Below are 268,528 nucleotides of genomic sequence, written 5' to 3' on the forward strand. Positions count from 1 at the left end.
TCAGAAAGACTAAATATGATGTAGGTGTGGTATGGTGTGCAGAGAGGCACGGCTTGGGGTGCAAATCAAGTCCATTTGAGAAAATACAAGCTCCATCTCCATACTCTCCATTTGAGTCCCTGCACTCTCTATAAGCCTGAATGACTACATGCAAGCTGTCATTGTCAAAGCACTGACACAGTCTAAACCAGCCATGTCCAAACAATTCCACAACGGGCTGCAGGTTTTCGTTCCAACCAAGGAGGAGCGCACCAGGCTGGACTCATTTAATCAGCTGATCTCACTTTTCAGCTGATAACTAAGGGATACCTTGATGTTGATTGGTTGGCCTGGTGTGCTCCTCCTTGGTTGGAACGAAAACCTGCAGCCACACGGCCCTTTATGGAATAGTTTGGACATGCCTGGTCTAAACCATCACACAGACCTGTAACAGTTGGTCACATTGCAGCTGGTAGCATGACAATAGCACCGACTCCGAGAATGCTAGCTAGCTGACGGACAGCTCTCTCTGTGCTGTGTTCTACTTTAGCGATGAACCAGAGCTCAGCAGGCCTCTGCAGCACCACCGTCTCTACTCACTCATGAGAAGCCACAGCGTTAGCACTCGAGGCTGCCATAGTGAGTAGCGCAGTAAAATACTGCAATCCCATCTCATTAAAGATCAAAACACCAAAAAGATCAGGCTCAACTCTTTGTACAGCCAGTGGTCATCTCACACCTGGACTAGTTGGCCTTTTGAGCGGCTGCTCGCAGGGCGCCCACCTACCTGCTTCATTTTAATGATGCTTCTTGTTTGCTTTGATCTGAGCGATCAGTAGTCTACCGTCGCTGTGAGGCTGGAAACCTCAATCCAAACTCTTCTCCTGCGTGGGCCTTCTGTGGAGGAATGAATAATCCAGCTCCGTACGATCAGAAGATTTCACCTCTTCAAAACTTTTGCATTTAATCTGGATGGCTTCTTCTTTCTTTATCTACTGCGGCTTGGATTGTTCCTCTGTTTGGAGAAATGCCTTTGCCAAATTAGTAGTTAGCTCAGTGACTAATGTAACACTACTACTAGTAGTGAAAAGATATGTGTCTAATTCAATGCCCAAAATATAAAATGTAATACCAGAAGGGTTTGAGATGATACAATGACAAAACGAGAAAACGCTCTTTGCATTTTTATTTTTATTGTACCTCCTCCATTCACCTTGACTTCTCAGAAATAATGATGTAAGCAAGCTGTTTCACTTTTCTTTACTCTTACACATATCTATTCTGACAGCCTCTGTAAATATCTGAGCTAGCCCAGGAACTCAATCAAATATTACTTGACACCTGGTCTTGCCCCGAGGCCTTCGACAAGTTCACCCTGAGAAACAGCAGGACGTCCACTTTCATTCCAGCGTCGTGCAGCCTCGTCCTCCTCCTCCTCCTCAGGTAGCAGCACTGCCATTTAGAAGGAAAAGCTTTTTATCTATCCTAAATGTAGGTGCAGCAGGTCATAAAGAAAGTCTTAGTGCAGTGCTGCCGCAGGTGATGAAAGATCTTTTGCTAAAAGTGCTCTTTTGATAAAAGAAAAAAGCAGCTTCATTGAAGGCCAAAAGATGTAGCAGAGCTGTCTAAAACACTCCTGTTTTTATCTTCATTTAACATTAAGCTTGTTTTGCACAGCAAGACTTCAAAGATAAGCCGAAAAGAAAAAGTCAGGTACTCAAAATAAGCATCGCATTTTGGACCATTGTCCAATCTGCGCCGCTCGTCTTTCCTCATGCCATTCATCTGAGCTGATTGTGCTATTAGCTTGCAGTGCAGGGGGCCGCGGCTCTCATCCTTTCCATCAGAGCAAACAGTTGTCAACACAGAGGGTTTCTCAATTGATCCACCCGCAAACTGATTTAATGAAGCCCTTGTTGCAGCCAGGCATGGCCCCACATAATCAGCTCGATGTTGTCTGAGGAACATAGTGAGATGGTGCCCGACATCCAACTGAGATGTTACGCCAAAATGACAGGGATATTTGGGTGGCGCTCCCCTGGCGGCCTTCTTTAGGTCTTGTCATGTGTCATGTCACTGGAGATCCAGATGTATGTCGTTCTTGCCACAAGCTTGTTTCAGAAGGCTTTCAGAGTCATTTTCTCCCTTACAACCTTCTTAGACCAGAGATACTGAATCCACATGAATCACTTTCCCCTGGTAAGTGGGAGGATCTGCATGATTCTTCTTAAAAAGCCAATTTGAAATCTCTGAACTGCTGCTACAATAGTTACATAATCAACTGACAGTGATCAAGGGCGCCAACACACATGGTATGTGCTCAAAAATGCACTCTCTCTCAAGAGCCTGAAATTTGTAGGCATGTTTAGTGTCAAGCTGCTAATTTTCATATCTGGTTCTGATTGGATTTTTTTTTTCTAATGATGATGCCACTAAGCCCTGCCGCTGCAACCAAGCAGTATGCATTCATTATGAGCTGACCCTCAAAATAACCCCCTAGCTCGAGGCATGTGCCGGCTGACGACAGGACCGCACGTCGATGGTTGAAGGGATGATCAATGATGGTTTTTCCTGCACCTTTAGCTTACTATCAGAGTTAAGATGTTGTGAAAGTAGTCTCTAGTCATCTGCACCCTGCTGTGCATTAACAGGTGTTTCAGGCGGAGAGGCATGTCCACCTGCTGAGCCCTCTTAACGAGCATGAGTGGCGAGGGAGTTTGAAATCCTTAATCACAAACCAGGTTTGACACGCTGCATCTCTCTTCTCCATATGCCTGCTCACCGAACTTTGCTCTGCTCTCCGTGTGATTAGCCAACATTATGGATGCGATCTAGATTGTGATATTAACGATAATAATGTTAAACAGAATATGTTGGAGTGATGTTGTTGCACCAAACACAGACACACAGACTTTTAAAAAGGAGCCGATCACGTGCAAATAGATTAGAGGTCTGCACGTCCTTAGCCAACACACATCTTTTCCAGTGGCTTATTTAGTTGTGTGCTGGTACAGTGTCAACAAGATGTGGGCAGCAATGTGGGAACAGTTAAGGAAGAAGAGTCGTAGAAAACTAACATGGATTGGAAATGCATTTAACATGTCATAATACATAATACAAGAAAGGCAACTCAAAAATATAAAAATATTTTCATAATATGGTAGACTAACACGTTCTTCTGGGTGGTCCCTGAACACAACAGACACCTAGCAGTTACACTGGCATCATGACGACTGTCAAGAAAGGAAAAGTAGATGCAGAGTGTCGCACTTGAAATGAATGAAATGATCATTTTTTTGTTGAGGTAAAAGGCGAGCCAGTGTGTCTGAGATAGTTTGTGCGGATGAGCCCACAGTGATAAAAAGGCTAATGTCAAGTGTCCAATATTCAGTCTCCTTTAACTCTAATTTTGACCCTTACCATCTCCTGGCTCTTCAACCTAATAGCTCCTCCATGTTCACCAGCTCGTCTCGCACAGACTGTCGGCTATTTGGTGCCCACAGGTGCCTGCTGTGGGTGAAAACAATGCTATGAGAGTGATGAGAGTGAACCAAAACACTAAAGTTGTGGGCCAGACAGCAAAAGAATGAGCTGGATCGAGCTCTGTGAAGCTGAGGGGAGCTGCAGATTCAGCAGGTAGTCCTCTGTAGGTTCATCTGCGAGCATTTACTGTCATTGTTTTCACATCATCTTTTTGATCTTTTGATACGTTGCTATTCATTAAACTATCGACGGTGGCTGCTTAACTCTAAACAGGGCCACAGTTTTCAGGCTCACGAGAGCCAAGTGAGAGCCAGTCACTTTGTGTATGTGTGAAAGGGCTGTCACGCTCGATTTTGCTATAAATGGACAGGTTGTTTTGATAAAAGCGAGCCGTCAAAGATCTGTCTTTGATATCTGTCTGATTGCCTTGAAGCTGCTCATCAGGTTTGTTTCCGCATGTGTTTCATGATGACAATGATCAGCCCTCTTCAGAGGCTTTAAAGTGAAGTGTCTCTCCATATGCTGCACATTTGGGAAAAAAAAAACAAAAAAACAATGCTTGTTTTGCCTCCTTTTTGGCCAAAATGAGGGAGAAGAAAGACGGGAGTGAGACAGACAGCCTGACAGATGGACAGTCAGTTAGACAAGATTGAAAGCAGCATAGAGGAGAGAACCTTAATATTTCAGATCTAATGAATTATTTATACACTAAGCGAGTCGGCTGAATCTGCCAGAGTGCTCTTGGGTGAATGAAGAGTTTTCGATTCAGCACCACGTGTGAGTACGTGTGTGTGTGCGTGTGTGTGTGTGTGTGTGCGTGATTGGCGAAGCAGCGGATGAAAGACAAACATGAAAGCGGCAGCCTAGAGGCTCTAGCTGCGAGAGCCATCTGTTGGTGGTGTGAAACTCTGAAGTTGCTTCAGCTCTCAGGTAGGCGCCCTATGTGGCCGGCGATCAGAGGTGTGTGTGTGTTCACAAGAAGTCAAGGAGGCGGGGAAGTGATGCAGATGAGAGGCTTTTGGACAAACCACCTGCCAGCAGTCAAGTCATGAAGTCATACCTCTTATGCGAACACATTCTCTCTCTCTCTCTCTCTCTCACACACACACACACACACACACACACAGTTAGGGACTGTACAGAAGTTATTGGTGCAGGGAAACTTATGTTTCACTGTTTAAAAAAAGCGGATCCTCCCCTCTTTAATATTTTATTGGGCCCCTCTCCTTCACGGAGAAGAAAACTAAAACAAACTCAACCCAGCGTCTCAAAATAATACATCGGAGCTGAATGACTACAGTTCAGTTAACCATTAGGAACTAAAAGTGCATTAAGAATTGAAGAATTTAAGTGTGCTCTATTTAAATATTAACATTTTAATGGAACAATAATTGTCCCATAGCCACCAAAATATACCAAAGAAGTGGACTCAGTTGATGTCATTGTGGCAAACATATCAAAACGTGCATCCTGTTACTGAGCGTTCCTGAAGCAGAAGCTGCTAAATAAACCGTTATTTCAGGCTGCTGAGGGAAGGCAGGTTTTTTTTTTTTTTAATCTTTTGGCTTACCTTTGATTCCAAATATCCAAAATAAATTTGAATTCAGATGTGTTGGAGCCTAATAGAAGAGAGAAAAATAGGCCACAAATCTGTGATTAGAAGAGTGGGATAAAATGTTAAATATGGTGATAATGATAATCATGTATAATAAATAGAAAATGAATAAAATAATTAAAAATGAAACAAGTGTATAATGATAAGAACGTTCAGTCTCCTCTGATTTCATGGAAAAATCAAATCTTGCTGCTACATTTTTGGTGTTTTACTTTTTTCCTTATTTTCCCTATTCTAAAGTTTTCATACTTTCTGAGAGTGTCTTGAAATATTCATCTTTATGTTTTTGTTTATTATTATTATTCATTTTAACAGGGACAATGCACATTAGTTAACATCCCTGTTAATGTGCCATTGTTAGACAGACTGTTGATCCTTTTGTTAGATCAGCCTCCTGTGGTGACTCAGACATGAAATATTCTATTCATATGAATTCTTTCAGAACAGAGTGAAGTTTAGCTTTTGAGGAGAATCAGTGAGCATAAAGTGGACAGATTTTCTCTTCCTCTCGGTCTGACTCGTCTTCCTTCTGTGACACATCTGCTGCTGTCCAGCACAGCTGAGTCCACAGTGTCTGTACATGCCGCACACACACCTGGACACGTGGTTTGAACATCCCAAACTCAGACTCGCGCGCGCCCGCGCAAACCAAGACAGCCCACTCTTGGCATAAACGCACCTGTTCCATTTCAATTACCTCGGCGCGCCTATCCGGGCCTGTCTGGGTGAATGCGCTTCAGCTACCCTGTGTTGCCCTCCTCCCCTCCACCCTCTCCTCCCCGTGCACAGTGGCTGCGAGGGGGCCGGCGGAAGCGAGCAGAACCCGCCTCCTCCCCTCCTATTGGGCTGGAGGAGGACTCCAGGCTGGCGGGGGGTGGAAAGGGGGGGTTGCAGCGCTGCGTCTGACAGCTTTGCAGCGGCTGAGCGGAGCTTAATCGCCGGCAGCTCAGCGGGGTCTCTCCTGCTTAGTATTATTATCGGAAATTTTTATTTCGCGGCGGCGTAAAGCTTTTAAAGAGGATTTTGCGATGCCTCAGCCGGGACGCGAGAGCGCAGAGGCGGACTGACTGCGCGGCATCGCCTCGCTGCACTTACATCTGGACACAAGTGCGTCTCCCCCCTCACTCCACCTGCCTGCGCGCGTCGGGAACGGGAAGCCCATGGAGGGATGTCGCGATGCTGTGCACAAGGAGAACTAAAACTTTGGTGTCGACATGCGTGATCCTGAGCGGGATGACCAACATCGTGTGCCTCCTGTACGTCGGCTGGATCACCAACTATGTGGCCAACGGGGGACCCAAAGTTACGGAGAGCGGCGGCGAGGCGGAGAGAAAGTTGGAGGAGGACAGTAAAGGGGAAACCCTGAGGATTATCGAGAGGCTGGACCGGCTGGAGAGCGTCGTCAACGAGCACATCAAAGGTCAGCACAGATCAAGCGTGTTCTGCTCAAAGTTTGAAGGGATCATGAGTATTTTGAGACTGAACATCAGGATCAGTTTGAGTTCAGTGTTAACTCAGCGTAGATCACCTGAACCTCAGCTCCCTGCAGGGTTGTTATACATTAGAAAAAAGGTTCTTGTACTGTGACATTAGACTCATTAATCAATTAGACAACATTCAAAAATAATCTATAGCATCTGATTGATCTTTTCCAAATAACACAGCTTCCAGCTTCTTTAACGTGGGTTTTTGCTGTTTTCCTCTGTTTTATATATCCGTCAGTTGAATATCTGTTGCCTTCAGACTGTCGGTCAGAGGAAACAAGCTTCATGAAGTTGACACTGAGGGCTCTGGGAATTTGTTTCAATGTTTAATCAGGTATGCAGAAAAATAACATGTCATCATCCCTAAGTGATCCCTCCTTTAGTTACAGTACAACGTCAGTTGTCTGATACGAGTCATTTTTTGACGGCTGCAGCTACAGTCCATCCCAACAAAACAATTACTCCTTAAAGTATCTCATAATCTTACCACCGGAGTTAAAGAGCAGTGTTTTAAGAAAACAAAATGCTGGAATGGAGCTGTTTTCCTCTTCTCTGTGTATTCTCAGTGCTGAGGATTCAGCTGCATGCTGGACCACAGCTGCCTTCCAGACCAGCTCAGATGCTCACGTCTCAAACTGAGGAACTTTCCCCCCTTTAACACATGAAGGTGCGACCGGCCTTCCAGTTTCCAGTTCTGCTCATGCATCATGCTGCACAGTGAAGCTTGGACATGAAGCAACAATGAGCACAGTCTGTTTTGGAGTTGAGGGTGGCTTTACACAATTTAGTTAGGTGCAAGCGCCAGATGTTCTTTCATTCGCTTTTAAGTGTAGATGTTTGCAAATCCTTGAAGTATTTTTCTCATCAGTTGATTCATTGCCTCTCGTGATTTCACACAAGTCAGTGTCACTTGTGGCTGAAAAGCTTCTGGTGGAGTGAAGTGAGCTTTCCAGACCTCTGCCGGCTGCTTTGAGGCCACATTAGCCACTACTAGCATAGCACATCTGACTCTCAAACCAAGCCGAGTTGCATTATGGGTAATAGCGGTGGCAATGCTTTGACAAGGAAGAGGAGTGAGTGGAATAAAGACGAGGATCAGGGTCAGTTGTGTCAATTTTGATCCATCACGAGTCCGATAATGTCGGAGAGGAAAGATAAATCGGTGGAGCACTTTGACTTTAACGATGTTTGTCAGAATAGTTTCAGATAAATTTTTTACCTCTGGATTAATCAATTTATTGCTCTTGAGCGCGTGAAGACTAATTATTCACCGGACAGAAGAAGAGCATTTTAATGAGAGCCACACAGCTCATCATGCCAAATCAAGAGTTTGAGTGCAGCATCAAATCCACTGACAGTTAATGTCCCATTTGGATGTCTTCTTTGTTTTTGCATCAACGCTCCATTTATAGCTCTCTGTGGCCAGCTCTTAAAGTCCAACCTAAATTCAGAAACCAGATTAGGTCACTTGTCTGACAAAACTATTCAGGCTAGAGCCGGACAAACTTTTTCACGTCAGTCAGAATTTGCACGCTTCTCCCTCCAGACACCAGATAAGCGCTCGCGTCGGTCTGTTTACTATCAGCGGCAGAGGATGGTTTTGTTCATTGACAAAATGTTGCAGTGATACACACACGGGGCTCATAATTCCCCCCGAGTCCACCATGTTTTAATTATCCTCCTCAGAGCTGTACGTCAGTGAGTCAACACACATTAAGAAGTGGGACAAACTCCTCTTTTATTCTCCACTAAATGGGACAGTACGCCTGCCGCCGACTGAACGCAGGATTTAGAAGAAATATGCACTCCGACGCAGCGGCGAGGTGATTAACGCCGGAGTGTTCTCCAGCGAGAGCTCCTCTCTAATGCCTCGTAGAGAATGCGGTTCCTTGGAAAGATAAGGGCCGTGATTTATCAAACATCTCAGAGAAAGACTGTTGATCCAGGATTAATTTTCTGTTTCAGATGAGCTTGTTGGGAACGCAGTGCTAATCAGAGAGGCTGAATTAATGCTGCTGAGAGGGAAAACATCATTTCAGATGCAGAGATACCTAACCTCTGACACGTGTAGGCGCAGATTTAACCATTACGCTTGCATTGCTCAGAATCTATCCATTTTCTTTAATTTTGCACATAGATAAAAAAGGGACATATTTCACCACAGTCAACCTTGAAACATACCTGCACAATTGCGACTGCGTCAGTACTCACTCTCAAATAGATGCTGTAAACAAGGATCACCAGTAAGCCAGTGCTGATGCCTGTCATACTTGAGCAGTAATGTCATACAAAGTATTTCTAATATGTGCAAATGAATGGACATTTCATTCATCATACAGTCAGCAGCAGGGCTGTGAATGATATTTGCCTTTTATGTACTTATTAACCTCTGGTCCTAATTAATTGAACTTTCTGTATGTGCCCAGCTTTAAGATGGAAAGTAATTTGCACTCTTACAAATGCCACCACTTCTGAATGCTGCTCACATAGAGTAGCCGAGCCGACCAGTTATTATTCAGACACTTAAAGTTCCTGCAGTCTTTATACCATACCTGTTGCTTGGGTAACAAAGGGGAGTAAAGTGTAGAATAAGTGTGAGTGTGAACAAAGGTAGCAGTTAGGTGACAGTGTCTGCCTGTGACAGAGGCGCTCTGTTCCTCTCTGGACGGGGCAAACTTTCACACACACCTGTGTATGTGCTGACTGATGCAACCACCAGTGTTTTCTCATGCAGCTCTCCGTAATCGTTCAGCGTGCAGCTCCTCTTTGTGCACAGAGATGCTGGTATGATATAAAGCACGCTGATTAACATGGAGAATGGCAGCCTGATGGTGTACTGAACTATTCCGAAGCGCTAATAGAATCTGCATAGGCTCCAGGGTTACACAGGGTGAGTAAATTTAGCCGGCGGAGTGCTTGGCACACTCCCCTCCTCCTCTCCGCTCGGTCCTCGGAGCTGTTGCCAGATTACATTATCAGCCAGGGGCTGATGTGTTTATGTGTTTATGCTTTGTCACTGATACAAAGAGACCAGGCCGTGGGACCGACGTGCAGGTTTGAATGTGGATAATACAACGTTAGGCAGGCAGATAAAGTGTACTTGGATAAAAAAACAACAAGTTTTCATTCACTGGCATTGAAGTGGAGGCTGACTCAGTAGGTTTGTAAGGTCAGAATAAGTGTTACATGAGCGCATTACTAATACTCTCCAGCACTACATGTTCCTGTACTCCTAAAAATAAAGTGGTTGTCTAAGTTCAGTGCAGTAGTTCTGCGTTGTGTCACTTGGAACTGACTGGCAAACACACACACACACACACTTACAATATATGTGACATGAAATAGAGTCAAATACATAAAAGATCGAATAAATTGCTGAATTATTGCGTCAATTATCTAAACTAAACTCGTTAAAAAGGAAATTATATCATTATGCAGGTTGGTTTCATTCTAGAAGTTTTTATTTTAAAATTCACTCTCAGAAGTGTGATCTGATGACACTGCGTGATGCAGCAGAGACAGACGCTCTGCGTTTTTGTCCTTCACAGCGTCGTGTGTCTTCCTCTGAGGAACGCCGTTAGAATGGAAACGCTCTGAAATAACCCACAAGCTGCCGCCGTCTCATCTGCTGTAGATGCTGGGGAACGTTAATAATTGATCTCACAAATCTGCCGAGCTCGTTAGCTGTCCGGCGAGGTCACGTGTTTGGTGTTGTCATGTTCAGGAGCTAGTTGGTTGATTCAGAGTTACTGTATTGGCCTAAATATATGACACTTCTGATTATAGCAGCTCTTTATTTTCCAATACTTGCTTTTAGAAAAGTATTTTATTAAAGATATAGAACAGTTTAAAGTTCATTATTTCACAATGTATCGATAAATTTATATATTTGACTCTATTTATTTAAATGATTATGCATTGTCATTTTGTTGACAGTTAAACATTTTTTTGGGTGGCATGTCCACATCCAGTTTTAGGGTGGATTTTCCATTTAGTCAGCTAAGCAGAAATGAGAAGTCCTGGCTTTGATGAAGGTGTCAGGTGGCTGGTGCCTTGTTGCATCGCTGGCTGTGCTGAGGCGGAGGCTCAGCGAGGAGGAGATTCGGGTCATGAAGCAGTGCATATTTTAACACGTTTGTTTACAGCCGCTCATTCCCACACAGCGCTGCTGCTCATGATCGGAGCGTGAGAGTGAAGACGAAGCGGATTCTTGGCCACATTTCTTGCTTTCTGTCAGCCTTGCGCATCTTCGGCAGATCTGCCTCCTCACGTGTGATGCTGGGCTTTGATCCGTGCTCCGCATTGTTTGTTTCGACCCTGCCAAGAACAAGTCTTATTTTAGTAGTCTCTTTATGAGTCAATGCAAGTTGATCCGTGTTGACAGTGTGCTGAAGAGGAGGAGTGTGCAGGGTGGAGGGTCGACTACTGAGACTGTGTGGTTGTGTGTGCGCCACGGTGTAAGTTGCGTGCATGGCGTGTCATCAAAGTTGCGTGGCAGTGGTGTGAGGTGTGATGCGGGTGTCACTGCCTGCCTATAGAGCCTGCGTGTCACCAGCGTCACCGTAAACATCCAGGCTGCCGTAACACTGTAACACCAGGACATTCGTATAAAGAAATCAATCCTTTTTTGGCTCTGTGCTGTGGATTTTCCCTGCCAGATGCACTCAGGTGCCTGAGGATAATACAAAATAATGCAATTTAGAGGAAGAGCAAGGAAAGAGAGAAAACACTGATGAAGGTGGCCATTCAAAACTGCTGGATCATCCCTAAAGATAATGGATGTTATATATTAAATGAAGAGTGACTTCTGTCACCCCCACCTGCATGTGAATCTGCACTCTCATACCACTGCGAGCCAAAGGAAAGGTGCCAGAGAGGGTGTGACAATTTAGAGACAAATTCACATCTATATTCTTGTTTTCGTCTGTCAGATGTAGGAGGTGCGATGCTCACAATTCCAGAAGTGTTACTTTCTTCAGATTAAAGCTCGATGACTTGGCCGCACCTCCTCCGTGGTTGCATTTCTCTGATCCTTGACGGCAGTGCACAGATTATTAAGTTATATTTCAGGGGAGCTGCCTGCTGTCACTGGATGCTGGAGAATTAACCTCTTGCTTCACCTGCTTACATCCACCCTGTCAGAGCTCTGTCCTCCAGGATCACAGCAGGCGTGCAGGTGTAGCCGTGTGCAACTTGTGCACATGGCACAGCAGCGGGGGCTCCATTAGTTACTTAATTATTTAAATAGATAGCAAACAGGTAAGCTGTTTCATAATCGGGAACAAAGTGGCCGCGCTCAGGATGAGCCCATCACTACTGGAGCTGCTGGTAAACGCTTTCAGTTGAAAAAATACGCTGCCACCGCTGCAGGTACATCAGTCTGGCTGTCAGGTGTGAGTGCTACCGTTCCATCTTCTTCTATCTCCTCCAGGTCACAGTTATCTGTAACTGCCAGCCATCCCTATGTGCTCCTTGTGAGGGATGTGCCGCTTCTCATAGAAAATGAAAAAGAGCTGTCTGGTTTGCTGTGTTTTGTCTGTTTCTGATCTCAAGCTGCAAGAAACCACTGCCTCCTGTGTTCTCATTGGTTGTCTTTAACTGCAGCCTTACCCCACCTTAGCCATTTGTAGTCTATTTAGTTGTGTCATTTTCTGTTGTGTGAGGCTCGGTTTTGATTACGTTTTGTGAATCAGTTAAGCGACACCAACATTTCTATGTAAAATTCCTCCACATGGCATGAAAGATGGGAGCGTTAGTCATCACAAACATATCTGACTTGCACTTGTCCATCTTTGGAGCTTCAGCTAGATTCTAAATGCATCATTAAATGCTTCCTGAGGCCTTTTCATTGCTGCGTTACTATAACTGCACCACAAGCGGGCTGTATAGAGCGCAGTGCTGTTTGCAGCGCTGCACGTCGGCGTCATCGCAAATGATTCTTGATGACGTGACCCAAATATCTGACTTTATTCACCATAGTTTGTGCTTAGTCTGTCACGAAGAATGAGGGAAAATTCTCAGACTCTGAGCAGCTGCTTTAAGCCAGTACTGGATGACGACCAAGTCATCAGCGAACATCAGATGGTTAATAAGACTCTCCCTCGCCACACACCCAGTCTTCCATCCTGACAGAGCGATGCACAGGGACAGTGTGCTGAATGAGAGGCTAGGTTCACGCTGAAAAAAGGCTTTGTTTTGCTGTTATTGATTCATTGTGCACTGTGTATGGTGGCCATCAGGGACACTGAGACAAAGCAAAAGGTAACCACCCAGTATGATGCCTGACCTTTACTGGTTTGTCCATCCACAGTGAGACACATTTTAGTGACTGTGATGCTTGATACTTGTAATTTCAGACTAACCTGTCACTATTCTTGGAGTGGATTTCATGCAAAACCACGACAGTGTGATACTGAACTAAATAGACAGGCAGGCACAAAATCATATAATTCTGTACTGTACACACAGTTTGTCCCAAAGCAAGAAATGCACGATAAAAGACTGGAGGCCAAGATGGTGTCAGGCGGGAGTCTGCGTCTGTGCTGCACTGAAACCAGACTAGAAAGCAGCGCTTGTGACTCTGCGCAGGTTGGTTTTGCTCGTAACGGGAACCGTCCCGGCTCAGAACCGCTAGCGCCTGGTGGAAATGAAACGATGTGTTTAGTTGGTTTGAGCTCTCAGCAGCTGAGGGTTGTTTTTTAATGTTACGTCATACTGTCACATAAGACAGCTCATACAAGGGTGTTTCCTCCGCAGCACTGAAACTCAGCTCTTCCATCACGAGACATCATAAACAACAGCATCGGTTATTGTAGATTTAAGTCTGATCAGAGACTGTGCACATTTTGGATAAACTTACGTTTAATATGACTCATTATCTTATATTTGGGCTGATATCAGAAAGCATTCCTTCTTGTTTTGTAAAGTGTGCTTTAGAGATCTTCTTAAAATGTCAGCTGCTTGTGTGGATTCCTTTTTTATCTGTATTTATGCACAAGCACTAACAATAGTACCTCTTGGGGTTGTATGATTTAATCTCGGACATAAAATGATCAGAAACTTATCAGTAGGAGCCACACTCCTCTCAGCCTCTTGGCATTTTGGCTCCGCAGACACATTTTGTACCTCTACACCGGTATTATCTTTGTACAAAATGCATTAAAAGCATCCATAAAGGCTTTGTGGATTCCGCTGGCACAGCACAGATACCACCATACCTCAGTCGCTTTTATGTTATTTGTCGCAGATATTATTCATTATCACAAACGTATTCAAACTCTCATCTGCCCTTGGGTTTCGGTTCAGATTGCGTCAAAAGCCTGTTTCGGGCAACAGAAATCCAGCCAGATTTGCTGAGATTAAATTCCTGAAAGTGCTCCAGTGAGCACCTGCAAGCTAACCAGCACCAGGTTGTGTCAAAAGTGGCCCAAATCCAAATTCACCCTTCTTGCTGAAGTCTGTGGGTGAACACCAGGGAAGGTGTTCTTCTCCCATCGTCAAACTGTCACATGTAATTGCTGACGTGATTAAATCAATGACATTAAAGAGCAGCTTGACGCCTGATTTTAGCGTGAACACCCTGCCTCAGAAAACGCCTTCACATCCAGACCGCTACATTTTTAATCAGAGCAGCTGTCTCCATCTGTGACAGCTCACATTTAACTCGTGCATCGCTGTGACCCAGCTATCGCCGGTCCCACGCTGTCTTGATCTGTGTTCAAAGGGCTCCACACTAGGCTTACTTATGTAACTGGGATTCTACAAACTCGGGGTGATTTCCAGAGATATTTGATACCTGGATTTCAACCTTTGTGTTTACAGATAAAGAGGTGTTGTCCAGATTGTAGTGATTTTTCACAGATTTGCCATGAGGACAAAACTTGACGAGTGCAGAATCAATGTCGTCTGTCAATCATCTCAATGTTCCCCCAGATGTTTGCTAAAGGAATAGTTTTGCACCGACGCTGCTCGTTGATCGTCTCAAGCTAAAACCGCGCAGTGGAACTGTATTTAGTGATCGAGGAGGTGAACCCACCGATGCAGGAGAGAGCGCAGGCAGCTTCAATCATACAAAGCAAGTCAGAATAAGAGAGAGTGGGCGGCTCAGTTCAGACCGGACTGATGAAGGAGAGGGAGTCTATGGTGTTGCTGTAGAGATGAAGCACAGCAGAGGTGGTGAAGGCTGTGGCCTGACAATGCTTGGAAAACCTAAAAAATCATATTGCACGACAAAGGTTTTCTGACGAAACACTAGACAGAAATACTAGTAATTAAAATCAACAATAATAAAATGTGACTCACACTAATATACGTTTTCCTGTAGTGTGTTTAAAACATTAGAATTACACACACAGGACTTGTCAGGGTTTAGTCCCAGAATACACATCCTCCCTGCGCTGCTTTCTTAAATAACGTCTCTTTCTAGTCGTCCATGTTAAACACATAATGAGTCCGTAAGTGTAGGTGCTTTGGTTGGAAATGCAAAGCAGGCTTCTGAGTTCTTTGATGGTCCTGTGAGAGATGCAGTGTGGTTCATTAAAAAAGGGAAATGTGCTTATGGCATTCACCATCCACCCTGTCACTGCTCACACACACACACACACGCACACACTCGAGACTCATAATGGACTTAACCCTCACCACTGAGACCCTGTGAAGTGGTTTGTGGCTTTCACCTGACATACATGTGCAGGCTGAAATATCTCATATCTCAGGGACAGACACAAGAGACATGACAAACATGCACATACACACACACACACACACACACACACACACACACACACACACACACACGTCTCCTCCAAATCCGAAATGCAGTAAAGTGCAAGCTGCTAATTTAGCCACTCATGCATGCACTTGTCTCTTCCCATAAACAGGAAGTGTGTAAGGAGGTATGTGTGTGCTGTGTTCTCATGTGTGACTCTCTGAAGTGTGTGCTCGAAAATCGGTTTGTGTTTGTGCTCACTCACTCACACACACACACACACACACACACACACAGTTCTCCTCCACTCTTTGCCTGACTGCATACATGTCATTGTTTGCAGGAGACGACTTTCTCCTGGCGGCGGGCTGCATGACGGAGCCTGTTCGCATTTTACACACGATGTGTCCAACACGAAATCTAACACTTAGTGAAGTTGCCAGTGTCACTCAGCGTCTTCTAAACCCCACGGTGTATTTCCCTGAGGCTGCATTATGACACCGCAGGGAGGCTGGGTGCTGCCCCACAGCCAAATTCCTCCAGTGAGGCTCAGGGAAGACGATCACAGGCTGCAAGCCTCATAAAGTTGTCATCTGGGGGCTGCAGGACACATTTGTTGCCAGGTCTCTTCTTAAAGTAGTACAGGAAAACAAGCAAAGCAGCCCAAGCTGTAGTGGAGAATGAGGAATCCACATTGTAGATTTCATTTGCAGAAGACGTATTGAATTATTTCGTGTTTTTGGACATACCTGGAGGGAGTCGTCTGCATAATCTCCTCATTTTTCTTCTCTAATTTTTCATGTTTTCCTCCTGTTCTGCTTTTCTCATTATCTATAATCAAAATAATGTCCGAGTCGTGTGGTTGCTACAACTGGCTTGCTTTGGGTGGTTCTGCTCGCATCCGAGCACAGTGCAAATTTTAAGATTTTAACATGAATGCTAATTTCTGCTTTTAAGCAGCGTGTGGCGTGAACGCTCCAATCTGGTGTTGTTGTACCATTAGAGAAGAAGGAGGCACAGTGAGATTAAGTAGATTAAAGAACGGCAGTCAAACCTCAAATGGTGGAAAAAAAATAGATGTAGAAAACATGCTGGAAATGTGGCATTTGTGTTTGTTTCATGTGCTAATTTGATGAAAGTCGCAGTCTCCTCATCGCCCCACACACATCTGATGTTTTCGTCTGCCACGATTTGTTGTTTCTCAGAAGCTTCAGTTCATAGTTTATTCCCATGGTTAATCCAGGTGACTATGCTGTTAAATTATCTCCAGGGAATGAAAATATCACCTGCTACCTGCCAAACACAGGGTAAATGTTGTCTGTGGCAGGTGCAACGTGTTTTTTATTATATTAATGAGCATTAATTTCAAAAGAAGCTCCTAAATTAAGAATAACTGGGGATTAAGATGACATGATGTATTCCATATTTCCACTCTCAGATACCAGTGAGTCAGTGTTTATGATTCTAAATGGAGCGGCGGGTCGAGAGAGTGGCAGGTGAGGAAGAAGCTTCATATCAGAGCCTGACTACCACACTTCATGCAATCCACCATCTTAGATTCTGCTCTGTTTGTCAAGTATGGAGCTCCTAATTCATTGTTTTGATCCACTGCCCTCCTGCTGCCACGGTTACCGTCTCTCCGTTCCCGCTCTCATTGGAAATTCGCTCTCAGCTCCGCAGACTGTTGCTGTGCCTTCACTTCTGCTGCCCTACAGCTAAATAGCAGCTCCCAGCTCTCGGGGAGAACCTTCACTCACAGCCAGATTTCCCCGCACGCTGGGATGAAGTCGTCGCAGAGAGCCGAGGGAAATGCTGGCAACTTTCTGAGCTCTAACTATTGTTGTCCAAGTCGTGCTGATGGAAACTCGGTGAAATGTGCCCTGAGGCTTCTCCTCAAGCTCCCTGTGGGTTAGTTCATTTTTTAAACTATTATTTTTGACATTTCGCCTTTGTTCAAAAAGAAGTTTTTCAGAATTTAAAGTGTTTTCATGCGACCCTGATTGCAAAAAAAAGTTTGGATGCTGTATCAAACATAAATAAAACATAAATCCCAACTTTTTTGGAATCAGGGTTGTGGCATTTCTAAAAATGCACTCACCTCATCTCATGCTTGAATCACATCGTGGTCATCGTCAGTGTTTAGGACAGCTCCTTTTTGCAGTGAGATTTCATATGAAGATCTACTTCAGTTGAGAATCTGTCTTTCCAGACTTTTAGTTATGGGTTTGTGGTCAAACATGGTGGTGTGGACCAATCAGCGTCCTATGAACTACTGCTGCTACATGTGGGCACTGTTTTCATCGGAAAACAACAATGGCAGCTCAGAGAGAGGTTAGCTGCTTTAGTATCAATTATACCAGAACTGGAGAGCATTTCCTCATTGAAAGAAGAGCAAAGAACAGCATTGAACGCTTTTCTTCATGGAAAAGATGCTCTTGCTCCTCTCCTGACTGCGTTCGGCAGAAGTCCCACTGTATTATATGGTTCATTGATCTGATTGGCTGAAGTTTGCCAGTGGGTAGACATTGACTGACAGATGGTTCATCCAATCACCTGACAGTTGTTTGAATGTGCTCTCCCTTTTCGCTTCCCTGATGGTTCTGTGTAACAAACCATCTGGCATGTCAAGTGACAACTTTGGTGAATTCTGGGTTTGATGGTACAAATTCATCTTTTGAATTTATTGTCCAGCTGGCGCCCAAACTAACAAGCTTTCTAAGTGCTTAATTAGCTCTAGCGATAGCATGTCCCAGCCGGCCAGCTGTTGATTATGCTTTGTAGATGCGTTCTCTCTTGACTGAAATTGAAACCTGTTGCTTTACTTGCTGACATAAAAAAAAGAGAGAATGAGATCACAGCCTGAAACTTAAGAGTGAAATCCGAACAGAGCAGCGTTAGTGAGCAGCGCTCCGTTAGGTCACGCAGTGGCAGGCCGCTGCGAGGCAGCAAGGATAAAGTGACGACGTGTCCGGCCACTGAGCCGCCAACATGGCCCGCAGAGCACGTCCTCTGCTATTGTCCTGCAGATTTATTCTAAGAGGGGCTCATCATTCTCTGCTGGACATGAAATGTAGCATTCCTGCCTCCGGGCAGCCGGCGTCTGGATGTGAGCCTCTCCCCCCTCAGGCTGCGCTGTGCAGACAGAGGGCTTCGCCGCTCGCTGTGGAAGAACGCTCACATTCGGACTTCAGCGTCGTGAAGCAGTGATCCGAAGATTCTTGCTTTTATCTTCGTCATCTGTGCTCACGGCTCACTTCTGTCGCGTTTAGGCTCTCCACCTTCCTGTCAGCGCTGTGGCTTCTCCTTGGTGATTATTTTTAGAGAAGTGCAGGTTTCTTCCTATAAGCTGTCACTTCTCATACCAACTCAGCCTTTTGTTCGTCTGTTAATTTGAAGACCAGCATGTGTAGAGCGGGTGTAGTGTGACGTAGTGAAACAAATGTGAGGGATAGAATCTAATAATAAACCATTAGATTTAATTAGGTTGTTAGCTTATTTCACCCATTGCAGTTTACACATAGATCTATAATATTGCAAGAGCATGAAGGAGGCATCATTTTGTCTATGTGGATGTTAGCACAATAAACTAATTAACTGATGATCCGTCTGACTTGTGATGATGATGATGATTGAGGCATCTCTGCTGATTTACAGGCACATGTAATGAATTCATGATAATCCAGTTGCAATCATTTTCAGCTCAACATATACTGTATTTTTGGTTATTGACGTATTGTGACGTTAAAAACACAGAAGTCAGTTATTAAAGAAGCGCATCGAGGGGAAGGTTTTAAAGTTGATGCAGTTATTCGTCGACGTGCAGCGCCGTCTGCGCTGGTTTAAGGTCAAGCATCAAAGCTCATTCTTGACCTTGATAGAAGCAGTTTTGACAAACCCATTCCTGAGCTTTCGACCGTATCATAAGGTTATTTCTGTATGTGCAGATGAAGGTGTGACATTGAGATGAAGATGATTTATTTGTCAATTTCTTCTTCTTCAAAAAAGTTTCCCCAAGACGACAAAAATGCCATCCACTGCTGAAGACTGTTGAATGATTGAAAGAAAAAGTCTAGTAAGTCGACCTTGAGTTTGGAAATCTTTTTCCAAACTATCATTCCTAAGGTCAAGTAGGACTTTTGATGCTTAACTCAACATGTTTGAGTGTAAGTGTAAATGTCTAATGCCTTGCTGATCTGCTGTATGGGCTGGGTTGTATATAAATAACCACTGCTGTGTGTAATAGTCACACAAATGGCTGCAACTATTGATTATAGCCATAATCAGTTAATCTCTGTTCTTTTCTTCGATTAATCAGTTAATTTTTTTGTCAATAAAATGCCAGAAAGTAGTGAAAAATGTTCATTATAATTTCCCAGAGCCGAACAGGAAGTCTTCAGATTGCATGTTTTATGAAGAAAAATATAAAATCCTCACATTTGAATAGTTTGAACCAAGTTTTCTTGAAATATTTGTCAGGAGGGTGGGGGACTTAGGGGGATCTATGAGGGGAAACTAAGGGTTGAACCCAGGTGCAGACAAACAAAGGGGACGTAGACTATGGTAAGACACTATGGGAAAACATTGACAAGGTACATGGCAAGGTAACACAAACAAAGACAAGACTAGATAACACTTACATGAGACGTGGCATGGACATGATCAAAGACAAGACAAGGAAAACCACTCACGACTGGAAGGACATGAACTCAGACAAACTAAGGAATGCACTAGAATTAAATTAATACGTTTGAGTCACAACGAAAATCTACAAGTAAGGAAACTATAATTAACACTCTAGGGACAAGGGCTATACATACGAGGGAACACTGAGGGGGAAAAAAACTGAGCAATAGAAACACGCCAACTCAAAACACAATGGGGCATGGATGAGACAGGGGCAGCACAGGTACTCTAACACAAAACGTGGCGGAATATAACAAAAGACGACTAGAAACTCAATTACATAAACTGGGGCAGGACTAATGACAGACACGACTAGGAACAAACTATCAGGGAATAAAATAAATAACAGAAAAATGCTCCCAACGGAGGAAAACACAAAAGCTATGAAAGACCTTGAGGACTTAACAAAATGACAGAAACAAAATCACTTCTTGAGAACTCAGAGGGAGACAACACTACTATTAAATAAAACAAAACCAAGGGACAATCTAACAAGGAACTGAAATTCGGCTATAGTTAGCGAAAACAAAACAAAGCTTGACTATGCAAATAATAAGAAAAGGAAAACTCACAGAGAACACAGCGTGGACAAGAACGAAGACAAGAAACAAACTTACAGGGACTGAAACAAAGGACAAAGGCAAACCAAGGAGACATACACATGAAGCATGACACGGACGTGAACAAAGTTAACACAGCACAGACACACTTACATGAAACCAGACTCGGACATGACAAAGAAACAACACAACAAACACTCACTATGGGACTATGGCAAGAATTTCAACAATAACGCAGACTATGACTTTGACTATAGTTTCTCAGACAACGACCCGACAAGGACAAAGGGAAGACATGGACTTAAATACACAAGGGGCAAACACTAATGACGCACAGGTGGAAACGATCAGACAATCACACGGGAGGGAAAACACAGGAAGTAAAGTAACAAAAAGACACATAACATGAACCTTCAAAATAAAACAGGAAGTAACCAAAACCAGGCAAAGACAAGACACAATGGGGAACTTCACAAAATACAAACAAGACAGGGCAAGGGTACAGACTAAGACAATACAGAACTCTAACATAAAACATGGCATGACTATGAAGACATTAGGGATAACACAGACTTGAATAGAGAAACGAACAAGAACTAAGAAAACACTACAATGAACACTTACAAACTGAATAAGGCAAAAGAACAACAAGAGAACACTAAACAAAACCGACGTGCAAGGCACGGGTCATGACAATATTGCCGAAATGATTAGTCGATTATCCAAGTACTTGTGAATTAATTTTCTGTGACTCGACTAATCAATTAACCATTTGAGTTACACAAGTGTAAGCACTTTCTTAGCACACTGTGGAATAAAATATGCACAAGTGCTTAATCAAGGGACTATTCAAGGAGTTTATTACACATGAGAAAAAGGTCGCCCTGTTTAGAGGCTATTTTGAGGGCGTTGCACAAGCAATGACGGTTGCTGTGGTGCTGTTAGACATTGCTGACGCACAGTCAGTGAAATTGCTATTTTAATGGTCAGGTCTGAAGACTGGTAGAGCCATAAAGGTGCTGACGTGTACAACGTTTACACAGCTTTATATATGTGAAAAGAAAGAGTGTGAATTCTCTTTGTGTGGTTATGATTGACTGTATATATAAAGATGGATGACACGCCAGCTCCCTAAAGTGAAGCCAAAACATCTCCATCGCCCCCTGGTGGCTGGGTGCAGCGTTGTTCATAAACCCCGCCCCCTCCATGTTAGCAGATGGGTCAGATTCAAGATTCAAGAGTCTTTATTGTCATTGCACATGTCAATGAAATTTTCATTGCAACCCCCATGTTAGATGGTAAGAAAGATAAGACTAGAAAGAGTGAATAAAATTAAGATAACTACAATAAAATAAAATAAACCAACATGCAATAAAAAAAATATTCGTGAAGCAATTAAAAATATAACAGAATGAAAATATACTTAGGCAATAAAATATACTAAACAATAAACAATAAAATATGGAAGTGAAATGTGCAAACAGAATAAAATATACAAGCAGAATAAAATATAAAATATACACAGTGAAATGTACCGACAGAATAAAATATGCCAATGAAACTGAAATGTGCTGATATACTAAAATGTATATAATTATAGTATATGTGTGTACATAAAAGTCAAGTACACAGAAGGTGCAGGTGGAGGTAGAGGTGTAGGTGTAAAGTGCGGTGTGCAGTGTTCACAGTTCACACAGTCTCTCACTCCAGTGAGGGGCTGCTGGGGGTGATAGCTCTAACAGCTCTGGGGAAGAAGCTGTCCCTCAGTCTGTTAGTGGTGGTGCGGATGTTCCTGTACCGCTTTCCTGGTGGAAGCGGTACAAACAGTCTGTGGCCCGGGTGGCTGGGGTCCGTGGCGATGGATCTCGCCCTCTTTCTGACCCGACCTTCATATATAGAGTCTAGGTCAGGGAGGGGGCAGCCCACGATGCCCTGTGCAGTTTTAACCACCCGTGCCAGTTGTTTCCTCTCCTGTGCCGTGCAGCTGCCATACCACACTGTCACACTGAGGCAGAGGATGCTTTCAATTGTGGCCCTGTAGAAGTTAACGAGCAACCGAGAGGAGAGTCCAGCCCGTTTCAGCTTCCTGAGGAAGAAGAGCCTTTGTTGTGCCTTCTTCACCAGGCGGGAGGTGTTCATGGACCAGGAGAGGTCAGATGTGATGTGGAGGCCCAGGAACCTGATGTTGTCCACACGCTCCACCACTTCTCCGTCCATGAGGAGGGGGGCGTGATCCGTCTTCCTGGACCTCCTGAAGTCCACAATGACCTCCTTGGTTTTCCCTGTGTTCAGCACCAGGTTGTTGGCTGAACACCACTGGGTGAGCTGGTGTATCTCCTCTCTGTAGTGGGTCTCGTTGTTATCTGAGATGAGACCCACTACTGTAGTGTCGTCCGCAAACTTCACGACTGTGTTGGTGGGGTGGATGGCAGCACAGTCGTGAGTAAACAGGGTGAAGAGGGCTGGGCTGAGCACACAACCCTGTGGCGTGCCCGTGCTGAGGACCAGAGGGGATGATGTGATGTTCCCTATTCTCACCACCTGAGGCCTGTTGGTGAGAAAGTCTCTGATCCAGTGGCACAGAGACGCAGGCAGACCCACCGTGTGTAGCTTCAGCGCCAGCTTGTCTGGGATGACGGTGTTAAAAGCTGAGCTAAAGTCTACAAATAGCATCCTGACGTAGGTGTTGGGCTGCTGCAGGTGGGTCAGGGCTGTGTGCAGGGTGATGGAGACAGCATCCTCTGTGGACCGATTCCCTCTGTAAGCAAACTGAAGGCTGTCTAGGTCCGAGCGGATTATTCTCAGGTAAGTCTCTGATGTACCTGAGAATAATCCGCTCAAAGCACTTCATGATTACCGGGGTCAGTGCAACAGGCCGGTAGTCATTCAGGCAGGTGATGGATGTCTTCTTCGGTACCGGAATGATGGTGGAGGACTTGAGGCACTCAGGAACCGTGGACAGCTGCAGGGACAGGTTGAAAATGTCCAGGAACACTCCTGCTAGCTGGTCAGCGCATGTCCTCAAAGTCTTGCCTGACACCTTATCCGGTCCTGCAGCTCTGCGGGTGTTGATCCTCCTCAGGGTGGATGACACCTGGTGCTGCTGCAGGACGAGGGGCTGGTGCTGCTCCTCCAGCCGGGGTAGGTGTGTGACTTCTCTGCTGCCTGATGTGTCGAAGCGGGCAAAGAAGCTGTTCAAGGTGTCAGGCAGGGCGGGGTCGCGGCTGGTGAGCTGAGTGTTCGGCTTGTAGTCCGTTATGGTTCTGATGCCTCTCCACATGCTCTGTGGGTTGTTGTTCTTGAAGTGATCTTCAATTTTGTTTTTGTACTGGAGCTTGGCCTGCTTGATTCCTTTCTTCAGCTCTGCTCGAGCCCTGCTATAAGCCAGCCTGTCTCCAGATCTGTAGGCAGTATCCCGGGCTTTCAGCAGGGACCGCACTGTGCTGTCCAGCCATGGTTTCTGGTTGGGAAACACTGTGATGGTCTTAACAGGGAGGACAGCATCGGTGCAGAACTGAACATAAGACAATACAGATGATGTGTACTCCTCAAGGTCTGCCTCTTCTCTGAACACAGTCCAGTGAACAGTACATTTATTTGACAGTACATGTCAAATAAATGTACATGTCATTTCAGTCAGGCTGATGTATGTTCAAGTGCTCATTTTTCCAATAAGTTTGGTTTTAATTCGTTATTTGATGCTATTAAAAGGAGATGGGATGTCATGATTGACAGCTGGGACTGACAGCTGCTTTGAGTGATGCAGTTGCAGAGGCACCTGCGGACTTCTTCTGTAACTTTAATGTTCAATAGCCCTGTTTCAAACCAACAAAATGATGCTCACCCCCCTGTTCACCACTGTGCAGACTCTGGCTCCAAATGCTGTCACCGGTGCAGGACCGCAGCGCCTGTATCTGTGATATATTGGCTTCATTTTTGAGGAGACGCGTTGTCCATCTTCATACACAGTCTACAGCGTCTACACACAATTTCAGACGTGAACTTCACAGCGCTTTATTTGTCACGGCCGTGGTGGTCAGAGCAGCAAACATCAGCGCTTTAATGAACTGACTACACTGTCAGCCAAATTGCTGTGTTTTTTGTATCAATTAGTGGCAGAGAGGAGCCGGACAGATTTTTATTTCTATGACACTGTCACAGACTTTACTGAACACATTTGTCACTGTCACTCAGTGTCTGTCAGGCAGCAGACAGCAGCAGCAGGAGTGCCTGCTCTTCAATCCCTTGGGGCTTAGTGTAAACTCCTCTGTAGGAGTGTGGACACAACTTTCCGATGCTTTTGTTTTGTTACGTGGCTCCGCTGGAGTGAGAGTGGACTGATTGATTTGTTGTGATACACTGCGGGCATGGTGGAACGATGGTGGCCTGTCGGCACGCAGGATTTACCGGCGGATGAGTCTGTCTGTGCCACTCGCCGTTACCTCAGGTCCCCCGAATCTGTCATGTTTGCTCTCGGTGTTGTGGAGCGTGCTGACTGCGCTCCTATACAGCCGTTACCCTCCAGCCAAGCAGCTGCAGGTCAGACGCAGGATCAGTTCCTGCAGGGAAAAAGGTTATCATCAAGGCCATGGGAAAAACATCTAAATCATTTGGATGTTTAGCACTTAGCCCGCCGTTTGCTCACATTCGTACAAGTTGTACAGTACAAGGCATGAGTAATCTCTGCCCTGAGGCTTTTCTCCACTAGCGCACACTGTTGGTACCTGTTGAACGACCTTGACTATGATGTTTCTCAGTGGAAATGCTCTACCTGACATTCCATACAAGCAAGGATACATGCAATCAGTAAGTAATTGTCATACATAATCACTTCAAATTAAACACTGCTACTTTGCATTTGGTGTAAATTTAAAAGCCATATGATAATGATCTCTGCTCTTGCATATTGAGAATGAATGCAGGTGAAACTCTCCTATCTGTGATGATAACACTGTCCTCAATTAACATCTGGAATCAGAGTAACGTTGCTGAAAAGACACATAAGCAGTCAGATGATCAAATCAGGGTTTATACAAAACAACACTCTCCTCCATTTATCCACATGTCTGCCAATGAAGAGATCATGGTGACGCTGGTTATAGTGCTTTTTCTAATAATGGCAGTAAAACAAAGCATTATGAATTCTGTGTAAATTGCTGCCTGTTCTAAAACCTTTATTGCTGTGAGTCATTTTTTGTGCCTTTATTAAAGAGCTGACAATAGAGAAAGTGAAACAATATCTCAGCAACACAAGCTGACTGCTGGAAGACTCTTCTTTATTTTGCCACCTGGTTTTTTGCCGCATGCGATGAATGAAGTAGTGTTGCGTTGAATAAACAAGTGTTGTTTTTTTCACATTTGGTTATTTGCTACTTGAGCCACTCGTCGGCTGGCGAGGCAGTAACAGCACACTCCACTCCACAGCACAGGTAAGAGGAAACGAGCAGAGAGAGAGAGAGAGAGAGAGAGAGAGACAGTAGACAGGAAACAGAGTCTCTGGTTGGACATGAACCCGAGACGTTATGGATCAGGTTTGCCACCTTAACACCGGGCGAAACCTGCATTTGTAGTGGTTTAGAATTGGTGCTATCGCTACTGTATGTAATGCATTATATTTAAAGAAAACTGAAATAAATGTATCGCTATCAGTCAGCCTCAAAAATCCAGTCTTGGTCAGGCTATAGCGAACCTGCCGTCTTTCTGTGCTCTGAGGGGTTATTACTGACATCTCAGGTGAACCGACTTTCAGTTTGACCTTGAAAAAAGTGGCTGTGATCATCTGGCTAAACTGTTCATTTACAACCTGAAGGATCTTCTGACTGCTCGTCCATCCTGATCAGACTGCGTTGGATGAATGTTCGCGTTTTCTCGAATCTCAGCCATCGCTGTGACCAGAACTATCTGTTTGCAGTACTCTGCAGTGCATCTTTATGCCTCGAGACAGCTGTGCCTGGAGGAGTTGGGTTTTCTCGTGAAGACGATATCTCAAGAACGCTTTGAAGTAGTTTCCTCAGATTTGGCCCAAAGATTAACTTGGACTCAAAGGGGAACTGATAAGAATTTGGTGATCAAAGGTCATTTTCAGGTAATCTCCGTGTTGTTTCCTGCTAGCTGGACTCTTGCTTTAGCACACACTGTAGTTCTGTAAACTCAGAAATGTCGCCACCTGCTGGTGTAGCTACTCACTGGACCTCACATTTGTAGCTGTTTGTCTGCAGATCTGCTGCGCTGTGACAAAATAATGCGAACAAATAGGTGGGAAGTCAAAAATGTCACGTGGCTTACAAACTGACAGAAAGTGATCCACAAATACGTAAATATCACTTGTATTTTTGTGGTGAAACTATTTACTGTATACAAAAGTCATTTTTATGTGAAATTAAAGAACGTGTCTACAGAGAAATGCATATTTGCATATCACTCAGTATTTATGTGGAAATGACCATGCACAACTCAAATAAAGAAATGCATGCCTGTGGATCATGGTGCACATTTATTGAAGATTGTCTTCTGTGGGTCACAGCCATCCAAGTCCAATATAACCTTGTGCACAAAGAGAAATCTGAAGATGCACCTGAGCTCATCCCACAGCGCTGTTCCACTGCAGCTCTCCATCACTTTTCTGCGGGATAATCTCCCCCAAACAGAAGAGCCGTGAGAGTCGGAGCTCTGCACTGCATGGCGCAAACGCAGAAGCCGTTCCTCCAGACTGAAGACACTTGCCTTTTGCTTTCGGAAGATTATCTTAGATGTGCGAGCTCGCCACCCACTTTCGCTCTTCGCCATCTGAGGCCTGCAGCAGCTTGCAGTCGCCCAAAAGCTGCCCAGCAACCCCTCCCTCCCTTCAGATCGTCGCAGCCTCTCTGTACCGTCAAGTTTCAAAGAAGTGTTTGATTATTGAATGCCTCTGGCCTGAAGGATATCCTAGCCTCCATCCCAATCTCCCAATGAACTGCTTACTGTATATCTTTCTAGTGGTTTGGGCCTAAGCCTATTGGAGGAGGCTTAAGATTTCTGCAGAGAGCAGGACAGAATGATGCTCCACAGATTCTCAAAATGAATTCTGCACTTCCTCTCTTATCAAAATGGCTTTGTCCCATAAAGTCTAACTACTTATTTCTATTTTAAAAGTAAAGCACTGGGTTTTTTTTTTTTATATCAACATGAAAAGTTGAACACATTCTGTAGCATTAATAATACACTGATCACAGAGAGGATTTATTCATTGCTGTTTGAGTTAAAGGCAGAAAAAAAAGCCCAGCTCGTGGCTCAAAGCTCTTCTGTTTTGTTTCTTATGTATGTGTTTGTTTAAATTACTCTTTGTGTAATTATTAGAGGTGTAAAGCTCTGACTCTAGGATGATAGATGCATAACTTGATCCACAGACCACAATCTAATGCAAAAATAACACAGATATATTTGCTTACAGGTAGAATTATTCATTGTATCATGGTACAATACACTGAGCTCAGTGTTGAGTTCATCTACAGAAAGGATTTCATATTTTGACCTTTGTAAAGCAGTGCTTTGAGCCAAATGCTAACAGCTGGCTAACATGCTCACAATGAAAAACATTTTGATTTAGCAGATATATTTACCATGTTCACAAAATAAAATTACAAATTACAATTTTGCCCTGAATTTTGACCTTGATGCAAAATAAAAAGTTCAGGGTTATTACAATTCATAGTCTATATTGAGGAATTTCATGAAAGAACATCTCTACCTCACGGTAGCGCTAAGTGAGGGACTCAAAAAAACCATTAGACTTCACCATCAATGTCAGCATAAAATGCCATGACAGTCTAACCAAGAGTTGTAGAAATAATTCAGCGTGGGCCAGAGTTGTGGAGCAACAGGCCATCATTGCTGTCCATGCAGCCACGCCACCACCTTGAGTACAACGTGATTCAAATCAAAGTGAATTCCTCAATTTTTATTTCAAATACTGAATCAGAAAGGCTTCAGAAAGCAGTGTCTACCACCACAATAATGAGAAACACAAGCATTGATGCACTTGAGGTTTTTTATTCCTAAGATGCTGCTGACTGCAGAGCCAGTCGTCTTTTCTGTTGAGTATTTTCAGTAACGATGTGTGGATGCATCTGTCTGTCTGTAAAATACCACATTACCTCCGTAACCTGGAGGAGTCGGGGCCAGCTGGAAATCACAGTCGCTGCTTGCGCTGACTGAACGTTATGATGCAGTTGCGTGTTTTGAGGACTGCAGATGTAGTGAGATTTCAGGCAGCATTGCGCACGGTAGTCCAACAGCTCTTTTCAGTGGATCAGATTAGCAGGTTTGTGATTGGGCAACACGGAGCAGGTTGGAAAGATTGTTTTTTCACAGCTGTATTGATTTTTCTCTGAATTACTTACATCTGCAGGGTTGTGCATCGATTAATCTTTACACCTCTTCTAATTGTCTTTGTGCAGATCTCATGTTTCTACACACGACCCACAGATCTCCATCTCCAGTGTTACAGTTTCAATCATATTCACATTAGTTAGTTAGTTGAAGTTTAATTACTGCGCCATGAAGCTTGTGTTTTGACTATGTAGATTCTGTTGTCCATTAATTTTGACGTGTATAATTTGCACCTGGTGATTTTATATTTATAGTTTGTTACTATGGTGAAATCGTATGTGATTTCAGGTAACCTGTGTTTAGTGGATCCCCCGCAGGTGTTGACTGGCTCACTGTGCTCCTGTAAAGTGCTTCGTGCCCTCAGGCTATTCTGCTCCAGTGTGGAGAGTTTTCGGTGCTACAAAGCAGCTGCCTTTCAGCCAGACAAATGGTAAACTGCTGGGACAGCGAGGCCAGGGAGCTCTTTCAGTTCCGCCGTTTACAGTATGTCTCGACTCACTGCACCCAGTCCCTTCTAGGGGGAAGCATTTCCCTGAACGTTTTCCGTTTCGTCCCGATCGCATCTGAGCCCACGTCGGTATGTTTTTTACCCACAAGGATTCTGTGGATTCCAGGACCACGTTCTGCATCTGATCTTAATGAGGAAACTCTCATTTCCACACAGCAACTCCTTAGTTCCGTAGATTGTGGATCTTATCTAAATACCACCTATGAGTTATGTGCAGACATCGAAACATCTGCTAATTAGTGCATTAATTAGCTAAGTGAACGACCTCGTTAGTGGAGCTGGTTATGTATATGATGGTTACAGTATATGATGGTGATTATTATGGCACACTAGGCAGTCTCAGTGCTTCTTGTTTAGAGAGGACATGGAGAGCGAGTCAGGGAGCTTTCCCAGCACCTCGTTTGATCGGCTACATTCAGACCTCGATAGTCAAGTCAATTCCTTTATATTGCCCCAAATCACAAATTTGCCTCAGAGGGTTTTACAATTTGTACAACACCCACAGCTAATTTAATTGATCAGGAAAAACAAAAACAACTTCATTGGGTTAAAAACATGCAGAAACCTCAGGAAGAGTAATAACAGAGGGAGCCCTGTTGTAGGGCGGATATACATACATTTGCTGCTGTATATAGAGTACACAAAAAACAGTTTCAGGTAAATAAAGCACAGGATCTGTGAAGCTGTGAGACGAGACTCAGGGACAACACTCCCACGGAGGGAGAAGTGACGAGAGATGCCAAGAGAGGATGAAGCAGTTCATTGCAGACAACACATGATGTAACAACGGCTCTGAACAGATATGAAGCAAACACTGCTCGAGTCTCCTGGAGGACGATGATCCAGATCAGAGACATCTGGATGACAGTCAATGACACAAAGTCCTGGGTAAAGGAAAGCAAGAGAGGAGGAGAGGAGGAAGGAGGGTGAGAGGAGGAGCAAGGTCCCAGGTGATAGGCTGATGGGCCACCGCAGATGAACCTCAGTCCTCAAAGAAAGAGAGTGAGAGCAGGGAGATAAACAGTTGGTTGCGCTGATTCTCCAGCTGGATGCCATCAAACCATTGTAGGGTTTGATTCCATCCCAGAGCCCCTTGCTGCATGCCGTCCCCTCCTCTCTTGACCTCCTGCCTGTCTCTCTTCAGCTGGACTATCAAATAAAGGCAAAAGGCTAAAAAAAGAATGCACTAGTCAAACCCCCTATTTGAGGAAGTTTTCAGTCTGCTCATCGCTGCACACAGACGGTGACGACGATAAGCAGATGGTTTATCCAATCACCTGCCAAGTTTCTGTTGACAGTGCCTGCCCTTCCCCAAATGGTTTCCAAGGACAACTGCGCTGTTGGTTGTGATTAACAAACCACTGATGCATCAGGTTATATACTTTTACAATAATAGCACATTCACTTTTAAGTCATACTCACATTTTCTGCAAACTGTGAAGGTGAAATGAACATGTGGTTCACAAAGTTTACAACTGTTAATGTTATGCAGCTTTAAAAATCCACCATCTACCAGATTGTGCACCAGTTACTACATTAATCCATTAATTTGTGGTAATTTGATTAAGCACAACATTATTCAGGAAAATGCACCGTGTGAGCACAAAATATACTAAAAAAAATAAAAATAATGATAACAATATCTAATTTAAATGAAATTAAAACTACATTTTGCATACTGCAGGACCTGCCTTAGTTGCAAATTAAGTTACAACTGGGGATGCTGTGGTTCAGCTTGAGCCTTGAGCGAGACATTGAACTCCAAATGGCTTCAAATGTGTGTGCAGCAGACAAAATGCAGCATTGGACAAAAGCATCTTCGAAATAAATGGAATGTAATTACTTTAATTATTAAAGAATAATTAACTTTTAGTGAACCTGAAGCTTCATGAGTCCTTGAATTTGACTTTTTTATGAAGCCCCCATATGAGAACCATACTGGATGGGGCTAGTTTATTACTCACTGTACAAGACCGCATTATCCCATAATCAAAAAGTGTAAGGTTTTGTGTCAGGTCATTGTGGCTTCTGAACAGCACGCAGGCTCTTCCAGGGAACACATAATGAGTGTGCTCGATTCTACAGAGGAAAGTTCCCAATCCTGCTTCCCGGAGCTGAATTATGAATGATCTTAGCACACAGCTTGAGCCAAGAGATTGCTGCCACTTTCACAGAAAATGCACTTCTTGATCAGTGGGAATGATTGAATGTAATGAAACTGAAATGAAGCGAGTCGCGGCTATGTAAAGGCCATTGTTGCTGCAGCAGCGCCGCTCTGCACTGCTTCGCCTATTTCAGCCCGACTAGCTGTCAGTCACTTGAAGGGATACAAAGCAATCTCTCCGCACACACGGATTTGGAATTGCTGCAACTTTCCGAGTTGAAGAGAAATTGAATTCTCCTCAAGGTGAAAAGCAGAGAATAGGTCACAGCATAACGCTGAATAGGTTTGCTTACTCCGGGTTGATCGCCTATTTTACAAAGTACTATTTCACATGTGAAACAAGCATGAGAACACTCATTCCTTTTACCTGTTGAGGGCCATTCTGTCTATTTCCTCTAATGGAAACCTGCAGCAGTCTGAGGGAATGAAATGGCAGCGGAGATTGCAGAAACATTTCCGTCATGGAAAAATCTCAGCTGCAATCATCGTCAAAACCGCCGGGCCTTTCAAATAGAATGATGAAAGAGAAGAGGAAGGAGAGGAGGAAGAGCGAAAACACGAGGGACATCGGGAGGGTAAACCGATTGAGAGAAACAGGGATGCAGGAAGAGAGGAGCCGGTATAGACAGGAGTGGAAGGAGTGTGTGTAGAGGGCAGGGAGAGTGTGTGTGTGTGTGTGTTTGTGTGTGTGCACCCCAGAGTGATTGAGACTGGAGATAACGAGAATAGAAGGAGAATGGAGAATTTGAAAGAAAGAGGGAGAAAGAGTTTCAATCTGTCTCTGGAGAATTACCTTTCTTGTTGATGCTCAGGCTCGGAGATAATCAGGTGTTGCAATTCCACTTCCCCAAGGATCCCAAGAGCAGATTACAGAACAATAGGCCTCTCTCTCTGTCTCTCTGTCACTCTCTCTGTGTCTCTCTCTCTCGCTCACTCACACACACACACACACACACACACACACACTTCACTCCAAAACTGAGTAAACTGTTGTTTTCCCACCTTTTGTCCACATTAATGTCTCAAAATCTGAGTGGAGTTCGCGAAATAGGTTTGTGTGTGTGTGTGTATACATTAGGTTTGCTCCTGAGGAATGGGAGTGGTTACCTGCTGCGCAGATACTGTATGCATGCATGCGTGTGCGTGAGTGTGTGTTTGCTGCAGCAACACGAGACGCGAGTCAATCAGTGTTTTGTGTCTTCAGGGAGAAAAATCCTGCCTGCTCAGCCAAGACGAACACACACACACACACACACACAGACACGCACACTTCCATACTTCCCCCTGGCTGCCTACAAGATGTGAACAGCAGGGTGTCTTTTCCCCTTTTTAATGCATGTGTGTGAAGGTCCATGCGCGGTAATGTGTGTGTGTGTGTGTGTGCGTGTGGTTCGAGCACAAAAGCTGTAATATTCTCTTTTGGTCTCTGCAGCGCGTTGCATTTTATTCCAGGTTAGAAAACTGCATTGCTTAAGCTCAGTAATGAACTGCTGTTGCTTTAATGTTTTCTTCTGCGCCTTGAGGAAACATTTGCGCTCCTCTCCCTCTTCTTTGTTTTCTTACTGCCTTAATAGTCCGGATAAACACTGCACAATTTCCTGAATCCTTTTTGAAGCAATATCCGTGTCTCACGTTGTAGCTTGAGTTAGAGTAAGAAAAGTGTCCCCAAAACCTTCAAACCAGATTTTCTTCTTCAAGAACATGTTTGGGGGGCTTTTTGCCTTTTGTGAGCTCAGGATTCTGATTTTCGGTTCTCACTGATGCACTCACCACGACTACATTATATAATGAATATGCGTTTATTGACTGAGTTTCATTGCAAAGCTGCTGCTTTAATATCAAGGTAAAAGTTTACCACTCAAGCAGGACAAGAAAGGTCAGAGAGAGGGAGAGACATTGATTTGGATGTCACAGATGCTTGGTGCCTGAGCCAACTAAGCCACCATGACGGCCTTTAACTGGATCTATGAGTTTTGTGGCTTCACTTGGATTTCACCTCGTAAAATTTCCAGCTCTGCAGGGCTTCACCACACTATATCATCCGAGCTCCTTAAAGATCCTGAAATACAGAGAATATGATGGAGGAAAAGACGTAAAAACTATTTATTGTCTTAGCTTACCCAACTGTAGGTTAAAGGTGTACCAGTGAATATTTTTATTTTCGCAATGGATCAAGTGACTGTATGTGTAATTTAAAAAGTGCTGCAGAGAACAGAGATCACACCTCTGCAGAACTTTCAAGCCTCTTTTAATACTTCTTCATCATCATCCTCATCATCAGATTCCACTCTCATCAACTGCTCGGCCATGGCAGACAGATGTTTTCAGCAAAGCAGTTCATAGAAACCCATTGTAGACCCTCCTCGTGCCAACCTGCAGACAAAGGCAGTGATGAAGCAGTGAAGAATGTTAAGCTTTTAGCAACTAACTAGTGAGGATGGCCAGATACTTACTGCAGAAGCTGGTGGAGACCATAGCAGAGGTAAAGGAACATGGATATCGGACTTACATCCACCAGATGTCCAGAAGCATGGCTGTAGCATTCATCTGAAGTCAAAATGAATGCTAATGTTGCTCTGTGTCCACTGGATATGCAAATAAGCAGTCGTTAACTAAGTGAACAGCAGGGTGTAATTTAAGCAATTACATTACATTACAGCAGGCTATATACAGCATAACATGTTAGCCATATACAACAATGCACTTAACTGCAATTAACTAGTAATAGTTTTATTTTAATACCCTGATAAAGGCCATGAGGCTTAAATGAGTTGAGAGTAGTTTTATGGACAGATTACAGGCTTTCCAAGTGATTTTGGGACTAAAGTTCTTCCACATTTACTCGAGGTCAGTTTTTAATCAGAACTCATAGTTCCACATTCTCTCATATTAGCACCCAAGAATAATTGGCTCTGTGCAAACTCAAACAGCACGGTGAAATCGCACTTGTCACTGGGCTGAAATATGAAATGCGTTCATAAAAGAGAAAGATGGCTAAGTCATCGGCTCCATCATCCCCACAGCTGGCGCCTCCTTTTTCCCTTAAAGAGATTCTCATCTTTGCGAGACTGAGATCGATGCGAGGAGACCATCCATCTCGTCATCCTTTTGCCTGGTGTGACTGCTGCTAAGGTCAAACCCTCCTGATGCTAATCTGTCAGCCTCCCTGCCCATCAGGCCGCCTGTAGTTGGCCTCTATTTCCTCCACCTGACAGACAGTAGATTGTATGGAGCCGCAGTGGTTTATGTGTATGAAATTGGCCTGTTATGGCTGGGAATATGATTTACAGGGGCATTTTAGGTCACTCGAGTCCTTCACATTTAATAAAGTGCCAGAGGAGGAAACTTAAGCCATATGATTCAGCTGTGCAAGCTGCACTAACACAGATCTCTTACAGGTGAATGACCAATCCAGACCTCTCCTATTCTTTATAGCTTAGCAAATGAAGGAAAGACAAAGGATGATGTCTTTCATTTACGATCAATTCCTCCAAGAGTTTCATCTCTCCAAACCATGTGCCTTAAACAAACAGAACAAAATACTTGTTCCTCTTGGCTGGTTTCTTAATGGTAGAATCGGGTTTTCTCTTTTCTCAGACTAGCAGAAATCTCTGCAACAGCCACGTTCTTCACACTTCAAACCAGAGCCAAAACACCTGAAAACACTATTCCCAAGGACATCTTCTCGTCAGGTTTTTAGCATCTGTGGAGATGCCCTGAAACTTCACATCAACATGCACGCACTGTCATTTCTATAACAGCCAACATCCCCACCTTTTCTGTGCTGGAGTGGAATTTAATCAGGCAGAGAGTCTGAGGGTAAAGGACAGAGACAATGGGACCACAACACAGGCAGGATCAGTGTTCTTATTAAAGAGGCATTATAGGGTAATAGCTTTAAGCTAAGTCATACAGGAATATAAGGGTTTTTCCAGCCTCGGGCGAGTGCCTTTCAGACATGGCTAGGCACATTCTCAACAAGTCGTAGGGAGCGGAAAGTCTGTCGTACTTCTGGAGGACACAGGTTTAAAGGAATAATTCAACATTTTGCAAAATATGCTGATTAGTTTTCTTTACATATCGAACAATGATCCTCCAATGATCCAACAATGGTGAGTGGGGCTCTGACTTGACAGTCGTAGCCATTTTGGTTCGTTTCTAATACGACAGTGGCCATGGTGCATTATAAGCATGTGCTTTAACGTTAGGACTCGGGCAGAAAGGTCTTTTGCACAGCTGTGATAACACTGGCAGCAAAGTGATTGCAACAGCGGGCACACAATTCAAATTAATGGTGTGTTTAAGAGCCACTTAAAACAGCAGAGAAAGGGGTACATTGGCGTGTCATGAGAACCTAACATTACAGCTGTAGCCACTTAGACGTGAGTACGCAGCTGTGCTAGCCATACTTGTCAACACTGGGATTTGACAATAAGGGAAATTTTCCGGCACCCCGCCCTGGGCCATCCCGTCCCCCTTTACCACTGTCCACAAATCCTTTACGTTGAGACAAGGGGGCACACAGTGAATCCTAACATCCCCTCAGACAGACACTTGCTTTGAAATATCAAGGACTGGGCTAACTAGCTCTTAAATGAAGTGACTAGAGTTAGGTGGTCAGAATCAGACACCTGGTTGGAAGTGAAATGTGAGGGTTGACAGGTCATCGACGACAGAATCCTTGAATCCAGATTTGTTGATCGTTTTTGGACTAACTCTTTCCATGATGGCTGCCTTGTGCACTGGCTTCTGCTCGCACGTCCTAGTAGGTTGCAAGGTTTTGCGCGCATTGCACTAGAAGTTACCCAATCATGTTTCAAAAACAAAACATAGCCTCTGAATATCTACAAAAATGCAAGTATTTGATAAAAAAGTGAAGTCCTTCAAGTCATCTGTCTCAGTCTAAGTCAGGTCTCAAGTCATGAACGCCAAGTCAAAGTCTAGTCTTCTACAGGGCTGCAAACTCAAGCCTTTGCAAAATCCAGAATGTGCTGAAATACAGTAATATAACATCATTTTCCATTTTTGGTCAACATTAGGGTTGCCAGCATGCTCTCATGCAGCACGAACAAATCACACGGCAAATAAGAGGAAGCCTCAAAGCCACTTCTTCATGCCTCCTCCTGCTTCCTCTGCACACAGGACAACGTCTGAGCGTCGGGCTTTTTTCCAGAGCCTGAAGCACACAGTTTGTGTGGCTTCAGCTGACGGAGGAGCACCACTCCGACATCAAAAAACACCTTTCATGTGGACGAGGAACACTTTTTCCTCACTTCAGCCTCACATCTATGACAAATTGAAATGTTCACAGAAAAGCACACTTTTAGACAGGCTAGGTTAGATTAATTAGGCTCAATAAAAATGTCTCCTCCGTCCACTGAATGTAATCCAAAACATGGCTGAATATAGTGAAGCGCTGTCATAGTGGACTGTATTACATTGAGAGATGTTTCTTATGTTTTGCCAATCCCGTTTACAATTGTGAATGCTGTCCAGTACAATGACACCACTGAGGTCTCAATAATAAGCATTTAGTTGAATTAACATCTGACAATATCAACAATAATTATAATAAGATTATAATCTTATCTGATCTTCTAATCTAATTCGTAGAATTTGTGGCAGGTGCACTGGATTGTATTACATTACACCTTAGAACCAGGCCTGCTGACATCTAAACAGACAGCAGACTGGCTAAACAGGCCACTGTCAAACACATTAAGCTGCAATCGTGCACCCTGCATTGGTCTTCCTCCTAGCTCTTATATATCAGGCAGTGCCATTACTTTATTAGCTTAGTTTAGCTGCCATGGTGCCAGAAGACAAATTGTAATTGTATTCTCATCAATATATACTTGTGAAAGCACCTTTGACATAATCAATAGGAAAAAAACAAAATAGTTCAGCTGAGAACTTTCCCTCTCTTCTATTTCTGGACCGTCTTTCTAGTTTAATAAAATCTAGTTTGTTTTCTGGACAAATCTGTCCTGCGGGATTCTCGTTGTGTGTGTTTTTTTTCCTTCATTTACTTTTCATACTGTTATATCGTTTGTAGATGAAGCCGCTCGCCTCCAGATTCTCCTGAGAGTCACATTTTTCAGTCCCCCCCTTCCCCTCCGTCCTCCTGACTCCACATTTCAGCGCCACAATGACCCCATTAATTCACCACAATGCTGGAAAACAGGCTCTCAAATTAATAGTTTTCTGGGGGGAAGATGCTGTGGTTAGGTTTGGTCTCCCAGTTTAGATGGTATGAAGAGGTTGGCTGATCAACCATACTTATTCAGCACTGACCATGATAACTGACCCGGCTTTTCATCTGTAAATACTTTAAATCTCCGAACTGAGCTGCTGAACTTAAACAAAATTCCTGGGGGTAGAGGAGTGATGACTCCAAGCCCTGCGGTGGGTCGAGTCACAGAAGGTCCAATCTTACTCTAAACTCAACTGCTTTTAATAATGGTAGTCAAGCAAGTTTTAAGTCCTCAAAATTGTGACCGACTGGAGTGAGGTCATGTGACTGGAGTGAGGTCATGTGACTGGAGTCCCCCAACTCTGATTATGTGTCATTTTGTTGTTGTTGGAAAAAAAAAAGGTTGGAGCAAACTAAAATGAAAATGACTGAATCAGATATTGTTTTGTTGCAGTTTTCTTAGGAACAATTTCGACCGTGCTTAATTGATTTTGAGATACAGCGCAGACAAATGATAAATTCGATCAGCTAAATGGATTTCTATATTTAAGGGTGCGTTATTTTCAACAAACTGTGAGCACATCTTGCACAATCCCAGTCTAGCCTGGCTGGCACTAATCACTCGCTCCCAACCAGAGGAAATGAGAGGCTAAATCCTGCTTAGTGACATATTTCCTTTTGTGGAGGAAATATGATCTCCTGTATGAAATTCTCCTTAGAAAAATGAATCCTCTTAATGCTCTTTTTATATCTCACACATTGATTTTTGAGTCATGCTTCTTTCATTCCTATATAGGTGTCTCATTTCAAACACCATTTGGTGTCATATATGCTATAAAAGGCCCTGAAGAGAGCCTTCTATGTACACATTTTAATGACATCTTGATTTGAGACTGTCCAATATGAAAACCTCAGCCTTTCTAGAGTGTCTCACGGTTAATGTAAAGACTGTCTATATTTTCCCATTTTTTGTGGCCTGTAATCATGCATTCTACACACGTGCAGCTCGTGAGGAGTTGGGACCACAGCTATTGAGTTAAGATTATTTTGTCAAACTCTGTTACTCATTTCTAAACTCCAAATCTGAAGCAGTCGCAGCACAAAGACTGTCCTCTTTTTTTTGGCAAGGTCACCAGAGTACAGCTCAACGGCCCGTCCTAATAAATAACTGGATTGTAAGAGCTGTTATATGTCCTCCTTTTCTCGAGTGCGGAGGATGAAAAGCTCGCTGGCAAGACCTCCGATGACGACGAGCACAAGATTCTGTCCAGCTGGACCAGGCAGAGCAGCTTTCCTCAAGCAATGTTAGCAGCAGACTTCAAGACTTTCAGCTCTCACAACGTAATCACGATGTAAATGTTCAAACCAAAAACTTTATTGTTATCGTGGTGTGAATGCATTCTGACCTCGAAACATCTCGGGTGAAGTGTTGGAACGATCAAAAAATGAAAGGCTTTATATCATAAGAAGTGTCACAAGCTTCGTGGGTGTCAGTGAGCATTAAACTCAGTGTAAAAGTCTGGGGATATCCCACACATGCACCATCAGGGTGCTACAACTGTGGCTGAATGACCTCCCATCTCCGTCGGCGCTGGGCTCAAATCGCTGCTTTGTCGTTGGTAGCTTCTGCCGTCTTGCGTGTCGGAGGGAAAACACTTCTTAGCATCCTTTGAAAGAACAAAAATGAGACCTTAAACACAGCACTCAGCGGTAATTATTATATTGTATTTGCTCGCAGCCGGCAATAATAAACACATAGTGTTCCATTAAAGGTTCGAGTCTCCTCGTCTGCAGCGTGTCTGCGTGGTTTGATCCGACTTCTGATGGATTTTTCCTCCATTAAAACGTAACAAGATTGTTTAAAAGGTAATTACTTTCCCCTGTTGTGCATCCATGATGGAGCCTTGTTCTCGATGTCCGTGTACTTGTATTCCGCGGTTTATTGTGTGTTCTTCTCACACGCCGTCGCGGGTCACTGCTCAGGCTCATCTGCATGTCGTTCGGTCTGCCTCTAAAATGGATTTCACACTGTGAAGACAGCAAGATGATAATGTGACATGCACGACTTGGGGGATGCTAATGTTGTTTGATCTGTTGAAGTGTGTCGTTGCACTGTATCTCGTCTCCATACAAATTATTATCCTGCTGGGTAATGTATATTGCATTGTCAGTGATAGGCTTTGGATTTCATGCTTGGTTGAAATTCACACCGTAATGACAAATGAGATGGGTTTTTTTTTTCTCTCTTTCTTTCTTATCAAAACAAGCGAGATGTAGATTAACTGCACAGGCTGTGTCCGTCCGTGTAGTTTCCTGATTGCTTTCACACTGTAGTGATGAAGTAATTAGTTTTTTTTTTTGTTTTAAATCTTAAAGTTGAAAAGCGACACTCAGTGTTGCATCTCATTTAGAGGGTTTATTTTTTTCATTGTTATACTTTCTGACCCTACAGGAAACCTGCAGCCCTTAAAAAAAAAAGCCTTTTTTGCATATTTTATGCAGATGAAAAAAATCGAAATATTTACAGCCATTTGGAGAGCTTGTAGCAGTACGACAAGAGGACCAGACCAGTTCATCATCCCATTATACTCCTGGTTTTCTCTCATGCACTTTTTGCTTCTCTATCCCAACCTCTGTTGATGAACCAGGGAGCTTTATTTTACACCTGAACCTGATCTGATCTGCTTGGAGCCTGCTCATGTCAAACCTCTCAGATTTTTCTTCCAAACGACTCGCTTCTTAACTGTTTTCAATGCAAAAAAGCGAACATTAGTGGACACCTTCCTTTCTACCGGCTGTGCTCCTGATCATCGCAGAATGGCTGTGTGCGGACACACAAATTCATCTGGTTTGCAGCAATTATAAAATGTATTTTTAAAAAATCCCACGCTGAGTCAATTTTGGCAGCCTTGAGAAGCAAGGAAAGCTTTCAGATCCTTTACACCTCTCAAGTCACAAATGAACTGTGGCTGCTGAAATCACGCCATTCGAGAAGCGTGAAGGTGTTGCCACCTTGCGAGCCACAGATATCAACCACAGTCAATGTTTAACTATGGTGGAAAGCTGTCACATTTAATGATGACTCGGTCTGAGGATCTGGTATGAGGGAGCGACAAGTTAAATGTGAGGACCTTGAGGGTACATAGGGAAGGACTAACGTATGACTGGTGGGCATCAAAGGAGGAGTGGAGGATCCTCGGCCCACTGAAGCCTTTGTTCCACCAACACGAGTGTGGGCTCAGTTCCGGTTTGTGTGCCGCATTTTGTTCGTACGCTTAATTATTATTATCATCACAGTGAGGATCCATAACAATTCTGACCCTCACTAATGTTGATGCTCCAAATGGGGACGATGATAATCTCTTCAAGAGTTTTTTTCATTGTCTAGATCAGCCATCTTTTATCACACCTTTAATCGAATGATGTCTTTTCACCCTGAACTCTGCAAAATCCTCACTGTTTGGGCTGAGTTTGACTCGTTGGTCCCAGTTATCTCTATTGATCAGACTGGGTTCATTAAGAGCAGGCGTTTGGCCTCCAATGTCAGGCAGCTGTTTAACATTTTATACAAACCCGCCTCCCCTAAACCCCCGGATATTGTAATCTTTAGACACTTTGTCCATGGATCAGGCCTGGGTCAGTTGAACGTGGCAGTGCTGTTTGGATTGTGTAGGAGCAGTGTGAACTGGCACTAGGGGGGGTGACTCTGCGACGCCGGAGTTCACCGCCTAGCCTCCTGGAGGTGTAGTGGGACTAAGTAGGGAAACACTGTTGAAGGGAGGTTTCCACCTGATGACCCCCAGAGACGTGTTAGGAATCACTGCTCTTTGGCAGGTATAGAGGCAGATTAGAGCTCCAAGGTTCTTCACTGAGAATGAATCCTCTTTTTGAGCACAAGTATCTTGTGTTTAAATTAACTAAAAAACTTTGGTAAAAGTGAAGTAATTGTTGGGACGAATCAAGAAACTGCAAATACAAAATGTCGTAAAGGATAAAAGGTTAGCCCGACTGGAAGCTTGAGTGGCAGACCTGGAACAATATTCTGGCATGAGCGACCTGATCGCTTTCTTTGACAACAGTCGTATATCTGTGGATAGCTACGATATTGAGGCAAGTGATAATAATTCACGTTGTGAGCAGAAAACAAAAAACGCACTGCGTAGGCGGGGGAGGGAGCTGAGGGGAACCTGTCGACATCGCCAGACAGACGGGCGTCCTAATTGGATCCAGACAAAGTGGTGAAGAAACTGTGTGTGTTAATAAAAGTCAATGGTTCACCAGAGGAGGCAAAATCATCAGGGAAATTACAGAGTCCACCTGATGACGTCCCCTGGACGAATAGCAACCAAAGTAATGAAGCTGTCACTGGACCATGAACTCTTGAGCTCTCGTGAGCGTGACTGACATTCAATCCATTTCATGACAATGATTGATAGTTATTTCCTGGACTAACTCAATCATCACCTGAAAGCACTTCATTCTTTAACATTTCTTCTTGCTGTTTTGTTCAGTTATTGTTGATGCGTCCAGATAACAAAACGAGATGTTAGCTATCAGGTTTGCCAAGGTAGCGTTTGGTTCTGGCTCACTTAAATGTACGTAGGCTCGGGTAGAAGGTCCATGAGATTACAAGAATCTGTCCTGCAGACAATATTCATGTTCCTGCACAGTCACAAAGAGCCAAGGACACATGTGGTGGTGGAGTTGCATTTTATGATCAGGAGCACATTCCAGTTTTATAACAGAAAGATGTTACCAGTGCCGGCATTGAACTGACATTAAACTAATCTCAGCCTCCATACGGTAAGCTTACTCTCGCTGGTTGTTGTTATAGGTCACCCAGTTCTTATGTGAATTATTTAGATAGAATATGTGAAACTCAAGTCACAGAGACAGATCAAAGTTAGGATATCTTCCTTCTCGGTGAACTGAATATTAGCTGGCTTACTTAAAACTGTGTGTTACTTAAAAAGCTGAGTCTGTAGCTAATGTTTGCAATATTACTCAGGTTGAGAGGCAGTTTACAGGCAGTATCAGTGGCAGTGGGAGGAAGTGACCGTAATTTGATTGCTTTAGCAAGAAAGACCAGAATGGTCACGTCTGGAGGTAGAAGTGTTTACCGCACGTCGTATAAAAGATTTAATGCAGACACTTTTAGGAATGATGTGAAAGATTTACAGCAGCCCATTGGATGTCAGGGAAATGGTGTAAATGTTGCTTTGGAAAATTTCTTGGATAAATTAGTGAAACTGGTGGACAGTTTACAGAAAATGTCTGTAAAGGGCAGTAGTGCACCGTGGTTAGACAGTGACAGTGACAGTTCAAAAATGTATTGCAGTGTTCCACAAGAGAGTTGCTTGTGATCACTTTCATAGTATAATGTGTGTCATTTAACTGCTGTATATAGTGTCACAGGACGTCAGAGTGAGTGATGGAGTGAGATAGAAAGTTGCCTGTCACTTAATCAATATTTCAGTAATAGCCACAGTGCTGTGACGCTGAAAAACTGGTTGTGAAAAAAAAATGGTTGTGAGCAGCCTGTTCTGAAGTGCTCTACATTCAGCTCCACACATCCACAACATGTGTCTGCCTGGTCGGATAACATTAGAATATTAAAAAAGGTGTAGATGAAACCTGTTTGTTTCTTCACACTCTATAATATCTAATAACGGATTAAGTGCTAAATTTGCCAGGGATGGCAGTGCAGGTCTGTCAGTTAGTCCACTACTTTGGTCCAGAATTAAATATCTTAATGACTATTGCGTGGATTGCCTTGAAATTCATACATTCATTGTCCCCACTTGATGAATCCTATTGACTCTGGTCCTTACTTTCCACTAGCAACACCGAATCCCATGATGTTTTTGTTTTCTAATTAGAAGTTCTGAACAATGATTGGATGGATTGCCATGAAATTTGGTACAGATATTCATGTCCCCCCTCAGAATGAATTGAAATCAATCTGATGATCCCTGACTTTTCATCTGATGCCACCAATAGGTTAAAATTTTAATTTGCCAATTAACTAATGACATTCCCATCAGGCTCAGCCGTACCTTGTGATTGGCGCTAATTCTCAAATATTAGCATGATAACACAACAGACTAAAATGATCATCAGCATGTTAGCGTTTTCATTGTTAGCATGATAGCTGCAGACGCTATCATTTAGTCAAACCACTGCTGTGCTTCAGCGCAGCCTCACAGAGCTGCTAGCATGGCTGTCAAACATGACAAACAACACTTCTTCCTTTTCAAGCCAGTCTCTTTTTGTATCACTTGTGCTGATTAAACGAGTGTTTCTCATTTACTGTTTTTGGCCGCCAAGTTCTTGTTGAATGAATCATCACTGACAAAATAGTGGTCATCTATCAGTATACATCAACAAAACTTAAACCAATGCTATGATAATTAATTTTGGCCCAGATACCATACTTACAACCCCATTACCTTGAATCTATGGTGATGTCTAAAGGATTCTTCTTCAGTATGTGTGGGTGTGCGCTCTGATTGTGAGTTCAGTGACTGAAGTTTGGGTCCAGAACTGATGAATGCCAAGAACAGATGAGGATGATGTGAGTTTACTTGCCAACTGGACGGCGATCTGACATGTGAGAATGAATGGAAGATTCATTCTGTGAATAGCACATCATGTTCAAACAGCACTATGATCTGTTGTACAGCTCCGGCTGAAGTAAATGGAGAAAATGAACAGCTGTGCGTCTTAATTGATGGAGCAACATCAAACGCACAGTGTATCTCAGGATGTAAGCGTGCTCCAGTGTGCTTTTGAGACTTTTCAGAAGTTTGTTTTCCCCAAAACACCTTGTGAGGAACTTTTTGCAGCAGTATTGACTTGGCATTGTTGGATATGATAACCTTTTTTGGGCAGCAGTCGTTTCTCAGCTGAGAGTGTTCTTTTAATCTCAGTCCTGCTCTGCAGCCGGACTGATATCCTCCTGTTGCATCAAAATGCATGACTTGATCCTCTAGTCTGGCATTTCACTATGCGGTGAATACAAACTTCTTGTACATGAGGCACACTGTGATGGAGCTGAGGAGCTTTTCTAGTGTAAACCTGCAGGTGTAAAGTGTCCAGTGAGGCTGAAATCTCTTTAAATTAATCTTTAAGTTTAAACTTAGGTCCTCTGTATTCATTATAATAGTGTGTTTTCACAATGACACTCATGCATGCTGTTGTATTTTCTCAAACATTTACAACGATTTAAGAGTCACTTAATTCTTGGGATGATTGAAATTCCCTCCACTTCTTATTTTTTCCTGTTCAGACTGGTGTTACAAATAAGATTACTTTGAAATGTACTGCAGTCACATTGTTGGAAGTATTGGCTTTAGGGGCATCATGTGGCGTAGTGGTTGAGATGTATACCACGTAACTGCCAAGTCCCTTATTCAGGTCGTACCCTTCTCTCTGTATCTACACTGTCACCGTATCTAACTCTATCTATCGAGGGGCATCCAGAGTGCTGTCTCTACCTTTTCTCCAGAGGAAGATGGTGATCCCTTGACTTTAAACAAAGCAAAGCAACTTTATTTACATATCACCTTTCACGGACGCCAGTCACAAAGGGCTTCGGAGTCAAAGAAAAAAGTCAACTAAATCAAATAGAAACATGTAAACAAACCCCAGATAAAATATCTAAAGGGAACAGACATAACATCTACCTCAAGCTTATTGGAGGACTATTCCAAAGCTTAGGGGGCTGCCAACTGGAAAGCACCATCTCCACAAGTCTTGAGTGCACTTAGAAAACCCAGGGTGGAAGACGTAAGTCATCCTGGTCCACTATGCTGAAGGCTGTCTCAAAGCTCCTCTGTCTGCTCTGAAGAGCGAGGAGGGATCACTGTGGAGCCACGAGTGAAGCCTTCAGAGAAGTCTTTCACCCGCCGATGCACGCCCGTATTGGATATCAATTATTGATTGGACGCCGCAGCTCATCAGACTGATGTGATACATTCCTGGAGTTTCATAGAGTCAAGACAGAAAACAGATGAACCTCAAGTGTATCACTCCCGAGTTTTAGATGTTCTTTGTTTTCTGATTAATCATGTAGTTCCAAATCTGTGCTCTTCATTAACGAGAAAGAATTTTCTTTTCCTTACCCCCCCCCCCCCCCCCATTAACTTTTATTATGGGTAAAATTAAAGTCAGAGAGAGTAGGAGGGTCTGTCAGTCACCAAGAAACAATTTTTCCGTCATTTAGTGTCATTTCCATTCAGTCAGTCATATGTGAGGCTGATGATTCCTGAACGTCGGGTTTGATATTGTTACATCATTTATTTTTTCCCTTAAACATTTAGCCTAATAAATGATTTACAGTGTTCAAACACCATGAACAAATTCTGCATTATTAGATAATGAATTCCCAATAAGAATAACAATAAAAAGCATTCTGCCAGTAGAAGTGGTTGCTGTGCCTCTGAGCAGGACACAGTTCACAGCATAAACCCAGAATGCAGGTTGTTATTCATGTGCAGGTGTTTGTTGACACTGACACTGACGACCGTGTGCCTTTGCTAGCATTAGCACGGTGCACATGGGTGCAGACGCCAGTTCTTCAAAAGTCTCTACAGCTGTTAGAGGTGACTGGCGGCTGATCAGCTGTGAAATGGATGAAGCTTCAGAGGAAAGAACGTCTCATTTGTCCTCGTTTCTTCTCTCCATGCATCCCGCGGATATTCACGCAGGTGTACACTGTGGCCACTTTACGCCCAGGATTGGTTGGTTTGGGCCAATGTGAACACAACAATCGTACACAGGTGTGGGGTAAAACAAGTGGGTCAAGATCATCTAGAGAGGGGGGGCTCTCCACTCACCTCCAATCGAACTCTCGCAGTTTGCCAGTCTGTTTATTTATATTGTATATTTACTCCATTTAATGAACACTGGTTTTTAACCACATAAACGCAATTAAACAATTGGTAATTCCCGTGCTGGTGCTCCATAATGAAGAAGAAGAAAAGAAAGTGCATTTTGAGGCGAATCTTCCCAGTAATATTTCGGACTTTTTCTGTGTAGAACTCTTGGACCGCTCTTGAATGTTGCTGCCCGCTTGTGTTTTTTTGCTGCAGCAGCTCCCTCCACCACCACGAAATGCTCCTTGTGTAGTTTTCCTCATTGTCAATATAACTAGCATTAAAAATTCATGTATGTTTCTGAAGGGCTGGTTAGATCCCCGCTGCTCGCGTTCTTTGAACCCATAATTAGATACCAGCAGTGAACTGCGTATGGGCAAGGTTCACTTTTAAAAAACTGTGTCATTACAAGGTTTAATAAGCGAAGATATTTTTCAGCTACAGGAAATATGAGCAGACTCTGCTCACCTCTGAATCACTTACATTTACCCGACTGTGGTTGTTGCTCTGTGTTTTCCACCCAGAGCCATTAGTCTGACACCTTTGTCAAACCAAGTCCCACTCAGCGAAACATGGCCTGACATACACTTACATCGATCCACAAGCTTTGATTATAGCACCAGGCAAGCTGTTTTTCTTCATATTAAACCACCTATATTTACTATAAAAGAGCGAGGTGTCTCACCTTAGACAACTGTCTTGACCTTGTTACTGTAGCTGAAAGTTTTTTCTTAGGAAAATAAAAGCATCCAGTACATACCCTGTGCACACTAGAGAGGAGAATAGAGAAACCCTGTTTGCACTCAGAGCCTGGCTGCTTATAAATCTCTGGATGCATATAATTATGTCCTCTGTGCTGGAAGGGATGTTTAATCCCTCCTGCGATATTGAACATTTTCCACCCATCACTTTTGTGATTCATGCAGTTTGCTGGACGACAACTCCTCCTCAACTCCTCTCATCAGTGCTCTTTGCAGCACTGTTGTCTGTTTTCTGCCCCCTGACTGTGTGCGCAGATGAAAATGATGTTGCTAGTAAACTTGAAAAACAACCGTGTTCAACAGCGTTTTAAAGTGCTGGAGCAGGGGAACCCACCGACTGCTGCTTTCACCGAGGACTGTCAACAATACATGTACTCAGCTGCAGTTAATTTAAAAAACCTGAGCCTGCTTAATAAGCCCTCTCTCTGTGTGGCCGCTGCAAATATTGGCCAAAAATGTTTTTTGTGGAAAACGATTCACCACTCTGTATAATTTTATGTTTTGATCTTTCCGCTGTTCCTAAAGACCAGCAAAGTGGCTTGTCTTGTTTTTTTTTTTTGTTGTTTTTTTTTTACATACTCTATATAAATAATCACCTCAAGACGGTTTAGACCGTTGCCTTGCAGGTAGCAGCAGCTGTTGAGTGTAGATGCCAAACAGCAGCTGGACAGAGCTATTTCCCATTCAACCTCAGCACATAATATAACTTTACGCTTATTGCCGGACAAGTTCAGAATCTGCACTTTCAAGCAGCTGGTCTTGTCAGTCTATTAAGCTGTATTAATGTTAGCATAAGCAGCTAAAGTGAAGGGAATGGTCAGAACTGCCCAACTATGCAGCTGGTATCAATAAATAGAGTGTTACAGCATAATGCTGCTTCTAAATTTCCTGATTATATGTGAGCAAAAATAAAATGTCACTCAATTAAGATAAATAGTTGTTTGTTTTTTGTATATAGATATAGTTTTTATTGCTTTTGAGGTCGTCTTTTGCAATGTGTGTTATATAACTATGTTCATTCATTCTCTTTTTTATTTATTATTTTGTGTTCAGTATTTTTGAGACAAAAAATAATTCCACAGGTCACTCTGTGCCCTAACATGTGTCCCATGTTACTCCTACAGCCAAGTGATTTTTTTTCAGTTGGTATCCATGTTGCTTCATTTAGATGTCGATGCATTATATAAGGAATCTGCCGCAAGGAACATTATCTATGCCAGCTGCATCTCCACAGGAAAGAGTTAGTTCCCGTTGGTTGGATCCGCTGAGTATATGGTATGGAGAAGATCATATCTGATGACAGTCGCGCAGCTAAAGCTCAGAGGTATAGATAGGCTCGGCAGGGGAGCCCTCAGGTCGTGTCCAGCACGTCAGCCGTCGGTGCTTCAGCTTTCATAGAACTCAAGTGGAGTTGCTCCTGACAGGAAACCGAGGTCCTGAACCTTCCCGGGCTCAGGAGCTCTGCATCTTTCTTTGCCGGAGATAAACAAGACAGAGAGAGGACGTAGCTGGGGAGGAAGGGTGAGAGATTTAAAGAGAGTGAGATGATGATTTGACAGAAGAAATTACAGAGGCGAGGGTGAGATGACAGGGGAAATACTGGAGAGGGAAAATTGAAGAGGACGTGTGGACAGATCTGCCGGCTGAACAGGATGAAGTCCTCGCACACACACGCACACACACACACACACACTAACACCTCCCAGCATGTGCAACTGGCCAGTGTATCACATGATTGTGGTTGTGTTGCTGTGAAAGACATTTCTTTTTGCCTCCTCCTCCTTCTCCATTTCATGGTCACAGCTAAGATCAGATCAATACTTTCTAATAGTTTTGTTCTATTGCAGATCAGTATTTGCTTTTAATCGAAAGCCATTCACCATCAACCTCTGATCAGATGATCAGAGTTGGTTTAACTGATTAAATAGTCAGGGTGAAACTCTTCAGAATCATGCTGATTATCTGTGTGTGTGCTGATTGCCTCCTCTCCACAAATATACGAGATTAATTTGCTTAATATTTACTGAATTGAAATCGTCTTTTAGAGTCAAAAAGCAGCACTAGAGACGATCATTTTAATTTGTGCATTCTTAAGGTGCATTTTTCTTTTTTGTGTTTGTTTTTAGTCACATAGAGTGGGAGCTAAAAACATTAGCATTTACATTATTTATAGTCCAGCTCTTAAGCTGCTGCTAACTCGTCCTGTTTGGTGCTCCATCAAAGCTTTTCTTCTTAAAGCAGGCGCCTGCTCAGTTGGAAACCAGGGTGACGTCACCAAAACGGTAAAATGGCGGGCCGTAAAACCAAAACAACGACTTAAAAGATGCCATAAAGATTGTAGAGCTGCAGTGCTGGCTGATAATTCTCTGTAGTGTCATTTTTTTTTAGTCATTTGAGCCATTGTTGATATGAAAATATAATTCAGAGCAGCTTCAAAACTCTAAGCATGAATTCTGATTATAGGCAAGAATAACAATACAGGCAGAAACAGTGTGATGTTTGACAGTGGATAGAGGACAGAGATGAGGATTGGAGACAAAAAGAAACTCCAGAAAGACAAAGAGACGACAGCAACAAAGGTTGAGCTCCCTCTGGCTGAGGAATATTCTCGGTGTGGCTGGCTAATGAAAAAGGACTCCGGCTGCTGATATTGGAGGCTCTGATGTTTCATTTCTCCTGGGGATACTTTTTTATATTCTTTTGTCAATATCTGCATAGTGTACAGGAGCAGAGCGATGTGATATCTGACACTAATCCATATTTTAATTTGACTTAACTTATTTGTTATTGCCCTTGCATTGTTGTTGTGCACACAGTACTCTACAGGGAAGCACATGAAAAAAAAAAAAAACAGAGCAAAGACTGCGATTATAGAATAAGACAAGAAGTATAAAAGACTGTGGAAATAAACAGCTGTCTGGTGAAAGCCCCAAATTCAAATCACACAGGAATTAGGAAAAATAGCCTCGGTCTCACACAATAACATTCCTTTGTGGAAGTGATTCAAGTGGATGAATGTGTTGTGTGATGAATTCTTCAGTGCGTTGAGGAAGTAAACTAAAAAAAAGTTGTAGTCACAAGGTTTTCGCATGACTGCAGTGTTTTCCAGTGACTTCACAGCAACATAGTTCACCTACACTATTTAATCATCCGCCCAGGGTAGAGGAATGACAGATTAAATGTAATGAATTTACAATTATCTGCTTTGAAATTGGGAAATGGACTGTAATCCATCACACTTTCATGGTTTACCTCAAAGAACTTGGTAAGCAGATTACAGTATTACTGCAGTGGAAAGGCCATTTCGGCTGGAACATTCCAGACACACAGATATGGATGATAACATCTGTGATTTTCTTCCTCTTGGTTGCAGAGCTGAGGATCGCGATGTTGCTTGTTAAATCTCTCCATCTGACACTTTAACCCTGATGTGTTTGAAAGGCCTATGATCGTTCTCTGGAGCCACAATGAAGCAAGAGTTTCGACTTGTACACATGACTCATCAAAATCTAATGGACAGGTTGCTGTGATATTTATTGAGCGCAATGATCTGGAGAGAATGAACCCCTTTTCTCTCTCGGCCCAACAAACTTACATTACTTACAGAGTATACTTTAGCCACGCTCCTGACTTTGCCCTAAATTGGCGAAATTCTCTCTGTTTTCGTGGTGCAGTGTGAAGGACACTCTGCTCGCCTCACTCTGCTGTTGCTGTGCTTCCTGTCTCCAGGGCTGCAGACCAATTAGGAGCTTTATCAGCAGCATGGGACACACCTGGACCCGGCGTGCCCCATGCATATAAGACAGAGCTGCAGCCAGATCCCCTTCACCCCATGCACCTCTGTGCTGAGGACTTTCTTTCCTTTTCTTTGTTCCTACGGCCCAACAGTAAGAAAACATTACTCAGAGAAGCTTGGGTAACAAACTCACCCTGAAAGAATAAAAGCCAAGAGTTTGAAATCACATGTTGCTTTCAGGTCACAGAGGTATGCAGTTCTGTTTCTCTAACCTTGGATCTGAGCTGATGTGGTGCATATATCTGTTTGTGCCAACTCACAGTGTGAGGTCTGACAACTTCTTTCTGACAAAAATGCAGCGCCTCAGAGTGTAAATCATGAAATATGAAGGTGAAGACCTGGGTAAAGGTTAGGCTAAAATAAGGTTTAAGTTAAGGTAGGGTTTAAGGTTACAAATGACGTGGTTACAGTTAGGTTAAGTCTACAGGAAATGAATGTAAGTCAATGTAATGTCCCCACAAGTGCTGGAAACAAATGTGCATGTGTGTGTGTGTGTGTGTGGGTGGGTGTTGGACCGTTCACCCATCTGTGCATTCCAGATTACTGACCGTAATCTTAATCCCTCTGCAGATAAGCAAATACTGACCCAGTATCTCTATCCCCCCAACCCCTCTCTGTCTGCATTTTTCATTCATGTTTTCCCATCACTCCAGTGCCGTCATTGTGACAGACTGAGAGCACTGCAGTGAAGTGGATGCTGTTTCAGTGGGGAAACGTAGCAATCACAAACACACAGACAGTACAGTACATACACACACACACACACACACACACAGACAGCATAGGGACACATTCATGTACTGAAGAAAAACAACTTTCCTGAGAAATCATCCGTTTTCCCAGCAGTTACCCAAGAATTAGCTGACGTTTTCTGGTCTTGTGTAGCTGAGTGGCAAAGCTTGCTCGTGCCCTAAAACATGACCCGCCTCGAATTCAAGTCAAGAGAAATTTATTTCAGTAAATGGCACTGAGGTCATTTAGAAGTAGGAAGGAGCCTTTAAAAGCCTCAGGACAGATGTAGAGAGGAGAGACTGCTTCCTCCACCAGTTTCTTTTTACCTAAATGCTAAACACCTCACACAACTGGCTTGTAGCGCCCTCACACACTCATCAAATGATGCAGCCTTCACATTTACCGCGTGTCAAATCAGTTCGACTCCTGGCACACACGAGAGATTTCAGAGCATCGCGTTAGACAGAGCTCTCCACCGCCATTATCAAAACACCAGATGAGGGAATATTTGATTAGAGCTGCTTCTGAACAGGGACTGTGTGTGTGTGTGTGTGCGTGACAGAAAGAGAGAAATCAAAAGACTGTATTAGTGAAAGTAGCCAAATCTAGAGCACAGAAAAGGCCAAATCTGCATCTAGCTCAGCAGTCCTGATGAAAGCATCATGTGTGATTAAGGACAAAGCTGCTGTGTGTGGGTAAAGATAGCCTTTCATTATCTCATGTCGAACTGTTCATTCAACCATGCTGTTATTCCACCCTGTTAGTCCACCGAAGTACTAATCAGTGCAAAGATGAATTTCCCCCACGGGGGAATAATAATGGAATGCTCCCTCAATCCCATGTGCTTCTGTCCGGGGTCGTACAGATGACCACATGCACAGCGGTTGTGCTTTTCTATTCTCCAGTGAATCTTTCTGTTTTTAAGGCGGATCTGGAGCGTTCAGCCCTGATTGAAATACAGCTCGCTGCTGTCCAGCAGTGATTTGTTGATTTGTGTGGATGAGAGGGAATTAAATTGCTCCTTTCGTCTCAACTTCTGCCAAATTGACTTCAGATGAAACTTGTACATGCTGTGACTAAATATAGCCAACCTCACGGCTAGAAACTGACATGCTTGTCAATTCTGCAAAACCACAGATTAAATTGAACAATTTGTCCACTGCCACCACTTTACTACCATCACAAAATCTGCACATGGCAACTAAGGTTTCTAACCATATTTATACAGTGCAGCAAATTACTATGTTTAAAGGGCTCGCTTAAAGATACAAAACCTGCAGAATATTTGAGCCCAACTCTAGAGAGTGTTTTAGCTGCTTCCAGTTCATTGTTTTAAGTTTCTGGCCCACAAACTCTGCTCTCATTAGCCTTTTTTCCAGCAGCTGTTTTCAGTAATAAAAAAAGCTCTGATGACCCCACCATAAGCTACCTGCAGACAGACAAAGTTATCAAGCAGCTGGTGAGCATGTTGGAACGTTTAGCTCCCTCATGGGTGAAGTCTTTAGGCAATCACTACGCAGTGAAACTGTCCAGCACATATGTGGTCTGAACACTCAGATACAGATAAAACAAATGTGATGCAACTTGCTAACGTTGGAGTTGGGAGGCAGATTTTTTTCATCGAGCCAGGCTGGTTGATTCCCCCTGCTGTAGCCTTAATGCTAAGATAAGCTAACTGTCTAGTGGCTCCAGCTTCATACAACCCTGATTCCAAAAAATGTGATGTTTTTATACATATCTGTTTATTCTGAATTTGTTTATTTCAAAGAAGTTGGGACAGGAGCAACAAAGGACTGGGTAAGTTGTGGAACGCTCCAAAAACACCTGTTTGGATCATTCCACAGGTAAACAGGTTGATTGGTAACAGGTGATAGTATCATGATTGGGTATGAAAAGAACATCCTGGAAAGACTCAGTTGATCACAAGCAAGGGTGGAGCGAGGTTCATCACTTTATGAACACATAATTGTATAAAGGATGTTTCTACATGGACTCAGGAACACAACCAACTTATTTGGAGTCGGTTTTATATATAATGGACAGACATTAGAGTGTTATCAGTCTTCTCATCTAACAGGGTCAAACAGTTGATTTAATTGGAGAAAATACCTTCTGATTTGCAGCACAGCTTCTACTGCAAACCCTCAGGAGGGCTGTATGTCTATTGTTAAACTAGTGCTAGTTGTTGGCATCAAAACGTCGTCCTGCAGTGCCAGAAAAGGAAAAGCTTATTAAGCTTTGATTGCTGTTGATGTCAACTTTTTGGTCAACTGCCATTTTGTCTGAGGCTCGCCCTCATGACTGCTTTTAGACTAAAGATTCCTCGTTTTACTGTTAGACCAATTTTCAGATTGTTTTTCACCTTCTCAGGTATCAAAAAGTTAAAGTTGTGCTGCCAGCGGATCCCATTCAGCACAGAGTACGAACGTCTCTGCGGCTCAGGCTGTTTACTGCGAGCAGAAGTTGGAGAAAATAATTCAGCCGCAAATGCACCGAGGAATATTCTTCTAATTAATCCTGCTGAATTCTCTGTTTTTTGGTTTGTTTTTAATGATAGAAAGTGAAAATAATGAGCATTAAGTTTATTGTTGTTGGGGGCTTTCAGCACTTACCTTCAGAGCAGTGGCAGGACAGATGGCTCCTGCTAGTTGCAAAAAGATAACATTAGCGCAATTTAAGAGCATTAACACTAATTAGCTGCAAATGACACAGCTAGATTAGATAGATCTTCATTCTAACACAACCCAGCAGGAGAGGCTCTCATTAAGGTAACTTTATTTGTTTACCTTCACAGCAGCTACGAGAGTTCAGTGTCGTCTTTATCTTTCACCTTCGGAAAGAAAGAAGTATTGGCAGGTTTATCAGTCAAAATTTACAGTAGCGTTTTGCAGCAAACCAGATAACAAAACTGCGCCTGCCAAGCAGAAACAGGATTAGAAAAGAAACAAATGCACTGCTTGGATATCCCATCTGCTGCTGCACAGCTCCGACCTATCTGGCTTCTCTGTCTCCAGGCTCCTGAGACGTGGGTGTTTTTAGTTGAAATGTTTTTCATGCAGACAACACCTCTACGTACATGCTTGCAGGCTCCCAGGTTGCTTGTGCTCAGGTAGCACTGATGCTGCTTCGTAGATGAATTTCTCCGGTTTTCTCCAGGCTTTTAGAGGCAGCCCAGAGACAAATTTGGAAGACGGCCGTGTCAAGCACAGCAAACACTTAGAAACCACTCAGCGACCGAGGCGAACCCCAAGGTTGTGTCAGAGGGATGAAATGTCGATTTTCATTTGGAGAAATATATGAATGATGTGTCCGAGCTGTCCTTCCTTCAAATAAAGTCAAGAAGCAAAGATACTCTAATGATTTATCGCTCTGCCCCTGACTGGGACTCTAAACCAACACTGGATTGCTGTTGCTATATGCACAGAGTACACACACACACACACACACACACCTGTACAAATACAATCCCCAGATGTACACGCACACATCACCAGAGAGAAATAAAAATAGTCGCAGACACACACTGCAATTACTCGCTGGAACTCAAACATATGCGGTCTGCATGAATAAGCATTGTCCATATATACCACCTGTCTTTAGTAATCTAACCACAAATTCATCACTGGCTTAGTGCGTGTGTAAGAATGTGTAGACAAACCTAATGTGGTTTACGACTGGGCAACAAGTCAAGCCCCCTAACACACACACACACATTATTGAGGCTACATATTATATGCTGACAAAAGAACTATTTGCTTCAGCTATGTTGTATTTTGTCTGACACAAAAACAGGTTGTCTTTGTGAATAAGGGCAGATGCACAACAATGCAGGTGGAATGCATGTACAAGGCATTGCATTAGGAACACAATCAGGCTGACCAGACCACTTCTGGAGGCTGTCTGGGTCGAATTGTTCTCAGATTTCAGCCAAGTTTCACATTCTGAAGACAGAAAATCTGAAACGATAAAAAAACTGCAACATGTACAGCAAAATTTGACTCTCGAGATACAGCTATAGGATGCAAGAAGAGGGTCGTGTTACAGATAAGGCTAGGCAAGGAAGCACTAGTGCTAGCCAGCTGGAGCGCTGGCAATGCATCACTTGAACCATATGAGATACTGTATGAGTAATATCAGCTTAGTTAACAAGGCTACTGGAAAGCAGCCTACGGATATTATGTGACCCTCACCTTGCATGTTGTAACAGCCCCTTGAGAGTATCCTGCATCGCTTTTCTTGACCCAGCGGCATGTTTGTCGACAGGCGTGAGTAGAATCAAGATAATAACAATGCGTATTAATACCAGGTGTAAATGTAGCTAGATAATGTATGCAGATGCAGGTTGTATGTTAAAGCAAGACATAACTTTTGAAAGAAGAAATTACATAATGATCCACTGACAAATGAACAGTTGTGTTCATAGTAAAACGCATGCTTGATTCAGGTCATTCAGTTGTGTTGCTACAGTCTTACTTGGCTTGGTATGACTAGTAACTTGTGTTGGCCAGGGTTAATAATAATGTTGGCAAATTTTGGACATTGTTGTGAAGCTGGAATTACTCAGTCTCCAGACTGAGCATTACAATATTCTGTTATTACCACTTGTGGCCACAGTGGCCGCTGTTCAGCAAAGAATCAGATGAGGGTAAATCATAATCTGTGTAAACTAGGGCCAAGCAGTATGGAAAAATTTAATCCTGTCAATTCAATACTTGACAAGTCAGAGTAGTTCATCACATTTACACAACGTTACTGCCAAAAGGCAGTCTTACTCATTCATTTGTAACATTGCCTGCAGTGACCTCATACAGCCACAGATAAATGGTATAAAAGGAAGCTATGAACACAATATAAACAGTCCCGAAAAACCTCTAACAGTTGACAAATTTCTGTCATGCCATTGTTTGTATTGCTATACCAGCCAAGAATAGTTCTTCTCTTCACATACATTGATTTTAAAGAACAAAAGTAAATGGAAGCAATCACCCAGTCCAAGCTACCAAACGTTTGCTTCGTCATTATACCAAAATCTAAAAAAATCCTGTGATAGACACCTTTAATCACGGTCAGCCATCTCTTCATTAATTATGCTAGTAGGGCTTTTCTATATTCCTTCAACCCATATCCCTCCATCTCCTCACCTCCTCCATCCCTCCTCAGGGGGTTGCGGGTTGCCATCTGCCCTGGTTAGGTTGTTCTCTGCTGGGCCTGCTCCTCTTCCTTTAGGGCCCCTTCTCTGGAGAAGGGGCAAAAGAGGTTAATTAGCCATAATAGATACCTCCAGCACAGATGAGGTGAAGTTAACAGCGGCCAGGCAGTCTGCTGCTGTGGAGAGATTTGCTGAGGACATGTAGAATGAGTTACACTCATTTTTCTAATTGTGTGAATCCACTTTTAGCCAAACTTATATAGCTTGCATATGTATACTAATCCAGCTTTTGGGTGAGAGTGAGGAATTGAATTGTTTGAAATTTCAAACCCTTGATGTTGAAATAGATCTGTGTCGAACATGCTTAGAGTTTCTGCCTATTTTATACCGCAGACATACTGCATGCACTGAGCTGATTTATCAAGGCCAAAGAGGACTTTGTCGCACAATGAAGCACGCGCCAACAAAAGTTCTTTTATACGTGAAAGTGTTTTCTCCAAAAGGCAGAGGAAACAGAGGAGAGGGGGTGAAAGGAAATGTAGACAGATAGAGCACAAGAAGAAGGCAGAGAGGAAGGAAGAGAAGCTTTATGTTGACACCAAGCTGGCAGTGCGAGGAAGAAAGCAAGAGGCGAGGAAGGAGAAACAAGAGGGATGCTGAAGTCAGGGAGATGCGGAGCAGACAGGGTTTGTCTTGAAGGCATTACAGCTGATTGACAGAATGAGAGCTTGTCTGGCAATCCGAGGCAGGGTGTCATGTCACAGAAGGGTAACGCAAGACTGGGGAGCAAGGACGCAGAGGGCTACTCACAAACAGTAGGTGTGTATGTGTCTGCCTGTCTTAGTCTCTGTCCACTAGGCTGTCATTGTATGTGTGTTTGTGATACGTCTATCATCTTATGCTTCTGACTCTATTTGTCAGGGACAGCTGGAGGTGATTGGATGGGGGATCGCGAGTGACACTCCTAGGTGTACACATGTGAATGCACAAGAGAGTGTTTGCGCCCATAGTTCCCAATGTTTTTGGTTTTTAACCACTTGAAATACAACAGTGTCTACGTGTCATGGGTTTGAGATGTGAGCATTTCCAGTGAATTTTCAGATATCATATTGCGTCCTTTGAATACCTTTTAGAGTTCAAAAAAGATAAAACAATCCCCCAGAATTAGTAGTTGTTCTTTTCACACATCTTGCAGTGCACTTGGGCACACCATCAGTGGTGTAACCAGGTGTTTCAGCATCAGACACCCTTGCCCAGGAGACTCAGCCAGGGCTGATCCAGCTGTGGTCCACAGGTTGCCCCTCCTGATCCATATCCATCTTGGCACCTGCAGCATCAGTGATGTTCCTGTGCAGTCCTATGAGTAGAAGGAGCTAGAAAGCTCTATGTAGGAACTAGCCAACAAAGCCTCTTCAGCCAACCTCAGCTGGTACACGCTATGCATGCTATCCTCACCTCCGGCACTTGCCAACAAGGTCTTGGCTGTCTTTCTCCTGAAGGCCTCCAACATCTGGTTTTCCAAGCGTTGCTTTGCTGTTTTGCATGTCAGGACCATGTCTGGCCTGAGTGTGGTCTCTACGGTGGTGTCTGGGAACTTGGACTGCCTCATAGGTCAACCTTGCCAGTCCCTAGCGGTGGGGAGAAGCTCCTTCGATGATTTCGGATGCTGCTATTCTCCCGTTTAGAGCCCTGACGATGTTATCATTTGGTCAGTGGCTTCCTCCCATCAGGTGCGCTGCATCCCAACATCCTACTGATACGTATTTCCTCTGCCCCTGCTCATATCACCTGTCCTTCCCTTGAGCTCTCTTGTAGTGAGGTTTTAGAAAGCAACCAAGCCCCACCCTTCCTAATGACAGTTTTCCAATGAGTACACTGTGCCAACTTCCTCCCAGTTCTCACTTAGATATTTTTTCTGACCCATTTGAGGGGTCATGACCCACAGGTTTGAAACCTATACAACAGTAAAAAAGCATTTATAGTACTATTTCAAAGCAGCCACAGCAGGGTATAATAGTGCATAAAATAGTTAATAAAAATGCAGTACATGGAGGATATAACCCTAATGTGACACTGGGATGCAATTTGCAATGCGATGCAAGTTTGACATAAACACTCCAGTTTCACAAACAGATTTGCTAAGGTCACCCTACCTCCTCAGATGCCTCCAATGAGATGATTCATCCATGTTGCTTGGAAACGAAACGTAGCTCAGGTCTGACTCAGTTAACACTGCTGCCTTCACTGGATCTGTGGGGACTGGGGAAAGTGATGAAAACTGACCTGAGTGATACTCCTCTGTGGTCATCTCCATTTAATCTATCTAATCAAAAAGGACTTGATTGTTCCTGAGACATGATAAATTTAGCTTTAAACCTGTGTAAGTGATGTAACTGTTCATGTCAACAGCCACCGCACAGCAAACACAGCGAAAAGAAACCTAAGAGAGGCTAATATACATTTTTTTTTTCATAAATAGATAAGTACGTCCAAAATAAAAGTTCTTTCCTGCCACAAATACACAAGCAGATGTTGCTGATTTTATAATGTCTTCACGAGAGCTCTGCAGTTGCCACTGACGACACACATGCTCAAATGGCACATGGCCGCTTTTTTCAAAGTGAATTCTGTTTCTGGGACAAATAAAATCCTGGAAAAATTCAATTTCACTAAAATAAGGCATTTAGTGTTTTTCCAGCATTCAGGGCAGGATAAAAGTCTTAGCTATGCTCCAGCCCAGAACATGTTAACAGTGCGCCCAGATCATCTACATAATAGTATTCTGATGTGGAATTGTTTTGCGAGAGAAAATGCAGTATGGATTAAAACGTCTGAAATGTTATGCTGAACACAGTTTGTACTAACAGGCATTCTGCTGTAATTTCTATAATGATTTGCTGCTTTCTTGCAACCTTTAATAAAGGCCAAGTTCGCTGTGGGGCTTGTTTTAAACCCTGGAGCCTTCATCAGCTTCTGCCCATGTAAATGTGAAAACCTTTCAGAGTCAACAGATTGGTCAGAGCCGGAGGCTTTATGGGTCAGGGGGATTACATCTGCACTCTGTTCTCTCCTCTTCCCTCGCTGCTTCATCCTCCTCACTACCCTCTTTCACTGTCCACTCATCCCTTCATCCTTTATTCAGTTATCCTTCCTCCAGCCTCATCTCTCTCCTTTCCTTTCCTTGGCTCTTTCTCTCTTCCTGTTTCTTCGGCCTTATCTCTTCCTCCCTCCTCCCTTTTTGCACTGTTTGGCGCGCTGCCTCGTTCATGCCACCGGTAGGTCACGGCTGACAGATGGCTGGATGGCGAGGGCCGAGGCTATAAGACATCAGGCAGAATGAAACGGGACGGGCTCCATACATTATCAGGACTCAAGGCTGTGTCTCATTTTTAACCTTTATTTTCTGGAGACAGGCTGACAGAGAACGCTCTCTACGTTTGACCAAAACGCTGCGCTTCTTTGTTTCAGAAGAGCTGTGACATTTTGAATTCCTTCGTGCTCTGCCTCTTCAGCGGGGCACTTGTCTCATTTTGGGAAGGTGAAGTACCATCAGAGGAACTGCAGGTTTTTTTTGTTGTTGTTTTTTGTTCTTCCCTGCAGTCTGACAAGTGTCTGCTGAGGAAACAGACCCTAATTCAAAATGCCACCACGTCCTATGAAACACGATTGTTTCTGTGATGTGGCCTCAGTTGACAGTACTCCCTTATACAGAATGTAATCCTTGTTACTGCGAGAACCACTCCACAGCAGCTCTGTCAACCAAAAAATAACAAGAATTTCACAAAGTCAAACAGATTTCTGAGGAGTTCTCCCTCAGTTTTCTGATTTAATGGAGAGAAACAATGTGATGTGCCCACTTGGTAAAACTTAACATAATAACATTTAGATTAGGTGGCTGGTAAATGTTGCTTCCTGTCTGATTGTCTTTAAGACAGGCAGCACAGGCTCATTTTGCCATTTATGACCCAATACATCATTCTTTGACATCTTTAATAGAGTTACTGTATGAATGTTCAACGTGCTGTGTGTGAGGAAGGAACCCAACACCATATCCACTGTATTGGCAAACACAAATAAGATTACTGGGCTTCAGTATCCTGATTTTCTAAAAGCTTTGAAACTACACAGCCCACATTTGGAGCCTTAATTATTACTTAAAAAACATTACTACATGGCCTGCTCTTGGTTCTGTCTCCCATTACCATTACCCTACCCATCAGCCACAGGCAGGGCAGCACAGCCAGGCAGTCATAATCAAGTCCAAACTCCAGCCTGAATCTTTTCCCCCAGTCCCAATCTGTCCTCTCTTTGCCGAACACCAGCAGCTACGTTCGCATGTACAGTCGCCTCATTCATGTCATCATTCACTTCATATTACCAATGAAAAGTTTAGTTCATGAGTAATAAAATAGATCCTTCCTCATTTGGGTATGCTCAGAGCTGCTGCTACAGCCTTATTGGTCTGGTATGACCAGTAGTTTATGGTGGATATTGTAATATAGTAAGTCAGTGAGTAAGTTTATTTATATGGCACCTATCAAGAACAGATGTTACAAAGTGCTTAACAGTAAGAGACAATGCAAGCACAAAGCTAATGCTAACTACTTTAGCTAGATATTGTTGTTCTTAGTGTTGACATCACTAAGTTAGTCACCGTCTAATTTTAGGACACAAGAGGATCTTGGGAAATGAAGGGCATTCAACATGCTATTATCCCGTAATCATCTCTTGTAGCTACAGTGGCCACAGTCCAAGATTCATTCCCTCTCTTTCACTCTTTTTAGTTCACTTATGGTCACATCTGGTTCCGAAGAAAAAAATACCATAACCTCTGAAATATTGACTTAGGCCTTTATGTTCCTCAGTGGCAGAAAGCACCAGGCCTTCATTTGGAACAGGTTTACATTAGAGACAGGCTTTTATTCCTAATTACATCTGTGCTCCAATTATTGCAAACTCAAACTCCATCTATGCTTACTCATTATCTTGATGAATTTAGCCTAATGTGCATTCCCAAAGCACTAATGCCATCAGTGCAGTCATTCCACTGCAATATTTCACTGTCAATGTTAAGCGCCGTGAATGAAACTCAGAACTTCTTGCAGATTATTTTACATTATATAGTCAGTCTTACACCCTTGCCTTTATTTGTAGGCTTTATCTCTGAAAAATATGCAGGACATATTGAGTTTCATTTAGTGTAGCATGATATCGATCAAGAAGCAGAGTGTGAAATCACATGATTAATGTAACTATAAGCTGGTTCATTTGAGAATTTCATGACAAGCAATAGAGTCTCCCTGTTGCCATGAATAAGAAAACCACCAAAATATTCTTATCACTACCTAGCAATCCCCTGTGTCCATAAATAAGCCAAATTAAATCAGCTGTAATATGTAGGAAATGAGGATTGCTGTGCCATCTCCTCGAAGCTTCCAACAAATTTCCTGATGTTACAGGCCATTATAATTTTCAGTCTAATGAATCCTGGACGTCAGAGCGGCAGGTTGTAGCTGCTGGAGATGCACTCCGCCTGGAAATGTGCTGATGGTGCCAGGACTGGGATCATAAATATACCCCCAGGCCTGTCAGGACTGCTGGGAGAGAGAAGCAGCGTTTGAGTTTACAGATGTAGAAGGTTTGGACGTCCCCCGCCTCATTTGCCATGATGTTTGGCATCACAGAGCCTGTAATGCCATCCCGCTCACACACACCTACTGTACTGTACATCACTTGCTATGAAAGTAACACTTGTCTTAATTAAGTCAGGGAGATGTGGGGGGGCATCATGTCGATGCCAGCCAATTCATAACGCTGTGTGAGTCTGAAGCTCTGCAGATGGTGAAAACAGAAAGAGACAGCAGTGCAGTATGTTTTCTTTCCACAGTTTATTACGGGACCGAGCAGGACTGCCTGAGCAGTTTCCTTTTAATTGGAGTCGGAGCTTAGCAACGTTATTCTAACCCAGTCCTGATCCAGGTTACTCAAGTAAGCAGGTTAAGAAGCAGCGTCTCTGTGGATGCAAACAGGATTCTCCTGGTACCAAATTAAGTTGTCTCAACTCCTAAAAGGATTACTTTTGTGTCAGTTTCAGTGGAGTTTTGTATGTTTAAATTACTGTGTTGATCCATTTCTTATTCTCAAAGTTTAAAAAAGCCCTCCACACCCCCTCTGGTCCTCCTAGCTCTTTAAAAAGGTATGAAGATATCAAGAAGGCATCAAAGAGTTGGTATGCCCAAATTACAAAAAACAACATATTTTCTCAGATCCTGCAGCGATGTAGCAATCCAAGCGATACACCGGCTCATAAACAACCATGGCTCATTCATGGTTTTGTATGAATCAGTTATTGAACAGGGCGAGCTTCCACCCCCTCATTTGCATAAAGCTGAGGTTGAGTCACATTCATGTGATGCAGATGCGATGAGCGGTCCATCAGCTGGCCGTGGCAATCCATCGAGCACTGTGCAGCCGCATCTGCTGCTCTCCATAAAAAATGAACAAAAATCTGTTGACTTGACATATGTCCTAGCATCTGGTCTGTCTCCTCCTTAACTCAGTGCACAGCACTGTCTTTAACAAATCAAAATGCTGTCTCTGTCCAAAGACAATGTCCAGGATATTCCATAGAACACATCCAAATCCCAATCTACAGTCCTGTGACACTTTTTTAAGAGCAGCGGTCAGGGGGCGGCCCAGGCCCAGTCCCATTTCTAAATAAACCAGCCTGTTCCAACTGAGACCTTTCCCCCTCAGAGACCAGCAGGAAATGTGTCCCAGCACCACGAACAAATATATAATATATGAATCCCGCTGGAAGTGTGAGGAGGCTGCCCAATACTCTCGCTCATCAGAGTGTCTATGCATGTTTGTGTGTGTGTGTGTGTGTGTGTGTGTGTGTGTGTGTGTGTGTGTGTGTGTGTGTGAGAGAGAGAGAGAGAGAGAGAGAGAGCGGTGGGTATTGACTGTCCAGTCACATCCTCTCTTCCTGCTATCGGTACTGCTGAGGTCATCCGTGTGTCTGCTCCCCCCAGGTCAACACATTATCTAAATGATTTAATATCACTGCAGCCGCCCCGACCCTCTCCTGTCATTGTGCCGTGGAGCAGGGAGACTAAGCACTCTTGGATGAACACTGAATGCTTAACAGTATTTTCCATTGCTGTAGTAACAAAGGTTTTATGTATTACACAGATAATCAACTCATTCCCTGTGTAGTTATATATTTAATATCCGCACTTTTGTCAGAATACCAGGAACAAAAGTGGAATTCAGCTCTGCAGAGTGAGTTGGGAAGTCTGATGTGACTTTGCTACAAATATGAGGAGTATTAGATCCTGTTCCACCAATGTCACAGTCTGATACGTATATATCTGAATTTGCTGTATATGATAAATGAATATGAATACAACCCTGTCCTCAAACTAGAGAGTGTCTGATTTTTTTTATTTCCAAATTACTTTTTGGAACAAAACTAGAGAGTGTATATCAGACCCTGGGGAATAACTGTGAATGCTTTCAGTCTTCTGCTTCCTCTTTTCTTATTCATTATATTCAGCTTTGTATTGATTTAACGTCGCAGAGCAGCGACTGGGACAAGCGCTTGTGTTTGCTGTTGGGTTTTCAGGACCCTGAACGCTCAGGTATAAAATTGAACATGCTGTGGAACAGAAGCTGCAACTGTTTAAACACTGAGAGATTAATTAAAGGTAAAAGCAACACAACAGTTCGTACGTAAATGTCTGCCTTGCTGCTCGCTGTGACAGAATCTCGTCATGCAGCAGCGATTCAGAGAGAACTGTTTCCAACAGTCTGTGCCTTTTTAGTGCATTTGAATAAATCATGGCTGTCATTTTTGTAACACTGATTGTTAATTGAGAATGGATGTTACTAAATACGATTGTGGTGCAATTAACGAAATTTCTATTTTGGCTGTACCAGCCACCCTCAACTTGGATGCTGCTGAGGCAGAATTTATCAAAGGGAAATGTCACTGAAGGACCACTGCAGCAGTTTAGAATTGCACTTGTTATTTAGTTTTGCAGGTTGTTGGTCACACTCGCTGTAAAGAAGAATGCAGACAATCAGTGCAGCAGAGGCAAAGAAATCCTCATATTTAGTCCCTAATATGGATCAACCTCCAAAAACACTGGATCCTACATTTCCCACAATGCAACATGAAAGCATGTTTCACCACAGACAAATATAACTACTATTTGATATACTATAGACACTATATATACTATTTCAGTGAGGATTTTAGTGTGTGTGTTGAATGGAGGACTTATAGCCTTCAAGAAATACATACATTTAGAAAGGCACATAAATAAGGAAAGAAAAGTGCTGAGGTTAAACAACCTTTTGTTTTGTCATATTAGTTTAAACTATTGTTGGTGAAACTATTTTGACTATTTTTGGCTTTCTGTAAAAATTGAAAATATTGGTGTTGTGCATCTTTTTAAATTGATATTGCAGTCAGTCAAATATGACATTAACTGCAACCACGAGTGTTAGGATATGACAAAAACCAAGGTCAAAGCACTGTTGGTTAATAAGAACTGGGTCGGTTCGGTTTAAGAAGCCCTTTTATCCTAAATTAGAACGTAACTGAGGAGCCATCATAATAAAGTGTAATTGCTGAACTTGCTGTATGACTCTAGATTGCGCTTAGGTTTGATAAAATATTCATTCCTGCATCTGTGTGTGAAAAATGGAAATTACCATGAAAAAATATCAAGGACATGACTTCGTAGTCCTGAGTGTTAGATACAGCTCTGAGTGCGCTAACTGTAAATACGGAAATGCAGAGATTACTCAGAGTTCAAATTAATCATTTGATAGTTGTAGAATAAAGAAGAACAGGGTTGTTGTGCAGGAAAAGTGATTATGAGCACAGATGAACAGAGAAATTCTACGCAACAGATACTCAAGCGTGTGAGTACATTACAAAACCCTGTTACAGGCACAAATAGCAGAGGAACGCTCACAGGAAATCACATGTATTTACTATTTGGACCAAGTTACACTCAGAGGGCTCTGACCGGTTTAAGTGCATCCAGTCTCTCTGTGGAGTCTCTGTCAAGTTCAAGGTGGTTTCTGTGATGTCCTCTGATCCATCAAAGAGCAGACCACAAAATTCAGTAGAATCCTGAGCACAGGAAGACGTAGGATGTGTGTGTCTAACTCGATGAAATGCCAGGAGAAAAACATCACAAAGATCTTACTGTTGCTCTTCATTAAACTTGTTTCGCCATTTAGCAAGTTTGTCAGCAACAGCTTGTGCGACATTCATGTGCTCCATATTCTGTTCATGTCTATCAGACAGTAAATGACTGAAATTCTTTCAGCCTGTATATAAGGCACCTGTTTTGTCTGCTAGATGTAGATACGATCGACATATCTTACACTGCATTTCGGTGTGTGGGTTCGGGATGAAGCTTCTTTGTGGAGGTGGAACACCAAAGCAGCCGCTTAATGTCTGTCGCTGTTTGGTCATCTCTGGCAGTATGGTTACTTCATTGGATCAAATGTGTCGACAAGAAACGTGTGGAGATAAGAAATTACATGTGCTGCTGTCTTCTTCTGTTTTGGCAATCCAGAAATCTGTTAAGTGTAAAAGCTTCACAGTGCAAACTGTTTACAGTGTCCACCAGAAGTGACCCCATTCGTGACACCATCCATTCTATAGCATAGACCCAATTCAGCTGCTGCCTGGTACGCAAAGGCACATTTTGATATAACTGGATGTTACGCATTACTGATCTTTGTCGTGCACATGTGCCTGCATACCAGTTATGCGCAGCGCTGGTTGTGATAAGGTTGCACTGACCACAGTCGTTTACACACGGCTTAAAACCCGTCTTAGTGAGTCACAGTCAACCTTTTTTGTAGTAATGCTGCTGTGTTCCCAGACCTGAGCAGTTGCTTTGTGAGTGCAGTGTTAATATGCAGAGAGAAATGATCCTTTAATAAATGTGACACTTCCAAAAGAAATGAATAAGTTATTCTTCTATTACGTTTCGTCTTATTAATTTGGTTAGTCTTGGGTATTTCGCCTCTCAGAATCCACCAATTCAGGAAATGAACTTCCTCAGTAGCAAAACCTTCAAATTAGAATTCAGGCACTGAAAATACTAATTATTTAACAGCAAACACAGAGACTACTTCCTACATTTCTGACAACTTTGCATGGCTTGTGCAGTGCGACTGTAAGTTAATTTATCTTAGATAAAGCCTATCTGGGAAACGCAGTCAGTGTAATCAGTGGAGACATGATGTCTTACATTCACATGGCCTGAGATTGTGAACGAGGTCTGGCTGCTTGTTTCTGGTGGTTTCAGCCAAGGACACTGTGGTGCCTGAAGCATTTTCCTCTCACCAGCCCACAGCTCCCTCCTCATCCCTCTGTCTCACACACACAGTCACACACACACACACACACAGAGCAGAGTACCGGTCCACTGACCCGCAGTGGCTGTCAGATATTCCATGCTGTCTCTCATGCAGATGAATCAGAGCGAGAGAGAATGAGGAGGGACAGGGACAAGTGACAAGACTATTTCAGGAGACAAGACTTGTTTTTTTGTTTTGAGGTTGTTGGGTTTTTTTTTCTGAATGGTTAGAACAAAACCTGCAGTGGGTACCGAGGGAAATATATAGTCCCGCCGGAAAAACTGTGATAAACAATGCTTAGACAGAAGCATACCTCAGACTGGTGATCAGAGCGGAAGATGAACAGCTAGACAAACCAACAGACTTAAGAATAGCCTGGAGGGTGAGCTGTGACAGGAAGGGAAAAAAAGAAAAGGAAATTGTTGCTCGGAAGTAATGAAATGTGTGCAGTAATGAGGAGATTTTGTTTTCTGAAGGCCAGCAGCAGTCACCTTGTCATTGTGCATTATATTCCTGCCTAACATTACCCTTTTAGCGACCACTTGCAGCGCAGGGGGACACAGCACAAGCAAACACAATGTCCTTCATACACTCTGCATCCCCTTCATGCCTTCAGCTCTAAGAAATAACACCATGATTCAACAGCAGCCAGCACACGAGGCATGGCTGGGTGTCGTTCCATTACATTTGATGAAAGCCTTCGTGGTCCGTGCATCGCTTTCCGTGCTAAAATGTAAAAAAATATTTTCAACAGGCAGGACGGACCTTGGACTTGTGCACAGTCCTGCATTTTGAGCAGCCTCAGCAGGACTTGTTTGGATGCCCTGGCGGCTAATGTCACAGCTTGCGTGCGACTGGAAACTGAAGCAGCCGTCGTCAGCGCCGCATGAGGAAACTCACTCAGAGCACCAAACAGAAGAGTGATATTCAGATCACAGCGGGCGCAGATCATTGTGATGTTACAATGCCCAGAACCCACCGTGGCATTTTCATTGAAAGCTGAAAAAATAAATACGCCGTTGCAAATGTCAAAGGGGCATAGAGTGCTCTATAAACTTTATCCAACTGTCTGCAAACAGTAGGACGTGCAGCAACATTAAAATTCGTCACTTCGTCGCACCTTGACCTGCAGTGGTTTGTTATTGACACAGATAAAAAAAAAGTCATAGTGCGCCTCAGAGTAATCCAGCTAATGAGAGCAGAGCGCCCAAAGGAACGCATCCAAAATACTGCAGCGCTACTCTGTCATCAAGCTGGAGAGCAAAGCTTTCAGCTGTGCAGCTTAAGTGAGATTTGGGGTTCGATAGCATTTTATCACATTTGAATCCAACATTGATTGCGCTCATTGAATCCAAATCCTTTTGAATCCTGTATCAAATCTATTTAGGTTTAATTTAAAGCGAAAAGTGCAGCATGCATATAGACTATATTTTGACTTCTAACCTGACAATCACACCCTCCAGCTACATGTTTTAAAAGGTCCAGTCAGTGCAAAGCTTTTGTTGTAAAATTAATACCACTTTAACACCAAAATTAGTGTGTAAATCTGTTTTTTTGTTTGTTTTTTTAATGTGAGTAAACCCAAAAAATATGTGCAATTGACTCCTTTCCCATTGCCAGTAGACGAGTTTGCCTTTCAGTGTTTTCACAACTGCACTGGAAAAAAGGGAACAATAGAAAGCAGCACAGAGGCCAGTGACAATATTATGGTGATTACTTTTTTTAGGAGATGATAATGATGAAGAGGATACAGAGTGTCTGATATCAGGCAATATTTAGGTACCAGGGTCCGGAACACCTGTCGGCATTGTGCCGGAAAATGTGCATCCACCCAGGTGTCGTGTTTCCATCACTGCCAGTTGGAGCTGGAGCCCAATAGCCATGACTACAGAGTCATTTGACCTTTCCCACTGAAGACAAAAGCCAGATGTTAGTGGGTGTGAAAGAGGCTTTAGTGAGCTCTAAGCCGCCGGCAAGCCAGTGAGCTCTGCGCCAGAAGTAATCAGTTACTCACAGATATTGATCAGCCCCCTATAGATTTAATATAGTCATTTTGTGCCATGGGGAAATGAGCAGCTTAACTTACAGCCGTCAAACCTTTTATTAGCTCCAGGAATTATGTCATATACTTCTTTTGATTTATGTGCTGGTGTTGCGTGCGTGTGGCAGCTGAAATGAGAGTGGGTGTGACTAATGCCAGCACCTTATCAGCGTGATTAGCGTGACTTTGAGATGCTGCGATGGATATTTGCTTGGAGCTGAACACACAAACCTCGTCAGTGCACACGGAGAGCCTTGCTGGATGTATGCGACTGATCTGCAAAGTCAAAGGAGAAGCATTTTCATTTAGCAGCAAATGGCATGGCTGTTTGTAGAGGGGATATTAATTTCATCTCGCAGACTCAAACTCCTGACCGTGCATTGTGCCTCAGCACAATAATAGCCAAGAAGCGCGCATATGAAATTATTTCATCCCAATAAGCCTGTATCAGAGTCAGAAATGCTGCCGTTAGGTTGCTGGTTACACTCAGGGACATATTTCCAACTTTAACACAGTTTAGGTTTTATGTCCTTTTGTTAGACACCCATGTGAGAATTTGGTCTCACCCTGGAGCTGTGACTTATTTAACTAAATTAGTACTCTTATAATGTGGGAACCAACCAGGGATAAGCCCAAAGTGGGCTCAGTAAACCAGGACATGTGGTGTACTTTGAAAAGACAGCTGAATACTTAAAGTAGAAATTCATTTTGGCAGGTTCTGAGGACAAAGGGGCAAGTTGGTGAAATGGAGAAAGTGCTGCGTTGGCTTCAGCCTCAACAATGAGCAAATCAGATCAAGTTTTCTTGTCACATACGCAATCAGACACGGTGCGACGTGGAGTGAAATTCGATCTTTGCATTTAAACCAGCCTCGGCACAAGGAGCAAAGGGCAGGGCATGATGGTGGGGGGAAACCGGAGCATAAAAATGTTGCAGTGAGAAGAGTTTGGACAACTACTGGATGCACTGTCATGACATTTGGTACCCACATTGTTCACATTCTGTTTCAGGATAAATGTTAATAACTGTGATGAGCTCACGGCGATATTCTCTTCAGCTTCAGCTGTTCTTTGTGTTCAGTGCTAATTAGCAAATGTCCGCATGCTGACATGCTTCATTTAGATGCTAAACATGGTAAACATTATACCTCCAAAACTGTCATCCTGGGCATGTTAGCATCTGTCGTTAACATTAAGCTCAACCTCAGTACAACCTCACAGAGCCACTAGCATGACTGGATCTCTTGTTCAGTCGAATCCTGGTGGGATCAGAGAGTAGTTACAGCGCTGTGTGATCTGAGAGATGCATAAACGTAGCTGCTCTTTCATTCTTATTAAATCGCCAGCATCAAAAGTTCCTCCTCTTATCAGTGCTGTGTTTGGGGTCAAAGTTCTGTACAGATGGTGAAAAATCATTGGAAAAAAAAAATCCATTGAAAAAACATGTATTCTTCTTCCTCTTCTGCACAGTGTCAAACTGGGTGTGAGAGCAGGGAATGTCTGAGTTGTGAGCAGTTCAAACAAAAAGAGAAAATAGGAGTCCTAAGTTTCCACTTTCCCGGGGCTGTACTGAAGAGTTTGAAGCTTTATTCTTTTTTCTTTTTTTTGCATGTCTATTCTTTCTGCTCGAATATTATTTCTGCACGGTTGCAGATAAAAATTTAGCTACACTAATATCAGTATTCTACTATTTGTAGAACTACAATCCAGTGGTGGTTGCGAAAGTCTGTTTCCAATGTGAGTGATCTGATTTCCAAAAACTCCAGAGCTTTGTAACAACCGTTGTAAATAAAATAAGAACTCATTTAATCCAATGAATCGTTTTAAAGATTAAGGATCTTGTTTGAGGGATTTTTTTTAGGGCAATGACACCTTAAAATGTGACAACAGACCTTCAGAGCTTCTTTAAAAAATCTCAATAGAGGAAAATGAAAAGACATTGAGAACAGCATTACACCTTCCCTGGCTTATGAAGACCTCATTGACCTTCATGGAACTCGGCAAATGAACCAACAGCACCAAACCAAACCAAAGTGTGATTTGTATGCAGTGATTTGTTCAGTTGTGTCTCTGTTTTGAGCAAATAGCTGTTGTGAGCACTGACGGCTGAACTCTTTACTGTACAGAGGATAGATGATGATGTGGCCTGTACTTACAGAATTAAAATTCTCTCCTTCTTTTCTGCCTCCCTCTGTTCTCACCTCCTCTACCCTTCTCTATTCACAACAAATCTGCTGTTCTCCTGCTGCGTGCTAATTGGCTTCCTCAAGTACCATAACAGGTTTTTCCTCCCAGTGTCTCCGGGGTCTCCTCTTTTAGAGAACATGCATGCCCCTCTGTTCCTCTGATTATGCCCACAGAAGTCAAGCATATTGTGTTGTTAGAGCGAACAGGCCACCACAAATGCAAATGTCTTGTTCACAGGAAAAAACCTGACCAATCTGTTTTGATGCATATTTTAAACGGCTGCACGGCGGCACACGCTGATGTATATTTCAAGGGAAGGACACTGATAGCATTGTTTTGGAGAAAGCAATTCATTTGCATAAAGATGATATTTCCCTAGATCTAATTTATTTATGTGAAAGGTCACAGAGGAGAACATACGTGGTATTTTTTGGTTTTCCCTGCTGTCTTCCTCTGAGCGTAGTCCTGACTTGCAGTCACTCTTCTCAACAGCAACGTTACTGGACAGGATTGTGAATCTTTAACACACAAAAATCTGTTCTAATCAATTTTTAAATCCAATGATTGCTACATGAAAATGCAGATTTTTACAACATTGGTCCAAATGTATTTTTCTAATTGCTGAATAATTGTTTGTGTCTGGAATAAAGTACAGATACACACATAGATTTTAAAAATGTATGTAAATTTAAGTAAATGGAGCCTTTGTTGTTACGACATCCCTAATGGAAACCATCAGCAAATACAGCACTCTTTTTAATCTTCAAACCAAAGCAGCTTTTCATGCATTTTATCAGCACTTGTTCTCAACCTGCAAGAAAAAGCCATGTGGCGCTGTATTCTGGACCAGTTCCAATTTTCTTCTGTTGCCTAATGAAGTATTGGACCAAACAGCTGAGCAATAAACCAGGTGAGACAAAACCAAAGCTTGAATTAACCGTTTGGTCATTTGTTTTATTTGTGACAGATATTTTGCACAAAACGTTTCCTATTGTAGTGGCCGCGCTCTGTATGGATCTGTCCCATGATAAGTTATTTTCAGTGAAATCTCCCAAAAGTTTGGCTTCTTCCATCTGCTTTATTAACATGTGATTTAAACTAAGATCACGATTTGGTTTTCAACATAACACATAGCTTGTTCCCACCACAGTGGCTGTTTAAGATGCATCCAGAATAAGTTTTCATAGTGTTGATCCAACCCACAACCAAATTCAACTCCCAATCCCGAACTCGTGCTTCTACTAAATATATTGTGGAGTCATCAGCATACATTGAGATAGAAACCCTTTTTTAATACTAAAGGATGATCCACTCCATGTTTCACTTGTTCAACGTCTGAATAACTTCCATTGTAGTACACCTTTGATCGCTTTTCGTCCATACTAATGCAGACTGAGAAATAACAGAACTTTTTTTTTTTTAACATTACCTCATTTAACTCATGATCAAAGATTTCAAAAACCACAGAAAAATCAACCAAAATTGCTCCTATAATTTTCTTCTTTGTTCTCTCTTCTTAAACCAGTCGTCAACCTTTTGAGTCAAGGGGTGTGGAATATTTTTCCCAATATGCATGATGAAAATTAGTGACTAAATAATTATTGGGAAAATAAGACTCTTCCTACACAATTTATTCCATTATCTCGCTCAAAATTGGCTTAAAATAAATTGGATTCTTTTTGACTTTTGATTTTTATTTTTTTGGTATTGGCACTGCTTTGGATATTTTCCGTGCTTGTGGACAAACATTTTCGCTGGAACATTATGAATAATATGTTTTGCCGATCGGAGCAATGAGTGAAGCTACGGGAGCATCTTGCTATCGTGTGTGCATGCTTTGCCGTCGTCACTCTTTCATCCCACCGTGAAACAGATGCAGCTTTTTTCTGAGAGTACAATGAGCAAACTGTGCAGAAGAAGACTGAAGGGCTTCATATCGTTTGTGTGTGATAAGAAAATCTCTACTCCTTTTTTTGTGGTTTTCTCTCTTTTCAAGACATGCCTTTCACAGCAGTTACATTGTCCCGCTCATCTGCCTGTATGGGACAATGAAACCTTATCTGTAGTGCTGTAATCTAATTAGTGGAGCAGAGGAGCCGTCTGATGCTGCAGAGAGCCATATGGACTTACAGGAAGACCCACTCAAACTGTATTGATTTCTGGAAGTGGACGACTTGGAGAATCAGGCGGTCAAGCTGCGATCAAGACACAGATTACCCTCCCATCATGTTTGCTCCCCATGGTGTGTGTGCGTGTGTGTGGGGGGGAGGGTTCAGTGCGTGTGTTTCGCTTCTTCCTGTGAGCGTGTGTGCGGGCATGTGTGTGTGTTCATCTCCTGAGAGCATGATGGATAATGTTTTTGGCCAAGATGCAGAGAGAAATGATCCATCGTCTTCACACACACACACACACACGCAGGCAGGAAGAAGGAACAACAGAGGCCACCACACTATGACGACAGCGAGATGGGGAGAAAATGATGGCTGATGGTTTTAAAAGTTTGTTAGTGTGGTAAAGGAGGGAAGTGGCTTGATAATGGAAGCTGCCTCTCTGATCTTTAATCTGCAACCTGTCAAGCTTTGTGTTGGAGAGACAACAGGGAGAGAGAAGCGAGGGGAGAAAACACTGCATTATTCCACTCAGTAAACAATGAGGTGAGGGTTATCAAAGCGAGGGAGTACAAATTTAGATAAGTCAGCTTGCACAAGGAAATTGCAGATAGAAATTTCAGCGCTGCGGTGTATCTTCTCCTCTTTGTTCTTGCAGAGGCAGCTGAATAACCGCTGTCAGAGTTGCACTTCATTACATAAACGTGGTGGCAGTCTTTTACATGTCGGCCTCATGGTTGAATAAGCCGGCGAGTCTCACTTTTTCCATAAAAGTCTCAACTGGGTCAGAATGAGGAACATTTCTTTAACACTTCCACTGCGGCTGGTCTGACCTGGATGTCATTACATATTGGCTGCTGCAGCACAAGCTCAAATAAACTGAGAAAGTTAAGGGACTGTCAGAGTTATTACATCACACTCTGTCAGGCATTGTCATTTCGTATATATTTTAAAAAAATCTGCCTCATAAATCAAATTACAAAGTAAGATGATGCCAGATCAGTCTATAAAAATGTGTTTCCAGTTGATTCATTTATTTCCAATGGTGGTGCAGGGGTGCCTTTTTTTTTTTTTTTTTTTTTGTAACATTTCAAAAGTTTGCTTTCTATTGCTTGACACTTGATGGATGGAAACACGGCTAATGGCAAGTGTTGATATAGAAGTAATTCAGCCTTGTTCTGACATGTTGGAACCAGGAAGTGATTCCAAAGAACAAAGGTAAGAGCGGACTGTACAGGGCTGCCTCCAAGAATGGTAAAGTATTTTATCTGTCGCTATAAAATACATTACTGCCCTGTATCTCTCTCGCTCTGTATCTCCGTCTCTATCGTTGGCGGCTTATTTTGCTTCTGATATGCCTTGTGGCATATAAAAAACATCCCCTGGACATGTTAACAAGGCTAAAAACTTGATTTTTATTGTAGCAGGTCTTTAAATTCTTGACAAATAGCAATATTATATAGCAAAAAGACATCTATCCACAAATTTCTATGCCTGCAGTGCACTGCACAGTCACTGCACTCATGTCTTGTTCACCAAGAAATGCTTCCAGTATGAACTTTCATCTAAAATTTTAACTTGGCATTTTTGAGTATTTCTCTTTTTGTCCGGTTAAAACAAAAAAAGACATTTAATGGCCTAGCGAACCTCAGAGGTGCTGGTAGCCGTGCTTTTTTGTAATTCTTCAGACAGTGCTAGGTTAGCCGTCTCCTCCGCTTCCTGTTTCTCCGCCAAGCTCGACTGAACATGTCCTGACTCCAGATCTGTGCTTAACTCACAGACGTGAGATTAGTAATGATCTTCTCATCTCACCCAAGGAAGACAGCAAACTGGTTCATCCCCCAAAACATTCGATTCATCAAACTATTCCTCTGAAACCAATTTCCATAATGGAGACCCCAGTCTGACTTCTGGCTTCCTGTGTGTCTCCGTCTTGCTCTGTCTCTCTGCTTACACAGTAAATCCAGATTTGACTTGTCCAGGTGTGATCCATTAAACACATTATTCATACCTGAGGGGAGAGGAGGAAGACAGAGATCACCATCTGCTCGCTGCTTGATTAAATTAATCATGTGTGAACTTTTGCAAAACGCTGCAGGCCCCCATGTCCCTGTCTCTCTGTCACACACACACACACACACACACACACACACACACACACTCTTTCTGTCACTCTGTATGTGTCATTGTACCCCAAGAAGAAGCGGCACAAAACTTTCAAAAACTAGTTTCCTCTACTTGGGGGATGTGCAGATGGGCTCTCTTCTTGCCCCAGCTGGGAGCAGCACAACATTTTGCAAATGAGTCTTGTGCGAGCATGCTTGTGGCAACACAATCAAACACACTGCAAACAATTGAAAAGGCACTTTTTGTGAGTCATCGCTCGCTGTGACATGAAAAGAAGCTGCTGTGTGATTTGAAGGGGCTCGGAGTGAGAACAAAAGGCAAATGAATTGCCTGTGTTTTCCCTTTTGCCTCTTTAAATATTGGAACACAAAGAGCTTTCGGAGGGAGATAATGTTGCAGGGTTTGCTGAGCAAATGAGATTCTCTCCACGAAAACAGATTCTTTCAAATCCTTGGGTGCGAGTGGGTGTATGTGTTTGTGTTACAAGTGCAAAGCCTGCTGGGATAGGTTCCTGCGCAGCAGCAGCCGCAGCAAGTGTTTCAATGCGGGGCTGATGTGCAACTTGAAAGTGCACAGAGGAGGCGCCGAGGTCTAATTTAGTGTCTTCACATCCACGCACTGTGTTTTGCAAATCGGGCTCGTGTCCCATTTGAGGTCTTGATGACTTTAAGCAGTTTATGTGCATCTTTCTATCCCACACATAAACCAAGGGGGCTGAATAGGCAGAGGATTCCTGATTTACTGTATGATTTAATGCGGAGGATAAAAACAAACACTAGATGGGTGATGTAAACACTTGGCATCGGCGCTTTCACTCCATCAAAATAAGAGCTGATTGCAAACAGGATATGAACTCCAAATCCTGAATGCTCCTTTCTCAGCGGCAGCATTCAAGTCCCCTGAATCGATGCGCTCGGAGATGAGCGAGCTATATGTAGAGTGTTTTGTGGAGAGTCGTTGGAAACGAGCTGAATTGAGGCCGGCGCCCTCACAAAGAGGTGAAAAGGTTTCTGAAAAGAATAAGTAAACGCTGGAAGCGTCTGTTGCGCTGACTCACAGACAGCAGACCAGGAATTCTTGCTCCCCAAACAAGATCCAGCGCTGAATCATCGTCACAGCCCTCGAGCAGTTCCCCTCCACGCCAACAGGCCTCCACTTGCATGTTAATAATGTTGAATCTGTCCTCAAAAGACATCTCCATCACCTTTTCGATGACTGCTTTTGTGCGGATTGTGTGTCAGTGTCCAGTGCAGGATGCAATAATGTCAGGAAATGCTCGCCGGTAAGCAGTTGGATTAGAGCACATCTGGCTAGAATATGCATCTTGTAACCAGAATGTGTGTTTTTTGATTATCCTGGATTTGGGTTGGTTTAGATTTAATATTATTTTGGTTTCTCTTTTTGCCTCCAGCAGCCTCCTCCTTACTTCCTGCAGAAAAATTGTCATCCAACACTTCATCTTCCCATCGACCAGCCGACTGTCAATCACAACTGACAACCGAGCTGCCGAGCTCTTATCGAGCTGTTACCTAGCGATCGTTTGGCATGCGGGCTTTGCATCAAACCAAGCAAGCATCGAATTTTTACATGACATGGAAATCAAAACAGAAATATCAGGCAGAAAAATATGTGCGTGGTGTTTTTGAAGATGGTGCAGGAAGCAGCTCTGGTGACGACCAGTGTTGTGAGAATGTTCCTGAAGCTGCAGTTACAGGGCTTTCAGCTCAGGCACGAGCTGTTATTCGCACAAGGATTCAAACAGCAGGACTGCAGGATGCCTCAACTTTTTTCAGGGATGTTCAGCACCGTTCAGCTCCGCTTTACCTGGCCATATTACAGAAATTACACATCATTTTACGTCATTATCAAGAGCCAGAGAAAAACTTTTTAGATTCCCGGTCTTGGTTTTCGGTGAAAAAGCTCTAAAAAAACACTGTACACTCCCTAGTCAGCACCAAACTACAGACACAGTTTGAGACTGGTGAACATAGTGGAGCATTTAGCAGCTAAAGTACCTAAGTGGAAGCCATGATAAAAGCCCTGAATTCTCTAAATGCTAAAGAAAGGTGCTTGTGGTAACAAATGATCAACATTACACATGCACAGCCTGTATCAGCCCGTAACAACTACAAAGCCATCAAGTCATCATTTCAAGGTGTTTACTGAGTGGTCGTTCGCAAGCTGTTACTTGGCTGATAATCAGATCGTAATCAGCATATTAACTATAACCACAGAAGTCAGTAGTAGATTTGTAGACCAAACAAATTATGCCTATCTTGTATAAATTGAACAATTATTTTCATACAATCACACTAATTTGAGACTGTTTTACACCTGAACACCAACGTGCTGTATGTCACAACAACTAAACAGTCAACAACAGTGAGCTAATGCAGAACTGCAAGGAGATGAAGCGGGAGAGACAGCGGCTGGACGAGGGCTAGAGGTGTGACCCACGACCGGTTCATCATAGTTTATGATAATGCAGCACAGCGAGGTTGCAGATGGAGACAAGTGAAGCCTAAACACAGATCTGTCTCTCTCTGTCTCCCTCTCTTCTGCGAGTCTGCGTCACACTTTTTTATCAATTGATGGTTTTTATTAATGTCTGGTTTTAGGTGGTGCTGCAGCTCCTGAGCACATCCATACCTATGTTCTCTTTCATTTCCATCCTTGGTAAATTTCCCATGGTTGTCTGTGTATATTATTAAATATAATTATATTATTTTATAACCTGAATTAAAAAACAGGGTTAGGGTGCACAGGGAGAAGATGTATCTAAATCCTTATGAATCTCACATCTTTTCTTCATCTCGTGACATTTTCCATCAAGGTCAAGGAAAAGTGTTCCGCAAAAGTCATCAGGTTTAATTTTTTTGACTATTCAACCGCAACCCATCTCTCATGACTCACCTGCCCCTGATTTTACCACTAGTCGACCCTATAAATATTCTCCCCTGATTTCCCTGTTCCCCCGCCAGATTGTCTTTGTTCATCCTCGTGTGTTTATCGGCGTCCAGCATTTTTCCTACTGTTTGTCTCCATGGTTTTTGACTTAGCTTTGTTATTTGGTTTTTGGATGTGTGCCTGCTCCCTGCCTGGCTTCGTTTGCTTGTGTCAGACTGATCTCCTGTGTATGAGCGCCTGGTTTAGACCTTGCTTCTTTGAACTTTGCCTCTTGTGCTGAGGGTTTGTCTGGACTTGAGTCTCTGTGTCTCAGAATCATTTTCCTCAGCCTTAATCAAAGTGCTTCCAGTGCCTCAACATAAATAAAGCACGAATGGTTAATAATAATAATGATAATAACAATAAGGTCATCAAAGGCACTTTACATGGTGAAAACAACAATGATGAATAACAAATAGTCAGTGTTGCTCATCTGGGAGTCTGTGACCGTACTAATTATTTGAATATCACTTTTTTTTGTCACTGTGCCTGATTTTTCCCATGGGCCCTATCACCTGACCATTTTATCTCATCTCAGTACTTAATGGTTCTGGTTGTGTGTCTTATAATGTAGCGGTTAGCAGCCCGCCTCTTCTGCTCGATTACCAGTGTCAGTTTTAGTGTCTTTAACCCACAGAGAGCGAGAGACCTCAGGACAACAGCCAGCGATATGCAGGTTGGCCGCACACTAGTTCTAACTTTTTCTCACCCCAAACAAACTCTGAAATAATGAACTTCAGTGCAACACGCAGCATGCTGCCAACGGTATTCTTATGCGGGTGTTGTTTGAGTAATACAAAGTCTCCATGCTCAACTCAAAGCTGCATCTTGTCAGTCGACTTCCTGTCTGCCTCTTTTGCCTCCACTGCATGGTCTCTTTACCGAAAGGTGTGCACACACATATACACGTACATGTAAATATACATGTTTGTGTAATTGTTAAGATTCTCAGTCATCCAGGACAGTTTCATCCAAGGAGGGTCCAATCAAGGCAACTGGACCATGACAATGTTTTCACCTTTTCATCCAAGGGGCTGATTGGCTGGTGGGGAGGTTAAATATCTTGGAGGCTGTGGTTTCAGTGATCACAATTGTTCAACCCACTTGGGTGTGGTTTATAAAGGAAACCTACACATAGACAGCAATACTTGCTCTCTTACTCCCACCACCCACTGGAGCACAAGCTAGCTCCTCAGGTCAAGACGCAGCAGTTTACCTCCACCTGAAAGAGACGGGACACTCATTCCAGGACAACAGCGTACATGTTTGGGACAGGGAGGGCAGATTGTTTGAAGGAGCAGTGAAGGAGGCTGTTTACATAAAGATATAACATAAAGAAGAGAAACCATCCCACAACAGAGGTCTACCACACCAATTCACCCCCACCGACAACACCGCTCTTTCGCCCCTTCCCCGGAGATTTAATCATTCACACTTGGCCTCATGTAACGACTCTGGCTGTTGTTTGCACCTTGTCGCAGGTGATTCCAATGACTCTAATGACTTCCGTCACAACAGCCAGGAGCACAAGTGAACCAGGTGGTATCAATTACCTTGACAACGACTCCAGAGAGGTTAAATACCTGAGACTCCCCACCAGTCAGAGCTGGAGAAGCCCCTTGGATAAGAGGGGAAATGTTTTCAAGTTTCCCCTGATTCTACCCTCCTTACATACATATGTGTATGTGTTTTGCAAAATTATTTGTATATAAATGGAATTTGTAGCAGACAGGGTGTGTCAGGAGTGAAATTTGATCTCAGTCATTCTGTTGTCAGAATGGCAATCAATGATAATCTCATCGGCTCACGGAGCTCCCTCTTGATGGTCTGAAGTATGAGTGTGGGGCGCACATTGTCAACACACATTCTATTCTCATAAACACCAGCTTATATGTAGGAAATGGTGTACTGTATGCATGGTTTTGTGTTGTGTTGTTGTGTTATCCTTATTTCCATTGTTGTCCCTGGTGTTTTCACAGTCCGCCAACCTCTGCTAACATGAATGCTGCTCATTCCATCTCTGTCTAAGAAATTCTGGACACTAAGAACAACAAAATCAAGACAAGACAACTTAACAAAACAAACTGTAAAGCATAAAACAATGATAATCATACTGTGTTTAGAATCGCTGTGTAGTGGCTGCAGTTTAATGAACCAAATCAACATTTCTTTGCAAAACATGAGATTGTCCCCAAAATACAGATGGTTATATTGTATACTAATTCAGAGGCATCACATATTTCAGCTTTAAGTCGTTTTTTTCTGACAGTCTTCAGCATTTTTAGTTTGTAAATTTCGTCTTCTGTCACTGAGGCAGATGGAATTGGATTTCGGAGTAAAATGCATCTACAGCCGCAGCTCCACGTTTGTTTCTTTTCTCCACAGTGCAAACAATGAAAAAAAAAGTTGTCTGCATATATATTGTGTCATTGTCTCAAACCTTTCATGTATCAATTAGTGACAGCCCCTATGGTTTAGTACAGAGCTCCTACATTACTGCTAATCCTTCCTAAACCCATTGTTGCCAGTGTGCAATAGCTCTGGTCTTGACTCTGACTGCGTTGGTCTCGACTGCGGCCCTGTGACCGGGTGTGCCGGGGGTTGAGATCTAGTCTGCAGCGTGCAGCGTGCAGCATGCGGAATCCCGCCTGCTGAGCCAACAGCACACCAATTCTGCATAAAGTGACTGGAGGACAAGGTGAGACACATTGTCACCCAGCAGAGCTGCCCGTTCCTAATCCATTAGTTTGCGGGGAGTTCGGGCCTGATGCCTTGTGTGTGTGTGTGTGTGTGTGCGCGTGTGTGTGTGTGTGGACAGGGAGCTGTCTCGGTGTCTGAGCCAATAACAGAATGTGTCTCTGCAAGCTGATGTGACGGAGCTCAGGGTCGCCCAGTTTAAAGATGCCCGGGGATGAATACCTTCTGTCACAAGCCCTTTATTCTCTTGCTCTCCTCATCAGTCACTCTGCCTCTCCTCCTCCTCATCACTCTCTCATAACTCGCTCTACATCTTGTAGGCACTTTCATTTTGTCACTTTCCTAAATCCTCCGGCTTCTTCTCATGCTCTTTCATCCCTCTTGCTTCTGTAATCACTATTTTCCTATTTTTTAGCTCTTTTGTCTTCTCTCTTTTTTTGCATTTTATGGATCTGAGATAGATGAATTTTTTTTGTATGTCTTAATGTTTTTAAAGCATATTTTCAGTTCTGCAAATGTACGTGCCATTGTTTTTGTGAGGAAAAAATGGAGAATTTATTTCCAAAATTGTCCACCTCGCTTTCCCATTCAAAACTATTCTTGTCTGTGCATGTGCATTTTGTGCACTGCATGTGTGTGGTCACATGTGTTTGTGTGTGTGTGTGTGTGTGTGTGTGTGTCCTGTGTGTAATCATAGCTGAGCAGACATTGACAGCCAGCCAAGTTCCTATCCCCAACAAGGGTGTCACAGGACAAATTTCCACTGTTTACCATCACAATGCAGTCCTGGATGCTGCCAGACTGAACAGTGAGCAGCACTTGTAGGGGTTGACCTCTGACCTTCAAGGTCCTGTGTGTGTGTGTGTGTGTAGTTCCAGCTGGTCTGCCAGTGTAGAGTAAGAGGACAGAGGAATTGTGAGTGATTGCAAGTGGTGCTGGAGAAAATAAAATACTGTAAGTCATAAAAATAAAAGATTCATGTGAAGCTGTGGCAAAAAGTCAACCCATTCACACATTCTCGCATTTTGGTCCAGAGCAATATATCTGACATGAAATCTGAAGTTGAACTGTAATGATCCTCCAGTGACCCCCTGACATTCCCTCCAGCACCACCATCAGGCCAAAATGTCCACTTTTAGCAGCAAATATCAAAATGTAGCAGTCAGGCATAAAGTTAACATTCATGCTCCTCAGAGGATCAACTATTTTCCATATTAGGCACCTTCTAAGAGCGTTCCTGTTGTCCCACCCTCAGAATAAAATGTCAGTTTTACCAAAAATCATGGCTCACATATCATTTCAGTAGGTCTCATTCATTTGTAGAACATGATACATAAAATGTAGGATTCAAATTTGGGATTTTGGGAAATAGACTTTAGCCTTTAAGACTTAAAGCAGGGGGAAGCTGGCCTGGCCCTGTCCAAAGTGCCAGAATTATACTACTGCTAATACTTCAAAAAACCACAAAATGAAATGTCTGGTTTGTTTAATCTGTACACGAAGAGAAATATAGAAACTACAATTTGTGGTATTACAGACGGGGGGACGTAAAGCTGGAGCTATTTTACTTTTTCAAGATTTGTTCCAAGAATGTCACAAAGAATGCAAATAGCCATATTTTAGGAAAAAACACACAAACTCACTCACATGCACACACACACACACACACACACACAATGTTGAATCTGTCTGGTATCGTGCTTAGTGTCTTGCTCATCAGTTGCAATTACATTTCCTGACAGTCCACAGTAATGCACACACACATGCAGAGTACAAATTAAGACACTCTCACATGCACATTGCACATCCCTGCAGCACCCACACACACACTCACGTACATACACGACCGCAGGTACTGTACTACACACACACAGTCACAATTCCACTATCGTTCTACTTGATTCCCACTGACTTTTCCTACAAAGGTAAGCTATGGCCTCCAGCCATGCTGGAAAGGGTAGCTGGGTCCTACTAAATTAATAATGAAATATGTCATACACAGTGCTGGGCAAGACACAACACACTCCCTCTGTGCATCTGTTCTCGACTCAAACATCAAGAAACCTACACAGGTGTAGTTGCTCTGATGCAGCTGTCGTTTTCTCTCTCTCGAGAATTTGGCCACACTCAAACCTTTCACAGTCCTCGCTGTCCTTCCTGCTGTCCTCCGCTACTAAAAGGCACAATGCAGAAACTAAAATCAGTGAATAGAAATGGCTTTTTTTTTTAACCAACATTTGTCTTTCTGTCAGATAAAAAAGGTGTCCAAATGAGGCGAATTAAAACTCCTCAAAACTGAAGGTGCATCATAATGCACGGGTGGCAAGTGTAACAAAAAATCTTTTGCAGTGCTTTTAGGGTGCTTATTATTAGGCTCTGAGGCACTTCACCCACGGGAGGACATGTTATTGCCAAAGAGTGAAGTGCTGCTCTTCAAACTAATGAAAAAACCCGATTCAGCTCAGGAGGAAGAGAAGGATGAAGCTCCTTCAGCAGGCCTGTTTAGAGGGTAGAAGATGAAAACAAAAGGGATGTTTGACAGACTTGAACCAGAAACTGAAAGCAAAGCACATTTTAGGATATTTTCAGGATATACTGCACATCCCAGGTGTTTGTTTTGACTTGTGTACTTATTTGGTCCTAACTGTAGGAATGAAAAAGAAGATAAATAGAATTCTACTCATTTTTCTGCAGTGATAGTGCCGCCTACATTTGTGTTGTTTTTGAAGTTGAAGCTTATATTCTATTCGATTATCTTAGTTTTTTCCTGTAAAGTGCTAGAAATGACTCTGTCGCTATGGAAATACTGTATAGTTAAGCTTATGATAAAGCCAGCTAGAGTCAGTGACATTCATCTTGCCTAGACTTATGAAACATGGGCGTAGTTTCTGTGACATCACCTGTAAGTTTCTGAGGAGCCACTGTGAAGCTCAGTGACATCAGGCAGTTCCTGACTTCACCAGCAAGAGGTGGAGCGCTGGTGGAGCTGAGGTGGGCCAAATGATGCTGAAAAATAGCAGCTAGCTGCCACTTAGAGAGTCCATTTCCACAATAATGCATAACTTAAAGCCTTGATTTAAACAAGTGAGTTATTGCACCAGGCTGTGAACATGTTTTTTTCCGCGATAAAGTTGGTCTTTGTATTATGGGGTTCAATGGGGACCGACTGGCCTCTGGAGCCAAGAGCCAGCTTCAAGTGGTCATTGAAGAAACTGCAGTTTTGGCACTTCTGCGGTGCTTCATTTTTCAGCTCCAGAGTACTCTGTCTTTACATTGCAGCATAAATGTGTGTATATGATTTGCTGTAAAACAGCAGAAATTTAATTCATTTCTCTTAATGCCAGCTCTGAGATGTCTGTCATCTGCTGCCATGAGAAACACCCACTTTGACGCTTGAAGCTTAGATCTTGTCCACACATACCTATACGGGTGTCTTGAAAATGGATGTTTTTCCCCTCCTTTGCAAAAAATGGAAACAAATGCTGCCCACGCAACCTCCTTCTTCCACATAAGAATGCAAGAACGAATCCAAATGCTCGAAGAAGCATGCCGGGCCAACAGGTGGGAGTAAAGTCTACATCAACAATACATGAAATACCACAGAACGACATTCTGAGCGAGCACAATGAGATATTTTCCATCGGTGGATGAGAGGCCAAAACACTGGGGAAAATATTTGTTTTCAAAACTATCCATAAATGTGCGGACAAGGCCTTAGACACTGTTTCCACAAATACTGCACGTCCAAAAGCTTCTTGACACTCTTTTGATAAATACAAAAACATGTGCAGCAGCTGCACTGTCATTATAGTTTATAGGACACAGAAAGAGACAATAATTCAAACAAGCATGCAGAGCATTCTTTGTGAGTGAAAACAAGTATTGCTAATTAGGGCTGTTTCATTTTCCAGGCAAAACATTTCTCATGAGGGTAAACATAGAAATTCCCCTCAGTCGATCTGGTATCTCATACTGCGACTGTAAATTTTATTCCTACGGCGTGTGGCACTTTTTGTTTCCACACGTTCCGCCTTTTTAACGCCTGCACACCTGGGTGAGGACTTTTAGCATGCTTCAGCCTCTTGAATATTTCATTCTCTCACTTGATCCCCGTCTTCCAGTGACTTGGACAGACAACAGACCGGTGTATTCAGATTCTGCTGCTGCTTTGCCCCAAATCTGCCACACAGCAAAAGCAGGTGACAGGGAAGCTGTCATTCGATGTCCCTGTTTCAAATCGTGACAAGCTAGAATGAGTGCAGCCCCTTTGTCTGTTCGCATGCTATAACTCACCTAAAAAATAAATATTTCAAACCATGAAGTATGCTTTCTGTTGTTTGCAAATGTTTCTTTTTCCCCTTACGGGCCTCAAGCATATAATCTACACTCTCTGTTTTGCAGCGTGCATGGGAAGCGGCTGGTGCTGCACACATAGCACAAGATACAGTGCTGATTTAAAAAAATGTTTCCTCGGGCATGTCAGTGAATTTGTGTCCACCTCTGCAGAAACAGATTGGCGTGGCTGCCAGAATGAGTTACTCATCATGACAATGAAAATCCTTGTTACTGCGCATCACATTTGTGCCCCCCCCCTCCCCCCTGAAACGATTCTTTCACTCCCCAGCAAACGGGTTATGTTTGATATCTGCACAGCACCCTGAGCGCTCACTCATTTTTTCTGCACAGCTCTGTGAATAGAAGTGAAGGAAGTTCATTTGTCATTCAGCTTTGCCACAGTGAAGCATCAGGTAGCTCGGCTGTCATAGCATCTGGTTGCACCGTGGCTAGCGATGGGTGGAGGAGAAAACTGAAATATGTTTCCTCAAAAAGCAGCTTGTCCAAAGCGCATCAGCGTCTCTCCCTCTCTGTCCACAGAGACCCCACAGAAGGATGGCGAAGACGCTGCGTCCTCCTCAGACTCAGCCTCAGACTCCGCCTCTTCGCTGTTCAACCACTGGGGTCACGACCTGGGCCCCGAGAGTCGCAGAGTTGCCCTCAAAAAGTTTCGTTACTATGGCTACAACGGCTACCTTAGCGACCGCATCTCCCTCACCCGGCCAATCCCAGATTTACGACCGGATGGGTGAGTCAGTTGATTGATGTGTGATTGATTAATTGTATGGATTCCGCCTTTGATGGATGTTCAGATGGTGCTCCAGTAAGAAGGCCTCTGACTACCTCTGTTTACACCCCCCACCCATCCCAGGTGCAGAAACATGTCGTACTCGTCAGACCTTCCCCAGCTGAGCGTCATCTTCATCTTTGTCAACGAGGCCTTGTCGGTGCTGCTGCGCTCCGTCCACACAGCCATCCAGAGGACTCCATCACACCTGCTCAAAGAGATCATACTGGTGGATGACCACAGCAGCAGCCGTAAGAATCCTAAAACTTTCTATAATTTTGCTTTTATGATACGTGGACAGTACGGCCACCTTCCCTTAATTTAAAGCTAAGTCACAAACGCAGAGTTTACACTCATTCATACCGCCATCCGTCCACAGGGAGCAATCAATTTGAGGTGTGATTCAAAGGCGTATCCCATTTTAATATCGCTCTTGGCAGCAGTATTTCTCCTTGAAAGCATTCACCCCTTGGCCATAGGCTGTCTGGGAGAATTTTATAGTATTTCCAATATCGATATTTGCCCACTGATTGATTTTCAGCATCATGTTTCACTCTCAGAGGATGCCATTCGAGAAAAACAAAGTATATTCTACTTGCTGACATAAAATAATCCAAAATTAATCCAGTTAATAGATTTCTTTCAACAACCTCCTAGAGAAGTGACCTCACATTTATAATACAACTACTGTAAAAGAGCCGTGATGTGCCCTGACCAGCTTGACTGTTTTTATGCACAAACCACATGTGGTGAGCTGTGCTGAGACAAGAAAAAATTATTGTAATAATTTCAAATGTTCACATTAGTTGAATTTTCAAAATATAAATTAAAAAAAGAAACTTAATGACTAAAGTGTTGTCACATTATGAATAACCCACATTATAAGGCCGCAGCTCATCAACATATAAGGCACTGGTTTTGCGAATGCCCTGTGCTCATTTCAGAGCTGGACAAGCTGCATGTAAACACTGCCCTGCCTTGACGGGTAAATAACTGAGCGACAGCATCACAGGCATGACAGAGGGAGGAGAACACTGAGAGGACTACTGTCCTCCTGTGGTGACACTTTATTGTATTTAGTTTATCGCTCTGCCTGTCACACTTCAGTAAGCTGAGTTGTTAGCTGAAGTTATTCACGTGTTTCCCGCTTTAGCTAAGGCTACACTAAATAACAGCATTCAATCATTTACTATTATCTGCGTCGCTTCCCACTGTCCTGCTTTCTTTTGTCCTCATCCTCTTTATTTTCTCTCATTTTTCATTTCCAGAATGATAACTCCTCTTCATTTTCCTTCACTGACTTTTAGTTCAGACTTCAAGAATGTTACGCAAAATCATGCAGGCTCGATGGGAGTGATGTGGGGCCCCTTTGGGGAGGTTTCCTACCGAGATGTCATTTCAAATCGTCCGTTGGTTGTTTGAAGTCACTGCTGTTGCCACTTTTGAGACATTGCAGTGGAGCTGACAGCCTGCCTGTCTCTGTCCAAAGTCAACTTCTGGAATACACCTTCCAGCACCTGTAAAGCTGACAAATTAAATGTCATCTGTTTGACATGCACACAAACAGATGCTAAGTTGATCATTTATGCTTTTACTGCTATTTGCTGATGATACAAATGTATTGGTATCACACAAAACTCTAAATGATCTGCACAACAGGTGCTGATCAAGGTGAATACATGTTTAAATGCAATAAATTATCCTTAAATATAAGCATGAAAAACATTGCCATTCAGTAGAAATCAAAATAATGTTGAATACGTCTGTATGAAAAGAAACAGTCGTGATATTGAGAGAAATTTGGGGGGGTGCATATTAATGAATTTCTAAACTTTAAGGGTCATAATGATTAAAAGATAAATTATTGTCAAAAATATTTTTTCATGTGCAGGCTTTTTCTTCTCTTCTATCTAATTTATGTATAACACTGAGCCTCATAAAAATTACTGTGATATTATCTGGTGCAATACTTTTCCTAGTAATCTTAAGAAACTGCAGATTTTACATTCGTGAGTTAGACGTGCCAGGGTCATGCTCCCACTGACCCTCTTTTTCCACAGCCAGAGTCCTCTGCAGCTTACTGAATGTCACATCTGTCACAGTGCTTGTGTAATTTATAATGTTCCATGCATACAAAAAAAAAAAAGAAAAGAAAACAGAAACTTAAATATCCAAACTGTCGTGTGGTTTGCAGAGGTCCACAGGCGTGGAATGAGACTGATAACACTTAAAATGTAATAATCCATTTCACATATCTCCAGTATAGCTCAAATGATTGCACTTGTATTTCAGCTGTTTTTGCAATAAACTGAACCAAACTGAACTGAAAACAAATACATTATGTCTAACAATTCCTTTAAGTCATTAAACTTTACCAATTATGTGTAGGTCCCTGCGGGGATATTGTAGGAATATTATACAGGGCTTGCAGAACTAAAGTTAGTGAACTAGCGCTCCATTTGCTGACAGTGTTCTGCTCACATTTTTCATGTCGACTGTTCTTACTCCTGCTGCTTTCATGACACAGAAATATAATAGGCGCAATCAATAACACCTTTCCACGTTTAGGTTAGTTGTTATTTTGTATGGATGTAAAAAGGAAATTCATTTAATTAGCCGCCTCGTTGTTTTTAATTGTTTCCACCTTTTCAGTGTTGCTTACTGCCAGCGTTGCACATACTGTCAGCACATACCACCACACCACACTGCCATGAAGCTAGAGCCCCTTACCGTGTTTCCGCTGCATGGTATGACTCCACCTGACTCCCTTTTACTACCAGGTACTTTTCTCTACTTCGTCATCCGCTGCAGAGAGTAACCTCTCAGTGTCGGCAGAATAAGCTGATCGTCATAGCGATGTCACTGCTAACAAAAGAAATGGCGTGGCATCATCTTCAGTGTGACACAAACAAGAAGCTGCAGCCTTCATTCACTGTAACCTGCTCAGTGCATTTACTGCAAACCTCACATTCACCATAACTACCTGCTGCTCACTGCACACACACACACCTAACGCACCATACTCTGCTGTAGCTTAGCCTTTGTAGACTGTTGCACACTGGAACCTATTATTAAAAAGCTCAGAATACACCTTGAGTGTATTCTAAAACTTATATAATGTAATCACTGATATCAAATTAAATTAAATAAAGTATTTCTGACAAATCTTGTGAAAAATGTATGTAATTAAAAGCCCCTCAAGGTGTACCCGGTAGACATCACTGTAGAACACGTCAATGCCACCTTTTTTAGAGAGGTACAGGAAAACGGCAGATGGATAGTCCACTGCGTGATATTAAATCTTCTTTTATATATTTTCTATTTCTATTGTCTGATTAAATTTATGGCTGGAAATAGAGGAAAGTAGGGTGTGATCTTATGGGTTCTATATGGGGCCCCTCAGTGAGTGTGGGGCCCTGGGTCATGAGTTAAAAAACATGCCGTGTCAAAACAAGGTTATGTAGCTTACGGAGGTGCTGAGGTAACAGGTACAGTACAAGTGACGAGTTATCAAGTGAGTCAACAGACCCAATGATGTGCATTAAACAGTAATATTGGCTAAAGCTTAGCTAACATTAGCCACTTTAGCTACTGGCCGTGCTACACCAAATAGGGCAAACTGAGTAACAGTGCGTTTTATTTCTAGTGAATGAATATTTTGAATGAACTCTGACAACACTGCAGTCGAATAGTAATAATAATAATAATAATAATAATAATAATAATAATAATAATAATAATAAATAACAGCAAATTAAAGAGTTCAATGAATTCACGCCAGCTTGATTAAGAGTTTTTCCTCACATTATCGGGCAAAGATCGAGAGTTAAATAATTACAGTAAGTACTCGGTCCTGTAGGTGAGCGAAAGCCTGGACTGTCTATATTTTATGTCCCACTTATTTTTTATTATGTTTTGGACGGTGCACAAAGATCAGGACGTGTGCAGGGCATTAGCTGCACCACTGCCGTATGAAAGCAGATTAAAAGTTATTATGGCCGTGGCAGGCGAGGCTCGGGTGCAACTTGTCTGTTCGAGGGCCGGCGTTAACAATTGCATCACGTAGTATGGCACATATTTCACTTCTGCCAAATCTATAATTACCATTATGAGAAATCTGTCTGCTACCGTCGCCTGCAGATTTTATGGGTCTCTCACTGCTCCTCTGTTCTTCAATAATACAGTATATCAGAGTTTAGTTATGGTAGCTGCACAGGGTTGAATGCTGATTAGCGGAGCAACCAGGGGATAAATAGATTCAACATTTACCTCAAATTACTCCCTCCTAATGCATTACAGCTGTTCAAGTTAACAGAAATATGATTTAATGCTTTTGCTTTGCGGTGAATAACAATTGCGCGGCAGTAGTTCATAATGAAGGTAATTGATGGAAGATAACTCTGAAAGTGAAAGTGCACGAACATTACTGTAGTTTATTGATTGCGCATGGTGTAATCATGACAAATGAGGGCCAACTGAGGCCAGATGAAGGCAAAAGTGGAAACGCAGTCACGCTCATTATGCGTTGACACAAGAATAGTAAATTAGCACAGACATCAGGGGTTGTATTCATAAAGCCCCAAAGTGCTGATCAGAGATCACTGAGCCATGCAAACCTCCATTAATGTCACAATGACATTACTTTGAACCGCTTTGTTTCGCTGTTAGCTAAATCTCCAGGTCATAGCTTATACTGATTCAACAATTTCTTCAAAATTAGGACTGCGGGTAACATTTAATCTAACAAATATCTTTTTAATGAAGCAGTTAATTATTTGGTCTGTAAAATGTCAGACAATTGTGAAAGAAAAAGCCTCACGATTCTTATCACAGTGTATTTTCTGCCATACCAGCATTGTGGCTCATCGCGTGGGACATCGATCAGTCCACCATTTAGGCCCAGAGTGAAGTATTTACTGCCATGAAATGTTGTGGAGAATGTATACAATGACCACCACCATTGGGTTGTTTTTGTGTGTGTGTGTGTGTGTGTATGTGTGTGTGTTCATAATGATGGGGTGGATCGATGGATGGAAAGTTGGCACAGACACCAAATTAAGTGCAGACAAACGTTACGGCGTAATACTTTATCTGCAAAAATAATCAGCCCCGGCTGATGCTTTGTGTTTACCGCTAATTGGGCTGAACTAAGATGGCGAAGACGGCAAACATTATACCTGCTAAGCATTAGCATGTTAACACTGTCACTGTGAGCATGCTGTTGAGTGTAACATATGGCTCAAAGCACAGCAGTGAGTTAGTCCAGGCTGACAGCGTGACTCGTGTGTAAGAAAGTCTTGGTGTTAAGACAGAATCTAAATGGTATTTAATAGGCAGCAGTGAAATGTCAGTGGAAAGACAAGATTAGACATGAATTTAGCAGCGCAAATTGATGTCTGAGTGCACTGGAAATCTTCCCACTTGAGCGAAGAAAGTGCGCACATCCCTGAGCTTTATGAATCTGCAACACAAACGTGGCCTTCAGAGACGAGCGGAAAAAGGAGAGGGGCTGGAAGCTATTTAACACTAGTCTTGACTGACAGACAAGCATGTTGTTTGCTCCCTACAGTCCTCCCAGCACTGATGCCATCATCCCCAGCAGCCTGAGACACACCCTGTACTTGTTCGGCGCACGCAGATCTGATCAGGCATAGACCCCCGCCATGTTTCATAACTAGAAAACACCTCAAACAGAAACCTCTTTGGCTCTGCTGTAGCTCCCTTGTTTGGCAGAGTGGTGCTTTCTTCCTGCAGAACACAGGCCTTATCTCCCTGAGCCCACAATATCCCGCTGAAACAAGGCGATGTGGATGCAAACTGGAGTCTATCCTCTGGCGCACCCGGAGGCGGTCCCACCGCGCCACTGGGCTGAACGGGCATAATCAGCCGCGCAACTACAGCGCTCATTCCGCCCGTTACAGCAGCCAAACTGGCCTCCTGACCCACAGGTGGAGACATCGCGCCCCTGTGTGGCTTTATGTGCAGCAGCACAGCCATGTCCGCTCTCTTATTTTCATTATTTTCATTTTTTTGTTCGATTTATTTCAGTAACAAATGTGGCTCCGGGTTCTGGGTGCATGCCTGAAAACATTTGTATTAAAGACGGCGCTGTGGGGAAACACACAGGTGCACGTGCACATATGTGACTCGCCAGGGGCTCCGCAGAGCTCTCTGCAGGTGTGACGCTCCTCCTTTGCGTCTGTCACCGCGCACAGTTCATCCAACTGTTCTGAGGTGGGTGGGATTGAAATGGGCTAATGGAGACAGAGTCATCCCCCGCAACATCGTGGTGCCATCTGAGAGGCTGCTTCTGGGAGCGAGAACAGGTTTTAGTCTGAAGATTTAACTTTACATCAAGCCCTTACAGCTAGAGGAAGTCCTTCCTCCAGGGAGCTCATGTCACATTTGTTAAGACTAGCTTGGTGTAAAATAGCTTCTGGGGGACAGCGCGGGAAGCATCAGAGCCTCACAGGACAGCTGGCATCCATTAGTGTTGCTCATCGATCAACAGAAAATTAATCAATAATTCTGATAGTTGATCGATCATGTCAGTTTGCTGGTTCCAGTTTCTCAAACCTGCCGCTGTGCTGTTTTATGCTGTTGTGTGGCGAATAACTTTGGGGTTTAGACTGTTAGACTGAACATGAAACATAGTGTCACACTGTGAGAAATTTTGATGGGAAGTTTCCACTTTTACTGACATTGCGAACACTTAAAAACTCAAAAAAAAATTGACGATTTAATTGATAATTTGAAAAATAATCATTTGAAACAAGCCAGCAGTACCTGTAGACCTTCGTTATGTTCAATAGCGTGAGAACGTAATGTGGGTGGTGAAATCACAGCTTCCTTTTTCATTACCTGCTGGTTCACAGTTATGCACAAAGCACTGATGTGAGTAGTTATGAACAGGAGGTCGTGCCATGAGACTCCTTCAGACGGTGGAAGATACATGGACGCGTCCTCACTGAGGATCTTCTGACAGGCTTCGTTGGTCACGCTGAGCCCAATAATTCTCTCATGAAGTTTTGTAACGGACCGAAGGCAAACAGCTGTGTTGTTCAGACAGTCAGCAGCATTTGAGTGAAAACGTATTTAACATCGTGGACCAGACATCCGAAATTGAATTGGCTTACCGGCGATGCACTTGATTTAATGACTGGATTTTTTATGTTTGGAAATAATCTCATACGTACACGTAACCCAACAAGGTGCTCTCCAAATGCTCCCGACTCCAGCTTTAAATGAGCCCATCTTTCTTCCAGGTCAGCAGCAAACTGTGGCTCATTAAAGGAAAACAGAGAGACGAGAGAATCCAGGCTGATGGTAATAATGAATAGAGAGGGGAAGGCAGCAGCCGTGGCCTGCGGGCAGGATTATAACACAGAGAATCACAAGGAGGAAATGAAGATGTTCGCTGCTCCGCTGCGGCCAGTCTGTGTGAGCGCGTGGGTCTGAATCCACATCCGTGTGTCTACCTGAGTGTGTGCAAGGCAAATACTGCATGAAATCACTCATGAAGAAAGACAGAGCAGGAAAAAAACCCACAATCCTGACAAAGACTGTGTACGTGTGTACCATTATCTGACCGCATACCAGTTTTTATTTGCTAATTTGAACCCTCCAGGCTTCTCACATCATCTGGGAGCATAAAACTACAAACAGCAAAAAAAAAAAAAAAAAAAAAACCAAACATAATGAATCAGTGTTTAGTTATATTTCTACACATAGCTTCAACAGATTTCACAAAATGGAGACTGAAAATTCTGCACAGTATGTTTTTTTCGCTGCCTTTTTATTCTATACCATACCAGAGACATGGGAAGTACTGTTTTTATACTAACCCACGCTAGCAGCAGAGCTCTATGGATGGCAGCGTTGGTCAGACAGTAGGTTGGTTGGTAAATTGGTTGTTCCATGTCATTGGTCCACATTTAAAACCTATTGGATGGATGGATGACTTGAAAACATGGAGGTGTTTCCTTAACTTTTCCTGCTGCATCATCATCTGGTGAAAATTTTAAATTCAATACTTTGGTAAAAAAAAAAAAACCTACAAAACTAATCACATTGCCATAGCGTTGTATTATAAGTGTGCTCAGAGCACCACTGTGTGGAAGTATTTCCTCACAGAGCTGCTAGCATGGCTGTGGACTCTTGTTTTCATATGTTGTTGTCCATCTTTTTCTCTTTCCTTCCTTTTAATTATTTCTTTTTCAGTTGTTTTTCATTCGTTTTTACGTAAATATGTCATCACCAAGATATCCTGCAACATAAAATCTCCTGCAGAGCCTAAAGAAAGCTCACCTTCTGCAGCGTCACCTGCAGGGAGCAACCACAGGAAACGATCAGACAGGACGTAAAACAGGACCACGCTACGTGGCCGAAAGTTTGTGGACAAATACGAATTACACTCACATGTGAGTGCTGAACACCTCATTTCAAAACTATGGGCATTCATCTGCTGCAATAACAGCCTCCGCTCTTCTGGTTCCACCAGATTTTGAAACCTGGCGTGTTTACAGTATCATTGGATGCTCTGTTCCACCCTCACAAAGTCGGGAGGCTTGCAAGAGACGCGCTTAGAAAGAAAAGGTCAGAACTGGTACAGCATGGGCCGAGAAATTCTGACTTTCAATCTTAAACTGGCAGTAGTAGATTTTTGCTCCAACACTTCATTATGAAGTAAATGTTGATTGCACAACGAAATGGCGATAGAATAATGACACCATCGCTGTTTAGATTGGGTCCCCATAAGCCTCGATTTTGCTGTGCAATCTTCTCTGCCACCGTTTACGATCTCTTGGGAAAATGAAGCAGATAGAAATGGCACCAGACAGACTGGCGATCCGGTCAGGCTGGCACCACCTCTCTCTGCTCTCAGTCTTTATTATAGCTACAATGAATGAAAGAACTCCAAATGTTTTCTTCTACTTCACCCCTCCACCCCAACACCCACCCCAGCTGAAGCAATACTCAAACTCTGTTATTACTCTGTATACTTTGTTTCTTTACCTCTTCAGTGAACATGCCTCTTTCTCCTCTCTTATATCCAGAGGGGTGTTAATTGTTTCTGCACAGATATTTGGAAACTAATGTGGTGTATCCTGTGTGGTTGGTATTTGCTGGGTTCTGGGGAAAACGGAAAGCCATCTGAAGCGTCAACAGTAATACCACATGAAAACGCAAGTGGGGTTAAAAAGTTGTGTGTTTCCACTGAGAGTATGGTTCAAACTCCAAAAAAATCTTCCCATAATGCAACACAATAGAATTTGTGTTGGACCATCGGTGCCTGGTAAATTCCTACGTCTTCCAAATGCCTGGCCAAGCTGATATATAGCACTTCATGTGTAAAATAAAGCAAAGTACCTTAAGATTTAAGAAGTGTGGACCAAGCTCAAACCATGACAAAACAGCCCTCGATCAAAAATATACTAAACAGCATAAAGTGTATGTAAACTACAAATTCAATACAAAATACAATACAAAGTTTCACCCTGACTGTCCTTTACACACATTTGTTAGATCGCTGCTGTGTCCCTCCCTGCTCTTCAGCCTTCCCCTGCACGAACATTTCTAGCATTTGGATTCATGTAAATTCAGAAAATTTGTCCATTTATTATGGACTTATGTTCTTTTAATTGTTGTGTTTCCCAGGCTCTGCCAAGGGGCTTGTGAATTGTGAATGTGTATTATTTTTGCAGCACATTGTATGGATACCTGAATGCAGGCTCCCTAAGTTTGATGTCTGAGTGCCAGTTTAGGGAGCCAGTATATGATTGAGAGCTGCATATGACTGAGCACCCATGAGTTCATCATGAAGTTTATGACTGGTCTCATAATGGTGTTTAACACTAAATTCCACAAGCTCCAAATTCACCAGTTTGCAGACGGGACCGGTCACTGTCTGTCCTGCGAGGTCCGACAAAGTAAGACTTTTTACTGAAACCTCCTTTTATCCTAAACCAAACAAGGTTTTTTCTATAGTGGCTTTTGCAGCTCACGTCATCATTAAAGTGCAGAGTTTCCCCTGAAGTTGCTAACTTTAGCTAACAACATGAACGTCATGACGACAGGACGCGACACTTGAAAAGTACCACTAACTGCCATGCAACCATAGATTTTTACAAGATCAAGTCAAAGACCAAGAAAGTGAAAGTATTCAAATCAGCTGCAGAATACTAACATGTAGTGCATGTATTTCATGTCACATTTGATGGTCAAAGTTGGAAAAAGGGATTCTCCTTTGAAAGCAGGAACTTTGAATGTATGTTTTTGATAGAAATTGGGCTAAAAGCTTAAATACACCCTACTGTGTGTAGGGCATTTTAAAGTTTTTAGCTTCTGGCTATACAATTTGTGCACACACACAGTCAGATTGTATTCCCTCAGTACTGTGGAGCTGAGTGAGTCTCTGCGGAGCTTTGTCGATAAGATCAATGCTGCAACAGGCCTCAACATGTTTGTGTATGTTTGTGTGTCGCTTTCTGTCCAGTGGAGCTGAAGGAGCACCTGCAGAGCTTCGTGGAGGAGACCAACGCTCAGCACGGCCCGGGGTTCATCAAGGTGGTCCGCCACGACAAGCAGGAGGGTCTAATCCGGTCCAGAGTCAGCGGGTGGAGGGCCGCCTCCGCTCCCGTCGTCGCTCTGTTCGACGCACACGTAGAGTTCAACACCGGATGGTGAGCGTCTGGCTTCATATCTGCTGCGTCATTACAGCAACGTCTGCGGTAAAACTACGAGTCACAGCTACATCAAGCCCACAAGTTGAAACGTGGAAAGGTCACCTCATTATTCTGTTCTGGTGACAGTCGAGCTCTCTTGCTCCCTGGTGTTAGGGTAACTCCAGTCATATTCTATATTTTTCTTATTGTCAACAAATCCCATGAAAAGACCAAAACCGTAACATGTAACCCCGACAACACATTGGTTTTGGTCTTTTCATGGGATTAGTTGACAGAAATATAGAATATTGCCAACCCTATGCTTTAAAAGAATACATCTTTTGAGTATGAAAAATACCCACCCCCCTTCCTTTTCTTCCTCTTTTCTTTCTTTTCTTCTCTCTAAACTCTAATATGTGGCTGTCTTCCACTGGTATTATGTGCCTTTAGCTGTGTGTGTGTGTGTGTGTGTGTGTGTATGTGTGTGTGCACCCCTTTGACCTTGAATGTATTGCAGGAAGCTGGTTGAGTGAGAACTCTCAGTTCGTGAACTCAGAGATGAGGTAAACTCTGAGTTTTCTGTTCCATAGAGAAAGGTAACCTAAGCTTTCCAGTAGCTTTTCTGCACTAAAGTTTCTCCCTGCCGAGCCTGAAGCAGCTGTCGGACGTAGGGAGTAGGGATGAAGAGGCCGATTTAATTAATGTGACATCGCGAGAGGATTTTTTTGAGATCCCAACGAGATGTGCTATTTCATTCCCTGATGACTACCCAATCGAACGTTACCTCTTTTCATCACACTGTCATTTATCTGAACAACATTCTCTGGCCTCCCGTCTCTGATACTACAAACGACAGACGGGCTCTCAGATAATTTGAGACCTAATTTGCCGGAATCAGTTTTTGACATTTTCTTGATGAGATGCATTTCATACAAATCCTTTACATCAGAATGACATTAAATTCCACTCTTCTACATGCAGCATTAACCTGGCGAATACCGAACTCTCACAGTGCTAATCTGTGCTGTGGAGTCTGACGGACCCTCCTCCTGGTGATGCCCGGCTCTGTTAAAAAGCAGCCGAAGGTGCAAGTTGTTTTATATGTGTTAAATCCTCATTCTGTTGGGGGTTATAGACACTACAAATAGTCACTGGATGATATTTACTTTGTTAAATATGTCAAATATGATTAAAGCCAAAGTGAGCTATATTCATGAGCCTATAGGTCCAAGTTAAATATGTCTGAACTGTTTGAATTTTAATTCATTGAACTGCTTCTAAGGATGCAACGGACCTGTGGGACTGCACCTAAATGACATTATAATATAACATTCCACCACTTGTTCATCTGTAATGTTAACAGACAGTGTGGGGAAATGTTAAATGTATTGACTTCGTCATTCAAACTTGCACATCAACTTGAGCAGCAATTCTCTCCCACGCCAACTCTCGCCGCTGCAGCTGTGTTGAATATGTGCTCATATTCACCAGACACGTGTTAGAACGTCTATCTCCAGTGGGGTGAAGTCGGACCTTTTTTTTTTTTAAATCAGAGAGAACATACATCGTGTTGATTGAACTGACTCAGATCAGCTGCTCTGGAGTTTCTCACCTCAGGGTTCATCAGCTCAGAGTTCAGGGTTCGTCTCAGACTTTATTAAATTTGCTTCTGGAATAAACTGTTCCTGTAAGAAGAAAAAATAATAATAGAAAAAATACACCTTCCGTAGACTGTACAACTGTTCAGTTTGTTATCTTCTTCGTTGCCTCTTCTCGGCAACAATTAACACAGAAGCGTCAAGTGTTGGAACAAACTGAAACAGTTTCGGTTTCAGTTTGCCCTCTCAGTGGCAGAGAAGAGGAATTTGCTGCTGGAGTTAGTTGAGAAATTTCAGTGACCATATTGTTGTGTTTTGAAACGCGTGTTTGTAAAAGCGACTTTAAATCCATCTCCTCCGATCAGTCCAGACAGGCTTAAACCACACCCCATCACATCTCATCCAGGACGGCACTGGATGCCACGAGTGTGTTTTCCATGAATTCCTCCCAGTGTTGTGCAGCATTAAGCGGCTGCATGACAGGGCCTGGTGTAAATGCTGGGACAAAGGAAAAGAGAAAAGAGCTGAGGAGAGAATGAGATGCTGAATGTTTGGTATTAATTCAGCAGGCGTTTTGTTTGAAAGGTTGCTGATTAAATCAGAAAAGAGATCATCTCACTGTGTGGGCATTTGTTTTTCCTCAAGACGCAGAGCGGCAACGAGGAATTTTAACAGCGAATGGCATGAAGCGATTTATGAGCTGATTCACGAAGGGATCATTCAATTTCCCCTGTCTTTCTGAGCGCAACTGAGAACTGCTGAAGCTGTAACCCCTTTCCCTCGAAGTTCATCATTCAAGCAGGTGCACAGCTTCAGCTCCGCAGATGCAGCTGCGACACATTTATTAATATTTTGGGTCACAGAGTAAGTTGATTATGTGACAGGCTGGGGAACGAGTGACTTCATTCCAGACTCCCCGGTGTATAAAAAGAGGCATAGAGGTGGTTGAGATACTTTGTTAAGTAGTTGAGGTTGTTGTGGTCCAGTAAGGCCTAATTAAAGCTGCAGTCCTGTGCTTCTACTTCACTGTGTTTCCTCGGGGCAGCAGCCTGCCTCACAAAAGCACCTCTAATCCAGGTGTGAAAGGTTGTTTGTTAAAATGAGATGTGGATGTGGTAGAAGACAACATTTAAAGGTGATCTCTGATGTTGCTGTTGATTCTGCTACCTCCAAGGTTTCCTAAAACTTAGAACCCACATATTTTTGATCCCAGCTTAAAATGATGTTAAGCCACACTTGTCATGTGCTCATATAGATTGGCACTGCACCTCAGACAGCAGGATAATACCCCCTTTTAACTTGAACACGCCCCCTTCACATGTTCAGAAAATGCATTCAAACCCTGACATTAACGTCTGTGTTATGAGCCAAAGCTTCTTCTATACCGGCTGATATTAAAAGCAGTGGCAATGACTGCAGTCCTGCTCCACCCTGCTGGAACAGTGATGGACCATTAGGATGCTGCTGTCACTTGAAAGTGTGGATCCCTTAAAAATATAATGAGAGAAACTGAGAAACCAGTCTGTATTAAAACATACCCAGTTCAATATTAATTGATTCAAGTCCCCGCAGTAATGTTATATATCGCAGGAGCTCCTCACGCGTTGGGAAAGATGCAGGATACTGTCGAAAGAAGAACAAATAAGAACAGAGTGGTTTGACACTTCACTGAGCAGGTTTGTACAAAATGTGCAGGTCTCATCTGCTGTTCTTCTGTTCCATGAGTTTCCAGCCACTTTAAGCCCGTGAAGCAGGGCCAGGTGTGTGTGTTCAGTCAGAAAATGGAGCTGAGACTAAGGCGACACATGGACCTTATTAAAGTGACTCACTCGTACTGACTTAGGAGTCACACATTTCATGTTGGGCTTGTTAATCATTAATAATGTCAAGAAGTGTTTCTTGCATCGAAGTTGGTGTTGTGTTGGACAGCAATGGGACGCTCTGCTCTCATTTTTGAAGAACTTACTGTTTCGCTGTAGTCTGAAGAGTAATTACTGTTCTTGTTTGTGTTTGTGTGTGTGTGTGTGTGTGTGTGTGTGTGTGTGTGTGTGTATGTGTGTGTACTGTAAATTAAAGTAGCTGCTGTACATGACTTTGCACCATGCAGTAAGAAAACAATCCCGGCTCTTATAGCGTGGTCTCTCCGTTGATGCCCTAAACCCATCATATAATTACATTTTTGATGAGATGCACGCCAGCTCCATCGCAACCGATGGCACAACCTCAGAACCTAACCTGCCGTAGCTGGTGGTTAAATCTTGCTTCACATTTAACAGAGGCGAACTGCTTTCCTCTGCTTCTAGCGTTTCAGCCGACACAAAAGGATGGACTTTTTATCAACCTCTGACTCAGGCTTAGATGGCAAGTAAGCATGTGTTGCTGTCAGGCTGAAGAATATTGCAGGAAACCTGAAGTCATACATATATTTTTAGCAGAGGTTGCAAGTTTAGATGTTACACGCTTCCACCATATTTCATAGGCCGGCTGCTCCTGCCCGCGTTGCACGATGGAGCGTTCGTATTGAGACGTTTTCCTCTTTGCAGCAGATCATCCTGATAAGAGTTTTGACTTTCTCGTTGCATTCAGTTGCATTTTAATGAGGACATTTCCATTCATTTTACAGCTCACACTCCTGCCTGTTAAAGGGTTCATATTAATACCAACCACGTCAAGACAAGTGTGTTGACATGGGGTTGAAATGTTTCCTAATGATTCCACTAAGTGCTATAAGTAATGGGAGCAGTGGTTAATTACTGAACTCATGAGCATAGCTGGTTATGTTTAATCTATCACGGTGATGAGGCTGAGGGTTATAACACATTATCATAACTTTCACTTTCCTGACAGAAATCAAGTGCTGTTTTCCCCCGAACAGAAGTTTAATGTCAGTCTCTTTGAGCCGCGGACGCTCCACCACTTCAGGGTCCTCTCCTTAAAACGCTCAGATACAACAGCAGCTGCGTACCTGTTCATCATTCTGACAGCTTTAAAAAAAAAAACACACGCTCGTACTTAAGTGAGAGCGCGCACACACACGCACACACACACACACACACACTTCATTATAGTGTTTGAGTTGGATCCAAAATAACATTTGTTGCTGCTGGGTTGCAGATTAGACGAGAGACACTTACAAGGTTCTTAACCCCTAAAAGCCTCCACCCACTCCAGCGCTATCCTCTCTCTCACACACACAAACACACACACACAGAACCCACATAAACCTCCCACATGTTGCCACAGAGGGGGTATTGGTCTATGACTAATGAAATCATTCTTGGCACAGATACAAAAGAGCTCAGCTGGAGATACAACGCTGTTTTGTCTACTTTCTCCCCTCTCTCTCTAAACACACACACACACACACACACACACACATTTGCAACATTTTTCTTGGTCTTGGTCTGGTGCTACATTGCTGTGATGAGCTGATGTTGTGTTTGTGCCAGTGTTATTAGCACTCTCTCCAACACATCTGATTTTCCACGTAGTAGTCAACAAACAGCGTACATGCCTCTCACTTCTTCTTTTCTTCTTTTCTCTTTGCCGTCCTCTCTCCCGTTCCTGTCTTCCTCCACTCACTCCTCCCTCTGCACGCCATCCTCTGCTCTGAAACTCACCCACCCAGTCACATATTTTCTATATATTTTTCATACAAATTGAAAAATGATGGTATAATTACCAATAAAGCGCTGACTCCTCGTTCCAGTACATAATTGCCTCTACCATACATTGCAATTATCTTCAGTGTTGGCTATTTTGAGTAAAAAACAAGCAATTACCGGGTGTTTTATGTTACAGAGATTGATTGACTGTAATCACAATAATCCTCCATCATCTCCACCTGCTGTGTATGCACTGTGCTAGTGATCTCCACGTACATGGAGAACGCCTTAAATAACATAATTCCATGCTGAGATATGCATGTCAGCGTGCAGGGAGCTGCAGAAATAATTCACAGAGAACTCTTGCATAGTTGCGTAAGCAAGCAATTTTCGTCTCATCTCTCATGAAGATCTTCTGGTCAATTTAGCCAACATAACAAGTGCAGTGGAAACAGACGTGAACAGCAGTTCAAATCGCAGTAACCGAGCTCGTTTGCCACCGGCTGACGAACATATGGAGGAGAACAGTGAACACAAGAGCTAAAGAGTCACGTGGTTTTCTCTGGAGTGGGTGGACCAGAGCTAAAACAGTATATTGGGTGCCAGTTAGGCAGAGACACGACTCAAAATAAATGCTAATGTTGCTGCTAGCCCTGTTGCAACTCTGGATGCGTTAGTACCAACTTTTTAAGTCAGTGTTGTGTTTACAGCTTGTTTTTGCCAAAAGTGGCCAAAAAAAAATCAATGAAAGCAGATTTTTCACTGACTGTAAGGCTGAACATGTCAGATACAGTAAGTCAGATCATCGATAGCTTCCTATTCAGGACACCTGCCTGTGGCCTTTATTTGATGGTCACAGTAGAAAGAGGGTACTGCACCAAGGATGGCTGGCTGCAATCAAGCCACTTGTCTTAAACTGTAGTTTCAAATTAGTGATATCGATGCTCTGATGCTCCGGGAGACTAGACTTCCTGTAACGTGACATCTCCCACTTTTTAGTATTCAGCTGTGAGAAGAGTGATGTCTTCTGGGTCGCCGTGAAGTCTCGCTGTGTGAACTCTTCAGATTTTACCTTGACTAGCAGAGGTTTCTTTGATGCTGAGGTCACACTAATTGGCTGACTACCCAGTTATAATTTCATAAAGGTTTTTACTAGATTTCAGTGCTTTCTGGGTAGTCTCGCTGCATGTATTTATGCATTTCAGTGTTTATGTGTGTGTACAGAACTGTGCAAAGTGAGCCGGAGGCGAGGTTCACCTCCTAACGAACAATCAGCGCGCAGGATGAAAGAGCCCTTCCTCCTCTCTGATGTCGGGACTTTGTGATGTTATTATCATATATCTCTGTGGGGCTGAACTGATAAAACATGAATGATTGTGAGGCGCGAAGCCTCGTTTGTGTTTTCTCTCTCGAGGGACAGTCGAGGGTAGTTTGCATTTAAACGACAGCCTTTGGCAGTTTTTCCCAAAAGACTCAGCGTGAAAAGATTTTATTTTTCTTTCTCCAGTCAGCCATCATGTCTCCTCCAGATAAATAGCATCATTTTGAGCCGAATGAACAGTCATTTCCTTAAGAGTGCAATGATGTAAAAGCTCTTACCATTTTCATTAACCAGATGGTGGATTTTTTTTATGTTTTTGTCAATGTACATCAAAGAAATTTCACTTTGCTGGTCACATGACCGTCAGCTTTTTTTATTATTCTGTCACAAAATGTAAAAGACAGCACTGAGATTTGCATCTTGATTGGCTTGCACATTTCTGCCACAGCATTTCTGTCCAATCTCACCTTTCTCTTACTCTAAAGACCCTGAAAGTGTATTTTCTCCGTTCCATGACTGATCCCATGTGTGCCCACGATTTTCAGCCAGAGTTAGAACAGTTAGAGATTTCTATATTTCTGATTTTTTTTTTCTCTGTACTCTTCATACGTGTTTGAAGAGGATGGGCTTCCAGTGGCAAAAGGTGATCTCTCGTACTTCTGTGCACTAACCAGAACTTGGCAACATTCATATTCAAACCACAAAGAGAGAGCCGAGGTCATGGCGTCTCCTCCGGGTTTGATTCTGTTCCACTGGCTTCTGAAATTCAATGCAAGCTCTCGAGCAGCATCTCTTTCATCAGCCTGTCTGAAAAAATAAAATATGTTCCACGGTTTTACTCAACATGTTCATAATCATATACATGAAATTTGCATCTCACGGGTGGCTGCTAAAAGACAAACAACAATATTAGATCTCAGATTCGTTATTGCAAACATTCATATATACCCAGGATGTGGGAGGCAGATCACACTATGTGTCTTCCACAAGCAGCCAAAGCCATTACACCATGAAGCTGTTAGCAGTGTTGAGTCTTGTTGGTGGGCCCAGATTCAGTCCTGTCAGACTGTGCCGAGGGCTGAGCTGCATCAGGACTTTGAGCTCTGTTTACATCGTCGAATCTTTCCGTCGCTGCTCTCACGGTCACGGTATTTTTATGACTGCTGAGCTCCTGAAAAGCCCTGAGCCAGAGAGTGTGTTGAGTTACTCTGACAACCAGCAACTGCGAGGTGTCATGTCATGAGTGGCATAACTGCATATTGAACAGTTTCTAATATAGTGATGTTTATATTTATTGCTTTTTCTCCTCTGTTTTGATATGTTTCAAAAATCATATGAAATAACGATATGATACGTAGTTAAGTGTTGCATACTTTTCTAATGTGGATGAAATGTTATTAAAAATGCACAATAAATGAACAACGAATGAATAAACCACTGCTCAGCAAAGCAGATTAGCAGACTAATTTGAGTAACATTTAAAGGGTTAAATGGTTCAACTGCTATAAGATGAGATTAAAATGTGGTTTTGCTTGTTTTGCATGTAGTTTTTAACCTTTTAGAGAAATGCAACGTTTTCAGGGTGTTGAGTCTGAAGCACACATTTTTGACAGGGTCAAAGGTCAAACAATAGCTGTGTCACACCACCCACTCAATCTCTTTAACATGAAGGGCTCCTCTCCGACAGAAACCCCACCTTCAGCAACACTTCCGTATCAAAAGCACCCTTGTGATTACTGCCCAGGCAACCAGCCTCTGAGATCTTAAGAGCCGTCAGACGTGCAAGGGCATCATCAGAGCTACAGCCCTGCAGCTTTGCCTTCAACATCCACTGAATCCCATATTACCTGATCAAGGGCTGCGTCTACTTTGTAGTCCAGGCTCTAGTCAGTCCCTGTTTGGAGTTCCAGAGGGGCTCTGTTGGCCGTCTCAGCTCCTCGTGCTTCAGCCAAGCTCGCCCTCATCAGCAGTGGATCCTAACACAGCAACCACTTCCTGTTCTTCATCTCGAATTTAATGCGAAACCCTGGGACTGGCTCTCAGGGCTGAGCAGGGTGCGCTCCGAGCTCTCCGCGGCTTTCCATTCCAGCCAATCTCAGTAATGCTGCTCCGCCTTCCCTGAGGAGCCCCGGCCAACGCTCCTTCAGACCTTGATTCAGCTCCCTCCTGACTCCTCACTTGTGGATTGACCTTCCTAATCCAGTCAGGACTGCAGATTCACTCCCTGACTTCCAGTATGGACTGACAATCCTTCACACCTCCTTATTTCATTTCCTCCACTTTTCTACCTTCTTTTTATTCAGGTCATCCTGCTTGTTTTATGTATTTAGCTACATTTTTGCTTGTTTTAATACTTTTCCGGTTATAAAAGATGAGCATTAATCTACTTGGCTAAAACTACAGCCATCAGTAAACAGATACACAGCCATCACCATATCTATGGATTATAAAGCTGCTATAGCAAATGTGCTAGCAAACAGTAGACACAGAGCGACAATAATATTCTTGACATATGTAAAAGATAAAGGGAGAATGTCTTTAATCTTCATCGATATCTGTCTTTTCCATTTGATTCAGTCTGTGCTTTAGAGAGCTTTTATTACTGAATAAAACTGCACGCTGCTGATTGAGCTGATGCCCCGTTCAAATACACGGACTCAATACTGTTGATGACAAAGATTATTAATCTATGTACCGGCAACTTCCAGCTCCATCCTTTGAGTGATAGCCGATGTCCAGCATTAAAGACCCTTAAAGATATTTTCTCAGTCAGCTTCTCCCTCTGAATAATGAGGCCGACATGAACACAGTATTTTCTGCCAAAGTTGAAGTAGGTAGTAAGAAGTAAGAAGGCGGTACTTAGTTGGGGGAAAAGGTGATGTCACATACTTCCATGCACCAATCAGGATTTAGCAACATTTCAGTTAGTTATCTGCTAACAGTTGTCACTGTCAATCAAATCTGATCAAGCCACACCCACACAGCACTGATGAAGAAGATAAGTTTTTAACCATTAAACTCTTTGGCAAATAATTGTAAAGATGTTTTTTAAACTGCCTTTTACTTATTAAATCAGAAATATTAAAGTTATAGAGTATTATTTATGACTTTGGAATGACGTCCCGGTGGTACAAATTGTCGAATATTATTATTATATCATATTCCAAAGTTTTTGAAAAATATTTTGATATTAATTTCAGTTGTGTTAGTTTTCATTTTCTAATTTTTGCTCGAATGTTATAATGATTACATATCATAGTGTATCGTACCGTGCTGAAGCCCACACTGATTCTGACACATACCGCCTGTGCTCTGTCGTCCCACAGGGCAGAACCCATTCTGCAGCGAATAAAGGAGGACCGGACCCGGGTGGTGTCTCCCTCTTTCGACAACATCAAGTACGACACCTTTGAGATTGAGGAGTACCCACTGTCGGCTCAGGGCTTTGACTGGGAGCTGTGGTGTCGCTACCTCAACCCACCAAAGTCCTGGTGGACCCAGCGCAACCACACGGCCCCTATCAGGTAAACAGAGGAAGAGCTGTCAGAAACCTCTTAGGCAGTATTGTTTCATTGAAGGAAATGTGTTGTCCTCACGAAGCAGCACATAATCTATCAGAGCACTATTAATTATTAAAACGTTGACTTGAAGCATATTGGAGTTGGTTTGATAAGGTCATTTACTAAGCTCATTATTTTTACATAATTTCTTGAGCACTAATCCCCATGAATAATTATATATATGTTTAAATTCTAAGTGTATTATCAATATTCTATAAAACATATAAAACCTGGGGGGAGGAGTGCACAGTCAAAAGCACATTATGTGTAACACAGAAAAACTGGAGTCTTGCAGAAGCTGTGGGCAGTTGCACAGATTTAAGAAGGAAAGCAGGTAATTTCATCACCACTAACAACCCATCTGAAGCGACCCACAGTGTGTATAATAAATATATATTGATGTAATGATCCTTTTCTTTCGTGCGGTTGGCCAGGAAAACACTGCCGCCATGACAGATAAAGACCCAGTGCAGAGGCTACAAGGAAAACAGCCCAGCAACAGCAGCAAAATTGCTTACTCACCAATATCTGATAATATGTCTATTGTTGTGGTTCATGGCAAGTCAAATCAATGATGCAGTGTTTATAGATCTGGACAACGACAAGAGGACATATCCTGCTCAATACTGTAATGGAGGAAGATGAATTCCCCCATTATTTTTTGTTTATCTTCTCAAGTACTTTTTCTCTTTTTTTGTCACTGCTTTGTTCACCAGGGCCAGTTACTCTGATTGCTTAATCACCTTCAAGGCAGGTTTTTCAATTCAATTTTAATTATTATTTTAATTTCTGAAGTCAATGTGTACATTTGATGACTTCATAGCCACCCTGTGTGGAATCTATTTTTAATGCATTTATTATTGTAGTATTATATTGTTTTCACATTAAACCTGTTTCTAAAAAAACATTGTAAACAGACAACCTGCTAATATTCTAGCATAGGAGTGCTCTGGTCTCTCTGCAAACACTGAAGCTGCCCAGTGTAGTCCGATGTGGGCTTGGAGGTGATCTGACCATGCTGCTCGTAAGGATTTGGGCTCTCTCAACAGTCCTGAGCTGTTTTTCATGCAGTGTAAGCATTAAAACTTGTTAGAGTTACAGGATAGGGTCTGGAACAGACACAGACATTTCGCAGGACAAAGCCTCACCAGGGGGCTCGCAGTCCGGCAAGGATAGCGCGTGAGGTGAATTTGAGTCGTCCTCCTTCCCAGTATCATAACTCAGTCAAATCTTAACACAGAGGCAAGAAATCCAGAAATCTGCTTCAACATCTTGGGGGGAAAAAAAGTTGGCTGAGAATCATCACAGGTAACAGGTGACATCCAGAACACAAAGATTGGGATTTAAATTACACGAGGATCAGCAAGTTCACTGAAAAACATTAGGGAATTGCAGCTGTAATTATTATTAGGGTGGGAGTGAAAAATGACCCAAAATGGGTACTATTAAAATCAGTGACCAGCAACAGGTAATGTCAGAATCCCCGTCCAACTTAGTCTATCCTAATCCTTCACTGCCCCTTCTGTGACCTCAGCACTCTGAACATCACTTTGTCGGGCACTCCCTACGCAAACCTGAAGGGAAAAATCACAACATTATTAAATATAAAATGTCTGCCTGGGGTGAAACCGACATTTAAATCCAGCATCTCAGCACCCTGCCAGCCACTGCCATGGCCTGAGCAGGGAGGAGAAGGGCTGAGAGTCACAGTCTGTGGAAATGTCTGATTTAAACAGGAGCTTGGACATCCTATTGTATTAGCCAAAATGTGTCACTTTTATTTTACAAAAATAATTGCGGAGATGCAACCTGCCGCTCTGTGGAAAATAACCTCAAGGTAATTAATGATGCGAACATGATCGCTCACTAGCTGCTCAGAACTGAGCTGTACACGGCAGCTTCACCACCACTGTTTCATAGTTAAAATCATGCTGGGAAACCAAATGCTAATGAGTGATGCTCTTTATTTCTACATGATGTGTGTTGTTGTGGAACGACAGTGTGTGCTCATGAACCTGAAGCTGCATGTGATGTATTTCGTTAGGTTCATTGCTCTTTATCTCATCTACTCAATATACTGTGCTATAAATACTGACATTGTTGGGATTGAACAGTGTGAAATACACTGATTCTTTGATGCTCAGGATGTTAATTATGATTTCATTGTGCAGTGGAAGGAGTGTGTTCAGAGCCGGGAGTGGGAGGGCCTCGCTTCTATTAGCATTTTGGCTTTCTGAGTTTCTGGCTGTTTGCCAATCTGTGTATCCACAGGGAGGAGAAATTCACCCAAACAAGCTGTTTTTGCAGCGGTGCTGTATTTCATATTGATAAGAGGAGATGTATGGGACTGACAGCGTGAATACTAATAGGAGGGGTTTTTTTTTTCACTCTTGTTGAATCGGTTTGATGTTGATGAAAGATGTGGTGGCCCCCAACGATTTCCTCAAAATGTCCTAAATTTGTTGTGTGAGGCTGGGACATCGTTTTGACAGCTGGATCATTTGTAAGTATAATGTACAGCATAGGTTTATCATGAAAGGCTGAGGCCTATGTGAAGAGCATCAGTGTGCAGCATACTTGAAGCTGATCTGCAGGGCCTTGATGCCCAGTGTGGGGCTAATTGTGGGTTAGAACTGTGCCTGTGTGTGTGTCGGGAAGAATTTTTTTGCCTTTAAACCCCCTGCTTGCTTGCATTTTTCATTTTCACACATAATTTTTTTCAACCTCTTCTCTTCTCCCTTCACTCTCTCGTTTAGGAGCCCTGCTCTGATTGGCTGCTTCGTGGTTGACAGGAAGTACTTTGGGGAGATCGGCCTGCTAGATGAAGGCATGGAAATTTACGGAGGAGAAAACGTGGAGCTTGGCATCAGGGTGAGTCGGCTCGACAACCTGTAAAATCAACACGTTCTCACTCCAAACTCGTCACATGTGGTTGCTCAGTCAGGACCCCTTGGCGTCGCTTTTTAAGGCCCTGGAACAGAATCTTTTAACATGCAGTGCTACTGGGTCAAGTTAGCAGTAATAAGTATATGACGTCCTGTGATGCTTTCAAAATGAAGCTGGCTGAGAACAATAATAAACATTAGGTTAAGGCACCAAAACTGCTTCACAGCCTTAAAATAATTGCGTTACTAACATACCTTCTTACCTAAGTGTTAGGAGTGAGGATGGGCTGTCTACAGAAGTCCATCAGACTACCCTGCACATTGAAAAATGACACTCTGAGTCCTGACCAAGTGTCTGTCTGTGACAAGTTGAGAGTGAGAAGGGCTCGGCTTCATATGAGCCACGCGGCCAGCACTATACATTTCTGCACCCCCAGCATACAGACCTCCATATACTAAAAATACCTGTAACACAGTGTAATTTGGGCCCTGCATGATATAGAGACATCCACTGTGGTCGTCTTCCAAAGTGAAATGTCCTGAACAGCAGACATGTCCGGCATACAGAAGAAGAATGACCTTTCCTCTGACAGAATGGGGCTTTATCAGTCATTCATATTATTCATTTAGTCTGACTCAGATTGCTAATGATGTGACAACTGCCAGATAACATTGTGACTTACAGTAATGTAATAAGATTATATTAGATTTTTTTTCCTTTATAATGCAACTGTATGACTTTACATTTGTTACATTGTGATGAATGCCGTTTTTCTGTATTAATTGTGTTTGCTCGTTGCCGTTCTTCTTGCAGCGTCAACAGGTTTTAAATCATTTTCAGTTTTGCTGTTAACAGTTACTGCAGGAGTTTCGTCTCTAATCTGCTCCCCAGAGGCTGAAGGCTCTGCAAAAGCTCCGTCCTCTTGGGACTGTAAATCAGTCCCAAGAGGACGCAACTGTTGGAGCAGCATCGAGACTGAGCGGACGCAGGAGACATCCGAGGGAAACTGTTGACTCAGGCTTAGCGCGGAGTGATTTACAGTGTCGTGTCAGCGGAGTACAGGTTTTATTATCAGTCCAGGCCCGACTGACGCTGATCCGAGCCACTGGGTTAACAACACATCACACTCTGCAAAATTCTGCAGAGTTCTCTCAGGCTTGAGGATGTTAGGTTCAGATTTAGTGGACAGCAGTAGACAATTGATGATAGGAGCGCCTGAGTATAAGACTAGGTGATTGTTGTGCTCTGCCCTCCAGGGTACAGGTTTGATCTCAACATTGGTAAGGACACGACAACCTCCACCCCTTTAAACTGAAGAAAAACATGACGGAGCCAGAAGTACTAAATTTAGGTAAAGGAGGATAAAACTTGCATTTCGCTATGGTGGGACAAGCAGCAATTGCTAGAGCTGACTATTTTTCAGACCTAGACACTCTCCAACTTTAGCATATTTATTTCTAATATCTCCTTAATAATTATTCTGAAAATAGAGAACTACAACCAGATCTTTCTTTCTTAAGGCCAGCATCTTGTCACTAGTAGAGGAACTGCAATTTAAAGTACATGTACACTTGTGTCACACCTTCATTCCATATTCATGCATCATAAATGATGTACCACCTCCGTATGATCACATGCTGATTATTTAGGGAACATTATGTGGGGGGAAACAGGAATATAATCAAACAGATGGCCTGCTCGTTCAATATAAGCAGGCCATCAATCAGTATCCTTGGTGGTGAATGCATCCCGCAGTTTCCCCAGTAATTTTATGCCCCCATCTACCCCCCTGGATGCAGGTTGCCCTCCCCAGTTGTGTGTGTGTGCGTGTGTGACTTCATCCCCAGTGGTACTGTAGTGAAGGCTTGGTGAGGAGGAATCAGTTCGGGTCAGTCTTGTTGCAGTGGGTTCAGCTTTAGCTCAAACAGGCAAAGGATACTCATGATAAATAAATGATGGCGCTCTAAATATTCCCTTTAAAATGGCTGTGACCTGATATCATAAACATAATGTGATGTCATGAATATAAATGACTAAATCTGCCAAAGGCTTAAAGTGTCCCGTTGTTTTGGCACATTGCGGGTCATTGGCAGTAATGTGACTCATAAAAAGCTTTTGTGCAAGGCTCGGCCTTGACTTCCTCCAGAGAGGGCTTGAATGTCAGATCTCTAAATTTGAGTATTACGAGTCCAATAATGGATTTCCCCTCGGCTCCTCGCGGTGCAGTGACCACGAGTAATCTGCAACATCCAGAGAGGTTATTTTTTCTATTATAGAGGTCTTTTGGCGTATGATTCTACAGTGTAAGGTCCTACTGCAGAGACAAATTGCGCGGACACCTGTTGACTTTTGCACAGAGGAGACCTGGATGGCTTATTCAGCGTAGCATGAGCAGCGAGTCCACAAACAGCCGGCCTCTCCGTGGGAGGAGATCTCACCAATGCCACCTCGACCCAGGCGGCCCGTGTTCCTCTGACCCACATCAGATGCCCCCTCCAGCTGTCGGCATCTCACCCCACATTACACTTTAGCCTATGCACTGAAAGAGGGCCAGGAGTCACGCGCAGTGCTGCAAATCAGTTGCCCTCCGCAGCGATGGCAACAAACACAGAACTAAAGTGAACCTGTTTCAGAGGAGAGACTCTTCAGAGCTGCTGTTGAGCTCGTGTGTTTTGCCCCTGTCTATCCATCTGTATGTGAGGTTTCTGAACGGTTGAAAGGCAACGAAAGGTTAGCGAGAACATCAGTCAGAGTAGTGACATTTCCTTTCTACAGCAAACACTTCCAGTGCCACAGGGGTATTTGAAGTCAGAACCTGACATCAAATATAGCCCCAACAAGCCCGCCCACACGCACACTAACACATCATCAGTGTCAGTTATTTCATACCACAGAATTTTGACTATAAAGACATCAAGAATGACAAGAGAAAGTCAATATTTCCATTTTTTTGCTAAAGTAGCAGACTACACTGCAAAAGAGCCCTTTGCAGATCAATGATTATGTAAATCAGCAGTGATATTTTGACAGAATCAGTACTGCATGCGTGTCTCAAGGGCATTGCTCTTACTCTAACTAATCCATCACGTGTTGAGTTCAACTCAAGGTTTAAGTCAGAAACCAGCCAGTTTGTTCTATTTCTATCTCCCTCATGCCAAACACAGGCGCCTTTTGTTATCAGGGATGGGATTTTTTTCTCCCGGTTTCTGCAGAAGCGCTCCGTATCTCTGGCCTGCATGCTCCTATTGTGATAAAGATTGCTTTTATGAAGCTTCATCTGCGCCGTGGCGTAATATTGTGCATATTTAGTGCTCATTGGCTCATGGCGTCTTTTTGTTATCTCAACGGGCGGTCGTCCTCGGCGTGGTTTATAATTCACAACTTCATTTGTTTTTGCCTTTCGCCTCTCATTTTCTCATTAAAACTTTTAAAAAACACGAGTCCGCGGGCGAGATTCGTTCTGCTTTAAACCAAAGAAGACAGACTGAGAGACAATTATGGATGTAAATGTGCTGTGTTTTGTCTGGGTGACACACGCAGATACATCAGCCAGACACAAGTTTTCCAGACGCCGGATGCCAACGCGCACACATAAGCTGCAACTGCTCGGCGTCACAGTGTTGTTCCATGATGTTTTGTGGGTAACAGCTGGCAGCGTGGCCCTGTTTTATCCCACAGGAGAAGGCTTTTTTATTTAGAGAGAAGATAGCAAAAAAAAGAAAAGGCTTTTGGAAGGATGACTCAAGGATGACGAGGAGAGGCTGTTACAGTATTCTCTCTCTCCCTATTTCACTTTCTTCTTCTCTCTATGCTTCCCACTTTATCTCCCTTCACTTTTATCCCCTCACCTTCTCTGTTTTATGTTCCACGCTCTTTCTGAATCTGTCCTCTTTCTCTCCCTCTTTCGCTGTCCGCTTTTTTCCCCTGGTCTCATTCTCTATCTCGCTCTGCACACCCACGCGCTCAGACATAGATTGTTATGCTCGAAGAATAGCTCCTTATACTCTAACCCTGTGCTGTAAATCCTTTATAGAGAACGGCGAGGTATTTCTGAGGGAAACGTGTATTATCTCTGAATTTGGCTGTAGTTTGTGCTCCTGCCTGGGCGCCGGGCCAGCGCTACAGTTTCACTGTTGCTCTGCAGTAGCTCTTCGCTTTGGAAGGATACAGGGAAGGAGGCTGGCCGGCAGGAGGGATTATAGCGCAAACACACAAACAAAGTGCACGACTGGAATAGAGAGAACAGGCATTTCTATTTAAGTAAGTATTTTCCTGCACTTGTTTTGTAGGCACAACGCTGCAGATTTTAGCAGTGCTATCATGGAATGTAATATCAGTTTGCTTCAGAAAAGCCAGATATGTGTGCTACCATTGCAAAAGCATCATTCTTTATTCTTTATTTGGATCCTCATTAGTGTTCCCAAAGTGTTCTCTCGTCACATAGAGTCAACAAAGCAGCACAATGCAAGACATAATTTTGGCAAAGAAAAAATTAGCAACATCAAAATAGCTTCTACGTGAAACTCCTTCGTTCCTGCTTCAGTTGACTAAATGTTGTAGTGGCAACAAGAAAAGACTCCATTTATGTCTGCTTAAGGCTGAAAATGTGTAGCTGAAACGTTTAAAAGATGAAGGCAGTTGGAACGTATTGCGTAACCACTGAAAGCAGTTGAAGAGGAAGAGAGGAATGCAGGTGAAATAGCAGCTGATGTGTAAGTGGTACCAGTAGTTGAACTTTAAGTCGACGCACTGGAGAAGGATCAAGTGTGCACATTGTAAGGATTCTTGTAAGGATATGGGATAGTGGCTGGTCGGCGGGCAGGATTACAGCACAAACACACAAAGTGCAGGGCTGGAAAAGACAGAACAGGTGCGTCTGTTCAAATCAGGACTCTGCAGGGCTCGCTTGGTCAATAGATTTAACTTGTAGGGTCTCTGCTGCAGAATTTTAAGCAGCGCTATCATGGAAATTCATGCGGGTTTACTTCATTAAAGTGAGAAATGGTGTTACCATGGCAGAAGCATCAGTTGACTGCACATTGCAGTGGCAACTAGAAAAAGCTACTATTTCCTGGAAACATTTAAAATAGTGGAAAGGCTCAAAGAAGTGGCAGTCGAACACACTGTGAGTGAAAGAAGCTGAAATGGCAGCTAAAACCAAAGCACTGAAAAAAAGTGTGAGCACTGAATGGAGTTTTGAGGGTTTATTTAAGTGTGAGCACTGAGTTAAGTTGAAGATTCAGTGGCACTGAAAGATACTGAAAGCACCAAAGGTTGATGAATTGAGCTGGCGTGTCAGCTGAAGTGTAATCACTGGAGGAGATGGACTGATAACAGATAAATGCAATGGGACCTTCAGCTGAAGACATGAAAATCCCTGAAATTTCTGAAGATTGTAATGCCAGCTGGCGCCTTGGCCTCTCGTGGAGCTCATTTACCTCTAACATGCTTACATGGCTGCGATATAGTACAACTAAAATGCCTGTGCTAGCTGGGCCTGTGCAGATGTATTTGACAGCTCCTGTCAAGCCGTCTGAGTCACAGCACGGATTTAATCCCCCCCTTACAGGATAGAGGTTGAACAGGCACATGCCTGGCAGCTCCTGAAAGTACCCATACTTTTATTTTGGCAGTCTCTGCAGTTGCCAATGTGTGTGCATTTCTGTGTGTGTCACAAAGGTGTGGCAGTGCGGCGGCAGCGTGGAGGTCCTGCCCTGTTCCAGGATCGCACACATCGAGCGTGCCCACAAACCCTACACGGAGAACCTGACAGCCCACGTGCGTCGAAACGCTCTGAGGGTGGCTGAGGTCTGGATGGACCAGTACAAGAGTCACGTCTACATGGCCTGGAACGTTCCACTACAGGTAAACACACAGCGCACCTCTGTGTGCTGACAGTTTGCTACTGTGCTTGTTTGTCTGCATGTGGGAGGGTGTGTGTGTGTGTGGGTGTAATTGCTTATGTGCTTGTTTGTACTCAGAAGCTGTGTCGCAAATCTCCTAGCAACCATGACTTGTGCCATCATGGAGGTCCACTGGAGAATCATTTGTAAATCAGCAAGGCTTGAATACACCTGTGGAAAATTGCTGTACTGTGGGTACAAATCACACGTCAAAGTGAGCACTGTGGGGACATCTGATTTTAAAATGTGGTTTCTGTGACACTCTGGGCTGGTCTTTTAGACCTATGAGCACTATTTAAGGGTTAAAACGTGGTTGCCAGGTCCTGCTCAATGGAAGCATAAGGCTAGTATGTGTGCATTTTTGATGTGATTCGAAAATCTTTCAAATTAGGCTTGACACAAACATATCTTAGTGAAATTTGCTCTGTCCATTGCATTTAGCCCTTTGTTCTCAGTGGTCCACATGCAGACCCCTGAGGTCCTTTTTCTACCAATTTCAAAGATTTATTCTACTTGCTTGTGTACAGTATATATGTATAGACTACATACATACAGTATATACATGGGTGAATTTGTGTATGTACCTTGACCTCTGCCCTCATTTTAGCATAAGCTCCAAACTGCAGTTGGATGAGCAGAGCTAGTCATTTTGTATCATTTAATAACACTCTTTGTGTTCTTTCTCTCTCTCTGTATCTTCTTCCCTGCTTACTTCTGTCTCTTCACTCGTCCTCCTTTTAGTCCTCTATGTCTCCAGTTCTTCCCTATTAACCATGTCTGTTCTGTGAGACATAGAAAGTCCTTTTAGACACAGTGCTCATAGCTGCTGTAACCTAATGTTGGCCTTACATGTTATTTTCTACGGATCAGTTCATGTTTTATTCTGTGAAATGGAAAGTGGAAAGTGGAAAATGTCCTCCACATATTCACAGAGCCCAAGGTGATCTTTTCTCATATTGTGTGTTGAGTCCAGCCAGTGGTGAACCAGATTTACAACGGTTTAAAACATAGAAAAGCAGCACAGTCTCAAGCTTGAGCAACCCCACTATCATCAACTGCAACTGTCGATTTATTCAATCATCCATTATAGTTCTCAGCAGAAGCCCAGCACCTGTGGTCTATGCACTGCCTCCCCGTCTCCATCCAATTTTTCTTTTCAAAAACTTCCTCAGCTCAGTCTCTCCTCACTGAACGACATTCACTCTTTTCTCTCGCCATTGTGAGGCTGAAATGACCCTGAGGCCCTGAATTCTGCGCTGTTCGATCTCTCGCACCGGAGATTAGGAAGTTGAAGCTTATTGTGCTTATTGTTTTGTTCAAGGTGAGAGTATCAGTGAGTATCAGTGAAACAATGTAAACTCAGATTTGCTTGTATTTATTTCCTCCTCTAGAACTCAGGAATAGACATCGGGGACATTTCTGAGAGAAAGGCCCTGCGGTCCAGGCTCCAGTGCCGACCGTTCAGCTGGTTCCTCTCCAACATCTACCCCGAGCTCCGATCCTACAGCAACACTGTTGCTTACGGAGTGGTGAGTTCAACTGTCTCCTTAGTTCTCAGGATTCCTAAAATGTGCAGTCTGCAACCGTGATTTGAGTCAATTCGCTATCATACGCTGAAATATAGGCTTGCAAATTAAACTGCACTGCTGTTCATTTGATAGAGGAGCCCAAAAGAACAAATCCACACAGTCTGGATCCCAGCCCACAGTTTGACAAACACTACGCCGCACACCTCCTCACTCAGTCCCCACCGGTTGCTACACATACAGAAAGTCCTCAAAGCAGAACATAAAGTATTCAGCAGTATTTGAATTCATTATGAAATAGGAACAAGACAGTCCTTTAGCTTTATCAAAAAATAATATGCCTTTGTTATGGCAGCTTACCAGCAAGGAGTTAGAAAAATGTGTGAACATATTTTCATGTCTTCTCTCTTGTCACATTTCAGCCAAGAGGCAACAATAAGGCCCTTAATGCTGTGCTCCCACAATTAAGACATTGTTATTGAGATATTATGAGGTGCCGTCATGTTTTTGGAATGTCGTGATCACACTAAATTTCTACCTCTGTTGGAATATTTGTTTCACCGAGCCTGTTAATTTTGTGTTTGTTTCAACCTGCATTAACAGGCAGCCGAACACAACATTAACAACATATTATCATCTTATAATACTGTTATGGGGAACCTGCTAACGAGCAGTTACCTCTTTACACATCCAGTAGACACTTGACACAAAGCAGCATTAGCATATTTGGAGTCGTGTTCGTGTTCAGCAGCTCGCGAGGGAAGTGTGCGACTCATCAGCTCCTAAAACCTCCGCCATGTTACCAGCTAGTCACTAACTGTTTGTTGCAGGACACTGAGTTTATGAGAGCTTTTTTCCGCTGAACACAGCTGCCTCCTGCAGCACGACAGCATGGGAATGACGGCGGCCGCAGTGAACCACAACAGTAATGCTGGCAGTGAAAACAGTAAAAAAAAAAGGCACAGAATTACTCCAGAGAGCTGGAGGCTCTGCAGTCGGGTGATAATCCTTCTGTGGCTTTATTGCTACAAGTGATAGCTGAATAGTTACCCATAGTCATTAGATCCACTGTTAATATGAAAGTATTGATTAGAGCAGCTAAACTGTAAGATTGTGTTTTTTGTGTTGCCATTCCTAGGACTGTGTAGAAACCAACCAGAACTTGTTCGGCTATAGTCGTGTCCGAAGCACTTAAACAGCACAAATCTGAATGTCTCCATTAAAACTTAACTTTTCCTGCTATTTCCATTTTTTTTCCCCTTTCTTTCAGTCGGATACTCAGGTGAGAACCTGTCTGATACTCACCCCATACATAGCGTGGTTTTAATAAACACTATCTTCCTCGCTGTCCTCCTCGGTGCGTCCCTCGCTGTCCTCTGCCTCAGCTTCCTGTGAGGTAGATGATGAAGATGATCTGATGACGAGATCTGACTGAGCTTCCGATTAGCTGACACAGACACAATAGAAATGATGTCCTCCTGATGTCCTCTGATCCATCAAAGAACTGCAGCTGTGCAAGGGGGCGACTGGACTTTTCAGCGTGACTATTTAGACTAGACACCCTTGAATATTTCATTCACTTCACTTTGTAAATGAGGCGTGATGAGGAATTCATATTGTTTCTGTGTTATTCAAGTGTTTTCCTGTGTGGCCAGATAATTGTATAGAAGCCAACCTAAACTTGCTCACTTATACTAATGTAATAAGCACTGAAATAGCTCTGAAATGCTATCACGCCTCCTCGTGACAAACTAAACTTAACTCCTCCAAGTATTCCAAGCTGTAAAACTTACAACTTTTCCATTAACACTGAGTCTAATTGCGTGCACAACTTGGGATATATACTTCTCTGCTGAAAGAGCTCACTTCAAATCACGGCAGCGGGGTGTTGAAAGGGTGAACCTTTCTACGCCACTTAATTTCTGCATGGCTATTCCTCTCTTCAGCTAACGGCTGTGGGAGGATTTTGCATAATTGAAAAATGACAGTAATCTGTTGGAAGCTGAGCAGAATTATCCCACCACTCTGACTGCTCCTGCTGATAGCGGAAGAAAAATGAGTACTTCTTCACTGAGTTCAAGTACTAATCATTTATTAATTTCATTTCTGATTGTGATCTTTGATTGCGGCTTCATTCTAACCTTTTAAACTCACGACTTGAGTGCAGATATAGTTTGAGTCATCTGTCTTGTGCGAGTTTTGAAATGCAGTCTCAATATTACAAAGAGCCGATTTCCTTCACGTTGACAAGGTTTTATTCTTTCAGCTTTATTGACTCTGCATGACTTCAGGTCTGTCACTGAGGAGAAAAAAAATACAAATTGGTGGGGGGGTTTGGTTCTGTAGCAGCAGCGACTGAGTCTCTAGCTCTGAAAACAGACTCTCTGCCTCCTCTTGTGTTTGTTGTTCGATAAACACTTGCGAGCTGGATGGAGTTATTTGTTGACACTACTGAGCATGTGCGGGGGCTCGGCTTTGAGCGCGTGAGATGAAAGCGTTGCCACAGTGACATCTGAGAGATGTAGATATGAAGTTTACATATTTGACAAAAACACACTCGCAGGAGATAGCAGTGAGTACAACAAGTGTTCTGCTGTGATCCCGTCTGTGGATGCTGTTTATAAACTCATCTCTTATTTAACGTGAAACATAAGCTGGATAAACTGGTAAATATGGAACAAAGAGGAGATGATACAGTATATTAAGATTTGTCCAGCTGTTTTAAGTGAAACACATTCGTAAACTGATGTTTTCAGGTAGACATCCAGCCCCCACATGCTACCACCCATCCCAGACCAGGGGTAAATAGTATATACAGTGTGATTTTCTTAAATCAGGGGCTAAAAAGGGGCCACATCTAACAGAAATGGGTCATCCATGCAGACCTCCTTTCTCAGTATACATTTCACCAGTCATTGCTCATTTGCCAGGGGCTCTATAACTTTGAGGGAGACACACATTATTGAACGCATTTTGCAAGTTGAGCCTTGCTCAAGAACACTGTGTACTTCAAAAAAGCAGAGAAAATAAAAAGTCTTCACAATTTTCAGTCCAGTGACAAATTTGCCTGAAACGCCTATCCAAGGCATACCCAAAGTAGATTGATAGCTGTTATTGAACCATTTTGAGTATGTGCATGGTTGTGGTCTCATTTGAAAGGTACCACTCTGAACTTTTATCCCCAGCAGAATCACTGTAAGTGCTACTGGAATTGAGTAATAGACGTTTGAACACACTGAAGCAGAAGGGCTTTTTTTTCTACTTCTATTTTTTTCGCAAATAGATAGCTGGAAAACACAATGGGATCACAGCATAAAGCCTCACCCCACTCCAAGTTCAATAAAAAAACGGTAACAATACAATACAATTCCCAAATAAGGCAATTGACTATATATTTATCAATATCAATGTCTACATTTATGTTCACAAAATCTACATTTTTGGCCATCTATTTCATAATTAAGGTATTTATACCGGTATTTTTGCTTTATATTTTTATATAGAGGCCATTTCTTATGTTTATCACTTAGCTGCGAGTAATCCACTCAAGGGGCATGTCAGCTTTTTCAGGATTTCATTGGCCATTCAAAGCGTCAGTCATGTTCAAACTCTGTTACGATTGGCTCGATCTTCACATGGTAGAAGAGAGGGTCTTCTGTTCACCTTCTGTTCACACCAAGACTGTTGGCCATTCTGGTTGCTAGGCTTCATATGGCAGATGGTGATTATTATCATGTTTTGGACTCTCTTTTTACTGAGTTTGCTCATCTGGACCTTTGCTACGGTGTTACGAGACCATTTTTGTTGAAGTATTATCGATCCGCGGATCACTGAGAGACGTAATGTGAGTTGTCACGTCAATTTTAAACATGGTTGTTTGTCTGCTGTTGGCGTTTATTGTGCCCCCTGTTGTTATCAGCTCTTGAAGTGGTTTGCATTAATCAATTCACAAGAATCTTGGCTTTCTAAAGGTGCATAAGTTGAGTATAAAAGTAAGCATTTTTGTCACTAGATGGGAAGAAAAATAAATGGTTATCATTAACATCCAAGCTGCATCCAACTCATAAACATGAATGTTTCCCATCATTCCCTGCCCTTACACATAACATGAACTTATTTTAGGTGCCATAGTTTGTGAATGTTCACTCATCTGTAATGAGTCAAGTGATGAATGAGAGGACAGAGGCACTTCAGGGGCCAATCAGATTTCAGCTGGGGCCAGTGCCCTGGGGCCCCGCCCCTGCATCCGCCGATGTCCAACACAACAAAGAGAAAGATTTATTCAGTTAGTTCTCATATTGCATGAATTTATTTTAGTTGTTAAATTGTATTTTCTGTAACTTTTTTTTCCCAATAAAAGGTGCTTAAAACCCCCAAATTACCTGTTTATGTTGCCAATTTGCAACACCAAATGCCTGAATCACATTTGTTGTCAATACAACACGTCTTATCCTACTAGCATTGTGGCCCCATGAGTGGTAAAGTCAGTCTGTGGGTCAGTCAGTCAGTCCACCGTTTTCATCCAGAATGAAACATCTCAGGCTCAGACTAATTTTGTACAAATATTCGGGTTTCCCTCTGTATGAATTGTTGATCCCCTGACACTTTACCTGCAAACCTAATGACATTCCCTTAAGCTTCTGCTGCACTCTGTGCTTTGTGCAATTACTATAATGCTGGCATGCCAAAACTAAAATGATAAACATGCTAGCAGTATACAAACATCATCATGTTTGCATTGTTGTCGAGTATATTAGCATGCTAACATTAGTTCAGCGCACTGCTGTGGCATAGACTCACAGAGCTGCAAAATGTTAATGAAAGGAGTTCATACTGTGATACTCAATTATCAAATTATTGAACCACTGTCATAAGTGTGGCAGCAGCGTGAGATACTGTGAAGCAGAAAGCTCAGCTCGGCCCTCAGTAGGGGATCAAGAACAGCGCGGAAAACCCCGCAGGACTGTGTGTGATGTGACTGCAGAGGAGTGGTGGGATGCAGCGATTGAACTGAGGTAGATCTGTCGTCAGTGATCAATCCAGTGTAAACAGCAAGTGGAATGACGGCACTCTGCAGCAGATGGAGAAGAAAAGCTTTTGTATGTAAAGATATTAGAAGAAAATGAAGGTCTCCCCTTAATTACACACATCATAAACTCTAAATTTTGCACCTTTGGGACTTGGAGTTTAGTATGAGTCCGGGATGCAGCCAAAAAGTCTTTTCATTCATCTTTAGTTATTAATGTTTGTATAAATGTAGACATTTATATCATTGTATTCATGAGGAATGGTGAAGCAGACCTGGGCTCAGACCACAGAGCTTGAATAGATAAACAGGCATTTCTATTCAAATCTCCACTTTTGAAAGGTCACTTGAATGGCATGAGTTAGGATGGCTGCCACAGAAATGTTTACAATGCTGTGGAAGTGAAGGTGTAGAGCGTGAGACTCAGAAAGCCAAACTACTACCTCAACAGATCCGAAGGCAGCTGTAACATTCAAGTTTCCTGAATGTGTCGAGCAACTGTTATCGCTGAAATAACCCCAGTCTGCATGCACCTGCACTATAGCTGCTACTAAAAATGAATTAATGAATATTTGTACCTTACCACTGCAAGAAATAAGTTGTTATAATGTGAAAGGTGTCAGTAATAGCGACAAGTCCGCAGAGAATTATCAGCCATTCTGAAACTCTGCTGAAACGTTTAGCCTCTTTTATTTCATGGTGTTGACTTTACTGTTTGGTTCAGTGTCACTGCTCTCATGACCTTGTTTTCAACAACAGCGAGCAACTGCTTCCAAGGAAAAAAAGCCCTGATAAACCCACTGTATGCTACCAGCACACAGACAGAGTTAGAGATCAGCTTGTGAACATAGTGGAGCGTATAGCAGCTAAATAGCCACATATTGCTCAAAGCTGGAGGCAACACTGAAGCAAAAATGCCTGTGAATGCTGGGCGTGCGTCCATCAGGTGGCCAGAAACATGACTCCAGCCAGACGATAATCTTGCTGTCTGCAAGTAGGCAACTTTTCTGGTAAAGCGTTGCTTGTTTTAGTGTAGTGGCCAAAAACACATTAAGGCAACTTTAAGCTTCATGAAACCCCAAAACCTGATTTGAATAACTTTAAAACTGTAATAAACAGAAACCTGGTCATGTTTATTTGGATTAATTCTGCTTGTATTGAAGTAACCCCAGTCAAAATGAGATGGTCACAACATTTTAGTGTGGCTCGTAGCGGGGGTAAACACATATAAACCTGCAGTGTATTTTAGCCACCTGGGGAAGGCAGAGGCAGGTTGTAAACACACCGCACTGAAATAACCGCCATATGAAGCTGTGTGAGTAAACACTTGCCTTTTTACACATTCAGCAGACATGTAGCAACATTAGCGTTCATTTGGAGCCCTATTTCTGGCCACCTGGTTTTGGTCTCCACCAACTCCTGAGGGAAATATCTGGCTCTCTAGCTGCTAAATGTTCACCAGCCTCGAAATTTGTCTGCCTGTCGTATGGCGCCGGGCAGGTCGCAAACATTGACTTTTTAGAGCTTTTTTGCTTAAAACAGCTGCCTGCTGAGTCTATAGCTATATAAGCTATAAAACTCTGTAGAGCTGATGGGGAAACTAGAGTACAAACAACCACTGTCACATACAAGTGGTAGTGATACTGTTAGTATCACAGACAGGAATACAGAAACATTGATTACGGCCACTTTAAGGACATATATCTGCAGATTTGGTTGCTCTGTATTTCTCATTTCCATTGAACCTTCTAAATGTCTGAGACAAATAACCATGAACTCTGATCATACATTTGAAATAACTGTTAATAACCAAGCAGGATCATTCATTCACTCACTACAAATGTTTTCTGGACCAGCCTAGTTGTTTCAAACCAGAATTGACTGATTATGAATAAAACTGTCTAGGAGGAAATTGCAGTCATGCACAAAAGTGTTACACATTAACTGTAGCATGGAGAGCCAGGGCATCATCATTTTTCATTGCAGACTTCTTCTCATTCACCACAAGCAGCAGTTGTGACAGCTGACCTTCTCTTCAAACTGCTTGTCACGGCCTGCAGACAAAGACGTTGATGGAAAAGACTCTGCTGTGGGCCAATCAGACACAAGATTCTTATGTGGCGCCAGTTTTCTTGTTTCTCCAAGCTGAACATTTATTCTGTTGACATTCACTGAACATACAACCTTGATTCCAAACTTTTTTTTTCTTCTTGCTAAATTAATGGAAATGTGTCCTGTGTTTCTGATGTTTACCCATTTAGGTGTTGATGCAGTCAAAATTCAAAAAGTAGGATTCACATTGGAGCACGAGTCGCACACTGTTTTTCAGTTCATGCTAATAAGCAGAAAACCCATAATGGCAGACTTTTATGGTCCAAGAGGCTTTTCCGTAGAGGACACTGAGGTGGACTTATGGTGTGAGGGGCACAGCCTTTCAAAAATAAAATTTTTGGTCCTTAAGTACAGCGCCACCATCTGGCCAGACAGGCTCACGTTTCTTGGCAAGTACTAACGGCAGACTAATATTAATAATAAACTGGAACAAACACAATAGGGTTCTGCCCCTTTGGACTAATAACCCTAATAATAATATTATAATAATAGTAATCGTACTAATAATAGTAATAATAATACTAAACCAGCACAAACAAAAGTCCCGAACCCTGATAATGGATCTGGGAATGAGGCAACATCACTAAACTGAAGCAGATAATGAGAAAATAGAACCAAGTTGAAATTAAACTTTTCTTAAAATTATACCTCCATGACCCTTTCTTGAAAATGCTTGAAGGAACAAGGACAGTGTGAGGTACATTGATCGTCCTGTGTTAATTAACACATATTATAAAATTACTTTATAATGCTCTGTGGAATACAGCCAAATTATAGGAGTAATCTGTGATCCAAAAAGTACAGATGCTCTTTCCTTTTTGAAATATTACTCTGCGGCTGCCAAAAAAGGTGAAGGGTAGTGTAAAGTGTTTGTATGACTTTCTCCTGGCAAGCGGTAATTAGCCTACAGTGGTTCCATTTGTCTTCACTTTAGCCACACAACTGGAGCCGTGTAGGCTGCCACTCTGTCATAATGGAGTAATTAATAATGTAGAGGCAGAGAGAAAGACGGGTAGCAGGGTGAGTGAGGGTGCTTGCCTTCTGCACAACGTGTGTCAAACGATAAATATAAATGAAACCAGGGATGTATGTTACTATGTGCTTCTGTCTGAGATGAGAAGAATGATATCAATCTTGCATCTGTGCAGTAAGAACAGGGCTGGAGACAGGACGTGTTTAGTGTTTGCTTCTGTATTTTTTATGTGTGGGTTAAACAAAAGAGACTCAGCATGTGAATTAGACAGCTTTAAAGTTGATGATAGGTGTGTATTAGCAGCTGGCAGAGCTTCCAGTCTTGATGCTAATGGAAGCCTGAACTAAACCCAACACACAGACAAGAGACTGATTTCAGTCTTTTCATCTCTTTCTCAGAAAGACAGTAATGACAGTATTTACAAAAACACTGAACAATTGGATATTGCGTTTAAGTGGGCACGCAGATTGTTTGTGTCGCAAATGTGATGACTAACCGTGTCCTCTTCCTTTTGTTATATTAGTCAGATGTACGCCCGTTAAAGCCTGCACAGTTTTATCATAATTGGAGGAACATCAGATCACGTTTTCATTTTCACTTTCTCTCCACCTCTTGCTCACATGAGTTTTCTCTCTGCAGTTGAAGAACAGTCTAAGAGACAACCTGTGCTTGGACCAGGGACCTGACACTGACAACGTCCCCATCATGTACCTCTGTCATGGCATGACGCCGCAGGTCAGTGGGCTCTCATTCTGTTTCCCACCTCTTCATACACATGAAAGAACAGAAAAAAAAACACTAATCACAGAGAGAGGTTGCAGTAGATAATTGCACTCCTTCACAGTCTTTGTTCTTTTAAATGAGGGATTTTGAGAGAGCAACTATTGCGTAAAGTTGCATTATAGCAGCAGAGATGAGTGAGTGATATGCTCTTAGTCTCTGCACAACAAAAAAAGAATACGTTCAGTATGTTGTCCTAGTTATAAGAACCTATCCACAGAAATATTTTGAATTCATGAACATCGTTATTAAAGGATAACTTTCGTTTTTTACAACCTGGACCTTATTTATAGCATTAAATATGACCATTTATTCGCCCGGACAACTTTGGTGGCATTTGGAGTCGTTTTGAAGAAATTAGCCCCAGAGGAGCAGCGCGTATATCCATATAATGCAAGTACTCGGGGCATCCATGCGCAGCCTCTATATAACGTATAATCTGCGGCAAAACTCGTTCATTTTCCAATATTTTGTCGGCGGTCAGCTAGTTTAGCTGTAGTTTGGCACAGCTATGGTTGTTATTGCGTATTCGTAGCCAACCGCCGCAGAGTTAGCCGTGTTGTGGCTGGCTGCTCGCAGCGCCCGGCGTTCAGTAATGACATCTTCCACGTCAGAGGTAGTTGTCTAGAGACGCTGGATGTTGATAACATGCTACCACGGGCTCAGAGGGGAATAGCACCAGCATATCATAACAAAATATTGGAATATGAACGAGTTTCGCCGCAGATTATGTGTTTATAGAGGCTACCCAATTACTTGCATTATACAGATATACGCGCCGCTCCTCTGGGGCTAATTTCTTCAAAACTGCTCCAAATGCCACAAAAGTTGTCTGGGTGTCTAAATGGTCGTATTTAATGCTACAAATAAGGTCCAGGTTGTAAAAAAAACGAAAGTTATCCTTTAAAGCTTCATCAAATTACTTTTTATTTTTTAATTATTATTTTTGACATATTATCAACATAATGTTTTTGGAAGGAACTACAAAATCTGTGTGGGTTCATCACTAAAAGCAACTACTGTTGCATTATACGTAGTTATTTGACCCACCGCTGATGTAAAAATATGGGTTAGTGTAGCTTTAAACAATCCCAAGTCAAGAGCAGATTGCACCATTTGTGGTTGGAGTTAATAAAGCTGAGTAGTTCTGAGAAATTGTAGTGACTCTCTGCGTATAGGGGCATCAGTAACGTTGAGCTATGGCTGCAATTTACATAAATGAAAAGTCACATTTTCATAATGAGTAAGCTGGCTAATTAGAGAGCAGAGATCTAGGAGGAAATGCAACAAAGAGCTAATATATCATTTAGCTAGAATAATGTTGCTCTGTCATGTGCTGGTTTGTTTGTAGAGTGAAGCATTTCAGCCCTTGCAGCTGAAATATCTGAACAGTAACTCAGGAGTCACTGAGGCCAATCAACAGCTCTATCAGCCTTCTGCAGATTTAAGGCCATTTAATTCTAAGGGCAAGAAAAGGCTGCGCTTATTGCCCCGTTAATGGAGGCACTGAAAAACACTTAAAGCACCAAAGGAGTGTGACTATTTCCACTTTTCACTGCTTTGAAATGCTCCGTAGCTTGACAAAATTAAAAATTCATATTTTACCGTCTGCATTATATCCCGGCTGCCAGAAAGAGGCTCGCATAATCAGAACTAGACTCCACTTCATCCCCGGCGCGGCATCTAGAAGAGCTTTCTGAGGACACTCCAAGCCTCGCCTCCATTGTTAGTAAAGTTAATAGCTTTGACCGGCGCCATGACGTCGGAAACGTCCAACTTTCTATCTGGGTCACGCTCGGCAGTACCGAATCAGCTGCTGAAACAGCTGTGTTAGCGTTTCTCCGTGTCTCTCCTGTCTCTTTGCCTTCCACGTCTCCTCTCTCCTGGAGACAGCATAATCAGCAGGTGCTGATAATGAAATTGAGTTGCATTAACACATTTTCATCTCCGTCACCGTCTTTATTTATTTATTTACTTAAACATGATAAATTGATACGAGAGAGGCCGCGACGAAGGGAGCGCAAGCTTATTCCGTGCACAATAAAGAGCTTAATTCTGAGTGTGCTGGTTTTGCTCAAACTGGGCGGAAAGCTAGAGAGACGCTTTGTGAAAAGTTTTCACATTCACAAAAACGGGGTTTGGCAGCTTGGACAGGAAGATAGCAGGTAAATGTATTCAGCCTGTGGCAGAGCAGCCTGCCCTCAGTCCCTGCCAACGCTGCCCAAAGTGAGGCCTGTGGGCCAATTTTCTCGCCATCCTCTGGGATGCAGAATCATGTAGCATTATTCATCCGCCCTACATGATGCTAATTTGTTCAAATCTGAAGGGTTGTGTCTTAAAGCCCGTATTTTTAGACACGAGCAAGTTCAAAGCCAATCACGCGCCTCCCCTCCCAGTGTTAGCGAACAGATATTTAGCGGCAATTGAAGTTATTTTGAGATATTAAAGGCAGAGCAAATGAACAGATAATTTGTTCCCTCGTATTTATGGAGGAATTAAAAGAAAAAGAAGAGAGAAATGACTTCTAGCAAGCCATAATTTACCCACTGCGCTGTAACATGTTTCCAGATAACAGAGGTATTTTGGGGCTTTACTAGGATAAGTCAAGATAGAAGCAGAATTTCATTACACAGTGCAGGATCAGCAAGGGGAACTAATCACTTTATAGGTTGGAGATATTTGGGCTTTTAGAATCAGAGGTGCATATACATACATTCCATGGCACATAAAATAAAATGGAAGTTAATATCTATCCCGGGCCTGCTGCAGTAATCACGGAGGGATTAGATAACGTTCGTATATAATGGATAAATCCATAGTCTTTGCTGTTAATGGATATTCTCACCCATTAACGACTTCTCCTTGCATTAGCCTAATGAAATTTCAGGCTTCGGTGACTAACCCTGCTCAAACTGACACATGGTAAAACACTACAAAGCATATTTCTACTATCAAAACTGCTATGTTGATCTTGAAATCATTGGCGAATGCTAAAAAGATGCCATGTTTAAGAGTTCTGAGACATCAGCGATAAGAGGCCTGAGGATGCAGAGCGAAAAGCAGCGGGAAACGTCTCATAGCCAACATCAAAGCCTCAAATATTCCTCTGGTCTTCTATCATGCACTTTTATCACTTTTCATTCTTTATTCTTTATTCATGTGGAGTATCTTTTGTAATGTTATTCCCCCCAGTCCTTCTTATTCCCCATTCAGATCCTTTTATTGTGATTCGTCCAATCCTTTAGATTACCTCTGAGTCCTCTTCTTTCTGAACAGAATCGCTCTATTTCTGTGTGTGTGTGTGTGTGTGTGTGTGTGTGTGCGTGCGTGCGTGTCCAATGGGATGGATGGATATGGCTTTGAATACCTGATGAACTGTTGAATGTCAATGATGCAAAACGTTCCTCAATTTCCTTTTCAGCCGCTTGACACAGATGAGGGAGGGAAGCCTGAAAGGGCATGCAGCAGAGGATAAGACAGAGAGACGGCGAGACGTTTTATCAAACAGACAGCGAGAGACACTGTACAGTGTACATCACAGTGGGGGGTTTCATTGGCAGGCGTTCAGTAGGGCACTTCTCTACATATGGCTGTAAATGACGGCAACTACGTCGACCTCATGTCCCGTCAGTTTCACTGTAAGTGGAACCTGCCCACTGGAGAAATGTTCACCTGAGGGTCCTGCTGGTGATAAGAAGTTAAGCTCGGGCGAACCGCACATAAAGATTGCTTCCACCGCACAGACCTTTAGGTCTCTGACAGTCTGTAAATACACTAGACAGCACACGGAGCCACTGATCAGTAACGACTGTAGCTCCAGTGGGAGACGACCCTGCAAATCCTGTAAGAACGCAAACTGTGTAATTTGAGATACTTTACATACAAGTGGATCGTTAATATAAATATATATAAAAATAAATCTACTGAGAGGTGTTGTATTTCCTTGGATCCTTGCAATGGATTAGAAATATAAAGTAGCAAAAGATGGAAATACACAAATAAAATACATGTCTCAAAATTTTGCAGTACTTTCATAGCCAATGTAGTTATACTTCCCATTACTACACATACCCGTGTGCATGCGTTCATCATCCACTCAGCCCTCACAGCCAAATAATTGTATATAGACTATGCAAAATAAATTAGGCTTACATTGAATTTTAAGTAAAGGGTGATTTATTGTTTTTAGAAATGTAGCTGTGCAACCATCACTATAGTTGCACATTGCATATCTATGCTATGAGTATGAATAGCCCACCATCATTCTGTATCACAGTGTAAGTGACAGGGCGTAAGCATGATTAAGGGGGAACATGGTGAAGGCACAATACGGCCTGATCATGTAAATACATCCGTTTAGAGTGGCTACCCCGCAGGTATCTACAGCAGGACTGCTGGAAACCCGAGTCTTAGCCTACACTGCCTTTAATTGCCTTCACTTTTAATCACCTGACCCAGTTCAGGAAATGTCCAGTGCATCACTGTGCTTTAAGCTGTTATCCTGCTCTGGTGGCCTTTTTTTCCACCACAACAGCTAACGTATCGGTCCAGTTTAGCGTTATTATTCATCATGTCTCACAGCTGTCAATCGTCTCTTGACATGCAGCAGCTGCAAACAATTTGTAGAAGAGCAAATATCCCGTACAAACTTATCTCTAGAAAAGTGTTCTCAACATTGTTTTGTTATCTCTAAATGCTGAAAATGTCCATAATAAGCTGTCATGACATTGCACCAGTGTGTTTTCTGCCCCTTGCCTGCACACGCACTCTTGTGTCTATAAACAGGAAACACGTCTCCACATCGCATTTGGTAATTTTCGAAAATTAATATGGTTTTTGAATCAGGGGCAAATTTCAGGCCAACACAAGAGGTGTGGGTGACAATATTTATTCAACAAAATAGTGAGAAATTGCAGTGGAAACTAAGCAGGTAATAGAAATCTGAAATCTGTGCCTCAATATTGGTGTAGCTTTGCTAAGAAGATTGGTTTGTGGCTGGATCAATAAAGTCAGAAAATTAGACCTTTGAGGCTATTTACCAGGGCGGCATTCATGAGTGTGTGTGTATGCGTGTGTGTGTGGGTGTGTGTATGTGAGATTCGGTTTTGTCTGTCTCTGTGAGGACCTATTTGACTCTTACAAAGTGAGGACACACTCCAGTCCTTCTTCATGAGGCTATTTTAGCACTTGTGTGTGAGGTCAAGGCATGTCATGCTGATATGTTCTAAAATGTGAGAGCTATGGATTAAATGTAGTGAATAAGAGTTCAAGTAAAGTCATAGAAATGTGTGGGCCCATGGGTGTCAGCACTGCAGAAATGACCAGGATATTGAACTTGTAGGTAATTATATGCAGAAACGAACAAGCTGCAGGAAATCCTGTCGCAGAATTTGATGTTTGTACGAGGCTGGAAAAAAAAACCCTGACAGGCCTGGATAAAGAGAAACCAAGTAGAAGAACAAGTTTAATCAATGATTAAACTTTGAAACAACCTTGCCACTTGGGAAATAGAAAAAGCATTTCTCCAACAGTGACTTCTCCTCCTACAAGGAGCCTTAAGAAGACACTGATTTATCATTCTGGAAAAAGTTGGGAGTGTATTAATGATTTAGAATAGAGTTATTTCAGCAGGGAGTTGGTATGATACAAAGAAAATGCAAACCAATTACCCAGACTTTAAAAAACTTTTGACAAATACTATGTGTGTGTGTGTGTGTGTGTGTGTGTGTGTGTGTGTGTGTGTGTGTGTGTGTGTGTGTGTGTGAGTGTGTGTGTGTGTGTGTGTGTGTGTTTGCCAGAGAAATCCAATTACTGGACTGTCTAAAACTTTAACCTTTGACAAAATTGATCTGTGAGAAGGTGTTTGTCTGTGTTGATTCATCAGCAGGAAAGAAAAACATTTGCAACCTCCCTATGAGGGTCAAAAGCTGTCTAACTTCTTCATACAACCTCCTTCCAAGGTGTGAATTTCCAACAGGCTTCTACCTTCACTGAAAAAATAAATGCAAAAGGGGTCAAAAGTATCATAATATAGAAAAGCCTGCTGGGTAATCATTCAGGTCATTTAAAGGAGGGTTCAGGTTCAGGTTACTGTGTTTTTACTCGTAGGTAGATTTGGTTTGCTGTGGACAGGCGCACCCATCATGATACACACTGAACAAACAACACATACAATAGATGAACATGATGAAAGTGCTCCAATACTCAGTCTTAAAAAAAGAAAAAGTAGATGACCACTAGAATAAAAATGAAGGTACAGAAAAATAAATCTATAAACAAACATTGCTTCTATAGGATCTGTGCAGTGATGGCTGCCGGAACAAAGCTATTTTTATACCGCTTTGTTCACCTTGGGACTATAAACCTCTGTCTTGAAGGAAGAAGCTGAAATTCGCTGTAAAAAGGGTGGAAGTCGTCATTTAAAATCGAGCTGTCTGGTGTTCAGGGACGCTGGGTTCGGCTGTGACTCACCAATCTGTCTGCTCGACCATTTAACAATTTGATTCAGAGAGTTTCTGTCCTTCAAAGACAGGTTTCCAAACCTGTGACCAAAGAGAAAGATAACATCAATATTCTATAAAGGCGTGATGGAATAAGGTCATTATGGTTTGGTTAATGTGGAAATAGGACAGCTCTGCTTTCAGACAGCACGGCTTCACAGTTTGCTTCCAAGTTCAGTTTTGAGTCAGTAACGCTCGCGACATATTTGTGAGACTTCACACTTTCCAGCATCTGACCCTGAATGGATGTGACACCGCGTCACATGTTTAACTGAAGGTAGGAGCCTTCATGCTCACATGATGAAGTCGTTGATGACTGAGCTGTGGCTGGTGTCATTGTCCTGCAGCCAACTGACAATAACAGAGTCATCTGCAGATGTTTTCACACCTGCCCTGACACATATGTGTGTAGAGGATAAATAATTGGGGTGAAAGCACAAATCGTTGTACTGAGCTGGTGGAGGAGCAAACTTGATCCCACAGAACCCCATTTACACTCACTCTTTGTGTCCTATTAGTTAAAAAGTCAAGTGAACTCAACAGCCAAAAGACAGTGGTGGTTATGTGTGATGTTAAAAGGTTACGTTGAAGTAATCCATTTTCAGTACAACAGCGCCGGTAAGCCTGTTAAAACTGGCACCAATCTGATCAGTGTAGGGCACCATAGCTCTCTCTCTCTCTCTCTCTCTCTCTCTCACTCACTCTGTCTCTCTCTCTCTTAGTGTGTACGTGTGAGCTGCATAGTAGTAGGAACAACAAAGTTTTTTCCCTCAGTGCATCGTCTGTGTGTATAAATAGCAGCTTTTCTGGAGAGAGAGCCTCGTTGTCTGCCCTCTCTCTTAAACTCTCCTCCTCTACCTCTGTCTGCTCCACTCCTCTCTATGAGCCTTCATCAAGTACTGAGGCAATTTTGCAGCTGTTGTGTGCTGTGTGTGTGTGTGTGTGTGTGTGTGTGTGTGTGTGTGTGTGTGTGTGTGTGTGTGTGTGTGTGTGTGTGTGTGTGTGTGTGTGTTGTGTGGGGACATAAATCTGTTGGGGACTCGCCTTCCTTATGGGGACAAAATGCAGGTCTCCATGATGTAAATCATTAAATTTTAGGTGAAGACTTGGGTTGAGGTTAGAGTAAGGTTAGGTTTAGGTTAAGTTTAGGGTTGTGGTTAGTCAAGTTGTGGTTATGGTTTGGGTAAGTCTCCAGGAAGTGAATGTAAGTCTATGTAATGTCCCCAAAAATTATGGAAGCACGACTCTGTGTGTGTGTGTGTGTGTGTGTGTGTTTGTGTGTGTGTGCGCGCGTGTGTGTGCGTGTTGTCTTCTCGTCAGCAGAGCAGATGGCTGAGGGAAACACCAGTGATTAGCTTGTCTAGCTACATCCCTAGCTGTCAGTATTAAGCTCACCAGGAGCCTCAGTTAGGTTGCACAGCCATTTCCATACTGACACAAAGACATCCAGCAGCAAACAAGTGGGTCAACTGTGTCACTGGACGGTCGACTAAGTGATGGACAGAGAAGTGCTGGAGATCATGAAGCTTTGCAGCGGTCTTTTCTCATGACTGATGACCAATTATACAATGTTGTTAGACAAGTGTCATGAGATGAATCACTGGTAAATACAGAGTATATGGGAGAATAATGCAGTTCACTCTTACTTTGTATTTTTTAACTTGTCTGTTATACATGAAATTGTATTCTGATCTCACAAAAATGACTTGGTTAAGGGAAAAATCGTTGTTTGCAAATGCTTGGGAACCTTCATCATCGTGGTTGCAGTAAAAAACACTGGAATTATGAGAAGGGAACAACCAAAGTCTTGGCTCGAAGAAACCAGTGTTGACTGGTGGTAGGAAATGGGAAACTAGCAGCGATCTCCTCTGTTAAAGTCCAAGGTTTTGTTGACCCATCCATCCACCCTGACCTCCTTCTCCTATACCACCACCCAGCTCCCTTCGTTGCTCCTGCCGCACAAGACTCTTAATTACAACAGCCGCTAGAGGGCTTTGCAACTTGAACACGAACGTGTGTTTCTGGGGCATTTATTTAAATGGCTGATGCTCTCATGTCTCATGGGGTGACCACATCTGTTTTGGTAACCCCTGACCTTTCAGCTAACACCACCCCCCAGGCCAACTGTTTGACTCGTGCAGAAGAAATCTCAAAATATAACGAGCAGAATGCCACACATTCATACTCCCCATAGGATGACTCTTTGAAAGACGGATGTGCACAAGGCCGGACCCCTCTGGAGGAAAAAACTGAAATAGCTGTTTTATCGTGGCTGAGATGAGACGACCCAGAGCCTTAGAAGAAGAAAAAAAATGCCCAGTGTCATCTGACTCTGTAGCATCCAACATCTGTATTGCTGCCAATGTCTTAGGGCTCTGGGTCGGCCTTTTGACCACATGGAAGTAATTAATGATGTACAGCATAACCAATGGGAATAAACATCTCCACATATGCGTCCAAACAATGCACAGCTTTTCACGTTTGCATCACATCGTGCCATATACGATGCTGCCACATGAACCAAGCTTAGCCTGCTAGCTGGCTGACATATAAGCAGCGGGGTTGGGCTTTTTTTCAAGATACAGCAACAGCCCCTTGATGTCTGTGCACATCCCTGCTGTAAAGGCTTTAAAACGAGCACACTGTCAATATCCAGTTCTCAGGATGTAATGAATGCCTCGAGGGGCCGCTGAACACTGAGTCTCGTCGCTGCTGCAGACAGTCCAACTGGTCCTCTTTCAGAAAACCCCTCTCAAAATGTAATATAAGCTGCACATCGTATGCGTGGTGCTGTCCTGTACGATGACGCCAAACAACTTTTGGGTCTTTACATCAAAATGTGTCACATGGCACTTGAAATGACAGATTCGATCACTAATCTAAGTTTTTTTCTCAGATCGATATGTCATCTGCTATGGAGGTAGACATTAAACAGCAGAAAATCAGCCGTGCTTACAGGCTGTCCTCTGTCCACACTTGTTCCTGTGTACATCTGCCAGGAGAGATTGCTATCTGTCTAACACAGCACAGTGCTAATCCCTCCATTAGAGGAGAGGAGATAGCATTAAGCCCTCTGTTGGCAGCTGAGCCTCAGTCAGAAATATTCGCACATCCTCGACACCCTCACGCACGCATGCATGGGCATACGCACACCGATCTGTGCTGTTGTCTCGGGGTGTTTTAAACAGCAGCTTAAAAGCTCTGTGCCCGGTTTGATAATGGCTCCAGTCAAGAAATGTCCTGTTCCTGCAAGACGGTCATTATTCACATCAATTACCTCCTCAGAGCGTCCACAGACTCATCTGCATACACACACACACACACACACACACACACTGCCGGAGTGTGAGCTCACAGCTGGCGTTCCTGTTTGTTCTGAGCGCTGCCGCTCCTGTGCTTACTCTTTCGTTACGTTCTCAACTTTTGTGTTTGGATTTCGTGTCGACCTTGATCCTTCTCATTTGCTTTACTCGCGTCAGCTTGTCTGTGATTCTTCGTCTCATCTTCGGCTGTTCTGTCAGACTCGGGGAAATGCCCGTCTCAGTTTCAGTTTTTAAACTACATTAGGTGCGTTTGATTTACCTCGGTAGACATTTCACAGACTTCAAAACTGGGCCAGCATTCGCATTCATTACCATGTCCTTGTGTTTTGTTTTTTCAGGTATGCAGAATTCCCTCCGCTACCATTTAGCCAGGATCTAGTTTAACATCCCTGACCTCTCCTCTCCTTCCTTCATCACTTGCTACAATTTCCCTCCTTTCTTTTCTGCCTTTCTGTTTTTCTTCTTAATTAGATCAGTTACAGGTGGCCTGTTTACTTCTCGCCACATTAAAAGTGAGAATGTTGTTTAGAGACCTGGCAAATTTTGCAGGTGAGGTAAAAAAAAAAAAATACACTTAACATTCAAAAATTAGCCTACTTACAGTCCTCCCTGCTGCTAACGACCAGACTCTACAACAGCTTGGCTTTTGAAAGTACTATCTGTTGTCTCGGTTTTCATGAGAAAAATGTTCCGGCATCTTTGTACTCATGTAAAACCTGGAGCTACAGCACAAGATCCACTAACTGCTTAACTATAGGTTGTACACACTAACCTTTAGCAGAACTACAGTCAAGCTTCATGCACATTTTAAATGGAATGAACTGTTTATTACTTGGTGGTTAGTTGTCTGACTTTCTGCGCCAGCTGTTGACTATATATGTTTCTTTTTGTTCCTCTCCTGAAAGAGAGATCTTGATCGCATCCCTTGGTGCCCCCATGTTGAAAAGGAAAAAGCAGCATAAATGCCCTTTTGGATGCCCTTCCAAAAAACTTGATGCAGTGCCATATAGACTTTATAGAAAAGAATCCTGTAACACTTGAACACATTCGGTATTCTCTAAAATCATCAGTATGGAGTCATTGAACTTAGATGGCACTTTTAGAACTTATTCACTGAATATATGCAGTTTTCAATAACAGTGAGTGTGCAATAAGCAGGGCTGCTCATAACTTTTTTTAGGCAGGTACTCAGGTGAGTACGAGTGCCAGAGATGGTGTTTGGTACTCACCCCATTCATAACGTGGTCTTAATATATGCAGTCTTCCTCGCTGTCCTCCTCAGTTTCTCTCTCATTGTTGTCTGCATGGTTGATGATGAAGATGCAGCTCTCAGTCCCTGGTTGAGTCTCAGGTCGGCTGTCTCCATCCACAGGTCAGCAGCTTTGACAGGTGAATGCGCATCAGTGCTGACGATGCGACAGACGAGATCTCTTCCTGGTTCCTGCCAAGCCTTTTCCTGTTTGCTTTAAGCACATCAGTTCTCTCACAGAGGAGTTTCTGTCGAGTCGCGAGGCGGCCTCACATTTCTAAAGAACGGTACACATTGCTGTGTTGCCAAAACGGTGGAGGTCTCGCATTTCCTGAGAAGTTGAAAGATCAAAAACTGAAAAAATAATCTGATGACTTGAGGGAGTCATATCTGATGTCAAACTCTTCAGTTGAAGCCCTGAATAAATTTGCCTTGTCCCTGCCAGCATCAGCGTTGGAAACAGTGTGTGTCCTCTGGCCCTCACCATCAAGCAAAAGCATGAACTGTCCACAGGAAACCGTGGCTTCGTCTTTACATTATCCACTAGTCAGCTGGATGTGGTCTTCAAAATGTTGCCAGTGTCAAGCATGTAGGCCAGAAAACAGTGAAAACACTCGCTGCAGGTCACTGGTAGCCAGTTGCATTTGAATGGCTGGCAGTAGTCTCTGTATATTTAAGTGTTTCATGCCTCCATGCAGACAATCTGACAAAACTTCTTCAGCATGCAGTATTTTTGCTCCAACTTTTTGTGTGTAAAACTGCAGTAGCTTTACAACAGAGAGATTAAATGTCTCACAGTAAGAAACCTTGAGGAGGATGTTTTTTTAAAAATGCTGTTGTTGTTGTTCATACCAACGTTGACAGCAGCCCCGTCCGTGCACATGGAGACCATCTTCATCCAGCCAGCCAAGCCTACGTCATGAGAGCTTAACAAGTCCATCAGTTATGGCCCAGTTCAATCAGAATATGTTGTTGTTGTTCAAAAAGTGCATTATGTTTGATTTGTAAGTCATCTAATCCTTTGTAGAATATTTTGCCAGTATTTTAGAGAACTGTGAGAGCAATAAACAGCTCTGTAACTGGAGAATTCACATCGTATCTCCAGCCTTGTATATAAGCATGACTTGAGCTATTTTCATTTATTTTCAAGGAAATATGCCAGTTTGTTGAGATGCATTAGAAATATGTGTCCGCAGTTTCACTACACAATATTTTGAATCGTAGCCATATCAGCAGTCTTCCAGTCTGTCGACTTTTTACAATTGGATGTTTTAACAATGTGCAAAATGTCTTTTTCATCTGTTCCTCTTATAACGCTGATTTATTCACAAAAGCAGTTTTACTTTCCACAGCGTCTCTTCCGCTCGTCTTCGGAGTTAAATCAGGACCAACATGAACAAAAAATCTTTAAATTCATCTGCAGCTAAAGCCGTTTTGTTAATAGTTGTATCATTGATGAAGAAATACATTTGATGACCTGCTTTCCCCGTTCCTTTTTTTTTTTAAATAACATCATTCAATACTTTGCATGTTGTTTTGATATTATTTCTGTTCTCCTCCAGTAATTTACTACACTACTACATTAGGGCACAGTTTATATGTGCCCTTTCAATACACGATCCTGGTGTTCTGTATAGACAGCTTATGATAAGATTATTTGATTTCTCACTGATACATTCCATATGATGTAGATTTGTGGGCACACTGGATTGGTATAGTTCAATGTGTCTCTCAGTTTGTTCCATTAGCCCAGGCGGGTCCAAACTGTTCCATAAAGGGCTGTGTGGCTGCAGGTTTTCGTTCCAGCCAAGGAGGAGCACACCAGGCTGGACTCATTTAATCAGCTGATCTCAGTCTTCAGCTGGTAATTATGTGACCTCTTAATTGGTTGGGACAAAAACCTGCAGCCACACTGCCCTTTATGGAATAGTTTGGACATGCCTGCATTAGCCAGTCAAAACAGAGATGTTTATTCATCTATATTTGTCCAAGTTGGTGAGTTATTATTAAAATATTAGTGCTTTTGCTTCCTTTGGTGATCTGTTCAACTTTATCCACACCTGCCACATCCTCGTCCACATTGCTTGTCTCTTGTTTTGCTGTTTCAGGATGCGTGCCGCTCTCCATCGGCATTCTTTTCAGTTAAGCGTTTATTGCGGTGCACCTCGGTCCCCTGCAGCTTTCTGGCCTGCCTCAGTAATTCAGCTTTGGTGTTTCTGTTCACAAAGTGCATTAAAATTGTCAGCTAGGGAGAGTGTGGCGGGCTGAAATCACATTGGTTTGTATATTCACATTTTGGCTTTCAGAGACCTAAAGCACCTGCTTTTCCACAGAAAGTAATTCACTCAGTGGGGCCGGGAATGAGGGAAATTCTCAAAAACACACCTTGATGTTTATCTAGAGGAAGGAGTATTACCTGCAGCTGCTAAGGCTGGATTGAAACCTGCATCACACACGTTTGTCCTCCGTCCTCAGTCCCTGTTTCTGTTTCCCAGCAGAATGTCTACTACACCAGCTCCCAGCAGCTCCACCTGGGAGTGCTGAGTCCGACGATCGACGACGACGACAACAAGTGTCTGGTGGATGTGAACAGCAGACCCAGGCTGCTGGAGTGCAGCTACGCGGCTACCAAACACATGAAGCTCACCTGGACGTTCACTCAGGTAAACCGCTCTCAAAACAATCAGACGAAAAGACGTGAATGTGCAGTGGAGCTGGACCCTCCACGCACAAAAAAGACAGCACAAACTCCACCTGTGCACGCGTTTCATCCATTTCAGCTCCCCTGCTCGGATGCACCTTTGATCTTATTGGTTTGCTAATTGGTATTCTGCATGTAGCCGTAGCTTCCTGCTGTTTCTTGTCAGCTGGACCGAGGCTCCATGGTTTTAGAGCGCATTTTTACAATTCAGTTGAGCGGGACTCATGCCTCTTCCTCTCCACTTTGTTTCCCCTTCTGGTTTTGTTAGAGCACGGATCATTCTTCTGCTATTTTATGCGAAAGGCATTTTAAAAGCCCATCTACTTCGGTTGGATAATGAGCTTTCACACATCCACAGTTTCTGACTTTTAACAACCCTCTGTCTTATTTTTAATCTTCACACTTTTAATGTTGTCTTAAAATGTGACAGATAAGTAGAGGGAGCTGGATAATTAGTATAAAGAAGACACTACTGTATTCATGCCCTAGGCATCTCTGGTCTGTGTGTGTGTGTGTGTGTGTGCATTTGTGCTCTTCTGTGTGTGTGTGTACTGTTTTTGCCAGACTGAGTAAGAGGCTTATTTAACTATCATTCAGATGCTCCCTCTCTCTCACCCATCGTCCAGCATCCTCAGAGAACAATACCTCACCATCTTTCAGCTCTCCAGTTTCCTCAGTATCTGTAGCTACCGGGCACGCTGGCAGGGAGATCTGCCTCTAATTAGCATCGTCCAGCATCAGAAATTTCACTTCTAACTCATGTCAGGAGGGATGAACCCCATTAGGCACTTCCCCGCGGGGTTTTCAAAAGAGAAGCCCATTTTCTTTCTTAAAAAGTTTGGTGGAGAAGTCAAATAAGGCCTGAGATTGAACTAATATCTTTTCTAACAGAATCACTGAGATGTTACATGTATGAAAGATTTAAGAGTGGAGGAGTAAAGTGAAATGAAATATAAGTTCAACATTTGATCAAGTTTCTCAGGTCACACTGGTTCCCTGTCAGTGAAAATAATTAATTACTGTTGAACCCTGGCTCATCCTTTACTGCCGCTTCTTTTTGTCCAGCCATCACTAGTGATGCATCAGTCGAATCACCAGCGACACACCAAATCTGCGCCTGCACCATCACTAACCCCTTATTAAAAGCAGGGTAGATAATAGCCAGAAGTCATCACCAACCATCACTGTTAAATACATCACATTTACTCAGCTGACAATTTCATCCAAAGCACCTTAAGTGCATTAAGCCATGTGGATACAGCCCCAAAAACTGCAAAAATCATGAATTATATCCGCTTCACCAAATATGCTGAACTGCTGCGAGTGCTACATTTAGAAACAATAAGAGATTTAAGAGTTTTTAACAGTTTTGGGTTTTTTTTTATTATTTCATGGGCAGATGAGTTTTCAGTCTGTGACAGAAGATGTGTAGAGTTTCCTCCCTCCTGATATCAGTGAGGAGCTCGTTCCATCATTGTGTCGCCACGGCAGCAGACGGTCTGGATTTTGTTGAGCTGGCTCTGTCCTCAGCCGGTGGCTACTGTGGCTGTCAGAATTGGTGTCTAGAAAGAAAAAGTGAAGAGCCTCAATAAAAACAAATCATTTAGCAAAGCCATAGTGATGATGCAAAGCTTAGAGCCGCATCAAACGATTATTTTGCTACTGAGGAGGGAGCAGACCTCACAAAGTTAGAATGGCTTGTTAGGAAAAGGATCTTTATTTATACATCCAGCAGACACAGACGATTAACATTGGCAGTCATTTGGATGCCATTTTTCAGTAAATGTAATGCATTTTCTCAGATTCACTGATCAAGTCATTGTGGAGGTGTGAAATGCATTGTCTGATCATCAGTATCAGTACTAGTGGTCATTTTCTTGCTAACCATCTTGCCATCATCAACCCTGTTACTGGCCTTCAACTGGACAGATACTAATGCAGGTTAGCTGCAAACCAGACACCAACCGACTAAAATGATCCAAACTCAATTAAAGTAGCATGGATCAATAAAAGCAATCAAAAACAGAAGATGTTATCACAAATAGAGATTTATTATTGATTATTACTGATCATTTTGTGTTGCGCATGCATCTTCATTTGCGATCTTTAGCGCTCAAGATGTTAGTGTGGGAAGGCCATTAGGAGTGTAGGTTGAGGAGCCGACACACAGGTGGAGGCAGATGGAGATGAGAGAGGATGGAGGCAGAGAGAAGAAACTCAGAGGTAGAGACAGACGAAGAAGAAAGGTGCGGAGTTACAGACAGAAGGAAGAAAGGGATGAGAGCTGGAGGAAGGCAGGGTGAGAGATTAAAAGGAGAGAACAACAGAGGAATGTAAAGAGAGGGGAAGAGTCGGAAAGAAGCGGCGCTGCAAAGAAGCGAAGCAAACAAGAGGAGAGACAGGGAGAGGTAGCGTTTCATGTGAAGCAGTCAGTCAGTATTTGTGAATTATTGATAAGCAGATCCTTTACAATATTGAACTGAGCCTGACCCTGAGGGAACAGCCATCAATAGAGAGAGAGGGAGAGTGGAAGAAGGGAAGAGAGAAAAAATCTGCCAGAGAGCAGCTGCTGTTTTCTGACGTTGTGGATCTTCTGACATCACTTTTTTTATATCTCATTGTCTGCTTTTATTTGTCCCCGGATGGACAACACTTAACTCAAGGTTACTCATTGAAAAGTTGCATTTCGCAAGCACTGAGCACATAAGATTCACACCAGAGCACAGGAGCAAAGAGCAGGCGCTCTCGTCAAGCTTGCTGAGAGAGAATGGTTTGCTTGCGGATGCGATCGAAGTGGAGACATCAAGAGAAACAGCAGTTCTCAGCACTGATCACAATACACTGTAGAAATCCAACGTGAGAATTGATGCAGCGCTGAAAATATTATTTGATGTAGCTTACATTCCTCTTCTGTTGTTCCTTCCATCTATCATTTAGATAGTCATGCATATGAAGTACGGGATGGATGATATTTTAGTCCCACTTTGAGAAAACTTGGTATAGTTTCACTGATGTTGCATCATGTTCAATTCACTATAATCAGTAATTTATAACTGCTCCCAGACGAGTGACTACTTTCTAAGAGATTGTGAACGCTGCCAGCTCATGTTTCCTTTACACCCTGCACACACAGCTGTGGCTTAAGTCAACAATATTTTGGAAACTTTTAATTGGAGTTATTGACGTATTTATGAGCTAGTAATCTTACTTTCTGCTTGGGTGGCGTTCTGTGAAAGAACCTTTTGGGTTTAAATATTTAGAAGGTACATAACTGTTTTGCCATCTGCTTTGTCAAGTCTATGAAGTTCAATATCTTAGAAGTGCGTTCTCTGCAGAATAAACCTCATATTTTCCAGCCTCAAGATTTCTTAAAGTTTGACAATTACCCTTTGTAAGAGGCATTTTGCGAGGCTGTCTTTTCGCGTGAAGCGGCGGAACACAGCACACGGTGTGCATAATTCAGTGGTGTATCAATACATGTCAAACAAGCGAATCACAAAATCTGTGGAGGAAAATATTTACAGTCGGTAAAGAGGAGATCAGAGAATACATGTGGTCCCAGGAGCCACGTGCAGTGCTGGGTTAAGTTAGAGTAATATATCACTATATATGGGCTTCAGTACTTTTATTACTTTTGCTGTAACAACTACTGCTTTATTATTATTATCTTAAGTGTTCAGCAGCTCTCTGCAAAGTCAGCAGTCACAAACACAGTCTGCAAATACAGCTGGAATCAAGACATGTACCCGCCGCCTCACCGATGGTTAAAACTATGGTTTAAACCAGCAGAAAAATGACATTTACCAACTAAAGCACCAACCACCGCCTGAACAGACACTTAACCTTTGCATTTTGGAACATAAAACAGTAAAGTTAAAAAACCCCTTAGTCCAGTGCGGCATGATGGGAACACACAACAGATAAATGACCAATTACGTTTTGATCACGTAAGGTAAGGAGAACCAAACCCGTCCGGCGTACCATCCCACCTCTTGTCCTCCATGGACTCGGAGCCTCTAAGTCTGCAGCCTCTGGACCCTGATGAGACAATGGGGTGTACTTTATTGTGGACACGCACTTTCATCCACACAACATTAGTTATTCAGTATGTCTAATATAATGTGTCTAACATCAGTTCTCACATAATTTCACTGCACTGGAACGATGCACAGCTGTGTTGTTCACACACTGCACTTCACGTTCCTATTGAATCAGGCAGTGACCCCCTAAGGAACCACTAAAGGGCACATTTGAGTCCCTCCCTAATAATACTGGCTCAAACACTTCATAATGTGTGTTGAAACTATACATATACCGTTAATGGTGATTGATCTCTTATAGACAAACGTTGTGAGGCCCACACCTTTGCTTTGTCGAGGTGTTATTATCTGTAGACGGGGGAACAGATATTACTCATTCAGAGCTGAATTATGTAAATAGAGGGAATCTGTGATGCATCAGTTAGTAGGGAGCCGAGGTGCTTCATTGTTGCTGCCCCACTTGCGTGGAGATGAAATGGGTGTATTTCAGCGTGAAAATCTCATCAAGTTTAGCTTTGATATGAATTGCGTTTGCACAAGCGCTTCATGCTTGGCGCTCCAGTCCTCTGTGCTCTTCGTCTCCACGCGGTGCTTTTACTCACCACACCCTCTGTGGCGAATGACTCTGCGATTGAGCGTCTGGCTGACAGATTGCCTGACTTGCCGGCCAACCTGCTGACTGGCTCTCTGATGGTTTTCTGGCTGACTGGCTGTCTGACCGACTGATTAACTTGTGTTCCCACCTTAATAGCAGGGAATCAATAGTGTGGTCCAACGCTGCACTCTGCAGAATGACAGACGGGCTTGCTGCTGAATTGAGGACAAGGTGCTGGACAAATGCCAGATGCGTGCATGCATACGCGTATGCGGGCATGTGTAAAAGATTGCAGGAACAAGAGTGTGTGTGTGTGTGTGTGTGTCTATATGCTCCAGCTCAGCTTCTGTGCACTTAGTCTGAGCTCCACTCCTCGGGGGAGCCAGGAGGTAGAGCGCAGACTTTTAAATACATCTGCTGGAAGTCACTCAGGAGGTCGAACACTACCAGAAAGCCAATTGACTGGTTTTCAGTGCAGGAGGTAAGAAAGATCATTGTGATTACTTTAATGGACCTTAAGTTCGTCTGCTGAGCTATATACAGTCAGAGCCGTCGGTGAAGTCCACTATGACGAGTCACTCCTGCTATAATGTCCCATTAGCAGCCCACTGCAGCAGACAGCGGGAAAGCTGAAAACATCAAACCCACCACAGCAAAAAGTGCTTGGTGTATTTTCTGCAATGCAGTCAGGCCTTAAAGGTAGTGGCTGCATGGGACGCTTGGAATTGTTTCTTCTTTTCATCATAGACACAAAGTCTGGTCGACACTGATCTTTAAACCTGCACAAAGTGATTGTTTTGACCACTCAGCTGTAGCTGTCAACACAACATTTTCACCATATAAAGCTGCAACAGCAATTTACACATCCAGCAGATCAACAGCAGCACAGCCATTCATATGGAGTCACTGCCGTGTCCACCTGACAAATGTAAGTCTATTATTCACTCTGTTTCACTCTGCACCAGCTCCTGAGGGATTTATCTTTAGCTGCTACATGCTCCGTTGTGCTCACCAGCCAGTTGCTAATTGTGTCTGTCTGGAATTTGGTGATGGCCAGGCAGTGCACAATAAAAACTGCTGCCTGGCTGTGAATGACGCTGACGAGAGCCTTAACTTAACTCCGAACAGGTAAATTGCAGACGGTAAACCAAAACAATGTGTGAAAAGGCTCCACAGAGTTGAGTCAGGTGGTAATTCTCTGTCAGTTTGTCACAATGAGCAGCCCCTCTCACACATAGTCATTTGAGCTGCTTTGATGTGTCTTCCTATGCAGGCAGATTAGCAGACATATGCGCACGTTGTCTCACAATGAAGCAGAGTGGAGACGGACCTCCTCTGCTAAATGAAGGTCCACCTCCTTTGTTATGTCAAATGAATACACTTTTACAAAATAAAACCTCAGAAGTCTTCAGGAGGAAAGGGGTTTTTTTAGGAGTGTGACCCAGCTGGCAAACCGTCCTGACCTGCCTGACACAGCTCAGTGGAGTTAGGGATCGATGAGGAGCTGCTCCTGGTCCTTGCTGCTGCCCAAACTTGTTTGAAAATTCAGAAAAAGCAGATATTTACAAAAATCATTGTAGTCGATGAGGTCAAACATTAAATATATTGTCTTTGTGCTTTTGCCTTGTGCGTTTTCAATTGAATACATGTGAAAAACGATTAAGTCATCACATTCTGTTGTACTGATGATTTACACAGCGTCCCAACGTTCAATCAGGGTTGTAGTTATTTACCCCTCACTGTGCTTTTGACTCATTCTGTCGAAATTAATTTGTAAATTTGATTTACTCATTCATTCATTCATTCATCCATTCATTCTGGTCGTATTTCTGTATATGTGTATATATGCTCAGTGTTCGTCATTCAGTATTATCACTTATTGCCGTCGTATTTGTGGTCCCCTCTTACAGAGATGGAGGTCACTGTAATCAGAGCTTACAGCATTCAGATACACAGGTTGATTTAATGTGCTTAATTTTCCTCCTAATTAATGAATGAATTCATTCATTGATTAATTAATCAATGGTAGGTGGCACCCCATATAATGCGACAAGTGTTTCGTGGTAGTTCCACAGTGTAGTAAACCCTGCGCACATCATCTGAAAGTGTGTCGACACACTGTGACTGGCATTACAGTGACGGGCTGTAAACATCGTGTTCCAGAGACCCCAATAACTAATGTGAAGTAGACGTAAAACACAAAGAGGCAGATACTAAAAGAATAGCTCTCGCAACAAATGCACAACAGACCACGATGCAACTGTGGAAACCCTCGTTAGGTCGAGCTTTTCCTTTCTTCTTAAAGAGGTTTTCTCATGCTTCTCTGAAAAAAGATCATTTACCCGCTGATTGGATTTTGAGCGGCATCATAGTCTGCCTCTCTCACATGAAAGGGCTCTTTAGAAAGACATGAACTCTGTAAACGGGATTCACCTGGTCGATCTTTAAAAATCAAACAGGATTTACCTCAGCTCCCAACGCAGCGCGGTCTCGTATTTCACTGATTGGCCTGGGATCGATATAAACAGAGGTTAACTGTTGTGAATCCAATATGTGAATCTCACACAGATTCCCTCTGCGTGTGTGTGTGTGTGCTGTACGTGTGAGTGTGTGGACGGTTTGTTCTGTGAAGTGATCACACCTACACACGGCCTCACAGCCGATATGCGGGCAAGCTGCTCTGCGCCGCGGCAACCGTGCACACGCACACACAGGCGGCCTGGGAGGATCGATGTCTTTTCAGTGATCTGAAAGCCTCGAGGAGAACGTGACCGTGTAGCTGTCGTACACAGGCCTGCTTTTTTTTGTACTAATTTGTAGTGTAGCCAACCGTTCTCATACAGAATGTAGAGTTAGCAGCAAGACTGAGCATGTTTAGAAACACTGCACTCAGCGGTACATTCAGTTCTCCTCTGCTGATGGTCTTTTCTGTGTGTGTGTGTGTGTAATTGAGGGAGATGTAAAGCATATTGATTTGAAAGTAAAGCAGGCTTCCTAAAGCACACAGTGAGTTTGACACAAATGGATCTAGTCTCCTGTCTGCCGGGGCTCAGGCTCATTAAAACATATTACTGTTCTTGCCATATAACGAAGGAGCTGCTGTGGGTGCCAGCCTGTTGTTCAAGAAACTAGCATGTACACACACACACCACAGAGGTACGGGCTCATGCTAAATGGCAGTAACGCAAGCCTCTTATTCAAAGCGTCCACGCACGCACACACACAGACACACACATTTGCATTCCAGCAACATCTCCCTCTGTCTCTCTCACTTCAATCTGCTTTATTGGCAGAAATCTAAAATCAGCACTATTTCCAAAACACCAGAATACCAGTGAATGAAATAACACAACCCAGTCTACAATAAACGTCAAACATCTATCGAATCCAACTATAAAATGAAATTACTTGGACAGAACGGATTCCAACAACAGAAATCTGAGCGTCTGTCTAAAACTACAGCATGATTTTGAATTTTTGCTTGAAATTATTAATTAAAATACCTGCTGGTTAATTTTGTTGATAGTTTCAATGGTTGTAAGACAAATATTCTATATAATAAGCTACATACAAATTCGAACTAGAATCATATTTTTGCATCTTCAAGCTCCTGATGAGGCATAATCTGACCTTTAATGGGAAAAGGTAGCATATTCCCGGCACAACAGAATCATAAAGTGGCTAGAATCTGTATTTTTCTATTTACACTGCAACAATGAACTACTTCTATATTAAAGGGTTAACTGGACTCGGACGGAGCATTTTAGTGTCTTTCTGCTCATTGTTTTGGTTTTCCAGCTGGCAGCTTCTCTTGTTCGGGTCATTCCTGCGGCTGGTGGAGAGCAAAACTGTGCTTACACTCATCAGGTGGACACAAACACAGCTCCAACTGTTGGCTAACAGGTTTGCCACATGAACTTGTGAACTTGTGAAGTCAGTGTTGCATTTACATCTTGTCTCTGCTGCCTCAAGTGGCTAAAGTAATTACTGCAGGTTTAAGGAGCAAGAGTCCCACCAACCCTGTGGAGGCGGTCTGATCTGATCTGATCACTGAAATGACCCATTTTACCCAGATGTTCTAAAAACAGCAACATTATGTGACTCAGATCTGATTTTTAAGAGCCTGCTCCAAAGGATGCATGACGCTGATGGCCTGAATAAATCAACTCTTCCACACATGGCTTCTCTTTGTTGGTTTACTTGATGAGTGAGGCACTTATTCACAAGGAGGACGTGGAGAGCACTCCATCGCTGGAGTGTGGACTCTTGCCCTCTGTCCACTTTATTAAACTGCTTCTAATTTGTGATTACAGGCTGTGAAATTCTAAACACAAGGTCAAATATATAGTCTAGCCTGACAGACGATATGCCTGTGCAGCTTTGCTGTAAACTGGCTCATAATCTTTACAGCATACCTCCAGCAGCTGGAAGGGTGTATGATCCAGAGAGCCAGACCTTACTTAGCAAGGTTACTGACAGTTACAGACATGGATACGGACAACACTGACTGGCTGTTGAAATTGTATATGCGGCGTAATGCACTTGAATGTGGTCTATTTAGGTACAGTGTAAGATGATGTTGTTTATGTTTGCCTACAGGTTGTGTTCGGGTTACATTCTGTAGCCAGCATCGTTTTAATTGAACTGAGGCTTTTGTGGTCCCGGAGGCTTGCAGAGGATTTGAAATGACAGCTGCTCTCTGTTGAATATTTGGACAGCTCAAACCTAAATTCTTTTCGGTACAATGTTTGCACCGTAACTTAATACCAGGATGAAATGTTGCTTTCCCGACTCCTTTTGGTTAAAAGTCAGTCCCACCTCTGATCGCAACCTGAACCAAGAACATACACCCGAGGTCAGCAAAAACCAGGGTAATTGATCAGAGTGGCTGCACCTTTTATTTTTATTTTTCTAAATGACCAATAGTGAAAAGAGGAGCCTCTAAACCTAATTAAATATGGATATGACATGTTCATATTCATGCAATGTTTAGTTCTACTGACAGTCCATAAACGACTGTTGCTAACGTTCCATGAGTGAAGTAGTGGGTGGTAAAAATGATTACATTATTACTGTTGATGGTCCAACTAACCAAATTCATTTTTTAAAAAATGGTGGATGATTTTAAGAGTAGTCAAACACTCAGTGCTCATCTCCTATACACACTAGAATCAAGTGGGGTGGGCAGGTGTGGTGTTGTCAGTGAGCTGGGACCCCCACATGGCTTGCTAACAGTAAACACTGGGTCACTAAAGATAAGATAAGACTTTATTTATCCTGCGCCGGGCAAATTCAATAGTTAGAGCAGCAAAATAGACATGAAAAAATTTACCAAAGCAAAATCTGACATCCCTGAGTTGAGGGCATCAACATTTTTTGCCTACTTAGACAAACTCAGATGGGAGAGTCCATTACAATCATGGAACATACAAACTTAGCAGGTATTATCTCGCTCATACCAGCTGCCAACACATGGCATATATAACCAAATTAAAAATATCAGGTACGACTTTTCTCTTCAAACTAGTTTTGATTTTGCGTCACTGTTTTAGATATTAAATATGTTTTCCTCAGATGTCCCTCAGACGCAGGCCGCTAACTTCACCGTGGCAAAGCTTATTCATGTCCTCTTTCCTCCTCCCGCCTTTAGTTGATTTAGACACCCACACTGACACAAATATCAAACACATTTTAGATGAAATCTGCCTGGTTCTCGCTGAGAAGCTATTCGTCCTTTTTTTTCACTGTTGCTTTAATGTCCGTGCATACATTCAGTATCCATGGTATAAAAGTGCTATAATAGACTTGGTCTCAATATCTGACATAATTGGTGATGAGATGGGAACATCCAGCCTCACCTTGCTGTGCACCACTCACCTCCTCTCTCTTTCTCCTCAGGGTGGCCCCATCCAGAACATGGAGTCTCAGCGTTGCCTGGAGCTGGTGGAGAGCAAGCAGTCAGAGTTCACTTTCCAGCTGGCCATTCAGGACTGCACCGACCAGAAATGGACCATCACTAACATACTGACCGTCCTGCCACAGTGAACACACGGACACCAGCCAGCTACTTTGTCGTGAGCGAGGAAGCTCAAATGAGGAACTCCCCGAACGGAAAAACCAAACTGACCCAGAACCAGTCAGAAATGGATGAACATGCTGACCCAAGCAGCGAACTAAGTGTCCAAAAAATGAGCTTTCGATGCAGGACCTATTTTTAACGAGAATCTGCACGGGAAAAGATGTGCTTCAATCAGACGCGAACCATCAGTAAACTAATAACCATTTTACACCAATGACCTGAGAGAAGAGACACTCACAGATGGTGCAGGGGCTCTTAAAACTTCCCACTCTGCAATCGAAATGAGAAATACGGCGGCTTGTTCCAGGGGACAGGCTCATCAAATCATGTAAGCACTCTGGTTATTGCCGAAGCAGGCCTGGCATGCGCTCTGGGTCCCCATTCGCAGTTTAAGACGGGGCCCGTCCTCCCTGAGTCTCATCACACAATCACCATAACAAATTGAGTGAGCGTGGTTTCAGCGTGTGTGCGTGCAGAGGTACAGATGCGAGATGACTGACTGCACTCATTCTGGAAAGATCTAGCAATCGTGCAACGCAAACTAGCTGCTTTGTCACGCAAATTACGTGTGGGAGAAGTGTTACAGACTACTTAGCTCAGAGTGCAGGCAGGACAGATTCCCTCAGCGTCACTAAAAAAGTGAGAAAGTGCAATGGACAGTAGCCGCCGAGTGATTTAAAGTGACACTGTGATAGAAACTGTGTCCCTCAGAAGCTTCACATTATGCTTTGGAATTCATTTGAGGAGAAGCAGAGCCGACACGCTGGCAGGCGCCATGTTTGTGTGTTCAGAGACAGACGGGGAGATTCATCCAGAAAAGAAGATTTGAGGCTTCCTAGCTAATTTAAGACTGGCGTGTGACATGATTGGGCTCATGCAGCATAGGTGATGTTGAAAAAGCTGGGGTCGGAGGGGATGAAGCGCACCTCAGGAGCCCCATCCCAGGTCTGACTTCAAGGCAAGCACATGTCCGCTAGAGGCAGGCACAGAAACAGGTGATCTCAGAGAGGGAGGTCACAGTGGGCTGATAGGGCAACATGAATACCCCATCCACATTTTGTTTTTAGTTATTTTCATGTCATTTCATTTGTAAATGTTTTATGTGCAAGATGTCGATATGGAGATCTGTAATCAGACAACATGGTTTGAAAAGCCTGCGTGGGGGTAAGATGGATGTGCAGCTTTAACACAGCAAAAAGATCAAAATTAGATACTTATTGTCCTATTTCAGGGGTCAAAGCACTGATTTAAAATTTCAAGACTGAAGGCTGACTCCGTACTAACTTTGGCCGAGACGAGGGTCATGCCGCATTGAGGATCAATGATTCTTGTTGGAAAATGATCACAGAACAAACTCATGTTTACAAAGATGGAAAGCGATGAAAAAAACAGTCTAAAGTCTAAGAATGAGCTGCAGGCGCAAACACTGCTGTCCGTCCTCGTCAGCAGCCTGAACATGTTGTTGAAATCATACACCAGATTATATATTAATTAACTGGAAGTATTTTTGCCTGTAAATTAAATGGATAATTCTCAGTTACTCAGTGTTATTTGAAGAGGACACAAAGATCAAACTGTGGGTTGCAAACTATGGAGGACTGGGCTGTGAAATGATTGACGTCCATGTGTGTGACCACTTCTCTGTTGATTGGTAGAGATTCTGTCTTATTAATACACAACACATGCAACGCCAACAGCAAAGGTGGTAGCAGACCTTTCTCGCCATCAGACCACAAATATTAGCATAACTGATAAAAACACTGACCAAAATCAAGAATGCAAAGCGCAAGTTGAAATAAACACATCTTGTAAAGCATCACAACTCAAACTCCAGGATCACTGTAATTGCAGCACTGTTTTAATGCATAGCTTTGTGTTACAGTGCAACCTTTTGGTGATAAACTCATTTCTGACTTCATGAGATGCTGAGGACAGCCAGTGTGGGGGACGCGTTTGATCAATCCAGCAACATCTCGTTTCAGGAGGAGGTGTAGGTGCAGCCTGCTAGCCCTCACTCCTCTGAAGGACACGTCTTCTTAGGACGACCCCTCTAAATGCGACCCAGCTCTCCACCCACGCAGCTGCTGGTCTGGTCCACCCCCCTCTGTGCTGGTTTTTTAAAAGGTGTGCTGGGAAATGTAGGACATCACAGCTGAAATGCGCAGAGGTGGAATCCAATGACGAGTAACATAAAAGACATGGAACAGATGGATGTTATGTCATCCATAACAGATGGATGATATGTGACAGTGGAGGAGCATCAAGCGATCCTTTAAAATTCTGCTGCTGTGCCCTTGAACCAGTAAATACACTGGTGTGTGTGTGAATGTGTGTGTGAATGTGTGTGTTCCCTATTATTCGTTTTGTTCTGTAAATGCTTTGTTCCCTTAAAGCTCTGCATCATGGTAATAATTCAACAAAGGGGGTTGTGAGCTGATAAACTGGCATTTCTACACATCTAAAATCCACAGCTAACCATGGGGAGCAAACAAAAGTCAACAAACAAAGAAGGAGAAAGAACCTCGGCACCCAAAGCCATGTAATTAGTCTGGGCCTGACTCATGGAGTTTACATGGGACAGCGCTAGCTCAGCCATATAGACTGGGTATTTGTGACTGAGATAGTGTCTGGATGTCTTTTTTATGTATGAGAAAATGTTGCTTTTGCTGATTTGACACTTGCATATACTACTGCTAAATAATTTGCTCTACACTTACAGATCTCCCAAAGTTACACACTGTCATAAAGCCTTTAATTAAATATGGCTGCTTTGCAATCAATCTCCCAATTATTCAAATCCCCAGCCTTCACCAATCTCTATCAATAATTCAACAGAAAAACCGGGTGAAGCCATTCATTATTAACGCGGCTATTATGTATTAAAAAGTTTTCCTTTTCAATCACAGCCCACTGAGGTACCAGTAACACAGCGCTGGAGCAGTGGTAACTCTTGGAGGACTGGAACTGTATGCCTTCTATCGGCTACTGTGTAGCATCTGTTACCAAACCTTCTTTTGACCTTCTGTTCTTTTTGTGGCTCAGGTTTGTAGATCCTGAAATCTTAAAAGTATCTCAATTTTTGGGAAGCTGTTACTATATCAAGTCATGAAAATGTCCGAGCTATTTTATTAGTGTATTTAAACTGGATATTTATAAGTACCAACAGTAAAAAATGATTATGGCAAAACTTGTCCGGTGTGATCTTTTCACCTCTGCTGAACACTGAATATTCAGTCGCTGGTAGAGGGTTTAGCTTGCTAAAACATATCGTCTGTCCTCACACGGTGGATTGCCGAGTGGCATGCAGACATGTAAAGTTGCATATTAAAGGCTTCATCACTTGGCGCCTGCGCAACAAGCTGCAAACACAATACTGACACATTAAAGCTGATGCGGGGAACGTGTTCGCACACCCGGCCGGCATGGAGCAATGTTAGCGCTCGTTAGCTGACAGATGTTCACCGCTCACATCTAAACATCTGTGTAGCAGTGAGCAGTTAGTGTACAGTGGGTTTATCAGAGCTTTGTCACAGGAAACAGCTGTCTGGTGGAAAGGAGGTGAGACTGAACCAAAGCAGTGATGTTTCAGGCCAAAAGAATCAGCAGAACACAGACCCTGAAACGCTGGTTAGAGCTGAGGGGAACTGCTGAGCTGGGTGATGATTTTCTGTGGGTTTGACAAGCGACCTCTTCCACATGAGGCTACACATGGTCATTTGACCTATTGTTCATATAAGATAATGAGTGCATCTTTAAAGTATCAAGATTAAATGAATTATCATACAGAAAAATGGTCCCTTGAGGTACATTACTGGATTATTATTACTCATGTATTAATGTGTAAGTAGCAGTCAGTCTAGGTGAAGTGAATTTCTGATGACAAGCTGTTAAAGATGTTTAGTAAGTAAAATCAGCAGTATTTCCCTCTGAGATTTGGTGGAGCAGAAGAATAAAGGAGCTCATACTACACGTCAAAGCACCTCAGTTTGTACTTGAACTTGAGTTAGTGTGCTCTGTTAGTTCCACACTCACAGTGTGAGACTGCACAATGACTGATCCTGCCATCAGAATATTTATCATGACAATTTGAAAAGCTCAGCTAACAAATTTTAGCCCTATTCGGTCAATGCTTTCAGTATTTTCAACTGCAGTGAACTCTGAATTAAAGCAAATGTTTCTTTTATTTTGATATTTGACAGTTAAATGTGTACAAAAAATACCTGATAAACTGTAAAGTCCTGACTTTCAATCATCCCCTTGACTGTTCTCAACCATCTTTACAGTCGCTGTCTGAAATTTCTAGGACAACCACCCATGGCCGCCTGCTTAGGTTTTAAAATGGAGGAGAAAATGTAAAAAGAAACATAATGAGCAGGGGGTCCTCACCCAGAAAAAGTAATCTAAAACAAATTTCTACACCAGCCAACCTCTTAGAATAAATCAAGAAACAGCCACCTGCACTCAACTAGATGAGTTAGAGCGAGGGTGAAAAGCAAGAATGCATTAAGAACAGGATGTAATTGGACGGAGCAGGAAATGATTATCCGAAGAATGTATAGAATATTATATACATAAAAACATGATGTAGGTTAAAACGGTAGCATGCGTCAGGCTACTGGGCCATCGTCAAGGGCAAACAAGGACAGAGGATTTCTATAATCACCTAATTGCAGGATTGTATGAAGTTTATTTTTAAAACGACAAAACACGGGGTAGCAAACCACAACTGTGCTCCCCCTAATTGAATAATGGGGATGCATTTGCTCCACTTGCTCCGCTGCTCAGGCGCCAGTGCAAGCGCCTCGTCAGTAAGTAACTCCTCCATCGAACATGTTTGGAAGGGGGTGAAGACAGTAGGCTACGTCTAATCAGCCTGAAATCTGAACCGGCTGCATTCTCATTCAGCAGAGTTACAGAGTTGTTTGCCTGCGCCTACTAAATTTTATATTAGCTGCAAAGATGCAGGTCGCTAACAGGAGCACAGGCGTTTCCCTGAGTGTCTGCGTCTCCGCTGAACTTGGAGTTTGGCATCATGAAACATGCATGAGTTGGCACTCTCTGAGCACCACTAACATCAGTCCCAGTAATGCTACTGTTTACTCTCCCGCTGTCTCATAAAAGCCGTCATTTTCATACACACACACACACACACAATTTACTTCATCATTTTACAACAAGGAAAGGAAACAGAAGTGGATTTCGGGGAAAAGCATTCCATGTAATGACTTTGCATTAATCTCATTATAAAAAGGTGGACGTGTTTCACCATGCTACAAATTAAACTGCACAGATAGCTTTAAGCAGCTCTGACTTTCTCATTATTACGTTATTTTTATATGTTTGGGGCATAAAAACAACTGAAGCTCATTCATATGATTTTCTATCTAATATTTTATAGCCATTTGTGCCCTTTTTCAGTTATTTTTATAAGTGAACAAACTTTTTCAGATATATTTGTTATATCACAATTTATATCAAGTGTGTATTTGCACACAATAGAAAAGGTCTTTAAAGACTGTAATGAAATTGTTTAATATTTATATCCAAAATCCTGAATTTGAAGTCCTGAATAACTTTCAGCTGACTTAGAAAGACTTGATGTGGACTTCTCTCGACAGACATGAGACTTGAAGGAACTTGAATCTTGGCTTGAGACTTATTTTGACAAGACGTCGCCTTTCAGTTCATTCGAGACTCGACTTGAGCCCGGCTTTGACGTGACTTGGTGCCCGACTAGGAAATCTGCTCAAAGGTCTCTTTAACCCCTGAAATATCCCAGAAAAGGTGCATGACTCACTTTGTTTTGAAGAGCTGCTAAACCTTTGACAAGACGTTGAAACGTGGTTTTAATTGACTTGAGACTTTCTTTGACGTGATAGCGACTACAGCTTGACTCGATCAACTTGAGACTTGACTTGGACTTGCTCCAAAGGACTTATGAACAGTGAGACTTCTTGAAATTTCCCAGAATATGTGCATGACTCACTTTGCTTTAAAGAAAAATTTGAGATTCAGTGGAGGATTTCTCTTCTTATGATGGCCTGAATGCTCAGAAGATTCTCCACAGTGACAAGTATAAAGCTCTGGAGAAAAAAACAGAACAGTAAGCTCTTACTGGTGCAGTCTGTCCTCTGTAGTTTAGTTAAACTGGGGGCAGATGTGTGGTTCTCTGCAGCCTCTGAGGATAAACTAATTACCACCTCCAGGCAACATCCTACTCTGTCGTTAGGCCACTGAAGAGCTGGTTGGACTCTCTCTTTCTCTCAGTCCCGGCTCTTGCCTCTGCCATTATCCTCTCTGCTGTCCCTCCCTCTTCCTCTCACTCATCCTCACACAGAGCTCTTCCTTCCCTCTCTTTAATTCACTTTTCCTCCGCTTCCTCCCCCTCTTTTAATAGCGTCCATTATAGAGAGGATGCATCTTCACTAAAGAGGGAGCCATCTTTTAATGCAGTGCCTTCTTGGAGGATTACAGTGATGCATGAGTATGCCCAGGCATCAAAAGAGCTTTTCACTTTGTCTCTGTAAGCAGTAAACAGTGGAGAACAAAGTGTTTAGATCCTTTACTGAAGTTAAAGTATTAATACCACACAGTGAAAACACTCCACTACAAGTAAAAGTCCTGCATGAAAAGTAAAAGTATTCAATGTGCAGTAAAATACTCCCTGTCAGTGATGTTTTTGGATTAATATTACTGCTGCATTAGTGTGTTTGTTGCATTTTACTGCTCTAGATGTTTAACACTGAGTTAATGTGAACTACTTTATGTACTGATAGGTAGTTTAATCTGCAGCGATACAGCCGCATCATATTCTATTAGATCATCATACGTCTGTAGCGTCGCTGTCCTCTGAGACCCACGCATCTCCAAAAAGTCAACTCTTCATGAACTCAGACAAACAGCCTGTTTTCAGCTCATCCAAGAGGGTTTTTTAAATAATTTATTTTGTTTGAGAAGTAGCAGAATCTTCTCGACAGATAAAGGAACTGCTAATCATAATGTTTATGAGAAAATTTGGAGATGCTTGTTTCTGGATGGATGGATGTAGTATAAAGCTACGTAAAATGTAAATACTCAAGTAAAGTACAAGTACCTCAAATTTGTCCTTGAGTACAGCACTTGAGTAACTTTACTTGGTTACATTCCACCGCTGGCGATGAGGCATTTCCATGGACGACTTGGCATAAAAGATGAAACCCATCTATATTGTTTGGAGGAGTTGCCATGAACACCTCATAAACAAGCCTCATAGCCTCATAACATCAAAGGCGTTGTAAACCCAGTACATTCAATGAGCTGTGAGCATGCACAATAATACACATACACACACACACACATCCATGCAACAACGTAGCACTAAACGGCAACTGAGTGATTAAAGTCAGCAAGGCACTCTGAGGCCTTTAAGGGAACAGTAATGATGCAGCGTCAACCTTTGCTCACGCCTCATTGGCTCACGCGTCTGCTGAGCAACTGCTGGGACTTAATTGAAGGGTACACTTCATTAACACTGTTGCCAGGTGACCACGGAGGCCTAATTGAAGGGCAATGCTTCACTGGATCTGTGCCTGTCCATCAATCAGGTGCATTAGCAAGAGCTCCGCTTTTTATCTCTGTTGGCAGTGGAATGTGTTGACTGAAAGAGGGAAGAAGTGTGGCAGGAAAAGAGAGGGAAGGAAAAAAAGGGGGAGGGAGAGTGGAGGGGAATAAAAGCAGAAACGGGGAAGATAAGGGGTGCAGAACTAGGAGGGAAAGGCATGAGAGAGGAGGATTAAGGGTCCAAGGGAGACAAGAAGGGCGGGAGGAGAAGGAAGTCCTTGGGGATCTGATTATCAGACGAAGCAGCAAATGCTGCATCAGCAATATGTCAGCATGGAAATGAAAGCTCTCCTAGCAGGAAAAAAAAGACTAATCTCCTGTTTCTAATTGGATAAAACCTACGCTAAGCAAGGAAACCATCAGCACTCAGACTCAGAATGGAATGACATTGAATTCTCATGCACCATTCAGTTTCACAAAAGTTCCTGCGGGCCACATGCGGGGAACTCGAGAATCCATTACATTAACATTTTTTATTCTAACTGTGCGTGTGGAGCAGAGATAACATTTCAAGTATTAGTTATCATCGCAGTCAAGCAAACATAACTTCAGCTCGCGGAGTCCTGAGGCAGGTATGAAATGGACTCATAAGTGGATTCCTACAAACAAGATGAGATAATAAAAAGTGGAAATGAAGACTTTTACTTTGTTAAAAGGGTGGAAACTGGGGAGGAATAATTTGGAATTACCATAGACTCTGGGTCACTGGTAATTAGACTAATGAGTGAAAATATTCTATTATGCAGTGAAAGCACAAAGGTGCAGCCTAGATGGAGTCAAGCTATCTCTATAAAACATACTGAATCCAGTCTGTTCGCCGTGACAGTTCCCTGGAGAAAGAAATGGGAGAAATGAAAGAAGCATCAAATATCAGCGCCAGGCTGTGAAAGCTCTGCCGCGCCTGTCACTGTTCCCGCCTCTTCAAGACGTCTAAACCAGGAGAGCAAACCTGAAAAACACAGCCTGAAGCGGTCAAAGAAGTCATCACCGAGAACTCTTGTGTCTGTGCGCAGGTGAGGGGGGTCAGCAGCGGTTCGGGACTGATCAAAGCTCGAACGTCACTGGAAGGAGTGGGCTTGATGAAGAATCTGTCAGAAGACGCCACGCCGGCTGTGAAAAAGCCCCTCGCGCTGCTGCTGCTGAGAGCGAGACGCCCGCGCTGCCGCCGCCTTCCAAGCATGGCTGTCTCTCCCACTTGTTGGGAACTACAGTGAGGCATGAAAAGAAGCGGCCGTGAGTTGTGCATCGCCTCACTGTCTCTGAGGATCTCCTGCACGCAGACAACACACCATTTGTGGATAATATAGCACATGAACTCCCTCTCAAGCCTGGACACGGGGGCCTCGTGCACACACCATGAAGGCCTGACGCGCAGAGTCAACTTGAGGCCACGCTGCTGTTGAAGTGCGGTGCAGCATTTGTGTTGATGGCAGAGAGATCATGAGAGATCCTTTTCCCTGCCCAGAAAGCTTAGAAGTTATTAGCGTTGTAACAACCCTGGCAGGGATCTGCTAACTTCCCTGCCAAGTCCGAGCCGCCTGTTGGTGAGGGGGCCATGCTGTCGGTGGAGAAGCATGAAGTCTTTTTAGATTGAACAGCCAGTCAGGGTTTTTTTTTTATATATATATTTTTGAGACATTAATCAGGACTATGTGACCAATGGCCTGAAACTAGGACTGTCCTCAGTTGCTGCACTGTGGTATTGACGTTGAGCCATCAGACCAAAGCAGTAATTCACAGTCATCCTCGAGTCAGCATCCACCCAAAATGTGCAGCATAATGCACCATCACGCTGTGTGCCACTTAGATCTAATTTCCATTTCTGGAGATTATCATATAGAACAAAGAACTGAAAGAGAGAAGGCACAAGTGAAATGGAATAGGGAGCTGAAGTGCTGACATTACCTCGAGGCTAGCCTGTTCCACTCTTTGCAATGTTAAATGAGGTTCTGCATCCAAAGTGTGGATTCTTCACAAGTTATCTTCTCACAAATATCACTGATTTTGAATGATGTTTTCTAACTTCTGGAACAAAACACTAAAAAATGACTTAAAGCTGAGAGTTATCCAGCCTAAGCTTTCTTGCCATAGACAGTGTTCTGTCCTAATATCTCTCTCGTCACCACTGTGAAACTTCATCAGCACTTCAAGAGCAATGTTGTGTTAAATTAGATCAGAGCATCAGGACTTTCAGTGGCTGGCTGGTCATGTCCAGATGCTCCTCTGCACAAATAAGGCAGCTCTTTTTTGCCTGCAGTTGGCTCCAGTGTGATGATGAACTTGTGTGTTAGTATAAATAAATGTGGTGTGATCAGCAGAAAATAACAGTTTTTAAGGCCTTGGTGTGATAACTGCTTATTGCTGCAATAATAAGTTAGTAAGTAGTTTTTTCTCAGTTTTATTGACTACTTCAGTTTCCACTTAAACATAGACAATAACCATCAGCCAGTCATGTCGTTGTTTGTGCTGCAGTACATTAAATTATATTTTGGCTTGTCCTTCTCTTTCAGTATTGTTTCAACCCCACTGCTCTGTGAAATGTGTCAGAGATGATGGATACCGCTCAAGAGCAAACAGACCCAATGAAAAATGGTACACAGCTACAGAGTTATACTAGTGTATTCAAGGCCTGCCAGCTAGAAGGAAAAAAAAAGAAAAAAACTATATTAGCAGGTCTGTCATGTACCGAGCAGTGGGATATATTACAGCTAGAAGCAGTTTTAAAACAAGCTGGGGCCCTGCCAAGAAAGTCTCAGAGCAATATCTTCAGCCATATGGATGGGGGAATGCATTCTGCTCTAGATGGCATGGGCTCTCTGACAATATTTAATATTGTATAGATATAACCTGCTGGGAAATCAACTTCAGGATGTCTGTGGGGCTTAAAAGAAACTACAGCTCAAACACTGACTGATGTGAAATTCGCAAAACATGTGCCTTCATTTTTTTCTTGCTGTTAATACAACTGATATGTCATCAGTGATTTTGTTATTCTGGGAAAATTGGCGTTTGGCCACATTACTCACAAAGGCCAAATGTCACTCACTAAAGTTCAGTTTATTAAAAAGAAAGCAATGGGTGGAAGTGATGTAGTGCCTATTGTGGTCTAGTTGACCAAATTAATGCAATCCATCTAATTTTAATGTTCCTTTTCATATTGTGGCTTCGTTTGCTGGTCAAATCACACGCGAAGCTAGCTTACTGAGCTGCACAGTACAACACTACCACCATGCGGACAAACGTAGTAACAACCGTTCTCTAACTCATATTTATGATGAGCCAATATATGCAATGTCTTCTATATATTATTCTTAAACAGTTTATGAGATAAGCCATGAAAATAAACTCAAATAAGTTTTAAAAGACGGTTGTGGCAGAAGTCAGTAAGCGGAACGAATGATAACCGGTTCCCGCAAGAGGACTCATATTTCGGTTACACAATTTCTGTGACGGTGCTTCCTGTCGGGGAGGTTTCGCTAGCTTGTGGAGCGGTTTTGGTCATGTTTCGGAATGTTTTTGGTAGATTGGTGACAGAAACCGTTCGTGTCCACCGCTATGTGAAAAGAGCACCTTTAATACGGGGGGAGACGGCAGCCTTTGTGTCGGTCAGGAGCTTCTCGGATGTGAAGGACGAAGTGCAGGAGCCTTTCGACACCTCCCTGCTCGAGTTCCTGGTATGTCCGCTGTCCAAGAAGCCGCTGAGGTAAGACAGATACACAGGATTAATTAAAGGTCACATCGATGGTGATGTGCGGATGAAGCATTGTAAGGTTTTGGGGCTTTCTGTTTGTGCCGAAAAAGGATTAAACGCAGGACGCCCAGTGACATCTGGTGACCGCAAAACCTGTACTTTAGACCGGGGTCAAAGCACTGACGTCACAACACCTGCCAGAGTTTGTTTTCGTCTCGCGTGCAGTAAAATTAAAAGTAGTACATGTCACACACTTGGGGAGGAATATTCATTTCTGTGTGCGTCATGTAAGAATTATGTTGCTCTTGTCTGTCCCCAGGTACGAGGCAAAAACCAATGAGCTGATCAATGAGGAGCTTGGAATCGCCTATCCCATCATCGGTGGCATCCCCAACATGATCCCGCAGGAAGCCAGACTCGTACAGAAAGACCCAGATCCCTCAACCACACCCACGCAGGGGTAGAAACTCCATCACAACACCTTCAGCTGACCCAAGCAGATACATGTAACATTGCTGCGTTTTAAAGGCTGTTGGACTAAACGAGACAGTGCTTCTGTAACACTGTTGTTGGATCCTGATCTGCTCAAATGCCATATTATATCACGACACAGTGAGAACTTACACTGCACTCTAGCCGCCTGGCTAAAGGTATACGTAATACATCACGTCAGGTGTTTATTTGCTCCAGTAGAACTTTGTACTATAACCCATCTGCAAGTATGTTCTCCCTGTCCATGATGGTGGGACTGGTTCCGATAGTGTCCCTCTTTGGTTTGTTCTACTCTGCAGCAGTGGATGAGAACTTCCCTCAAGGCTGCACCAGCAGCAACAGTCTGTGCTTCTACAGCCTGCTGCTGCCGGTCACCATCCCCGTCTACGTCTTCTTCCACCTCTGGAGCTGGATGGGAATCAAGCTCTTTAGGCACAATTAGGCTGCTCTGACTGTTCTGTTGAAGAAAAAATCCACCTGAAAACAATTAAATCAGCTGTTGATGATCTACCTTGCATTTCTCAACCCATTTTGTTTCCTGGTTAATAAAAGTTAAAGGCGATGGTTTGTCTACACAGCGGCACTTTACAAACAGTTTAATAGTAGAAAATGTTACTTGCTACAAACTAGAATGTAATACATGTGATACATGTTTTGATTGAGATAAACCCAGGAAATAGACATATTGCATAGACATATTGCAGGACATCAGAACTAGACAGTGAATGCAACCAAAAATCTATTGGAACACAGACTGTCAACATAAGTCAATTTTTTTAAACTAACCATTGGTGGATTTTTTGCTTTAATGCTTGTGCCGGGTGTTATTTTATTAAGCTGTGTGTAATAACTGGCAAAAAGATAAATAAAGATTTCCTTTGAATACTTGTTATCCACTTACCTAAAACACAGAAAAAGATATGTTAGTCACAACAGCTACAAAACAAGCTTCAGAGTGGTACAGTGAGTCCTGAATATTTGGTGGGTACAATATGCTAAAAGTGATCTTGTGTTAATTCTGAACCTTGATGTAGTTCACATTGTTTGAGTGGGAATGGAAGGCTAGTTATCTGTGTCAAATGACATGCAGTATGTACATTGGTATGGAGGTGAAATGAATGAAGGTAATATGACAGTAATATTGAAACTTCACCGTGTAACTTGAAAAAAACAATTACCACTCAAAGATTGTTCACAACAAATAAACTTAAGCTGATAAAAGATTTGTTTCCATACAGAACAGACAAGGAACAAAGCTATGCAATTTGATGTCAGTTTCCTGAAACTTTTACTGAAACTGATATTTGAAGGAGTGACACACGCAACCTGTGTCCATGTAAAACCCTACACCAACAACATTATAGACAAGTCTAACTCAAGAATTAAAACTGTGGATGAATACATAAAATCAATAATAATACTATCAGGATTATGAGATTTTTCTCCAGATGTTCATTTGGGACAGAATTTCCTTTGTCTTATTACTAAAGATGACTGGATTTTTTTCCTTTTCATGTTCTTATGACATCACAAGTCTTAGCATCAAAAGTTGAATTTTATTTGACCTGTTAATCTGATGCCCGGCTGCTCTTGAAGTTGAGACATTAAAGGGCGTCTAGCAGGAAATGAATGTGGCAGCACCTGACTGCAGGTTAGTGTCCACCACATGACCTCAGTGGCTCTTCCTGCTTTTCACTTCTCTGCCCTGAGCGAGTTTCATCAGTGGAGACTCCGGCCTCGGTGACTGTCCCTCACCTTTTGTCTTGAAGAAAAAGGACTCATTGAGTCTCATCTGGACTGCTCTGACCTGAAGTCAAACAAGAAGTCATTTTGTTATTGAACAGTGGAAACACTTTGAACTTTTCTGTAAATTATTCTGATAAACACAAAACCTTTTTGTTGTTGTTCGCAGGGACAACAGTTTAATATAAGATAAGAAAAAAAGACCAGAACACAGTTAGTCCATCTTTTCTGACCCCTGACACATGTATATAGTTCTGTATGGCTCAGTGAATTCCTAAAACATCTGGGCTCTGTAGTTTTTAGCAAATGTTACTCAAACACGATGAAACAGCACCGGCAGCAGCAATGAGGTTCAACCATGGGCCTGTTTTTTTCAGCACTGTTCAATGCCAACATTGTTTTACAGGTGCAGTGGAGACACAGTTTGATGATACTGATGTTTTGTTTGGTAGAATATTATATTCTTGAGTATCCTATTTCATTTAAGCCTAAAACTGATTTAAAACTGGTTGTTTTAGGATTGTGTCTGAGGGCAGAGGTCAGTTAGCAAGTGAGGACAAACAGTTACTGAAGATGTTAACACTGTTTTGGAAAAGAAAATGTGTTTCTGTTTCAATTCTGTTACACTGCCAACTATTTGTGTCTGAGATGCAAATCATTATTATTAGATAGGAAGAGGTCATATTTATTTGGATTTACATGAGCTTTGCATGACATTGTTACCTACAAAATTTTTGGCAGTACATTTCTATGCCAATTTTTCTTACAGTTCTTTGCGGCAAAATATATTTTTTATTTATATACTTTTCCATATTTTTTCTGACACAGCCCTTTGCATAAAATGTGCATATATATAGTCAGCTTTTATTTTTGTATTTTGTATTTCTCGATCTCTGTTGCTATTTTTTTCCAACTGCCATTACCTGCAGCTTGTTTCCCCAGCTGGGGATTAATAAAGTATATCTTATCTTATCTTACAGCAGCTGTACTGTATAAAGTTTCATGTAGATGTTTTGATGCAAACTATAAACGGGAAGCTTCAGCTTTTGCCGGGGGCAGATAAGGCCCACTGGTCTGTGTTTGCTTACTCTGAAATAAAACATTTGTTGGGGACTATTTTCAGCAACAGATTAATACGCATTTTGTGCTCTAGCAAGTTTTTAGGCAGCAGGTTGGTGTGTGTGTAAAATAAACTAATCAATTTTATTACATCAAAATAAATGACAGTGTGTTTGTCCAGGGTAATGTGCTACATTGTGGTTCACTGATATGTTTACAATAGAGCTCAATAGCACACAGTAATAAGATACATCAGGCTTTGATACACATAGTAAGAAAGATATAGAAAGTTTCCAGCCTTATCCTGTCAGTACAGTGATGAAATATTGGTTAGATTTCTACATTTCTGCATTTGTATCATTCCATGTGGATTTGTTTACTGTTAGAGCGGTTTATAAAAGCAGTTTGGGAGAAATAAAATAAGGCTTTGCAATTTTTACGATGCATTGAATTCAGGTATTTTTCTCCTCTGTAAACATCGTTTGACAAAAATATCTGAATTCTGGGGTAAAAAAGAAAAAGGTGTGCAAAACAAACAGATACAAGATATTTGGGGGCTGTGTGGAGCAGTGTAACTGCAGAGTATCATGTGGTATCACCTGGGTCAGGTCCAGCTTGCCTGGGCGACAGGGGGGCTCGTTGTCCTCGCTGGAGGCTGTCGTGTCAGCAGACTTTGGCTCAGACTCTGACTGGGGGCTCAGAGTTGCTTCACCTTTACCTCGTGTGCTTACAAGCCAAGGATGTGGACCAGAAGGCTCCGTCTTTACATGTTTCATGCCTGAAGAACAAGGTGGATGCAGGTTGAGGTCTTTGTGGTTGTCATCTTTGGTCTGTTCTGGTAAAGACGATGCCTTCACTGACAAACACGTCCCCAGGTCTTTTCTGGCCCTGTCCGGCAGGCTCAGGTCCAGAGGGTTCAAGTGCCCAAAGTGTGTCGTCACACTAGTTTTTTGGCAGAAGTTGAGGTAGAAGGAGAGTTCAGTGGTGAAAAAGTTTTCTGTCTGTGTGGAAGCACTCGTCATTGACTGTTGGCTTGAAATACAGGAATGTTTCTTTGACTTTGCCACATCCAGGGAGGCATTTACACCACTTGGCTCAGCCAGGTAAGGATTCACCTCACTGGGCTTCATAAGTACAGGACACAATACTTTCTCCTCCTCAGTAAGATTTGCACTTATCTCCATCTGTGTCTCAAAGGACAAAGTTCCCGTCTTGTGCTTCTCATGTGCTTGCTCCTCTTCTTCTTCTGTGAGAATTGCCTGTGCTGCCTTTGGCTTTTTCGGGTGCTTGCCTGTCTTTCTGTGACAGTGATGTGAGTGTTGTGGACATTTGTATGATCCTTCAAGATGCTGTTTTATCTCTGCCACAGATGCGTGTGGTTTGTCTCGCTGTGTGAACCTCTCAGGAGTCTCAGGAACAGCTTTGTCACTGGCTTCGCCGCTGGAAGGTTGGGAGGGTGACGCTCTGAATGTCTTCTGTGTGATGAACAGGTCTTGGCTGTTTATGTCCTCACTGGTGCACTGAGAGCCCTCATCATGTGTTGGACCCCGGCTGTGCCCTGTTACTGTGACCTGTGAACAGCTCTCACTGTCTCTCGCAGCCTCATGCTCTAACAGGATGCTCTCTTTGGGATGCCGTGGAGATGAAGAGACAAATCTAGGACGTTTGACAGAGATGTAGCCTGGTGACAAGTCAAACGCCACTGTCTTTTTTCTTCTGGTTTTCCTCTTGGAGTCTTGAGTCAGGTGATCAGGCTTCAGCTTGTCAACGCGGCGTGGATTCAATGTTTCAGGCTTCACAGCATGTTTAGCTTGTGCGCTGCAGGCCTCAGTGAATATAAAACTGTCATCTAGCTCCAAAGCCAATCTGTTTTTCTTTTTTTTCTTGTCTTTTTTCTTTGCTTTCCTCGCCACCATTGCCTCTTTGAATTTGGACTGTTTCTTTTTCTTTTTTTTCTGATTTATATCATCTGTTTTCATGGTTATGTCACATTTGCGTTTTGGGCATTTTTTGTCCTTTTTTCTTTGTCTTTTCATAGGTGAAACCCAAGACTCCCAAAAGAGGTCCATCTCCTCATGGTCACTCATGGGGTCTGTTCAAGAGAAAGAAGAAAGTGCTTCGTTTTTAAAAGCTATATGCAGCACAGTCTCACATTAGTCTGACACCTACAGATAAAAACAGTACCTTTAATGAAAGAAGATGCAAGATAACACATGGTTAAGCTATTTTAAATGTAATTTCTCTGACTGCCTTTTTGTGTAGCTTCTTAAGGTTGGTATTACAGAATATGTACAAACACCTCATCAACAAGCTCTGAGTCTAATCACAGCAGCATCATCCCACTGGGGACGTCTTGTCTTTACCATTACAGCCTCACATATTAACTCTTTTTCAGCTGACAGACACGGATTCCTGGCCTGCAATTTTACAAATGAAAAACTCTTATCATGTTCGCCACTACACCTACTGCCTCTTCTTTACCTGAACATCTTGCTATTTCTGTGTCATTTGCTTTATTTTACGGGGCTACACTGTAGTGGTGTTTTGTTTTGGGTTTAGATGTTGTTCCATCTGTATCTATTGCCTATTTTATAGGACTTGTCTTATATCAATGATGGTAGACTAAGTAGTAGAAACATCAATCAATATAACACAATAAAATTCAACAGGTAGGAAAACCACGCAACCTCCGAAATGACCTTTCAATAAAAACTGAACATTATATTCTTCAAAAAAGCAGACATTTACTGCAGGGCTGTTATATTAGACTGTATTAGTTCATATTAGTTATTAGTAGAAGTTATTAGTGTTAGTATTAGTTATTACCGCCATCAATTCATCCAGTGATTATTTTCTCAATTAATTATGCATCATCTATGAAATGCCAAAAAATGGCCAGCAAATGCCCCTTCCTCACTGCCCACGGTGACATCTTCAAATTGCTTGTTTTGTCCAACCAACAGTCCAAACCCAAAGATATTCAACTCATATAAAGCAGATGTCACAAATCTTCACAGCTGAGAAACTGGAAGCTGTGACGTTTGGCTTGAAAAAAATTAGACAATCAAAACAGTTGAAAAGAAAAGTAATATGAAACTTTTTGGAAAATCAATGCTTTTTTGTCGTTTTCTTCAAAAAAACACCAAACACACGCTGGTCCCAGCTTCTCAAATGTTCCTCACATTTGCTTTTCTGTGTCATTTACAAAAAAACACTTGTTTTTTGGGTGTTTTGATGGTGATGCTGCTCCAAAATCTCATGAAGGTATTCTGATGGGTTGAGATCTGGGGTCAGTGAGGGCCGTAGCTACCTATGTTCACAGCTCTTCATGCTCATCAAACCACTCAGTGACCCGTCCTGTCCTGTATGAAGCTCCAGCCATTCATGTCTTTCCTGTCATTTGTCACCTGTCTGCATATAGATATGCTTTAATTTCTGTCCTGTCTTACTATCTTCTTCTATGTATTTACTTGCTCAGCAGCTTCATGTTGTTTTGTCTATTACCTGTATTTGCATACAGTTTTGTTATGAGTGTGTGTGTGTGTGTGTGTGTGTGTGTGTGTGTGTGTGTGTGTGTGTGTGTGTGTTTCAGCGAATTTTTAACACATAACTGTTTGAGTTGTGCTGAGAGTCTGTGTTGGTGTCTTGCTCCTTAATGAGGTTTTAAACGCAGCGCTATTTGACCTCGCACTTTTATTTTTTAACATCAAGCCCTGGCACAGGACGGCAGACATGAAGATGTGCACTGCTTCTGTAAAGTCCGAGCTGAAGACTATACTCTGCATATCAAGAGGATGACAGGTCAGTATATTGTATTTCCCAGAGGAAAACGATTTGCATAATAGCCTTAACAGCTCTCCTGGCTTTTAAGCAGTACTTACTGTAGGCCTGTACAGTACGTATGATGAAACATTCAGTTTACTGAGCTCTCTGGCATATTATGAATTACAGTTTTAATCCATATGTGTCCAGGCAAATATAGACGACTAAGTACCCTCTTCCTGCAAGTAGTAGGAGCCTGTGACAGGACATTTATTCTGATTATAACTTTGCAACAGAGCTGATAGGAAATTTAACAGTGCATTTTGATGCAAGTCTGTTTGTATGAACTATTTTGACGCATATTTGCTTTCTGAAAAGATGTGCTAGTGTGTAATTCACTTGGTTAGTTTGTCAGCATATCTGTGCTATTGTTTTATTACACTTCCTGCACCGTGAAAAATCTCTTTGCTAGCAGCTAACTTAGCAAACTGATAGCATATCAATTTAGGATGCTAACAGACAAATGGAGTGTGCAACAATTTAACTGAATTAAGAGGAAGAAGCGCTACTAGAGGAAATGACAGCATGGAATTAGAGTTAGTCACATTTTTATACACTGCATGTTTCCAGTTTGTTTTGTTTTTTTACATTTCTGTCTAGTTAATATTCTGCCTGAAGACTAGTGCAAGTGGCCGCAATTACGAAAAACACGATGGCTTTAGCAAAACCAGCCGAAAACCTGACGGGTTTCGCAAAACGTTACTTTTTGGCCGTATATTTTCGCGCCTCAAAAAGGTAATTACTTTGTACCAAGCGAGTTTATTATGAACCATGCATAGGCTATAACATAAAATGATATTACAGAGAAAAAAAAACTTTTAAAATAACATGGAAATTACCTCAGAGGGAAGATTCAGCCGGAAAACTCAACTTCAAAGAGACCGGCCGGAGTTCATGATGCATTCAGGTGCTTCCCGTCAGGCTTACAACTAGATGAAAGCGGGCATCTCGCGATCACGCAACATTTGCAATATTTACGGAATTATAAAATTAGCACTTTTGAGAGAAGGAAAACAAAAACTCTTCAATGTTTATTTTTTCCTACTACTACATGGTTATGAGTTATGTGCTGACGGAAGGTAAAAATAACATTTTCATTACGTTTAGAGAACAAAAGGCCCTCTCATTTTTTTAAACAATTAGCCCTAAATTCAACATCATGTCAAACATGGCAGAAAAAAGTAATCCTTGCTTCCATTCTTTAGGCTATTTCCAAAAAGGACGTCCAGCAATAAAATAAATTATTTATACATCTACACCTAGTTGTTTGTTAATATTGTCGATATATTCACTTCATAAGTTTCCAACTCGGGTGTCAAAGGAAATCCTGACGTTCACTGTGAACACGACTCGTTTGTAGGTTGATTCTGATGCTCGTATTTACAATATTTTTCACAGCTCTTGAAGGAAGCATTGGACCTCGTGTCAATGTAGCAGTCACTGCCCTGAAGGAAAAGCGTGTCTGAGGACAGTGTTTGTGTCTGCCTGAAAGGTTCAAACATGAATTTGTAAATTTGTAACGAGTCAATTTTTCACAAAGTGTTCGCGATAAGACCACTAGATGCCGCAATTTACCATCAGCTAGGCTCACCATGACTGACAAAAATCAGTGGCAAAACTTTGGTGCGTGATAGTCCGGATAAACAGTAATAGAATAATTGAACTTACATTTATATTACATTACATTTATAAGGACACATACGTACTTGAATGAGAGAGATTAGAGATATTATTATTTCTAATTAATACAAAAGGAAAATTTCCAAACAAAAAGCCAAATTGGGACATATGGAACTTTTGACAAAGTCAACAGTCTTGTCAGTGGCATCATTTTCTCTTTTATTTGGTTACCATGCAAACACTTGCTTTCATAAACCCCCTCTACAAACCCCTCCTCCACAAAGAATCCCTCTGTTCTCCTGATTCATGACTCTTTCTCTCTGTCTCTCTGCTAAAACTTGTCATGTCCTCTGAGTAGATGTGGCCTGTATGATACAGAGCTGTCTTGGAAACCTTTCAGACAGCAGAACAGACAATGTTCTGGCCAAGTTTGTATCCATTTCCTGTTTGGTTTTGTACGGCAGACTAATTGAATTGTCTTTCTTGCCTATACTTGTACTCTGTTTTCCTGAAAGATCCCCTATCTACAGACTAAACATGACTGACATTACATGAGTAAGGCTGCATATGGTGCAGTAAATGTTGGGGGAAAGTCATTATACACTAATGGCCCTGCACCATTTTTGGCAAATCATGTTATCTTAGCTCTCATATACCTGCAATTTAGTCTACAGGGAAAAAAAAAAGATTTTATAGTCTAGCAAGCAGGGACTTATTTAAGAACAATTTCACTTAATACTTAGGCCATGTGATAACAACTAAACCATCTCCATGACAACTGAGCAACTCCATCCACTGAGGAAGGCCATGAGATGTTGTTAAAAGCCTCAGTAAAACTCCAAATAAGCGAATACGATTTTTGTCAAATGACTAAGTTCAAGAATGAGCCTTCAGGCTTATTTTCCTGACTTTGTTGTCCTAAAGGTATTCCCTTTAAAATGCGAACACATGTCCCTATTATAAATTTCATCTAGACAGATACTTTAGAAATGTTATGAATAACTGCAATATTGCTCTTGAACACCAGTGTCTGGCCAAACATTCTGTTAGAAGAGCAGCATTAAAAAAAAAGAGGGTTTTTCACACAAATCTGGTATTTTTAGTTATTTTGAAGGCCACTGGAAGGAAATGTACCTTACATCACAGACCTGCAAGATTACAGCATTTATAGAGTCTGGCTGGCAATTTCCCCTACGTAATGCTGTGACCCATTTCTATCCACCATCCCATTAGTTTGACAAAAACTTCTATCCTGTGCTCTGTCTGCACCACCTGCTTTAGTACAAGAACATCCTTTACCCTTGTTAGTTTGTGATTTTCATAGGTAATCAGATAAAGTGTGTGGTGGACTGTAGAGATTAGCTAATTGGAGGCTTGACTTCATTAAATGCCATCTTCATTAATATGAACTGTCCCACAGAGGCTATAATTGTTTCATTATATGTTTTTAGTTTTTTTGACGCTAGAAAAATCACTACTGTAAGACCCAAATACGCTAATAGCTTAAATAATTAAGAATGTACAGTCTGCTTTGGATAATCAGGAAATGCCGAGGGGAACATAGTATTACAAACATAATGTGCTCTTTCAGCTTTCTTGTCTGTTTGAGCTACTTTGTTTTAGACAATAAACTTCATCTTGATTATGTATCATTTATAGTTCATAACAATTCCATCATTTTTTTTGCTATGTGTCTGTCAATTTATAATAAAGTGAAATCAATTTAATAGATCAAATAGCAACTGAATACATGTAAATATGTTAAAATAATGATAACTTAAGCCGACCATATCAAATAGATTAAACTTGAATCAAAGCTAAGAGTGCAGCAGATCTGCTAGGATAGTTACCTTTAGCAATTTAGCTTAGTTTTTATTCTCCATCGTAACTGAATTTAGTTGCTGCCTCGTTGAATCATTTGGAGTAACAAAGTGAATAAACAAGTTGTCACATTAACATGAATATTTTTTTTTAATTCTAGAGAACAGGTAAGTCAATAGAATCAATAGGTCTAAGTACATTTAGTTTGGGCTAGCTATCTTGCAGCTAACTCTTACTAGACATAAGTCCACTGCTTTTGGCTGTCTAGTTTTCTCTTGTTCTATGGCGGAGTGCAGTAAATGCATTTCCAACTTTTATAATCCACAGATTACCACGACAGTGTGCAGCTACTGCAGCCTGGGCAGCAATACAAAGCCAAAAGGCACTTTCTTATTTTCACACAAATTAAAATCATATTTTTTATGTGGTAAAACATATGTCAAAAAGCCAGGTTCCTGTCTATGTAGAAAGTGAATTAGTCATGCTGTTGTTTTTGTCTCTCAATTCATTTTCCATCCATCATTTAAGAAAGTCAGTTTCAATGTTTTTGCTGAGTTTAAAGGTGTAATGAGGTGTTTTCCCGTTATGTAGCACGGATTTCAAAATGTGTGGGTCTCTGTCAGCACTGATGTGGTGAACAGCATGTATCAGACACATTAAGTCTGTGTCAGTTAGTCCAGACACATGATTTAGGTGATGAATAAAACGTGTGAACCGCAGATTGGTACCATGATCCTCATCTGCTTGCATCGTCTTTTGACAGGTCATTCATCCGGGGTGCTACATTACTACTGCCTGCTGATTTCCAGCGGTGAAATTTCTGAAGAATAAATGAAGAATGGGATTTCAAGTTTTGTTCTGGGAAGCAGACATTCCCGTGTCTGTGTTAGAAGTTGGTAGCGACACCTGTGTTGCGTGTGTAGTCTTTGAATTCTGAGGTCAGAAGTCAGGTTAAGCAGAGGTCTCTGGCAGACTATAGTATAAACTGTCCAGTAGCTGGAAGACACTGACTCGCTCAGTGAGTCACACCTCTGTTTGTTAGTCTCTGCAAAAATCTACTGAATACATTCATGCCCAGGGTCTTTGATTTTTCACAATTTAATACACAGATTGTTGGGTTGGGCTGCCCGGGCAATAAACCCTTCCCCCTGTTTTAATGACTCGTTTGTCTCTCTTCCAGCAGAAAAAGTGGAACCTATGAGCTCCTCTTGCAGCTCATAGGTTCCACTAGCCGTTATTTTGACTCGTTAGCCCTGCTACAGTAGAACAAAATGGATGAAATGAAAGTGAAGGGCATGCACCCCTGATGTCATCATGCATGCATCAGTGTGAGCAGTGGCTGTGTCTTACCTCATTATTCCTCTGTCGGCACTGAATTTACTTATTTACTTCCAGGAGCATTGTGGTTAGTGGTCAGCGCCTCAGTGTTTATGAATCCACCAAAATGTTTTATGGTGGCTTCATCTTACTTGACAAAATCTTGTACAAAATCTTGTACTGCTTTGATAGTCCCAGGACCGAGTTCGTATGAGTTCAACATTCGTTATATTTACTTTCCTAAGAGCGCTCTGATAAGGACTACATTTGAAGAAAGCTCAGACCAGCTGATAGCAGCACGATAAAGTTGGGGACCTTTCACAAGACTTAGATTTTATTGATCAGTTTGGTGATTTCATCATTCCAGTTTAGAGAGCAGACTACTGCATTGAACAAAGCTCCCGAGGCAGGTGGTTTATGCATTTTAGCCTCATGTCACTACTTGAAATGGGGCTGTGTGAATCTAAGGAGTGTTTGACAGCTTGTGACAACCTACTTTTCAACAGTCACACCAATTCACATTTCCATAGGAATCATTTCTGTCTAAGATGCCTGATCAAAGCAATCAATCCAGCTAAGTGAAACTAATCCAGGGCGTAGTAACGGTCTGGGTGGTGGTGTCTGGTGGCAGTAAAGTGATGGTGCATTGCCTTGACAGGCCAGTCTGCAGTTCCGGGAAAAGAGGGTCAGGCTGGGGTAAAGAACTGCCTGTAATGCACGTGGGCTCACTTGCTGGGCTGTTAAAGACCCTTCTCCCCCCACTATAAATCCTGCCAATCACACTGAGCTGTAGGGGTTATGGGTACGACTCATTGTCAGATTTAAGCATTATTAAGCAATAAAAAAGTTATAAATGTAATTGTCTTTTTATATTGAATTTCACAGATTGCTGAGTTGCTAAACACCACATCTAGCCTTTTGGTGTAATGTGAAAAGTGTTGTTCCTCGTGATGGACACAACTCTGCAATTTAGCCTCTTTTAGCGTCTTGTTTTGGTGTTCAGACCAACCAAATTCTGCCCTCATTGACCTTGCTTCTAACCACAGCAGGCGTGGCATTAACTGACTGTACACTTCCTGTCCAGTGCCAAACAACAGGGGCAGAGCCAGCAGCGGGGACTAACAGAACTAAAAAGAGGCGGGACTATTGAACTTGCATTGATCAGGTGGACAGAGACACAACTCTAATTGAATGCTGGTGTTGCTAACTGTGTCTGATATATGTGTAAGTAGCCAAATCCTTTCATTCATCAGTTTTTCTATAAAATGCACCAACCTTTAACCACAACCTCCAAATTTAATGAGCAGCTCCCTTGTTTTCTCCAAAATGTCTCTGGAGTGACTTGAGACGAGCAGCGTCTCTGGGATGTTAGGTATCTTCTCTGTCACCCACTCAGGACATGCCGTCACCCTCTATAAAAGTCAAAGCCTAACCTGAAATAGCAGCCCCCTTCTCCTTATTTACTCCCCTGTAACTATTCTTAAGTCTTGGGAACCCGCTTGCCATACGGATGCACCTGACTTGCAATAGCGGTGAATGTCAGGGCAGTGCTCATGCCCTGCGAGTTAGAAATTCCATTGTTTACAACTCCACTTAGCACAGGGGCTCTGGATAGAAAGACTGATCTGTTACATATGATATCATCCCGTGTCCGGTGCTGTTGTCGTTGGACAGCTTTGACTTGAAGTCTCTTGCCTTGTTTTATTCCCACGCACCTTGTTGACTTTGCATGCCATAGGTAACATGCTACGCATTAAGGCAGCATGAGGTAATGAGGAGAACAAGGTTTAGGACCTAAGCTAAGGTCAAAGGTCAATGTGTTCAGCGGGTGTCATCTAAACAGGCCGTGGCCACTGTAGTCTTTAATAGTATCACGGGAAAGCAAGTGGAGGTCAATGTCTCTGCAGGGCCCCACCGATCACCGTAAATCTTATAAAGCTGGTATGTAAACAACTTTTATCACTGACCACTTGAGCCATTTGTTTATGTTTCAACAGGTGCAATGGCTGACTTCAGAGGATAATCAATACTGGTGTTGGATCACTTCATGCTTTAATGTCACGGTAAAACGTTTTATTCACAGCTGCAAACTGCTTGTGTAAAAGATTCTGCAAGTAAAACCCAACTGAAGAACTGAACTGAAGCTCCAGAAAACTACTTTTCTAAATGCATCTGCATTTATAGATATATTTCAACAAATTCCCATCTTTTGATGAAAAGTTACCCATAAATCTTTGAGCTGCTCGGCAGCTGCTTTTTTCCTCATGGCAAAGGAAGGAGGGGATCTAAGCAGCTCACTTGGACAATCACCAATATGTTCGTTATGTCAGGGATGATCGCCATGGCACCGTTCACACTGGAGCTCAAAAGTTTAAAGTTCTGCTATTTGCTTAGATAAAATGGCACTTTTACTTTCCTGGCGACCTTCATCTTGAGATAAGTCACTCCACAACTTCAGTCTGATTTTCCAGGTTTGAGAGCCTTTAAATCAGTTTCCCCACAGATTAAGGGGCTTGGTGTGAACGGGGCCTTTGTGTCATGACATAGCCATTCCCAGCTCCGGCTACATTTAGAAAACTCATACCCTCGCGGTTACCTAACGTGTAGTGTGTGTGACCATAATAAGAAGTAGGGTGTTTCTTTCTAACATGAGCTGTGTGCTCCTATGGATTGATCCTCCTTGGACACCTGTGGCTGAAAGCTGAGGGGGGAGAGCGTGCCATGATGCATGAATGACAGACAGAGAGGGAGGGTGGAGGCCTGAAAAGAAAATAGATGATTTTCATGGACATTACAATGTTTTGTAATCTGTTTCATTTATTGTGCAAAGTGAACGGTAGCAGAAACTTTTTTCTTTCTTCATGTCCTAATGAATTTAATTACAATCAATATTCTAATTCAACCTGAATTTTCCCATAAACCTAAAAGGGCCAGTGGACTGCCAAATATTGGGTTTTATTTTTCACAGAAAACATTTTGACAGAAGGATGTTGCTGATACATTAGTGTGTGAGCAGCATTTCATTTCTGTAACAGAGTTGATGAGCTCATTTTAATCTCCCAGTCTCAACATCATCATGCATCATATTTTATGAACATATCATATGTTTTGCATGTAAAATCTTAATTTGCAATGTAGCTAGTAACTACAGTGATCAGACAAAAGTAGTGGAGTTAAGACTGTAGTCTTAACTCCACTACTTTGGTCTGATTACATTATTTCCCTTTGAAATGAAGTGGAGCAGAATAATTAAAAGTAGTGGTGTGATTTGAAAATACTCACATTAAAGTACTTTAAGTACATTAAACTTGTACTTGAGTACAATGCTTGGGTAAAAGTACATAGATTTAATGCACACTGCATCACTGTCACGTTTTAAGGGTTTAATGGAACACTTAAATACAGTGGCATGACGTCATTGTTGGTTATTTGTAACACCAGTATCATGGTCACAATTCTGTAGAAAAATAATTTTGAGGGATCCTCAAGTTGCTTTTAGTTGTATATTTATGTAAAACCTTACTATCAACTGATATATCATACTGATGTATCAGCCTTAGACATCCTGTATTGGTCGGACTCTAATGTCTAGATGGCACAATGGATGTGAGGGGAAATATGTTCTTGTGTGAAATGGCCCTTTGCTTGACCTCATTTCAACAAGGAATACAGCTTAATAAAAAAAAAAAGTATCTAAGCAGGTCATGATTCTTCAGATGTTCTCAGATCCTCAAGATGACATATAGTGCATGCATGTACACACCACTCATGACCAAGACAGTGACGGCAACAGCATCACCCACTGACACACCTCCTGAACTCTCACTTACTCTTTGATTCAGGATGTTTTCTCTGACGTCAGGCCGGTGTAAAAGCTCCTTTTGGGTGGTGAACTCATTAAAACAATGTTAATTCTTGAGTAAAATGCCTATGTAACCACGGTAACTCCCTAATGGTCAATGAGAGTCATAAATCCATCCAAATGTTGGCGCTATTGTTGTGAGGCAGGCTGGGAGTCAGACAAAAAAAGGTCACATCAGATGTGGACTAATAGATCTGGCCACTCTACAGAGATAGGGAAAAAATAACAGAGAGGCATGCAAAATTGAAAATGTGGAGGGAAGTTGTGCACTCAGACAGTGCTTGGGAAAGTGGAGTTTTAGTCTGGGAAACGGGGTTTCTTATGTAAAACCCTTTCAGTAAAAGAACGGTATAGCCATCCTATGATCACTTTTATTGGAATAACTAGTGTTTCAACATACATGTGATGATTAAACCCTGTAGTGATTTCATAGGAGAAATAAAATGTCACTTGGCACCAAATCCCTTCAATATAAAAAGAGATCGATAGATTTATGTCAGGGAAACAGCATTCCTTTAAAGGTCTAGGAATTTGGTGTGTGTGTGTGTGTGTGTGTGTGTGTGTGTGTGTGTGTGTGTGTGTGTGTGTGTGTGTGTGTGTGCGTGTGTGTGTGTGTCTGTGTGTGTCTGTGTGTGTGTGAGCATGTAAGGCGGGTGTGAAGGTATTTGGGTTCAACATGCCATTAGTTGGGTCTGGTATGACAGTGGTGAAAGCCTGAAGCTCAGAGGAGGTGTTGTCATTCCTGTCCTGCCCCCTCCAGGAGCTGAAGGTGTGACATCAACAGCAGTAATGAAGGCAGCTCATCAATGGCTGGGCCCGGGGGCTATAAAAGGAAGCTGGAGAGTCCAGTGCTTATCATAACCGATAGGAGCTAACCACCGAACCAGACTGACTTTATACCTGGTACACGACTTTTCATTTTATCACACTGAGGAGAAGCCACCACCAGAGGTATGTTCAGCCTGTTATATCTTAAAGTCAGAGATATGGGCCAAACACACCCCAACTCACGTTGATTCCTTTATCTATTTTGAGTGGATATTGTGATATATTTGAATGTCTGATGTGTACAACATGGGAATATATGGATTTCAAGAAAAAAACAAACAAACTAGTAAAATTTGATTGATTCTGGTCACATCCAGTATCTTCCTCGCTTCCTTTAACACAAGGCATTTACAGTTCAGTTATTTATTTCGTGTGTGATTTGCAATATTTTTCATGTTGTGAAAGCTTTGTGCATTTATGGGAAAACGTGAGTTTGAGAAATTTGTCATTTTTATGTGAACAGGTCATCAAGATCAACATGAGAAATCTGGACTATAGAATCATTGTCATTTCACTCTGCATTTCACACCTCTTCACTCTCTATGAAGGACGCCCCTTAAGGTAATCCTAACCCCCCCTCCTAGCTCCTCTTTCAGATCAATTAAGATCACCTTCACTGCTACATGATCATTGCCTCATTTTGGCTTTAATCAACATACTCACGTTATCAGCACATCCTGTTTTTGCAGTGTTGAACTAACGTGTATCTCATGATCCTGTGCTACAGAAAAAGGACGGTGAGCGAGGTCCAGCTCATGCACAACCTCGGGGAGCACAAGCAGGTGCAGGAGCGGCGGGAGTGGCTGCAGATGCGGCTGCGGGGCATCCACACGGCCCCGGGCCGGGGCAGCAGCGCGGAGGCGGGCCGGACGAGGAAGAGGCTGCGTCCGGAGGAGCTGCCCGACCTGAGCGACCTGACACCCGAGGAGATCCAGTACGCTTTGAACTTCTTGGAGAAACTCCTCAAGTCAAAGCACTCGTGATTTTGGTTGATTTTATTTGACCTTCAACGCAGCAACATTTCCATCATCCTTTTAACAGAGTTCAAGATGCCTCTCTCTTATTAGAATGTACTTTTATTTTATTTATTCATCTCATTTTCTATTTATTGAACTGATGGTGATGATACTGATAAAGGGAAAGTGCCGTGCCGAGGCAAATCTTCCCCGTTGAGTATGCACTTTCCTGTGGTGTTATAAAGCTGCTTTGCCTACTTCAACAAACTCAAGGAGGTGGACCAACAGTGTTTGACAGTGTCCAACGGGCAGCCCTGTCTCTCAATTCATGTCAGTTTTATCTAGTTTCGTGTGTGTGTGTGTGTGTGAGAGAGAGAGAGAGTGTGTGTGTGTCTGTGTGTGTGTATAACAAAGAAATAAATTGTATGATTTTTGTATGTGTGTTTAACTACATAAATTGGAACGTTTTATTTTTGTAAATATGTTTTTTAAGTATTTTTAAGTAGCCTATGGTATGTGTATAATAACTAACACTGACTAAATACAAACATAATGAATTAAATTGTTTATGTTGTTATTGTTGTTTTAACTGGTTATTTACGCATTCACAAATGTAGACTTGCTCTATAAACTTGCATACATAAGTAGGTATCTGTGTGTGCGTGCACGTGGGACGTACCTTGGAATGTGCGGTTGTCTCGCGATATGTTTCACGCGAGGTCCGCTTTCCCAAACCAAAACAAAGAATCTACATCTCTGTGCAGTTCATATAAGCTGAGGGTTTCTTCGAAAACTCCCGTCACTTTGTCTTCCACGCATTTGAGTGATTGTACAGCAGACTGTTTAAGCGACCGGACAAAACGGCAAATCGGAATGTAGCGCAAGGAGGTAAAGAAAAGTTGTTGTAAACTCTCGATAAGAAAGACAGCTAGCTAACGTTAGCCGCCTAACTGCTGGCGAGGTGTTTAGCATAGCGGTTAACGCTAATTTAACAGCCTAACCAAAAAGTAAAAAACCCTCTTTAACCTGTTTAAGGTCTCTGTTAAACGCGATGTCGACGGACGTCTTGCTTTTGACATCGTTGTTAAATTCATACACAATCAGACTCACATGAACAGCAGCACTGAATTTTATCCGGTCATTCAACAGTGTCGCGATTGACAATCGATCTTCGAAACAGAATAACTTTATGTCAGTAAGTTATATTTCCTTTAGTGCCATCTGTGTAAGAGCGATGACACATTAAAACGTAGTAGAAGTTAATGCTGCTGACTGTAACCTGATGTATCTCCAGCCAACGTGGCCATAGTTTATCCAGCGTGAGGAATCATTAGCATCCAGTGTATGAATCTGTTTCACTCGTCACTTTATGTAGCTTAGCTAACGTTAACGACTGCTATATGAAACTAACGTAGCATCCTGTAGGTGACAGGTTCTTTACTGAGATCCGACGTTAGCGTTAACCACATTTGGTCAAAGCGTAACGTATCACATGTTAGCCCCACTCTTTATTGATATCAACTCGTAGGACATTCTACGAATGTTATAGACATTTTCATAGGTTGGACGTTTGACGTTTTTTGAGGTCAATGTTCACGCTGCTACTGTATCGTTTGCATCTTGCTTGATGGATGATCGATGTGTAACTTTGATTTATAATCAAAATTGACCTAATCCATTCAGTGGTTTGAAATCGCTGTAACTTTCTTCCGAGTTAGTTTGGTAATACATCGTCATATTGCAGAAAAACACCACCACGGCACTTGTCCAGTGCACAGACAGTAGTCAGAAAGTCACTGTTGTAACGAGTGCAGACAGATGTTGCGATGGTTAATCCCACACTGTGTGCGGGGTCTGAATTCCTAGTGACCGTTATTCTAGAGGATAAAACTATGGTAAAGCCGGAGGTGACCTCTTCACGGCTCCATCTGGATCCTGAAATGTAGAAGGAAAAATGGCTGCTTGTGCTGTCGATGCTGCACTGCAAACTGCAGAATGTAGTTTTATCAGTGCATACGATTTATTCGGCTATGTGCCTCTTGTGCCGTAGCCCGAGAGTTAATGTAGTATGACTTCTATTATTATTGTAGTGTGAAGGAGTCCCCTAGTGTGACTAAAGTGACATTGGTAATACGATTCCTCTTGCGGGAAACGGTTGTGAATCAAGCAGGGCTCTTAAAAAGCGATAACGTTTGATAATACAGTTTGTCTTGTAAATATGAAGTTATGTTATAATATAACATATCAGATGGCATATTGCGTAGCACTTGCTGTCTTGATGCTGAAGGAGCAGACAAAATGCTGGCCCGCATTTTAATAGGGGCTGTTAGAGCGTCTGTGATTACTTGTTTTTTTTTCTAACGCCTATATTTAGCTTAGGCAGACTTTTGGAACATTTGTTATCGAACCTTTATAATTAAAGTATTGTTAGCATTTTCGCGCTCTCTCAGATTTATTTCCCCTTCATCCTTGTTTTTCGACAAGAAGGAAAACTGCCCCAGACAGTCTTTGCAGACAGAGCGATTCAATAAGTGCCCGTTTGATGCTGCCTTCATGTGATGTCGGAAATATCGAAATCATGTGGTCAGTCTGAGCATTTTCGAAAGAACAGATCAAATGATACCTCTGGAAAACTGCGGATTTGTTGTTCGACATCTGGCAGAGATCTAGTAAACTTGCTGGAAATTACATATGACAAGACGAGTGGATCTGCATGTCCCTTACACAACAAATGCTATTTGTGACTGGCCTAAATAGACATGTAGTCTAGACTAATACATTGGTTTTCTTAACAATTCATGTCCCAATACGATATTTTTCCACTGTGTTGAGAACATTTAAAACAACGTTTCTGGCTAAATTTCCTCAGTCTACTATCTGCTGAAATTGATTGAGGGTGAGTTCAAGTAGAGAATTTTGATTTCGACTTCACAGATTCCATAATATTTGCCATATATGACGTTTAATCGAGGGCCCTGGGGGAATATGACGGAAAAGGACGTCCAACAGTTGATATGGGATGTCTGGAGGAGGATCTGTCGTTATTAAGGGCCAGCTTCCACGAAATGCACCACCAGTGAATAGAGCACTCAGAAGAGGGAGCTTGCGAGGAGCACGTGAAGGCAGCATCGCTCTGATTCAGTCAAGCACGCGGCCATTCACAGTTTAAGGTCCCTCCGGTGACTCTGAATGACTAGCCGGTGCACGTCTCCCTCGCCTCGTAGACACATTTAAAGCTTTGGGTCGAAGCGGTGGATTTTACCGGCGAGTTGAAGTCCAGGTCGAGTGTGTGAAACGATGCTGATGAAGTTGGAAAGTAATGAGCGAGGATGCTGAAGCTGCCGGCAAGCCCGCTTTGTTCGGAGGAGCGCAAGGCTTTTGTGCCGCTGTCATCCCGCAGCTCATCCCCTGCTGCTTTGTCTTCACTTGGCCCTCTGATACCGACCGGTAGGCGCACGTCCGCTTTCAGAGCACCGGGGTTTTAGCCCGGTCATCGTGTTACATGTGCACATCGTTAGTACCCGGCTCTTGGTGTGATTTACCGTAATTAAAAGATTTCTAGTAGTGTCCTAGAAAGAAAATGACTGACTGTATTATCCTTGATGGAACTCCGTCCGACTCTCTTGTACTCAGTAAAGACTAAATAGTGATCTTATGATATTTAATAGCAATTTTTATGTTACATGATATGAGAAATTTTCATTATATAAAAAAAAAATCTTAAGGATGATATTCATGTTATTGTTTTAAGGGGGTATTTCCCAGTTCATATCCCATCTTCAGCATCCTTTTGCTGGATTTCAGCCCAGACTGCTGCAGAGAGCAGATTCCCCGTCGTTGCCTGTCAGTGTGCTGGTGTCAGCAGCCCCTAAATAATAGATGGGACCCTCACCCCTCGGGGCTCTCACCTCATGCTTTTAATAGACTGCCAGGACGCCATGACTTATTGTGTCTTAGATGGGTTGCTGAACTTGGCTTGTATTTAACACAGCAAACCCGCATGCAGAGCTTTTGTAAGCACTCTAGGCCACTGACCTATTCAGCAAAAGACAAGGGGTCTGTGATATCAGGTGGTGGTGACCAGTAACAGGAAATTGGACAAGTGAAATGTTACCCCCCCATCTAGTTTTTTGTGGCTGTGTGAAATGTTGGCTGCTGTAGATTTGCATTGACATGTGAAAGATGAGAGGAGCTGCCTGCCCCGAGTGAAATATTGCCTCCTCAGTTCCTTTGTTCCCGCTACCCTGCTGGTCTGGCCACTGGCTGCCTGCCTGTTTGGCTGGAAGAACCGCCTTTGTTTTTATTATCCCATTTCTGCCAAGCATTAAAATCCCATTGAGGATAAAACATGCATTTATGCTCTGTCAGGAACTAGTGTAAATAAGCACAACATATTACAATCAGTTCCACCTTGCTACATCACTTAATTGTGTCAGATGACAAAAGGAGACCTAATTTTATAGAACGATATTGTCTTCAGTATAATGGTGTAATATAAAGTAGGCCGTACTACTTTTCTATACCTTCCTATGAATAGCCTTGAATGTTTTTTTTTTTTTTTTACATTTTCAATGGTAGGTCTGTCTGGTAAATAAGCTGAAGGAAGTTGTCCTCTGTGTGTATCAGACAGCTGTGTGTTTTTGTGTGCAAAATTTCTTCCTTTCCTCAGCTGCTATGGTGACCCTTGTCTTCAAGGACATTGCCAGAGTCTGCAGCTATACTGTGAAGCCGGCATGTTATAAACAGAAAAAGAACAGGCTCTCTGTTTGCGCTCTGATCTGAAATGTACAGTTTTGAGTCAAATTCAAAAGTTAACTGGCACCATTTACATTGATTTTGCACGAATTTGCATTTGTGACCTTATTAAATCCTTTGTAAATGTGTTTTTGCATCTTTTCTGTCCATATAGGGTTTGTGTGCATGTGTTGTCTGCAAGATATAATCTTAGGCATCTCAAGACTGGTGAGGCACCATAGAACAAAAACGAATCCGTGACCTTGAATGAGTGTAGCTTAGGCAGTAGTGTAAATGTGCAGTCATCGTGCTGCATCGCTGGATCATTTTGTGTCATCAGTTCACTGGTCTTGTTACGTCTTGGCCGGCTCTGTCTGGGTATATCCACCCAGACGGTTAGCCAATTAGCCACACAATCAGTCTTTTAGTCAGCTGGCCACCTACCCGGCCATCCAGCACATTCAGATGTTAGCTGGTATCCAGTATCCTTCTGTCATTACCAGCCTTTGAAGCAAAACATGTACGTGGCCTATTCACTGGACTTGGTGCATGGAAAGAAAAGAAGTTTGGAATGTATTATTCAGTCTCGAATAGCTCATCCTCAGGTTTGTGCCCTGTTTGTGCAGAAGTGTAAAAGTATATGAAACCTCTATGCCAGATCTACCTCAGTGAGCTAGTTCAGGACGTTATGTTTTCGTAGTTTATTTATGTGTGTGTGGTCATTTGCTGAGCAGAGTAAAAGGCACTACACTGGCTCTTTATATGTCACCAACTTCATTTTTATAAAGTCATGACAAAGAAGTCTCTCTGTCTGTCCCTCCACCCCTCCTTGCTCCTATTTTCCATCTCTTTGATTCCATAGCCGACAGTAGATGGTCATCATCGTATTTCATAGCAGCTCTTCTCAAGAGAGCAAGGCCCTCTTCATTACCGAGACCTGGATGTGTTTTTGCCTTATAAGCTCATAGCTATTGATAAGATATCAAGCTGCACTGTCACAGTGGAAGTGAAATGGATGCATTCATCAACACAGCACATCATAATACAACTGAATAATAATGCAATTATACAAGGTTTGGTACCAGTTTCCCTTTCTTATCAGTACCAAAACCGTAAGTATCTGGTGATACAGTATGATCCAATTAAAGACAGTAAGACAGTCTTATATTGTTGTTGCTATCATGTGACAGTGCAGCTACTTATTGTTGTCGCATGTCACCTCAATGTCAGGCATGTCAGGTTAAATGTGCCGATACCCAGTGCAGTATTGTTGGCCAGCATTAGGACAATGCTTACTGCAGTTCAGATACCACCACACACAGGAATTTCTGATACCCTCCCCTTCATCTTCTCAGATCTTCAAATATTTGCTATTTCATGTGCTTATTTAAGATCGTCCATTTGTAATACATCATATGGCTGTCAAACTCAACAGCATACTGTGCTTTTGAGCGTGTGCCCTATTAGATTACAACCTTTCCTGAATCAAACGTTTCATCAGAATAGAAAGAGACTGTTTCAGGCGGGATTTTAGTGGGAAAATTAAAACCTAAAAACAAAAATGTCAAAGTGACATCTTTCATATTGCTTTTTGAATGGTACTCAAGTGTGCACGTATGTGCATTAATGTATGCATGAGATTGTGCGGTTAAGTCCTTTCTGAAATGGAGGGCAGATACTATAACAGCTCTCTCTGGGCTTCTTGTTTATCTCTGGAAAAACATTGAATTACAGCGCACCACTCCAGGAAGCATCAGTCGCTCCAAGGCAAGTTGGAGTGGTTGTGACCCATCAGTCAAAAATCTCTGAGAAACCAGCCTGTGGAGCAAGTAAACAGCTGAAGCCATTTCTGTTCGTTGTCCTGTGAGTGAGTTGCGCTCGCTCAGATTGTTTCACATGGATACACACTCTAATGGACGCTGGGGCAGTGTGCGTATGTAGCTGAAGGCCGAGTTTGGTGTCAGTGCAGTTTCTGCAGCACTCAGGCCCTGTAAGGGTTCACATGAGTTGACTGCAGACTTTTTAAAGGCTCTCTTCTCGTTCCACAGCTCAGCAAAAACAAGCCCCTTACCCCCTGAGCAATTTCTGCACAACCGTGCGTGTGAGTGTGCCTAGAGAGGATCTAATCTTGGCGCCAAGTAATCTATCTCATTGTTGCATGAAATCATGCATCAGTGCTTTGGGTTCTGTATGATGAGTAGTGTCATCCCACTCGGACTTGAAGTTAAGAAACTTTTATGTCAGTTTGGAATTCAGTCTTACTGTGATAACGTGGCACACAAATAAGCGTCACAGAGTATTTTTCTGTTTGTTGAATTCTCTGATTTTGTCAGTTTTGTGTGACACAGTCGGCCAGAAGTTGGTCTGAAAGTTTTGCAATGATTGTCTCTCCCATGTCCAGCAGTAGTTTTTTTTAATGTCGGCCAGGGTCGAGGGGTCCCACTCTCCCCTGTGGCACATGTGGCCTTTAAATAGCTTGTTGAGGGTCCTCATCTTGATCTCATCCTTTCATCTACTTCACCATCTCAAATACCCACTTGTACAATGTTTGTAATAGATACATCGAGTTTTGATCAAAGTTTTAGTCGGTGTTAGTCAGCTTGCTTACTGCCCGAATGCAAGTCCTGAAATGTGCTAGAATGACCCAAAAAGGAGAGGAGCCGATTAATGCAGAGCAGTGAGAGAGCAATGCTGACTGAGCAAGTAAGTGCCTGCATTCATGCTCATGTCCAGCATATTACATTTTCTCACTTTTGTGCATTCAACAGCTCCCCTCCTCTTTTTCACAGTGCCTTTTTTTTGTTCCTTTATTTTGTCTAAAAGGCACTAAAGAAGAACCATAACTTCAGCCTCAGTAGCAGTAACTTCATTTTTCAACATTCAACTGCAGGAAGAAGAAACTAAACCAGCTAGATAAAAAAGATGCTTCATTAAGATGCGAAATGTGAATTATAGAGATCCACTGATTGCAATTTCCTTGGCTGATTCCGATTTTCTTCAAAATCTGACCTGCTGATTCCCATTTCTAAGAACTATAATTGGCAGCACACATAAACATTTTCCTAACTTTTCTTTAATGTAAAATACAAGTCATTGTTTATGATAATACACTGACTATTAAGTAACTTTTACATTTGCTCCAACACTGCATCAGGTTGCAGGACCTTCTCTCACCCTCACACAGACTAATCTCAAAACAAATAAAATCCAACTGAAAATGAATTGCAGTATATTCCACTTTATCCACCAAAAAAAATAGCAGGTGCAGCAGATCTATATAACAACACACCCTGTCGTCGGCTCGAGTAGCGGCTCGGCTCAGCGTGTGTGGAGTGGACGGGCGAGGCAGCAGAGGCAGAAGCTCTCAGAAAGCGCGACCCTAAATGACAGCAAAACGCATTAAAGACCCTCACAAAGAGCTGAAATGAAATGAGTGCACATAAATTAGGGAGATAATATAAATAAAAGAGGTTTTTTTCTCCCGGCAGGGGCCTGGCGAGCATGTTGCCGGGCCAGGCTGCACGCTTATAATTTTGACCTGCACAGAATCGGATATATCTGACATTGATCGGCCGGTCACCGGTCATGGTCAATCATGCTGAAAACTGGCCGATTCCAGACACTGGCTGATCGATCAGTGCATCTCTAAGGAATTATAGTTAAAAAATACGTTCAGAACATAAGATATTTGGAGTGGTCAGTAATGTCTTCAGTCCTTTACATCACTCTCAGAAATGAATGGCGTTGGTAGTCACGTACCGCTGGCTCATCTTTTTTTCCTTATAAAAATTCAAAGTCAGACTACATGACATTCTTTCTTCACCAAATCCCTTTGGTGTGGTCCAGTTTGAACAAAGTATTAACCAATATCCAGCCAAAAGGTGGTGCAGTGACACTTTAAGTTTGGCAGCTGCTCAGCTGAAATGAAAGTCACGCTCATAACGTTGACTTCCTGTCTGTGTGTGTGTGTGTGTGTGCGCTCTCATCTCTCCAGCAGTGACCGACAGTGTGGCTTGTCAGTGTTGGACTGCGACCACCAGCAGCAGGTCAGCACCATGAGTCTGTACGGGGCCGGGGCCGGGGCCAGCGGCGGTGCTGTTGGAGGGGCGAGAGAGAGAGGAGGAGCAGAACATTACCGGGAGCAACGGCGGCGCTCCAGTGACCGCTCTCGTGACTCCTCCCACGAGAGAGGGGAGAGTCAGCTGACGCCCTGCATCAGGAATGTCACCTCTCCCACTCGGCAGCATGGTGAGGAGGAAAGAAAGAAGAAACGATTCGTAGACTGAGAGTTTAGTTACCCAGCCAATGTGTTTGACCGTCCTCCTCTCTCTCCCGCAGACCGTGAACGTGGTGACGGAGGCTCGTCCTCCAGATCCTCCAGTCCACGCCCTCCCAGGGTCTCCCTTCCCTATTCGCACGTTGGAGGGACCCTGATCGGGGGACACATACCTCGATGCCTGGGTCCTCCCGGAGCAGACCACCACTCCAAGACACTAGGCCAAGGACTGTGTGATATGATCTACGTGTATGACGTCAGCGCTAAAGAGGGGCATCGCAGTGGACTGAGACTGGGAGAAAGAGTCACGCTCATTGTGGACAATACAAGATTTGTGGTGGATCCCGCCATCTTCACAGCTCAACCTAACACCATGCTGGGCAGGTAATGACTGACAGGTAGATTACATGTAGGTAAAGATACCCTTTGTGGCGTCAAAGGAAGATTCATGAATTACAGTGCGTTAGATGCACCAGCAAGTTACACAATAACTTCAAGGTGAGATAGATAATGGAAGGCAGAAAATTATTGGCAGCATAACATGATAAACTGTCTCTTAACAGTAAGTTTGCTTTTGCTTGGTTGCCATTTTTAACACAGTTCTCAAATTCAGGTGGGAATCTAACACAAGGCTACTTAACTTACTGAAAATTGTTCTTCGTTTAAAGTCACATTTTACCCTTTTTGTTTTGTTTTAGTCTTTATTTAGTGAGTGGAGCTCAGTTTTAATGTAATATAAGTCAGTGTTTTAGTCATAATTTTCTCAGGTTCACATCACTGTAATGGATTTTGATGAAGGCTGTTTCTCCTGGCTGTAAAAATTCCAATAAGAAGTCAGCAGACCTTGAACTTTGTGTTTAGTCGTCTAGGCTAAGACTGTGTTACTGACTGACCGTATTCTTTCATGGCTTATAAAAATGAATGCCAGTAAGCTTGTTAGAAAAAGTTCAGTGCAGTCATTTTTCCTTCACAGGTCATATATATTTTCTGCTTTTATCAACAAAAAAAACTATCCTTTATGGCCTCTGCATGTTTGGTTGTGCAAAACAATTTCATTCGACATTATTGATGTTACAGGTGTCACAGTAATCAAATTATGATCCTGTGAAGGGCCCCTCTGTCACCGCACTGTGTGATGAATTATAGGAAAGGTCCCAACCTGCTGTATTATGATGTTTATTATCTGACAAATCAAACTTTTTGCACATTCGGCATTCGGCTCAATCTGGCATCATGTGTCACTCAGTAGGACTCTGATTTAATGAAACAGCTGTTATTAAATGTGTAAACTGCATCGTCAAGGCAGACAAGCATTATATGAGAAACCCCAAGTTTATTCACTTTACATGATGCTAAAATTACTGCCTAATACTGTTAAATATTCACTGAATGACTCAGTGTTTTAGGGAATCATAAATTACCTTTTAGGAATAGATGTTTACAGTAAGCTCTGTATCCATTAAATTTAACAGTTTGTTAAGCTTTGAGCTCTGCTAACAGAGATTTCACCAGAAACTTTGCTGTCAGCATTTTTCTCATTTACGTCTTTGTTACAATTTAGTCATGACATAAGAGGACACCAGTGAATATTTCCATTGACAAAATTAACACTGAGTTTTCAAATCATGCTGCTTTGGACTGTAAGCGCTGCAGCAGCTGGATAGAAATGGTCAAAATGGTTATACATACTGTATATATAAGAGTGTTATTATTATTATTTCCCGTTTGGCTTTACTAAAGAGGATAGATATTTTGCTTGTTTTTTTTCTGGTCACCTTTCACACTGCCTACCATCTGCCAGTCCCAGAGGCTAAAAGCTTTAACTGTGTTGGTGCTGAAAGAACAGCTCCCTCCTGCTTTGTGTCAAATTTGACCTCGTTGCTCACACTGTAAAACGCAGCAAAAATTGTCAAGGTTTTGTCATTTCACAACAAACAACAGATGGGGTTTGTATGTGGTATATATATATATATATATATATATATATATATATATATATATATATATATATATATATAATGTGTGAATGTTAGTTATTGAAAGTCCATGTTGTTATTGTTGAAACACCATAATGCATTTGTGCTTTTTTTTTTGTCAGGATTGCATCTATTTAAATAGAGATTTGGTTTGATTTAGTCTCTTGTTGTTGTCCTTTTTAAGCTCTTTTGACGGCATTCTTTTTGAAACAACAGTTTCCTTTTTTGATTGCAAACAAGCATTGAAGCCACAACTTCAACATCTTCAGCATCTTTAATGCGGCGTCCCTGCTTTGAAGCAGATCAGAACAGGAAACAAACAACGCTCTTACCTGCTCTTTGTTTTCAGGATGTTTGGTTCTGGGCGGGACAACAACTTCACACGACCAAACGAAAAGGGAGAGTTTGAGGTGGCCGACGGCATCAGCTCCACCGTCTTCAGAGCCATTCTGGTGAGAATGCTGACTTTAGGCGTTCATCCTGTCTGTCACTGTACCATATCACAGTATATCTATCTTTCCCTGTCGTTTTCTAGCTTCTTCTGTCTTTTCTCTGTCTCTGGTTCTCTCTCAATCGCTGCTTTTCCCTCTTGCCACTGTCCTACGCTTCTACCTTCCATATTTCTTTGATCTTTTAGTCCTTCTTTGGTCCCTCCTCTCTCTGGGTCCAGTCAGTTCAGATCCCCATTGAAACATAGACCTCATCCCTCAATGTTTTACTCACTTTCTAATTCTCCTCCGGCCCACCTCCCTCCATCCTTCCATTAATATTCCACACAAGATACCTCTCAATAGACCTACCACCACCTCCTGTTCCCTTTCTGCCAGTCTCCTCTTCCACTCCTCTCTCTCTGTTCAACTGCTCCTTCATTGCTGCGTGTACTGACAGGGATGTTTCAGCTCGGTATTATAGCTTCTTCTGTTGGGATTCTTCAGCTCAGCAACACAAAGTAAGATATAAAAGTGCTTTGCCTTGTGTCTTAATCACCAACTGCGGTACCTTTGGATTGTCTGCATCCTGCACAGGTCTGAGCAGTAATTCTCATCAGCAGCTTGTGCATTTTTCGTGTTTTCTCCTCAGTTAAATGTTCTTATCAAAATTCCAGGTTTGAAACTTAGATGTTTTTTGAATGTTGGAGATGAGTTCTATGCAATGATGTGTTTTTCTCAGAGTATAATGGAAAGTGGCAGCAAAAGATCCCAAAAGAAAAACCTAGTCAGTCACCTGGAACCCTGTTTCGGGACAGAGCAAAGGAGTTGATGTAACCCAAACACTGCTCATGAGATGTGTGACAGGGTAAATAATATGAGTGCTACAGTTGGTTATAGTGAGAAGCAGCAAGGCGGCTGAAGTTTGAGTTTTGTAAGTGTGTAGAGGACAGTAGCTGTGGTCAGCGTGAAAACTATTACAGCAGATACTTTGTAAACCTCTTTACTATCACTACTAATAACTATGACCTTTGTTAAACGAGTGTGAGAGAGATTTTGATTCAACACGATGGTTGATTTATTCAGGCTATTGTTTGTGTTGTTGTATTGAGTTGCTTTATATTGTAAGGCGTAAAACCTCTCAGTTTAAGGCCGTTCAACACACCACCACTACAAAGTACAGCCTTATAATGTACCACAGACTTAATGCGTACGACCGTAAATGTAGGAAATAATAGGATGCAACATCCCTGGTTTGAATCCGACCGAGAGCCTTTGTTGCACGTCATCCCCCCTCTTGTTCCCCACACTTCCTGTGTGCTTCTCTCCTGTGCAGCCCCTGTCAGACCTGCATCTCATTACAGAAGCATGATGGCAAATGACAAATAGATCAGTTGAATAAACCATAAAACACTGTGAGGGAGCTCATTTTAATTTGTGCCAAGTACATGGATGAATAAATGAATATCCAGCACAATGTTTTACCAAGTAGGAATGAAACAAGCCCAACGGAACATCTTGTCATTCAATGCTTGTGCACCGTTGGACTTTATAAAACAGGCAACTCATATCACAACTCGTGCACGGGAACATGTAAAAGTCAGCAGTACATCTTACATATTTGAGAAAACGGCCTCGTCACAAGCTCCATTTAGTAGCTGTCGTGGAGCTTTCAATCATATCCCATTTGTCCAGTTGTCATGAAAAGCCAACATGCATCACATGGATGTGATCGAAAGCTCCAGAGCAGCTACTAAATGGACCTTGTGGTGACATATTTTTCTCAGCTGCTGTTTCAAGAATAAACTTGGAACCTGAAATGAAGCATTAGTTCAAAACAGGACATGATAAACAAGATAGTATTTAGAGTATTGCGTTGCGGCGTGCAGGTTCTGTGTTTGTATTCCAGTCACAGCATGACAGTCAAATACTATAGAGCTGAAAAATCTTTGATTGAAAGCACCCAATGCACAGAGGCTGCTGCTCAGCGTGCTTATTAGTGCTGACAGGAAACTGCAGCAGCAGGTCGTGCTGTTGGAAACAAAAACAGGGCAGCAGTGCAGAGACGGGCCATGGGAGGAGATGCTCGTACAGGACCCCAGCATCTACTCTAAACCCTGGTTGTTCCTGGCGGCAAGTAGACTAGTTAGGCATCAGTCAGTCCTCTAGCACGAATACAAAATCTTCCTGAAAGCGTTCCTGGTGAGCATTTGTTGATAAGTCCCTCCTGAATTGTTTCTGGCAAGTGCAAAACACTCTCCATTTGTCTCAGCCCTTCAGTGATGCACGCACAAAGAGCAAATAATTGCTCGATGGTGGTCATGGCTGATGGATTCTGGCACGAGTGTGTATGTGTGTTAGACATTAAACAAACCCCGAAGAGGCAGGCCTGTGAGAGAAGTGCTCGGCAGGGGGTTGAGTGGTGCCCGAGCACCCGGCCTTCGTGTTTCCACTGCAGCCTGTAGTGTTTGGGCAGACGCTCTCCGGGGAAACAGCCGCTGTGAGTGTCTCATTGGACACAGGCTGCACAGAGACAGCGAGAGGAGGGAAAGTGGAGCAGGGAGGGAAAGTGACGTCGTCAGCTTCGCCCTTTGCTCTCCACCCCCCCCTTCTCCTCTTAGTCTCTCTCTCGTCTCTCTCGCCTGTGACGTCCGCTGGCTTTTACTTTCACCAGCTCTCGCTCTCCATCCCTCCCCCTCCTCATCCATCTCTCTCTCTCTCTCTCTCTCTCCCTCTCTAGCCGTGTGAGTGAAGCAGCATCAATAATGGCGTCTTGTTTTTTCTCCCATGCTTGTGCGTGAATGCCTGCGGCGCTGCCCGTTTCTTCATTTCTGTGCATGTGTGTGTGTGTGTGTGCGCGCTGTGCTGAAAATGGCAGGATTACTACAAGTCGGGGATAATCCGCTGCCCTGACGGCGTTTCTATTCCCGAGCTGAGGGAGGCATGTGACTACCTCTGCATCTCCTTCAACTACAGCACCATCAAGTGCAGAGACCTCAGTGAGTACACCGTGGCGTACATGCTGCTTGTTTAGCTGTCACTGTCACTGTTCGCTGTCTGAAGTGTGCAGAGCTGCAGACTGATGTAGCTGCTGGACTCTGGTGAGTGTGAGGCTCAGATCCTTTTCATTGCTATTGTATTACTGCATTAGAGAAGGACACTGTTTTATTTTTATTGCAGAATGCTTCATATCGTTGCATAATGGATGGGTAGAGACAGCTGCTGTCAGTGGACAGATGCAGGACATTACTGCAGCTGGAGATGTAAATGTAAAACGCCACAGCTGATATGTGATTGGTTAATGGAGACAGGCTCATGAAGCGGTTTGCCTGCATCAGTGTGCGAATTCATATTTGATGCACCTGTGATGTCATTTTGTTACATGGAAAAACCAGTTTGTCTGTGTGTGGTGTTGACATCAGTGTTGTTATTGTGCATGTTCGTGCCTCTTGTTAGTGTCCCTGAGTGTGTGTTTGTGTAAGAGGAGCAGCTTCAGCTGTGTATGTGTGTGTGTGTGTATATGTGTGTGTGTTGGGCTCTAAGTAGGTCATAATTAGCTGTGAGATTTAATGCTTCTTATGCAAGCATATAACCAGCCAAGGCGAGCAGGTCTCATTCTTGTACCGACTGGATGTGGTTTTCAGGGGTTTTCATCATCAATTGCCGCTTTAAGTGTTTCTTGTGGTTCATTTGAGTTGAATTTAAATCAGTCTCTGTTCTGGATAGAGCCACGTCAAGGCTGCAAACATAAACCGTGTTTTCCGTTTGTGTAGCCTAAGAGTTTGCATTCAGGAGTTTGTTATATTTGCATTTGTGTTGTGTTTGTGCAGGTCAGCGCCGGTAATATTTAGGTCACAGCTTGTGCAGTGCTGCCAGAATATCATCAGCTGTAGAGCCATCTTTACACAAAGACACAGCCTTTCTCAGTCAAATCTCAGCCTGTGTGTAAACTAAACCCATGAACTAACAAAAGAGCAGAGCAGGGCAGGCTGGAGCTAGTTTTTATTTACTTCCAGAGCCTTGCAGCCTTACTTATTCACAATAATGAATTAGAATAGTAGTATTGATTGCCTTGTCACTCTTAAAGTTGACAGTATTCAATAATCAGTGGTTTGGCTTGCTCAGAGCACGTCCATTCAACATGTTACGTAGTGAGGAAACACTGTCAAGCTTTCCCTTCAAGGTATGGAGATCTCTTATAAACAAAAGTTCACTGCCTCTCACCAGAACTCACTCTGTGTATCCATGGCAACATGTAGCATGTCAAACAGGTCAGAAATCTTATTCAAAAATTGCATTGTCTTCTTCTTCCTCGCCTTTTTTGTCAGCGTTCTTGGCGCATTAATAGCACTTGTCAATCAGTGGAGAACTGCAAAACCATTGGCAGGGATTTGTGTCACATGACCCGTGTGCTTGTACATGGGCGCCGACATGACACACACACAAAACAAATGGCTCCATGGCACCTTTACAAAAAAAACCTGAGCGTCTATACTGAATGTCTCATAATCTATTTATACACGCGGTTACTTTGCATCGCAGTAAGTTAGTAAGTTGTGATTTTTTGTGGACTTTCTGTTTTTAATAGCAAACACAGCAAAAACAGTGTGTGTGTATGTGTTTCTTGGGTGAAGGCTAAGGTTAGGTTATGGTTACAGTAAGTCTCCAGGAAATGAATGTAGGTCTAAAAGTGATGGAAACAAATGTGTGTGTGTGTGTGTGTGTGTGTGTGTGTGTGTGTGTGTGTGTGTGTGTGTGTGTGTGTGTGTGTGTGTGTGTGTGTGTGTGTGTGTGTGTGTTCTCATACTGTATATGGATGCTGTGTTTGATAAGTAGACCACACTTTTAGTTTTGTCTTTGGATGCACTGACATCTGAGTTTTCTCAGTCTGAATATAATTGTATCAGTTTCAACTCGTGTTGATTATAAGTAAAAGGACTACAGACTGTCAGTGGTGTTTACAGTGGATATGAAATGTCAGTTTTAAGTCTGACAGTTTAAGAAAGTGACGTGAACACCAGTTGTTTAGTTTGAAGTACTGGTCAAGCTTAAAACAGTTTTTGCTTGTCCCCATTGTTGGAGGACAAGTAGACGGTCCAGCACAGTGTCCTACATCCTCTCCTCCCACTTCCTCCACAGGCGCCCTGATGCACGAGCTGTCTAACGACGGGGCCCGGCGTCAGTTCGAGTGTTACCTGGAGGAGATGGTGCTGCCACTGATGGTGGCCAGCGCTCAGAGCGGAGAGAGGGAGTGTCACGTGGTGGTGCTGACCGACGACGACGTGGTGGACTGGGATGAGGAGTACCCTCCACAGATGGGAGAGGAGTACTCGCAGAGTAAGCTACTGTCCTCATCACTGACACTGGATCTGCTGACACCGTTTCTACCATGTACACCCAATGAACCCAGCTGCTCGTGACAGGCTCAGAGCCGGCTGATGCTCCAGTTATCAGCTCTGGTGAAAACAGGTTACTGTGGCGTGAGCGCTTCCTGCAGCTCCTGCGTGCTTCACACTTTGCTGTCAGAGTAATAGCTGTGGCGTTTTGTCAAGCTGCTAAACTTCAATCACACGGCAGATAAAGCAGGCGCTGAGAAGTTTCTCTCCAGGCTGCTACACAGAAGAATACTGTTAGAGTGAAACTAATCTAGCGGTAACCGAGCCAGTATCCACAGCGAATGGGATAGACGTGCTCAAATCACAAGTATTGCTATTTGCAGATCACAATGAGTTCCTTCACAACTAATCGAGTACAAAAGAAGAGAGCGCAGGAGGAGCGCCGTGGTTACAGGATCTGCTGCTGCTTCAGTGTCATGGAGATCTGTTGTTGTCTAAAAACTATTAAAAAAACAGTGAGTCACACTGTTGCACTGGGTGACACACACACACACACAAACTGCAGTTAAATTGAAATCAGTCCCACAAACAACGTCCTGCTGCTGTAAATACTGACCAGATCACCAAATGTGGATTAATCCACAGCTGAATATTGTCCCCAACAAATGAAGTGTTTCCTCCTGTTTGAATTTTCTGAAACATTAACAGCACACAGTGACCAGCTGTTTCAGGGCAGAGAGGCCAAACTGCTGAGAGGATTGGTCTTTTTGAGGGACTCGTCGACAATAGCAGAAGTCCTCTTCTTTAAGTCTTCCTTCATGTGCTGAATGCCCCTTTGTTTCCTCAACAGTCATCTACAGCACCAAACTGTACCGCTTCTTCAAGTACATAGAAAACAGAGACGTGGCCAAGTCGGTGCTGAAGGACAGAGGACTGAAAAAGATCCGGCTGGGCATTGAAGGTACTGAGTCAAAGTGTTTTCTTCTTTTATGAAGTCTCCAAATCTGAGAGAAGTGCTTACGGTCAGAATAATGCATGCAGTGCTCACTTGGGGCCTTCAGTAGAGCATCATCTCAGTTTCTGCTGCAGATAAGAATTGCATGTATTTTACCACCTGTTGCTGGAACTTGAAGTCAGGAGATTGGATAAATTATTTGGGGCATTTCTAAATTTGCTAATGGGTCATTTTATAAGAGTATAGCTCAGAACACCATATTTCACAGTGTGACATTGTGATTTCTGTGGAGGTTCAGCTGTTTTCCTCCTCAGTAGTCATGAACACAGCCCCGTCACCCCCTGAGAACCTTTCCGAGTTGAAAAACAAAAAAACAGCTATGAAGGAAAAGCATTTTTGGGTCATGGCAGCAGTTTCACTCGTTCAAGAAAAATACTGGAACTTTCCCTCGGGGCCACAACAGGAAACCCTTTAAGTATGATGTGGCATCATTGCGTGTCTGCACACATTGAGGATGATGTCAGCACAGTGTAAAAGTCCTAATGGCTGAACCTAGGGCAAGAGTTTCCACAACAACACCAATAAAACGCCCTCGGAAAGTGTGTTTTTAATGAAATGTCAAATCTGAGTAGTAGCTCGGTGCTAAATACTTAAAGAGTAGTTTGCAGTTTTACGGGTGATTATGTGCCAACACCTAACACATGGGTTTTTGTGCGAATTAAACAAATGAGACAAAACGTCTGAATAGGAGAGCTTTAGAGGTTCTGGAAGCTGCATTTTGTTGCCTGTTTTCATTCTTTAAGATAAGCTAAGCTAACCAACTGCCGGCTCCTGCTGCGTATTTACTGCACAACATGAGTGGTATCAGTCTTCACATCTAACCCGCAAGAAAGCAAAAGAGCGAATGTCAAACTAGTAAGCTGTACTCGTTTTCTTTAATGTTCTTATCAGCTTTTGTTATCTTGTTTTCTCCAGGCTACCCAACCTATAAAGAGAAGGTGAAGCGGCGTCCTGGAGGTCGCCCCGAGGTCATCTACAACTACGTCCAGCGACCTTTCATCCGCATGTCCTGGGAGAAGGAGGAAGGGAAGAGCCGCCACGTGGACTTCCAGTGCGTCAAGTCCAAGTCCATCACCAACTTGGCCGCGGCCGCCGCGGACATTCCCCAGGACCAGCTTGTGGTCATGCAGCCTCCGGGGCCGCAGGTGGACGAGCTGGACACTCTGCCGCAGCCGCCGGGCGTCAACGACCCCTACCAGCCGCCGCTCGGACAGGGGCCGGAGAACAACGCGGGCCCTCAGCTGGCGCAAGGCTACGAGGGCCCGAACCAGCAGGCTCAGGACAGTCCGAGCCAGGCCCCGCACAGCCTGGCCCACAGCAACCAGCAGCAGCACAGCGGCAGCCACACTCAGGCCACTTACCACTACGAGCCGGACCCAGACACACCGTCACCCTCTGCATGAGACTGGCTGCACACTGAATCCCTCCCTCCCCCCCCCCCCGCTGTGTTCACACTACCAGCAACGGTGTACGAGTACACCGACATCAGTTCAGCTGGTTAATGATAACAAACTAAAAGTAAAACTCAGTCCCTCCACGAAATGATCAAAATTTGAAATGGTGACACTGTTAGGGAAGCTGACAAGCACAGAAACCTGATTGGTCTTCAACAGCCAATAAGCACACAGTTTAAGCTCTCAGCAGAAATGAGAGCACCTCTGGCCACTTGTTGCTCCCAGTGTGAACGCAGACTCCCCCCTCCCCCTCACCTCCTCCAGTCCCCTTCTCCTCCTCCCGAGTGGCAAAACACCACTTTGCCTTCTGTTGCACGTCTGCTGCAGCCTTTCTCAGTCAACACAGCGTCCGGATGAACGAGAACCGTTCGGCAGCCGAGGACGGATGTCGCACATCAGCAGGACTCCTCACCCACCTCGGTTCACTCTGTTTGTTTTTATTTATCTGACCAAAGCAGAGTTTAGTTGCATTCTGTGTGCATGTGGAACGACAGAGTACTGTATTACATTATAACGACGTGTGTGTGTGTGTGCGCGCGTTTGTTAGTGTACCTCACTGGGAAAGTGGATCTCAGCGCCTCTTCATGGTTTATTTGGGCGCCAGTGAGTGAGTTGGCTGTGAAGAGCCACTTTTCCCAGCGCATGCGAAGGCCTTCATGGAAGGGTTTTTGTTAAACACAACGTCTACGAGTTTTTAAGAAAACCTTCCGCCCTCTGTTCTTTAAACCAGTTGATTTGGTCCCTTGTTTACGTCGAGTCTTTTTCACTCGTTTGCTCCGGTTTGTGTCCTTGCTGACCTGCTCTGAAAACCCTGCACAGGTTCATCACTGCTGTGAGCACACGGGATGTCACAAGAGATGTTGAACACGGTGTTTTTCTAATAAATGGTATTCACAACACTCTGGTCTTGGATGACACGCTTCCTTATTTGAGTGTAGCGGTGAGTCTTTGAAATGACTGTGACTTGATACGGATTTGTCACTATAAATGTTAATATATGAAATGAAAACACAACTCTTCTGATTAATGAGGCTGCTGGAGGAAAATGCACACAGAAAATCTCACCTTTATATTTTCAGCAAAAGGAACATTTTTTACTGGATGACTACACAATATTAAATAGTTCTAAATGGACAATAAGTCCTGATCAGTACTGATCATTTTTCATGGAATTACTAAGGTAACTTGTTTCCACCCAGCTGTTTTATCCTTGTATGTGAGTTGCTTGAGGCAAATACAGATGTTTAAAATGCTTTCTTAGTATTTGTCATTCCTAAGCTGTGTCACATTTTGATACACGCTGTGAAAGGATGCCTGATAGATGGCAGAGGCCTGCACAGTGTGGCGGCTGGTCTGATCTGAGCAGAATGACTCAGCTCTGGCTCTGAATCACGACATGAATATTCTGCGTCCCTGCTGTTGCAGCATTACTCCCATTATCGCTCTGTCATCACGCCGCAACAGAACACATCCCTCTGTAGAACGACACTGTAACCAGACGGAGGAACGTACACACGAGCGGGAGGGAATCCTGCACTTCGGCCTTCGGCCACAAGTTGATGTATAATCGACTGTCATTGTCCGCCAATAAAATGTAACTAGAGCATATCTGAGCACTGAACAGCAACATAAAAGGACTGTAAAGACATAAAAGTCAGATGTTGTTCTCTGAGATGCAGTTCCAAGCAAGAAACCTTTGAGTTTGAACTTTTAAACCAGCATGGGAGGTTTTCACGCCGGATTAAAGAAATGTTCAATAGCAGGGGATGACCTGACTCAGGGAGGAGGACTGGAGCGAGAATATGCATGAGCTGCTTCAACAGGAACTATGATTATTTAACTCACCAGTTCAAAGTGTATGCTACATCATGCAACATCAAACCGCGAATAAGCTTAGAAGGTTTCTGAGACTCTGAATATTAAGTAGCTCTGCTAACCAAAAAAAGAGGCTTTTAACTTTTTTTCTCATCTTCTAAGAATCAGCAGCTTTTTTGGGGGGGGGGGCATCGGGGATGTTCACGCATACTGGCGTGCAGGTACAGTATGCACTGACCTCCAAACAGCTGCCTGGTTAATAAAGAGCCTCGTGAAAGCAGTGGCAACATTTGCTTTAGTCTTTCTCTGTGGCTGCAGACCTTCCAGCAGCTGGATGGCAACATCATATAAAAATACCACCGGACTGCAGTGATTGGCTGAGAGAAGAGATGGGGTTTAAACCAGAGTCATGAATGAACAAGCAGAGAAGACCTTCACCTGCTGAAGAAAATATTACATGGAGATCTCTATATGAGGGCAAACAAGAAAAAAAAAAGGTGGATTTATATAGTCCATGATGACAGAAACAAATAATTTTATTTTAAAAATATTTCACTGCTGATACATACAATACACTCATCATACTCATATATATTTGCATAAAGTATACTCTTAACATGATAATATTTAAAGATTTGATACATTATTGTCAGGTGGGAGGGGTATATCAACATGGGGGACACTTTATTGTAGTGTGTAGCGTAAAACATTGAAACAGAAAACCACTAGAACAGATACAGAGGGGACCTCACCAGCTTCTCGGTGATTGGAGGAGGACAGGAGGACAGGGGTGGAGCCCGAGCTCTGCAGGTATTTTATCGTCCTGCACGGAGTCCGGCCTCAACCCAACTGTACACTGACCGAGGGATTTACACAGATGGGCGACACAGGAACTGCTGCAGCTCTATGACTTGCACCATTTTGCATCCCAGATTGGATAGGCTCACTTTGCGGGCTGCCAAATGTTCAGCCACGACTGGTTGATGCCATGTCAAGAGATGAAAAACTCTCTGCCCACATGGAAAGAAAGCCTGCTTGCCCAGGTGTGCCTCTCATGAATTAACATTGGACTCAAGTCACACAGCCAAGCATCTGTTTTTCTGACACATGAATCCCTGTCGACCTTTGACAAAAACCCACAAAATCACTGATCAAGAATCCCCAAAGACTCCTCTGACATCAGGATCAGCTCTGTTTGTCTGTTTCAAACCCCTGAAAAAAATGTTCTATGGAATTAAACACCCAGAGGCTCAGTCAATCAGCTTACTTTGGTCTTAATCAGATCTAATTTAACAAAACAGACTCTGGATCAAATGTTGCCAAACCCTGACTGGTGCATGGGAGTACATGACCCCCACCTTTCTCCACCCAAGCTCTGCCCACTTCCACTCAGAGAGAACAAAACTGGAAATCTCATGTGTGAAATAACCAAAACTGTTCAAACTTTGGCACAAAATATTGTTTTTATATAAAACTCCTCGCTTTTTCGCACAATAAGGACCACAAGCTAGGACTTCATCAGAGTTTGAGTTAAAGAGCGAGTTAGTTGAGTTTCTCTTTTTTGTAAATGTATTCATCCAGATGGTTAGAAGAGTCTTTGAAGACTGACTTTCTGAGCTGGAATGCTGGCTTTCAGAAAAACTTGTGCTCATCTGGTTGGATGTAATGATAACACATGAGAGGCACAAACAAGGGGCAGACACACAATGCAGCGCCTACTTCAAATAGCACTGCAAAATGCATACGAGCATGTCAAAGCTGGCCACTTCATTTTACTATGCTGTTAAATGTCTCAACAATGCACTTTCAGTGCATTTCACATCATCTTATGCTTTTGTTTCCAAAATGCAAATGCATGTTAATTAATTTCCTTTCTAACCCTGTGTATTTTCTATGTATTTGAGACTATATATAACCCTTTCAAATATATTCAGCAAAGCGTCTCAGGTTGGGGTCTTTCCTCAAACGCTTTTCTGAGACATACATCTTGGCCTTAGTTGAATTTTTAATTTCAAACGCATCTTAAAAAGAACTGTGGCCAAACTGAATTTCTTTCCACAGAGGCAGGCAGCAGGAGTGTTGACACCCGTCTCAGAGCGTCCCCCTCGAATCACACTCGGACAACCAAAGGTCTGTGAGCAGCAGAGAGCTGGCGAGGTGACGAGGTCGTGTTGAGGATATTCATCATCATGGAGGAAAAACGGACACTGAAATGAAGAATCCCATTCAGACGCTTCTGGCCGTCCCTCCTGACCCTGTTTATTGTCGCGGGGACCAACCGGAGAATGTCCTGTCCCCGTTACCAAGTCCTACTCTGCTGGATCACCGCCGCCTCCGTCTCTACCACATTTACCTGTTTCTATAGTCGCCCCCTTTCTACGTTGCAGCCCTCCCTGCTGATAAGGTAGTCTGCATTGAGAGTTATGTGTGGCCACAGTACATCTGTGTATTACCAAGTGCTAAACAGACCAAATTCATGAGCAACTGCAGGATGTTTTTCTTTTTTTAAATCCACCCACTATAAATCTGTCATCTGTGCAGCAGAATTTAACTCAGAGGTATTTTTTTTCTTCGACTTCTCCGAACTCCAGCAAAACAAGTTAGAGGAAGGCTGCTCTAAATTCAGGCCCAGGTACTGACGACAGACATGTTAGGTCTGTTTTTAAATATTCAGATCAAAAAGGCAAAGAAATGCGTTCACAAAGACCTGCTCTGAATCAGAGTACTGATCCAGAGCCAGCCCTATCGTTGAGTTTAGTGACCGACGGTCTAACTCCATCTTAAGTGCTTCATATGGGTACTAGTGTCGAGGGAGGATGAGCGGGTGGAGACCCTGTGACCCAGACCACCAGGTTTTTATGTTAGCGGCTTGATGCTAATCAGCCTTCCAGCATGCGTTTACCTGTAGAAAGCCGTGTGTGAGGAGCAGACCTCAGTATAATGGCAGTGTAGAACGTTCCCTCGTGGAGGAGCACTTGAATTGTCCCGAGCTGCAGCTGAATTGTTCTCTTTGAGACGGGAAAATGTCTGCAGAGACATCGAGTGCACTGTCACGGCCTCGAACACACACCTGCACACTGAGCGCATCCGACCGACCTCCTTTTCTCCATTAATATCTGATTCTGTGTTGTTGCAGTCGTCAGAGCTTCACTCCAGCTGTTCTCCTCCCGCCGAGCGCTCGCTCTCGACGCTCTGAGGATTTGCAGGGATTTTGCAGCTAAAATGCGCAGGAGAACGCCCGCTACAGAACAAAGCAGTCCAGGTCTTCACAGGTCCAGATGGTTTCTCATTACAGAAGTGGGTCCATATTATATTCAGCCTAATTGTGTGCGTAGGGGCCTGTTGTACTGCCTCAGTGGAGCGGAGCACACTCGCTGTCAGCTTTGAACACATGGTGCGTCATGATCATCAACCAGAGTGTGAACCGTGAAGTCCATCCATCTGCTGGGCCTGCAGCGTATCCCAGCATGCACCGGGTGAGACGGGGTGCACCCTGGACAGGTCGCTGGTCTATCTGAGAAATTTTCCAATGTGAACACACTACACACTGAAAGCCTGCGTAGAATTAGTATGGAGCGCAGGACTGGGACGCAGCTCGCCCCCCCTCTGCAGGAACAGCACCGGGCTGTGAGGTGATCTGCACGTAGTGGTCGCAGTCGGAATTGTAGGTCACATGACAAAACTGGCCCAAGACACTTTAACATAAAAGCATTGGTTGTTAAACATGAATACATGTCTGAGAGTGAGAAACATTCCAACATGATGCTCTGTATTATCAAAATTTGAGCCGCGTGGCTCAATACAAATCGGAAAGTCTTCAAGAGCCGAATCAGTCCGCTATTTTCATGCCACCCATGTGTAGCGCATGTACTCACTTGCTCCATGGGCCCAACATGGAACTACAAGCTCATGTAACATGTCTTCCTCCTCCTCCTCGGCTGGTGGTGTATCGTGCTGCCGCCAGCGCTGATGCTCTCTCTGGGTGTTTGGGTCGAATCGCATTTTGGCTCATTTATCATACCAGCGTACTTCTGATGCAAGCGCTGCAGGTAGTTTCAGGCAGAAATTAATGTTTAAAACTGTTTTAAACTTGGGAAAAATAAAGAATCCGCTCGACTCCTCAGGGAAAATAGAATTTAGTGAGGATGAGCTTTACAGTAGCTTGGAGAAAAACGTGTTTACGTTCACGTTTGTTAAGGAAACAGCAGCTTGGTGGCTTTTGTCATTATTCCAATGAACTGAAATACACCTGCTTGTGGAATTTTGTGGCTTGGGCATAAAGAACCTCTAAGAACCTCCCAAGAGTTTGCTTCCCATGTTGGAAATCAGCTGGCTAAAACAGCCAATCAACATCCTACAGGCAGACTTGAACGCACAGTTAGCGACGATGAGGGCTGCGACGGGAGGCGGAAATCAAGCCCTCCCCACCCAACGCCAGTCCGCCCCACGTCAAACTTGAACCACTGTCTGTGAACGTCTCAGGAGTCCTGTGTTGGTTTGGGGTTGGCTGTAGACCTGGCAATGGCAGAGGCCCAGAGCCACTGTTAGACAGAGTTCAGTCCATCAGCAGACACATTAGCACCGCAATCCTGTAACGTGACAGTCCATTTCCTGGACTATTGTTAAAGTAATGGTCTCTGGCTGTGGCAATGTTAGGGAGCGCCTCACGCCTGCAGGCAACTGACACTGCAAAAAGAATCATCTTAACACATCGTTTGGAGGAGGATTTTAATCCTGTTTGCCCCACTGAAACTCAGGGTCACCTGTCCTGAATTTCATTGGAGTGTAATCCAAACAGCAGAGAGAGCCTCACCTCCTCTTGCGTGTAGTACTTTTCAGAAAAAAAATCTTTTTACTACAGCCTTTTCAATTAAAAACAAAAAAAAAAACATTTTTTTTGATAGACATTTTTTGCAGTGTAGTTGTGCACAGGGGCAGAGAACATGGCAGCCACAATTCGACCTGAATAAACTCTCTCCATCAGTGGCTCTGGCTAAGAGGGAGTCCCCCTCTCTCCCACCACTTCTTCCCTTCCAGCTCCCTCACAAAGGCCAGGGCAAGTCGCTGAAGTCGACGGGGCCGCCCAGGCCGGCGTCCGCCTCCAGCAGGGACATGATGACCGCCATGGCCGCCTCGTCGTTGCTGGGGCTGCTGGAACCGGGGTCGTCCATGATGTCTATGCTCAGGTGGGAGTTGTCACCTGGACAGAGGAGGAGCCATCGAGAAAATGATGTTTAGAAAGGAGAAAACGCCCAAATAAAGTATTGTTCTGTAATCTGGTGTGCGTTTGTGTCGGACTTACTCATGATGGACTGGTTGGAGTAGGGGTAGCCTACAGAATCAGGTCCAGGAATGATCCCCGTGCTCGGCAGCTCGGGTGTCCCTCCATTCTGAATCTATAGACCGGACACACATACAAAGCGGATAAGTTCCCCGTGAACACAGATCAGTTTCAACCTGAGCTGCAAATGTTTCCATTCTGTCCTCAAATTTCTTTGTTTGTCCACAAAGAGAAGACGCTGAGGCACACGGGAGGACGTGTCACGTGTACATCAAGTTCTCCTCAACACGTCTCTATGTTGTTGTTTTTTAGATAACTATCAGGTAGCAAATGCTCTTACATATAAGAAGACACATGATGAAGCAGCAGAAGAATCAGGCTAGAGATAAATTAAGAATGATTAGATCTGCAGATCCATTAGGTCTATATGTACATTTATAATATAGAGCACTGCCAGCTTACCCAGCGGTTGATCAGATCAGTAATTTTCAAATGGTGATTCAATAAGTGGAGTTCATACAGAGTCAGACTTAATTAATTGCTTTCAACCAAACTTATAAAAGAAACTGTGTGTGTGTGTGTCTCTCACCTTCTTGCCCCCTGGAGAGCAGGTGTCGGGTGGAGGGGTGCTGGTGATGTTCAGAGGGCTGGAGCCACAGCTGGAGGGGGAGGAGCCTCGAATCCTGATAGGGAGACAGATGGTTGCAATGATTCTGGAGTAATCAGCAACCTCAACTGCACAAAAAGCTGCACTGACTCACAGGTTTTCATTCCAGCTTAGATAACAGCTACAGATATCCAGACATGTGACCTACATGCAACTTATTTTTAACACCCGTACTGGAATTTTGACAGTGTTGCCATGACAATAAGTAGAGACTACATTTATCAGTGGACGCAACTGGTGTAACTTTAGCAGTGCAGCAGCTATGTGACGCAGTGTTGGCCTGGAGGATTCAGATCCCGCAGTGTGAACACACCTTCCTGTTTTACGTTGTTCAGATCTTACAGTACGTCTCCTTTCATTGTCTTCTCAAATGATCGGAACTGATCGGAACTCACAGTCGAGTCCTGTGAGCTTCCTTATTCACCAAGCATACACTGCTGGTTTCTGATATCTGATCGATGACACTGTAACATCTCTCCGTGTCACCTCTATCGCCATCATCTGCATTCAAAACTAGGCCACGGGCATTTTCCAGTCGAGGACCGACAGGCTTCTCCAGCTTGAAATACACCGATTCCATCTGCTCTCACCTCTGGATCTCCATCACTTCCTCTGCAATCATGCGTCCAATCTTGCCGGCTCCCGCTCTTGTGCCACCGGGGATGCCGGGCACCGTCTGCAGCGCTCGCCTTCCTCCACCTACCAATCAACAGCAATCAGGAAAAAGACATTTTATCCACTGTGAAAAGTATGTGATTCACAGCGGGCGGTGAATAACAGTGGTTGGGGTTTTGCTTGTTTTGGTTTTTTTTTTAATCAATATGCTAAGCTGGTTGGAGCGGTGTGCGTTTATGAAGCAGGATTTTACCCTCTGAGGTGAGAACACTGTCCATGCTCTGTGGTGAGGCAGCAGATTGAGGGTAGTCTGATCCTTCCATCATAGGACACCTGGACAGATGAACACACATGTGGAAACGCTCTGATATTTAGCAGCTACATATCATCGGTTTCAGAGGGGCGAGTGTCCTCGGGCTACTTACGAGACGACGGTGTTCGTGGAGACGATGTACTCCACCTCCTTGGTCCAGGGGTTCATGAAGCTGAACCATCGGCTCCTCAGCGTGATGAAGGAGCCGTCTTTGATCTTGAATTTGTAACAATTGGTGTTGATCTTCTCTCTCATCTGCAGCACTGTGGGCAGACCCATAGACACAGTAAGTAAAGACACACAGACATACTCAAGACCATTATCATACATGAAATGATTTCGCCTGTCCCTCAGCAGGTACCTTGTCTGTGGCACTCTGCCAGGTGGCCGATGTCGTCCTGGTGGAAATACTCATAGAAGGAGGTTCCCAGCAGCTCCTGGGGCAGGTAGGCGAGGATGGCTGTGGCTCTGGAGGGACGGACAGAGAAGACAGAGAAAGGTTGTGTTAGCTGCTGACGTGAGGCTCCTCACCACCAAAAGAGCTCTCGACATATCGAGCTGCAGCAAAGTCAACTCCTGTTTAGCTTTGTCCAGCAATCAATCAATCTATGACTACATTCTCCAGCTTCAGGACACGTGTTGACTTTAGGTCATGCAGAATCAATGAAGTCAGACAGATGTACATAGCATCCAGCACTGAAAGATTTAAACACCTCGGTATGTGCCCCAGTTTCCTGTTTCCTGCGGAGGGGATCTAAAAGCAGCCACCGTCAACACATCCAGACGACCACGCTGGCAAAACCAAAACTTCATCAAAGCCAACGATATCCGATGTGCTCTAAGGTGGCAGTGGGTGAAAAGGCAATCAAGCTTGCTCCATAGTAAAGCTAATTAACCTTTAAAAGCATAACTGCTAATATGAACAACAAGCAACACATTTGCAGATGGGAAACTATACAAATGACTACAAAATACATCATTGCATAAAAATGTGACAATGTGCATCAGGAGCAGTGAAACTGACTGTATCAATTCTCTCTAAATCATCAGTTCTGATGGAGCAATTCATTTTCTGCATACGTTAAATGCCTGAAGGTACAATGAATGTCATAATGTAAACTGGATGCTGTGGCATAATGATGGGTTTTGTTTTATGTGTGTAGTTTTATGTAAGGATTTGCCAGGGGAAAAAAAAGCTGCTTCGGGATATCATTAACTGCACTGAAGCCTCTTCACTCTTCTCATCTTTTTAAGAGTAACAGTGAAACTTTTTAGTGAGGAAACAGTGAGGACAGTCATGTGATTTGTACATCGACAGTGTGTATTCACTCTGCAGCATCAGGAGAATGATGACGGAGGGGAGAGTCAGTACTGCTGTCAACGTATGGCTGAATGTGTCATTTGTCCTTTGTTACTGATATATCTAAACACACCCATCAGAATTTTCGGGAGTCTCAGATGGGAGTCACATTCGTGTCACCAACAAAGAGTAGAGGTACTATTTAATGTCGAAGCACTGAACCAGTTCACCACCAAACAGCTTCTTCCAGTAATACAGTAAATACAGCCTGATCCACTGGTGGACACCACAGTCTTTCAGGAGATCATTGTCGACCTCTGCCCCGCTTTCTAGTATTTTATCCAGGGAGAACAAGAAGTTACAACTGTCTTTACAACACTCCAAAATGACAACAGAGTTAAGCTGAAAAAGCTTAACTGCTTACGACTTCGCACATGATGAACTTTATATTGCGATCATAAAAAGAAATCAAGGTTCAGTCGGTCACAGATGAAGAGTAACCTCAGCCTAAGTTTGATCCACACCCTCCTTTGCGTCTCACCTCTGGTCAACGAAGACGAATTTGCCGTCAATGGCGTGCCGGGAGACGTACTCTGTGGGCTTCACCCTGATGTCTGCCAGGCTGGGCTGGGGGACGATGTGGGGGTGCAGGCGGCCGATGGCCACCAGGCAGCTCAGGTTGCAGCCCTCGTTGTCGGGCTCGTTGTCCTCGTCGAGACCCATCTTGGTGGGCGGCCAGCTCTTCAGGTAGCCCGTGCTGTGGATGGTGCAGAAGCTCTTGCGGTCCGCTGTTGTGAGAGGAGGAGTGTGGGACAGACAAAGCGTCAGAGGTTATAATTGGAAATGGACTGAGACCATCTCAGTGGGATGCCGTCCCCATGCTGCGAGGATGATGGGAGATTCTTCCAGTTCAGTCAACTAAATCTGAGAGGGGTTGTTTTGATCATGGCAGCAGCTCTGATTGGCTGATGAAGTGAAACTGTTACAAAACAGACTTCAGAAAGCCACATTTAAGATTTCTAATGTCGTCTAATTATTTAAAACAAATGAGATGAAAAGACTCAAACTGCACATAAAAAAACTAAATTCTGCCTTATTCCATTTGCTTGCTTTATTTTCCAGATTTGCTCTGACATGATATTACTGTAAGATAAGATTTACTAGCATCTCATAATACTGTTCAAGACATCTTTTAAAGCATTTTGACATGCTAGGAATTCATCCACCGTCTATAAAAACATGTGACGGCACAACTGTTCATTTCAAAGTCACTCCACAAAATATGAAAAGCACGAGCGACGTGTCACTTTACAACCGTTTTTCGTTTCTGTTTAAAAACTCTGTTTCCTATGAGACTAACAGTCTCCCCCGGGGGGAGAAGTTTGCCTCCAGGGGATTTTCACTTATCACCCATAACAGGATGTCAATAAGAAAATGCTCAGGTGAGGCTCAAGTCCAATGCACCATTAAATGACTCTCTTTGCAGTCCAAGGTGTTAGATCAGGACACTAACGGTTAATACACACTGCATAACCTCCTACCAACAACTACAGACAGAGTTTGACATTCCTTTGCTTGTCTACACAGGATGCATTTCAGCCACATTTTTCAAGTGTCAGTCTAATCACACTTCTATTTGAATCAATACAGCTGTCTCCACAGGCTTGTGTTTTCCCTTTAAGAGCGTAGCTGCAGCCTGCTTCAAGTCTCTTTTCTTTTGGTTTTAAGCCGATAACTACGGTGATTGTGTATTGTGCTCTTAGCGCTGCCAAAACACTGATGACCTATACACAGTACCATGCCCGAACACATCCTGTGCAGACATAGAGGGAGGACTGAAGCTGCTGCTGCTGCTCTGCTGGCCAGCAGCTTTCACTATGCTGCCTATACAAAAATGGCTAATTTTTGGCCAAATAAAAAAAGTATTCTTTACATTTCTTGGGTCCCTGTAAAATGTCTGGGTTGCAGAGTATTTTAACGATAGTGGCAAAGAGGTGTAATATCTACTTTATACAAGACTTAAGATAGGAAGGAGCAATGAAGAAGGAACTATTAGGAATGGCCTGACAGCATTTAGTTTGGTATATTCTGCAGCAATATGGAAAACGTGAAGCATCCTATAACACACATTAAAGCTTGACACAATTGTACCAAGAGGTCAATTTAAAACCACGATTAAAAAACTGCTCCATTCTTGAATGTAACTGTTTTTAACTGTGTTCCATTGTCGTTTGCTTGTTTTCTCCTAATTTTCATCGTTAACTGTGCTCTTGTTCGCTTATTGGATGACAGACTCTACGGTAACATGAAAATATATCACCACGTCCCTCTGAGGAGGTTTGCCAGTTTATAACATGACCAAACTCTATTTCGTCCCGTCGGGAAACACAAAGCACGACATCAGAGGCAGAATAAAGCTCGCCTCTATGAAATATTCAGCTAAAGACTAAAACGTCATCCAACATGAATGGTGACACAGCCAATCTTGGTTTGCGTGCCTGAGCTCGAATGGCCTGCAAATGTTCCTCTGACTATAAAGACACTTAGTTTACACTCCAGTTCACCCCATCAGCATCTAAGCAGCCAGCCATATGTTTCATCTGCTCTCGGTCTCAGGCCACTGCAGCACAGATGACGCAAGGGACTGGACAGAAAAAAAGAAGCATTCCAGAAAGAAAAAGCCCTTTTCTTTCCACAGAGGTAAAGACTTATAGATTGCAAAAGTTTGTTATGAAAGCTGTTAATGTAGTATGTCATTATGGCTCATCTGACACTGCAGCTGTGTATGAGGGAACTACAAAAGTTGCTTCTTGTTTCCTGTATTTAATTCACAATTCCCTGTATGACACCATTTGCCAGGAAGACTGAATGAGACCCTGCTTTCAATGCCATCCAGAACTTAATTTTTAATCTTCCTGCTGTGTGTCCCCACCCCAAAAGTGATGTAACACTGCACCATTAGTGTTCTGCTATATTCATCACTGCTAAAAATCATTGCGGTCAAAGCTGACTCGCGGTGCTTTCACACCCGACTTAACTTTCGTTTAAAACAAACCACGGTGCGTTTGCCTGTTTACTGCGGTTTGCTCGGGCTGGTGTGAAAGCTGCGACGTGAACCCGTCAGGCCGAGACCACCTGACACCTCTGGAGTGTTTTGTTTGTGCTCTGAAAGCCAAACAGGCCAGCCACAGTGCTTTGTGATAGATGTGTCAACCATAGCAACGTGTATGCACATCAGCATGTGAGTGTTGCAATTACCAGTCTTACCTTACTGCAAGTTCTACTCAATTTTAGCAGACGCACTCATCATTTAGTGCTATTTTACATCACTCTGGGCAGGATTGAATTACCCTTTAAAAGCCCTGCAATGACATCACAGTTTGGCTGACTAAGGGACACAAAGTCAAAACAGCTGAGGTGCCAAACAAAGTGTTTCCGTAGTGCTGAATTCTATGCAAAAAGCTGTTTTTGACGGGATAGTTTGGTTAAATAAGGGTTAGGTAAGTACATTAATAAATACATGCACTTAAAGAGGCCAGCTTCCTTGGTTGTGTAATGTAGATGCTCTCATGCTAACTGAGGTGTGATTCCTGGCTTCAATAAGGATGTGCCTCTAAAAATACAACAAGAGTAACAGCAGGAAATCGGGGCTTTTGCTTTCATAAGAGGGTAGCTGAAAGGCTAAAAAAATCTTAAGTGCGTGAGGCAAAGGCTGAAGGTAGAGAAGAGCACTTGACTGGTACTTAAACATGAAAACTGATGGGGTGATGCTTAAAGCAACAGAGCTGCTTCCACTGCTGTTGTGAGAGGCAGCCTTAGATTTTAGGGCAGGAGGAGGATTGTCTGACACATTAATTCGCAGAGAATTCCAGTTTTGTGGTTCTTCTTGGTGTTTCAGCACCACACAGTACTGTACCTTTTTTCTTAGAGCAGGTGGAGGGAAAGTCTTTGTCCTCTACTTTAACAGAGGGCCTGTTGCACTTCATCCTGCAGAAGAACGACCGTCTGGCTCCAGAACAGAGTCTAGATGGGCCGGGGGTGATGTCTGTCTTTACCGGAAGGCCAGCTGCAAGTGAACACACACAGACAAACACACACACACACACACACACACACACACACACACAGACAAACACACACACACACACAGACACACATACACACAGAGTTAACACATCGACAGGTTTCAAAACTGTATTTCATTTGTATCATTTTTTTCATATAATTCATGTCCAGTCAGAAGATTCCAGAGCATCATTTTTACTGTCTGCACTGTCCCCCCTCCTAACTTTGGAGAAAAAAAAAATGGCAAATGCATTCTAATAATGCATCAGTCACTCTAAAACCTCGTGCAGGGAAATTTACCTGTTCTTTCTACTTTCAGTGCCTGTACTTTTAGTCTTGTATGACGCCGATTTCAGCCATTTTTCCCACTAGCTGTGTTTGCAGTTTTAAAAAAAGTGGCATTTTTCCAATTAAGAAAATGTGTTAAAATATTTCTAACCATTGGTCCTCTGTACGGGGTTCACTTTTGCACCATTTCCTTGTCATAATGTTTTATTTGCTTTTAGTAATATTTCAATCAAATTCAGATCTCTTTGTAAAATTATTTTTGCCAAATTGCAAAACTAAGGCTCACATATCTTAGACAAACATCAAATCATGCTATTGTTTGCAATGATACCAGAAGCCGACTCTTTAGCCACACTAACAGAGGTACTTGTGATACAGCATGTAAATGCTCTATAAATGGGCTACCATTACTTCATATCACAGAGAACAGAGATACAAAGCTGCAGCAATGTAGTTCTTATTATAGTCCTCTAAGTTTTATAATGACTACCAAGACTACGATACAACTAGGTGCTGAAATAAATGCTTTTACTGACGTCAGAAGGCAGCCTTGAGCTTGTGGTTTTCTCTGGTGTTATAAGGACACAACAGATCAAGATGTTAGCTCAGGGTGGAGGGAAGAAAACACCAGTGATCAGCATAAAGCAGACTCCTGACTCTACACAACAGATGACGTGCATTTGGACTTACTTTTAGCGTCAATGAGCCTCTCTCGTGGAGCTGTATCTGAAGAGGAGAGCTGCTCTTTGACCTTGGCAATATCCTTGGGGTGAAGGTAGTCAAACAGGCTCTGACCTATCAGATCGTTCTGGAGACAGTGGGGGACATTCATGAGTGAGAGGGAACAGAGGGAATGACGTGAAAGAAGAATGGAGGCAGAAAACAGAAAACAATACAGGCAAGTACAGAACTAACAACCAGCTTCAACCAAACCTACTTTTGAAAACAACTTCAAACATCCACTTCTCTGAAGTCAGTGCCCCAAGGCAACTTAAATGTTTCATTTAAAACTGAACTGCTGTGACAGAATTTGCAACTCAAGTGAGAAAGCTGTGATGATCTGCTGCTTGAATGACATTATTCATGGCGATGAAATTCCACTTTTATCATCTTTCCAGGAAATAGAAGGTCACGACTGTGAGCTCCTGCGTAGTTTGCAGAGTGACATTCAGAGGATGGAAAAAGTTTCAAATATGAAACGTACTGCAAGTCCTTCACGGCTGAGTGGCTTTAGCAATGACGGCTAAAATTCAACACCAGTCTTTTTGAGCGAAAAGCAGCGAATGCACATGACTCTCCTTTTCTCTCCAATGCACAAACAACGTCAGCATACCTGGCTGTAGTTGAGAATCTTGTACACGGATTCAGAAACAAAGAGGATCTTTCCACGGTCACACCCAACCACGAACAGGAAGCCGTCAGCAGCCTGCATTATACAAAACAGAGATAAACATGAGCAATTTCTAAAACAGAGATTCATCATACCTAATCATTTGTGCTGCACTCACCCTTAGTATCAAGTGCTTCAGTTCGTCATCTGAGAGGAAGGAGGGCTTGTAGTTGGCCTCTGTGTACGGGTTGGCTGCACCTGCAGACAGCAGTAAACATTTGTATGAACATGTTATTGTGTATTTGGGGACAGTTTGAATCATAATTTTGCATCATTTTACTTCATTTTTTAGAGCAAGCACTCAATCCTTTCTATTTCTAACTGCTCAAAGATTCGTCCTCCAACTAAAAAGCAAACTTCAAAGAACGACAGTTAATCGGTTTGTCAGTAAAATCGCGTGATTCCCAGAGCTGAAAAGGACATATTAAAAACTCCTGTTTTTGTTAACTAACAGATTAATGGACTAATAATCACAGCTCTATGTCTGATTCTATTGTGAAAGTTTTACTTTTATTTTCCTGTTTGTAAATAGCAGACTGTGCCAAAGAGCTGTCAAAAGAAACCTCCCTCATACCTCTAACAGTTGTGTGAACACAGTATGAACACAGCATCCATGTCTTTGCAGGTATTTTATCTTAAACAAACCTGTTCTTTTTTGCAGATCCAATTTCCGGTCTTCAGAGCATCTAAATTATACATTATTCAGCTTCCCATTAGCCTCATACACTGAGCTATCTCCCAGCATTCAGTGAATTTTACTAGTTCATGCAAACCTCTGAGTGTCTTCATGTGCTGGACAGCCATGCGCAGCACCGTCAGCTTGTCCAGCTTGCGCGACATGGCGTTGCAGGTGGGCACCAGCGACGCGAGCTCGTCGATGAAGCTGTTCATCTTGTCCCTGCGACGCTTCTCTATCTGGCTGTGAGCTTCCCTGCGGAGGGAGAAGCGCTAGACGTTAACAGATGGCGATCTTGCTTCTTGCTGGCGTAAATCCAAATAAAAACACGTATGTACGCAAATCCTTTTGCTTGCATTCCACCTGTTGCATAAAAAACTGAACGCACACAGCGGGAATGCAAGATCAGGCAAAGTATTCTTCAATGGACTGCGGATTATCCATCACCTCACACTCTTATCTAACATGATATAAATCAGCTAGCTCAATGCTATGAAAACACGGCTCCCTAAAGACGAGAGATGAAATGCTATTTCTGCTGTTGCGTCTATCCTTCAGGAGTGTAAGAACACATCTGAGGGTCTATCCCACTTGGGTGTCCTGCCTTCACTTTCCTACTGAAGGGAGAATTCTTTGCACGCAAGAGAAAGAGAGCTTGTGGTTAGCCATTAGGTATGCTCTTACATTCCCTTAGTTCCACATAATGCTCAGATCTATACACTTCAATGTATAAAGTTTCTTACTATCAACTCACACAAAGCTCTCTCTGTCCCCAATCAGACAGTGACATTTAATTCATGTAAGAGAGATTAGCAGGCAGGGGGAATGAGAGAGCGAGAACGGAAAGGAGTTTGTATACCTGGCATTCTTAATCCGGCCCTGTGGGTCACTGAAAAGACAAACAGAAATATTAGAGAGGGAAAACTGCCAAAAAGGAAAGAATAAACTTGAAGGTTTGAGGTTTAAATTTATGAGACAGGAGGTATTTTCAAGAGCAAGCAAAGGAGAGGAAGGGAGGGAGGGAGGAAGGGAATGGGGCCACGGCTAACCTCACAGGTTCTGTAACCAACCTCATTTGCTGGTTTAAACAGCATCAAAGCTTATGCAACAAGCGTAATGCTCTGGGGTTATATTTGACTGTACAATCTGTTGACTGGTGGCATACAAATATGACGTAGCTTTCATTAAGTCTCTTTGCATTCTCTCTCACATGCACAGTTATGCAAAAAGTGTAACAATGAGAAATTTCACCATCCACCCACTACGTAAACTGAAAGATTTCTTCATTTTCCTGATCTGAGCAGATTAAAAGATGAATGACACTCAGGATGTTTACAGCACTGAGAGTTCTTGTGCTGAAATTAAAGGCTTCAGTTATCCAGTTTCTTTTTTAAACCAGTTTTAAAACTAGATTAGGGTCAGTTCCCCCAAATTACAAAATAAAAATATATTTTTTAATTCACCTATCTCATCATGCAGATAGTTTGAGATATCCAAATTTTTACCTCATGCAAGACCGTTTTGTTCCAAGTCACATCCTGCAAAATCTTAGAATCTGTTATCTTGATGAATTAAACCTGTTTGTGAGCAAGTGTTCCTGAAAATTGATCATTAGCATAACTGACACCCACAAGTTGCTAAGTAAGGTTACACAGTCTGCTCTATCTGAACGAGGCATATGTTCCATTTTTGGCAATGCTACACTCCTTGGTGCAAAAGAAGAGGTTCCCCTGGACAGCGAGTGGCATTAAGACCCTGAGACAGCTCTGTGATTGTATAATAGTTTGCTTATTTCATTAAATCTAATCCTATCTAAGTACCTCGGAATTTATCTGACCTTAAATTCATATTAGTTAATCAACACTTCAATTTTTAATTTTAGCATTTTTCTGTGACATTTTTAAACTCGTACTCCTAATATCACTAGGTACTTGAGAAAATATGTTTCTTTTGGTCTGGCTGAGCCAACCCTTTAAGTTGGGTTTAACTGATGTAAAAAGGGAAACTTGATACTGTGAGCAGCAGGGAATGGGACAAAACTACAGGACATACAATAAGCGCCTGCTTTATCACCATGGTAATGGCTGCCACTTACCTTCCCAGTTTATCTTTGTCTGGGTCCATGTCACTGAGGGGGGAAAGACAGGAGATATTACTTCCAACGAGAACATCAGAGAACACTCAAATAACCACAGCGCTGCAGAAAAGCTGAAGGCATTTAAGGGTTCACTGGGTTCAGAATCAGTATGTTTGTTTTTCAGTCTATTCAACACTTCATGGTTTTAATCAATTAAACTTTGTGCTACATCTATTAACAATGAGTCATGTTTGAACTTACTCAAAGGAGAAGCCATCAATTCTGCAAAGAAACACAAATTCAATCATTAATTTCTGTTATCAAGGTACTGAGAAGTCTGACAGTGTTTGATGACAGACCCTGCAGTCAAAAACATTACAGCAGTGACTGATTCTAAACTTTGGTCTGTACAGCTAGTCGTGCGGTTAATGAGGCCATGCAACATAATGTGGCTTTCTTTCTGTCTCTCCTGGTTCTCTTACTTTCCTCCTTTCTTTCTCTTTACGCCACCTTTTTCCATTTCTGCCATTTGCTGTCTTTATATCATTTTTTCTCACTTTCCTATCATTGTTTCATTCTTATTCAGTCATTTTTTTTTTTTTGTCTCTCTCTCTTTCATGCTGCCCTTACTGATAGTCGGTGGTGCTGCCCTTCCTCTTGCGGGTGTAGTCCATGCCAGGTGTGCTGATGGAACTGGAGATGAGGTCGGTGGAGCCGGGGGACATGAAGTCAGTCATTGTAGACGAGATGTCCATCCTTTGGTCTGCCATCAGGTCATCTGCAGAGCAAAGACAAAAACCTTGATTATTTAACCCAACCATTCCTACCTGACTATTCTTAACAGAGTAGGTAGGAAATGGATGGGGCACAGGTGCTTTGTCATGTCTGGCAACTGTTTTCTGACAGTGGGAAGATAAAAGCATTTAGGACTGGAGTTAAAAGAAATACTTTGTACGATGCTCTTGGAAAAAAACTTTAGTTTACATGGCCACAAAACATGTGGTTTGCGCACTCCTATGTCAGCTGATAAGGGAAACTCAAAAACAAAGTGCAGTACAGTCCGTTTCCATGGATATTAACCAAAACACATGTCAACAGAAGAAAATGCAAATAGCATAGGAAGGAGAGTCATCCCAAACACAGCATGCAAGAGGGAGCTGCATCCATAAGCATTTGAATATTAATCATGATATGTAAATACAATGCAGACTAATAACCAAGGCATGTGCAGGATCAGTCACGTTATCCTTACTAAGTGCAGAGCCTGGTGACAAGGCATCCCTACAGAAGTTAAAGGGCAAGATCAATGTGGCCTCTGTGGAAACATAGGTGAGTTTCACGCATGCAGACAGAAGTTTCAGGGGCAAAGACAAAACAATCTATTCACAAACCACAGAGAGAGCAGATACATGGAAGGAACTCAAAGATAGCAGATGTCTTGCCTTAGGATGGGGCAAAATCATTTGCTGATGTAACAGGGAGTGTCCCTGTTTAAAGGCAGACTATGACGTCACACTCACCACAGATGTTCATCACAGCCTCAGTGTTAAAATCATCTCCTTCCATCCACTCTGGAGCCCTCAACTGTGAACACACAAAAATGTCACATTTGCAAATAAGTGTCGGTCCCAGCAGGAGAGGAGTCATTCTGAAACCGTGCAAAGACTTCAAGAAACATCAAAACACTGAAAGAAAACACACGCACACAGTTACAGTTGCCTGGACACACGCGGCAAACAGCACGCCAACCGGGTCAAATGTGGAGGCAGAATAAACAGGAAGTCATTATTGTCTCAGTAACCGCGTGTAAAGAGATACTGTATGTCACGGTTCTGATCTTCTACGGAGGATTTAGGTCATACCGTGTCAGCTACATGAAAGACATAAATCGTGTTCCAGTTCCCTCATTTCAACCCAGAAAAGTATCTAAATTCACTTGTGGTACTTTCTCCACCAAATCTGACCAAATTTTGTTCAGATGAGCTACTCTAAAAGACGCTGTGATCTTACTTAATGAGACTTGCCTTGGCCTAGCTACACACTTTAATTATTGAGCTACTTTACATAAACAGTAACTCGGCGCCAGGCTGAAAAGCGGAGCTTCACTGCCCTGTCTGGTTGAAAGATTCCAGGTTGCTTCATCTCTGACGAAGGAGCGTGCTCTGCTGCACCTCAGACCACACCCAGAGTGATGTCACTGAGCACTAACACACCCTGGAGCACAAGACGTTCTACATCACTGGGCCAAGATGAGAAATTAAGGCACTGGATGTCAGAAAAAACAAGATTTTTTTTTTTTAATGAGTTGTTCACTTACTCTTAAACAAGACATTTTATTAATTTATTAAATTTTGTCCTTAATTTGTACATGCAAACATGTACAAGTTGGTGCACAGGGTGTATTTAAGCAATACATAACAAGTTTATTGTTCGGTAAAGTTACTCAGGACACAACACATGTTAGCTAAAATTGGCTGTATTTTCATTAACACTTGATTATTCCAGCAGACTGGCCTTGTGGTGGAATCTCAATTCATTATAGATTTGACAAAGAGTTGTCTTACTACATCCTCACTGATGAATCAGCATAAAGCTCCAGTTTACCAGTGTCAGTAAATACCAGCCAGCACCAAGGCTTAACAACAATGAACTCACAGACACATCTATATGGATATACAGTGGAGATGGAAATGTACTTACAAAGACCCTGATGGACATTACTTTGCAAACTTGCAAACTCTGCAATTCCAACTAGCTGCCTCCATAGTATTTCCTTCTCAATCTTCTTTCCACTTGTGAAACTGCTGTGCACTTCCACACATATTTGGTTGCTTAGTGATGTTTTTTTTTTTCTTTTTTTTTTTTTTTAAACTCTGGGAGGTAAATGGATACTCTTACAAATATTCACCTATTCACACAAATCTACAATGACCATCAAGCCATGGTAGCAGTTATTCAGAATCACTCGATCAGAACGCCAGAGGACATTATTTGTTTTCAGGAAAGGCTGGCTATCATTATGTGATCCTATAACTTGACAGGATGAAAAGGTAAGAACAATCTCTTTATTTTCTGTTAATGTATTCAACTCTCAGGCAGTTCACACATGAGTCAGACTGATGCATAAGATCAGTAGGCAGCTTTCCTTGGTTCAAACTGAGCTCTCTGAAATATGAGTGGGAACAGCCTGCACAGGGAGAACAGGGCTGCTTAAGTTACCTGGATAGGAAACTGGAACAGGTCTCCTGGACGGACCTGGTATTGTCTAGATCAGTCTGATCTGCTCCGTTCTGTTCTGGTCTGAGTCTGGTTTGATTCAGCCTGACCTCGTTTCATCCAGTTTGATGTGGTCAGTGTACTCCGATATGATCTAATCCTTAAGCAGAGGGCGCAATCTGTCTATACCTGAAAACAGATGAAGAGAAAAGTCAGTGGGGTGCATATCTAATCTTAATCAAAAATCGTAAACAGAATGTAATACATCAGAAAATATAAACAAAACCACTTACATACGCAACAAACTAAAACAAGAGAACTCCTTACGTTTGCTCCTGCTGACCTGAAAAATGTCATAACTGAATCTGGGCTAATTGGATCATTTCCTGAAGCTCCATTAATGAACAGCTGAATGCTAAAAGCAGATTTTCTCTATTCTGTTTGCAAACCTGAATTTGCATGGCTGTTCAATGGAAACACTTCAAAGTTTGTGTGAATGAGTTTTAAATAACCTTTTAACCTATAGTGAATCTAACATACAACACTTATTCTGAATCTTTTCCTTTCTGGTCTTCTACTTGTTTTTGAAGGTTTCTGAGAAGACAAGAAGCCCATAAGGGCTCCGACAATACCTGTGATCCTGCTGCTGACAGCTCAGCTGATCTTATATATGACATGGCCACGTTACAGCTTTCCATTCTCACACAGGGCATATTTTCAAAATTAATTTCTGATTCTCATTTATAGACTGTTATCGTAGCTTCTTACTGTTTCCGACTGATTCATTTTAAACCCTGTGAAATGCCTCTTAATTATGCACCTGATGCCTGCTTAAAGCTAAAGCTACATGTCCTAGACAAGCCATCATCATGCTCACCAGTTGATGATCAGAATCGGATTTATTACCAAATACATTTTCATATACAGGGAATTTGTCTTGGCATTTTGGTGTATAACAATAAAGATTGTACGAAAACACCACAGTCCAGTTTATCCTCTTGAAGTTAGAACTGAAGAAACATCTTGGATAAGAGGCAAAATGTCTTCTAGAACCACAAGCAAGTCCAGTCTTTTTAAGCGTGTGAAGCATCTGGATGAATGAGAATCTTCACAGACTGTGTGAAGCCATATATATCAGCCACATGCTTTCATTTGCTAGTCAGTCAAACAAGAGGTCCCCTTACTAATTAAAAATAAAATCTTCATTACAAGCACACAATCTAGCTTTCTTAATAATGAAATGATAACAAAAAACAGGCTCGGTGAGCTCTTTTACTGGGACAAAGCTCTGGGCTAGAAGGGGAAAACCACTATGTCATGATTGAACACTGAAAAGAACTGGTGCTGGAGTAGAAACTGGGTCAGCCAGTCTCTATGGTCTCAAAAGCAGCCAGCCTCAATTTCCATCCACCACCTACTTCTAGTTCATCAGTGAGTCAGCAAGCCATTCAGCTCTGCTTCCCTGTTCTACACTCTACACCCACTCACACAGTCAGGAAGCAGCCAGCAAGCCTGTTCATGAACCAAGGAAACATCCAGGCAGCATGTCAACAGTCCAATCTCACAAATCACAAGCCTTGAACCCTGACCAGGGATGGAAATAGTTGTTGGAGAGTTGGGAAAAGATTTTATTGATATCAGTGGAGATACATTGTGAACTTTCTAGACTGTCACTCAGAGACTAAGGTTAGCAGAGCGGAGCAGCGATCAGCGGTAACAAACGAGACTGGCTGACCAACATGCCCTGCGTTAAACAACTTAAACCAGCTGAGGTGAAGAAAATAACTCTGCTCAGTCTGTTTCACCTCAAAAAGCCTTCACCTGCTCACGTCTTGAAAAACGATGGCCTTCCCCGGAGCTAACTGTGCAGTGGAGAGGATGCTCCCCTCTGCTGGAGATACAACAATAATAACACAGCAGAACATCCCAACTCATTTTGTTATTCAAATTCAGGCAGGAGACCGTAAGATGTTCTCAAATTAACTGGAGATTCCCAAAGATTCATAACCCTTCAAATGACTAGTTTTTGTTTTTACTTTGGCAGAAGTAATCAAAAACATAGCCCAAACCGGTGGGGAGAAGGGCTCAAGCTCCAGTTCACTACCTAGAATTTTAAAAAACATTTTCAATGCAGCATCTCTAAAAATGCTATTTGGTGATAAACCACAAACTTCTATTTATCAATCAAAACACATTTCATCGGTCTAGATTATGAGCCTTGATCATGAAAACAGAATTAAAAAGAAAAACTCACCTACACATGATTATTACTGGAAATTCGTTTAATTTGTGTGCAAATCCATAAACGGCTGTGCAGCTGAACCATCATTACCCAATGCTGGCACAGAGTACACATACATGCTAGTTTGGCTCACTCTCTTATTTGCTTTTAATAGCTGCAATCTTTTTTCAAATGATTCACACTTTTGTGGAGTCACACTTCTTAACAGTGAAGCTGATCACACTTTGTGTTACACTAGAAACCCCCTGATGACTGCTCCTCAAGCATTTGCATACTCACTTGTTTAGCAGTATTTGGTTTAAAAGGTGCTCAAATAAAAATGTGTGCATTTGTGCATTTTTGTAATGGCACAAACAGAATCAACTCATTGCTTCAGCATGAAATTGGCTTGATGCAATCTTTGAAGATATTTTGGTGAGTGGCCTCTCTCAGGTTCAGTCTCTTTGAAGCTGCACTTATCAATAGCTGTATATCAACAACAGATCAAATAACTGTATAAAGGAATAGTTGTCGCTCAAAGTAATTAACCCAGAGAATTAACACCTGACTCTGCAGTTCCCCTCAGCTCTATAGACCAATTTAGTGTCTTTGAATACACTCTTGTGGTTTTACAGCCTGCAATTTTACTGTCTGGTTTAGTCTCACCATTCTCATTACCACTGTTTTAGTGCTAATGTTCTGATAAACCCACTGTAGACCTACCAAACAAGTGGACGTAAATTTGTCAGGCAGTCGGAAACACAGCTCCAAATGAAGGCTAATGTAGCTTAGCATCAGAACATTAACTTCATGAGGACAGTCTTATGTGCTTAACACACAGTATAAAGTTAACTAAGCTGAACTTTAAGTGCAATCTGCGAAGCGTATTGGTTCACACTATACAATGCATGTGGTCACGCAAACCTGACCACTCGCCACATTCAGAGTCTAGTCTAGTTAATGTGATCAACCACTTTACATTGTAATACGATTGCGCTCCGAGCAGCCAAGGCAAGAAAAAGAGAACAAACCACAACAGAAGTGACATTTTCATTTTTCATCACACTCACACTTTACATCAGCTGATCACTAATCCATTTGCTTCACACTGCAAGAACTCTCAAAGTTCTCCATCAGTGTTCCTTATAACAAGGCCCCTGTGAAATGTATTTGAGACGTGAAATGAAACTGCAGCTTCTGTACTAGGTAGGCAGGATTGGGAACCACAGGGTAGCTCACAATACAATATAATCAGCATATTCTGCCCGTAGCACCGATACTCGCAATTCTGCAATACATTGCAAGACAGTCATCTTTAAAACACCCTGATACCTGAATAAGTTTAAAGCTGCTTTCAGACAGCGAGCAGTTACCGCTTTTTCAACTTTCTGCCATGGCTCGCCGCGTAACCATGGCAACCACAGAAACTACAGCAAGTGAAACGACATAGGAGCTGACTGTACTGGGATCCCAGTTCCATGAGTTACAAACCACTTCATTGACAAGAATTGAGAGGTTAGTGAAGCAAAATGGTATTAGCGCAACATCAGCATTAAAGGTGGATTATCCGGTCAGGCATGATAAACAACAGGGGTGAAACAGCACGTGCGATCCTCCTGAACCTTTCAATACAGGACGTTGGGTTCAATACGCGACTTCCTGGGTGCGGACCTGTGACCCAAACAGTTAGTGTCAAAATAGTCTGTTTATGTACTTGCAGCCATGGAATGGAAATTCCAAAGCACAAGTTTTACCTGGAAAGATTTGGCAGTGCACCAGCTGTTGTCTATCAGCTGCACTATGCAAGTCCTCTTAGCCAGGTAGGCTAAGCTCGTGTTGTACTGCTGACATCTGCATGACAAACACAAATGAGAGACCAGAGTAGGAAGATCCTCCCATGACATGTCGATATTTTTTGGCATGCTTTGATACTGTTGAATATCAAAAAATGCCTTGTCAAAGGAGTAAATCTCATCAGCATGAGTGAGCCAATAAGCACGCAGCTTGTACCGAGATCTAACAATGGTGTTGATTGGCTGTCTGACATTACAACCATCACTTGCTTATCTGCTCAGGTAACTCAGTAAACTTTGTGCTGCTTGTTAGCTAGCCAGTGCAGCCAATCTGTATTTGCTCGTCAGTGAATCTGTATTGTCCTCGCCACCACGGGGACGGATAACCTGCAGCAGAGTCACACAACGTTTCTAAGCAAACACGGTGTTGCCTACAGGCTGGCAGATAAAAGAGGAGAAATGTCCTGAAGTTGATGTGGGGGATGATTGTCGGACCTGGGCTAGCCACTCTTTAGTGCAGAAAAAGGAAGTCTCACGCTGCCAGTATTTTCCAATACCACAAACCATGTTGGATTAGTCAGACTAGAAGCTACACTGGTTGTTGTTTATATTTTTTCCTTAGCAACACATCTCTGTGACAATGGAGCCTATGGATGGGTTTGATCTGTCCAACCAAAGAACAAGGCCAATAACAGTGGCTACAGCCCCCTCTTATCAAGTCTTAGACATCATGCCAATATCCTGCCTTGGTTGGCATGGCAGGGCTCCTTGGTTATTATTATTCATTACTGACAATGCCGTTCACCCCACCTGGAAGGCATTTTAAATTGTTAAAGTGGATGAACCTCTGGATATTTTTATATGACGCTGTGTTTTTAATGTTTGAGCGCTTACATTTTTGCTAAAGCTCTATAAAGCTCGACTCTGGATAACCGTGCTGGAGCAACCATGGCCAGAGCCTGAGATGCAGGCACAGTGCCAGCAGTTTTCCATATGTCGGCAATGGCACCGTTGAAGGTGGTGTTTACCTTGATGATGTGTTAGAAGTTTGATTTCATCCAAAGTGAGAAACTTTCTTTTGCCCTCAGCTCTTCGTCTAACTTCTAACGAGCTCACCACAGCCGCTGCTTTTATCTGACCACCAAGTTTTAATCACTGGTTATAGTGAACATAAAAGTCACCTCTGACCTTATATAAACATCTAAACAGCGAAAAGTCAGACATTTTAGGAAATTTTGGAAAAAAAGATACCATGCCATGTCTGTACACGGTCAATAAAAAAAGCTCCCATCAGTACAGTGAGAGACTTCCTCTCAGCAGTTCGTGTACAGACTATATTTAATTATACTTGGTGTCAGTGGCGAGGAAAAACTTCCTTTTAACAGGTAGAAACCTCAAGCAGAACCAAGCTCTGAGTGGACGGCCATTTGCCTCGACCGGTTGGGTTTAAAGAGAAGGAGAGAGACAGAGAGATATTATTAAAACACGCAGGCCCCTGCCAATCTGACATACCAGACATGGGCATGAACAAGTTGCAGTCAGTGCGTGTGCGTGTGTGTGTTATAGAGGCCCTAAGTTAAAACACTTTTCTTTTGGACATTTGTTTTAGCCAACATAAAATACAGGCTGATGTTCAAATTTAGAGAGCCAGCAAGCAAGAGAGCTGATATAGCTGATAAGTCTATTCTGCGAAATGAAAGCGGCAAAAAAAGGTGTTATTCAATAGAAGCACGTGAAAATTAAAGCATTATGGGATGGACATAAATGACATACAGTGAGAAATAACTGCGTGTGCAATGGTGTGCCTTGCTGAGCATGTGCAGCTGATCTACTATTAAGGCACATACGTAATTTATCTAGTCACAGCCTTCACACTGGTGCTGCAACACACAGGGAAAACTTTATACAAAGTCTATACTTATGAAAATGTCTGAAGCGTCCATCTTTTCTACCTGATCCAGAACTGGTTGCCAAATGGTGTAAAAGTTGAGGGCACAGCCTCTTGTAGCATAACATTTTTTTTTTCTGGTGTCAGATGATGCATAAGATCACTAATCCATAGATCGAAAGTTGGAGGAAATCTTTCTTTCCATTTAAGCAGAATAAGTCTCCTAACCAGGAGTGTAGCAAAGGCTATCATGTTTTTGCTGTATTGGTTGAGACAGAGATCCTGTGGTACTGTGCCAAATATTGCTATTATGGCAAGAGGTTCTATGGATATTTCTAGCATGTCAGAAAATAATTTGAACATAGATTTCCAAAAAAATATTGGTGCAGGGCGCCAAAAAACAAACAAACAAAAAAAAGCTAAATCAAATTCCCTGGAGGGCTTACCTAACACACAACCTACTCCATTATCTGCTCGCTAGCGCCCCACAGAGTTGACTCATCTAACAAGTATGAAACGAAAATTAAAATTTTACTAAAATTTCGGGCAACTGACAATTGACAATTGTGGCTTTAATTACACTTATAGTGAAATATACACATCATGCTACGTTGAAGTCACACAATATGTACAAATGATACAGTATCTCCAGTGTATCAGCAAGGCTGGGCAGAGTTGCAGTGTAACATTTACATATTCTGATAAAATAATCTCAGTTTTATTCAACTGAAAATAAATCAGGGTTGTGTGTTTATACAAGAAAAAAGAACAATACAAATTCAGCTCCAATCTCACGTAAATATATAAAAAGACTGATGGTGGTTGATAAATATCATTTCCAGCATCTTACGGATCTAAAATTTGAATAAAAATTGTCCTTTTTTTTTTCTTTACCTGGAATAAGTTAGCTTTACTTTGCATCAGGGCAGCCACTTTATGTTATCACAAAATAAGGTTACGTTATTGTGCTAAGAATTGGATGAAACACTGCCAAATGAAAGTATGGGTGAAATGCAAACGAATTCATTGATTGATAATTGCCGCTGAGTGGAAAAAGGATTTCCATTGGACAACTTTTGACGAGGAACAGCAGCTCTTGTTCTGTTGCTGGTGCAGGTCAGAGGAGGACGACACTTAAATAATGCGTCCTTTTATTAAGTGATGTCTGCTCACAGATTCTAGTTGTGGCCAATGACTTGAATGTGTAGCATTCTGTTAAAGAACAAAGATTTCTCTGGATTCGAGTTTTTAGTTACGCTACTTCCCATTTTTGGTTGTGCAATTCACTAAGAAGAGAACAACACTTTAAAGATTTAAACTTTGTGATCAGTATGAATGTGACATAAATGATACTGTATGTATGATGATTTACTCGCAGGCATGTCCAAACTATTCCATTAAGGGCCGTGTGGCTGCAGGTTTTTGTTGCAACCAGTCAAGAGGTCACCTAATTACCAGCTGAAGACTGAGATCAGCTGATTAAATGAGTCCAGCCTGGTGTGCTCCTCCTTGGTTCGAATGAAAACCTGCAGCCACACGGCCCTTTATGGAATAGTTTGGACATGCTTGAATTGGTCCTGCTTGTTGAAAGCATAATATATGGATGTTTTGTATAACGAGGTGTTATGTTCCTTAAATTTACCATTACAGAAAAATAAAGAACATGTTTGTCTGAAAACATTTCTTGTTAAGGTTTGGACAGTGCCCTGCATGCAACATTAACATCATTTGCTCGTCACATGCCTTTTTTAGGTGATTAACTGCACTATTTACGGTTGCTTTTGGAGATGGTAACAGATGTTATATTCATGCTACGATTTTGCGGTCTGTGCTACAAAACTTTTAAACTCTGTAGCACCAGTGGTACAGTGCAAACACGTAGCACGTGCAGCCGTGACAATTTCCTTACAGAAATGACTGGTTTGTCGTCTCGTCTTCATGAACAACAAGGTGGTTAACTGCGATCCTGCCGAGTCATAACAAACTTCTTTTATCAAAATGCCTCTGTGACAACATCGATCAACAGTGATAAGCACTAATGTAGGTTGCTACCTGTATATGAGTAGAAATAACACTTGTCAGTCCAAGTCTGAAGTTCACAGTCAATGTCTTTCCTGTCATGAGAAGGTTAATACATAAACTACTGATAAGACTGTAGTTGATGCAGACTTATGAGGAAGACTTTTATAGAAATGAGAAAACACAAGTTGCAAAACACAAGGTGTACATCTAACAAACCAGCTAATATAACAGGTAATGAAATGAAATGAGAAACAGCAAGTGCGATTACTGACAGCGGCACTCTGTCGGCAGCTGAGACGCCACCCTCATCTTGCTGTCAATTAGGGTGGGGCCAAACAGAAGTGTGCATGGTTTGTCGTCATGAAAGGTCAGCAGTTGTACGTCTGCCCTAGGATGGTTGTTGAGCAATCACGTTCTACTTTTTGTTTTCATGCATTTTACGTAATTACTTCCACCAAAGAGGTTATGAGGAAAAATACACTCTTTATTTACTTTATTAATTCCCTTACAGTCACTCATAACAATAGCTAAAATCATGAAAAACATTTCCATTTTTTTTAAACTACTTTAAAAAACATGTAGGCTACTTGATAATTAAAAAATAACAAATGAAAAATATATTTCTGAAAAAAAAGTTGTGAAACAGACAACTTTTCAACCACCCCCTAGCATTTCCATGTGGTTTTAATGTTAACACCGCTGTTGCAAAGACAAGCGGCTTATTTTCCGTTTTCCTCAGAGTCCAGCAACAACCTACATCACAGGATACACCGCATTTGTTTCGCAAATTCCATGAAGAAATGTTCACTGAAGAAAGTAAAATTGTCATCATTTTGTACACAACAATAATGTAGCTTGAGTATTGCTTTGCACAACCAGGTATCTGTAGCAGGGGTTGGCGTTTGAGGGAGCAACAACTTCAGGAGAAAAAGCGTGAGTTTATTCATTTTATCTATAATGGACATTAAAGTTGATAGAAATGGTGCCAGCTTGGCTGGATCACCAGTCAGCCTTCATTTCCGCAGGAGATCATACCCAGGAGCAGACAAAATTGCATAGAGAAAGCAAGCCTTATGCTGAACCAATCAAAACCCCTTACTCTATAGCCATCGTGCTGTGCAATCAACATTTACTTCATAATGATACAATAAATCAGTATCACTGGCAGTCAACCTGAGTGTGCTATCATGTGGCATGACTTGGGGATGTGTTCACAGCTTTTCCACAACGTAATCAAGAGCAGCCTTTTTTAAATATCCTGTCCATAAACTACCAGTTGAACGTTAATATGATCCCCAACATAACTTAGCCTTTCAGACGGCAATGTCATTTGTTTTGGGGGGCTCTGGTGGATAGCATACAAGTTCATTCTCAGCAAAAGGAAAATATGAGGAATGTTGAAATAATTTTCCAGGACAACATAACATTTTCCAGGACATTTTACTTTTTCTCCCATTTTCCATGTGTTTCCCATGAGTGGAAAATTGGTCGACTGTTTTCAAGGTTTTCCAGGAAGCATGGGACATGGGAAGTTATCTTGTTTTTCTGCTTCTTATAAGTAGTGGTACTCGGAGTATAATCACACAGTTGTTTTATTGTATGCTACCTTGAATCCCCAGTGTTCCCTAGCTCTGTTACTTGTTCATAAAGCATATTTCTTGCCCTGTTTCCTGATTGTCTATATGCCTGGTTGTATTTGTCCTGTGTTACCACTCGTGACAGTTGCTGCGTTGTTGATTCAGCACATGCAGTGTGTCAATGTCAAACTTTATTTTGGCCTATCAATACTATTGAGTAGTACTGAGGAGCTTATCATTGAAAAGAAAAAGAAACAACTATCTGTTAACAGAAGTTGCAGCATCTGTTGACACAGGTCATGTAAGCACAGCAGAGAGACAACTGACACTGACACAAGCGCATTAAGATATTTATTGTACTGTACTTTTTGCTATTTAATTTTTTAATATCTACACTACTTAACGTGCCAGTAGTCAACCTTGCTGCTGTTTAGATGTTACGGAAAAGTGCAAACAAGACTTCTGTAAAAAATGTGCAAACAAATGTGGATTACTCTTACCTAAAAATCATTTATACATTTTAGAAAAACAGAGGGTTTGGTTTTCATGATAGCAGCTGATTGTTATGAATGTGTGTGTATTGTTGTTCCTTTTTGTTTAGTTAATCACAAACAAATCATAACCTCCTGGACGGAAGTAATTATAAAAGCCACTTTATACTGTTAAGTAACAACTGCCACATTTTTTTCACCCCAGGGATCCCGAAATTGATCCAGAACAGACCACGGATCCCCACTGGCAAAGACCATGTCCTAAAAAATCCGATCTGTGAGGATTCATGCTGGTAAGTATGACTCAGAAGATTAAATAACAATGGAAAGCAACTACTCCTCATCCTGTTGGAGACCTCTAGGAACCCTCGTCCTGAGAACCCGTTCCCCCGTGAGCCCGTGTTTGGGATCCCCTGGTGAAAATCATTCACTAAAACGCACCGATTGTACCTGATGCACAATGCAACCAAATCCCAAAGACCACTATCATGATCATCTTCCAGCAACCGCTGCGGACACTGCAGACACCGAGCTGTCGCCACATTTCCACTGACAATGCCAACACCGTGTCACGATATTTCATAACGAAACACTAGCCCACTGTTTCCAAACGGCTGAGGTCTCGGTATGGGTTGCAACCGCGAGTTACTCTGTCATCTGAAGAGATGTGAGAAGGGGGTGCTTTGAAGTTATCACAGCAGGACGGATGCTGTCGAAGAAACCGTGTGCCAGATACCCACCAAGGCCTGTTTACATCGCTAGCGTGCTAGCATTGGATAGCGTTGCTCACTTAGTCGCTCGCACTCAGGTCACGTTTAGTTAACATTTAACAAGCCCAAGGACCGGCACTTACCTTCTCACTGACTTCCTTAGAGCCATGGTCATTGCTCAAAACACTTAAAGCTGGCCTGGCACACTAGAGGCGGCTTCCCCACCTTTGTCCATAACAGCATTTAGTCCCGTTGACTAATATTAGCATACAGCTGCTAGCTAAGAAACGCTAACTGTCAAGACTTGGCCAGCGAGCTAACGTCCCTCCTCCTGCTCTAGAAAACCACACTGACATGACCACAAAGCTGGGGAAAAAACATCGACGATATCCATCATGGATTACAACCAAGCAGCGTCCCCAAAATGCAATATCGATAACCCATAGGCTTGTTTTCATTGTATACTTACAGTAGGTCCGATGAGATTTGTCTATCCATTGAAAGCCGCTGTAACATGTAATAGCAACGCACACAACTGTGACATAAACGATTTTCGAGCGGTGACCCAGTTTCTCTTCACCGTCATGCCTGTCGGACCACTAACCTAGTTTTTTATCCAATGGCGTTCGTGCTACCGCCGTAGGTGGCCCTCTGGCCAATCAGACACTGGTTCAGGTTGGGAAAATATGACGGACGTGCTAGTCAACCAATGACAGCCAGGGTAGAACGGAATGCAGAGGGTACTTGTGTGCTGGAGTGTGTATGGAGAGCAATGAATCACGAGTCATGTCGTCGGTAGGCGTGCAACACGAGCCGGCTCTGAGCCTGTCTTATACTGTATTTTGATACTTTAAATTTGATTCGTCATGTCTCTTCACTTTCTTACATTGAATGTGGACAATCTGACACATCAGTATATTAAAACTGAAGTGTTTGATAAGAGAACTACTATTCAATGTAACCATTTGAGGGAAAATGCATTTATTATGTTTCTCTAGTCTTTAGTCGGGGTTTTATTATATATTCACCTGTCTGAATATCCCAAAGCAGGTCAAGGTGAACTCCTCTTTCTGATTTATCTTAGCGTAACTTTTTAAAATAGACATTCATGTGCACCATGGCGCCTCCTGTTGGTCATATTTTTACTGCTCCTACTGTCCAAACGTGAAAACACAATAAATACTGTAATGCGGCAGTGCAATTTAACACACAAACATTTGTGATTGATCTGATTCCTTTTTCATGCTACTTCTTTCCCCTTTATGATATAACTGAGAAAGAAAATACAAACACTGCACACATTCATGGTCAGATCTACCAGCTAGGGGGCCTGGCAAAAACTTTGCTATGAGCCCCTGTTGACCCCATGTTTGTGGTAATATGGTTAAACACAAATTCATACACACCATGTCATTTTTGATTCATGATATAAGAAATTTAGTAATGCAAGATATGCCTTGAGGTTCTTATATTTGAGTTTATATTGTGCTTTAGTGGTGTACAATTTATTCAAAAACAAATAAATGAATTAAAATTACCACAGATCAACTGACAGTCTGGGTTCGGAGGGGCAATCACTCATCCTGCATTTTAGTATCGCAAAGCATATAAAAGTTGGAGAAAATACTTGGAAGGAAGAATGTGAGAAAATTATCAATGTTAGTAAATACTTAAGGTTGTCCCACAAATGTATTTGCATCCCTGGTAGTTTAAAAATTAGAGTTCATTGCTGTTTTGTTGAGTGACACACATCTTTTCCATGTCAAATATCTATTATCAATCTGCTTTTGAGTAAATAAAACAAATGTTTCTTTATCAGGGTCCGAAGTTTCAGTTATTCACCTTTTGACTACATTTTCACCACATTGTGAAGTACATTTGAAATCACTCAGTCACTTTAGTTTCTCCAGCTGTGCGTTTTCCTGTATCATTTGTGTGGTAACATCTGATTTGGCACACAGACTTGTCTTGCTGATGACATTTACTTTCACTATCTCAACTGTAGTTGTTTTAGTCAGTGTATATATGTTATTTTTGCTTGTTGCCCTTTGGAATGTGCAGTTCGCCCACGCCATCATCCCACACCTGCATTACTTGCTGAACATATGAAAAGCATGGCTGCATCCTTTGCTTTTTTTTGGTAAAAAGCTTATTGATATCTGTAAAGACACATAAACAGGAGTGCATTGAATATTCACAGAAATGTAGTCTTTCCCTAACAAGAGGTGCACTGATCACAGTTACTCTGAGAAATCTCAGTCTGTTTGTAGTTTACAGGTTAATCCAGAATAAGGTGCGTGAATACAGCACATACACAAATACATGTTCTTATATACAATGATATACATCTGCTGGCTGTATTCCCTCAGTAATGCTTACCTGTATTAGCTGCAACCTTACCTGTAAGTGTCACACCACTTAAGCATTAATAGTATAGAAAAAGTGTTCATTTATCGCTTCAACGGCAAACCCTGCAAAGCTTTCATGTTGTCACACAGCAGCAACGAGACACACACGATCTCTCTTTGGGCTCTGGCTCTGCACTGAACACTAGAACCGCTAATGTATTTTCTATAGTGCCATACCCCTCGAACTGCCTACTCTGCCACCTAGTGGTGAGTGTGGGACATGAAGCTCAATTGTTCACCAAGAAATAAACATATTATTGAACCAATAGACTCAGGCATAGACCCTTACAGGTGCCACAAGTACAGCTTCTCGGATCCACTATAATGCCTCACTCATCAATCCTAATTCCAGGCTGAGGGCTTAAGTCCGTGCCTTTAAATATCCCAGCAGATGTGACTAGAAAATCACGTTTGAAAAGCCATTTGTATGTATTTTTGGCACCATGTGCAAATTGTTCTATAATGTCAAATGATATTGTTTCTAATATTTTTGAAGCTGTTATCTCTAGCTGTTAAACAGTATACCTCCAACATATTTTTAATAAGAATACATTTATTTTTTTATATATCTCTTGGGAGAAGAATACAGACAGCCAAACAGGCAAAGCAGACCCACAGAGGCTCCAAAAGTCCCAGATCATAGACCATACATACAAAAACACAAATATGGATATAAATCACCACGGCAATTTATATATATATATATATATATATATATATATATATATATATATATATGTGTGTGTGTGTGTGTGTGTGTGTGTGTGTGTATGTGTGTGTGTGTGTTGATTTGTGATTCAAGGAACGCAGAAGCAGAGAACATGGAGGAAATCTCCAGCTCTCCTGCTTTGTGCATCACCAGCTCTTTCTACCAGAGTGATGCAGAGCTTGATGAGCTGCTGCACTGGCATGACATCCCAGACATGGAGAATGTGACAGACACAACAATCATCGAGGATGGTGCTTCAGTCTTGATTCTGACATTTCAGAGGTCATCACAACATTTAATCTGAGTGTCGAAGAGGAGATTAATCGATCGATCCAGAGATCCTGGAGACAGAAGCCAGTCCGACATTCCATAAACCCCAGTCTGCGTCTTAATTTTCTAGTTTTGTCTGCTATGACCCTCCATCGCTGTCTTTTCTCTATTCTAATGCTATTTTTTCCAACTGCTATTGCCTGCTGCCTGTAATAACCGAATTTAATAATGTCTATTTTGTCTTGTCTTATCTTAACTTTTTTTTAGTTTATAATATATGCATTCACAAGACATATTTCAAACTAAACTGATATTTATTAATTTATTAACACACACCACACATTAATAACAGTATACACACATCTGGATCCTCCTGTCTGACATCAACATTTTCTTTTTTCTTAATTTCTTTTCTCCTACAGTGTCGAGAGGAACATCTAGAATGAGCCAAAGTTAATAATAGCTAGAAAATGAATGAAACATCATAAATCACAGTCTAAACACTGTGAAAGGTTTTTCAAAAAACAAGCACATTTTCACACATTTTAGTCTCATGGTTTAAACGTATTAGTAAATGCATTTTGTTCAGTGGAAAAACAGCTGTGTGGATTTTGCTCAGTAATAGGCTATACATGCAAGTGTATGATTCGTTGTATTGTCATGTGCGTGAAGGACCCTTTGAAAAACTCAAACTTGCAAACACGCATGATCCGTTTCCAGCTTTGCCCCATTTGTTGTGCGCACCAAACGAAAACAAACACGAAGTCAAGCCGCGTTTGTCTGCGGAGGAATGCAACGAGATGCGGCTGAAAGCTTCAGGGACAAGTAAGTTGGGCCTTGAGCTGTGTTTGTTTTCTTTCCATGTGAGCCGCTCCTTTCCTCTGCACTTCTCCTGCTCACTTTGTTTGGACTCTGACTTGAATGATTTCACTTTTCTGTGCATTTTCAACAGGTCGTTTTGACATGAACGTCTGCACGACAGCGTGATTGACGGGATGCTGCGTTTGATCGCTGTGATGCTCCGGCTGCAGCAGGAGGTCCGTGAAGTGGACCTGACAGGTTCCACGTTGCTATGCTCCGTCTCCAGGTGCATCTTTCCAACAGGTTCCACGTTGCTATGCTCCGTCTCCAGGTGCATCATTCCAACAGGTTCCATATTCAAACGGTAAAGAGTGTCGGTCAGCCATCTTACAGCCTCGTTTCTAACGTTTTTTGCACGACTTGTTGAAAAGAAAGTGACATCCAGTGACGACTATTCACCCGATTTCTACCAAATTTCGTCTTCCGACTTCACCCAAACAACTTCCAGCATGGAAAATGTAAGATTTAAGAGCTTTTTCCAACTCAGGTATTTTGCCATTGCCACAGGCCTCACAGCGAGCTGCTGGTGTCCCATTAAACTTAAGTATCCTCAACTGTGCACACTATGTGCAGAGACCCAGCCGCCCCCCAGCTCAACATCTCTGTTTGATATAGAGATGAACAATATGACTCCCAGTCATTTGAGCCTTTTCATCATATAACATGGATAACTTTACTGCTGTTAAGATTTGCCCTAAAGAAATACTGTAAGATATATAATATTCAGTGATCTGTGTTGTAGAATATATAATATTGTATATAACACTTTGTAACATATGTAGCATTTGCTAAAATATTCAGCAAAATTTTGTAAAACTTGTCATTTAAATGCAAAAGTATCAAAGGAATTTTACCAGTTAGATGAAGTTTGCACATCCATTTTCCTGTGAGATGCTGCCAGGTGAGCAGTAACGCTGGCATTGTTTACACCAGAGGCCAGATTAACCGACCAGAGGACCCCAAGACTAAAATCACTGGCCCCCTATTAACCCCTGTCTGCACATTGTCAATGTGTTGTTAATGCTTGTGGTAACTTGATTGAGTACAGAGGTATTAAGTATAATGCCCTAATGCCCTAAGCCCTCAATATAAACAGAGATATTGAAGCCATAAAAATTGCTTTTAGCTCAGGGACCCTCTACTAAATGGTGCCTTAAGATCATGTGCAAGTGTTGTCTTGAGGCCATTTCACTTTAAACTGTTCTTCAGTTCTTCTTAATTCATTTAAAATGAATTAAGTTACCACAAACTAATTGCTTCTGAAATTGAACTACAATTCTTAAGTAGTTGCTCTTAGCTATTTGTAGAAGCTGCATATTATACATGTGACATTTTTATGCAGTTCAGGACAAAACACAACATATTTTGCATGAAATAGTGGATTTATTTCACCCTTTGCCTCAGTGGTACTGATGGTGAGAAATATCCAACTTAAAGTGTGATTTTGAAGACTGCACTAAGTACACTTTTATGTACACAGGATTTTTGGAGTCTTATAGTATACTCAAGTAGTCCTTGAGTATCACTTGAGAAATAATCGAGTATACTTGACTTACAAATAGTTGCGAAGTGTGCTGAAATACATCAGTAAAAATCAGGATTCATCACCATGTGTTGGAAATATACTTGAATGAAGTGAAATTAAAGTAGACTTTAATTAAGCTGCTAATAGTGTGTTACAAAGGACTTGAAAATAAGTCTACTTTTCATAAGTACACCTCATTACTATTAAACATATTTGCAGTTTACTATATTTGAAAATAAATACAATTCATAATACACTTAAATAAAGTTTTGATACATTAAGGTGGAATTAAATGACATCTAGTTAGAAGTACACCTTTTAAAAGTATGTGTCAAACGCACCTTAAATGAAGCACAAAAAGTAAAAGTGTACTTATCATGACCTGTCTATATTTCAGCTATATTTCTAATACACTACAGTATAGCACTTTCTGACCTGGGTGTACATGTGTATGTATTGTTGCAGTGCTGCGTGCCCTTTGGCTCTGAGAAGAAGACCCCCTGCAGGAAAAGGAAGAGGGTCACTGTGTCACCTCAGGAAAAACCGGAAGGCTCCTGTAACCAGGTAAGCACTTGCTTTTACTGTCCTCAGCACATTGTACATTGAATTCCACTGAATTAAAAATGATCTGAAATTTAATGCAATTCCATATACTCATAGCAATTGTTGAGTGGAAAAAATGTCACACAAACATCTGTAAAATGGACAGAACCTGTGAGCGGCCAAAAGCATTCATGTTGTCTCCACCTTCTACAGGACCAGGGCTTCATTCCTACTAGCCCTACTCCTGACCTCCCGGCCTCCACCCCTCAGCTGAGCCCTGCTGCTGTCCAGGAACATGTTGTCCCAAACACTGAGACGCCTCTGATGGTCCATGGCTACTGTGTTGAAGACTACCAGAAGATCTACCACTCTGTGGTGGACGAAATGCTGACGTATGTTTGGACGCCATAAAAATGAGAGAAATGCTAAAAATTAATGTGATAGCCTTGTAAATGTGTCAATGACTGACAGACATTTCCCATTTTGAATGTAAATTGTTTTAGTTGTAGACGTAGAATTCTACTTTTTTTCTACTAAATAAGTGCAGCTTTAAGGAAATCATCATCAAATGAATAAAAACACTGCCCTGCTGAAAGAAAATACACTCAAATGTATAATGTTCTGGAAACATACTTTGCAATATTTGAATATGCTTTGAATACGTTTAAGTTCATTCTTTTTTCACTTGGAATGCTAACAACAATTTTCAATAGATTATCCTTCTAGCCATATTAATCTTTAAAATGTCATTTTTTGTGTCTTTCATTGTTCACAGTTACAAAAGCGGACGGCTTCGCCCGTACAGCCGTCAACTTGGACGCAAAATGAAACAGCGCCTGTGGGAGAAACTGAACCGTCCACGAGTCACCACAGAAGACAGTGATGTTGGACCCATGAGAGTCGAAGAGTCATATGGAGCAGGAGTCTATCCACCACTTATAGATGTGGACGTCTCATGTGAACCGCCCCCTCTACAGCCTAAAAGCAAAAAAGCCAAACGGAACTAAATGTCGTAATTCAGTAGGACAGGAAATAAACAAGTAGCTAAATTTATAATCATCAAATATGTTCAGCTACAAGAAACCGAAACAACAGTTCATATAGTTTATTCAGATGGCTCGTTCAGAGATCCAAAGCCAATTCAATTTCACAAAACCTGCTGGATTATAGTGACCCCTGGGAGCTGGCTTGGGCGAGGGGTTAACTCTGTACATTTGTATATAGTTTGTTGTGGTCCACAGGTCAGTGGTTTTGGTGCGTCTTGCACCGGTGCATCATGCACCTTTCTTTATTTCTTTGTGCTGGCCTGCGTGTCCGACATAGTGGCAACTACAAGGGAGCTATATAGGAGTCTGGACTTAAGAGCTCTCTTGACAGAAGACATTTTATTTTTCCAACACAAGATGAAAACAGCAGTTCATACAGTTTATTCAGATGGCTCGCTCAGAGATCCAAAACCAATTCAATTTCACAAATACTCTAAAGAAGATGGCAGAACTTGGAGTCAGCTACAACCTCCACCTAACCTGCTGGATTATAGTGACCCCTGGGAGCTGGTCTTTGCGTCTGGCTGGACTGGCGACCACCTCTTGTAGCGTCTTGCACCAAGGCCCATGTAAATATACTGCCCCATACGGAGAATATGGTTGGGCGAGGGGTTAACTCTGTACATTTGTATATAGTTTGTTGTGGTCCACAGGTCAGTGGTTTTGGTGCGTCTTGCACCGGTGCATCATGCACCTTTCTTTATTTCTTTGTGCTGGCCTGTGTGTCCGGCATAGTGGCAACTACAAGGGAGCTATATAGGAGTCTGGACTTAAAAGCTCTCTTGACAGAAGACATTTTATTTTTCCAATACAAGATGAACTGTGAACTGTGAACTCTCTGCGCCCTGTTGCCCAGGGTTTACCACACCAACTACCCCGTGTGTGTTGGGACAGGCACCAGCAGCCTGAAAACAGGATTTTCGATACCAGAACTGCAGCCATCTCCTCAGCCAGTGCTGAAGCCATCTCCTATGACAGAGCTGCAGCCATCTCCTGTGACAGATCTGCAGCCATCTCCTGTGACAGAGCTGCAGCCATCTCCTAAGCCAGAGCTGCAACCATGAACAAATCCAGACCTGCAGCAATGTCCAAAGTCAGAGCTGCAGCCATCTCCGGAGCCAGAGCTATAGCAATCTCATAAGCCAGAGCTGCAGCTTTCTCAAGTTCCCGTGCTGCAGCAACCTCCTGAGTCAGAGCTGCAGCCCTCCCCTGTGACAGAGCTGGCTCCATCTTCTAAACCAGAGCTGCAGCTGGTTCAACTTCCAGTGCTGCAGCAATCTCCTTAACCAGGGCTGCAACCATCTCTACCAGAACTGCAGCCATCTCCTGTGACAGAGCTGCAGCCATCCTCTGAGCCAGAGCTGCAGCCATCCTCTGAGCCAGTGCTTCTGCCATCTCCTGAGCCAGAGCTGCAGCAATCTCCTGAGCCAGAGCTGCAGCTTTCTCCACTTCCTGTGCTGCAGCAACATCCTGAGTCAGAGCTGCAGCCATCTCCTGTGACAGAGCTGGCTCCATCTTCGAAACCAGAGCTGCAGCTGGTTCAACTTCCTTGGCTGCAGCTATCTCCTTAACCAGGGCTGCAACCATCTCTACCAGAACTGCAGCCATCTCCTGTGACAGAGCTGCAGCCATCCTCTGAGCCAGTGCTTCTGCCATCTCCTGAGCCAGAGCTGCAGCAATATCCTGAGCCAGAGCTGCAGCAATCCCATAAGCCAGAGCTGCAGCTTTCTCCACTTCCTGTGCTGCAGCAAACTCCTGAGTCAGAGCTGCAGCCATCTCCTGTGACAGAGCTGGATCCATCGTCTAAAACAGAGCTGCAGCTGGTTCAACTTCCTGTGCTGCAGCAATCTCCTTAACCAGGGTTGCAACCATCTCTACTAGAAATGCAGCCATCTCCTGTGACAGAACTGGCTCCTTCTTCTAAACCAGAGCTGCAGCTGGTTCAACTTCCTGTGCTGCAGCAATCTCCTTAACCAGGGTTGCAACCACCTTGACCAGAACTACAGCCATCTCCTGTGACAGAGCTGCAGCTATCTCCTGAGTCAGAGCTGCAGCCATCCTCTGAGTCAGAGCTACAGCCATCCTCTGAGCCAGTGCTTCTGCCATCTCCTGAGCCAGAGCTGGATCCATCTTCTAAACCAGAGCTGCAGCTGGTTCAACTTCCTGTGCTGCAGCAATCTCCTTAACCAGGGTTGCAACCATCTCTACCAGAACTGCAGCCATCTCCTGTGACAGAGCTGCAGCTATCTCCTTAGCCAGAGCTGCAGCCATCCTCTGAGCCAGAGCTGCAGCCATCCTCTGAGCCAGTGCTTCTGCCATCTCCTGAGTCAGAGCTGCAGCAATCTCATAAGCCAGAGCTGCAGCCTTCTCCACTTCCTGTGCTGCAGCTATCTCCTGAGTCAGAGCTGCAGCCCTCTCTTGTGACAGAGCTGGCTCCATCTTCTAAATCAGAGCTGCAGCTGTTTCAACTTCTTATGCTGCAGCAATCTCCTTAACCAGGGCTGCAACCATCTCTACCAGAACTGCAGCCATCTCCTGTGACAGAGCAGCAGCCATCCTCTGAGCCAGAGCTACAGCCATCCTCTGAGCCAGTGCTTCTGCCATCTCCTGTGACAGAGCTGGCTCCATCTTCTAAACCAGAGCTGCAGCTGGTTCAACTTCCAGTGCTGCAGCAATCTCCTTAACCAGGGCTGCAACCATCTCTACCAGAACTGCAGCCATCTCCTGTGACAGAGCTGCAGCCATCCTCTGAGCCAGAGCTGCAGCCATCCTGTGAGCCAGTGCTTCTGCCATCTCCTGTGACAGAGCTGGCTCCATCTTCTAAACCAGAGCTGCAGCTGGTTCAACTTCCTGTGCTGCAGCAATCTCCTTAACTAGGGTTGCAACCATCTCTACCAGAACTGCAGCCATCTCCTGTGACAGAGCTGCAGCTATCTCCTTAGCCAGAGCTGCAGCCACCCTCTGAGCCAGAGCTGCAGCCATCCTCTGAGCCAGTGCTTCTGCCATCTCCTGAGCCAGTGCTGCAGCAATCTCATAAGCCAGAGCTGCAGCTTTCTCCACTTCCCTGTGCTGCAGCAACATCCTGAGTCAGAGCTGCAGCCATCTCCTGTGACAGAGCTGGCTCCATCTTCTAAACCAGAGCTGCAGCTGGTTCAACTTCCTGTGCTGCAGCTATCTCCTTAACCAGGGCTGCAACCATCTCTACCAGAACTGCAGCCATCTCCTGTGACAGAGCTGCAGCCATCCTCTGAGCCAGTGCTTCTGCCATCTCCTGTGACAGAGCTGTAGCCATCCTCTGAGCCAGTGCTTCTGCCATCTCCTGAGCCAGAGCTGCAGCAATCTCCTGAGCCAGAGCTGCAGCAATCCCATAAGCCAGAGCTGCAGCTTTCTCCACTTCCTGTGCTGCAGCAATCTCCTGAGTCAGAGCTGCAGCCATCTCCTGTGACAGAGCTGGATCCATCTTCGAAACCAGAGCTGCAGCTGGTTCAACTTCCTGTGCTGCAGCAATCTCCTCAACCAGGGTTGCAACCATCTCTACTAGAAATGCAGCCATCTCCTGTGACAGAGCTGCAGCTATCTCCTGAGCCAGAGCTGCAGCTATCCTCTGAGCCAGAGCTGCAGCCATCCTCTGAGCCAGAGCTGCCGCCATCCTCTGAGCCAGTGCTTCTGCCATCTCCTGAGCCAGAGCTGGAGCAAACTCATAAACCAGAGCTGCAGCTTTCTCCACTTCCTGTGCTGCAGCAATCTCCTAAGTCAGAGCTGCAGCCCTGTCCTGTGACCAAGCTGGCTCCATCTTCTAAACCAGAGCTGCAGCTGGTTCAACTTCCTGTGCTGCAGCAATCTCCTTAACCAGGGCTGCAACCCTCTCTACCAGAACTGCAGCCATCTCCTGTGACAGAGCTGCAGCTATCTACTGCATCAGAGCTGCAGCCATCCTCTGAGTCAGAGCTACAGCCATCCTCTGAGCCAGTGCTTCTGCCATCTCCTGTGACAGAGCTGGATCCATCTTCTAAACCAGAGCCGCAGCTGGTTCAACTTCCTGTGCTGCAGCAATCTCCTTAACTAGGGTTGCAACCATCTCTACCAGAACTGCAGCTATCTCCTGAGCCAGAACTGCAGCCACCCACTGAGCCAGAGCTGCAGCTTTCTCCAGTTCCTGTGCTGCAGCAACATCCTGAGTCAGAGCTGCAGCCATCTCCTGTGACAGAGCTGGCTCCATCTTCTAAACCAGAGCTGCAGCTGGTTCAACTTCCTTGGCTGCAGCTATCTCCTTAACCAGGGCTGCAACCATCTCTACCAGAACTGCAGCCATCTCCTGTGACAGAGCTGCAGCCATCCTCTGAGCCAGTGCTTCTGCCATCTCCTGAGCCAGAGCTGCAGCAATCTCCTGAGCCAGAGCTGCAGCAATCCCATAAGCCAGAGCTGCAGCTTTCTCCACTTCCTGTGCTGCAGCAACCTCCCGAGTCAGAGCTGCAGCCATCTCCTGTGACAGAGCTGGCTCCATCTTCTAAACCAGAGCTGCAGCTGGTTCAACTTCCTGTGCTGCAGCAATCTCCTTAACAAGGGTTGCAACCATCTCTACTAGAAATGCAGCCATCTCCTGTGACAGAGCTGCAGCAATCTCCTGAGCCAGAGCTGCAGCTATCCTCTGAGCCAGAGCTGCAGCCATCCTCTGAGCCAGAGCTGCCGCCATCCTCTGAGCCAGTGCTTCTGCCATCTCCTGAGCCAGAGCTGGAGCAAACTCATAAACCAGAGCTGCAGCTTTCTCCACTTCCTGTGCTGCAGCAATCTCCTTAACTAGGGTTGCAACCATCTCTACCAGAACTGCAGCTATCTCCTGAGCCAGAACTGCAGCCACCCACTGAGCCAGAGCTGCAGCCATCCTCTGAGCCAGTGCTTCTGCCATCTCCTGAGCCAGTGCTGCAGCAATCTCATAAGCCAGAGCTGCAGCTTTCTCCAGTTCCTGTGCTGCAGCAACCTCCTGAGTCAGAGCTGCAGCCATCTCCTGTGACAGAGCTGGCTCCATCTTCTAAACCAGAGCTGCAGCTGGTTCAACTTCCTTGGCTGCAGCTATCTCCTTAACCAGGGCTGCAACCATCTCTACCAGAACTGCAGCCATCTCCTGTGATAGAGCTGCAGCCATCCTCTGAGCCAGTGCTTCTGCCATCTCCTGAGCCAGGGCTGCAGCAATCTCCTGAGCCAGAGCTGCAGCAATCCCATAAGCCAGAGCTGCAGCTTTCTCCACTTCCTGTGCTGCAGCAATCTCCTGAGTCAGAGCTGCAGCCATCTCCTGTGACAGAGCTGGATCCATCTTCGAAACCAGAGCTGCAGCTGGTTCAACTTCCTGTGCTGCAGCAATCTCCTTAACCAGGGTTGCAACCATCTCTACTAGAAATGCAGCCATCTCCTGTGACAGAGCTGGCTCCTTCTTCTAAACCAGAGCTGCAGCTGGTTCAACTTCCTGTGCTGCAGCAATCTCCTTAACCAGGGCTGCAACCACCTTGACCAGAACTACAGCCATCTCCTGTGACAGAGCTGCAGCTATCTCCTGAGTCAGAGCTGCAGCCATCCTCTGAGTCAGAGCTACAGCCATCCTCTGAGCCAGTGCTTCTGCCATCTCCTGAGCCAGAGCTGGATCCATCTTCTTCTAAACCAGAGCTGCAGCTGGTTCAACTTCCTGTGCTGCAGCAATCTCCTTAACCAGGGTTGCAACCATCTCTTCCAGAACTGCAGCCATCTCCTGTGACAGAGCTGCAGCTATCTCCTTAGCCAGAGCTGCAGCCATCCTCTGAGCCAGAGCTGCAGCCATCCTCTGAGCCAGTGCTTCTGCCATCTCCTGAGCCAGAGCTGCAGCAATCTCATAAGCCAGAGCTGCAGCTTTCTCCACTTCCTGTGCTGCAGCAATCTCCTAAGTCAGAGCTGCAGCCCTCTCCTGTGACAAAGCTGGCTCCATCTTCTAAACCAGAGCTGCAGCTGGTTTAACTTCCTGTGCTGCAGCAATCTCCTTAACCAGGGCTGCAACCCTCTCTACCAGAACTGCAGCCATCTCCTGTGACAGAGCTGCAGCTATCTCCTGAGCCAGAGCTGCAGCCATCCTCTGAGCCAGAGCTGCCGCCATCCTCTGAGCCAGTGCTTCTGCCATCTCCTGAGCCAGAGCTGGAGCAAACTCATAAACCAGAGCTGCAGCTTTCTCCACTTCCTGTGCTGCAGCAATCTCCTAAGTCAGAGCTGCAGCCCTGTCCTGTGACCAAGCTGGCTCCATCTTCTAAACCAGAGCTGCAGCTGGTTCAACTTCCTGTGCTGCAGCAATCTCCTTAACCAGGGCTGCAACCATCTCTACCAGAACTGCAGCCATCTCCTGTGACAGAGCTGCAGCTATCTCCTGCATCAGAGCTGCAGCCATCCTCTGAGTCAGAGCTACAGCCATCCTCTGAGCCAGTGCTTCTGCCATCTCCTGTGACAGAGCTGGATCCATCTTCTAAACCAGAGCTGCAGCTGGTTCAACTTCCTGTGCTGCAGCAATCTCCTTAACTAGGGTTGCAACCATCTCTACCAGAACTGCAGCTATCTCCTGAGCCAGAACTGCAGCCACCCACTGAGCCAGAGCTGCAGCCATCCTCTGAGCCAGTGCTTCTGCCATCTCCTGAGCCAGTGCTGCAGCAATCTCATAAGCCAGAGCTGCAGCTTTCTCCAGTTCCTGTGCTGCAGCAACATCCTGAGTCAGAGCTGCAGCCATCTCCTGTGACAGAGCTGGCTCCATCTTCTAAACCAGAGCTGCAGCTGGTTCAACTTCCTTGGCTGCAGCTATCTCCTTAACCAGGGCTGCAACCATCTCTACCAGAACTGCAGCCATCTCCTGTGACAGAGCTGCAGCCATCTCCCGTGACAGAGCTGCAGCTATCTCCTGAGCCAGAGCTGCATCTTTTTTCCAGTATCTGTTCTGCAGCGATCTCCTGAGCCAGAGCTGCAGCTGTCTCCAGGTCCTGTGCTGCAACCATCTCCTAAACCAGAGCTACGCACTGTTGTCCTGCTCTCCCTGTCTTCCTGCTTCCCCAGTCTTCCATTCCATACACCCCATAACCCCCCATGACTGTCTTCCTACTCGGCCGGTCTGTTGCTCTGATCAATAGATTAGACCACCCAACCAGATAAAGAAGCCAGATATTCCGTCAGGTGGAACAGACCAGAGACACTGAAGGATTCATGATGAACCGTCTCTTTCACTTCGCTCCCTAACTCATCTGAATTCGAATCCTTGTATTTCCAGTTGTGTGTTTCTTCATTTCATGAGCTGTGAAGTGATGAAGCTTCTTCTGGCCCAAACAAGTCGTTTGTTTTGAACAGCAGTTGTTTATTTGCATTTTTGTATTGACTTGTGTTTTTATAATGACCTCCCCAGAAGAATGAGAAAAAGGAGAAGAAGGAGAAACAGGAGAGGAGGGAGAAGAAGGCTCCAGAGAGAACTGGGCCAAATAGCCTCGTGTTTGGAAGGTGCTGTTGTCTAACAACAAGGTCAAGGTTCAGGACGAGATCCAGCCACTGGCCTGATAACGTCTTCTCAACACCTCTCTTTTTCCTTTTATTGTTCTTTAAATAGCTTTAAAATTAGCAATAAATTATCAATAAATATCATTTTATTGCATGTACACTGTGCTGTGTGTTTCCACTGTTTTATCTGTCTTCCTCTCAAAATGAATCCTTGAATAATGATGGTCCTCGTTGCCTGTTGGACTCTCACACGGTGAGGCTGAAAAGGAAGCTGACTTTCTCTGTTACTGACAAACCAGATTAAAGTGCAACACACACATTGCATTTGGCACGGCAGATGAAGGCCACACACAGACAGCAGAGGTGCAGAGGCACTAGTTAGCCAACATCGCACACCCAAGCAAAATCTTTCATATTTTTCCCTCTGATAAAACACACACATATTATTGAATACAAAGTTTGACAGGCCACAGTAGAGTCTTTCAACCTCTCCCCCCTTAATATAATGCAGGGCAGTGGGGTTATAAGTGTATGTAAATTACCACATATAAGTATACATGTTTATTCCTACAAGTCTAATATTGAAGCAATAGATATTTGAGTTAATTATTTTAGACAGAATTTGCAGTTCATATTCTCACCATGTTTCCTCTGCATGGTTGCTGTCTGGAACTTTAAGTTGATTTTTTCGAGCTTTGTTGAAAATCTGACTTGAGATCTGTTTTTTTTTTTAAATATATAGCTTCGGTACTTTCGATAACTGAGATTGTTCTGTTTTAAACTTGTGATATCAGAAAAGTATCAACGTATCAATACTGTTGACAGCCTTAGATGAGGTTGTCTCTCACTGATGTTTGTCAGTTTGTCAGCACTGGGCCTGTTCACATTCGGCAGTGAATCCCAATAAGCAGACTACATGTTGTTCCATGTGTAAAATTAGAAGAGAAACAGACATGTTAAAACAAGTTATGGGTTTTTCAAAAAGCCCAGTACAGTAGTAGCACAGCATAATCAGTAGAAAAAAATTAAAGTATAAAAGTACAAAATGTCAGTTTACCCTGATAACATTGAACATTTATATGATTTTACTACATTGTGTCTCTTAGGGTCACTGCATTTTGTGCTTCTATCATTTATGCTTCTTTACCACTTTCTATTTAAGATAAGATAAGATAGACTTTATAAATCTGGGGAAATTTGGGTACTACAGCAGCAGGTAATAGCAGTTAGAAAAGAAAATAGCAATAGAAATAGAGAAAACTCAAAAACAAATTACAAAAAAAATGCTGACTATATATATGTTCATATTATACAAGGGACTATATAAAAGAAAATATGCAAAAATATATATTTATATATATAAAAATATTGCTGCAATATATATGTATATATGTCACAGTAGATTAAAATGAGAGTGGGAAAAAAGTAATATTGTATGATAAATCAAACATCAGTGCAAACAACAGTCTGGATATGGAAACCAGTGCTACATTAAGCTACGCTGGAGCTGAACACTCTGACAGCTGTTGGCATGATGGACCTGTGGTAGCGTTCCTTCTTACAGAGTGGATGCAGCAGTCTGTTGCTGAAGGAGCTGCTGAGGGCCCCCACTGTGTCATGCAGGATAGAAAGAGAAAAAGCACGAATAAATGTCCATGATCCTACACTGTCAGACTTGGTGCTGAGAACTCCACCCATAATCCAGGATCCCCTTGGAGCTGTAGCATCAGCAATAATGACAATATCTCCTGAAGAGAAGCTTCTTCTTGGCCTGGCCCATTTTTCTCTTTCTTGCCTCACCAGTAAGTATTCAAATGTCCATCTTGAGAAATTAGGTGTACGCCTCCTTAAACTTGACATTCCTGTCAAATTTTCTCTTCAGGCCTTGGAGACAATGTTCTGCAACACAGCCATTGCTTGGTAAGACAGGGTCTTCTCTGAAAGGTAAGTCAATGCAGTAATGCCCATTTTTCAGTTCTGCTGTACTTCTCACAATCTGTCCTCTCTTGACATTTCCAACTGCTCGTCTGATGTTTTTTTCATTAAAACCATGATTTCATTGTTTGATGAGCATCTCTTCCAGATGTTCCACACAAATACGATTGGTAGTCACAACAGTCCTGACTCTTTCGCTGTACCAACCACAAAGTGGTCCATTAATTACCAAGCTAACTCCTGTTCAGACTGCATATGGTCCTTCACCTTGGCTGTTATTCACTGTTAAATGTGAAGGACTGATGGATGCTTCTGATGACACACACTGCAATCCAAACGACTCCTACAGACTTTGCTTGTGAGACCAACCTTTAGGCAACTAAAACAAATCCCATTTTTCTTTATGAAATTTATCTTGTCCCATCGCATCGTCAACTTAATTTATGAGCATTTTTCCAGTGAGTGACTGTTTTGTTGACAAAATAAACAGCATTTGCGGTTTCTTTGAACAGAAGAGGACTTGATCTTTTTATCCATGTAGATTTTATTTTCTTCTTTCACTGGAGTATCGCTGTTCCGCGAGAACTCACAGTTTTCCCCTCCCTTCTAAGGTTACCGCCTGACTTCGAGCCCTGTGATAACACCTGTATTGTGAAGTGTATCTATAATGATGTGCACACATAACCATTAACAGAGAGAACCAACATAGCAATGCTACAAACCACTGACAATTTTCTGCACTCTGGACAGTGATTTGGAATCATCCACTCAGGGCTGTGTAAAAAGCTGGGTAAGTGTAAATGATAGGCCAAAATAAAGAGAAAAAGATCTGATTTATACAGTGAAACCAGGAGAACAGCTCCTCTCTTTCCCCGTCCATATCTGTCCCTCAGGCGAGTCATTACTTGTCTGTGTGTTTGGGATGTCTCCTGCTCTGATGAAGATCTGTGATGCAGACACCTATTTTTTAACACAGCGTATGAAACTTTAAGTTTATTGTAAGTTTATTTATGGGTGATAAAATGAGCCAGAAAGTTCCCACCAGATGGCAGTGTTGTGTCACTTGATTTGTCTGTCTGAGCCAGCAACAGTGGCTTACTGGCCTTCATTATGCAGATAATGCACACTTGAATGACTAATTATACAAAAATGTAACTTTTAGATGAAATTTACATTTGGATATTTCATCTTAATACAGGGGCTGCACGGTGGCTCGGTGTTTAGCAGCGTTGCCTCACAGCTAGAAGGAGAAGATCCCTGGTTCGATCCCGCCTGGGATCTTTCTGTGTGGAGTTTGCATGTTCTCCCTGTGCAGCGTGGGTTCTCACCGGGTTCTCCGGCTTCCTCCCACAGTCCAAAAACATGCTGAGGTTAATTGATAACTCTAAATTGTCCATAGGTGTGAATGAGCGGTGTGCATGGTTGTTTGTCTGTATATGTAGCCCTGTGGTAGGCTGGCGACCTGCCCAGGGTGTCCCCTGCCTTCGCCCAAGAGACGGCTGGGATAGGCTCCAGCCTCCTCGTGACCCTGCAAAGGATTCAGCGGTGTATAGATAATGGATGGATGGATCTTAATACAATCTTGGTGGAAAGATACTGGACGTGCAGGCAATCATGTGTACTGTAGGTTGTTGCTGGGACAAAACACAATAAAAACCTGTGGACAATAAATCTACACACAACTGCCAGAAGGCGTCTACAGCATAGGCTTCCTCACAGGCTATGATTACTTCAGTGAGCAGTAATATGGGTAAGCGTTATAGTAGCAGAGACACATTTCTATTGTGCCATTAGTTGATTTAATGCAAACACCGCAGACACCATCCTCTACAATAACAGAGCATATTGTTCCACATAAAAAGCACAAACACATACATGATCATTAATACTGAATTATAAAGAAGTCACAAAATGCTATTCAGACCTTGCTTCAAGCAATGCAGTTTATAAACACGACACAATTAAGGCCCTGAAAACCTATATTGTCAACCAGTTTCATATTTGAATGACAAGGTCCTCAATCAACACAAAGTTTTCTGCAAAAGTTAGAACTGCTTTGGTTTATTCACATGAGAAATTTCTGTATGTGTTCTTTTGAGAGGAGCTCATTTGAAATTTTATGATTGCTTACTAAGTCATTAATGGTAATGTTGTAGATTTGAAAAATCCGAATTAGAGACCACGTTTTGAGAGACTAACTAATATTAAGTAAATAAAGAACAAATTAATGGCAGTTTTTCACTGGGGAACTTCTCACCACAGGCACTTCACAGAAGCAGCAACAAGAGACAAGGCTGATGTTTTGTTCTGTTCAAAGAGTTATGGGCTTCCATCCTTGTACTGTAGACACTGCCTGATGCACATATCACATCATAATCACTGGGGCAGGCATGTTCTCATTCATTCTGGTCAGTACCGAGGCCTGTTCTGCCTGATCCTCAGCATCACCTCTGCAGAATGTTGGCCTATCTTTGTGACAAAGAGTGGTGCAACACTGTTGACCTGGAAGGTCTCCATTATGGCCTCCTTTATGTCCATGGAGAATCCAATGGCACCGTTATCTGACAGTCCTTCATTTCCTACAGTAGACTGGACCTGCTCCAGGGCTGAGCTGATACCCTGCTGCTCAGTCCACATATGGAAAAAATGACAGGAAACTTTGATATAAACAGAGTGATTTTTATATTGTTTAGCCATCTATGTCTAAAAATTTGATTTAGTGGTGTTCTTGCATCAATCACAGTCTAAAAAATGAATTAGAGCTACAGATGATTTTGGTGAACTGTACTTGTACAACAGGTCCATTCAGGCAACAATGAGCCAATGGACTGGGATGAGTGTTAGCAGCAGAGTAACTCACTATTCATCAATCAATGATTATAAGTCATTTTTTAAAAAGTTGCAAAATAATACACAAAGCTGGAAGTGGAGAGTTACAGAGGTTGCTTTAGTCTGTCGCAGTGATTTGTGTTGTGATTTGTGGATTTGATGTTTTTTTTCAGTAGTGCCACCCACCCACTGGTTAGGGCTAGGGATTATGCTGGGTGCAGGTTAAGGTCAGGGGACACACAGTGCGACGGGGGAACAGATTTCTACGTAACACCGGGCTGGCTGGACTGATGCTGCCGGTGGTCTTGCTCGTAAATCTGAAAACTAACGGTGCAAGCAGGAGGTTGCCTCTACGTTTAGTCGGAAGATATTTTGGCTGCTGCAGCAGGGGAAATGTGCACCAAGCAAATACCTTTTTAACATACACATTTAAGAACTTGCTCCGTTTCAAACACTTTCATTCATTCAATTCCATTTCAGACGTTTCCACCCCTTTCAATCAGAGAAAGAGTCCGCTGTTCAACGAGGCAACATTAGAAATGCGACAATTAATTTATGAAGCAGCCTACAATACAAAATAACACAGTCACAGTAAACTAACAAAGTAAAAACGTATTAAAATGTCCCTCTTTTCAGGGAAACAAGTGCATGCTGGTAAGCCCACGTCAGCAAATCCATCGAAATATAAGTTACTTGCTCTTTCTTTTCTCGCTTTACCGGGCAGGTTTCGTAGTTTCGACACTTCTAAGAGGCCTGAAGGCACCAGTCTGATACGATCAACGGTCGTCGGCTGAATTTATTAGCTGTAAAAGCATTACGCAAACCTAGCGCCGGGCATGTAAGTAGGTTATCAAATGTATATCTTTAAGTTTTAGACCTCTTACAAGATTTCTCAGTGACACTGATGATCATATTATTTTACATAAGTACCAAAACGAGCGCTGAAATCGCAGTTGACCTAATCAATCGTGCTATCAAATTATACTAACGTTAACTTCGCGTTATCAAGTGTTCAAGCCAAGCAACATCTCCAGACTAAACAGGCTTTAATACAGTAGCTGGTAACGTAAATCTCTGACTATAATTACGGCTGCCCCTTAGTTAGAGTTATTAAGTTAAGTAATTAAGATAATCAGCTAACTGTTTCGTTGGCTGACGTAATTAACACAGCCTAAATGATGCTAACGTTAATTTAACGTTAAACCGTAGCTATAGTTAGCTAGGTAGTAGTAGGCTCCTATCGATGCTAATCAGTTAGCTAGCTACTTAGCTATGGAGGAATTGTGATTATAACTATGACTAGTTGACAGGTTGACACCAAGTTTAGGTGTTACAATGTATGGGACGTGGGCGCTCTTCAGTGTAATTTAGTGTAGGTTTCGCCAATAAGTAAATGGGGTAGTATAAAGCAAGGGTACATACTGTATGGTAATTAGACATTTATTAGCATAAGTACGGCTCCTCCCATTTGGTGAGATGCCTACACAAAGTTTGAGACTTATTGGCAGGTAGGTTACTCCATCTTCTCAGGTTCATCCATCTTTTTCTTAACGACTTACAGCTAATGTTCTCAGTTTAATGTCCTACTGCCACCTCCGTAGCTATAACTGCGTTATTCCTCCTCGTTACAGCCAACCCTTTGTGATCTAACATCTTTATATTTCACATGTGTGTGAAAGCAGCAGGTGCCTTCCTTGCTGGCGGGATGAATATCTATATGACAGAGCTGAACACAACAGAGAGGAAAGAGACACACATTGACATTGATGGCCCTTCTTCAAAATATTCTGAGAAGGACAGCGATGTATACACTGGCCCTGCAGAGACTGTATGGGCCAGCCAGCATGCTGTCCAGCCAGGAGCTGTGGACCCTCTCAGCCTAGGGTAAAATGTTCATTTATCCGTTCAACAATTTTAGGATTTTCTTACTGTGACAGGTTCTAAACCATGAAAATCATTTATCTTTTCTCGTTTCTTTCATTCTTTCATTACCAAAATAACTCACAGGCCATGTATTTTTTACCCCATTTGGGTTTTGCTATTGTATAAATTTTGTGACCTCATCATATGATTTAAAAAAAAAAAAAACCTCAAGCAATACATGTACTGTATCTGTTGTTTCACACACTTTTACACAAACCTTTACAGTTGATCTAAATTTTGGGATGCAGGTTCCGCTGTCCGTGTCCATTCGCTCAGTGTCAGCTGACTCATCCAGACTACTTCCTGGAGCCCCAGTGGAGCCAGAATCACCTTCTCACTGGGTAAGTCTCCTTCACTTTGTAGTGGTTGTGGTCCAGGGTCCCATGTTTTGGGTCATTTAACTAAACAAATGACACAAAACGCACCAGTAAACATGTCACAGGGACACTGAGATGAATCAGCTCGAAGCATCAGAAAATGCACCACTTTTCATTGGGATTATTTTATTTTTCTACAAACCAAAACATATGCCATACAAGTATTTTAAAAGATGTTATGATCCTATAAAAATGCTAATTTTATTCATTTTAATTTAGATCACTTCACAATTTTGCTAGTGTTGTAGCAACAGTGTAAGATTTAATGACATGGGGGTCTGACCCATGCGTCAGTATGTACAGACCTACTGTGTGTGGGAGGGAAATGATGTGTTTGGAATGGTAAAGTGACTAGAGGCAGTCTTGGTTTCCTCAGCCCTGTGCCTGGTCTACCAGGCAGCAGCCATCCCAGCCCAGTTTCTGCTCCTTGGTTTAATAATGAAGTTATTCCCTGCAGCATGATGCCAGTCAGTATTCGCAATCATTTTTACATCGATCAATACAGAATTTTATACATAGCTTATTTGTTAAATGTGTGTCACTGCGTCATATGTTTTTAGGGGGACATACGTGGCCCTGTGGCCAGTGTCTGTGCACCACAGCCTGTAAGTTGCAGCTTTCACACATCTCTTCTGCAAGACTCTGAGTTTGACATTAAAAAAGCAGTGGGCATTTTTCCTAGAAATATATGATTCCCCAAAGTCAACACCAACTCTTTGGGACTATTACTATTCTTGATAAGGTATTTGTCATCAATATTGTGTAAGCCATCTTTTATGTTATCTTTTTTGTAGTCATGCTCTCGTAGTTTTTTATTTATTTTTTCGTTGGGGACCACCCAAAGCTGAAAAAATCAGGTCAAATGAAAAAAAATAAATCTCCTTAAAAAAAGATAAAATTGAACAAAATGAATACACAATTTATATTGAAAACAATATGGATAACATGATTGAAGCAGCACAAAAGTTTACATTTCATATTAATAATTACATAGATTGAACCAAATTAAGGGACACGGTGAAGCCCATGATGCCGCTGTACTTATGCCATCCCTCTGAGGGGAGCAGTGGAGGAGGACAGGGCTCTCTGGGCATGAATAGCAGGCAAGGGGTCCTCCCCTGCTGCATATATCTGTGTGATAGCTTCAAAGAGCCAGTGAGCCAAATGCTGTTTTTTATCAGAGGCTTTTACTGAATAATGTTTCTATTTTTTAATACTTGTACCTTTAATGGCCTATGATTTGACTAGTGACTTTTTTTGCATTTTTTATTAAAGGATTTTATAGGCATGCATGATATGAACCATTTTTTATTCTCATAATAATAAACATGCTTTGTGAGCATGAAAATCTTACTTTTAGTTTTAGTTTTTCTTGGCCTCCTTAATAATTCAGTCTAATCAACACTGCTGTGTTGGATAGCGCTGTCCAGGGTAGGGCACCATGAGGGGAAGGGACAGCCCATTAAACATATGTGGGATTTCTTTTGTGTGTGTCAAATTATTCATTATTTCTACTATTGCCACTTAATTTTTCAATTAACTTGGACTAATTGATACTCGGCCAATTCTTACAGTCTTCCCCTTATCCGTGTAGGTGGTGTGTAATGCAAGTGGAGGTGAACAGGTTGTGCTGGTTAACCCCTGTGAGCCAGAAGCCGTGTTCCTTACCCTGGAATCCGCACCGCAACATCGAGATGACGGCCCAGCTCACAGGGCAGGTGAGGACCAGGTTACATAGGTTACATGTAAGTTGCGATTTAGTTTTGTACCTGTGTAAAATAAAGTGAAACGCATCAACGAGCAGGTAACAAAAGATTAAGACTAAAAACAGCGATAGAAAATGAGATGGCAAATAAAACCCACTTTATAATAATAGTAAAAATAAGATAGAATAAGGGTGAAGTTAAAGATAATGCACAATCTTAGCATTATAGAACTATCTCCTGTTGTTTGGTTTGTCCTATTGTTCCCACAGGAGTAGAATAACGTTTCCACTGAATAAGAAGCTGATGGTAGAAGGATGGTAATGATTATTCCAGGCATTAGTCAAACCGTCTGGGGTTACCAGGGAAAGTGAGTTATGGCTTGTGGTATTAGCAGGATAATGCCCTTGAAGGTGACCATAATCAGGAATCGACTGTCCAAGTGTCCTCCGCTACGTCTTGGACAGTTCTGGCCTCCCTGCCATCAAATAATTCCCGATAATGGACACAGTTAAATTGTCGGCCACTATCCCTTACTTAAATGATTTGGATAAGCAGGCAAAAACCTGATCGACACCTATCCCTGGGTTGTGTTATGGTAAGACAAGAACTTCCACTAAATGGGAGCATAAAATTTGCAAAAATTATAATTTAAATTCTGAAATCTCTGTTTAAAAGTTACTAAAACTATAAAACTAACTAAACTGGCCACTTTTGGATGAATCCATTCAGATGCATCAGCAACTGGACATGAGCAGAACATGACAAGTCAGGTCACAGTGATGACACACGAATGACTCATTTTTTTCCTCTGTGTTTCCCAGGTGTGAGGGTTTTTGAGACTCCTGACCAGGTAGGAAAAAAAAGTCAAAAAATCAACTGTCTCTGTGGGAGAGCTCCATATTTATCGCGACTGATTGGTCAGTTAATTAACTGATTGATTAATAGATGATTATTCACGTATTCAATCATTCATTCATATATAGCTTCCCCAGTACCACCAGGCAGCTCATCCACTGTGTGAGTCCAGAGATGAGACAGCCAACATACGACCTCAAGCCCCTGCTGCTCAGTAAGATCTCTGAAACTGAAGCCATTTCCATGTACATGAAAAAGAGGCAGTGTCATGGAAAAATTAGTTATTGCAGTTATTGTATAGTTTTGGTTCATAGACCTTCATTCAGTGTCAACATATCAGTAGCTGATTTACTGGTGTTATACATTGAGCTTTATTTAATGTGGACTTGAAACACAGTTAAGTATATTCTCTGATGATTTTACCCCCATAGAACTGTTGAAACTGTGTTTGAATCAAAGTCCAGGAAACCCTGCCACTGCACCAGATCCCAGTGCCTCAAACTGTGAGTGAACCAACCTGTCAGAGTATCTCTCGCTCGCCGTCAAGCTTTCTTCTCTAGTTTCTTAAACTTGGTGTGTTTTTTAATACTTCAGATGTGAGAACTTGTCCGTGCACTAGGGACACTCAAACTCGTTGACTTTGCCCTGGTCTTTCTACTGGTTTTTGCGTTGTTTACAATCACATTTGAGGATCCCAAGTGCAGCCATGGGCAGTCTACAGCAGGGATCAGCTGATAGGGCTCCGTAACATGCCGGTGCTTGTCTATTGCAGCTGGGCTCGTGTTTATCTTAAGTTTTAGTGAATACCAGGCTGAATTGAGAAATTTTAGTAAGGACAAGTGTTATGCTCTTGACTGTAATTATCAACGGACTTGGTCAATATTGCTCTCTTTCTTTTAGTCTCAAATTCACTTATTTTTCATAAAGCCACAAAGAAGCCAAAGACAACACATGCGTGCGTGCACACACACATTAATTTACATCTTTTGTGTTATTTGATGTAGCTTAATATGTGTTTTATTCTCTTTTAGGTACTGTGAGTGTTTTGCCAATGGAGCGATGTGCAGCAACTGTGACTGCATTAACTGCTACAACAATGTGGAGCATGACATGAAGCGTCACAATGCAATTAAGGTTTGCAACGCTTTTGGTAAACATCTTCATGTCATGAACTTAAATTCAGAATCAGAATGTCAGTGAGACAGTAAGTATCTTGTAAAAAGATGTGAAAAAAGACAAAAGATACATTGAATTGCTTGGAGTGTGCAAGCAGGGTGCTGATAGTGACCAGTATTGGTGATTAGCTATATGTAGTCATCATCCAGCTGTGGGATGGTGCAGGACTGTTGACTGCTATGTGAGCTAACTGCTTATCAGTCAGCAACAGCTAAAACACTATCGACTGTTGCGGACTGCTGGTGTTTGAGCTGCGGTGGACAGTGAGATGTGGTGAGTAGAGCTGACGCCATTGATCGTGTATAATTGGTGCCTCAGTGAGGGTGACGGGTGTCACGCTGGATCTGTTTCATCAGGACTGTTACTGGAACACCCTCATGGGGAGACATGTTCTCTCTCACTTTCCGTTGTGTGTCGAACGCTTGTGAGGACAGTTTGTTGACTTGCATTAACTTCAGAGAGGTTAACCGCAACCACCACATGATAAACATTACCGTCACCATTATCTGACTTTAACCAGACTTTTTTCAGTACTTATCACTTTCTGGAATGACAAAAAATTTCAGATGTTAAAAAAGGGCCTAATTTCTCAGTTGCGACATTAGGCCCTCTGTGCTTCCCTCCACCCTTCCAGACCCGACCCTACAACCTGCAGTCACAGCAGGGCATAGCGTGAGAACACTGTTCTGTGTTTCTCAGATGAAGCACATGTATGTTGTTGTAGCCGTCACTACTGCAGTGCTTGCATGCTGTATATTTCCTTGTAAACTGGTTTCAAACTACGTTTCAGACATACTCAGAAATCTCACATACTGTTTATTGTACTGAATAGCATGTTGGTCAGGCATTTTGGGCGCAGCCAGTGGCTGGTGTTAGCTAATGCTGGTAAAAAATATTATTATCTCTCTTTATTTACTTTAAAATCAGAGTAGTAATTGCTAATAACCTCAAAAGGTGAGTTCTTGCATCTCAGAACTCGTCAAGATGAATTTAAAAATGCAAAGAAACCAAGTAGATTCTTGCCATGAAGATGTGAATCTGAACATCGAGCATCCATATCCACAGTGTAAAATACTGATGCAGAGTTATGCACTCTTCATTCACAAATTCATGAAATTTTTGCCTCTTTTTACTCCAAATTATGCACATCCGAGTCTCCGATGGATAACTCTGCAGTGTTGCCTTTTCTAAATTCTTTGAGTGTACCCACACTCTCAGCAGAGCAGAATTCTGCACTAGAGGCTCCCATTACTGTAACCTGAATGAATGATGCTGTTGTCAAAGATTTCTAACTGAACATGTCCACTGGACGTGGCTGAGTTGTGTCACTGCCCGCTGAGAGAATTTCAGAAGCAGAATGAAAGAAAAGAAGTTGTTTTGGATGTTAACATCTGCCTCCTTCTGTTTATATTACACATTAGACCTGACCTTCTCAGTAAATCCCTGGTTGTTCGTGTCATGTGCTCTGACACTGGATGCCATGTTGTTATATTTCAAGACTGTGATAAAACAATTCAACCTCTATTTTGCATTTGATTAGCGCCATACGTGAATATCATTGGTGGAGCAATGTTAACAATGTTAGCATCATTTCCCTGTTCCTCATGTAATCCTCGCTGGTGTTGTCATTGTGTAGTCATGTTTACGTCGTAACCCAGATGCCTTCAGGTCCAAGATTGCTGGTGGGAAGTCAGGAGAGGTCAAAGGTTGGCACCGCAGAGGCTGCAAATGTAGACGCTCCGGCTGCCTTAAGAACTACTGCGAGTGCTATGAGGTTTACACACACACACACACACATAATGTGATTAATTTGATAAGATGTCATAGAAATCAAAAAGGACTGAGTGCTGAAGCCAGTGTGGAAGAACATAAAATATAAGCCTGGAAATTATGGCTTATTACAAGGATTTTGAAATAAATAGGGAGGATGCATATTTTGATGCACTGCTGGTGTTGATTTGAACATGCCCTCAGGGCTTCTGGATGATAACTCCAAATTAGCTAAAGCTGTGTCGAAGTTAGTGGAAAAGAAAAACTTGAGCACAATGAGAACATTTCTCATTAGCTAAGGTCTCAATAACTACTTTCACCTCACCCTGTTTATCTTGACTGACTGGTCTCTCAGGCTTCAGTACTTTGTTTTGTAGTTTTCACTTTTTTGCCAGCAAAGAATTAATGCATAATTTGAAATACAAGTTCAATAATATGGAAGTATATCGACAGAATATCAACAGATTGTAAACTACTTATTCATAATTTTTATGTATTTAACCTCTGTTTTGTCCCTCCTGGTAATGTGACTGGGTGTTTAGTTACTACAAATTTAAAGCATTTTTTTTTTTAAATTTCCATCATTTTTACACGTGCTTGTATTTATTTGCTTTCTTTTCTTCATTTTGCTGTTAAGGTCAAAAGAGACCTTTGGCTAGTTGCATCTCTTTTGAAATGTACTCTAGAATACAAGTGAGCACAAATCACATGTAGTTGTTAGTTGTTGTTTTTTCCAGAGGGAGTGACGCTTGTGTGTGTTTGCAGGCCAACATCAAGTGTACCTCCAGCTGTAAATGTGTGGGCTGTGGAAACTACGACGGCTCAGACATGGGCCCTGAAGAGACGACTGTCAATGTCAGGGACATGTGAGTCAGTCAGGATTGACACTGTGCATCATATTACACCACGGCTGCTTTAGTAACACGGTCAGCTTTACAGCAGTACGGCTAATGTAAGACATGTTCCTGCAGGTAAGCCTACAGACATGTCTGAGGTAGAATCAGTGGGCCAGAACCACATGAATACTTTTGTCCTGAAGTGTCCATTTGTTGTAAGTGCATAATTTTGCAATTTAGGGGTGCTGATTATGGTATTAAGAAGAAATTGACAAGATTGTCCAGTTAAGCGAGTTTGGTGAATGTGGCTTTGAAGGAAAGAGAGGTTTAGATTGTGAGTGACTATACTTCCCACTTCCTATGCACAGTCTTTATAGTGTGACGCTGGCAGCCGAGGAATGGTCATACCCATCGTAGTGATGTGTGTCCATACGTGTGTTCAGGTGGCCTCGATCACTGATAACCCCTGCTGTGGTGGAAGGTGTGTGCAGCTGTCTGCTGGCCCAGGCTAAGGCTGCTGAGTGCGATGGCCAGAGCACCGCCCAGGTTGAGCACATCATCCTGGAAGAGTTTGGATACTGTCTCATGCAGATCGTCAAGGCCAGAAAAGTCCATACTGATACTTCAGAATTAGACGAAGGAGACATTTCTGGGTCAAGCTCATCTGGTTAGGATCTAAGAAAAACAGCTGTGTTTTCAGCTGGACCAATGTGAATATTTGAATCCACAGCATGGGCTTTGAAAGTGTTTAGGGTTTACTACAGATTGTTCATTTTCTTTTTAATCTGTAAACACAACATTGCTTTAATTTTACAGCTAAATCTGTATCAGTTTATTTACAGATTTTAAGTTCAACATGTTCTTCGGAAGCTTTACTGGTTAATGTGAACGCAGGTCCATACTGGTGTGCTCTTGAGTGAAGTGAATTTCTGATATTATTTTGTTGTTAATACCATACAAACGTATAGCTCAGCGGTATATTATTTTTAATGTAGTGTTATTTGTCTGCATGTTTTCTTTGGAGCAATGTTGCTGCTGCAATGGTTCGGATTTTAATTTGTTGAGCATTCAGCATTGAAATGCTGTGTAGATGAGCAGTTCCAGTGGTTTTTACCATCAATATTATAATATACATTTGCACAAGTCATTGGCTTTTCAACACATTTCTGGTCTTTAGAGATAGAATAAATTTAAAGCAATGTAAGAAATGTTAAAACTTCAACTTTATTCTTCTGTATTCTGTTTTATTGTTACAATTGATATTTATAGTCCCATTTTGGATTTTTAAAGCACATTTATTTACTTTATCACTTAATTTATAGGCTTGACATTGTTAGCAAGGTGGCTAATTTTCAATTGCAGTCCTTTGGCAAGCTGTTTTTAAACCACAATAAATGAAAATAAAACAATATTTATGACATCTTGTGTTTCACAGGCTGCCATGTTTGAGGGTAGTGGAGGTAGAGAGTCTTACTTTGAGGTGGATCTTTGGAATGTAGTAACCATCTTGAGAGGTAAAACTGATCGTGCTAGACCACAAGGCACAATTTTTGAAAAATACTAAAGGTCCAAGTCTCCTCTGCTTCAAGAAAAAGTTGACCTCAAAACAAGAATATTTTTTCATTATTTGGCTTTTTCTTTTATTTTCTTCAGTTATATTTTCTGTACATTTGATTTTCCAGCACAAAGGTCTCTATAATCATAGAACCCGGAGTTGCCATGTGTAACTAACAAAAGAGCTGTCTCTGTTCTTTTAAGGGTGAAGTTAATGTAGCCAATGCTGTGACACCAAGGTCCACAAGCAGACAGCATACACCAGATCACAGCACCGTAAACACACCGTAAATGTGAAGTGCATAAGGCAGGGAGACACTGGCTGTGCCATGGCTAGCAGCGTGTCAGCCCTAAGTGGGAAAAAGAGCCAAGTGGTATTACACTCTGTCCACACAGTCCTGCTCTTGCAGAAAGGTGGGATGTTGATTATATATTATATATATAAAAGTGAAAAATGTCCCCAGATTTACTGCATTTCCTTCTTTTTTTTAACCTGATCTGGTAGAAGAGCCCTGAGTCAAACTCTAGATTTGATTATTTTAGTTTACTGCGCGCACACAGTGCTTATTCCTCGGATGGTAAATAGGTGCCCAGCAGCAAATTTTCCCCCCAGCGCCCACCAACAGCTTAAACCAGCTGTGTGGACTGTTCAGATGTGTTTGTTTTGCTTTCGTGTCTATATATAGTTCTCCAATGTACCAAATCCAGATGATCAGAATATATGACAGTAATGATGAAGGCTGTGGACCGTTGTGTGTGTAATCAGTGACACTCAGCTGAAAGAGCTTTCAGGAATATGGTCATTTCCCGATACTGGGCAACCTCTAATGGAAATAAAAAACAGCAGCAACATGAAATACCTGTGTTTGTTCCTCACTGGGACAACATCACACACTCACACAAACACAAAGCCCAGCACTTGTAGGACTCACACAGCAGGTCCATACTATTGATGTTCCTCGCTGCAGATCACGGCTGTGACGTCAGCCTGTGTTTTTGTGCTGTTTTTTAGCCTCTAGTAAACAGGAGTCCTGCCAGGCCTCGCAGGGAGCGAGATCGAACCTCTTCCTGCTGCTGATGGGGGATATAAGCAGCTTGGAACAGCGGTCTGAACCACACACACACACACACACACATGCTGCGACTGGACCGGCTGCTTTCTCTGCGGCAGATATGGTAGGTGGAAACTGGCTCATGTTTTAAGTGTTTCTAGTCTTTTATATTCAATCCAATGCGAGTTTTTAATTGTAGTTTTGCAAAAGTTGTTTTCATGAAATCAGATAAGAATTTGAAGTGTATTTGGTTGAATTAGATTAATTTGTAGAAAGTGAATTCATATTTTAATAACTAATCATGACACAATAATTACAGGTAAATATAATTTTTTTTTTCTTTTTCTATTACACACAGTTATTCAGATCATTTAGTTATGGATGCCAGTTTTTATTAGTTGATTATTTATTACATATAATATCAGTGACCACAGTTTTAAAATGCATTTTCCCCTGAGAAACAGTCAAATGTGAGCACAGATAGTATCAACATTGCATTTACCTTGGGACAAAATTAAGCAAAAGCAAGAAAACTGCCTCCTTAGAGAAGCTGTGAACAGTGATATTGATTTATTTACTTTTTGTGCACAGAGTGCAGAGCTAAGTGCTTACTAACAGAAAAGTATATTTAATACAAGGCGGACAATAATTTAATACAATGAATTAAACAAACAAGATAGAATAATAAAGCAGTGACAACAGTAATAATCATAATGAGATGTACCACAAACACCATCATTATTCTGACTGTGAACTTCTAAAGGTGGGCAGACATGGACATAATGTAAAAGTGCTGCTACACTACAGCAGCAAAGTGAGAGATCTGGGACTAATCATCATCGTTTTGTGTCATTACTGAAGGGCGTAGAGCTGCACAGTAGTAGTTGTTATCCATTAAACACGGAGCGTTGCACTGCGGTAGCAGAAAGGAGCGAACATGGGACGCACTGACAGCTCAACTGGTGGAGTGACCGCACCATGTGCTATGGCCAAAAACAAAAAGATTGTGCACATGCCATTGGCACTACTTTTTTCACTAAATTTTTGAGGACTCTATATAGTGGTTACATGCCGACAAAATGCCAAAATGCAGTAAGCTGTCAATTCAACTTTTTTACCACTTTGGAAGCTGAAGTTTGTGCCAATATTGAATAGTAGTACATTGTACTGAGGGGTGTTTCTAATATTTTGTCTACCTACAGTACAATCACAGGCATGTTTTTGGACACATATTATACTATCGTACAATCTGTGCGTCTTTAAGTGGTGAATCTCAGAGTGAGTCAGCTGTATGAGGATGAGGATTATACTGTGCAGTCAGGACTAACTCACTAACTAATCTTTGTATGTGATGTATGTTTAGTCAAACCCTGACATGTGCAGCGACTCTGCTGTCCTGACCACTGACTCGTGTTGTCTTGTGTTCTCTTCCACCAGAAGATAAAAGCCACGGTTGTCTGGTCGTGCACTTTAGTCGTCTCCCTGTTCGTAGAGTCCTGCCATGCACAGAAGGTAAACCTCAGCGGCGACTCACATTTTCCGCTGGTTTCCTGTACGACGACTCTTACCAAAAGCAAACCGTCTGCTGTCTCTTTCCCCACAGCTGAACATCCACTGGGGTCCTCAGTCCATGATGTACCTGAAGGGCAAACGTGAGTTTCAGCTCAGATTTACTAGTTGAGTTTATTTTGTTGTTGGACCTGTTTTTTTTGTTCATTATGTTCTTCCTCAGTGAGGCACTTTTCATTTTGTTAGTGTGCTCTACTCTGTTCCATATGTTTCACACAGATGTTCTCATCTGCCACATCAGCTTCAAATGGAGAGTTAAATTTACAGTGATTACACTCAGAAAATCTGCACAGGCTCACTCTGATTGCACACAAAGCAAATGTGAGGATCTGGAGCAGATACACAGTTTTTATACCACATTTTATGACAATATCACAAATGTCGTGGATAAAGACACGTAAATTGCAAATATTTTGGATAGTGATCACAGCACCTTCATTTATCAGCAGACAACACATCTATATTATTAGAGTATTATTATAGTATTAGAATTTAACAGCAACATCTCAGTTTAACCCTGGTTTCTGCTGCTCTTGTCTCCAGATGGCAGGAGATTTGTGTCGGAGGACGACAACAGTGTTTTCAAGCAGGGTCTGCGGGGCTGGTACGCAGCGCTCAGAGGTGCAGTACGACTTCCCTTCGTCACTGTCTGTGGCTTCAGACCTGCTGGCTTTGCTTCCTCACAGCCGCATTATTTTTCATATTACCAATAATTCAAATTACGAGTGATGCTCGGAGTGGCAGACCCACAGAGAGGCGGTGTTGCAGCTCTTCTGGGCTTGGGCTAGTGGAACTGGTGGAGACCAAACCAGAGCTAGATGAGTAAAAATATAGGACAAATGAATGCTGACGTGTCCCTGTGTCTGCCGGCTGCTGGAACAGGCTGCTGTTTGCTAAATACTTGCTACTCTGCGTGTCTGTCTGCTTGTTTTTCAGCACACTCTTGTTTGTGTTTTCGACCTAAATCACATTCAGCCAATTTAGTTTCACTTCATATTTTTCCGCGGTCATCTACGCTCCCTCCCCAGTGGTTCTATGCCCTCCCAGGGGGTGCCCTTGGATGTGCCATCAACCACTGCAGACTTGTCTAAGAGCAAAATCTAGACTGGCCTGACACCACATACCAGTCTAAAATGTCTACATTCCCATTCGACTTTCTAGCAGAAGGCATGGGTGCAGCTCTGAAGACCAAACATACCTGAGGATAAAACGCCCGTCCTGTCCGTACCTGGGAACCTTCTTGCACGCCATCTCTCCCTCTCCTTCATTTCCAGTCATCTACCTAATGTTTGCTATCTAATAAAGGCACATGATGCCCCCCAAAACACTTGAAGAGGCCGTCCACATGCCAGAACAGGACCAGTTTACTACAAATCAGAAAAGAGACCACGTGTGAAAAATGTCAAAGAAAATTTTTCGTCAGCACAACTTACAGATCAGGTGCAATGCAGAAGGTTCCATGAACTCATCAGATAGTTGGGTGACAGAATACTTAGGTTTATAGATTTGCATGATGGCTTTGATATGCAATGATCAAAGCCATTAATATCTATCATAGAGCATCCAGATCCACCAGAAACCATCATAAAACATCAATATGTGTTACAGTTAATAATGTGCATCAAAGGTATGTTACAGTGAATCTCTCTCTCTCTCTCTCTCTCTCTGTGTGTGTGTGTGTGTGTGCAGGCATCCACAGGCTGCAGTCGCAGGAGTTCAGTAAACCCAGTCGCATCGTGAGCTCAGAGAAAGTCCTCATCCAGTACCTGCAGGGGAGATGAGACACGCTGAGTCAGGCCGTCTACACAAGGGAACTAAACGAACAATTCACTGACAACATGTCCAAAACAGCAAAGTTCAGTTCATGTCACAGCAAACACGGTCCGGTTTCTATTGAGCGTGACAGGCAGAGACAAGTGGTGCTACAACCCAACCAGACTGTCAGCAGGTCATCATGAAAGCTCTGCTCCTGTTGTTACACTACAGGAATCTAAATATTTCACTCAGTTTTACAGTTTCCTCAGTGAATTGTTATGTTTACCTCTTTGTTGTGTATTTTTCATGCATGAATAATACATGTTGTATGTACAGATGTCTGCTTGCTGTATATAAAGCAACAGAAGAGGACAAAATGCTCTGAATAAATGATGAAAGATGCTCTTTACATCTTTTTTTTCTGTTGTTGTCTTTCTGGCTGCAGTGTGTCTTTTTGACCACCAGAGGGCAGCAGTCGATAGTAGAAACCTGATTGGTGGATTTCATGTAGGGGGCTGACAGTCAGTATTTTGTACTCAGTGACATGAAGTGAGATAATTAGGGGCTTCAAAACTTGCAGCAGCTGGATCAAATATCCTTTATCATCAACCTGTATATATTCATTGAAAAAGTCCTCATGTGACTGCTGACTGAATAGAGTTTTCTCTTATCTAGTTTGATGTAGGCAAGCATTACACAAGCAAATATTGTTTGGTCAGTGTACTATGTCACTAGATATAGTACACTGATTTATAGTGGATATATCGAGTACTATAAATATTTAAAGTTGGCTAAAAGAGCAACAGAAGAGGCTTCCTAGATGTAAATGCAGGCCAACTTAATAAACCAACGTGGTCAAAATTTGAAGGCTGAACAAGTGATGCGTGGTGTGAGACACAGAGGTGAGGAGACTGGAGTCTGAATAAAGAGAATTATTTATCGCAGGGGCGAAAATGATGGGATGAGAGCCGGAGGGGAGCTGGGCAGGAGGGATGGCTGGAAACATGGAGGCTGAGCCGGTGGCTGAGTTGAGCCGAGAGTCCAGAGAGTGAGTAGCTGGAGCGGGTAGTGGTGGGGGTCCAGGGCCGAGTAGCGGGCCTGACCAGACTAAAGGGCTGGAGACAGAGCAGAAACCGGCGACTAGCCTGAATATACTAGGAAAGCTTGAGACGCAGACTGACTGATCTGCGAGTCTTTATAGCGGTCTTGATTACAGAATAGGATGCAGCTGGATGCTCCAGCACACCTGTCTCCACTCAGGCAATAACACACACACCACACACACACACACACAGAAGCTCAGAGCGAGACAGAGGCTGCTGCAGGTCAGATGAGTTCCAGAGACAGACTTATCATTATTATTGTTGACTGTAAACACATACTAAGAACGTGGATGTGGGAGGACATAATGCCTGAACAGAAACAGCACGGTGTCTTCCTGAGAGCTCGTCTGCTTGTGCTGTAAGAAGAGAATCAGTGAAGAAGAACAGAACACAAGGGAAGACATTCAATAAAGTTTATTAACCTGCTGCTTTATCCTTTCACCTCTGCTCGCTTCATGCACAGCAATAACTCAAACGTAACATGTTCAAACGTAAAAATGTAGACAAGACAACTTCCCTCCAAAATATATGTCCTTCATGAACATTCATGCAAACATAACAGTTGTTATCACTCTCAGTCTTTCATGCATGGCTCCACCTGCTCTGTTCACAGAAATATCAGGTGACACTGAGGAGGCAGTTCAGTGTTAGTGTAGTAGAAAAAACCTTCATTTTCCAGTGTCAGCTCCTACTGAAATACACACTGTGGAAAACATCAATAAAACAGAATGTGATACTTTGTTAATCCTTTTTCACACGTACTCAATTGAAAACCGTGCAAAGACAACATGTTTCAAACAAGTCGGGACAGGAGCAACAAAAGACTGGGAAAGTTGTGGAACGCTCTGAAAACACCTGTTTGGATCACTCCACAGGTAAACAGGTTGATTGGTAACAGGTCATAGTATCATGACACACACATAAAGCAGATCAGCTAGCAGATGGAGCAGCTTTGTCCACTGTTAGCGGGGCTAGCTGGGTTACTCCTTATATTATGGGTGACCCCCATCAGTCACGTGACCCCAGTTCTGCAGGCCGTAGCCCCCAAGAGCCAGAGTCTTGCTGCACCTTCTGACCACACCACTGTGCTGAATGAAGGCATTTTGCTCAGCTCTAGCTTGACAGGCTTCTGCGGCAGCTTAAACCCCACCCAGAGAGCCCCCGTCTGAGCAGTGTGACCTCTCTGTTCCTCTTCACGAACTCCACCACTCAAAGCTTCATTTCCTCCAACCATATAAACAGCCTCTATTAGCCTCAGTTAAGCAAATAGCAGGGGTGTTTGGTTTAGCTAATCCTGTCATGGATATCACCTCTGTTTAGACCGATCACATTTCTGGCCAACTCTGCGAGGTTTCATCACGCCGCGGCTGCAATCAGTTCAGACATTCCTGTAGCAGGGAGGCTGGGAGAGAATGACGTGTGAGCTTGAACCTACCCTCACCCTGACGGAGGTCTGGGTTTAACTGTAGGCCTGAAAGGCCACCAGAGAACATTTCACAAGCAGAGATCTGCTGCGGCGCTGCTCTCTGCTGGGTTAAGCACAGAGGGAGTAGCTGTACAGCAGCATGTCTTAGGGCTGATTCACACCTGATGCATATGTGACCAATAATATGACGGGACTGTAATGCCACCTGCAGCGCAGAGATATGAAGATCAAAGAAAGACACATTCGCATGGATTAAAATAC

The 268,528-nt window shown here is 42.7% G+C and overlaps 6 protein-coding genes across 7 annotated transcripts; 5 read left to right on the forward strand and 1 right to left on the reverse strand.

The window, feature by feature from the left end:
- The first annotated feature begins 6,253 nt into the window (after window positions 1-6,253).
- LOC121608093 (polypeptide N-acetylgalactosaminyltransferase 18-like) lies at window positions 6,254-151,083 on the forward strand. Its single transcript, XM_041939228.1, has 11 exons — window positions 6,254-6,497; window positions 86,430-86,637; window positions 86,761-86,927; window positions 97,172-97,358; window positions 107,191-107,388; window positions 110,181-110,295; window positions 115,990-116,175; window positions 117,605-117,742; window positions 126,490-126,585; window positions 140,201-140,365; window positions 150,937-151,083. Exons 1-11 carry the CDS (start codon window positions 6,254-6,256, stop codon window positions 151,081-151,083), a joined length of 1,851 nt encoding a protein of 616 aa, XP_041795162.1.
- An 11,083-nt stretch (window positions 151,084-162,166) lies between these two features.
- Window positions 162,167-162,886, forward strand: LOC121608034 (protein preY, mitochondrial-like). Its single transcript, XM_041939135.1, has 2 exons — window positions 162,167-162,419; window positions 162,727-162,886. The coding sequence occupies exons 1-2, from the start codon at window positions 162,217-162,219 to the stop codon at window positions 162,869-162,871; spliced, it is 348 nt and encodes a 115-aa protein (XP_041795069.1). The 5' UTR covers window positions 162,167-162,216; the 3' UTR covers window positions 162,872-162,886.
- Window positions 162,887-163,122: 236 nt separating this feature from the next.
- Window positions 163,123-163,782, forward strand: LOC121608035 (phosphatidylinositol N-acetylglucosaminyltransferase subunit Y-like). The gene has a single exon (XM_041939136.1). It carries the CDS (start codon window positions 163,129-163,131, stop codon window positions 163,339-163,341), a length of 213 nt encoding a protein of 70 aa, XP_041795070.1. The 5' UTR covers window positions 163,123-163,128; the 3' UTR covers window positions 163,342-163,782.
- A 14,099-nt stretch (window positions 163,783-177,881) lies between these two features.
- LOC121607667 (parathyroid hormone-like) lies at window positions 177,882-179,954 on the forward strand. Its single transcript, XM_041938589.1, has 3 exons — window positions 177,882-177,887; window positions 179,435-179,532; window positions 179,699-179,954. Exons 1-3 carry the CDS (start codon window positions 177,882-177,884, stop codon window positions 179,952-179,954), a joined length of 360 nt encoding a protein of 119 aa, XP_041794523.1.
- Window positions 179,955-180,657: 703 nt separating this feature from the next.
- LOC121607910 (BTB/POZ domain-containing protein 10-like) lies at window positions 180,658-200,105 on the forward strand. 2 transcript variants are annotated; one of them, XM_041938945.1, is made up of 8 exons: window positions 180,658-180,815; window positions 188,659-188,909; window positions 189,000-189,321; window positions 191,263-191,365; window positions 194,220-194,340; window positions 196,481-196,678; window positions 197,528-197,638; window positions 198,608-200,105. In XM_041938945.1, exons 2-8 carry the CDS (start codon window positions 188,717-188,719, stop codon window positions 199,093-199,095), a joined length of 1,536 nt encoding a protein of 511 aa, XP_041794879.1. In that variant the 5' UTR covers window positions 180,658-180,815; window positions 188,659-188,716; the 3' UTR covers window positions 199,096-200,105. The 2 variants fall into 2 exon arrangements, with proteins under 2 accessions (XP_041794879.1, XP_041794878.1); XM_041938944.1 differs by having other exon boundaries at window positions 188,656-188,909; window positions 198,608-200,103.
- A 1,376-nt stretch (window positions 200,106-201,481) lies between these two features.
- LOC121607554 (aryl hydrocarbon receptor nuclear translocator-like protein 1) lies at window positions 201,482-232,125 on the reverse strand. Its single transcript, XM_041938422.1, has 20 exons — window positions 232,021-232,125; window positions 220,853-221,038; window positions 219,154-219,217; window positions 218,264-218,411; window positions 217,895-217,915; window positions 217,652-217,684; window positions 216,416-216,445; window positions 215,654-215,811; window positions 214,999-215,078; window positions 214,824-214,916; window positions 214,181-214,298; window positions 213,054-213,203; window positions 209,679-209,925; window positions 208,199-208,305; window positions 207,950-208,100; window positions 207,778-207,857; window positions 207,500-207,608; window positions 206,832-206,925; window positions 206,264-206,357; window positions 201,482-206,161 (listed from the first exon to the last, which is right to left on the reverse strand). Exons 3-20 carry the CDS (start codon window positions 219,197-219,199, stop codon window positions 206,004-206,006), a joined length of 1,917 nt encoding a protein of 638 aa, XP_041794356.1. The 5' UTR covers window positions 219,200-219,217; window positions 220,853-221,038; window positions 232,021-232,125; the 3' UTR covers window positions 201,482-206,003.
- Between the last annotated feature and the right edge of the window lie 36,403 nt (window positions 232,126-268,528).

This window comes from Chelmon rostratus, chromosome 6, assembly GCF_017976325.1.
Source record: "Chelmon rostratus isolate fCheRos1 chromosome 6, fCheRos1.pri, whole genome shotgun sequence".
In the NCBI taxonomy this organism is placed as follows: domain Eukaryota; kingdom Metazoa; phylum Chordata; class Actinopteri; order Chaetodontiformes; family Chaetodontidae; genus Chelmon; species Chelmon rostratus.

Coding starts and splice junctions, on each gene's coding strand:
- LOC121608093 (XM_041939228.1), top strand. CDS start 6,254: ATGCTGTGCACAAGGAGAACTAAAACTTTGGTGTCGACATGCGTGATC. Junction 107,389..110,180: donor AACCACACGGCCCCTATCAG/GTAAACAGAGGA, acceptor TCTCTCGTTTAG/GAGCCCTGCTCTGATTGGCT. Junction 126,586..140,200: donor GTCATGGCATGACGCCGCAG/GTCAGTGGGCTC, acceptor GTTTCCCAGCAG/AATGTCTACTACACCAGCTC.
- LOC121608034 (XM_041939135.1), top strand. CDS start 162,217: ATGTTTCGGAATGTTTTTGGTAGATTGGTGACAGAAACCGTTCGTGTC. Junction 162,420..162,726: donor CTGTCCAAGAAGCCGCTGAG/GTAAGACAGATA, acceptor GTCTGTCCCCAG/GTACGAGGCAAAAACCAATG.
- LOC121608035 (XM_041939136.1), top strand. CDS start 163,129: ATGTTCTCCCTGTCCATGATGGTGGGACTGGTTCCGATAGTGTCCCTC.
- LOC121607667 (XM_041938589.1), top strand. Junction 179,533..179,698: donor TATGAAGGACGCCCCTTAAG/GTAATCCTAACC, acceptor CCTGTGCTACAG/AAAAAGGACGGTGAGCGAGG.
- LOC121607910 (XM_041938945.1), top strand. CDS start 188,717: ATGAGTCTGTACGGGGCCGGGGCCGGGGCCAGCGGCGGTGCTGTTGGA. Junction 194,341..196,480: donor CATCAAGTGCAGAGACCTCA/GTGAGTACACCG, acceptor CTTCCTCCACAG/GCGCCCTGATGCACGAGCTG. Junction 197,639..198,607: donor GATCCGGCTGGGCATTGAAG/GTACTGAGTCAA, acceptor TGTTTTCTCCAG/GCTACCCAACCTATAAAGAG.
- LOC121607554 (XM_041938422.1), bottom strand. CDS start 219,199: ATGGAAGGAGATGATTTTAACACTGAGGCTGTGATGAACATCTGTG. Junction 209,926..213,053: donor CACCTGCTCTAAGAAAAAAG/GTACAGTACTGT, acceptor CTCTCACAACAG/CGGACCGCAAGAGCTTCTGC. Junction 207,609..207,777: donor CAGTGTTCTCACCTCAGAGG/GTAAAATCCTGC, acceptor GTTGATTGGTAG/GTGGAGGAAGGCGAGCGCTG.